The sequence below is a fragment of the Halichoerus grypus genome, chromosome 2 (genome assembly GCF_964656455.1).
Source record: "Halichoerus grypus chromosome 2, mHalGry1.hap1.1, whole genome shotgun sequence".
Classification (NCBI taxonomy): Eukaryota; Metazoa; Chordata; class Mammalia; order Carnivora; family Phocidae; genus Halichoerus; species Halichoerus grypus.
This window is the reverse complement of record NC_135713.1, coordinates 175,885,898-176,174,255: the sequence shown is the minus strand read 5'-3', so window position 1 is coordinate 176,174,255 and position 288,358 is coordinate 175,885,898. Positions and strand designations below refer to the sequence as shown.

At 37.2% G+C, this 288,358-nt stretch overlaps 4 protein-coding genes and 4 pseudogenes across 18 annotated transcripts; 4 read left to right on the top strand and 4 right to left on the bottom strand.

Moving 5' to 3' along the window:
• Nucleotides 1-10,794: 10,794 nt before the first annotated feature.
• On the bottom strand, nucleotides 10,795-11,058 carry LOC118544337 (ATP synthase F(0) complex subunit j, mitochondrial pseudogene; annotated as a pseudogene).
• Nucleotides 11,059-13,658: 2,600 nt separating this feature from the next.
• DHX40 (DEAH-box helicase 40) lies at nucleotides 13,659-60,151 on the top strand. 2 transcript variants are annotated; one of them, XM_036106124.2, is made up of 18 exons: nucleotides 13,659-13,849; nucleotides 14,693-14,860; nucleotides 15,879-16,024; nucleotides 18,106-18,225; nucleotides 18,420-18,647; nucleotides 19,085-19,151; nucleotides 20,105-20,236; nucleotides 29,233-29,332; nucleotides 31,128-31,214; nucleotides 31,351-31,533; nucleotides 35,619-35,699; nucleotides 36,706-36,863; nucleotides 51,091-51,205; nucleotides 51,857-51,965; nucleotides 53,114-53,208; nucleotides 55,908-55,977; nucleotides 56,473-56,701; nucleotides 58,860-60,151. In XM_036106124.2, the coding sequence occupies exons 1-18, from the start codon at nucleotides 13,738-13,740 to the stop codon at nucleotides 58,997-58,999; spliced, it is 2,340 nt and encodes a 779-aa protein (XP_035962017.1). In that variant the 5' UTR covers nucleotides 13,659-13,737; the 3' UTR covers nucleotides 59,000-60,151. The 2 variants fall into 2 exon arrangements, with proteins under 2 accessions (XP_035962017.1, XP_035962016.1); XM_036106123.2 differs by lacking the exon at nucleotides 13,659-13,849 and adding an exon at nucleotides 14,181-14,313.
• A 9,157-nt stretch (nucleotides 60,152-69,308) lies between these two features.
• CLTC (clathrin heavy chain) lies at nucleotides 69,309-134,753 on the top strand. Of its 4 annotated transcripts, none has more exons than XM_078064351.1 (33): nucleotides 69,309-69,761; nucleotides 90,111-90,318; nucleotides 93,142-93,410; nucleotides 94,042-94,203; nucleotides 95,118-95,231; nucleotides 95,646-95,819; nucleotides 99,110-99,307; nucleotides 100,040-100,240; nucleotides 102,287-102,439; nucleotides 103,242-103,364; nucleotides 104,019-104,156; nucleotides 104,356-104,520; nucleotides 104,669-104,849; nucleotides 106,243-106,406; nucleotides 110,946-111,071; nucleotides 111,632-111,774; nucleotides 113,678-113,912; nucleotides 114,586-114,708; nucleotides 115,710-115,855; nucleotides 116,091-116,274; nucleotides 116,446-116,638; nucleotides 117,309-117,466; nucleotides 117,648-117,812; nucleotides 117,933-118,040; nucleotides 118,120-118,287; nucleotides 118,416-118,565; nucleotides 118,660-118,791; nucleotides 119,114-119,224; nucleotides 120,116-120,286; nucleotides 120,637-120,858; nucleotides 122,107-122,127; nucleotides 125,678-125,753; nucleotides 133,261-134,753. In XM_078064351.1, exons 1-33 carry the CDS (start codon nucleotides 69,720-69,722, stop codon nucleotides 133,278-133,280), a joined length of 4,944 nt encoding a protein of 1,647 aa, XP_077920477.1. In that variant the 5' UTR covers nucleotides 69,309-69,719; the 3' UTR covers nucleotides 133,281-134,753. The 4 variants fall into 4 exon arrangements, with proteins under 4 accessions (XP_077920477.1, XP_077920482.1, XP_035962012.1 ...); XM_036106119.2 differs by lacking the exon at nucleotides 133,261-134,753 and adding an exon at nucleotides 127,856-128,890 and having other exon boundaries at nucleotides 69,312-69,761; XM_078064356.1 differs by lacking the exon at nucleotides 122,107-122,127 and having other exon boundaries at nucleotides 69,310-69,761.
• PTRH2 (peptidyl-tRNA hydrolase 2) lies at nucleotides 133,342-139,204 on the bottom strand. Of its 2 annotated transcripts, XM_036106137.2 has the most exons (3): nucleotides 139,053-139,190; nucleotides 138,747-138,951; nucleotides 133,342-133,963 (listed from the first exon to the last, which is right to left on the bottom strand). In XM_036106137.2, exon 3 carries the CDS (start codon nucleotides 133,961-133,963, stop codon nucleotides 133,424-133,426), a length of 540 nt encoding a protein of 179 aa, XP_035962030.2. In that variant the 5' UTR covers nucleotides 138,747-138,951; nucleotides 139,053-139,190; the 3' UTR covers nucleotides 133,342-133,423. The 2 variants fall into 2 exon arrangements, with proteins under 2 accessions (XP_035962030.2, XP_035962028.2); XM_036106135.2 differs by lacking the exon at nucleotides 138,747-138,951 and having other exon boundaries at nucleotides 139,053-139,204.
• A 114-nt stretch (nucleotides 139,205-139,318) lies between these two features.
• Nucleotides 139,319-276,368, top strand: VMP1 (vacuole membrane protein 1). Of its 10 annotated transcripts, none has more exons than XM_078064370.1 (14): nucleotides 139,324-139,440; nucleotides 140,653-140,715; nucleotides 160,728-160,829; nucleotides 161,026-161,076; nucleotides 163,154-163,289; nucleotides 164,591-164,681; nucleotides 165,906-166,016; nucleotides 197,316-197,483; nucleotides 205,991-206,122; nucleotides 243,751-243,831; nucleotides 247,457-247,573; nucleotides 254,201-254,262; nucleotides 272,577-272,679; nucleotides 273,931-276,368. In XM_078064370.1, exons 3-14 carry the CDS (start codon nucleotides 160,754-160,756, stop codon nucleotides 274,072-274,074), a joined length of 1,272 nt encoding a protein of 423 aa, XP_077920496.1. In that variant the 5' UTR covers nucleotides 139,324-139,440; nucleotides 140,653-140,715; nucleotides 160,728-160,753; the 3' UTR covers nucleotides 274,075-276,368. The 10 variants fall into 10 exon arrangements, with proteins under 10 accessions (XP_077920535.1, XP_077920492.1, XP_077920510.1 ...); XM_078064371.1 differs by lacking the exon at nucleotides 139,324-139,440 and adding an exon at nucleotides 139,758-139,845; XM_078064366.1 differs by lacking the exon at nucleotides 140,653-140,715 and having other exon boundaries at nucleotides 139,320-139,440.
• On the bottom strand, nucleotides 185,802-186,750 carry LOC118544335 (peptidyl-prolyl cis-trans isomerase FKBP3 pseudogene; annotated as a pseudogene).
• On the top strand, nucleotides 200,248-201,127 carry LOC144381010 (transmembrane protein 256-like; annotated as a pseudogene).
• Nucleotides 207,448-208,438, bottom strand: LOC118544341 (proteasome subunit alpha type-6 pseudogene; annotated as a pseudogene).
• Nucleotides 276,369-288,358: the final 11,990 nt, after the last annotated feature.

Below are 288,358 nucleotides of genomic sequence, written 5' to 3'. Positions count from 1 at the left end.
GTAGCGTGGTCAGGAAAGGCCTCTGTGAGGAAAACCTAAGCAGATACCTGAGCGAAGTCAGAGGGGTATTCAAGGAAAAGTCTAAGGACTAGCACCCAACTATGCACACACATAAATTGTTAGATTAGCTTTGAACTGAGAATAAATAAATATAACAAGGGAAGGAGAAAAGTTTTTGCCTTTCTTTTTTTATCTCAAAATCATCTAAGCTTGAAGCTCTCCTAAATTCCTCTTGGTGGCTTGTTGTATTTTTTAAAATTAATCAACTTAGCAGAAATTGAAGATACTTCTTCCTTCTCCAGTGCAAGGTTATTTCTAATCTTATGTTAGCCCCACACTTCGCCTAGTATTATTGCTCTTTATACATGCACCTCATATCCATATAATATGGTATGTACTTTGAAAGCAAAGTCTATATATTTTCAGCATTACATTTCCTGAAATATCTAGCACAGTGTCTGACACAGAGTAAGCAAATAATTATTTGCTGAATTAAAATTTTTATTTTTAATACTACAGGTAATTTTTGGACAAAATCATCTGACTCCTCAAATTTCCTAAATTACAAATAAGTGTTTAGTCTCTTTGAAACTATTATTTATGCATACACTGATTTTTTTTTTTTAAGAGAGAGAGTGAGCGCATGTGCGTGCATGGACAGAGGAAGGGGCGCAGGGGACAGAGGGAGAGGGAGAGAGAGAGAATCTTAAGCAGGCTCTACGCCCAGCACAGAGCCCACGGGGCTTGATCTCTCAACCGAGATCATGGCCTGAGCCAAAATCAAGAGTTGGGCCCTTAACCAACTGAACCACCCAGGTGCCCCTGCACGCACTGATTTTTAATAAAAAATAAAATATCTCGTCTTGGAAAAATCTACCTAACCTCTCTGAGCCTTAGTGTAGAGCAAGAAGGAATAACAATTCTTATTTGACAGTACTTGGTGGGAGAATTTTAAAAAAGACAGTAGAGGGCCAGACACCTGGTAGTATTTGTTGGTCATTCAATCAATAAGTTAGGAATTTTTGTGGTGCCTGGGTAGCTCAGTCATTAAGCATCTGCCTTCTGCTCGGGTCATGATCCCAGGGTTCTGGGATCCAGCCCGGCATTGGGCTCCCTGCTCGGTGGGAGGCCTGCTTCTCCCTCTCCCGCTCCCACTGCTTGTGTTGTCTCTCTGTCAAATAAATAAATAAAATCTAAAAAAAAAGAAATTAGGAATTTTCAAGGTTGATGTAAAACCTGGTTATTTGATCAAAGAATGTGCTAGTTATTTGTTAACAGCATGTGTCATTACTTATTTCCTATGAAGAAACCATGATATTATCACAAGATTCTTTCCTTAATCAGTTTTATTGAGATAATTTACATGCAACAAAATTAATCAATTATCAGTCTATAATCTCTGATGAATGCATACGGTCATATAATCAACTCCACATCAATATGTAGAATATTAACATCACTGTAAAAAGTTTCCTTACATTCCCTTTGCAGCCAGTTCCATCCTTCCACCCCCAGACCTAGAAACCACTGATTTGTTCTCTGCAAAAGATACTTTTTATTTATTAAGAGAATATTTATGGAGGCCTTCTATTTGGAAGTCCTTGAGTTAGATACTTCGTAGAATACAAAGATAAATAAGACAAGTTTGTGTCCTTAAATAGCTTAAAATCTAGCCTAGTTTTATATAATTTTGAGATTACTTGCCTACAAATAATATGGGACTGAATTTCAATATGAATTATGCCTACTAACGAGAAATAAGAAGAAAAAGTATTGCAAATGATTCCCTAACTTTTAGAACACCGAGCAAAATAATGTACCTTCATGAATGTCACTAATTATGATTTCTTTTAAAAGGCACAAATTTATGATTGCACGATGTCCCAGATAATTATTGAAAAGTAAACTATTTTTAAAATCAAGTAACATACATACAGGAAAAAAAGTGCAGAAATCCTAAGTGCACAGCTTGATCTTTCCAGGTTATTTAATGTCAACTTAGACCAGTTTTCTGACCAATACAGTAAAAAGACAACATCCTAAAGCCTTTTGGTTTAGATAGAATAATTATATCTTGGGAAGAAAGAAAGAGATAAGAAAATGATGCCCTGTGAAGGCTCACATAGAATTGTGAGGATAAGCAGTGAGAAAATGGATGACACATTAAAATTCATGAGGAGATGCCATTTAAGTTCCATGAATAACAAAGCGATTATTATGCAGGATCAGGTTTTTCTTTCATCATTACAGAAAGACACAAAATCATTATCGTGATCTGCCATGTGTTTTTCCTTTGTTATTAGATGCCGGGACAAGCCTGTTAAATGTTTTGTGTTACCCAGGGGAATGGTCACTGGTGAGAAATGGTGGTCTCGGTGCACGTGGCTTTCTATGGTTCTGATTGTAAGTATATTTATACCAAAGGAAAGGAACAAATTAAAAAGAAGGGAAGAATGGCTGGGTGGGCATTTTCTTGTGGTTACAAAGAACTGAATCTATTCTTAACCTTAACGGGTCTTGCTTCATGCTTTACTCTTGCCAATTTCCGAATAGACAAAGCTGGTATTTGCATTTGGAACTTCCTTGGTCAATACAGTGGGGACTACAGTTCATTTCAAAGGGGGTAATATATGCGAATTGAGGAAGGGTAATAACATCAAGAGAAAAAACAATCTGGAAAAATACTCCTACAAACATTCATATAGTGGGGTCAAAATTTTACCCATATTATAATTCCAATATGCAAAGAATAGATTGCTCTTTATTTTCTTCAATGAACATAATTTTCCTTGCAAGCTTCCATAGTGGGAGCAAACAAACAAACAAAACCCCCCAAACTTTAAGCTTGTCAATTCAAGGTTATAACCTTTTTCAGTTTCAATAGTCACTATTGAATAATACATTTTCTTTTGGGTAGGTGCAAAATCTTCCACATTTTTTCCTCCTTACCCTTGCTTCTCTTCAAAATAGTGTCTGGCTGTATTGAAGGATTTGTGATCCATGGTGTCAGGGAGAGAAGAGGGCTCAGATCCCCGTGGGGTCTCAGGATGCAAATTTGTCCTTGTGGCAAGAATGGCATCTCTGGACTGGCGGCCGATGAGGGCCATTTTGAGATGTGGCAGGTCTTACCTGGCCTTCAGGTAGTGTGCTGGTATCATCCCTGGGTCTGTGGTTTAGGCTTCCTCTCTAAACACTGCAGCTTCTTAGTTTCCACGAGACGCTTCCCCAAATCTGTGCTTTCTGACCAGCATGTTCCTGGGAGGCCACATGGGAGCCAGGACCACTGCTCCCAGCCAATCCATCCATGCACGTCTCTCTGTCACTGCTGAACAGTCACTGTAGTGGATGTTGCACCAAGTCAAATAGAAGCAGGGCATGATCCATTTTCTCTTCAGCTTTCTTCTTATGCTATTTCACTTATCTCCCTTCTCTAGAAAGTTGCCCTAGGGAAGAACACTTAAGTCACAGGGATCTAACCCTTCTTTCCCCTTTCAGGATCACCCTCTACCCTCTACTTCTTCTCTTTCTAAAGAGGCTTTCTGCATATCCTTTGCTTCACTAGAAGGAGGTGGGCACTATATGGCTCCATCTTAATGGCAGACAGGGTATCTTTTCTATGGCATCTATGAAAGACACCGTTAGGAGTGGATCCTGATAGGATAGGGTAAGTTGTCTTTGTCTGCAAGACAGCTGGGAACTGGGGTTTACAAAATACTGTTCTAGCTTCTTTTTGAAGGAACATTAAATGCTCCCTAATGATATATTGCCATGGTGCTCAAAAATTGTGACCATCAAGGAGAGAAAAATGAAATTTCTGATTTCATATTTTAGTCTGCTCATTATTTAGGCTTTTTATGAAAACAGAATTTCAAAATGGCTTTCAAAAAAATGCCTAGCTGAAGTTGAGATGGGTTACGTTGAGGAAGAGTATATTCCAATTCTTATTTGGAGGACTTTGATTCCATTTCTTTTTTATTTGGCCTTGTGCTTTCTTCTCTGTCTTCTCAAGCAAGAAAGATTAATCTAATATTCCCAGTGACAAAAGACACACTTTGCCTTGAACCTATGGATAGTGAGAAAACCCAAAAGATGGAAACAACAAAGCTCCCACAAGAGATGTGTACCTTTTATATGCCTCTATTTCTTTCCTTCCTTTAAAAAATACCAAATATTGGCAAAGGGAGTGTTTTGGATGCATCATATGGACAGAAATACAGTCTTGGATCTCAAGGATCTTCTATCTTCAACTTTTCTATAAGCGGCTAGAGAGTCGTAGAGATAACTAGAAAGACATGTAGTATGGTACAGTGCCTTTCCTGTAAGCTGTGTTTACAATTGATGTAGAAAGACAATTTTGTAGTCTCCTTCAATGTCCTCATGACCAGTGAAAATATGTAATTATTTATTTGCACAAAAAGGCTTAATTACCTAGATTTCTCTGTGAGACAATGTTTTGGGAGTTTTTAATTAGAGTCAATATTTCAGATATACAGAAAATTATAGAAAATAACATGGTAACCATCTATGTATGCAACAGCAAATCTTAACATGTTGCCATATTGTTTCAGATTCTTTTAAAAGAAACACAAATTACAAATGTATTTGAAACAACCCTCCTTCATTTCCTTCCTATTTACCATAGGTAACCTGTATCCAGACGTTAGTATGTATCCCATGTTTCTAAAATTTTACTATGTAGTTATGTGCCCATAAGCAATGCTATTATTTTTGTGTTTAAAATTTTATTAAATGATATCATACTGTTAAGTATACTTTTGCAACTTTACTAATATAGTAGAATTTATTTCTACTATCCTATTTTGTGTTTTCCATTTACCATGCTTTTTCTTTACTTCCTTTTCTATACTTTCCTTCCTTCTATTGAGTTATTGAGTTGTTTATCTCTCATCTCTACTGCCTTGGATGTTATATTAATATGTATTAATATTTAAAAATATTAACCTTTATTTATTATGGGATGAAAAGGAGTTTCTCTGGTAAAGAGTTGCAGTTTCAGGTTTATTTACAGAAAGCTTTATGTGACATAGAAAAAGTATCAGGAAAAAAACTTGCTATTTTCTTATAAGCTTATACAATTTTAAAATTGGTCTTTTCTTCATTATAATTATATATATCTTTTAAACATTTTTTTTTTTTTGGTTGGTTGGTTTTATCCATTTTCCTTGGATACTTTCTCTTTGTTGAGAAGTTCATGGTAGTCAAGTGTATTTTCTTTCTTTCTTTTTTTTTTTAAGATTCAATTTATTTATTTGAGAGAGAGAGAGAGAAGAAAAAAAAAGTGAGGGGGGGAGGGGTAGAAGCAGGGTCCCAGCTCAATCCCAGGACCCTGAGATCATGACCTAAGCAGAAGGCAGACATTTAACCAACTGAGGCACCCAGGTGCCCTTAGTATATTTTCTTCATAGTGGTAAAATCAACAACTTACTTTGCTTCTCTTTTACATTTATGAAAACAATATACACTTTCATTTTATTTATTCAATGTTTACCTTTAAATTTATAACATGCACATTCAACTGGGCCTAAAATATTGTCAGCCTCTTTTGAACAATACACAATATTAGAAGATTCACACTCCCATTATTTCTGTTCTTATAATATTTTGGTTTCACCTTTTCAAAAATCCTCTCATCTTAGAAGTATTTATCATTATTGCTTTTTAATACTCAACATTAATTTAGATTTACCAGTATTTTTACTAAGTTGTCTGTTCACAATTCGTACTTATAGAAAATTTTTCCTGGGTTAAATTTCCCTCATCTTGAAGAACACACTTGAGTATATTTTAGGCAATGATTTATTACTAGTAAACTATTTTAGTATATGTCTGAAAATATCTTGATTTCAGTCTCACTCTTGAATGACAGTTTGAGTATAGACTTCTTGATTATTTTCCATTAACAATGTGGTGATGCCTACTATTCTACTGTCTTTTGTCCTCAATTTTTGTTGATATCTGATAATGTATTATTGTTCCTTTGTAGGAAATCTTTTTTATCTTGTTGCATTTAAGATTTTCTTTCTATTGTGTTCCGTGTTTCGCTTTATTTAGGTGTATATGATTTTTATTTTTTACTTTATAGGGCTCAAAGATTCTCTACTCAAATATTATTTTTTTCCTACTCTGTCTATTCCATCACTCTGGAACTCCATTTAAACATATAATGGACATTTTTATTCTATTCTCCATATCTCTTATTTTCTTTTTCATATTTCCCATCTCTTCATAGGTAAGTGGTACATTTGAGGTGATTTCCTCAGCTTTGTCTTCTACCTCATTCCTTTCTCTTCATTTCTTTAAACTCCACTGAGTTTTTAATTTCAATGATTATTTTTTAGTTTTGAATGTTTACTTTTATTATTTTTTCAATCTTTATGTTTATTTTTATAATGTTCTCTTGTTTCATTATGGTTTCTATTCTTTTATCTTTTTAATATTTTAAAACTCTTATTTTATAGTCTCCTTAGGATTTTCCTATTATTTCTAGTTCTTGGGGTACAGTTTTTCCTGGGTTCCTGATCTCTCTAATGATGGTTTATTTCTTCATGTGATGTGCACTTTTTGTTGTTGTGAACTCATCTTCAGTAGGGTATGCTTACTCTATGGAAATTATATTGTCCTCTGAAAGTATCCTCACAGGAGACTGTCCCCACATAACAGTTTTTAATTTTTAATAGATTTGCATTTCCTATCTGTTTCTGGTATCTAAGGATTTCCTTTTCTTATGTTTTATCCAGCATATATATGTTTTTGTTGCATGAGGCAAGACTGGACCACTCAGATTTAATTCACCAGCTTGCTGAAAGTCCCATATAGTGAAAAAGATGAATTCTCTGTCTAATTTAAAATTGAATGAGAAACATAGCTAATTTAATGTAAAGTAAAAATTATGTATAAGTGTAAAGTCTTAGAATTACCAACTAAAATGCCAGCATTTTAGTAAACCTTAGATTACTAAATTAGATTTGTTTCCTTTGTCTAGATTATGTTTCCTTTGTGTGTGTGTATTTACTTTGTGATGAGATTTGTAAACCCAGTGGCACTGGATAAAGCTTGGCAGTATTTTATAAGAATTGGGTTTAATTTTGCTTAGTCAAATTTCATGTACTAGATGGAAAAGCACTGAAAATGAAATTTTAGATAAAAGCCTACTGTTGCAACAAATATCCACATTTAATAAGTAGGAATAAAGCTATGACACATTTCATAAGGGGTCACACACAGTTGGCAGAAAGAGCAATGGCCTGGAGATTTGGAAAGCTGTACCCTGGGCTTTGCTTTGCCTCCTTCTAGTTGTATGAACTTGGGCAACTCACTGAAGATCTTCGAGTCTCAGTTTCCTCTTTAAAACAGGGGGGCTGGAGTTTAAAATTCCATAATTCTAGATAGTGCAGAGATAGTGTCATCTGAAAATACCTTGAAATCCTATCACTCCCAAATAAAATAAAATAAAATGAAATAAAAGGTAGAGAAACCCTGACACAAATTGCTCTTTTTAAAATAGAGTGTAGTATTTGGGAAATAAAGTGAAAAAAGGGGGTGCCTGGGTGGCTCAGTCAGTTGAGTGTCTGCCTTTGGCTCAGGTCATGATCTCAGAGGCCTGGGATCAAGCCCCGCGTTGGGCTCCCAGCTCAGCAGAGAGCCTGTTTCACCCTCTCCCCCTGCCTCTCCTCCTGCCTGTGCTTTGGTTCTTTATCTCTCTGTCAAATAAATAAATAAATAAAATCTTAAAAAAAAAAAACACTGTACTTTGGATGACAGAATTAAGAAAATTAAAAGACAAGCCATAGACTAGGCCAAAATATTTGCAAGCACATAACTGATACAGGACTTGAATCTGGAATCTATAAGTAACTCTCAAAATTAAATACTGAGAAAATAAGCAACACTTCCCTCTCTCATGCAAGTGGACAAAAGACTTGAATAGACACTTCATCAAAGATACACGGACTACAAGTAAATACATAAAACAATGTTCGACATCACTGCCACAGAGATATGCAGATTAAAACCATAATGACATGGCACTACGACTTATTTGAATGGGTAAAACAAAACAAAAAACCTGATAATACCAAGTACTAGGAAAGGTGCAGGGCAACTGGAATTCTCATATGTGGTTGGTAAAAGTGCAAAATGCCCCAGTCCCTTTGGGAAAACAGTTTTGCAGTTTCTTATAAACATACATTTATCATTTAACCCAGTAATTCCACTTCTAGGTATATACCCAAGAGAAATGAAAATGTACAGTCACTCAAAAACCTGTATGCCAATGTTTGTAGTGACTTTATGCATGATCACCAAAACCTGGAAAACACATATATGTCCCTTACCTAATGAATTGATAAACAATTTGTGGAATACTACTCAGACAAAAAGGATTGAACTATTGATATACATTACAACTATATGCAACTCTAGATGAAACTCAAGGTAATTATGCTGAATGAAAGAAAAAGCCAGACTTAAAAAGAATACATACCATATGAGTCCATTCATATCACATTTTGGAAGAAACAAAACTATAGAGACAGAAAACAAATCAGTCATTTCTAGGGCCTAGAGGTGAAGAAGGGGGTTGACCACAAAGGAGCACAAGGAAATTTGTTAAAATGATGAAGTGTTTTATATCTTTATGATAGCAGTGGTTACAAACCATATGCACTTGTCAAAACTCATAAAACTCACTACTATACACTAAAAAAAAAAAAAAGGATGCGTTTTACCATTTGGAAATTATGTCTCAATAAACCTGACTACTCTCAAAAGATTTATAAACAAGGCTGATCACAGATTTTAACATTAATACTTAAAATATAACCTCCTTTTAGGGGCACCTCACTGGCTCAGTTGGAGGAGTGTGTGAATTTGATCTTGGGGTCATGTGTTGGAGCCCCACTTTGGGTAAGAGATTACTTAAAATAAATAAATAAACTTAAAATAAGTATAATCTCCTTTTCTCTCATTTTTTCAAATGAAAAAAATTGTATAACTGAGAAATTAATAAGGAAAATAAAATATTAAAATTTAAAATATCTAAGTATCTAAATTAAAAATTAAAATATCTAAAATCTATGGCCTTAAAATAAGTAATATTAGGGGTGCCTGGCTGGCTCAGTTGGAGAAGCATATGACTCTTGATCTCGGGGTTGTGAGTTCGAGTGCTCGCTTTGGCAGCACATATACTAAAATTGGGGTTGTGAGTTCGAGCCCCACGATGGGTGTAGAGAGTAGTTAAAAATAGAATCTTTAAAAAAAATCTAAATATATACAGATTTTAATATAATAATATAATGTTAGTAAGTAATGTTAAGGTTAGTAATTTTTTATCTTTTTTCACTTTTTGATCTTATGAGTTAAATGTCAATGAAAAAATTGTTTTTCAGAGAAATAATACTGTTTCATTTTTCTTTCAAATAATATTGATTCTAAAGTTTCAAATAAACCCAGCTTGCCACCTTCAGGCAAGTGAAAGATTTACAGAGACTATGACTGGAGATAGAACATTGATTTTGTAGATTTCTCAATAATCCTTAATCATATCTTGATCACTCCATTATTAGTGCCTTTGTGAGATTTCCTCTATCCAGGATCTTTCCCTGGCATTTACTGGAATATTCCCAATTTTCAAATCTCAGTTCAAATGCCACTGACTCCGAGAAGCCTTCCCTGATCACTCTAGCTAGTTTTTCCTCTTCTAAATATTTTATCTCCTTGAATACATGTAATGTCATTGAAGGTAGGGATCATGTCTTACACATATTTTTATGCCTCTCTATGACTATTAAAAAGGATACATGTGGTCGCCTGGGTGGCTCAGTCGTTAGGCATCTGTCTTCGGCTTGGGTCATGATCCCAAGGTCCTGGAATCGAGCCCCGCATCGGGCTCCCTGCTCGGCAGGAAGCTGCTTCTCTCTCTCCCACTCCCCCTTCTTGTGTTCCTGCTCTCGCTATCTTTCTGTTAAATAAATAAATAAAATCTTAAAAAAAAAAGAATACATGTAAGAGTTGTGTATTCTCATATTTGCTGAATGAATACATGAATGAATGAATAGGAAGTTAGAGTAATCATTGAGCCTTCTTTTGAAAGAGGCATTATTTTACTAATAGAATAATGGAATTCTACACTTTTATTCAAGATTATATGCATACCTGTAAAGCATCAATTTTTATTGGCAATGATTAGAAGTGTCTCAATCCTTATCAATCTCTCAATTAAATTATATCACTGATGAATGATTCAATGACTGCTCGGTGAGGGGCTCTGTGATACTAACTCAGATCTTAATATCTGCTCATCAGAAACATGAGATTAAAAAGAGAAGAAAGTATGATGATTTCTCTTTTTATTTTTTTATATGAGATTGACTTAGACCTCTGATTCCCTTTTTTTTTAAGATTTTTAAAAATTTTATTTACTTGAGAGACAGAAAGAGCAAGCATAAGTAGGGGGGTGGGGAGGGGTAGCGGGACAAGCGGACTCCCCACTGAGCAGGGAGCCTGATGTGGGGCTCGATCCCAGGACCCGGAGATCATGACCTGAGCTGAAGGCAGACGCTTAACCGACTGAGCCACCCAGGTGCACCCCCCCCTTAAAATATTTTATTTATGAGAGAGAGAGAGAGACACTGTGCACGAGCAGGGGGAGGGGCAGAGGGAGAAGCCGACTCCTGGCTGAGCAGGGGAGAAGTGTGATGATTTCTTTTACCCTCAGTTACATTGATTCATGCCGCAAAGGAAACAACGCGTCTACAAGCGTACAAGTCTTCCCATCTAACAGAACTTGCTGAGATTTACAGCCAGACTGACATGCCATCTGATGTGTACTCCAAGTAAAGCTGGTTGATGACCTGGAGCAGGTGCAGGACTCGAAGCTTTCAAAGCTTTACTTCTTTTATCAGCAATCCTGATTTTCTAAACGATGAAGCCCATCAACCCCACTCCTACCCAAATATCCTGGTAAACCTGGGTATAGTAGGGCCTCATGGGGACCCAAACATTTTTGACAAGGTTTTGGAGCATCTCAGCACAGGACCCATGGCTATGACCCACACGGCCAACAACTTGGAAAGGTCACCTTGATTTATTTATTTACTTTAAAGATCATTTATTTGAGAGAGAGAGAGTGCGTGCATGCATATGTGGGGGGAGGGGTAGAGGGAGAGGGACAAGCAGACTGCTGAGCAGGGATCCTGAAGCAGAGCTAGATCCCAGATCCCAGGACCCCAAGATCATGACCTGAGCTGAAGGCAGACGCTTAACCGCTTAACCGACTGAGCCACCCAGGCGCCCCCTCACCTTGATTTATTTTTAAAGGAGGAGGGTTCCACATTTGAGGATGGTTCATCTTCCTGAATTTCTTCCATTAGAACTTCCAACCCTTTTTCTTTTGACCACTTTGAGGGCTCTATTCCTTCTCTTGGTCTTCCTTTCTCATTACATTCTTCCTTCTCTCTTCCCTCTCCCTAGTTCCAGTCCCAACAGTCTTGAGAGAAAATAGTTCTTCATGCACAGGAGGCTCTGGTCTTGGCCCTTAGGTCAGCAGTGTCCTTGGATCTTTGTTTCTGCTCTGGTGGGGGCTGGAGAGGAAGAAAGGCCTTTGGTTTACAAGTAAGTTAGAAATAGGGAAGGAAAATACAGAGGAGCAATCAGATTTATATTTTGGGATACAAATCTGCCACAAATGCAGATTTATAATACTGCCTTAACTAAAAGTTTGTTCTGTCTCTTCCAACCCTGCATCCTTTCTCAAAATGTGAACTCACTTTTTCTCCTTCATCAGTACCTCTGTGTTTCAACTCTCCCAAACACACCTTCTAATTGTACCTCAATGATTTCATTGACCATGTCTCTTTAAAATTACCATTTATACACTGTAGCAGTGGCATCTTGTTCTGGCTATTCTTTTCTTTCCCTTTCATTTAGCTTAGTTGATTCTAACCAAACATCTCCAAATGCATCATGCATATTTTCAATTTGCTCCCTAATTCTCTTCTCACCCACTTACAGTCTGGCTTCTCTCTGCCTCTCTTTACCAAGACAACTATTGTTTTGGTCAAATTCATGAATTGGAAAAAAATGCATGTACTTTGACACCACTGCTCACTCTCTTTCTGTGACTTCCTGTTGTGATTAGCTTTCTACATAGCACCACTTGCCTGGTGTTTGTAACTTTCTGGATTTTATTGTATTAATATCTTTGATAATTTTTCTTATGCTCCATTAATTTCTTTTAAGTTGTAACATTGATTCTATAGTCTCCTTTCTTTCCTGAAGATGATTTAAATATTTTATTCCATTTTGTAAATCTCTAATATTGAGCCTCCTTCCTTTATTTTGGATGCTCAGAAACAAATTGCTTGGATTTAAGAACATTTTGAAAGACTATCTATGAAATAGCAGAGTGCAATTTATATTTCTCACATTTTTTTTTTAAAGATTTTATTTATTTATTTGACAGAGAGAGACACAGCGAGAGAGGGAACACAAGCAGGGGGAGTGTGGGAGGGAGAAGCAGGCTCCCCACTGAGCAGGGAGCCCGATGTGGGGCTCTATCCCAGGACCCTGGGATCATGACCTGAGCCAAAGGCAGACGCCTAATGACTGAGCCACCCAGGCGCCCCAGCAGTCGGTACATTTTTAATGAGCACAGAAAAATCTTGGAGTCCAATGACATCTTTTGAAGCCTGATCAGACAACAGCATACTGGCCTTTAGTTAATGGTGAAGGGACAACTTTGAGTTGTATTCTTTGGTACTAAGTGTTGGTTAATTCTAATAGTAGGGATGGTTGAAAAGCCCAAGAAACAATCTTCTAGCATTGATTTTGTTACAATTGACACTATTTACAAAGTTGGAAGATTCTACAACAATAAGATCTGCCCTCCAAAGTACCTTTTCTGAAAAAGTCACCCCACCTCTGATTGTTGCATATTTGTTTAACTTTTCTGTTATTGTGGTTTCCAAGAAATCCATATCCATCAAGTGAGTTTAATTCCTCTGAAGATCAATAATTCACTCACCATCCAGAAAATTCAACAAGTATTGAAGGCCCATTCTGAATCACTTTGCTGGGCTGAGTGTACCGTGGTTTTCTAAAAGTTCCCGCTCTAGTTGGGGGAAAGGGGAATAAAATAAATTGAAATGCAGGGCCCTATGGAGGAAATGAACAGCGTGTGGGACGGAAGCTTTGGACACTACAGAACTAGAAGTTCAGCTCTGCAACTCAGTAGTTCTGAAATGAACAGGACACTTCAGAATGAGCAAGGTGAGAATGTGTTGTGGAAGGATGCACTCTAGGAAGGTTCCAGCTCCGGGCAAAGGGTCACATCACGTTAGGTGTGTGAAGGCAGAACAGGGTTACAGTGACCACAGGAGCTTAGAAGAGGGGTGTCATCTGGCTCTTCTGAGCACAAGAGAAGTAGGAAGGGGTCCTTCCGGACCTTGGGGATGGCATCAGCGCCCTAGGCGCAGCGTACACCAGCAAAGGCAGGAAACCCTCGGGACTGGGCCCTCGGCTGCTAGCCCAGCCGGGTCGCGCCGGCGGGGAGAGCTTTCCGGCAGCCGCGCGCCACGTCAGCTAACAGCTCCCCCTCCCCTCGTTCCAAGTCGCACGCGCGGAAGTAAACACCTCGACGTCATCAGGGCGCGTCTTTGTCTTTCCCCTCCCATCTCTCCAGATCGGTGGACGTGCTCACCTCCGCTCCGGGCCAGGTCTATGTCCCGGTTTCCCGCCGTCGCGGGTAGGGCGCCAAGGCGGCAGGAGGAGGGTGAGCGGTCAATAGACCTTCAGGAAGAGCGGCCTTCGGCTGTTTCCATCGCTGATAGAGGTGCGGTCCGCGGGACGCTGCGGAGGCCAGCGGGAGTTTCGGCATGGGGGTTTTGGGGTGATAAAAGTCCGCTTTTGGCGGGCAGAGAAAAGTGGAGAGGAGACCGCAGCGTTCTCCTTGCCCTCCAAGCCGGAGGCGAACTTTGCGTCCAATGAGCACTTTGGTGTAGAGGGGGGCGGTCCCAGATCCAAGTTGGGTGAAAACCTTGCTGGGGGACAAAAAAGTGAACCCCAACACCTAGGCGCGTTCTCCTCTTAAAGAGGCTCATAAAGCCTTTGTTCTCTACCCATCCATTCCCCCCCGCCCCCCCAACTCGTCGGGCCGCCAGCCTGCCTTTGGGTATGGCATGAAGGGAGCCAGTTTCCAGGAGCCAGTTTCCATGGTTACCCACCACTTGGCCTTCTGGGATATCAGTCACTCTGAACAGGGACCTAACTTGAACCATGAATCAGAAGCAAACACAGGTGGCTTTTTTTTTTTTTTTAATTCAGCTGAGAGTTTCCCGCTGTGTTCTAGCTTTTGGTCTATTGTTTAATAAAATTGGGTTTTGCGCTTCTATATAGGTATGCTTGCATATTTATTGCTTTGTGCTAGGCTTACATTGTCAAGTACTCTGAGTCATGCATTAGCAAATGCTCATGTTGTTAGATTTTACTAAAAAGTTGTTCTGGGCTTGTAAACCCTCACATACAAATTGGACATAGATGATTTACCTGAGAAGTCATGGATTGATCCTTTCCAGCCCTAAAATTATATTGTCTTTCTCTATTCAGTTCTGGGAAATTGAGTCAAAGATATCTTTACAGTCCTTTTAATTGCACAATTGTTTTTCTGTTATTACAGAAGAGAAAGGATGCACATCACAGGAGGGAGGAACTACTCCAACTTTTCCTATTCAAAAACAAAGAAAAAAGCTTATTCAAGCTGTGAGGGACAATTCATTCCTTATTGTTACTGGAAATACAGGAAGTGGTAAAACAACTCAACTACCAAAATATCTGTATGAAGCAGGTAATTTTATTCTGGAATAATATTGGGAGTATTTAAAAATATATCCTCTTAAAAGCTAATAGGACTTCTGCATTGCACAAATGCCCACCATTTGTTCTACAGTCCCAATTCTTCTCTTGGCACATCCTCCCTACATCTTCCCTGCTTTTTTATGGTCTTATTTCATATTCAGGAATTCAGATGATTTTTCCATTTTTAATTACTGTAATAATCTCAATTATAGGTAGATACTGATTCTCTGTTATAGAATGAGGTTGATTTGCAGTATACTCTTAACCATTGGGTATTGAAATAATTTACAGGAATATAGTGATATCTGTTGCTTACGTTAGTATTTCTTGGTTCTTTTTCCAGAGTATTATCAGGTAAGTATTTATTCCCTGACTCCATAACCCAAGCCAGCTAACAAATTACCCTTAAAGTGTCTTTTCCTTCAATATGGTAAAACTTACTATCATAAGGTTGGTATAGAGCAAAATTATACTGGATGTTATTCATATAAAAAATAAACATTTCTTAGCTGATATTAACTTATTCTAATCCATCAAATCTAATGTGCCATTTATTAAGACATTTACCACTGTTTTACATACTATTAATAAAGAAAAAAATACCATTGTCTGTAAGACACATCTTTCTTTCAGAGATATTAAAATGGTAAAAAATGAATCTATGAATGGTGGTATATTTAAACTTTTGTGGCAAAAGTAAATCTTTAGGAAGTCTGAAATTTTATGGATTCCTAGGACTTAAGCATTTTTGGCTTACTCTTTAAAGTAAATCTTGACTGAAATTGGGGGGGAAACCTAATAAAATACGTATTTTAATGGAAAATATGTATTCTTATTTTTTATTACTACTTAAATTTCCATGGTGCATTTGTAAAACAGTATGTTGTTAATTTGCAGTTTTCTTTTGGAAACACTTGGAACAGTTTGTGTTGATTGGTCTGAAACAATTTAGCCCTAATTGGAAACATTGTTAACAATTTTTTTTTTTTTACCTCTGGTTTTGTTAGGGTTTTCACAACATGGTATGATTGGTGTGACTCAGCCACGAAAAGTAGCTGCTATATCCGTTGCTCAGAGGGTTGCTGAAGAAATGAAATGCACTTTGGGATCCAAAGTAGGGTACCAAGTTCGTTTCGATGATTGCAGCTCTAAGGTACAAAAGTTTTATTGCTGTTTAAGTCCTATAGACTTATAGAAGGATTGGAGAAAGTTATGAAAGATTTTAACTTCAAATTTGCGTTTATATTTTAAAGAAACAAAGCCCAAGATTAGAATTAATTTTTGTTGTCCTTTGTTAAATGATTTATCTCTGAAGTGCCTATTAGTTTTACTATTTTCTCCCTTCTCAATTAGTTTATAAGTGACAGTTACGTTTATTTTTTTAAGGATTCTCTTATTTTATGTTTTTTTAGCTGTAAGAATCCTGGACCTGTACCTTACACTTGTAATCTTTGAAACAATTTTTTATTGTACTAAAATATATATAACGCAGAATTTACCATTTCAACCATTTTTAGGTGTTACATGTCATTGGTATGAAATACATTTACAATGTTGTGTATCCATCAACACTCTATTTTCAGAATGTTTTCATCATCTCAAACAGAAACTATATCTACTAAACATTAACTCTCCTGTTCCCTCCTCCATCCAGTCTGTGGTAACTTCTATTCTACTTTCTGTCTTTACAAATTTGCCTTTTCTGAGTACCTCATATAAGTTGAATCATGCAATATTTGGTCCTTTGTGTCTGGATTGTTTCATTTAGCGTAATGTTTTCAAGATTCATCCATAGGGTGTATTTGTATTCCTGAAGTCAACTTAGCAAAGTCAGTAAGCATATCTTCTGTATTCACGGCACCAAGTTTAAAATTGTTTTCTTTTTAGTAGTTAATGGTTATAATTTACATTCCTTCAGGATTTTTTAATCCTGTACCAAATACAAAACAATCCCTAATTAAATATGGTCCCTAATAGGAATGGCCATCAATTATGACACACGGTGACTCCCCAAAATACTATCTTTGCATTCCTAGTGGTTACTGCTGGGGAGTTTTCTTTCTTTTTTCTTCCCTTGTTTTATGTGTGTACTGTTGTTAACTTCTAGCTTTTAGACCTTATTCTCACCTTGTTTTAATGCTAGGTGACAGACACAATTTTTTAAAATTTTTATTATTTGTCAGAAAAAGAGCACACAAGCAGGGGGAATAGCATGGCAGGCAGCGGGAGAAGCAGGCTCCCTGCTGAGCAAGGAGCCCGATGCGGGACTCGATCCCAGGACCCTGAGATCATGACCTGAGCTGATGGCAGACACTTAACCAACTGAGCCACCCAGGCATCCCTGACAGACAGAATTTTTAAAATAAGCAAATAGGGTGGCACCCGGATGGCTCAGTCGTTAAGCGTCTGCCTTCAGTTCAGGTCATGATCCCAGGCTCCTGGGATCGAGCCCCGCATTGGGCTCCCTGCTCAGCGGGGAGTCTGCTTCTCCCTCTCCCACTCCCCCTGCTTGTGTTCCCTCTCTCGCTGTCTCCCTCTGTCAAAAAAATAAATAAATCTTGGAAAAAAAAGAAATAAATAAAATAAGCAAATAGGGAAGAAAGAGAGTGAGAGGAAATTGTGCACCTAACTATTTCCTCTGCCTTTTCTGAGTCCTCTAAAATATTGGCTCAGGGGCGCCTGGGTGGCTCAGTTGTTAAGGATTTGCCTTCGGCTTGGGTCATGATCCCGGGGTGCTGGGATCGAGCCCAGCGTCGGGCTCCCTGCTCGGCGGGAAGCCTGCTTCTCCCTCTCCCACTCCCCCTGCTTATATTCCCTCTCTTGCTGTCTCCCTCTCTGTCAAAAAATAAATAAAAAACCTTTAAAAGAAAAAAATAGTGGCTGAGACAGGGAGATGGATCCCATTTCATTGTTGTTTCCCACAACTTGCTCACGGGAAGCCATTGCATTATCTTACCACTTTCCCCAGACTACTTTATATCTCCTTATTGGCCCCTTTTGTTGCTTTATCCCAGAACATCCACGTTAGTTCCTTATCTCTGTCCCTGTATAGATCACAAGTTTTACAATTTACCATCCTTGTTATTAGACTAATTTATATACTTTTTTATTTAGTCAGATTAGGTGGATCACTTAATGGCTGCACATTTGGGGGGGAATTTAGTATGCGAAGCAAAGGTGAATTTCTCTAACACTATATATATAAGTTGATACACTCTGCTGTTTGAACATCAGGAAACTGCAATCAAATATATGACTGATGGATGTTTACTGAAACATATTTTGGGAGATCCAAATCTTACCAAGTTCAGTGTCATCATTTTAGATGAAGCCCATGAGAGAACTCTAACTACAGTGAGTATTTTAATATGCTGGTTGTTTATTAGTTTACTTATTTGGGGTAGCTTTTACCCTGTAGAGAATTGCTTGGTCTTACTTACATTTTATTCTATTGAAATAGGAATTCTTTGGTTAGGAAAGCAAGATATTTAAAATAAGTTGGTTGGTAGGTGTACTCGTGACTTATTAGAAATTTACTTTTTTTTCAGGACATCTTATTTGGTTTATTGAAGAAGTTATTTCAGGAGAAGTCTCCTAATAGGAAGGAACATTTGAAAGTCGTGGTGATGTCAGCAACTATGGAATTAGCCAAGCTCTCTACATTCTTTGGAAATTGTCCAATATTTGATATACCTGGAAGGCTTTATCCAGTCAGAGAAAAGTTCTGCAATTTGATTGGCCCACGAGACAGAGAAAATACTGCATATATTCAAGCGGTATTACTTGGCATCCTTTTTGTGTCTTTTTTTATATTTATGATTCTAGTTGATTGAGTAGTTCAGTAATTTGTTCCCTTTTATTTTTTATTTATTTATTTTTTTAAAGATTTTATTTATTTGCGAGAGAGAGAATGAGAGACAGAGAGCATGAGAGGGAGGAGGGTCAGAGGGAGAAGCAGACTCCCCGCTGAGCAGGGAGCCCAATGCGGGACTCGATCCCGGGACTCCAGGATCATGACCTGAGCCGAAGGCAGTCGCCCAACCAACTGAGCCACCCAGGCACCCTGTTTGTTCCCTTTTATTTTAATGGCGGCCCTTATAGGTCCTAGAAGTTTCAAGAACCAAATTTAATTTTTCTGTGGAATAAGGGGAGGTGGTTGGGATTGGGGGACTATATTTCCATCAGCATATTATGCTTGTGTTTCTTGCTTTAGATTGTTAAAGTGACCATGGATATCCATTTGAATGAAATGGCCGGAGACATCTTGGTTTTTCTGACTGGTGAGCATTCAGTATCAGGTTTAAAAATTTTACTATTTATATAAGAGCCGAATGTGGCATCACAGTAGTGTTACTTTTGTTGGAAAAACTGGGCTTTAACTCATATTGCCTTAGCTTTGTATGATTATCTGAAAGTTTTAGATATTCTATCTTATTTAAGATATATAAGATAATTCTATACTGCCATAAAAACTGCCAGTCTCATGAGTAAACATATGTAAAACACACTGACCTTTTAGTAAAAAGATATTAAATGGTAAAGTATTAATATTTTATTAGTCTATCTTTTATAGAGCTGTTACCACACCAAACAGTCCTGGATCTGAATGATTAATTCCATTATTTCAAAAGACATCTTACTAATTCATTTCTTCTTTGAGTGGTGGGATGGTACTGTGTGATAGCAGTACATAAGGTGTTGAATCCGTGTCTCCTAGACAGGCCTTTTTTGGAAGTCAAAAATAGATTAAATCCTAAACTAGTGTGATTCTTCAATTAGCAGCATCCTACTAACAGAAATGAGTCATTTTATCGCTCACCTCCTACTCTGCCTTGTACTGATGTCAGAAGTGAGACATTGTAATGGTCTCTGCCTTTTTCAGGTTACTTAAGTATTTTGAAATACACCTAAATGCAGTATCTCCTGGACTAGATTCTTCTATATTAATGATTAACTTTACTGAGTCTTCCTCAAATACTGTGTTAACAAGATGATAGGCTTGAAGATTATAAACATTTTTATTCCTGTAGAGGTTTAAATTCCTTGGAAACTCGTGTTCTATTTTCAATTCTATTGTTGAGATTTGGTACAATTTATGTGTTCATCTTCTTTAGATCAAATGAGATTGAAAATAGCTATTATGCAAAAATAATCCAGAAGACTTCTCTTTTTTTCATTCTTAAATTAATTTTGCTGTTCAGTTGCTGACATTATTTTCCCTCCCTCATTTCAGGTCAGTTTGAAATTGAAAAAAGTTGTGAGTTACTTTTTCAGATGGCAGAGTCTGTTGATTATGATTATGATGTTCAAGATACAACTCTGGATGGTTTGTTAATATTGCCGTGTTATGGATCTATGACAACAGGTAATTCCTCACTAGAATAGAAAATTTGACTAATTTTTTAAAAAAAGTATTGAATAATCACATATGTACAGAGTAGTATACAGATCCTAAGCGTTTAGGTCAATTAATTTTACGAACAACTCATTTTTATAACCAACACCCAGATCATGAAATAGAACTTTAAGGGAACCAGCATTCCTTGAGAGAAGTGATTTTTTTCTCAAAGTCTTTTCATACTCACTTTTTCAGGAGCCTTGGACCACCCCCCCACCTTGATATTATTTAAGAGTGGGCTGTGTCCTCTCCCAGCAGAACAAAAATATTGTTGGTAATTTTTTGAAATTAGGACTATAATTTCTTGATAGTAGTACCATAAGTCAAACCTAATTTAGTATTGCCAAAGAATTTCTAGAGATCATATACATCCAGGTACATCTGAGACTAAACATAGTGGGTTGTTTTCTTTTGAAGTAGCACACAGTCTGCTTTTCAAGAATGATGCTGTTCTTTTGTAATTTCAAAGAGCAAATGCAAACTCTTATTCTGTTATTTGTTCATAATAAATATTGTTGAATTAGGTTTAGAATTTGTTTAGTAAAACTACTTTATTATGGAATTTGATATGTAAAAAAGGGAAGCTATTTAGAGTTTGATTGTGATTAGCATTAAATGTGTAAAAAACATTTGAATGTTTTGATATATATATATTTTTATGTTTTTATATTTTATATGTATTTTTGTTTTTGTTCAGTAGGTGGTTCTTAATCTTATGTTAACAAAAAAAGTTAGGAATATCTGTTTTGGTAAATAACCATAGACCATGTGCTATTTTAGAAATCTCTTTTGTGATGGTATTAGGCCCTTGCCCTCCATATGGAAATCTATTTTTAGGTTTTTGTATCTTTAAGGGAATTCTTAGGGTCTTTATTAGATATTTAAGGTTTTCATTGTTTTCTGGAGATTTGATCCGCTGGCTCCTTTAAATTTATTTTGTTTACTGCTGAGGTAATTCAAAACTCATTAGAGTTGCTTTGTTATTAACCATTAACAATATAAATTTTTTTTCTATATAAGTAATTTCATTCTTTCCTTTGTTACTGTCACATTGAAAATAGCATGCTGAGTCTGCTATTGCATCTTGTTTAATGGCCTGAAATACAGTTTTTATACTATTAAAGGTTGTGAATGACCTCCTATTTCTCAACTCTCATGGCTTTTTTTTCATTAGTTTGTATTTTGATTTTGTGATAATAATAAGTCTCCTTGAAATGCTGTCATCTGGGATAATACTTAATTACCTGGTTCTCCTGACCACTCTTTCTCTAAGTGTGCTGCCCTCCCACCCTTCCCAGCCTTTGTTCCTCTCTAAATGTGACTATTTTTTAAGGTTTTATCTTTAGCTTGCTGTTTTCTTAGAGTTCTCTGTTTTGGAGAGGTTGGCTATCTCTAGTTAAGTCTCACTCCTGCATTCTAGAACTCCTGGATCTTCTCACAGGGCTTTCTAGTCTGTGTATCGTGTCATCCTAGCTCATTCAGTCCAAATAAGTGACAACTCCTACAGGTTGGTTTTTTTTTTTTTTTTGTCTTGTCCAGATCATTCATTCTTCTTTTTCGTTTTTCATTGTCATCATTAGAGTTGGGATCCTCAATTTGCTTTCCTGAGTTGTTAACATAACCTGCTAACCTGTTTTCCCTGATGTAATTTACCATCCTACCTGCAGTGGTAAGCATCATCTTTCAAAAGCACAGCTCTGATTGTATCATTTTCCTGTTGGGTGTCTCAGCCATTCCCTATTACCAGCTAAATTAAAATGCTAACTTAATAACTTGGCATTCATTATCCTTCCAGTGTGATTTCAGCCTGGTTTCAGCCTTAATTCCCAGGGTATGAGATTTTCTGTGTTGGCGTGTATGTGTGAATGGTAAAGATATAGAGCTGCCTGTCAGTAGAGCCATTACTGAAGGGTTTTGTTTATTTTAGTTTCCCTTCTGGTTCCAAGGGCACGCTAAGGGCGAGCTACTGGTGATCCATTATGAGCATAATAATATTTATGGGAGCAATTTCTAACAATGCAAAGAGGCATTCAGATGGAGCTGATGAGGTACTGAGTAATGGGTGAGGTGAAGTTGTGAGTGGCAGGTTCCTGGGATCTTAGGCTTTTTTTTTTTTTTTTTTTTAAGTCTGGCTAATAGAATATGGCACTTATTTTATTATTGCTACTTCGGGTGGTGGGGAGAAACACTATTAAAATGTTATTTCCTTTATTTCCTATTATGTCTTAGGAACATAAAGCTTGTGCTTGGGAGTGAGGAGAGGGAAGAAGGGTTTCCTGCTTGTAGCCTGTTGTGAGGAGGGTTCAAAAATGACTCAGATCTAGGTTTAGTGAATAAGTGAAGATTATGAGGTGGATATGTTGTATTTGCTTTTATTTCTGGGCTAGCCATGAGGGTGGCTGATTGTTTTAAAGGGACATCTTAAGATACCTCCCTAATTGACAAAAAATTCTCAACTGTCAAATGTGAAGAGGTGCTGTGGTATCCCTTCTATTGCCAAGATTATATGATCCCACTCCCTGGGCTGAACTCTAACCCCCACCCTTTGAGGTGTTTCTCTCAAGCTCAAAGTGTAGGCAGTATTTTTTATTCCATTTCCTTCTACATCTTTTTTGTGACAGCATTTGATATTTCCCTTCACTTGAACTCCTCCTTTTCCCTTTTATTCTCTCCTCTTACTGGCTGAAATCTTGCTGTTTTGTTTCACGAGTGCAACCACCTCGATAAAAACCTTCCCTGATTTCCCACCTCACAACTGACTTTGATCTCTTCTTCGTTTATACGTCTTGTGGCACTGAACACATTCTCCCTTGCGTTATGGTTGCCTCATCTCCTTTCTGAAATTGTGAACTACTTGAGTATTATGTGTTGAAAAAGTCCTGATTAGATGTTTGTTAAAATGAGTTCCAGATTTTTCACTTTCTGCTAGACATTATGTTATATCTTGTATGAAAACGCTAGCTGTGTCTAGAACCTTATTCTTGTTTCCCTCGAACCTTTTTGCTCTTCTGACTTCCCTCTTTTGTTCAAGATTTTGTAATTCTTCAGGTTTACTGAAATATACCTGTTACTTCATAAGCAACAAATATTTGCATGGAATTTGACTATTTTAGCACTATAAGTAATTATCGAAATTCAGTGCTGCTTAGCCTTTTTAGAGGGTGGAATCTGAGATTCTTTTTAAAAGATAATGAAAGCCGTGGTTTCTTTCTCTAGAAGAATGCACATATACCCATAAATATTTTTCTTGCATAATCAGACTTCTTTATTGAACAGATGGAGACTAAGTGATGTTCCTGAGGTCACATGGTAAACCTGCATTTGGTAACTGGTTATCCATTCAGTAGGGGGTGAAAAAATAGTACATGTGTTTTCAGAATACCTGAAGAAAAGGAAAGGAGCTTTACCTTGGATTAGTGCAAGTTTCTCTCAAGCTCAAAGTGTAGGCAGTATTTTTTATTACATTTCCTTTTTTATTTCCAGTATTTTAAAAGAGGAAAACTGCACATTTAGATTATTGCATTAATCTAAAAGTAGTTTTATTTCTTTCTTTTTCCTGCAAAACAAAGACATTATCTCACTTTGGCAAGTACCTAGAATTTGGCTATGTCTGTGATAATTTCCTTAAATGTTAAGATTAAAGATGAGGGGGGAATAAGGCTAATGAGCTTCATATAAAAACTTTTACTCTAGGGGCGCCTGGGTGGCTCAGTTGGTTAAGCGACTGCTTTCAGCTCAGGTCGTGATCCTGGAGTCCCAGGATCGAGCCCCGCATCGGGCTCCCTGCTCAGCAGGGAGTCTGCTTCTCCTTCTGACCCTCCTCCCCCCATGCTCTCTCTCTCTATCTCATTCTCTCTCTCAAATAAATAAATAAATAAAATCTTTAAAAAAAAAAACTTTACTCTCTCCAAATGGGAAAATTTTTCTTTTGTCTTACAAAGCAGACATAGTTGTAAAGAGTACATAGTTGTAGAGTATGTAGTTGTAAAATATAATCAGAAAAGTAAGAAAGATAATTAAACTTAGATATCACCAACATGGTTAAGTGATAATCACTATTAATATTCTGAGGTGTATTGTTCTAAACTTTTTAAATATATTTAAATATATTTTTAACATAAATATATTTTTATTGTTTAGCTTTTTCTAACAAAAAAATTGCATTTTGTTATATATGTTCTTTAATGTTTTTTCCTTTAGCCTTTTGTAGAAATTTTTAAAGTGTAGAAAAGTACAAAAACAATCCATTTCCCACTGTGCAGAATTAACACACTCTTAGTGTCTTCACATTTTTGCTCCAGTTTTCCTTTAAGAAAAACTATTCAATTAAGGAAAAATGATAACAGTTTCATTATAAAGAATTCAAGCAGTGTCCAAAGTTACAAAGGTAAAAGTAAAGAAATCACCTCAAGTTCCTCCATATAAAAATAACCAGCTCTGTGTGTGTGTGTGTGTGTGTACATATAGAAGGATAAGGAAGTAAACAGGTGGGTTGATAGAAATACTTTTTAAAGTGAGATTATACTATTAGTTGCTTTTTAAAAAAGTATTTAATTTTATGTGAATTTACTTGAAGGAATTGTTAAACGTCAAGTAACTTTCTTTACCACATGAGAATATGATATAAAAGGTTGCTGTCAAGTGTAAAAAGATGAAAAATTTTAAGAAGTTGAAGTTAATCTCTTCTTTTTAGACCATGTGTGATTGGAGATCTTATCTGCTGATTCTCTGATTTGAAAGATAAGGACTTAAATACTTTGACTCTTCTGTATCTTTCCCTTCTGATTTTTGTTAGTTATTTTTACATTGTTTAGATGTTTATCATCAATCCTTTTACCATGGCTTTTCCATTCTTAAGTTACTTTTGGTTAATTTTCGATTGCCTGGGTTTTGTTAACTTTTTTTTTTCCAATAGAAGGGCTCTTGATTGTTACTTTTTGTTTTTACTCTTTTATGTTTGAGAATGTCTCGCTTTTGCCTTTATACTTGAACTATGTCGTGGCTGGGTTTTATGTTCTTGGGTCACACTTTCTTTTCCTTAGAACTTGGTAGATGTTGCCCACTTGTCTTCCGGCACTGAATGTTGCTGTGGAGAAGTCTGAGGCCAGCCTGATTTTTTTTTTCCCTTCCTTGTAAGTGATTTGCTTTTTCTGTCTGCCTGAAAATTTCTTTTTTTTTTTTTTAAATTTCTCTGATTTTGAAAGTTCAGTAGTTTTAATTAGGATATTTTTTGGTGTTGAGTGTTTTATATTAAAATTTCCTGGAATTTGATGTGCTTTTTTAAAAAATCAACTTTTTGGGGTATAATTTACATACAATAAACTATGCTTGTTTTAAGTGTATAGTTCACTGAATTTTGACAAATGTACATACCCGTGTAATGACCATCACAAACAAGGTGAACTTTTATGATGGGTACTTTTGATCTGAAAATTCAGTTATTTCAGGGAAACTCTTTTGTGTTATATCTTTGAATATAATTTTTATATATTTATTGGTTTCTCTACTTCAGGGATACCAATTATTCTTATGTTGGATTGCCTGTCTTCCATATTTTTTAACTTCCTTCTAGTTACTTTTTCAGTTGCATTTACTCATTATTCAAGCCTTTTCTCTGTGTCAGGAATTTGATTTTCAGCTGTGTTACTGAGAATTCTCAAGATATTTTTGACTCACCCAAAAATAACTTCTTGGGGGCAGAGGGGTACAGTTTTAGCCAAGCAGTGTTGTACTTCTTTCTTTTCCTCCGAAACTGTCATCTTTTCCCCTCTTTGATGACAGTTTCTGTTTATTACTTTAAGTTATGTTCTTTTTCTTCTCTTTCTCAGAAATAGTTCTGCTTTGGAATCTTTTTGGGGGACTTTGGGACAAGATATTCTATGAGGAAGTTTCATTGGCCTTAACATATAATGTGTCATATGCATAAATCTAGGAGCGTTACTTCATTATGAGTGTTGAGTGGTCTCTCAATATCCTTATTTCTTGGTAGACTTTGGACATCTTTTTTGCCTCTTTGCCAATCCCCTGCCCTCCCCATTAATAACATCCTAAGACCTAACTACATATTAATGAAAGTATTCCATTTCCCCTTTCCTTCCTGGAGAGTGAGAATGTGCTTTAGGATATATTTAACTTTTTTTCCAAACCTTTATAAACAAACATAAAACTGATATGTGTTGGAGTGCCTAGCTGGCTCATTCAGAAGAGCATGTGACTCTTGATCTCAGGGTCGTGAGTTTGAGCCTCACATTGGGTTTAGAGATTACTAAAAAATATATATATATATAAATAAAATTAAACTGGTGTGTGTTTGTACTTGGGGAATATGGTATTAAAGTGTGTGGGTGAAATGGAAATGAAATAAATGTGAGTCTTGTCAAAACAGTTTCAAGACTTTTTAATTGATTATAGTGAACAAAATGGTGAATGAAACTGAAATTTTGCTTGAACTGAACACTTACAAAATTAAGTATTTTTAGAAATGGGTTGATTGAAAAATAGACTTAATTATAGATAAATATGTTCAGAAAGGACATTTTTAATTTATGTAAATTTTTAGGGTAGTGCGGTAGAAAGGATGTTAAATTATTATTTATATAATGCATTTTTTATTTATCAATTCATTGAATTCTATTGAACACTTTCTGTGATCCAGACATTGTTCTAGGTAGTGGGGATATGTCTTGGATAAAAGAAAATCCTTGTTTCATGGAGCTACATTGTAGTAGAACAAGCAGATCAAAAATAATGTATAAGCATAATTTGAACTACAAAGTAGTATAAAACTCCTTTGAACCATCTGGAAGAAATGAGCTACCTGAGTCTAATACCTAAAAATAATTCTTAACCAAAGTTAACTATAAATCTAAGAGAAATAGGTCTTTTTGGAATTATTTTTGTATTTACCTCAGAGCTTCTCCACAGATATCTTTTATAAGCTGCCTTTGGCACTTTTTTACTTGTGAAATTAATTTCTGAATAATGTGGAAGAATAGCAACATTACTCAACTTGGTTTCAAATTTGTCTATCTGTAAATCTTAGCCAGTCACTTGACCTCTCTGGGATTTAGTTTTCTCATTTATAAAATGAGATGGTTGGCTTAGTTCCATGATTTTAAAACTGCTTATCTGTGCCATTCCTTTTCTCCCTTATAATGGTTTAACTTTGGTCTGTTATATATACTGGGAATACATGGATCTTTGTAAGATTTTATTTAGGAACAGGTTTTGTACTTTATTATTTCAAAACAGGTTTTGTTAAGATTTTCTCGACTACTGAAAAGAAAACAATTTTGAGATTGCTCAATTAGAAAAGATGAATTTTCTAAACAAATATGGGCATATCTTATGGAAAACAAATACAGCCAGGCATTTAATTTTTTTTTCTTCTTAAGGTATATATGTACTTACTGTTCTATTGTATAATGTACAATTGTAAATATATGTAACAGCTTAAAAAGATGTTATGAAACATACAAATAAAAATGCTAATAATTTCTTTTCATACCCCCAATAGATTGACTTGTATACTCACTCACTGGAATGATCACTCCTAAGTTTTGTTGATTATTGAAGTAGAGTGATCCACCCAAACAATCCTTTGCTTTGAAGTTCCTTGATCTCTGTATACTTACACACTCTATAAGTGATCTTTTCCTTCATCCCACTTAAGCCACCCATTCAGAAGCTTCCATCCTAGACTTTGTCATTACCATCATTTCTGATCTCAGTTTTAAACATCTTTCTGTTTTTGCCAGATACTCTACTGTTTGTAATTCAACAATTTTCGGAATGCACTGACACTTGTCTTTCATCAGCCTTCACTTCTTTCACCCATACCATAATAATTTCCTTGCAAACATTCTCTTTTTTTTTTTTTAAGATTTTATTTATTTATTTGACAGAGAGACAGCGAGAGAGGGAACACAAGCAGGGGGAGTGGGAGAGGGAGAAGCAGGCTTCCTGGCAAGGAGGGAGCCTGATGCGGGGCTCCATCCCAGGACCTTAGGATCATGACCTGAGCCGAAGGCAGACACTTAACGACTAAGCCACCCAGGCGCCCCTGCAAACATTCTTAACTCTCTTGTCTTATTTTGTGCTTAACCTGGCAGGAGAGCAAGTCTGGCCAAATCTGTCTTACTAATTTTACACCCAGGCCTGGGAAGAGCCAGGAACCCAGAAATACTCTCTTATCAACTTTCATGGCTAATTCATTATTTTCTTTTTAGACTTTCCTTCATGTACATTAACCACTTCCCTATGGTTCACAAGTTCATTTTTCTTCTTTGCAAGAGACTAGCCTAATCAAATAGAGTATCTCTTGGACCTTATTCCAAATTCCAGGAGATTGCCCTAGCTTGGGGGAGATGTTTATCTTTGGTCCCATAAACTATGGTTGGAGGAACAAGGTACTATAGTACAAGCATTGTTGCTGGGGTTCACTCTTGAGACTGTGTGGATAGGGGAAATAAGTATGATGTTACTTGCTTAGAGAGGTAGCCATCAGAAATATACCCCAAAGGGTGAAAACCACTTAGCTAGTCAATCTTTAAGGTAGAGAGAGGTCCTTAATGTGTAGTCCATGGATGGACTGCAGTGAGTCCCTGAAAACCGTGAAATTGTTTGAAGTGTGTGTGTGCACATGTGTGTATACGTGTGTGTATACATATGTGCTTTTTAATGGAGAAGAGGGCCACAGCTTTTAAATACTCTCAAAGGGAGCTATGACCTACATAAAGGACTCTGCTCTAGGGTTTATTTTAGCAATAATAATCTGTGATTTAATGGATCTAGAAATGTTAGCAGTAAAAGGTGAGGCAAAGATAAGTTTTGCTATTTTGAATTCAAGATAATTAAAGAGGTGAAGGAAGCATAACTTTTAATGAAAAGAAGTAAGTTTTTCAAAAGTGGAGTTTGGCAAATGCATGTTGTAAATTAACATTTTCTCTTTACGGGTATTTTAGATCAACAGAGGAGAATATTTTTGCCACCTCCACCTGGAATTAGAAAATGTGTCATATCCACCAATATTTCTGCAACATCTTTGACAATAGATGGAATCAGGTACAACTTTTAAAGTTTCTTTTAAAGTCAAGGAAGCCACTTAGGTTTGAGTTTGCTCCTCTGTGCCCTCCACTAATTTCCTTCTCACCTACTTGTAATCACTTACTATTTTTTATAATTATTGTTTGCCATGATTAGGAAATGGAGTAGGAGGTACACATAGTATTCCTGATCATACGTTTTAACTACTTGTATTTGGCAATTTGTAGCTTTCTCTTCCCAAACTTAAGATTATGTGTAATGCTTCGTGGGTTTCATTATTCATTATTCATTGAATAGAAAGCCAAAGCTGTTTTTCTGTACTCATTATCACCATATACCTAAGATGATATGATAATTCCCTTCTCATCTGGCACCTCCACTTGGTGGGGTTGTATGTCCCAGTGTTTAGCTGAAGGTACTGTTTCTCACTTTTCACCTTTTTGTGGAATGAGCTATGATGTGAGTCTCTTTTTTGATGTAATCAATGATGCCATCAATTTTTGGGTAAATGTGGAGAAACACTGGGAAATTTTAAGTCTAGACTGATGGTTAATGTGAAGTTCTTTTAGTGTATTGAACCACAGCCCTTTTGGATATTTATCTTTTATCCAATATATTTTATGTCCTTAATTATAAAAGTCTATCTGTTTGCCACAGGAAGGCTGTACCTGAATCTCAAAGATCCTATATCTTTCTTTTGGGTAAAATGATCACCCAGATCTAAGAGGAAGTTTAATTTCCTTTGCTTTTCTCCTTTACTTTAAAAATAATTATTTCACTAAGGACTTTGACTTCTTTGGAGTAAGTTTACCTCTGTAATTTTTTGTTTCCAGCAAAGCTAAAATCATTAAATATTGTGTTTTGGAATGTTCCCTTAGTGAATGGTAGACTTATTACTATTCCTAACTTATTTACCTGACTTGTTCTCTGTTTAGTTGACTTAAATGGTGTTGTTAAAGGCTACCTGGAATTAGATTCTAAGCCTATTAGAGTGGTCTAGAGGTGACTTTTAAGTTTGTTTTTTTTTGGGAAGAAATTCACATAATGTAAAATTAACATTTAAAAGTGAACAAGTAGTATTTAGTACATTTACAGTGTTGTACAAACACTAACACTACCTCTGTCTACTTCTAAAACATTTTTATTACCCCAAAATAAAGCCCTATACCCTTTAAGCAGTTACTCCCCAGGTCCCCTTCCATTCCAGCCTTTGTCAACCACCAGCCTATTTTCTGTTTTTATGGAGATCCTATTCTGGATATTTCATATAAATGGTCAAACAATGTGTAAACTTTTGTGTCTGGCTTCTCTCACTTATCACGCTTTCAAGGTTCATCCACATTGTAGCATGTGTCAACACATCATTCATTTTTATGGCTGAATAATATTCTATTATATGTATATGCCATAATTTGTTTATCCATTTATCCCTTAATGGTTAATGGACATTTAGGTTATTTCTACCTTTTGGCTCTTAATGAATAGTGCTTCTATAAAAATATGTCTACAGGTATTGGCTGAGTACTTGTTTCAGTTCTTTTGCGGTATATGCTTAAGAATGCGATTTCTGGGTCATGTGATAATTCTGTGTTTAACATTTAGAGGAACCTTCAAACCATTTTGCACATTGGCTTAACCATGTTACATTTCCATTAGTGATGTACAGGGGTTCTCATTTCTTGACTTTCAACTTTTACGTTTAATATAAAAGTCATCATGTAGTTGTTAGTTTGGTAGAAAAGGAGAATCCAAAGTGGTTAAAAATCAACGAGTCTTATTTTCTAGAAGCTTAACTGGTTTTCATTCTTCTTAGATATGTGGTAGATGGTGGCTTTGTGAAGCAGTTAAATCACAATCCAAGATTAGGGTTGGACATCCTGGAGGTGGTTCCAATTTCAAAGTAAGTCTCTATGCCAAGCTTTTTTGTTCAAAGAACAGTTTGTTAGGTCATTTTTAACTGGTTTGGGGGTATGATGTTAGCTACTTAGAAAACTTCCAGTGCATTTTGGGGCCTTCTGGTTTTTTTTCTTCTAAAGGAGTGAGGCGTTACAGCGAAGCGGCCGAGCTGGCAGGACTTCCTCAGGAAAATGCTTTCGGATCTATAGTAAAGAGTTTTGGAACCAGTGTATGCCTGACCATGTGATCCCTGAGATTAAGAGAACTAGTTTGACATCTGTAGTTCTGACCTTAAAGTGCCTTGCCATACACGATGTTATAAGGTACGTAGACAATTTGAAAAAAGAAAAATTTGTTAGGATGGAGCCAGGTTATTCCTCAGAATTCTTTTGAAGTATTTGACTCCTACATCCCCCTCATTTCGAGGTTTAGCTAAACCCAAATAAAAGGCTTCTTTGCAGTGCTTTCTTGTGATTTGATTCCTTGCTCCTATTTTAACCTTGGCATAATGGGGTACTTCATGCTGATGTTTATTTGGATCATTCAGTGGCCACTGCTTATCTGTAATGAAAGGTACATAATGACCCTTATTCCAATCAGAAAGTGGTTTTCTGGTAGCATCTTTTGTATGACTAACATTGTAGCAAGTACTGTGAGAGATAGAGTAATACTCTGTGGTAGTATTTTGCTTTCACTAAACTTAAGTTATATTAGAGAAACAAGATTCAGACACATGAAAGAAAGAATGGGACAACTGTTAAGTTACTCAAATGTTAAACTATATAATTAATTGGCATAGGATAGAATATTGTTGTAGGGGTTGAAATTTCATATTATACATGTTAGAGGAAGTAATGAAGGAAAATACTGTTCTTGGTCTTAATTTTAGGCTAAATTGTCTGCAAATGTGAAAGGGTCAGGAACCTTGGGAGAAGGTGACCGTGCATTCTTTAAATTCATAAGGGAAATAATTACTAGGTATATCCAAATATGTCTTGTATACTCTTGGAAAGCCAATTAAAGTATTTTTTGGATAGTTTAAAACTAGAGATTTTCTAAATGAGAATATAGATCTTAGAAAGAGGAAAGCGTATAATTATGAATGATACCAATGAGAAAAAAAAGTCATTTAAAGAAATCAAAATGGCTAAACAGAAAGCTTTCAGATGAACCCAGATTTTAAAATAATATTCATAATATGATTTTTGTGAGTAATATATAATTATAAAGCAACATATAATCAAGAATAAATATGTATTAGAAAAATAGGAATAATATTAAGAGTGGCATATAATGAAGAATATATATTAGAAAAGTAGGAATAATAATTACTTAATATCATCTGCACTGAGTTATTTTTCCATCTTAAGTTTTAAGACTTAGAATGTACTAAAAGTCTCCAAAATGCTAGAGACAAAAAAAAAAAAAGATTTCTCTCTCTCTCTCTCTCTTTTTAGGATTTTATTTTTAAGTAATCTGTATACCCATTGTGGGGCTTGAACTCAAACCCCGAAATCAAGAGTCACATGTTCCACCAACTGAACCAGCTGGGTGTCCCTTTCCTCTTTTTATTTTTTTTTCCCTCTCTCTTTTTAATATGTGTGTAGAATAAGGGGAAATAGAGCCAGTATTAACTTGCAGATTTGGGGTTATCTAAGAGAAATTATGCAGAACAGCTTGCCAGAAAATTGTGAGAAATACAAATGTTTTGACTTCTTCATTTAGGAAAAGGGCAGAATCTGGAAACAACTGCCCAGTGTGCTTCAAATTGATCTTCAGCAAATTCTAGCAGAGTTTATTAGAAAAATAGTTTTAGAGAATTTAATGGTGATTTATAGTAATCCATATGAATCAAAATGGTTCACAAAGAATATGTCATAATAAACCATTTCCTTTTTAGTTTGAAGACAGGACTGTCCACATAACGGGTGCACCATAAGAATTTATTGAATGATAACCTAATATCTCTTGTTTTCTACACAGTACATGATAAGTTTATATCTATCTATTTATTATGTATCTATTATATCTGTCTTACTCATCTTTGTGAATAAGGTGACAGTACTGCTGAATATAGTTGCCAAATAGCCAAATCCAGAGTGTATTGATTAATTGCTTAGCATAGCCCAGATGGAGGTTTTGCTGATTGTATGCTGGACTTTGCTCTTTCCTCATGAGCATTGTCAATGAAAATATTAAAGATATTGAAGTCATGGTTATAGATTGCTGGAAAATGTCTTGATATCTAATCAGTAGATGATTAAAACTGGAGGATTTAGAGTGATTTTTTTTTTTTTAAGATTTTATTTATTTGAGAGAGAGAATGAGAGAGAGAGCATGAGAGGGAGGAGGGTCAGAGGGAGAAGCAGACTCCCTGCTGAGCAGGGAGCCTGATGCGGGACTCGATCCTGGGACTCTAGGATCATGACCTGAGCCGAAGGCAGTTGCTTAACCAACTGAGCCACCCAGGCGCCCTTTAGAATGATCTTAATAGGCAAAAATCAACAAGGCAAAAGTCTGAAAGATTACATCTTATATCCTTTGTTTTGGTTATACATTAAGGAGATACACATGGAAAAGATCTGAAATTATCAGATCACCACAACTTAGTATGAGCTTGCAATTTTTATTCTGTTTAGAAAATAAAAAATTCCTACTGGCATAGACTTTAGTTATGTTAATAGACTGCAATGTCCAAATGACTGGAATTATAGCATTCCTGTTCTGTGTTGGTCACTCTACATGTGGAGTTCATTTATGAGTATCATCACATTTTATGAGGATTTTGACAAGCTAGCGTGTTTCTAAAAGATGGTAATCAGGTATGATGGGTCTTTTAGAAAGCAAATAATACAAGCAGTGCTTGCAAATTTGGTAATTGGTATAATCAAGGGAGAAAGGTAGTTTTTACAAATCTGAAAGGGCACCCATGTAGAAGAGGAAGCTGACTCGTTTGGTATTGCTCTAGGACAGGGGTCGAAAACTATGGTCCAGGCTCACTGGCTGTTTTTGTAAATAAAATTTTATTGGAACACAGCCATGCATATTCATTCATGTATGGTTGCTTTTGCTACAACAGCAGAGTTGAATAATTGTGACAGAGACCATATGGCCTACAAAACCTAAAATATTTACTATCTGGCCTTTTACAGAAAATGTTTGCCGACTCTTGCTCTAGAAGATACCAGGACTTGTTGGTACAAGTTGTAGGAAAACTGACTATAGAACAGTCTGCGAGATTTTTGTTTATTTGTTTTTAAATAGAGCTGTGAATCCTGGAATGGACTTTTATGTAAGGTATTGGACCTTTTGTCCTTTGTTGGACTTTTTCAAGGTGAGAAATTGGAGTAGATGACTTAACCATCTCAAGACTTATGGCGAAAAAAGCAATCCAGTGCAGATAGTATTAAGTAATTATTGTTATTATTAAGATAATATGTATATATATTCAGGCTTGGTTATATGCCACCCTTTGTGAATATTATTGTCTTATGTTCATTAATAGTATTGTGATTATATAAGAGAATGTTTTTATTTTCAAAGATTTTATTTATTTCTCATTTATTTATTTTAGAGCGAGTGTGCATGTGAGCAGGGGGAAGGCAGAAGGGTGGGAGAGGAAGAGGGAAAGAATCCCAGGTGGACTCTGCGCTGATTGTGGAGCCCAATGTGGGCCCCATCTCAGGACTCTGAGATCATGACCTGAGCTAAAACCAAGAGTGGGACACTCAACTGACTAAGCCACCTAGGCACCCCTAAAATGTCTTTATTTTCAGAGGATGCATGCTGAAGTATTTTGTGGGTGAATTGGCATGTATTTTTACCTTGTTTTCAGATAGTTCAGGAGAAAATAAGAATATACATAAAGCAAATACGGTAAAATTAATCGAATATACTTACCATTTTATTAAAAGCCATATTGAAGTACTGTTAATCAACTTACAATGTTTGCATTTTTTCTCCACTGGTTTATAAAATTGTAATAAAAATTGTGGGCTACAGAACAGAGTAGATTTGGCATTGGCTATGAAGAATGGGGCAGGAATAAGATAGGTAGAGAAGAATGATGAGTGTTCCAGCTAAGGGGGATCAAAAAGAAGTGTTTTTTGAATTAAATAGAAGAGTGTGATTCAGCACTGAGTTATACTCCTGAAACCAACATTGCACTGTATGTTAACTAACTAGAATTTAAATAAAAATTTAAAAAGAAAAAAGAGTGTGATTCAGAAAAAATAATTTCCTCCTTTGCTGAAGGCTGATCATGATCATAGAATGCTTAGGAAAAAAAAAAAGAGAGAGGAGGGCTTGAAAAAGAGAAGTAAAACCTTTAAAGAAATTTTCAAGTCTGTATAAAATCTTACAATGGTCAAGGAATGGAATCTTATTCATGTCTAATTTAAACACACAGGTTTCCCTATTTGGATCCACCTAATGAGAGACTCATTTTGGAAGCTCTTAAACAACTTTACCAGTGTGATGCTATTGACAGGTAAAACAACAACAACAAACCAACCACAACAGATGTTAATCTCTTTCTGTTTCATTTTATTATTTTTAAAATTTTTTATTTTTAAGTAAACTCTGTGTCACACATGGGGCTCAAACTCATGATGCCAAGATCAAGAGTCATATGCTGTACCAACTGAGCCAATCAGGCACTCCACTCTCTATTTTATAATATTTTATTTTATTTTATTTCATTTTATTTTATTTAGTTATTATTTATTTGAGAGAGAGAGGGAGAGAGAGAGTGTGCCAGGGGAGGAACAGAGGGAGAGGGACAAGCAGACTCCATGCTGAGTGCAGAGCCTGACACAGTGCTTGATCCCATGACCCTGAGATCATGACCTGAGCCAGAATCAAGAGTTGGATGCTTACCTGACTGAGCCATCCAGGCGCCCCCTCAATTTTTTTTCAAATAGGGTTCTTAATAGTTTCCTTTATCAGTAAAAAATGATTTGTTTAAATTGAATGGATTGTTTTATCTGAAATTAGAATTTGTCCTCAGTTTTTCTTTGCCACAATTCTGAATTTTAAAATTATATGATAAAACTATGTTTATATTTGGTATTATTTAACAAGTAATTTTTGAGTACCATTTCAGTACCAGGCTTTAAGCTGGGTATATGAAAATAAGAGAGCCAGAGTCCTTGTTCTCATGATTGTGTGATGGGGAAAGATTTGGTAATTATCATTCTCTTATTTCTTCAAGGACATCCTCTATGCTTCTGTAGCATTTTGTGTCTTTTATTATAGTACTTTATTCTGCCTCATTGTTTAATTTTTTTGGATGTATTGGCCCTTGAAAGCAGGGAATATATCAGCTTTATGTTTTCTTTTATCAATGATCAGTGTGTCATGTTTCTTATATTGAATTGAATTTCTGGAGTTGATTTAAGGTAATATAAACTATATCTGATTTATTTTGAATGATGAACATTTCATTTTTACTCTCCCAAGGTAGAAAGACTTAAGAACCTTTTCTTTCTATTAAGGAGTGGCCATGTGACCAGATTGGGTTTGTCTATGGTGGAATTTCCTCTCCCTCCACATCTGACATGTGCAGTAATAAAGGCTGCTTCTCTGGATTGTGAAGATTTACTACTTCCAATAGCAGCAATGTTATCTGTGGAAAATGTCTTCATTAGACCAGGTAAGAAGTTTATTGATGAGTTTTTAAAAAATTAATAGACTTTATTTTTTAGAGCAGTTTTAGGTTTAAAGAAAAATTGAGGATAAGTACAGATGCACACAGTTTCCTCATGATTAACATCTTTCTTTAGTGTCGTACATTTGTTATTGATGAGCCAGTATCGATACATTATGATTAACTAAAAGGGTCACTTTATTGTATATTTGGGTTTTGACAAATCTGTAATGACACATTTCCACCATTACAGTAATATACTAAGTAATTTCACTGCCCTAAACATCCCCTTGTGGTCCACCTATTCATCCCTACATCCCTTCTCCCAAGCCCTTGCAATTACTGGTCTTTTTACTGTCTCCATAGTTTTCCCTTTTCCAGAATGCCACATGATTGGAATCATACAGTACATAGCCTTTTCAGACTGGCTTCTGTAGCTTAGCAATGCACATTTAAGGCTCCTTGTTGTCTTTTTGTGGCATAATAGTTCATTTCTTTTTATTGCTGAACAATATTCCATTGTATGGGATTTATTTGTCTTTTCTCCTAAAGCAACCTATCTTGGTTGCTTTCAAGTTTTGGCAGTTATGAATAAAGCTGCTGTAATCCGTGCACAGGTTTTTGTGTGGACATAGGATTTCAACTCACTGTTGAGTTGTAGTATAATAATATTTGTAAGAAACTGCTAAACTATCTTCCAAAGTGTCTGCACCATTTTGCATTCTCACCAGCAATGAGTCTGAGAATTCCTGTTGCTCCACATCCTCACCAGCATTTGGTGTTGTCATTGTTTTAGATTTTGACCATTCTAATAAGTGTGTTAGTGGTATCTTGTTGTTTTAACATGCAGATCCCTGATGACAAATGATGTTAACCATCTTTTTATATGCTTATTTGCCATCTGTAGTTTGTTTTTTTTTTTTTTTTGGTGAGGTGTCCATTCAGGTCTTTTTATTTTATTATGTTATTTAAAGATTTCATTTTTAAGTAATCCCTATACCCAATGTGGGGCTCAAACTTACAACCCTGAGACTGAGTCTCATTCTCTACCAACTAAGCCAGCCAGGCGCCCCTGGATCTTTTTAAATTGGGTAGTTTTCTTATTGTTGAGTTTTAAGAGTTCTTTGTATATTTTGGGTAACAGTCCTTTATCAGGTACGTCTTTTGCAAATATTTTCTCCAAGTCTGTGGTTTGCCCTCTCATTCTTTTGATATTGTGTTTCATAGAGCAGAAGTTTTTAATTTTAATGAGGTCCAGTTTTCAATTACTTCTTTCATGGGTCATGCCTTTGGTGTTAATATTTGAAAAGTTACCACCATACCCAACATCCTCTAGGTTTTCTCCTGTTATTTTCTAGGAATTGGATGTCCATTTGTTCTAGCCCCATTTGTTCAAAAGGCTATCCTTTTTCCATTGAAATGCCTTCCCCCCTTGTTAAAGATCATTAAACTATATTTGTGTGGGTCTGTTTCTGGGCCCTGTATTCTGTTCCATTGACCTTTTTTCCTATTCTTCTGTCAATTCCACACTGTCTTGAATATTGGAGCTTTATAGTAACTCTTGAAGTTGGATAGGGTCAGTTCTCTGACTTTGCCCTTCCCTTCAACATTGTTTTGGCTATTTTAGGTCTTTTCCCTTTCTATGTAAACTTTTCAACTAGTTTGTTGATATCCATAAAATAAGTAGCTGGGACTTTATTTGGGATTATGTTGAATCTGTAGATCAGGCTAGAAAGAACTGATATCTTGGCAGTATTGAGCCTTTCTTTCCATGAACATGAACTATCTCTCCATTTATTTAGATTCTCCGGTAATTCACTGGGCATTTTTTATTACCGTATATCTAGCCCTATGAGACATGAAACTGAGGATAAACGGATTTTACATTTTGTTATTCTTTAACTTAGTTGTTTGAAATAGAGAGTTTATAATGTTCCTGGCTGAGAGTTAATTTCCTTTCACTGGTAAAGGGAGATAGTATGGTAGACCTTTACCCTGTTATAGTACATTAGTAATATATTAACTTTTCTTCCCTAGTCTCAAAAGAAATGGAAGTTCTAAGAGAATTGTTTTGAGGTTCCCATGTCTTTAAACTTCTGCTTTCTTTTCTTGGTGTGTCAGTATGGGACACAACTTAGTCTCATAGCAGCTTTACTTTCTTCTAATGGGGGTGGGGGGGGGTCACAATTTCTTTTTTAAAGAGCTTCTGGGAGAGCCTGGGTGGCTCAGTCAGTTAAGCTTCTGACTCTTGATTTTGGCTCAGGTCATGATCTGAAGGTTGTGAGATCAAGCCCCCATGATGGGCATGGAGCCTGCTTAAGGTTTTCTCTCTCCCTCGCCCTCTGCCCCTCCCCCCTTGAATGAATGAATGAATGAATGAATGAATGAAAAATAAATAAATAAAAGACCTTCTGAGTAGTGTATCTTGCCTGCAGCCAAGACTAACAATAGTGTGTGCTATCATATTGGATATCCCTTTATAGGCTGTGAGTGTGTGTCCAGATTGGTTTATTTATTGCCAAGACTATAATGGAGGATACATTTTTCTATAAAAATACTCTGGTTTAATCAGTGGGCTGCCTAGTCTTTTTTTTTTCCCTCCCCCCTAGATTGTAGTTTTAAGTGTCAGAATTTTGGTTCTAGTAAAACCCCTAATTACAATTGTTTTTTTCTAGTAAAGACTAATATGCAAGGGCTCTTGGGGGCCTTGGGCTCAGGTCATGATCCCGAGTCCCAGGGATCGATCCCCGCGTCTGGCTCCTCAGCAGGGAGCCTGCTTCTTCCTCTGGTCCTCCCCCCTCTCCTGCTCTCTCTCTCTCTCAAATAAGTAAATAAAATCTAAAAAAAAAAAAAAAGATTATATTCAGTAAATAAGGTTGGCTGGGTGGTGGGTGGGGGATGGGTGAAATGGATGAAGGGAATTAAGAGAAACAACTTCCAATTATAAAATAAATAAGTCGGGGTGCCTGGGTGGCTCAGTCGTTAAGTGTCTGCCTTCGGCTCAGGTCATGATCCCAGGGTCCTGGGATCGAGCCCTGCATCGGGCTCCCTGCTCCGCGGAAAGCCTGCTTCTCCCTCTCCCATTCCCCCTACTTGTGTTCCCTCTCTCGCTATGTCTCTCTCTGTTAAATAAATAAAATCTTTAAAAAAATAAAAAAAAAAAAAATAAATAAATAAGTCATGGAGATGAAAGTACAGTATAGAGAATACAGTCAGTAGTATTGTAATAATGTTCTATAGTAAATACGCTTACTGTGGTGAGCATTGAGTAATGTATAGAATTGTTGAATCACTGTGTTGTACACCTGAACCTAATGTAGCATTGTATGTCAGCTATCCTTTAATAATAATCTTTAAGTAAATAAATAAGTTTGGCTGGGTTTCAAAGCTAAAAATATTCTAAAAACTATTAAAGAGTATTGAAGTGAGAGTCAAGAGATCAGGGTTCTAACCTGACTCCACTGCAACCTCATTATCTGACTATTGGCCTAGTTTTTCTGGACTTCATTTTTCATTTGTAAAATCAGGGAGTTAGATTAGATTAGGGTGATCCAAGCTAATAATCTTGTAAGGCCAGAAAAAGGAACTGGTTTTCCTCATTGGAATTTTTAAATAGATGAAACCACTCTGTATTATCTCTTTTTTCTTAATTACCTTTCTATTGGAATACAATTTCAAACTTACAGAAATGTTGAAAGAATAGTAAAGGAATTCCTTTATACCTTTTACCTAGTTTCAGCAGTTTTTAACATTTTGCTGTATTTGCTTTACTATTCTTTTTCTCTGTCTCTGTCTCTCTCTGTATCTATGTATGCATTTTATGTCTTTTTTAGAATCATTTAGGAATGTTACACTCCCTTACCACAAAGTATTGGTAATGTATATTTACTAAGAATAAGGGCAATCTCTTATTTAACCATAGTACATTTATCAAAAATTAGGAAATTTAATATTGACACAATACTATTATCTAGTCCATCAAATTGTCCATTGTCCCTAGAATATACAAAAGTAGTTTTAGAATTCCTAAGATAAACCACTGTCTGCTTACAGTTTTTATTTATTTTTATTATTATTTTTTAAAGATTTTATTTATTTGAGAGAGAGAGAGAGAGAGAGCGAGTGAGAGCACCGGTGGAGGTGGGGGAGGCAGAGGGAGAGGGAGAAGCAAACTGCCCACTGAGCAGGAAGCCTGACACAGGGTTCGATCCCAGGACCTTTGAGATCATAACCTAAGCCGAAGGCAGATGCTCAACCAACTGAGCCACCCAGGTGCCCCTACCGTTTTTATTTTTGTGGTAAAATGTACATGTAGTGAAATGTATAGATCTTAGGTGTCTAATTCAATTAATTTTGCGAAGTGCACACACCCATATAACCTATGCCCCTGTCAAGATATGGAACAGTTTTACCACTCCGGAAAATTTCCTCAGTGCCCCTTCGCAGTCAGAATCTAACTATCCTACCTCTCCCCAGTCAGCTATTTCTCTATTATTATTTTTTTAGGTTTGGCTTTTCTGAAACTTCATGTAAATAGACTTACATGTACATTTTTGTGTTTGGCTTCTTTTGGTCAACATAATGTGGTGAGATTCATCCATATTGTATTCATCAGTGCTTTTGTTCTTTTTATTGAGTAGTAATTTGAGGTGTGAACATACTACAATTAGTTTTTTTTTCCATTATCCTATTGATAGACATTTGAATTTTTTCGTGTCTTTTGCTATTTATAAATACAGCTGTTAAGGGGCACCTGGGTGGCACCGTCCATTAAACATTGGACTCTTGGTTTCAGCTCAGGTTGTGATCTCAGGGTCCTGAGATTGAGCCCAGGTTGGGCTCCAGGCTCAGCGTAGAGTCTGCTTGTCCCTCTCCCTGCCCCTTTGCTCCTCCCACCCCACCTTCTTACACGTATGCACTTTCTTTCTCTCTCAAATAAGTAAATCTTAAAAAAAAAAAAACAAAACAATGGCTGTTTTGAACATTCCTGTGTAGGTCTTTTGTGGATGTATATTTTCATATCTTTTAGGTAACTACCTAGGAACAAATTGCTGCATTATTGAGTAGGCATGTGTTTAAGAAATTGCCAACCCTTGGGTGCCTGGGTGGCTCAGTTGGTTGGGCGACTGCCTTCGGCTCAGGTCGTGATCCTGGAGTCCCGGGATCGAGTCCCGCATCGGGCTCCCTGCTCAGCAGGGAGTCTGCTTCTCCCTCTGACCCTCCCCCCTCTCATGTGCTCTCTCTCTCTCTCTCAAATAAATAAAATCTTTAAAAAAAAAAAAAAAAGAAAGAAATTGCCAACCCTTTGGGGTGCCTGGGTGGCTCAGTAGGTTGAGCATCCCATTTCGGCTTGTCCTGGGATCAAGCCCCCTCCCTCCACCCCCCCATGCAGCCCTATATCAGGCTCCACACTCAATGGTGAGTCTGCTTGGGATTGGGATTCTCTCTCCCTCAGCCCCTCCCCCTGCTCACATTCTCTCTTGCTCTCTCTCAAATAAATCTTAAAAAAAAAAAAAAAAGAAATTGCCAACCCTTTTCCCAAAATGGCTATTCCATTTTAAAATTCCATCAGCAATGTTTGTACCACATGTCTTCCTCAACATTTGGTGTTGCCTGTCATGTTGTTTTATTCATTCTATTATGTATTGGTGATCCCTCCTTATGGTTTAATTTGCATTTTCCTGCTGACTAATATTTTTGTGCATTCATGTGATTATTGGCCATTTTTCTATCTTCCTTTGTGAATTGTTAAAATCTTTTACTCAGGTTTTAAATTTATTAAAAAATGATGGAATGTCTGAGTTTTTAATTTATTCTGGACACAAGTTATTTGGTAGATATGAGTTGCACGTAGTTGTTCCCACTCTGGGCTTTTCTGTTTACTTTCTGACCCGTGGCTTTTGATGAGGGGAGCTTTTGAATTTTGATAAGTTTCATACATCAGTTAACTATTTTTGTGGTTACTATCTGAATGCTAAAAGATTTTTTCCTGCCTTAGGATCATGAAAATATACTTCTCTCTCATATTTCTATTGATACTTACCTAGAAGCTTTACAGTATTGAGCTTTTAATAAAGTTTAGTACAATGATCCATCTGGAATTAAGTTTTGTATATGGTATGAGGTAGAGGTCTAGGTTACTTTTTTCCCTCTGTGAATATCCACTTATTCCAGCACATTTATGAAAAAGATTTCTTTCCCCCACTGAATTGTATTGGCACCTTTTTAGAAAAATCTGTGGACTATATATGTGTGACTCTATTTCTGGACTTTATTCTATTGATCTGTTTGTTTATCCTTATGTCAGTGCCACTTTGTGTTGATTACATAGCTTTATGATAAATTTTGAAATCAACATTGTGTTCGTTTTTCGATACCCTTGTGGTTATTCCATATTCCTTGCATTTCTATATAAATTTTAGAATCAGCATATCAGTTTTTTCAAGAAAAAGCCTGCTAGAATTTTGATAGGGATTGTATTGAACCCTTTATTCTTGTTGCTCTTGGTTAACATGTCCTTGTTGTAGGGCTGATAATATACATCTTTAATCACAGTTTACTCAATGAATACTTTACTGCCTCTTGTAAAATACAGGAAACCTTGCAACAATTTAGTTCCATTCACTCTTCCATCATATGTGCTATTGTTGTCATATAAATTACATTTACATATGTTATAAACTTGAAATACAGTATATAATATTTCCTTTAAACCTTCATATGTTTTTGAAAGAAGTTGAGAAGAAATGAAAAATTAAGTCCATTCCAGTACTGGAAGTAGAAGGTCAGGTATTGGTTTAAAATTTTTTTTTCTTTTAAAGATTTTATTTATGTATTTTAGGGAGAGATAGTGCACGTGCGTATGTGCCTGCCTGCGTGAGCAGAGGGGAGGGGCAGAGGGAAAGGAAGAGAGAGAATCTCAAGCAGACTCTACTCTCAGCGTGGAGGCCGAGGCCATTGTGGGGCTCCCACCACCCTGAGATCATGACCTGAGCCGAAACCAAGAGTTGGTCGCTCAACCGACCAAGCCTCCCAGGTTTTAAAATTTTTGTTTAGAATCTTCTGTCTGTGGATGGATTGTTGACTCAACTTTTTAGCTTTTTAGGTTGTTCAGGTCTTAGGTTATTTGTTTGTTTTTAAGATTTTATTTGTTTATTAGAGAAAGAGAGAGCACGAGCAATGGGGAGGAGCAGAGGGAGATGGAGAAGCAGATTCCCTGCTGAGCAGGAAGCCCGATGCAGGGCTCTATCCCAGGACCCCAGGGATCATGACATGAGCCAAAGGCAGACACTTAACCAACTGAGCCACCCAGGTGCTCAGGTCTTAGGTTTTAATTATGTGTTCTTTGTTTTTTTGTTTGTTTGTTTTTATCAAGTCCTTGCGTTGGTTTTTGGTATCTTGAAGGCCTTTATTTGGGACCTACACTTTAGGAAAACGTTATTTGAAAGTGAGCTATATTTGTAGGCACTCAAGGAAAAGGGAGACTTCCCTTTGTTAAGCCTAATACTTGGCCTTAGATATCTGTGGACATAGATCTAATGCTTTAGAATATTCAGATAATATAGCCAGTAGGAATATGTCTTATATTCTGTACTTTGATTTGGTGAGGTTTTTTTTTTTTTTTTAAAGATTTTATTTATTTGAGAGAGAGGGAGAGCCCAGAAGGAGAGTGAGAGGGAGAAGCAGATTCCCTGCTGAGCAGAGAGCCCGATGCAGGGCTCTATTCCAGGACTCTGAAATCATGACCTGAGCTGAAGGCAGATGCTTAACGACTGAGCCACCCAGGCGCCCCTATCAAATATATTTCTATGTTAATAGGCCCAACAACACAATTTTATAGGTAATGTTTCATGAAATTTCTTTTTAAGTCACATAAGGGTACATAATAGAAGAAATAATTATACTCTCGGGGTGCCTGGGTGGCTCAGTTGGTTAAGCCTCTGCCTTCGGCTCAGGTCATGATCCCAGGGTCCTGGGATCGAGCCCCGCGTCGGGCTCCCTGCTCAGTGGGAAGCCTGCTTCTCCCTCTCCCACTCCCCCTGCTTGTGTTCCCTCTCTCACTGTGTCTCTCTCTCTCTCAAATAAATAAATAAAATCTTAAAAAAATAATAATAATTATACTCTCTTTTTTATTTACCTACATGTTTACTTTTCCCAGTGCTCTTTTTCAGTGTCAAATTACTATCTGGTGTCACTTCCTTTCAGCCTGAATAACTTCCTTTATTATTTCCAGTAAGTCAGGTATGCCAGCAATGAATTCTTTCAGGTTTTGTTATCTGGGAATGTCTTTATTTTGCCTTCATTTTGAAAGATCATTTTACTGGATATAGGATTCTTAGGTGACAGTTTCTTTCAACACTGTGAATAAATATACCATCCCACAGTCTTCCAGCATCCATCACGTCTATTGAGAAATCATCTGTTAATTTTATTGGCATTCTCTTGTGCATAATAAGTCATTTTCCTTTTGCTGCTTTTCAGTATTTTGGCTATTATGAGTCTGTGGGTCTTTTTGCTTTTATCCTACTTGGGGTTCATTAAGCCTCCTCAATGTGTAGATTAATGTTTTTCATCAAATTTTGGAATTTTTCAGCCATTATTTCCTTAAAATTTTTCCTACCTCTTCCTCTTCTTTCCTTCTGGCAGTCCCATTATACAAGTGTTCATGTGCTTAATCGTGTCCCACATTTCTCTGAGACTGCTCATTTTTCATCGTTCTTTTTTTTCCCTCTGTTCTTTGGATTGCATAATCTCTCTTGATCTATATTTTGCTGATTCTTTCTTCTTCCAGCCCAAATCTACTATTGAGCCCCACTTAGTGAAGTCTTCCTATTTTTTATTGTACATTTCAGTTCCAGCAGTCAGCTACTGGTTGGTTGCAGGTTGTACTTAATACCTTTAAGCTAGTGATGTTTGCACCCTTTCCTGTTGAATCTGTGTTATGTGGTTTGGACACTGCTTTCACAGTTCAGAGTTTATGAGTTTGTCCTATGTTCAGCCATAGACCAGAGGCTCAGATGTTCCCTTTCCTTTTGTACCTCCTCAGAAGGTACAACCTTGGAGATCTGCATAGTCTTTCAGAACATCAGGACAACTATGGGTTTAACTGGTTTCTCTGATCTTTCTGTTAAGTTTTTAGCCTGCCTTAATTTCTTGCTGGTCTGCCTCTAATGGTAACAGATTAAGCTGTTAGTCTCCACTGATTGCTAGCTGATTGCTCTCTTGTTTTTGACAGTGCCCTTGGGGCATAAATTACTCTATAGTCTGATCCAAATAAAGTTGGGCACCTTGGCAGGGGCACAGTATTGCTGGTTTTTAATAGGGCTTGTTTCTATCCTCTTCTGGGAAGAACCTCTGTGCTGTGGAGCAGGAGCTGGGAGTTGATTGGGAATGGACGGGCTCTTCACTGGCTGCCCCACCAAGATCCTCCCTATAGAGCAGAAGCTTGAAGTAGGAGGTGGTGGGAACTGGTGCTTTGGTTACCACCACTGCCCAGTATACATCTTCCTTAGCATAAAGCTTGGTGAGATGGCATCTGTGACTGGCAAAAACAAAAACAAAAAAACAAAAACAAAAACCTGGTATAGCTCTAGGAAACTGGGAGTAGTGGGAACTACCACTCAGCTGCTGAACTCACTAGAATAGCTTTTCTGCAATCCAGAGCTGTAAGGGAAGGGAAAGCAGTAATTCACAGTCATGAGCTGTTGGGCCTTGATCATCCTTACAGAGTAGGAGCTGGAGATGAGGGTAAGGCTGCCACTTTCTGGCTGCTAAGCGCTCTGGAATAGTTCTTCCACACACAGAACTATGGGGGTAGAGTGTAGTTCCTACTCGAATGTGATCCTTCCTTCTGTTCTTACTGAAGTACATAGATTCAGTCAATCTCCAGAGACTTTGAATGATTGTCTTTGGTAATTTTGACTGGCTTAACAGATGTCTGTCTGGGACAGAGGTTTCACCTAACTCCTCACATCACCATTTCCAATATATGTACATAGTTAAATATTCAAACACTGCACAAAGAATTAAGTGAAAAGTAAGTCTTCCTCTCCTAAAGATGTCCTTAGGTCTGATTCCTAGAGGCAACAATTGCTACCAGTTTTTTCTTCATAACTTAGAGAGATACTTTGGCATATATATATATATATATATATATATATATATATATGCATATATATGCATATATATAATTAATTTTTAAACCTGGATCATGAAGAACTTTAGCTGCTGCAAAATGCAGCTTCAGGATTTGACCATGTGACTTGCTAGGATCTTGTTACACCCAAAATGTGTATTGGCTTTCCAGCTGCTTCTATAAGCATTTGTAGTCTTTATAGGTTAAGCAGTCCTTTCTGGCTTGAGTCTTGGAGATCACCTAATTTAGTTTATCATATACTTACTGGTAAAACTGGATAGTATTCTCACATCTAACATTAAATTAAGATTATAGATATCAAGATGATCACACTGTCAGCATTTTTAATGATCTGTCTTTTGCTGTAGTAAACTGTATCCAATATCTGCTAGTATAGATGTTGTTTTAAGTCAGACAGTAGAGTGAGAGCTGTTAAATATTTTTTAGGTGGTAAAAAGCATTGCCTTAAAATGGAACAAATTTAAAATAACACTGGGTTGGTTCTGCAGTCTTTAATTATATTAATTGTGACATTTTTAGAAATAAAGGGCATTTTATGTACATGTGACACTTGTGGTTTTATTCCCCTGTTTCAGCTCTGAGGACTTATTATTGAAATCCTGTTTTGTTTTCTGTTTGATTGCTATATAGAAAAGTATTGAATTATCTTCCCAAATGGAGAAGTTCAGCTGATGCAACCTTGTTTTACTGCTTCACCTTGTTACTTACAGTTCTTGCTTCAGTAGATCTACCTATTTGCAAGACATAAAACTGATAATAGAATTTCATCTGGGGACGGGGTGCCTGAGTGGCTCAGTCGTTAAGTGTCTGCCTTCGGCTCAGGTCGTGATCCCAGGCTACTGGGATCCAGCCCCGCATCAGGCTCCCCGCTTGGCAGGAAGCCTGCTTCTCCCTCTCCTACTCCCCCTGCTTGTGTTCCCTCTCTCGTTGTGTCTCTCTCTCTGTGTCAAATAAATAAATAAATAAATAAAATCTTAAAAAAAAAAAGAATTTCATCTGGGGAAAGATAATAAAGAAAGTGATGAGTCTACTGGAAAGTAATTAAAGATGGATAGTCAGACTGTTGTTTAGCAGATAAACTTGCTGAGATTGTAGGAACTGTGTGTGATATGGGTTTTGACTTTCCCATACATATCCTGAATTTACTATGGGACTTCTGCCTGTTTTAATTTTAATTAATTAGATTTGGGGAGGGGGGGAGTCAGGGAAAAGGAACAAAAAAATGTTATCTGTTCTCTTGACTTTGAGAATAATGGAGGAAGAGACAAAGAGAAGGTAGCAACGTGGGATGGACACCCAGGGAAGCAATATGCTCTCTACATTTTTAAAAATGTGAGCAGGTAGCCACTGTAAACAACAGGGATCCAACACTAACCATGCAGAGTTAATCTTCAGAAAATATGAGCTGAGCTTAAAATTGTAATCTACACTAAAAGTTGTTGCAGTTCTACTGACCTTTTAATAAGAGATGGTAAGCCACCTGTATAAATTATGCTAGGAGGTATTATAGCCAAATTGAATGGTTGGCTAGAGGCAGAGAAAATAAGAACTGAGCCAAGGTAGGAAGCTTCTCTGAGGCTTTATAGCCCAGGGGTCCAAGGCAGCTGGTGCTCTACATTTCTATAGCAGGAAACACAGTTCAGGGATCCAGGGGCCCCTGCCTGATAGATAGGCTTGTCTCCTAGTGTTGGGAGCCAGGACAGGGTGATGCTCAAGTCTAGTGCAATTTGACTTTTGGCATAATACCTTTTGGGCAGTGGTGATTCAGTACTTGAAATTAAATGTTTTGGCTTAAAAATCAGTTTCCCTGAGTGGTTCAGGAGATGGGAATTGTATTTTCACCTTGGCAGGGCTGTTTGTATGGTCTGTAATTAATCATATTCTTTTGTCTCTAGCTGCTTCCTTCAGTTGTTACCTAGGTAACAAAGGTGGAAGCTACTTAATGCCTGGGATGAAAGACTTTTTATCTTCATGAGTGTTTTCTTTAATCAGATTGCTTTCCTCCTAATACCAGAACTGCTGCTTTGCAGATTCACATCGTAGTCTATATAAGTGCTGCTCTCTAGTATCAGGCATCGTGGTGCCTATGCTAAATCTAGTTGTGATGGGTATACTGAAGGAATAGGAATTGTGGTATGATGTGGTAGAATGAATGAAGGAGCCCTAGGAAATTTTGAAAAAAAAAAAAAAGTGGGACTCTGAAAGAAATTTAGCTTGGGTAAAGTACTATGTGGGGAACTTGGGCAATCAGAGAGCATATCAGTGCTGAGTGGGATTGGGTCCATGTCAGTAACAGATAAATCTCAAAAACATAATGTTGAGCAAAAGAAATCAGACACATGAAGTACATTTATACAAAATTTAGAAACAGGCAAAACCCTTCTGTGGGGTTAGAAGTCAGGATCTGGTTACCCTTGTGGAGGGGAATAGATAGTTATTGGAAGGAGAGCAAAAAGAGGGCTTCTGGATGCTAGTAATATTCTGTTTGTTGATCTGGGTGTTGGGTATATTGGTATGTTGTGTTTGTTAACATTGAGCTATGCAGTTATGACCTGGTAGTTTTCTGCATGCATGTTTTACTTCAATATAAAGTCAAAAAAAGGAAAGAAAAGCTTGTAGTAGTTCAGTTCTGCTTACATGGTAGTCCTGTCTAATTGCCCTTAATTAGGAACTGGATAAGTAGGGACTGGTTAAATTGTGTTATGTTCCTTATACCCCTGGGGATACAATGTAGCTATTTTGAGAATGAATAATTCTACATGTACTGACATGAAGCCATTATTAAGTAAAGGAAGTTTCAAAACATATAACCCATTTATGTAAAAATAAACCATCATATACATACGCTGGTATATACATAGAAAATATCTTGAAGGTATCAGGGAAATACAAATCAAAATCACAATGAGATACCACCTCACAGCAGTCAGAATGGCTAAAATTAACAAGTCAGGAAACCACAGATATTGGTGAGGATGGGGAGAAAGGGGAACCCTTTCTGTAGGTGGGAATGCAAGCTGGTGCAGCCACTCTGGAAAACAGCATGGAGGTTCCTCAAAAAGTTGAAAATAGAGCTACCCTTGACCCATCAATTGCGCTACTCGGTATTTACCCCAAAGATACAAATGTAGTGATCCAAAGGGGCACCTGCACTCCAGTGTTTATAGCAGTAATGTACACAATAGCCAGACCATGGAAAGAGCCCAGATGTCCATTGACAGATGAATGGATAAAGAAGATGTGGGGTGTGTGTGTGTGTGTGTGTATATGATGGAATATTACACAGCCATCAAAAAAAATGAAATCTTGCCGTTTGCAATGACCTGGATGGAACTAGGGGTATTATGCTAAGCAAAATAAGTCAGCCAGAGAAAGACAATTATCATATGATCTCACTGATATGTGGAATTTAAGAAACAAGGCAGAGGATCATAGGGGAAGAGAGGAAAAAATGAAACAAAACGAAACCAGAGAGGGAGACAAACCTCGGGAAACAAACTTAGGGTTGCTGGAGGGGAAGGGGGTGGGGGGATGGGGTGGCTGGGTGATGGACATTGGGGAAGGTATGTGTTGTGGTGAGCGCTGTGAGACTGATGAATCACAGACCTGTACCCCTGAAACAAATAATACATATGTTAATAATAAATTTTTTTTAAAAATTTAAAAAACATAAAAAAAGAAAATATCTTGAAGGATGCACATTCAGTAATTAACAGTGGTTAGCCTTGAGGATTAGTTTGTGGGTAATGTGACAAAGTGGTAAATGTTGAACTTTTACATAATTTTTTTTACTGTGAACATGGGTTACTCTTATAATCAAACTTAAAAAATAAATTCTAAATACCATTTTAAAGGCAGATGTATTGGGAGAATTATTATTACTATTCTGGTTAAATATCCAATAGAAAAGGAGTTGTGGGAGTAATTAGAGCCCCCCCACCCCCCAGAAGAGTTAATATAGTTCACTTTATTCCGCTGTAGATGATGAGGCAGATTTTAATGACTTTGAGTAAACAAAGTGAATGTAGGCATTTGATGTAAAGTATAACTAAATTGCCTCTCTGATTGTCATTTTAGTTGATCCAGAGTACCAGAAGGAAGCAGAACAAAGACATAGAGAATTGGCAGCTAAAGCTGGAGGATTTAATGACTTTGCAACTTTAGCTGTCATCTTTGAACAGTGCAAATCAAGGTATGTGGAATAGTTCTATGTACTAGAAAGTTGTCAGTTTGAAATATAGCTCCAATATGTATTTACTATGTGACTTTAGACAGTAAGATTCAGTGGGGGTACTATTGACTCAAGGTATTTTTGTGAACATTAGTGAGATTTATCTATGCCAGGTGACTGTTACTAAGTAGGCATTTATTATATAGTATTAGTTCTCTTCTTTTTTCTCTCCCTAAACCTTTCCTGAAGATGACCTTATAGAATTTTGCTTCTGTAGAAGTAGCTTAGATGTGAAAATGATTGTATATATTTGTTAAAGCATCTATGTATAAGAAGAAATACATTTATAAATTATTTTTTAATTCACTCAGAGGCACCTGCGTTAGTTTTGTCAAATTCCTTAAAGTGCTTTCTCAGTAATTGGACAAGTCTCATAAAAGAACTGACTGTTGCTTATTTGTTTCTAGTTTTATAATAGAAATGAAAATGTTAGACTGTCTTTTTGTTTTTTGTTTTTTTTTAAGTAAACTCTGTGACCAACATGGTGCTTGATCTCATAACCCCGAGATCAAGAGTCACATGCTCTACTGAGTGAGACAGCCAGGTGCCCCTGTTAGACTGTCTTTCTCTTATAGAAGTTATTTTCAAGATACCAGTATTTTTGTTTTGCAGTGGAGCTCCAGCTTCGTGGTGCCAAAAACATTGGATTCATTGGAGATGCTTATTTTCTGCATTTCGTGTTGAAGCTCAACTTCGAGAACTAATCAGGAAGCTTAAACAGGTAATTATTATAATGATCTTTTCTTGAGTAGCATTTTGGCAAGATTCTCTGAGTACTGTCCCCCAGCTATGGAAATTATGAGGTGTTCTGATCTCTGATTGTAGAAATAGGCCCCATTTCTAACTGTGAGTACCAAGAACTGTTACCTCTTACCCTTTGGGGAGGTTCTTTTCCTGGTCTTGTGTGGTTGCCTCACATTTATATGCTAACCAGTGCTCAGCTAAACACTTGTGGAGGCCCTTCTGCAAATCTCTGGAGTTTTGTCTCTATCAAGTTCTCTTCTCTCCTGAACTCTTGGCCTGTGAACTCTAGTCGTCTTAGTCTTCCTGGACTCTCAGCTCTTTCTCTTTATGTTTTTTAAATTCTTTAAATTTTTTTTAAAGATTTTATTTATTTGTTTGACAGAGAGAGAGAGAGAGAGCACAAGCAGGGGGAGCAGCAGAGGGAGAGGGAGAAGCAGACTCCCCACTGAGCAGGGAGCCCAATGCAGGCCTTGATCCCAGGACCCTGAGATCATGACCTGAGCCGAAGGCAGACGCTTAACTGACTGAGCCACCCAGGTGCCCCAGCTCTGTCTCTTTAGCTCAGGGAGTTCTTCAGGTTCCACTTGGGTTTTTCCTTCCTTGAGCCTTCATCCAGAATCTCTCTCAAGGTTGACTGTAAGCTGGGGCAGTCATTGGGCTTACTTCATTTATTTCCCATACTTCATTTATTTCTCAGAGATCACTATCCTTTATTGCTTGATATACAGTATTTTGGAAATCATTATTTCATATGTTTTGTACATTTTTGGTTGTTTCTAAGGAGAAGAGTAAGTCTGAGCTCTCTTTTTTTTTAAGATTTTATTATTTATTTATTTGAGAGAGTGCGATCGAGGGGAGGAGCAAAGGGAGAGGGACAAGCAGACTCTGTGCTGTGCGTGGAGCCTGTCATGGGGCTCGATCCCACGACCCTTGAGATCATGACCTAGCTGAAATCATGAGTCAGACGCTTAAACAACTGAGCCACCGAGGCGCTCCAAATCTGATCCCTCTTACTTCATATTGGCCAGAAACAGAAGTCTCTAGAAATGTGTAGTTTTCAAAATAAAAGATTATTTCATATTATTCTGTGATATTACCACTGTATATATATTATTATTTCTATAGCAAAGTGATTTCCCAAGAGAGACCTTTGAAGGCCCTAAACATGAAGTACTACGAAGATGTCTTTGTGCAGGCTATTTCAAAAATGTAGCTCGAAGGTAAGCAATATGAGCTTGAGAAATGGATAAGAAATACTACTGTATTTGACTACAATGTTGAACTATTTAATATTAAAGATTGATGATATATCTAAGCTCTGTGATTATCAGGACATCAATTACAATGACTACCATAATTGTCACTTGTGTAGGGGGAGCTGCAGTGGCTCAGAGTGGGATATTGGCGCTCAAGTTCAGTAAGAGGGAGTTTGTAGGATAGCTGTCTAGCATGGGGGATCAGCACCTAAGTTGAGTGACAAGGGTTTTCTTGCAGAGGGGTGGCTCTATGTGGAGTGTGAAAGACAACCATGTTGAGCATGGCATATCTGAGGAAGAATAGCTTGGTGTGGAGTGTCAGCAATTGAGCAGGAGGGGGAAGGCACTCATACGGGAGGTGTTTGGTGTTGAGTTTAGAGTCTGAGTTTAGAGTCTGAGTGTAGTGAGGGAGGGCATCTTCTTAGGGAAAGGGGTAACAATGGTGATGATAGGAGACTCATTATATACAAAGGAATTGATCACATAATTAAATATATTAAAGAATGGTGAAGGGAGTATTAGAAATACTGAAAGGGAGAAAATGAGAATGAGCCCTGTGGTGTTGGATTGGAATTTCAGGGTATCATTGTGAACTTACAGTTTTCTATATAGTTAGATGGATGAATAGATAGATATGGGAATAAAGACAGATGTTACTGTGTATATTTATAATATATATTTGTATATGTGTAAATATTTATATACAAATATACCCTAGCTCTGAGATGGACTGGGAGCAATAACACCATAATAGCAATGAATATACTTAGTGCCCGGATCTTGACTTGAAACAACCATCTGCTGCGTAAAGGACTCAGAACTGTTTGGAGAAATAGGGGTGGGAAAGTACAAGATGAGCCCAGAACATCTTATTTTGCCAGCAAGCAAGAAGTGATCTATGAGGTTTGAGGCCATGTTAGAAGTACACTGGAGCTAGCCTGAATAGGCCCTGACTGATCCAATATAGGACATTCTAAGCATCGAAATAAATATTGATAGTAATGGATTATATAGCCCATTAAATAAAATGTGAAATCATGGGTCTATAGTCATATAAATTAATGAGTAAATTAAAAGTTTAATGACAAATGGAATTAGTTGAGCACCTCTCCACAAAAGTCTTATAAATTACAACGGGAAAGGGGAAAAGTAACTTTTAATGGAGAAACCTGGCAGATGCTACCCAAATGAAGCCATCAGAGTGAACACCATCAGTAATGAAACAAATCGAAATCATGTTCTTCCTGATAGGATATAATGAAAAATACAGCTTCACTTCTGTGATGTTCTTGCCAAAGATGTATAACCTAAATCTAGTCATCATGAAACAAACAAACTCAAATTGAGGGGCATACTACAAAATTACTATTCAAAAAGCTGTCAAGATCCTGAAGATCAAAGAAAGACTGGGGGAGTATGCCATTATGAAAGAGACTAAGGGGACATGAAAAGTAAAATTAATACTTGATTCTGAATTGGATTCTTTTGCTATAAAGGATATTATTAGGACATTTGGATAAAACTTTATTGGGGTCTGAGGATTAGATGTTAGTCATGTTCAGTGTTAATTCCCTGGTTTTGATGGTTGTATTATGTATTATGGTCATGTAGGAGAATGTCCTTGATTATAGGAAATATACACTCAGATATTTGTGGATGATGAGGCATAAGGTTGGCAACTAACTCAAATGGTTCAAGTAAAAAAGATCTTTGTACCGTACAGTATATAAACAATTATAATGCAGTCTGATCTGAGTTATAATGGGAATATTTATAAAGTATTATAGGAAATCATCTGTGGTGATGATTGAACTAGGGCTAATATTTTGACAAGTTTTTGGAATAACATTTAGGTAGGGAAGTATAGAAGAGGATAGAAATTTTTTTAAAAGATTTTATTTATTTATTAGAGAGAGAAAGAGAGAGAGCACGAGCGGGGTGGGGGGAAGAGGGAGGGGGGAGAGGTAGAAGCAGGCTCCATGCTGAGCAGGGAGCCCAACGTGGGGCTCAGTCTCAGGACCCTGGGATCATGACCTGAGCCAAAGGCAGACGCTTAACCAACTGAGCCACCCAGGCGCCCCAGAAGAGGATAGGAATTTGAAGTTAAGAACATGAATTAGAGAAATGATAGGTGCAATGTTCTAATTATCAGATTTTAGAATAGTGAAAATTATCCCTTTAAAAAGAGATGTAGCATACTATAAAGAACACTGTATTTAAGTCAGAAGACCTATGTTTGGGACTTGCTTTCACCATACATTAACTCTGTGATCTTTAGAAGGCTAGTTGATTTATTTGAATCTCAGTTTTGACTTCTTAATAAAAATGACTTGCTCTCAAAACTCACAGGTTGTTTTGAGGCTTTATTATAAAATCATTTTGGAAACTTTAAGGCACAAATACAATATTATTGTTGATATTACTACTTATTAACCAAAAATCTTTGTACTTAACTGAAATGACTGTTTAGGTTGTATGTAATGAGAAGTTGTATCATTATTTAAGAGGAGTTATAGTGACACTTGAAAAAGTTTAAACTTATGCTTATAACACTTCTTGTGGTAGAACATATTATAATTGTTTATTGTTAGACTTGGTGCTCTACTTATTTCATTGTTTTACTGTTCTTTATCCTTTGATTTTTGTTTTGTTTTGTTTTTTAGATCTGTTGGGAGAACGTTTTGCACAATGGATGGGCGTGGAAGCCCAGTTCACATTCATCCTTCCTCAGCAGTAAGTGCCTTATTATTATTAAAGTGTCCTATTTTTTTTTTTTTAAGATTTTATTTATTTTTGACAGAGAGTGTACAAGCAGGGGAAGCAGCAGGCAGAGGGAGAGGGAGAAGCAGGCTCTCTGCTCAGCAGGGAGCCCAACGTGGGGCTCGATCCCGTGACCCTGGGATCATGACCCGAGCCGAAGGTAGACGCTTAACTGTCTGAGCCATCCAGGTGCCCCTAAAGTGTCCTATTTTTAATAAAGGAAAGAAATTTGTAAAGGTGTAGGACTAAGTCATGCATAAGTGTCTTCTACTTTTCACTTTGAGGTTAAATTTAGCATATATCTTTATTACATAAAGCTGTAAAGGTACTGGTTGGCCCGTGCCTTCTGTTTGATTGAAGAATATAGGAATTAATTCAGAAGAGTTTGGGCTGTTAGTATGTGGCTGGTCAAATGTGGAATGAGGCAAGTTACTGAGTTATCATCCTTAAATGAAATCTTTTGTATAGCTTCATGAACAAGAAACCAAACTCGAATGGATCATTTTTCATGAGGTATTAGTTACCACCAAGGTCTACGCAAGAATTGTGTGTCCAATCCGTTACGAATGGGTGAGAGACTTGTTACCCAAGTTGCATGAATTTAATGCACATGATTTGAGCAGTGTGGCCCGACGTGAAGTGAGAGAAGATGCAAGAAGGAGATGGACAAATAAGGAAAACGTAAAGCATCTAAAGGGTGAGTCAGTCGCTTGTTCTAGTGATATAAGTCCAAGGAGCATATATGTCCAAATTCTCATATAATTACAGAAATACTGTTACAGGGCGTAGAATCTGGTTCTGTCTCCTCAGAAAGCAAAGAGTTGTCGGGAGTCTCAGACTTCGTTACTTTGACTTCCTTCTTTCCTTCCAGTTAATCATGTTTTCCTTAACTCCTCTGTCCAACATTATTAACAACAGTATCTGTTGAGCTTTTACCATGTGCTAACAACTGGCATTACCCCATTGAGTTTTCACAATAACCCCATGAGGTAAGTACATATCCCCACGTTATAGATGAGGAAATACTTAGCAATTACAATAATTTGCTGAAAATCCCATAGTTAATAATTCATGAGTCTGGATTTTGAACCCAAGGAAACTGACTTGATGGTCTATACTCTTTTTTTTTTTTTTTTTTTTTTTGAAGATTATTTATTTGAGGGAACACAAGTAGGGGGAGCGGCAGAGGTAGAGGGAGAAGTAGCCTCCTCACGGAGCAGGGAGCCCAATGCAGGACTCAATCCCAGGACCCTAGGGTCATGACCTGAGCCAAAGGCAGATGCTCAACCAACTGAGCCATGCAGGCACCCCTTGATGGCTTATACTCTTAATCATAATAGCATACTGCTTCTCAGTAGTCCTTTGCTATTTTTATTTTGTTTATAAAATTTTGTGAACTACTACTTCAGAACATCTTTTTTTTTCCTACGGGATCTTTCTGTAAAATGTTAGGTCTCTAGTTAGGAGGCATAAACAGTTATACTGAACTAGGAGATAAAGTTTAATTTTCAGCTCACATATACAAAAAGCTTTTCAGTAAAGCTTTCTGGGCTGATTTTTTAAAATAAGATTTTATTTATTTATGTATGTATGTATGAATGAATGAATGAATGAGACAGAGAGGGCACAGGGTGGGAAGGGGCAGAAGGAGAGAGAGAATCTCAAGCAGGCTCTGTGCTAAGCTAGGGCTTGATCTCTCAACCCTGAGATCATGACCTGTGTCGGAATCAAGAGTCGGGCACTTAACACACTGAGCCACCTAGGCACCCCTATGATTTTATAATAAAGGTCAACTTGGGGTGGAAAGACCAATGCCTTTTAAAAAATAGATGTGTTGAAATCAGTGGTTGTCAGGAGCTGGGGGTGAGAGGAGGGGCTGACCACAAAGGGACAGGAGGGAATTTTGGGGGTTGAGGATTCTGTCTCTTGAGTTTGGTCACAGACTGTAATGTACTTGTGAAAATTCATAGAACTGTTTACTAAAAGGTATATTTTATTGTAGATAAATTATACCTTAATTTTTTAAATGAAAAAAAATACATAAACTATACAGCCTCATACAAAAAATTAAGATATATAAAAGATAGAGAAATGTACATATAGATTATCTGCTGATGGATTTTCACCAGCATTACCATTCCCCCCATGATATATATATATATTGTTGTGAAGACCTAACAATATACAACTGGCCAGAAGAAATGAGGGTCATGTCCTCTGCATTTAGTAACATTTATTCATGCCCTCAGCTAGAATTATGTCTAATTCCAAGAACCCATGTTAATTCTCATACCAGTGCAAGAACTTAAGAGTCTAAGGCAGTGGGGCACCCTGGTGGCTCAGTCAGTTAAAGTGTCAGACTCTTGATTTCGGCTCAGTGATGATCTTAGGGTTGTAAGATCAAGCCCCGCATTGACTCCACAATGAGCCTGGAGCCTGTTTGGGATTCTGTCTTCCTCTTCTGAGGCTGATTGATGGAGCAAATTGTATTACCCTTTTTTAACATCATGAGAAATAGAGTGGTAAGGAAATTTGCCCAAGATCTGGAAGAGTCTTTAGAAATATAGTGTTTTGTTGGAATGTATAACTGTACTACATGTTTGAATTAGGGTCGGTTATTCGAACATTTAGGCCTTCATGCTTGCTTTTCTTTCTCTCTTCCTTTTCTTCCCCTTCCCTCTTTCTTTCTTCTTATTTTCTAACCATAGACTTACTTGTTTCTTTTGAAAGAACAAAATTTAATTTCCTTTTTTCCCCCCTTAACATTGAAAAATCAGGGCATCTCCTTCTTTTAACACTTCTTGTACTGAGTTTCACGACTAAAGTTTTACTGGATTAATTTGTAATGTTTTCAGATGGAATCTCAAAAGAAGTCCTAAAGAAAATGCAGAGAAGAAATGATGATAAATCCATATCAGATGCACGTGCTCGTTTCCTTGAGCGAAAGCAGCAAAGGTCCCAGGATCACAGTGACACACGGAAGGAAACAGGCTAAGCAGTGAACCCTCCAATTCAGGAAGTAGGAAAAGCGGCCAGGAAATGTGCTTCTACTTTGCCATTTATATCAGACAGCACTACCAAGAGGAAGTGGTCAGCAACTGTTACTAGCATATAAGCTAAAAGCAAATCCAAGTTCATCAATACCAATAAATGAAATTTTCAAAGAAAAGATTGAATTGCCATTGTCATAGACAATGATATATGAAACCAATGAAAGACAATACATATGATATTTTCCTCACTTCAGTTTTGCTGGCCTTAACTGGTATCAAATGCTGTCACTGAGATATTTTCAAAGAACATTGAATTGTATTTAATTAGCGTGTATTCCATTTGCATTTAAAGCATTAAAAATTATTTTCCTTAAATCTCTTTAAGGCCTTCTTGTTGCTGTTAGAATAGTATTATATCAGGTTATCAGGTATGTGACCAGTTCCTTCAGAAGGCTGAATATAAGAGGTTTTTACTCAGCAATACTTAGATGTCTAACCATTTAATTGCTACAGAGCTTTATAGATATTTAGAGAAAAGACTTAATCAATTAGTAAATAAGAAAATTGCCTATGGCAAGTTTCTTTGTTGAATTAATATTAATCCTTAAATTGATTTTTCTGGGATTATACAAATTCCTTTTTATATAAAAATATATTGTTTAAAACAGTAGCTATAGCCATTAACCAAAGGACAGATGATATATATATATGTTTTTTTTTAGCTGTCCCTACATACCTGTATCAGCACCATGTATGTAGGTGTGACAGTGTTTCAAACAGCCCCTCCACCTGGCCTACTCTCTTGCCTCCAGCTGCTTGGGTAGGACCATTTAAACATCTGTTATGCTGATCTTGAGATGGGAGTTTTTCAAAGCAGCCAACACCACATCACCAGTGTTTCAAATTGGAACCTTGAGGCTAGTTAATATCACACTCAGGCCACACTCAGCACTTGCCCACTCTGTTGTTTACTGCCTTGTATTCTAGTTATTTGTGTATTTGTCTGTCTCCCCCACTAGATTATACGCTCCTTGTGGGCAGGGACTACGTCTTTCTCATCTTTGTATCTTTCATGGCACCTAGCACAGTGCTTTGCACATAGTAGTCACTCAATGTTTGTTAAATAAAGCTATTAGTGTCATTAAAATTCAAAAGGTAGTATAATGTGTGTTTTTAGATATTTTTTATAAAAATTAAGAATCTAAATTTTTCATAGGTAACTAACTTTTGCAGTTATTTCCTTTGGCGTCTAAACAGTTTTCTGTTCAATATTAGAAACTTGAGCCTTTATTGAAAAACCCTGTGAGGAGCCAAATCTGTGGGTTTGTTCTTAAGGTAAGGTGAGTGATGATGGTTCCTCTAACATTCCCAGCATTGTTGCTTTGCTCATTGTAATCTTCAGTGCTCTTGACACTATTTCAGCACATTAGTCTTACCAGGTTCTCTTCTCAGGTATATGTATCAGTGTACTTCCTTAGATGTGGTAGGGCTGTATGTGGACTCTTAGAATAAATGCTCTTTCATTTCAGTAAATATTAGCCACACATTCTAAATCTATAGTACGTAATCACATTTCCCGGTAATGTTCTTTATAGCATTTTCCCCCAGTTCAGGATCCAGTCAAGAATCGTATACTGTATTTAATCTCTGGAAAATGTCTTCAGTCTTTCTTGGACTTTCACATTTAAGACTTTTGAATAACATTTCTGACATTTTTTAGTAATACAGGCTAAGTTATTATTCTTTTTTTTTTTTTTTTTTTTTTTTTAGAGAGGGAGAGGGAGACCGAATCTTAAGCAGCAGCGCAGAGCTTGATCTCATGACCCTGAGATCATGCCCTGAGCCAAAAATCAAGTCAGACGCTTAACTGACTGAGCCACCCAGGTGCCCCCAGGCTGTTATTTTATAGAATGTCCTCAGTTTGGATTTCTCTGATATTTAACACATGGTGGGAATTCCATGACTGGAAAACTGCATATGTATTGCCAATGTCTTTCCTAAGGCATCAAATCTGGAGGTACATGGTATTTGCCCCTTATTGGTGACATTAATTTTGATTACTTGGTTAGGGTATTTTGATTTCTTCAGTGTAGTTACTCTTATTATTAAGTAATTTGGGGAGAGATATGTTGAGATTATGTTAAATAGCCTATTCCTCATAAATTACCACCCTCTGGATTTACCATAACTTGATGACTCTTGCTGAATCAGTGTTATTTTTATGGTTGCAAAATGGTGATTTTTTTCCCCCTCATTCTTTCCTATATTTATTTGTTGGCATTATGAGAAAGAGCTTTCTTTGAAGAAGAATTTCCAGTAAACAGATGGATGCTGGGAGTAGCATAGATCAAGACAGAGAATTAGAAAGCCCAGGGGCTATTTGAGAAGGGTGGCAAACCAGTTTATTTGGTGCATAGAGTACATGTAGGATAGTAATAGGCTAAAAATGTTGGTTCAGAACAGATTATACAAGGCTTTGAAAGCCAAGCTATGGAATTTGGACTTATTTTGTACTATACAAATGTATTAAAGGAGAATGACATCATTAAAGCTTTAAGGTAATTGTGACAACAGTCCCTATAAAAATAGGTGACTTCCCCTGAGAGAGGCTGTCCATAGGTTAAGAGGAATACTAGATCTAGTTAAGGTGGAAGGAGCCTTGGAGGAACAGTAGTGGTAATGGACAAATTTATTCTTTAAAGAATGAGGATTCACCTTCAAATTACTAAATGAAACAAAACAAAAACAAATGACAAATGTTATAGAAAAATGGCCAAAGGACATGTTTTCTCACAAAAGAGGAAACACGAATGTTCAATAAGACAAGGTACTGAATCTTACTAGTAATTAGGGAAATCCAGTGTAAAACAGTGAGATGCCATTCTTTTTCATCAGATTGGCAACAATCAATATGCCTGAAAAGTGTTGGCATAGAATAAATTGCTCTTATTTTAGAGAACATTTTGGCAATATCTAGTAAAGTTGAAGATCTGCATAACCTATGACCCAGCAAGCCCACCTTTAGATTCATATCCTAAGAACTCTTTGGGATTATATAAAATACTCTGTTCCTCATAAAGTTTGACTCATGTAGATTTAGCATCATTTGATGATTGACGTTCAATACTTAAAAATATGCTAAATACAGCATTCATAAAATCGTTACACTCCATTGTTTCTAATAGCAAAAATGAGAACAGTATATACGTATCAGTAGAGAAATGGTTGAATAATTGTTCTATGTTCTTATGGTCAAATTCTATACAGCAGTGAAAGTGATTTTTGAGACTCCTGATGCCTACTCTTAAACTGCTTTGCAGAACAGGTGAACCAGTTTGCATTCCCAACAGCAATGTCGTAAAGTGCCTGTCTTACTGTAGCCTGTAGTCCCTCAAAAAAATTCTTCTAATTATAGACAAAAGTGCCTCATTATTATGTTAATTTACATATTTAGATATTCAGCTCTTTTTCCTTATGTTCAAACTGTCTACAAGAAATAACTGATTTGAATTTGATAAGGCCAGATAGTAAATATTTTAGGCTTTCAGGCGATACAGTCTCTCTTGAAACTACTCTGCTGTTGTAGTATAAAAAGCAGCCATAGACCGTACATAAACAAATGGGTACAGCTGTATTCCAATAAAACTTATGGACGGTAAAATTTAAATTTCATGTAATTTTCCTATCAGGAAACATTATTCTTTTGACTTCACTTCTTTACCACTTACACTTTAATCCAGGAAAGCTACTTTTCACATACCCATTCTAATTCAGATTATTTCATTTGTAAGAAAAGATCTTAATTTCATGAAATATCTGAGATTTTTCTGGCTTTTATTTTTCTTGATAGCAGAGTTGATAGGATTGAGCCTAATGTTAGGCATTAATAAATTTAAATTATAATCTTTATTCTCAGAATTTTCAGAGTAATCTATATTACTTGTTAGCTGTTTCTTTAACCTTAAAATATGAATAATACAAAATTCTCTTGTGAAACTATTAAAGATTTTCAACTCTTTTTTTAAAGATTTATTTATTTTAGAGAGAGTACAAGTGGCAGGAGGCGCAGAGGAAGAGAATCGTCAAGCAGATTCCCCACTGAGTGAGGAGCCTAATGCAAGGCTCGATCTCATGACCCTTGAGATCCCCACCTGAGCCAAAAAGAGAGTCAGACGCTTAACTGACTGAGCCACCTAGGTACCCATTTATTTATTTATTTATTTATTTAAGTAGGTTCCACACCCAATGTGGGGCTTGAACTCAACCTTGAGATCAAGAGTTGCATGCTTTACTGATGAGCCGGCCAGGCACCCCAACTATTAAAGATTTTCAAAGAAAAGAATCACATTACTTGTCCAGATAAAATCTACATGTTTCTTAACCTAATATTACTTGGTGCTCAGCTAATACATAGGAAATGAGATGGGTTAATCCAAAATACAGCATAGCACCCAGTTTGGTGCCTTTTGCATATGATAGATGTTTGTAAATAATTGTACTAGCTCTAGGTATGATTATTGACAACATAAGTTGGCCCAGGCTTTGAATTAAATAGGTGATACAGTCAATAAATGTTATAATAGCTTAAGAAGTAGGATAAATAGATTTTAAGCTGAGTTTTTAAGGCAGAGTAGGACTTGGACTAGATTAAGAAAGAAAACAGAGTGTGTGATTGGGAGAGGAACCAGAATTAGGCATGGAAAGAATATTAGTGTCACCTTGAGAGGGGCTTTTTTGAAGTATTTTTCAGTTTCCAGTCTGTAATGTGGGCTAACACTAGGTCAAATGAATAATTTGAGTGCCACTCATTCTTGCAGACAGAAAAATGTGAAAGTTGGCTTGGACTCGGGTTATTCTTTTACAGCATATAGCACTTAAGAGACTGCCATTGTGTGCCAGTCTGCTACTCTATTTAGTTACCTTTCAAGAAATGGAATTTTTAAGCCTTCCTCAGTAATGAGGAGTATAATCTCATCTCTACCTCTGATTTGGTGGTTTAGCTAGATAACCCAAAAATATAGAGATGGTAAAGGGCTGTTTTTATCAGGTTAGTTTTTATTTTCACCCTAAAGAGAACTTTTTATGTCTCTTGGTGCTAACAGGGCTGACTCCAAAAAGAAAAAGAAACTTAAATCAATAAATGAGGTAGGCTTATATGAATGCTACATATTTTTCTTTACTGGAATGTTATGGAATGAATAGTTGCGTAGTTATATACTGTACAACGTTATAAACTCACAGTTATTTGGAATAAAAGCAACCAGGAAAAGGAAATAACCAAGTTTTTGGTTAGTTTTACATAATCCACTCTTATCAGTCATGACATGTTAAGGTAAGTCATTTTTAAAAAAGTAATTTGTAGTGTGTCCTAAATTTGGTACATATTCAGATCAGGCTACATATGTAGGTGTACTTACAGAAATTTCACAGTGATGAACTCGAGGACTTTAAAATTCAGAATTGCTTTCCCCATATAAAAAATTGTTTAATCAGGGGCGCCTAGGTGGCTCAGTTGGTTAAGCGACTGCCTTCGGCTTAGGTCATGATTCCAGGGTCCTGGGATTGAGCCCCACATCCGGCTCCCTGCTCGGTGGGAAGGCTGCTTCTCCCTCTCCCACTCCCCCCTGCTTGTGTTCCCTCTCTCACTGTCTCTCTCTCTCTGTCAATTAAATAAATAAATAAAACCTTTAAAAAAAAATTGTTTAATCAAAAGATTTTAACATTGAGTATTTAATTTTTCATTGTATGTACTGAAAGGTATTTGTTGACCAAGTAAATTAGATTATACTTCCTTGAAACTTTATTATTGAGTTAATCAAAAACTTTGTTTACTAGATCTGTTTTTACCATTCTGTTCTGAGAGTTTACTACCATAAGAAGGCTGCATACGTGCGTTGCTACTAGTAGAACTATCCCTGGAGTGTGACAGAATTTTAAGATTGCCGAGAAAACATGTTTGTGGGTCATGCCTTGCTTTGGAGATGGTAATAATTCTAGGAGATGAATAGAGACAGTTCTACATATTTAGAAAGGAAAGAAAAAAAGAAAAACAGACCATAACAATCATTCCAACATCCTGATCCTCGTCCCTTCACTGTATAGAACTTCTCCAGCTCTTGTGACTTTTATTTTTGGATATGAAGGGGATATAGTGACATGGCATCTGACTCCCTATTGATCAGCAGTGTTATAACTCTTCTGGGTTTTTCTGTCCATAATACTCTGTGTATCACTCTATTTGAACCAACTTTTCTGAGATGACTTTTTAAGGTAATGTTATGAGCCACTTCATTCCTCTTCTGGAATCTGATTTAACCTTTAAACAACATGGGAGGGGCCTATATAATATGACTAGATTCCAGTTTGTATTCCCACAGGGCTTCACTTCGGGATTCACTTGGAACATGCTCAATCCTGACACAGAATAAAGATTCATTATAGATCTTATTTGCCATCCATGATACATTATAAAACTTGTCTGTATAAATTAGATTTAAGACAAGCCTGAGTAAGTGAATGACATTAAGTATAAATTCAGGTCCATCTCATACTAAAAAGGCCATGAAAATTTTTTTCTGGCTTTGTAAACGTTTCTTTTCAGGTGAGCTTTGCCTATAATCAGTGCCTTGTACAGGGCCAAAATAAAGTGGGCACTGTAGGTTGACTGATACCTGAGTCAGTGTATTTGATATGCTGCTTTTTACCTAATCCTGAGGGATTCATATCTGTAGCCCTAGGGGGCTGAGATGTTTCAAAGCTGCTGTTTAAATGGCAAAACCACTTACTGGGTAATGTTAAAGTATATCCCTCTTGGTTTCACTAAAATCTGAATTTTAAATAATTGGTACAGTGGGTTAGGCTTAAAGTTCTGCTTTAAAATTAATATATATTTTTAAAGATTTTATTTATTTATTTGACAGAGAGAGACACAGCAAGAGAGGGAACACAAGCAGGGGAAGTGGGAGAGGGAGAAGCAGGCTTCCCGCGGAGCAGGGAGCCCGATGCGGGGCTTGATGCGGGGCTTGATCCTGGGATCATGACCTGAGCCGAAGGCAGACGCTTAATGACTGAGCCACCCAGGTGCCCCTAAAATTAATCTCTTAATGTTTGAGAAATGCCTTTACTTTGTGGCTTTTGCAATGTAGCTAGCTCCCGATGTTTTTAAAAGGTCAAGTTAAAAGGCAGGAGCCTTAATTTGGGGGCTGCTTGAAGATAAACAACTATAGAGGAATCCAGTGAATGTTCTTCTGAGGTGTCATTCTCACTGTATGTGTTATATATATATTTTATATAAAACATCATATTGTTATATTTTACATTATATATACATATTGTTTCCTGGCATAAAAATTACAGGTATGTTAAAGGTTTTTTGGTATAGGTTTTGAGAAACTGACACTCCTCAAAATAGCATATGAGCAATGCAGTTTTTCTAATGGTGCTTGCTGTGACTCAGAGTGAGGAGCTACTATTGAATATTCTGATAAAAATAGCTTCAAATTGGAAGAATTTGACCACTTTTATTAATATGGCTACTTACTAAAATATTTTCTGGAACTAAAAGCCAGGATGATAATACATTAATAGCAGTCGAGATAGCGGCACCTGGGTGGCTCAGTTGGTTAAGCATCTGCCTTTAGCTCAGGTCATGATCCCAGTGGGGGGAGGGAGGGCCCCTGGGATCAAGCCCATGTTGGCCTCTCTTCTCAGTGGGGAGCCTCCTTCCTCCTCTTCCTCTGCTGCTCCCCATGCTTGTGCTCCCTCGCTCTCTCTCTGCCAAATAAATAAAATCTTAAAAAAATTTGCAGATGTATTAGAAGACTTTGTCATAGTTAGAAAAAAACCCAAAACCCACTATTTGTTTTCTGATTTATAAGGTTATCTATCTTCTCTAACTTAAGGTAGCACCCGAAAACAAAGCCATTTGATTACTGCTCAGGTAACTGGGAACAGTGACTCAGCCTTCGGGATTTCTAAACCAAGGATAACCTTTCCTGCCTTTACACCATTAGCAGGGAACAGCTTACTACCATGAAAAGCTCTCCTTTTTACCTCAGCCAAAATTATTGATCTTTAAAATGCACAGGTTTGAGTTTTAATGTTTATCCTCTGGATCAGCTTTCCTCTTGAAAAATTCTGGATTTATTGATTTGAAGGATATAGTGTTCAAAATGAACTGGTAAATTGTAATCTATTTTTCTTCTGTCTAAATGACTTCTGAAAGTAATGCATTTATTACATTTCTTTGTGTGATGACACAGCAGTCATTAACAGAACCTCAGTGCACTTTTGGTTAGACATTCCACACATTCAGACATCCAAGCTAAAATCAATTGCGTTGGGAATTCTAAATGTACTTAAAATTATAGGTCTGTATGAAAATGCAAGACAGTTATTAACAAATTAGAGAAAATATTGGTGGCTCAATCGTGATACAGCTCTTGTATCCCAGATTCTGAGATTAGACATGTAACCTGATTAAGCTACTGCTTTTACTATAATAAAACAATAACTCCTTTAGATTTTTAATTTAGAATTTGTCTACTTCCCAAAAGGATTGAAAGCAGCTACTATTAAACTGGAATTAGAAAGGTTATTTCAAATGTTGCAGAATACAGAACATCTTCAAGCATCTGGCCTAATAAAACAAAACACAATTTTGTCTACCATAAATATTCACTCTTATTCTTTGCATAATAGCCTTCTGTCTCCTCTCTTACCTGCCAAAGATTCTTCTCTCAACCTAAGTATGTGAGATGTATTTTGGGAAAAACATTAAAAGGAATTTAAATGATTAAGCAAACTTCTCTAAGCAAAACTGCTTAACACACAAAATTATTGTATACCTAATAGGGTTTTATGTTTAACTGAAAAGGGCACTAAAAAGAATTACTGTGTACTTGTTTTTCCTCAAGATCGTTCTGGAAAAATAGCCACATCTCTTATAAAGATGAAAGGCACATAGCTAAATTCTCAAACCTTTAATGCATTTGTGCTATTAATGAAATGTTACAGCTTATACCTTAGCAACAAAGTATTGGGAAGGTTATTAATCGATAATGAATATTGTAATTATCTTAATGCTGTTGGAAAACAAGATGCTCCAGTTTTGAAGCGCTTATATTCCCAAATACTGCTAATTAACTGGCAATGTTAAGGTGGTCCTACCGAAATACACCGCTAGTAGTTAATCCCCTTTTATAAGAATGTGTATTAGCCACACCTTAGAAGAACCTTAAAGGTTTCAAACCTCCCCCTTAAACTCAGTATCGAAATCTTTAAGATTTTTTTAGCCACATCAAATTGTAATCTATTTTTCTTCTGTCTAAATGACTTCTGAAAATAATGCATTTATTACATTTCTATGTGTGATGACACAGCAGTCATTAACAGAACCTCAGTGCACTTTTGGTTAGGTATTCCACACATTCAGACATCCAAGCTAAAATCAATTGCTTTGGGAATTCTAAATGTACTTAAAATTATAGGTCTGTATGAAAATGCATGTGTATGAACATGATGTGGCCAAAAAAATCCTCCTGCCACAATTTTGGTCCAATTCTGTAGCACATATACGATACTCAAAGTCTCTAACTCTGTACTAAGCTAGACCCGTATCACATACATATTATGTCCGCCAAAATGTCCGCAGGGTAAGAAAAGCTATCGCAAGGCCAGCTGAGACACCTCATAAATGGCCTTCACTGTCCTTTGAGCCAATTATTTAGGTAACATACAAAAAAATTGCTAGTTCTAGTTAGAATCCAAGCGTCAGCTTCTCCAAGCGTCAGAAGGGTGTGCATAAGGGCGGGGAGGATCTCAAACCCCATTTCATTCCCCCTCCCTGAGACGTAAGAAACCACCCACGGTATGAAAGTAGGCGGGGGAGGAGCGCTGCAGCCGGCTGCCAAGAAAGCTCTCTGCAAGGAGGCCGTTTCCCTGAGTCACGGAGAGGGCGGGAGGCTGGGCCCATCTGCCCACGCCACGTTCTCTTTATAAGGGACTCAGTTTAAATAGGCAGGGCCCAAAGGGAAAGGGAATAGCATCGCCATTCCTCAACTCGGCCCAACAGCCACCCCATTCCCAAGAGACTCTGCATTTCCCCAGAACTCGCTCTGCATTCTGGCAGCAATCGCCGACCCTCCCCGACCAGCATCACGTGCACCCGGAAGTACGTGGGTGGGACCTAAGCGCCCACGGAAATGACGTAGTCACTGCTAGTCGCATGATGTGGCAAAATGCAAAAAAAAGGAGTGGGGGGAGGAAAAGCAGGAGGCTGGGGAAAGTGATGAGTCCAAAAAAGTAGTCCCTTCGAGTCCTCTAATTTACCCTCGTGGCGCAGCAGTAAGCGAGGCCCTCGGCGCACTGCGCCCCGAATTCCTGCGCCCCACTGCACCGCGGCGCTCCGTGGAGGGGTACATAAGGCGGAGTGAGTGAGGTGACTTGGGCGGAGTTCTGTCGTCGGGATCCATCCGCAGGGCTCAGCCGTTTCCGGAGTCTGCGCTGCGCCCGGTTCCGCCATTGCGGCTCTCCCGGACCCTGGAGCCTCCGCCCCCGACCCGAGCTTTTTCGTCTGCCTGCCAGTTTCCTGCGTCCCCGGAGAGTATCTTGCTGAGCCCAACCTCCCCCCCTCCCCCTTCTCCTCCTCTCCCTTGGAGAGCCCGGGCAGCCACTGCCCCGCAGCCCCAGTGACAGGAGGAGACCATACACCCCGACAGCGCCATGGCCCAGATTCTGCCAATTCGTTTTCAGGAGCATCTCCAGGTGCGGCCGGGCCTGGGCCGGTGAGGGCTGTGGAGAGGGTGGTAGGAAAGGAGAAGCTGGAGTCTGGGCCCAAGTAGAAAAAGCAGGATCGGAGGGGGGTGGGTATTGGTGTTTGGGATAGATGGAGGAGGGGGGCGCTATCTTGGAAAGCTTAAGAGTTAATGATGTGGGGCTTGGATAGAAAGGACGAGAGTCGGGGTGCAAAGGGCAGCGAAGCCAGGCCTGGGTTCGAGGGCCTCTATTTTCACTTCCTGGGTGGTAAGAACTGCGCATTCTAACTCCCTCCCCTTTCGCCGTTTTATTCAGTTCATTCATTTGGGTAGATTGGGCGGGGAGGGGGGGCGATTCTCCCGCGTTTCTTCCAGACCAAGGATTTTCATCCCCTAGGCCAGTGCAGAGCTGTCACCTCCCATTGCTCTTCTCTTCCCTTTCCCCCATCGTGTCTGCACCCAGCAGTTGTGGGGCGGGTGGGCTGGGGAGGAGCAACCTTTTTTCTTCCTCCCTCTGCGGCTCTCAACTGGGAAAGGCACCTTCCCCTGGGGGTGGGGGGAACGGCGGCGACTCGCCTCTTGCCTTCCCCGAGGCAGTTGGAACAGAAGGTCACTGAAGGAACAGAAGAATAGAATGGGGGAACATATTTCTCAGGGCGGTGTCAGTCTCAGAGTGCGTGGGGTCAAGGTCCCTAGGGGTACTCGTCTTTTTTTCCTTTCCTTACTTCTCTGAGGATGGTGCGGCTTTTATCCCCTATTTCGTTTTTCAGTTATTCAGAGGTTATCTTGGGGTCTGCTGGAGTAGGGAAGAGTTATTCAGAGGTTATCTTGGGGTCTGCTGGAGTGTAGCAGGTAGTCGTGGGCTTGGTGTAAGTACCTCCCTCAGGATTGCTTGGAATTGAACCTAGCCCTGGAGATAGAGCACACCTGCTCTGAGATATGCAAAGTTATTTGGTCTGTAATTGGCTTCCTTTTAGTAGGTTCTAGAGTTCTTTCCCATGGTGCATTTTCCTGTAGGCAACATACTGTCTTATCTGGCAGTGTGCCCGTGGCGGGCCAAGGCAGATGATCTTTGGAGGGCTTGACTGAATTAAGCCTCTTCTGAGCTTCTGATTTTCATAGTTCACCAAGCTGGTTTTACTTTGGTTGCAGTAATTTATTCATCTTAATTTGCTTTCTTCCCAAATACTCCCTTAAAAAGCCCTGCCTCATCTGAATCTTCTGAAGGCCTAAATTCATAATGGTAAAAGATGCTGCGGTTTGACATGACATTGTTAGTGACCTGCTGGACACCATTGAAGGCTATTTTATTGACTTTCTCCAGTTGATAAACATAAAAGATTCTTGTTAATAAAAAGGTTGAATATGAATATTTAGGCTATCAGTAACATAACCTCATGTTTCTTTACAGGTATCTTTGCACGAGCAAGAAATTTTTTTCCTTTATGTCTTGAAATGTATTGAATAATAAATCTAAAAAATAAGTAAAACACTTTCTTTGGTCATCTGTGGTTTTCAGATAACTCACCTGAAGTAATGGAACACTTAAAAAAGGTTAAAAAAATCTTAAGTGACAGAGTGGACACACAAGTTACTGTTTTTGCTGAATTCAAGTTTTAATTGCTATGGTTATTTCTGCTAGAGTGAGGTGTAAATGAATGTAGAGGTTTAGGAAAATAATGTTTTTGAGTGTGAGGGGAAAACACAGGCTCCTCACTTAGAGTGTTTCTGAAATATAATCTTTCTGCAGACAAATGTTTGTAAATTATAAACAGAAGCAGGTACAGTTGCTAGTTACAAGGCAGAGGTATCTCCCATTAGTAAACCTTTCTTGACTAGTGGTGGTTTGGGCAGTAACTTTTCATTTCTATTAAAGAGGAGACAAGAATTGTTAAATATTCCCAAAGATTGGAATCCAGCCTTGTCACTAATTGAAGACAGATTTAATACGGGTCTGATTTCTGAGTTTCTGCAAATACTCAAGTGAAACCATTTCCTTCTGAAATAATTTGAAGATTTGAGTATAAAGCAGCTTTGCAAATGTATTTGAAGAATTTAGTCATTTTTTTGGTAGTAATATGCCACGCCTAAAGTTAAGCTTGCTAGTGTGACTGTATACTCCAGCTGATAATGATTAATTGTGCAAAGAGCCCCAATCACTAACCTCTTCCAGAATATCCCCTAACTTCTCATTTTTATCCCTTTATTAAAAGTTAATAAGGATTATTTTTAATTGGTATCTCACGTCTTTATCTGAGTCCTGCCAGTTTGCTAAGTAACAGAAAACTTTCTGAAACACTTAGGATAAAAATTGGGAACAAGAATTGAGGAACTTGAGTGTAGAGTTAGCTTTTGTGAAAGTTTTCTAAAGGTGAACTGTAAATTTGTTTTTAACTATTATGGCCAACTGAAGTACCTGTCATCAAGGCTTGGAACTACATCAAATGAATGTTAATATTTTAAGTTATGAAGTTTTTTGCTTTTTTTTTTTTTTTTAGGATGTTTAGGCTGATAGTCAACAGATGAGTGCCTATTTGAGCAAGAGATTACTAGAGTTGCAGATTCTAAAAAAATTCCTAGACTACACATAAAATGTTGCAGTTCTCAATTCTTGGCACATTAAGTTTCTTTATGCTGATTGGCACATTCTGCTGTATTCCCAGGTTCTTGGGTTCTCCCCACCCTTTTCTTTTCCCTTTGATCCATAAATGCAGGCATGGAATATGTTGTGAATTGAATGGTAGGGGTTCTTGCTATGGCTGTGTTGATTTGCAAAGAGGAAGCAGTGCTCAGTATTACTGTGATATGCTATATGTGTAACTGTACTGCCTGGAGAGGCATACTGCCTGGAATTCTGCGACAGTCTAACCTGGGAATGGCTTCCAAGCTTAAGATGTATCATGTTTTTCAGAATTTTCCTAATCGTCAATTTACTCAGCTTAAAGGGGTATGGCTCATTCTAGTGAATATGCTTTCACTCTGTTTAGGAAATAATTTAAAACCCGGAAGTGTGTGTGTGTGTGTGTGGAACCACCGTCATTTTCATTTTAGTATGTAGTGCAGTACATGATTTTAGAAACCATACCCTATGATATTCAAATATCATAAACATATCAATAATATGTTTTTCCTGTCACTGTTACTCATGTGTTTTTTCATTTTGAGAGTTAATGTCTAATAGAACTTTCTTCTGGGGCGCCTGAGTGGCTTGGTCGGTGAAGCGTCCGACTCTTGATTTTGGCTCAGGTCATGATCTCAGGGTTGTGAGATGGAGCTCCACTTTGGGCTTCACACATGGCATGGAGCCTACTTAGGATTCTTCCCTTAAAAAAACAAAAAACAAAAAAACAAAACTTTCTTCCATGATGAATATTTATACTAGCTACTTAGGGATATTGAAATGTGGCTTGTGTGACTGAGGAACTTTTAAAATTAATTTAAATGTAAATGGCCACATGAGGCCATTGTCTATAACATTGGACTGCACGATTACAGGCCATACTGATGGACTTTGTAAGAGTGAAGATTTTATCTGACCATCCATATTTACATTTTATTAACTAAAATTAAAACATTATTTGAAAGTGTTAGTTGAAAAAAAGTGTTAGTTGAATCCTCCTGTCTCTTTTGGGACATGGTGGTGATGAACAATGACTAGTGAATGAAGGGAACAGCAGACTTCTAGTGAGAGCCTGTTTTTCCCTATGACTGTGGCTTCATGTTTTCAGGTCTTCACTTAATCCCCCCAGACATCCTTATTAAATAGTTAAAGTGAGACTCCAGCTAAGGGAACACTGTCAGAATAGGATTTGATCCTGGGTCTTCAGACACAGAATATTTCAAGAAAATAGAATGGCCTTAAGAGGAGAAGTTATACAATATCCTACTGTGCTGTTTTCTGTTGGACTTCGCTCTGAGAATGTTATAATTTGACCCAGAATGTTAAAATTTCGATATGTAAGGAGTATAAAATTTTCAAATGAGATATTTTACATTCCTTTTTTGGGGTACTGATTTTTCAAAATCTGATGTGTATTTTACACTTAGAGCACATCTCAGTTCAGACCCTATTTTCATTGGAAATATTTGATCTGTGTTTAACTTTTATAATATTTACAGTTAAAAAAGCAGATTTGCATATCTAGGTTATTCCAAACATACTTAAGTTTTCCATAATTGAATCAATTATCAGTTACTATTTAGTTTTAATTATTTTAAATTTTAAAATCAGTCCCAGTAACCGTATTTCAAGTGCTCAGTATCACATGTGGTTTGTGAAATGTGGCTCCGGTATTGAAGAACACAAGGTTAAGACTCTTTTTCTCAGTAAAATAGGCTTACCGCCTCACAAAGTTACTGTAAAGGTCTGAGACCATGTATTCCGAAGTACTTGGTGTAGCACTTTAGGAACATTAATTGTTTAGCTATATAATTTTTGTCTAGTATATTTTATTCATGTATCTCACAACCAGTGACGCAGTATTTTATTTGTAGACCTAGATTTTTATGGTTTATAAATATTTGATACCTAAGATTTGAGTACTTACCAGCAACTGTGTTAGACTAGGGACAAAGTGGTGAACAATACGGACTATAGCTTGCATTGATTAGTTGGCAAAGGCTGTCCACACATAATAGCAACCATGGACATTATTCAGTTTTTGATGCTGTGCAGGACTTAATACAAATATTCATATGATACAGAACTGATCCCACTCTGGAACTGTGCCCAAAAGAAAGGAATATTTTTTTAAAGATTTTATTTATTTATTAGAGAGAGCACAAGCAGGGGGAGCAGCAGAGGGAGAGGGAAAAGCAGGTTCCCTGCTGAGCAAGGAGCCCGATGTGGGGCTCGATCCCAGGACCCCGGGATCATGATCCGAGTTGAAGGCAGACGCTTAACTGACTGAGCCACCCAGGCACCCCAAGAAAGAAATCTTTAAATTACTTTTTTATTATATCCCGATAAAATACCCACCTGGAATGCTAGTCAGACCTTTGCTAGTGTTATATATGTTCTCCTATAAGATGGTAGTGTTAAAGTGAATGTTCTCACTTAGATGGGAAATGAGTTCATAACTAATATTTCCATCCTTTATATTAGAATGAGGTTATTTCTCTAAATTTATTTACATATAAACCATGCTAAAGCTACTTCACAAATCAGCTTGTAAACCATAGCAAAGTTTATAGCTCTAAATGTTTTTTCCCCCTTGGTCAAGTGCCTGTGGCTAATGCTCTTAACCTGAAGGGATGGCAGGAGGGTTGGATCTGAATGCATTATACAAAACCCATCTGTCAGACTTGGATTTTGTGTCTCCTTTTTGTGTGTGTGTTATGAGAGACATAATTTATTTTGTCCTTACTTAAAGGGAATAACTATTCATCAAATCTTAGTTGTCCTGACATCTATAATATCAAAATTAATTGACCATTATAGCTTTTTGAGTACCTACTGTTGTGTCAAGGATACTGCTAAATATTCTATGTTCATGATCTCCTATAATTAGCAAGAAAACCTGTCAGGTAGGTAGGGTTAGCCTTATTTTGCACATGAGGAAACTGAAGTTAACTTTTAGAGTCACATAGCTAGTGAGTAGGTGGTCAGACTTTAATGCTTGGTCTTTTTGCATTGTGGCACATTGCCTCATTTGGTGAATGATCTATATAATTTGAACTGCAAAATATAGCACTTTGCATCTGTGTTGTGGTGTTCTTTGTACACATTCTACCAGTGATTTGTTTTTAGGTCAATAGTTTTTTGTTTTTTTAAAGATTTTATTTATTTATTAGAGAGAGATAGAATGGGGGTGGGGAGTGGCAGACAGGAGCCAGACACGGGGCTGGATCCCAGGACCCTGAGATCATGACCTGAGCCGAAGGCAGGTGCTTAACCGACTGAGCCACCCAGGCACTCTTCAATAGTTTTTATATTAGGGGAAAAGTAGGGGCCAGTGAACCAACCTTTGATTTTCTATGCTTTAAATGGTTGGATGATGTTTTTAAAGGGCTTTATTCAAGTTCCCACTAGAAAATTGTGCAGAATGATTGGGATCAGGTTAACTTGTAATGAGTATTATCTTTATCCCTCTCATAAAGCTGAACTTCTCAAACATGTCTGGAGTTTTTCTTAATGACAAGAGAGTGAATGTATTCCAGTCTGAAACCACTTACGAAAGCAGGAAACTTCTTTCTATTTTACTGTATTATTCATGTTTTTGTGTTTATAGTAATATAAAACTTGAATAGAACTCTAGGTAAACAATGGTGCTTGAGGTGGGGGAGAAGGAAAGTAGGAGTTGAACATGTTTGCTCAGTGTGAATAATGAATAACATAACCATAGAGGGGAAAAATGGTTACAGACTTGTAGGGTTGTGCTTCCTGTTCTGAATCATTGGGTAAATAGGGACTTTTCTTTAAGTTCTGAAGTAAAGCCGATTTTAAACCTTATTTCTGAAAGAGTAGGGATTGAGTGCATTGAAACCATTTTGCCACATTAAAAAATTCTCTGTGTGATTGTAGAAAATGTCTCAGATGTTTAATCTGAACTCTTATCTTTTTATCTTTCTTCAACTTCCTCATTTATGAAGTTAAAATAATTTTTGGCAATTGTGAAGTTAGACTGTGGTATGTGTTTGTGTTTATATTGTAAGACTTGGCTTATAGAGACACTCAAATGTTAGTTCTTAGCCCTATGCTAGAGGGGAGTCTCCCTTTATCCAGTAGAGTAGAACATACATGCCAAGCTAAAGGAGAAAACTACCATCTATCCAGTTATTGAAGCCAAGATCTTAGAGTTACACCAGATTCTTTCCTTTTATTGTCTACATCCAGTCCATTTCTGGAGTAGGAAAAGAACTCTAATAGTGATGCATACTGGGGTCGTAGGGATTGCAGTTTCTGATGACCTTGATCTGTATCTATATCTATATAGGTAATTTTGTTTGTTTTAAACAACACAAATTTATTATCTTAAAGTTTTGGAGGACAGAGGCTGAAATGAATCCCATAGGAGAAAACAGGGTTTTGGGAAGGTTGTTTTCTTCCTGGAGGCTCTAGAGCAGAACCCATTGATGACTCCCATCTACTAGACTGTGAGAATCAGAGTAGATCAAAATGGGAATTGGGTTGAGAGTTGCCTTCATCTGTTTCTGAATAGCTGAGAAAGAGGACTTAAAAACCACCATTGTGGACACAGGCCAGAAGTATCCATGTATGCTCAGTTCAGCAAACAGCTGACTTTAGATCACTCTTTATTTGAGGATGAATAATTAGGGGAAAAAAAACCCATAGGGAGAACATAGTTTACAAATTTCATGTCTTTTCCCACTCTGCAATACTGTATATTCCTCCCTTTGAACCTTGCAAATCCAAGGTAATTTGCTTTTTTACCATAAAATATTCTTTAAGAAAGTTTTCTTTTTATATATATTCTTTTAAATGGGTTTCTCTCTCTTTTTTTTTTTTTTTTTAAAGATTTTATTTATTTATTAGAGAACGAGCAGGGAGGGGCAGAGGGAGAGGGACAAGCAGATTCCCTGCTGAGTGGGAAGCCCAACTCGGGACTCAGTCCCAGGACCCTGAGATCATGACCTGAGCCGAAGGCAGACGCTTAACTGACTGAGCCACCCAGGCGCCCCAAGAGTTTCCTTATGTTAAAAGCCTTACCAAGTCTCCACATTTATCGAACCCTCTCACAATTGTTTTGAATACTACAACACTGTTCATTGAAGGCTTTCATAGGCTTGAAATCTGGATTGAGAAGAGGTAAATGTAGCATATCCAATAATTATTGTTCTCCGGCCTCACAATTATAACTGTTGGATGTGGTAAGGAAACATTTTAAACATCCCTCAAAAACCCAGTCTGTTGTTAGGGGTATATTTCTGGAGATCATAATCCAAAAACAAGTGAAAAAAATAGCTCTTCTAATATGCAAATGGAAATTTTAGGCAGGTTATAAAATTTCCATGATTGTTCCATAATGGATTTTTTTTAAAAAAACACTTCAGTGGAATGGAGATGACTTTCCAGTGCTAATGAAAACACTGATGTAAAAAAAGTGCACATGAAGAGTTAAGATGGTTTCTGAAATGTGAAGAGTAGAAAAACATTTTCAGGTAAATTATTTTATAATTTTATTTATTTTTATAAGTAGGCTCCATGCCCAGTGTGGGGATTGAACTGATGACCCTAAGATCAAGAGTCATCTGCTCTACTGAGCCTGCCAAGTGCCCCTGTAAATTATTTTATAATTTTAAATATCTTTTTTTTTTTTTTTAAGATTTTATTTATTTGACAGAGAGACACAGCGAGAGAGGGAACACAAGCAGGGGGAGTGGGAGAGGGAGAAGCAGGCTTCCTGCTGAGCAGGGAGCCCGATGTGAGGCTCAATCCCAGGACCTTGAGATCATGACCTGAGCCGAAGGCAGACGCTTAACGACTGAGCCACCCAGGCGCCCCTAAATGTCTTTATAAACTAAGTCAAATGACTACTTGAACTATGTATTAAGCATATCTAATCCCTAAGAATTTATATTAACAGGGCCAAAGTTCTTTTAAAATTGAGATAAAGTTCATGTAACTTAAAATTAACCATTTTATTTTTTTTAAAAGAATTTTATTTTTTTTAAGATTTATTTGACAGAGACAGTGAGAGAGGGAACACAAGCAGGGGGAGTGGGAGAGAGAGAAGCAGGCTTCCCACAGAGCAGGGAGCCTGATGCGGGGCTCCATCCCAGGACCCTGGGACCATGACCTGAGCCGAAGGCAGACGCTTAACAACTGAGCCACCCAGGCGCCCCAAAATTAACCATTTTGAAGTGAACAATTTAATGGTATTTAATACATTCACAATGTTGTGCAACCATCACCTGTATCTAGCTCCAATTTTCATTGCCCCAAAAGGAAACCCCAAATTCATTAAGCAGTATCTAATTTCCACCCCCCTCCTATCCCCTGCAACCTCTAACAGGCTCTCTCTCTATGGATTTACTGATCAGTGGAATCATATAATAAGTGACCTTTTTTGTCTTTTACTAAGCGTAATGTTTGAAGTTCGTCCATGTTGCAGTATGGCTGCATACTCCATTCCTTAATGGCTGAATAGATATACTACATCTTATTTGTCCTTTCATTAGTTGATGGACATTTGGGTTCTTTCCACCCATTGGCTATTATAAATGAATGGTGCTGCTATGAACATTAAAGTTTTTTTTTTTAATACTTGTTTTCAGTTCTTTTGGATATATACGTAGGAGTGGAATTGCCGGGTCCTATGGTTTAGAACTGTTCTAATTATTTGAGGGATTGCCCAACTATTTTTCATAGCAGCGGTACCATTTTGTATCCCCACCAGCAATGTATGAGAGTTCCAATTTTTCCACATTCTAGTACTAGTCAAAAGCTTTTTTGAGTGTCCAGGGAATAGTCTACTTGCTAAAATGAATACCCTATTTGGGCACATAGGGTATTTTTAGTTCTGTTCTCTCCCATTTGTAGCTCTGTCCTCCCTTAAATTGTGTGTCCTGCTTCAGATTGTGTTTCCATTTCTTCTGAGACATTGTGTATACTCCCACATATATTTGGGCTAAGCATGCATCCTTGCAACTCAAGGCACCCTTGTAATTGCTATGTGCTTGTTACACGCTGAATAGAGGAGGCCATAGCATATTTACTGTAAAATTCTCTGTATTAGTGTAGTGTCGGGCATACAGTAGCTGCTCATTAATTGTTTAAATGTGTGATTATTGGAAAAAAATACCATAGAACTAGGAAGAGATCTGAGGAAATAAAAATTTTTTTTCTACTGGAACTGGAAGAAAACTTCAGAAAACTGTTGGCATCATCTATGGCATATAAAAAAAACTTGATCTAATATGAATAGAAAGACCTATCGAGATAAAAGCCTGCAGTAATAGAATATATACAGAAACAGCAGTAATAGAATATATACAGAAACAGTTGATCCCGGACACAGCAGAATTGCCCCTGTGGAAATCAGCAATGTGGAAGATTAACTTGAATTTTTTGCAGATTTTGAATTTAGAAAGAAATAACAGAATTAAAACAAGAGGTGTGACAGAATAGGTTACAAATCTAAGAACTATAGAAACAAAAATATTTGGAATGGAAGCTTTTTTCAGACAATGGAAGAAAATGTAACTGATAATGAAGGAAGAAGCAAGATTTAAAGTATTCAGTGTTGGGGCGCCTGGGTGGCTCAGTCGGTTAAGCGTCTGCCTTCGGCTCGGGTCATGATCCTGGGGTCCTGGGATCCAGCCCCACGTCTGGCTCCCTGCTCAGTGGAGAGCCTGCTTCTCCCTCTCCCTCTGCCTGCCACTCTGCCTGCTTGTGCTCTCTCTCTATCTCTCTGTCAAATAAATAAATAAAATCTTTAAAAATAAATAAATAAATAAAGTATTCAGTGTTTGAGACCGGCCTGGGGAAGTTTTAGTACCATGAATTTAAAAACAAACAAAAAATCTACAAGCATCCAGAGCATACCCTCTCCCTGACCAAAAATCAAGGTAGTCTTATGTTTTTAACCCTGAATGTCAGACAGTGAAGCAGTATCTATAGAGTTTGGAGATGGTAAGTTTTTTCCACTTTTTAGAAGACATGAGGTACAGGGGGCGCCTGGGTGGCTCAGTTGTTAAGCGTCTGCCTTCGGCTCGGGTCATGATCCCAGGGTCCTGGGATTGAGCCCCGCATCGGCCACCCTGCTCAGCGGGAAGCCTGCTTCTCCCTCTCCCACTCCCCTTGCTTGTGTTCCCTCTCTTGCTATGTCTCTCTCTGTCAAATAAATAAAATCTTTAAAAAAACCCAAAAGACGTGAGGTACAAATTGTACACTCAGAACCCTCTGAGTCTAAAACCTATTATTTTCCCTATAGGTTGTTACCTTAGTAGTAATGACAGATTTGTAACTTAACACAAAGAAAGGCAATTTCACACAAAAATAGTAGGTTATAAAATATTGAATTGATGTTAAGTTGCCAAATAATAGATCCTCAGTAGATATTAGAAAATAAATCCTGGTCATTTAGTCATTTTAACATTTCAGACTCCCTGAATTTGTTGATATTAAATGATTTTCAGAAAGCTTGTAACTCTTCTTGCTGAGTGTTAATTCATTCACTCTGTTGAACTTGGAATTTTTGGCATTTAGGTTCACAAGGAAATATTTCAGTGACTCAAATGTAAAAAAAGTGGTACTGGTCTTGTAACTTGTAGCACCTACATGCTGATCATGCTTTAAATGATTGCTCCAACTAGAAAAATGAGCAATAACCACAGAATGTCTAATTTCCTAGCAGGTCTGTCAGTATAGGGTAGAAAAAGACATGAATATGTGCAACAGTAGCAGTAGTAATGGGATTGAGCTGAATCACTGGGCTCCCACTTAAAAATACATTTTGGGAAGTTTTGTCATAGAATGAAGTTTCTTTGTAACCTTTACAGTTTTAATAGTAAGGAAACTGACCAGATGTTGTAGTTACTTATACCAGGAAACCAAGCCTTTGGTGTCTGCCTAGGGACATTCAGATCATCCTTTGAAGTTTTTTATGTTAAGTCATCACTAAGTATTTATAATCTTGAACCCTCAAAGTAAGACTCATTTCTAGTTCTTTGAAAAGAATGTTTGGACATCCAAACTATGACCCTTCGCCTGCACCCCTACCCGTAACACACATATGTACACACCTGTAATCAGTCATGACTTTGGTAGCGTTCACTTATTTTGTGCCAGCTGAATGGCATTTATGCAGAAAAGGGCATAACTTTGGAGAGTTTGCAAGATTTGGGGCATAAAAATTTCGTTATATTCCCCTGCAGCCTGAACAAAATCAGTGTGTGACATTTCATCTAATCATTGGAATATTTTTTAAGACTGAATCAAATTTAAAGTTTTTTAATCTTCCAGTCAGTAGTTGACTATAAGGAGAAAAAATGCTCTTTGAGTTTCCTGGTAATTTGCCAAAGCTAATAGTCTTACAGTCCAACTGTGGTTCCTTCTTGAATGTAGTACTTAATTTTGGAGTGAGTGACCAGAGTCTCATTCTCCTAAGAGACAGTGATTAAAGAGACAGTGATTACCTCAAAAGCTAACGTGCTGTAGAAGCAAAGGGTCAGCAAGAGTTAAAGGCATTTTTACTTGCTTGAAATGTGTGGAGCACACAAAACGATGGCCAGTATCCTGTTGATGGAAGAACTAAAGGAATCCTGCATTCTCAGCATTTTTCTTCATTTCCTGTAGAAGACAGCAACTGCAGCTTTTATTTGACATTCTGCTGGTTTCATAGCTAGTTTCAAGGGCTTGATGAAGTGACTGCTGTCAGCATTTTTTGTCACTGTGATTGATACTAGTGAAGGTAGAGGATGTTTAGGGACTTTTAAAGGAAATTATGCTGAGTGAAATACTTGGGATAGGAAGTTAACCAAATCTTTAGGCACTTAACTTCAAAATAAATGCATTGAGTAATATCCAAGTATCAGCAGGTCTCTCTCAAATTGTTGACTTCTTAACTCTGTAGTGGTAACACCTATTAAGTCTATCAAGATACAAGATTCATTTACAGAAAAGGTAACTGAAATACGGCTATATACATAGACCACTTACAAAATAGTCTCATCTGAAACGTAGTAGCTCGTACATACTTCCTTTCTATTCTAACTCTTCAGATGAAACAAGGAGGAAGGATCTGGAAAGTGTAAAGCCAAGCACTAATTGTGAAACAGAAGTTCTTAGTAATGCTGTCATAAACACAAGTTTTAAGGTATTTTGATTTTCAGCTGATACAGCTGGTAAATGAGTTCTGTTCATTCAATAGGAAGCAATCTCCCTGAGTATGCTTGTAAAGAAGGCTGTTTGCAGTGAATGTTCCTATTTGATCAAATGTGACAATTGCTCGCTTAAAGCAAGACTAATATTCCTTTAATTATAAGATGTTTGTAGGCACAAACAATTGTGATTGATTGCGGAGACAGACTGAGCTAACAGAGTCTCCTCTTTAGTCTAAGAATTGGGCATTGAAAAATAGCATAGTTTTACTTGGTTGTATTGCTTTCTACCATTTTCTTCCTTTTTAAATAAATGTATACTCTTGGGTTACATATATCCATAGTCCATTTGGTCCCTTTAACAATATTTTCATAGGTTGATCACTAATGTATTCTAATAAGGTGCTGACTCACCATTACTGGGTTCCTGATTCCTTGTTATATGGAGGTATTCCTAAGCTGTCTTTAGTAACATGTGTTTTGTTTTAAAGATTTTATTTATTTATTTGACAGAGAGAGACACAGCGAGAGAGGGAACACAAGCAGGGGGAGTGGGAGAGGGAGAAGCAGGCTTCCCGCAGAGCAGGGAGCCCGATGCGGGGCTCGATCCCAGGACCCTGAGATCATGACCTGAGCCACCCAGGCACCTGTAACGTGTTTTGAACAAAGCAAATTGGCCCACCCTAGGTTTAACTATGTAATGTTAGTAGCATGAAATCAGAGTCAATCTCTTTTGGAATAGTATATGTCATGATGTCATAGTCCCTGAGCTAGATAACTGTAAAATGATAGAAATCCAAAAAACAGAGAGTGCTTATGTGGCCCCACAGTGTTTTAAGTGCTTGATATGTGCTAACTCACTTTAACCTTTCATGTAGCACTTAGCCATGCTTTGCTCGCCCTCGAGCAAGGATGGACATTTCCTCTTTTCTGTTTGCCACACATACAATCAAATCAAGTATAGTTTTAAAACCAGGACAGGAAAAACAAAGCTTTTAAAGCGTTAAAAACTTATGAATCTTTAACTTAGATTTCTGAATCTAATATTGAAGTTAAAAAAATTTTTTTTTACCATATCTTTTTGATTTTAATACAATCTCTTTCAACTTACAGTTTTTTAAATTAGGGATTCATCATACAGATGTGTACTCTTTCTCCAAAAGTTTCATGATATTGAGAAATTGAGGCAGTGGTAGTTTACCAAGCATAGAGAAAGGCCTCTCTTTTTTCAAGTTCTTTGAAGAGATGGCATCTTACTACATCTGCACATTCTCAGTCTTTTATAACCCTGGGCTTTCCCTATTTGAAAGTGTAGTGATTTCTTGAGGGGAAAGAGGCACCCAGATTGAGGAGTTTTTCTTGGGTTCTCACTTCTGCTAGTATTGAACTTTGTAGATTTTTTTTTTCCCCAAGCCTCCTGTAGGTATCTGGACTCTGAAACTTGAAAGTTCTACTTTTTCCTGCTTCTCCTTGTCTTGTTTGAAATTCTTGTGTAACTTTACCAACTGTCTTTCATATTTTGCTGGAGTTTAATGTTAAGGAAGTTTTCTTTTTCTTTGTTAGACTCCCAAGAAAACGTCTGAAGACAATGCTCTTTGTTAGACTGCAATGATGGAAATGTTGTATATTTTGTGCTTTCCAATACAGTAGTCAGATGTGACTGTTGAGTACTTGACCTGTGACTAGTGTGACTGAGGAACTGAATATTAAATTTTATTTACTTAAAATTGAATAGCTGCATGTGACCAGTGGCCACTATTTTGGATAGTATTAAGTGCAGCAAACCTCTTAGTTCTGATTGGGCAGACATCCAGTGTACAACTCCTTTACAGAGCATAACTCTTACACTTGAATTATATCACTCTTTGGTTTATCGTTTTTTTTGAAGATTTTTTTATTGTTATGTTAATCCCCATACATTACATCATTAGTTTTAGATGTAGTGTTCCATGATTCATTGTTTGTGCATAACACCCAGTGCTCCATGCAGAACGTGCCCTCCTCAATACCCATCACCAGGCTAACCCATCCTCCCACCCCCCTCCCCTCTAGAACCCTCAGTTTGTTTTTCAGAGTCCATCATCTCTCATAGTTCGTCTCTTTGGTTTATCTTTACCTTTTGAAAGTTGTATCGTTCTTTCTTGCCCTACAGGTAAATTGCCTAATAAAAATCTATTCCTGACAATTTAATTTTCAGTTTCTGTAACCTTATGAGTAGAATTTAATCTTTTTTAAAAACTTAAAAAAAATAAATTTGCAAGCTTTCAAATAAGACTGGGGAGAGCTATATCCCAGTCATTTAGATTTTCGGTATTTTGCAGTATTTGCTTTTTTTGTTTTAAACATTTTAAAGAAATTCAAGCTACCATGCCATTTCACTTTTTTTTTTTTTTTTTTTTAAGATTTTATTTGCCAGCACAAGCAGGGGGAAGCGGCAGAGGGAGAAGAAGAAACAGACTCCTCACTGGGCAGGGAGCCCAACATGGGGCTCAGACCCAGGGCCCTGAGATCATGACCAGAGCCGAAGTCAGGCTTTTAACTGACGAGCCACCCAGGCGCCCTTCTCTTCCCTTTTGTAATAAGTATCTTGGGAAATAGTGTGAGACTATGTAAATATCTGTCTTATATAACCATACTACAGTTACCAAAGGGAGGAAATTTCATCCATTAATTTTAGTATCCACTGATGATTCTTCCCTGAATTAATTATTGTAATCCTTGCAAAAAGAGTGACTTTAAAAATTCCATTGGTCTTTCACCATTTTTAAGTTTGCTTTCTTTAAGGAACAGCTTTTCATTTTTTGTTATTTATGTCTTTTATTTATATTAGTGTTGATTCCTGATTTCATAAACCTCTTTTAATATATAATTGTCCTAAAAAGTATAGCAAGAGAAATGTCTTTCTGTGTAAGATGATTCTTGTCTCTGTAACATTAATTAGACATATTGAAGGGCAAAGATGGAAGAGGGTTTCACTCTTTAAGAAAGTTCTTTTAATTGAAGAACTTAAAGTTTAGTTGGATAAATTGACCTGGAATTGTGTGGTATTGGCCGATTGGGAAACTCTAATTTTGGAAAGGTATAGTATAGGTTTGTGTGTGTCTTTGAACAAGGTGCCTTAAACTTTTCTGCACGTTGAGGAGAGAAATTCTGTGTTTGCTTTACATTTTACCTTCTGTTTTTTTAGTCTTGAGTTCTTTAGGGCAAAGAGAATTTTTGATGATACTGACCTTATGCCATCTGCATTAGCTTTCCCAGCTTGCTTCCTCAGCAAAGGTGTTAGAGGCATATTTGCCAAGTTTGTTAGAAAGCCTTAGCAATGTTCCATGGTGCACCTAAAAATAGGAATTAAAATAGGGTTACTTAGCATGAAAATGTTATGTGGTTTTGGAGATTCTGGTCTCTACCTAACTTCACTTAGTCAAATTAAAGAACAGAATTGAAAGTTTTTAAGTGTAATTTTCTATTTAAAAAAAGAAAAAAAAAGGCATTTCACAGTGTCTGAGTAAGTTAAGCACCCAGAGACCACTAATCTATTATCAGTAGTGAAAAGATATTCACACCCAGGGTTTCAAGCAACCTGTAGGACAGCTGAATTAAGCAGATAGTAAAATGCAAATACAAAAAAAGCTAAATTTGAGCTGGCCTAAATACTGATGTGTGTTCTAATAGTATCTATTGAGTCTTTACTATGCGTCAGACATTGTTCTAAGTGCTCTACATTAAATCCTCATAATTCTGGGATCTCAGATGTTTCAGAAGAGGAAACAGATACACAGATAACTGATTTCCCCATGATCATTTATGTGGCAAAACTGGGATTAAACTCAGACATTTTGTTCTTATGAAGAATCCACAGAACCAACTAATTTTGGATGGTACTTGTACTTTATAATCAAAGTTATATATTTTTATAGTAATTGTCTACTTGAATGAAGAACCTTCTGTGTTCTCTAGATAATGGGGAATCTGAAATACTATGTCTCACTACAAAAACTAAAAATGTAGTGTTTTTTTTCCCCCCAGGCATAATAATCCAAATTGGGGTGAGAAGGGGAGGAGAAAGAAAAAGAAACATTTTTGTATTTTTTTTAAGATTTTATTTATTTGAGAGAGAGAACACAAGTGGAGGGCAGAGGGAGAGGGAGAAGCAGACTCCCCACTGAGCAGGGAGCCTGATGCAGGGCTCGATCCCAGGACCCTGAGATCACGACCCAAGCCGAAGGCAGACACTTAATCAACTGAGCCACCGAGACGCCCCATTTTTGTGTCATTTCTAACATGCAGTTCCAGGACTTTCCACAGAGTTTTGGGTTGGCTGATTAACAGTAAATTTGTTTATTTAAACTTTTTGGAAACTAAACTAGGCTTAAGTGTCAAGTCCTACAGTAGGACTAGGGCCCAAAATGTAGTGTGGAAATCAAATGAATTGCAACATTCGAGTTGGTTTTCTTTCAAAAGGGAGCAGTTGATAATTTGTATGGTTTTGTGCATGTGCTATTAGTGTGTTTTTTTTTTTTAAAGGGAGGATGGAAATCTATACTTTCATATACATAGGCTGTCTCTAAGATGGAAAAGCATCTCTAATTGCTGGGGGGAGAGAGGTATTACTGGAAACATAGGTGGGTGACTTTTCATAGTATACCCTTTTGTACTGTTTGAATACTTTGCCATATGTATGTGATAACTATTCAAAAAAAATAAGTAACCCCTTTTCTTGGACCTAAGTTTATTGACTCCATATTCTTTTTAATTTATAATCAAAAAGTAGAAACTTTTTGAAGTTAAAGAATTTTTTACTAGGAATTTCCAAGCATGTAGCAAAACAATATCCCCAGCTTCAGTGGTAACAACATTTTGCCAATTGAGACTATAAAAAATGTAGCCAGAATTTGGATATTATTGTGTATTCTCTGAAAATAGCTGCAAGTTTGGAGACTCTTACATGTCCTCTGAGTTTATTAGTGGTTTGTTGCACAACTTCTGTGGTAGATAGTTCCTATACCATCAGACTTTTATAATTGACTAAGAATTTTTTCTGGTTAGTTTGTGCTGTTTTGAAAATAAAACCTTTTTAAAAACACTGTTGCATTTTAGAAGTCTTTATATGTGCAGATATTAGTAGACATAGTTATCTAGTATAACCCTTTCATATGATCTATTTTAAGGATGTACCTAAGCCAAAATTGCTTTTAATGATGGTGTCTTGTCCTATTACTGTGTGTTTTGGGATGTTTCCCTTTTGAATATGTTGTAGGAAAATATGGGAAGAATTGGTGAGTGTTCTGAGCACTTTCGCTGAAAAGTATCACTAGTAAGGAAAAAATCTCACTGATGTTATTTGAAGAAGTGAAATCAAATACAATTTTCTGTTAACTGATAGGAATACGTCACTTGAAGTTCTGTCACTTATCCTAACAACTGGGAGAAGCTTTTTAGGAGGGAGCAATTTCCTGTGTAGTGGTGTAAATGGGCATTACTTAAGTATGCTTTTTAAAATGTTTAAACATGTAGAATTGGTGAGAGCTTGACACTTGCCTCTTGTTTGTTTTTTAAATACAGCATGTATGTCTATTTCACATGGAGTATTTTGAATAGCACTAATACATTCTTGGTAGAGAAGATAAAAAATATATATGCATAGCTTTCTTGGTAGAATGTGTAAATGAAGAATGAGAAAAGAATGTAAGATTATGTAGATTGCAAGGAGTGCAAGAACACAACCCATTTGTAACCAAATCTGCTTTTTCTGCAAATAAAACTGCCCTGAGGCTGAAGGTCAGTGCTAACTGTTGACAGCATGCTTTTTTGACTGCATTTATTTGGAGACTTAGTCGGGAATAAGAAACAAAGGTTTCTTGATTTTCTTTTTTTTCTTCCTCTGCTGTCTTTCCTAATAATTTTCTTTTCTTATGGTTGTCTTGCACCTGCCTCTGAGGAATAATTTGGGATTCAGTTCGTTACTATTTGACTAACACTATTAATTTTTACTCTTCTTAACATTGTAGGACTTAAGCTGTGACAATTGAACCTCAAAATTTGTCTTATGTGAATGTTTGGTGTAGTGACTTAGAAACATAGAATTCTTATTTTACAGAATAGTTAAGAAGATAATGTGTTGCTTTTACACGTAGAGTTCTAGGTGATCTGGGAGCCTTTGGAATTTTTTCTCCAAACTATTAGAAAGGTAACTGGATTAAATTTACAAGAGTTTGAGAACCATCCACTCAGAAAAATAGATGTATATACCTCTGAAACTAGATGGACAACTTGGCCTCTGGAAGCCCACCCACAGTCCCCTTATAAGTGGTTGGAGACCTCTTTTCTTTATCGTCCTTCATTAGTTCTGGACCTAAAAGTTACTATAAAGTTAAAGTCAGGAAGAAATGAAAATTAATAATTTATAAAGTTTTACTGTAACCAAATTTGTTATAAATTACTTACCTCATAGCTTGTATACTTGCCTTGCTTTGCAGTGTGTACTTGAGTTTGTAAAGCCAGTTAATCTTCTATTTTATTACCATGTTTGTAATGTACCATGTTTACTATAATAATTAAACAATTGCTTGACTCCTTGCCCCTGGTATTCAGTGTTACTGTAACTACACATTATAACTGGTTGTGCTTGCAGTCTTTGAGGTATAAGAGGAAAGTGAAAGTTAAGTGCAGTCTCTTAATCTTTTTATTTTTTTTTAAAGATTTTATTTATTTATTTGACAGAGAGATCGAGGGAGAGGGAACACAAACAGGGGGAGTGGGAGAGGGAGAAGCAGGCTTCCCACTGAGCAGGGAGCCCGATGCAGGGCTCAATCCCAGCACCCCAGGATCATGACCTGAGTCGAAGGCAGATGCTTAACGACTGAGCCACCCAGGTGCCCCCAGTCTCTTAATCTTATGTTGTATATTATTCAGATCCTGTCCTGGTTATAATTAAGTCCTATTAGCAGAATTTGACAGAAGAATTTAGATAAAATACAAATAACTTGGCTCAGCCAGTCCATAAGAAAGTGGTGGTCTCTGAGGAGGAGGGAAATTGCTATCTAGGCGACTCGGGCAGAAGGAAGACTTGGTGTGTTTTTGTTTTTTTTCCTTCCTGTGCTTTTTCATTTTTGTTTGTATTTTGTTCCATGTGAACCTACTATTCTTTGGAGGAAAAAAAAAGTTAGTCTGGCCAAGGTTAATAAAACCTGCTGGTAACTTTTTAGTGGGACTTAATCTGTAATACTACATTTAGTCACTCAGAATATTAATAACCCACTAGCTTTTAGGTGTAGCTCAGTCCTTTCCCCTTTTATGTACTTGTTCTGCCGCCTAGTTTTAACCCCAGAGTTACACATCTCTAGTTAAAACTACAGGGTTATAACAAAATAATTGAATGCCATATTTGTTGGAAGAACAGAAGGTCCATCATTTGGCTATCAATTGCTTCATTTGAATGAATGTGATGGAGTTGTCACTGTTGACCTTAAAGCATTAATGGTTAAATGAGGATTTGTAATGATAACAATACATGAATGTCAAGTCTTTCTGATTCACTTTGTAACGTGACTTCCTATGTTTTTGTTTTTTCCCCCAGCTCCAGAACCTGGGTATAAACCCAGCAAACATTGGCTTCAGTACCCTAACTATGGAGTCAGACAAATTCATCTGCATTAGAGAGAAAGTAGGAGAGCAGGCCCAGGTGGTAATCATTGATATGAATGACCCAAGTAATCCAATTCGAAGACCAATTTCAGCAGACAGCGCCATCATGAATCCAGCTAGCAAAGTAATTGCATTGAAAGGTATAAAAGATTGTGGGGATTTCTTTCCTTTTTCCCCCCTATGTATAATTTATTCAAATACAGTAATTAGGATTTACCTTTTTTAGCATGTAGATTAAATTTGGTTAAATCTGCAAAGTTAAAGTTATTACTAAATTTGATTTTAACTGCTTTCACGACTTGGCATGTATCTGTGAAATGTCTTCCTTTCTCCTCAGCATAGACTATTTAGAAAAATTTTAAGTTTTAGATTGAATGAATTTAAATTTTATATCTGCTGTGTGACAAGACTGTGCTAAAAATATAACTCCATATACAGAAGACAAGAAATTAGTGATTCATATTCTGGAATAAAATATACTGTAATATTAGTACTTAAACATTGCAGGATTTTGTTATGAAGATAAACTTACCATTTATGCTGTGCCTTTTTTATACTTCAGGTGTGTGTTTCATTTAGATTATCAAGTCCTAAAAATGTCTTGAATCGGGTGACTGGCTGGCTCAGTGGGTAGAACATACAACTCTTGATCTTGGGGTCATGAGTTCAAGCCCCACCACGTTGCGTGTGGAGCCTACTTAAAAAAAAAAGTCTTAAATTTACACTGATTGTTAGAAGTGTGTATATATGTAGGTGGATATTAAAGCTTTGGGATCAAGGGTGTTAGAGTTTATTCACACTAACTTTTTGGTTCTCACAGTAGGGAACCGTACAACCTATCTAAGTTTAAAGAAACTCATACTGTCTGGAGCCTATATTAATTTTTTTCCTTTGAACTATAGAGTGAGAATGTAACTGACCCTTTAAAACAGATGTTTGTGAGAGGACTAAGGTGACAAGCTGGCTGACTCTAAAAAAGGCATTTAATTGTATTTTGCTTTGTTTTTCTTCTTGGTAGTAGTAGGAGGAGTTCAGGTTCCTAGTAATTTCTTGATAAATTTGTGGGTGAGTTGTTAAAGGTGCTGAGGTTTTTATTTTTTTATTTTTATTTTATTATTTTTTTAAATTTTATTATTTTAGTCACCATACAATACATCAGGTGCTGAGGTTTTTAAACAGATTTTTCTTCACATAATTTAAACTTTGTATTTAGTAGTGATACTGGTTGGAGATTAAATGCAGGGTTGGAGGCAAGCATAGTCAGATAACTATGTCACCATTACATATCCAAGATAGGAGTTGTTGATCTCATCTTAAGGAAAGATGGTCCAGCTTTTACCTAGGACCACATGTTTTATGGTAGCAAGCTTCTTGCTTCTGTTAAACAATACATGTATTATACTTTAAGGTATTAAGCTTCCTTCAGCCTCCTTAAAGAATTTAGATTCAACTGCTTAGCAGCTCTCACACTTCTCTATTAAAAGGCCATCGTTTTAATTTTCTCATAATTCTTTTCTATTTTTAATGTTATTGTTATCTTATCACATTTCTTAATGCTTTCTTATGTGTGCAGATGGTGAGTTATCTTAAATTAGATTGTATTAGTTATTGTCCTGTTATATAAAAAGAATAAATTGCAAAAATTTTCAGAGTATTGTAATAGCATTATAGATTTGTGCCTATATGTCTATATTATGGAGTTAAGCTGTCATCTTGCCCTCCTGCCCAAATCACCCTACATACATATACTCCAATCCCTTTTGTGTAGAAATAAATAAGTAAAAGTCTGTTAACTAGGGTCTGGGAAAGGCAGCAAAGGGAAGTAAGTCATTCCCAAATACTGCTTCCCTCTGAAGCCAATTTTAAACCCTTCGATTCTTTTTATAAACAGGACTGTAACTCTAACAATTGTTCAAGTCTGGTTGTGGTTTACATATTGTGTGGGATGGGAATAGCATTCTTTGTTTTAGGGAAGAAGTTTTTATACATGTGGTAAGAAGGGTCATGGTACAAAGCTGTATGTTTTGTGTCCCATTCTGCCAACCCCCCCCTCACAGTTTTTGTTTTCCAAGAGCCAGATTCTCGGTGGCTCAGGAATGGAGTTTTCTTTAGTCTCTAAGGACTAATGTGGATTAGCTAGCTTCAAGATTGCTTTGGGCTTTGACCTCTGTTAATTTAGGCCAAATCACTTTTCATTCTGATGGATTTCAAATTACAAGTACAAGCCTTTGCATCTGACTCCGTGAACTCTTAACACTCAAGGCAAATTTCATCCTTCTTTTACTGTTTGTTGTCTTAATTGGATGAAGCTTGAACTTTGTTCGTATCTCCAGCATATTAACAGCATCTCAAACTGTCCTTTGTCTCCTTTTTTTCCAGCACCTCTACCTTTCCCTTTGTATCTTAAACCAATGGGATGTAGCATGCACTTCTCTTATGTGCTTGGTACAAGGCAGAGTTGAAGTAGATCCTCCTCCAAAAAGGCAGTTTCCACAAGACTTGGTTGGATGGGGGATGACTGCCTTTTAAAAAGTAGACATTTTCCCCATGTGTTTGTATCAGATTTGCTTTGTTCTGTGTACCTACAACTAACTTAGTTTATGCATAAACATTCTTAATTATCAGCATGAAGGCTACAACCTTGTTTTCCATCACTGTTAAGTCTTCAGACTCATTTTCAGTTGGGATTTAGAATTCTATAGAAGTCATACTATTTAAAATGTCTTTAGTAGAGGTAATATAGTTTTGCTTCAGCTGTAGATATAGATTGTTGGCTTAGTCTCAGCTATCTCTTTAAAGGTTGCTGCCCTATCAGTGTGACTTCTGTAGTTGGTTATTAGTCTCCTGATAGAACCATTTTGTTTTGAAGTTACAGATCTTGTTACAGAGATAGTCTAGCTAGATAATAATTTATCCTGAACTTTGCTTTCCTAATGATTCATAATTCTTAATTTTGTTTTTAGCTGGGAAAACTCTTCAGATATTTAACATTGAAATGAAAAGTAAAATGAAGGCCCATACCATGACTGATGATGTCACCTTCTGGAAATGGATCTCTTTGAATACGGTTGCTCTTGTTACGGATAATGCAGTTTATCATTGGAGTATGGAAGGAGAGTCTCAGCCAGTGAAAATGTTTGATCGCCATTCTAGCCTTGCAGGGTGCCAGATTATCAATTATCGTACAGATGCAAAGCAAAAGTGGTTACTTCTGACTGGCATATCTGCACAGGTAACATTTTTCTATATGTTTAATAAAAGGTATAGAGAATGCAGTTTATTTTGAAATTATGTCTTCTCTGTTTAATCCTGGTGAATCAGACTTTTTTTTTTTTTTTTAAAGATTTTATTTATTTATTTGACAGAGACATCGAGAGAGGGAACACAAGCAGGGGGAGTGGGAGAGGGAGAAGCAGGCCTCCCACCGAGCAGGGAGCCTGATGCGGGGCTACATCCCAGGACCCTGGGATCATGACCTGAGCTGAAGGCAGACGCTTAACAATGGAGCCACCCAGGCGCCCCGAATCAGACTTATTTTGAAAGTCTTTTTTAAGAAATAAAGGTTGCTAGCTTAATGGCTTTATACTGATGTACATTTTCAGAATACTCTTACCAATTGATTTTTTTTTTCAAGATAATGTAAAGAGATGGTTGTTTTTGAGGCACATTTTAAATATTCATGTTAAGCTTTAATAAGATAATGTTGGAGCCAAATTTTAAATTAAGAGGTATCAAATCTACACAAAGAATTACAGATCCTGCTAAAGGTGATATAAAGCATTTTAATTGTTTTACTGGTTAATGAATCTGGGAGTTATAGATTCATTGGGTCCCCAAACTTTGTTCTCTTTGATCCTTTGTAGCAAAATCGTGTGGTGGGAGCTATGCAGTTATATTCTGTAGATAGGAAAGTGTCTCAGCCCATTGAAGGACATGCGGCTAGTTTCGCGCAGTTTAAGATGGAAGGAAACGCAGAAGAATCAACGTTATTTTGTTTTGCAGTACGGGGTCAAGCTGGAGGGAAGGTAAGTTTTGGCTTCAGAAATTATTATTGAGAACTTGTCTTTGTCTCTCTACTAATTTAATTAGTCCTCTAATTTCAAAATAGTCTTCTCCCTTCATTGTTAATTGGTTTTTAATATTCAGATTTGAGGTGACTTTGTTTAAATTCTGTTTCTAGTGATACTTATCTAAAATAAGTAATATTTTCTTATGATCCTTGTCTAAAATGAATAATGTTCTTTAACAACTTTTTTATATCAGCTGTTTATAGTGACACTTTATTTTGCTTGTCTTTTCCAAAGGCCTTAATTTGATGTTTTTCAATTTTGCTACAATGTACATTTGTTTGCCTTATATCTAGAGAGTCTGACTCAGTAAGTGGAACCCATAACCTATATTTTAAATGCCCTAAGTGACTAGATAGATGTGGACCACAATTTGAGTAATACCATCTTACATAGCTATAGTACAGGAGAAAAACTGGAAATTGACATTGGTACATTTGTTTCGTTCTATGTCATTTAACAGGAATAGATGCGTGATACATACTGTTCTATCACCACAGATTCCCCCCAGCTATTCCTTTATAGTCACACCCACTTGCTCCCCTCTTCCCCAATGTCTCTAACTCCTAACTACCAATAATACTCTCCATTTGTATAATATTGTCACTTCAAGAATGCTATATAAATAGAACTGTATAGCATGTGACCCTTTGAGATTGGCATTTTTTTTTCACTTGGCATAATGTCCACAAGAATTTTTTTTTTATTATTATTATTACTGAGGAGTATTCCATGGTATAGTTGTACTGTAGTTTAATATTCACCTATTTTAGAACATTTGGGTTGTTTCCAGTCTGGGGCTACAAATAAAGCTGCTATGATCAACTGCTAGATGAGAGAGATGTGTATCAATTTTATTTTCTTTTGAACAGTTACATATCATTGAAGTTGGCACACCACCTACAGGAAACCAGCCCTTTCCAAAGAAGGCAGTGGATGTTTTCTTCCCTCCAGAAGCACAAAATGACTTTCCTGTTGCAATGCAGGTATTTTAAGCAAAACAAATGGACTTTTAAAATCTCTCCTCATAACAAAATTAATACCAAAACTACTATTCACAGTCAATATAATTTAGTAGTGCTTAGAAAAATACCCTTTATTCAGTAGTAAAGTTTATTAGTGAACCTTTGTAAGGAAATATTCTAAATTTTCATGTAATGCATAAACTGGGTTATTCTAAGTTCAAAATTATATTTTCTCTGTTATACATTTTATTCATATTCTTTGTTTGCTGTAAGAGCTTGGGATAGTAAATGGCTATAAAAATGAGGAAACCATATGTATTAATTTTTCATATAAACCTCTTGTCAAAGTTCTAGAATTTAGCATCTCTCAAATGGAATTGAATTTTCTCTTTGTAGATTCGTGATTTTACGGAAATGTTGATTTTCTTTATACAGATCAGTGAAAAGCATGATGTAGTGTTCTTGATTACTAAGTATGGCTATATCCACCTCTATGATCTTGAGACTGGTACCTGTATCTACATGAATAGAATCAGTGGAGAAACAATCTTTGTTACTGCACCTCATGAAGCCACAGCTGGAATAATTGGAGTAAACAGAAAGGGACAAGTAAGGAAATCTCGAAACAAATTAAGCAGCGAAATAACACTACTGTTAACTTTTCTTTTTCTTCCCAAACAGGAAATGGTTTGGTTGTCAGAAATAATATATACATAAAAATACAGAAGCATATGATAAAAAGTCTCTCTTTGATCCTGACTCAGAGAAGAAGCTCAGAGAAGTGACATATAGTCACTTAGGATTGTGTTTATCTGTCTTCATTGTCAAAAGAAATGACTCTTGGGGTGCCTACGTGGCTCAGTCTGTTAAGTGTCCAGCTCATGTGTTGTGGAATATAGGGATCGAGTAGGGCTCTGCACTCAGCAGGGGGTCTCCTTGAAGAGTCTGTTCCTCCACCCCTTTCCCCCTCTCAAATAAATAAATAAATCTTAAGAAAAAAAGACTACGTGCAAAGAAACTATTAGGGTCACATTTGACAGGTAGTATGCTTTTTCTTTTTTTTTCCTTGCTAAGACAGTTAATCAACTATTGGAGAAAGAATTCTTTCTACATCTCTTTTCCTAACTCTTTAATTATTATTAAATATTTAATGTTGGAAAGTGATATTTTACAATAGCTATTGCGGGGTACCTGGAAAGTTATCCAATTAGATAGGGAAAATATTAGCTATTCTGAAATTGTCAGAAGTGATCCTTTTTCTGTTTTCTTAGTATTTTAGCAAGATCAGAAATATTCCACCAGGAGGTTATCTTATTTTTTAAAAAATGGTTTAAAATTTCAAGCAATACTGTTATTGGTCTTACCTTTTGCTAGTTTTTCTTCAAATTAGTGTTTTTCCCAGATAGTAAGCAAAGGAAGTAGATAGGGTTTTTTTTTCCCCCCTTTGTTCTGTTAATTTCTGGAAAATGGTATGTGTGTAAAGAGGCAAATAATATAGAGAAAGGGTCTTTCCCTATCTATCCATTCCCTGTCTCATCTCCACACCTGGTTAGGTGCTTCTGCTTTATGCCCTTAGAATATAGGTAGCCCTCCTCATTTACATCTATCACAATGAATTACAATTGCTTGTTTAACTGCTTCAGTCACTGTTCTTCATTAGGAAAGGGGCTTTTCCTTTTAATTGTATTTCTATACCAGTCAGTGTCTTGGCACTAAAACAACTTTAAAAATTCAGTAGCTTTCAGTTGTATGGGTCTCTCTTGGAAAAATCAGGAATGAATTGGCCTTTTGGTGAACTAGGTTAGTGATAATTTAATTATGAAGTTGTTAAAGACTTCCTCATTTTTGCTACTGTGCTGATATTTTTAAGGTAATAAAGTATCTGGGAAAATTCCACCATATATATTTACAGTTCATAACTCTGATTCTGAGAATTTATTGATTATTCTCCTTCCCAACAAATTTTCTGTGCCGGTTGCTTTGAGTAGGGAGATGGGTGTTTATAGTGACCTTAGGCCTCAAGGCATTTCCTTTGGTCTTTGATCAAAGTCAATTGCAGCTGGACATATGCCCTGAAGGAATGAGTTTGTGGTTTCTGTTGGTTTAAAAATCAAAAGCTATCAAGAGAGCATTATTGCCAATATCTAGCTTAAATTGTGAACTTGGTAGAACTGAGTGAGTACTTCAGAGGTAGAGGAACCTTCTCTGTCCCTTATAGATACTAAGTACTGGTTGCTAGAAATCTGCTAGAACAGTCTAAAATAGGATAAAGATGAATCTGGATTTGGTGTTTGGGGAAGACGAAGGTGTAGCAATCATTAGGAAGCTTCAGGCAGTGTAATTGGAACTGGATTTGTTCATCTTCCTTATTTTTCCTGGGAACTAAGCACTAAATTAAGGGTGAGGGTCTGGAATGCTTTAAATGACTGTAAAGAACAAGTAATTACTTTCTTCCTTTTAATGTCTTAATTTGTAGAATGACATGAGGCAGATACAGGATAGCCTAAGCTTTGGGGATGCAGGAGGGGGTCTGGCCTGTAAAAGTTAAAGCATCTGGAAGTTAAAATTTCTTCATTTTTCTCAAAAGGAAAAACAGAATAGGCAGGGTACACTGTTACCTGTCTCTTTGATTATTGAATTCTCAGATTGTATTGATTCTTGTTAGTACTGGGACAGAAATTTCCCATTTTCATTTACTTAACAAATATCAAGCATTTATTTCAGGCAAAACACTGGTGCTAATAATGCAACTAAGGAAAGATATGTCCCTGTCCTTAGTGGAATAGTGACCGAGAAACAGATGAGAAATTATATGAGAAGTGCTGTTGGGATAGTATAAGTAGTTTGTAAGCTGAGGTGTATAACCAGCTCTGGTGCTGGGGAGAGGAATGGATATGTAGATAGTGAAGTGACGGCTCCCTTTCTCATGTCCATTGATAGTAGTTTAGATGTTAGGCAAGTAGGGCATCATTCTGTGACAGTGATTTTTTTTTTAGGAGGAGAAAGGGTGAGTAACTGTTCTCCAAATAAAAAGCAGTTAGAAAGTTTTCTTTACTGGTGGCTACATTTATTAAGTGCCTACTGCATACGTTGCAGTATTTTAGGTGCATGAGGATTCAGTGATCCCTCCCCTCATTGAGTATATAATCTGGCCTCTAGGAGTGTAAATGGAATTAAAATTACTGAAAGTCCTGTTAAAAAAAAAAAAATCCTAGAATTAAAAGGAGTATACCTTAAACTTCTTCCAGGTGAGCCCTAGATTTCATTTAGATTGCAGAGCTTTTTCATAGTCCTGTAGATTGTCCAGACTATCTCCTAAGAATCAATAAACCATATGGAGAGCCGCCTTTCAGAGCTCAACTAAATGGGAGAGCCTTAATCTTTGATATTAACCATGATAAGAATGAATGGATGATAGCAAAGCAATTAGTTTGGACCGTATGAAGATAGTATGAAGTAGGTGGTATATTATAAATATGGCCATATTTTAAGAATCCCAAAATGGCTTAGCAACCTTTAGTCTTCTTTCTCCTGGGGTGTTTTGTTTTTTTTTTTTTCCTTCTGAGAGCGAGCGAGCATGTGTGTGCAGGAGTGGGGGTGGAGGGAGAGAAAGAGAGAGACTCTCAAAGCAGGCTCCACACATCAGCACGGAGTCCGATGCGGGGCTCGATCCCATGACCCTGAGATCATGACCTGAGCCGAAATCAAGAGTCACATGCTTAACCGACTGAGCCACCCAGGTGCCCCTAAATTTTTTTTAATTTTTTTACGGCAACAAGAATGTAATTGTCACAATTTCATTACCTTTATGATTCAGTAGTAAACAGCTCTAAACAAATTTGGTATCATTGATATCCAAATGAATACATTGCAGCTATTCATTAATCTTTAAATTGCAGGTTCTGTCAGTATGTGTGGAAGAAGAAAACATAATTCCTTATATCACCAATGTCCTACAAAATCCTGATTTGGCTCTGAGAATGGCTGTACGTAACAACTTAGCTGGTGCTGAAGAACTCTTTGCCCGGAAATTTAATGCTCTTTTTGCCCAGGGAAATTACTCAGAGGCAGCAAAGGTAGCTGCTAATGCACCAAAGGTAAATAGTTATGGAAATGAAGTTGGCATGATTGGATTAATGTTAATATGTTCTATTTCTAATAATGTTAGAAGTGGAACCAGCTCTTCACAGGGAAACTAACCCTTTTGAGGTTGCATTTTCCTGTAGTACAAGTGACTTGACAGCGCCCCTAGACTTGGAGGGCTTTTTAAAACTCAGTGTCAGAAGATTATGTAGATCTAGCAAGTTATGATTTACATAGATGTAATAATGTTCAGTTACTTAGTTACAACACTGTTTACCCTCATCAATGATAGCTACTGATTTTATTTCTAAACCTGAAAATTGAATAGATTCTGTTTAGTTTATGGTAAGAAGATTTGTCTGAAATTTAGCAGAATTCATTCTCATCACCTTAGTATTAAATTGGACTGAATTAACACCCTACACCCTGATCAGTTATTTTGAAGTTTGCACTTAATGTGAACCTGGAACAAAAGCTAGCCATAATTACTTTACGATTATGCTGTTCTCTTACACACTGGCATTGTAATTGGATTGGTATATTTCTGATTCTGAATAATCTCATAACCTTGAACCAGACGTGTAACATTGATTGAATCTTTGCTAGTTAGTGTATGCAAGATTTGAAATTTGTTATACTGGTAGATGAAATCATGCTTTTAAGATTGACCCAAGAGATCCTTGGAGTTATTAGTGTGATGTTGGATCACCTTTAAAAAGAGTCTTTCACATTTCCTTTTCTTAAAGGGAATCCTTCGTACTCCAGACACTATCCGTCGTTTCCAGAGTGTCCCAGCCCAGCCAGGTCAAACTTCTCCTCTACTTCAGTACTTTGGAATCCTTTTGGACCAGGGTCAGCTAAACAAATATGAATCCTTAGAACTGTGTAGGCCTGTACTTCAGCAAGGGCGGAAACAGCTTTTGGAGAAATGGTTAAAAGAAGATAAGGTATATTGACTTATGTTAACATACTTTTGCTTTGTATTTAAATACCGTGGTAGCAAGTTAGAAACATCTAGGCTGCACCAAAATGTCCATTATTTACTGCTTGTAGGAATAGAACAAGGACAGATACTGTATGAGATGCAGTAACTTACTACCTTTTGAAAATGTATTTATTTTTTATGGCCTGTTGAGATAGGGTATCTTTGTTAATTTTTTGAATGGAATCCAGGATTCTTGCTTCGTGCTTAAAACTACTAACATGGAAGCAAATTGCTATCCTTTTGCTTTAGGAAAAGTTTGGTGTGAGACACTTACTTCAGTATACATTCAGATTTGTCAACATGTGTAACACTCATTTGGACATAGGGTATATTCTTGTATCTCACATCCCACACTTGATACCACATCTTTTAAAAATTCCCAAGTATTATCAAAATTGTTGTATTTGCTACTAGTAACAAGTGTTAGGATGTGCAGGGGAAACATAAAATGTGGGATCATTGATACGATACAAGACATCAGGGCTGTCTAATAAGCAGTGATAGGGATTCCCAAGGTGATTTCACAGAATGTTAATTGGCATTACATGGAAAAATATTTAACTAGTTTCTTGAAATTTTTTTAATGTGTGTCTTTAAAATCTGTTCTTAACCTTAACCTAAACTTTACTGTAGGGTTTCCCTATGCTTTTTATACAGAGCAGCTAATAGTACTGTGTTTCTTAGAGCACATTATGGAGAATGTTGCTTATTTGTAAGGCAACTAACAAGTTTAAACAGTTCCTTGGTGGCATTATTCCTTTCATACCACCATAAAAAGCCTTTTTTGACAAAGTAGTCATATTGAATTACCCTAGCGTATGCCACTGTCAAGAACGGAGGTGGTACTGTTTAAAATACTCTGAGTAGTGAATAACTTTTAGTATTATTATACCTTTCAGCTTTAGTGTATATTGATAATATTTTTACATTACTAATTCTAAGTGCTTGTTTCTTGACCCAGCTTCTGGCAGTCTTATAGGATACTGGAGAATAGTGCTTCAGAGTTGGGATCCTTGGACAGGAGTCTCTGCTGAAGAATAGTTACTAGCCACACTAGCGAGTGTTTGAGGTCCGTCCTAATTGTTTAAGTTAAGGGAGGATGGGAACAGCCAGAGTAACTGAGTTGACCTGTATAGCTGTGTGAAAGCTTTTTGGATATCATTACCTTTTTTTGTGAATGTTCATATGGGATTTATTTATGGTAAAAGGGATACTAGTCAACTCTATACTAGTTAGCGTGTTCAGTTAAGAGGTATAGACTCTGGTAGGACTTTTAACCTCTCAGTTATAAATGCTATTTCCTGACAACCATTAAAAGTAGAAAATCAACTCTAGTATGTAAATCAAAACTCTTAGGGAAGCTGTTTTCTAGTTTGGGCAGCTGACTAACTCAGGTTGAATAGTGCAAAGGAGGGTATCTGCTTGTATACCACCTAAAAATTCTAAAGTTTTTATCTCTGACCTTAGAAAATTATGTTCTGCTTTGTGACCTTAGATCTAAAAGTCAAAATGATAATGGAGCTTAGATCCTTTAGACAAATTATACCTTAATTTTAAGAAGGGTCCTTAGGGTAAGCCTCATCTGGCTCCTTAAATAATAAATTTTCATTTGATAACATTACATTAAAAATTGAATTCTTTTTGAAGAATTGGGGCCATGTGGATCTGATGATCTGAATATTCATAATCGATAGAATTTCAGGATTCTGCTTTTTAAGTACCTCCTTTCCTAACAAAGTAGTTGGTTGTATCTATGATATAGATACAATATGATATTGGTGGGCTTTTTATCCTTAAGTAGGATGTGTGGAGAATTCTACTGAGAAAATGCTGTGAATACAAGATCAAGAGTCTTTATTAACCACAACCCTTGCATATTTATAATATATTCTGGGACAGTTGAGTAAGTGCCCGTCGTATTAGTTATTATTTATATGGAAGTAATATCATCTGCTCATTTATAAAAAAGCTCAATGATTACTAAACAATCTCTTTTTCCCTTGGACAGCTGGAATGTTCAGAAGAACTGGGTGACCTTGTGAAATCTGTGGACCCTACATTGGCACTTAGTGTGTACCTGCGGGCTAATGTCCCAAATAAAGTCATTCAGTGCTTTGCAGAAACAGGACAAGTCCAGAAGATTGTTTTATATGCTAAAAAAGTGAGTTCAGTGAAACAGGTTCTCAGTATACATTCATTAAAACATTGAGATATTCACCCATAGGAATGGTCAGTAAGTTTAATAGTGAATTTCTTTAAATTTTGATTTACTTGAAAAAGTATAAAAACCCTATTTTAGCTCTCACATATAGAATTAACACTTATTCAGAAATGACATGGGGGAACACCTGGCTGACTCATTTGGTAGACATGAGACTCTTATTTATTTAAAGATTTTACTTATTTATTTGACAGAGAGACAGCGAGAGAGGGAACACAAGCAGGGGGAGTGGGAGAGGGAGAAGCAGGCTTCCCACTGAGCAGGGAGCCCAGTGCGGGGCTCGATCCAGGACTCTGGGACCATGACCTGAGCCGAAGGCAGACACTTAACAACTGAGCCACCCAGGCACCCCTAGACATGAGACTCTTAATCTTGGGGTCAAGTTTGAGCCCCACATTGGGTAGAGAGATTTCTTTAAAAAAAAAAAAAAAATGGAGACACTCTGGCTTGGCTTCTCAGAATTTAAGACGTCAGGGGCCTATTTACCTTTCAGAAGAAACTTTGAAATAGTCATTCATTGAAAATGCGTAAGTCAGTTATAAAAATTCATAGCTTTCCATTCAAATATATTATCACCAAGGTGTCTATTTGCCAATATAAACCAAGGTCAAATTGAGCATGTTAAAACTGAATTTGTACTTGCAGTAGTTCTATATTAGCAAAATTCTATTGTAGAAAAATCCTTTAAATGATATAAAAATGAAACATTGCAGTAGAGTTGCAAATTTTTGTCCATTTGTAGGTTGGATATACTCCAGACTGGATATTTCTGCTGAGAAATGTCATGCGTATCAGTCCAGATCAGGGACAACAGTTTGCCCAAATGTTAGTTCAGGATGAAGAACCTCTTGCTGATATCACACAGGTAAAGGCATTAAAATGTATTCTGTAGAAGTTGATTTAAAAAGTGAATGGGGTGGATCTGGGTTTAAACAGCTTTGGAGAAGAATGGGTTAACCTTTCAATTTGTAGAAATTAGAGCTGTGTCTGTCTACATGGATAAACCTCAAGTATATTAAAAAAACAAAACAAAACCCAAGTTGCAGAAGAATGGACTCCTAGGAAGATACCACCTATATACAGTTTTAAAATACGTAAAACAACCATCTTGTTTAGAGATATATATACATGAAAAATACGGGAATAATAAAAAGGATGGTTGCTGCCATTGGGTGAAGGAAGAGATGCATATAGGAAGTGGGATTCAGACTCCTTCATATTTTGTATATTTTAAATAGTTCATCAGAATTTTAAAACTATTGTTTTAATTGTATTCTATTATATATAGTACCTTAAAATATTTTTTTTTACCAGAACTAAAAATAACTGTAGAAGACAAAAATTTATTCTTAAATTATGAAGTTATATTGTACAAATGATATTTAAATCTGGGATTAGGTCTGGCAGTTTTTTTATATGTGAACTGATACTTAATTTCATTTACAAATTGTCAACAGTATTGTAAAGCAAGTTGTTTTAAACATCTTAAAACAATTCTCTTTAAATCCTTTTTTTCCAGATTGTAGATGTCTTTATGGAATACAATCTAATTCAACAGTGTACAGCATTCTTGCTTGATGCCCTGAAGAATAATCGCCCATCTGAAGGTCCTTTACAGACACGGTTGCTTGAGATGAACCTTATGCATGCACCTCAAGTACGTTTTTCCTGCTTTTTAGGCATGTTTCCACTGTTCTAGTAGTTACTGAGAGCTTCTTAGATTAAGCTATTTGAAGCTACTGTGATGCCTTTACTTTTTTCTTTATTCACTATTGAATCTTAGTATGTAATCTGGATATAGAATTATTGATATAAATGGGATATAAAATAAATCTGTCCTATTTGTGGTTTTATAGGTTGCAGATGCTATTCTAGGGAATCAGATGTTCACGCATTATGACCGGGCTCATATCGCTCAGCTGTGTGAAAAGGCTGGTCTGCTGCAGCGTGCATTAGAACACTTCACTGATTTATATGACATAAAGCGTGCGGTTGTTCACACCCATCTTCTTAACCCTGAGGTATTGTAGTCTCACCTAACAGATGACGATATGATTGATTGGTATACTGAAATGTGTGTGTAGTACTGATAATAGTAATTTCATTCCACCATTAGGTTCAATATTATTTCATTTATGTATTTATTTACCTGTTTATTTTGTCTTCTAGTGGTTAGTGAATTATTTTGGGTCCTTATCAGTAGAAGACTCTCTAGAATGTCTCAGGGCCATGCTGTCTGCCAATATTCGTCAGAATCTGCAGATCTGTGTTCAGGTGGCTTCGAAGTATCATGAACAACTGTCAACTCAATCTCTGATTGAACTTTTTGAATCTTTCAAGAGTTTTGAAGGTAATTAAGAGTTTCTGAGTTTTTTTAATTAAGAGAGCCAAGAGGGGTATTATGATCTTGTACTATTGGAAATTCTGTCTTTCTACAAGCTAATTTTATGGCACAATTTGAGTTTTAATAAATGTCAGCTCTTTTATGTGGGGTTCTAGAGATGTGTAGTGAATGAGACTGTCAGCTTGGATATTTTATAGATGAATTAAAGGCAGAATTTTAAGACACAAACATATGTCGTAGCTTTGTCATAATTGTATAAAATGAAAATACGATTAGGTATAATAAGATTTCACACTTCTGTTGTCTGACTCTTAAAATGGCAAATGTTTCTAGCCAAGGACATTTTGTGACTTGTCACTGTACAGTAGCTTTTCTCTACCTTTCCACTTTAGATAATTTGGGTTTTTTTGCACTATGGATAATTTGGTTTGGGGGCGGGTTGTCATGTGCATGCAGGATATTTAGCAGCATCCCTGGCTTCTACCTCTAGATGCCAGTAGCAGCTAAAACAGTTGTGATCACCAAAAGTGTCTCCAGGCATTGCCAAACGTCTGTCTCCTGGGAAAAAAATCACCCCATGTGAGAATCACTGCTATACTGAGTATCAGTGTAATCACTATTGGATGATGCTTAGGTTTATTAGCTAAACTTCTGGTCCCCAGTCATCTTTTTTCCCTTTTTTGTCCTATTGTCCTCTAGACAGAAAGAATAAGAATAATTTTCTCAGTTTCTGTCTGTTAACTATGTACTAAATTGATTCTGTTCATTCAAGTACAGTAGCCACTAGTGATATGTAGCTATATAAATTTAAAGTAATTAAAATTTAATACAATTGAAATTTTAGTTCTGTAGCCACAGTTCAAGTGCTTAATAGCTGCGTATGGTTAGTGGCTACCGTATTGGACAGTGCAGATATAGAACATTTTTATCATCACAGAAAGTTCTGTTGAACGGCATTGCATTAAATTCTTTTCAAACCACTTTTGTATTTTTCCTATTAACTACATATAGGAAAACCTCCTCTAAGGGACTTCATTTAAAATTTCTCGTATGGAACATGGTATGATTTCATTTAAAATTTCTCATATGGAACATGGTGTGATTAGCTTTAGTATTAGGTAGCTACCTCCTAACTACTTCTTAACTACTAGAAAACATTGAATTGTCTGTTCTGTAGGGATTAAAGTGAATATTCATTTATTGAACTGATTACTGGATTAATTAGTATTCTTATTGAGCTTTTTGAGCAACCCAGTTTTTATTTGGGGCTATTCAATATAACAGTTATTTTTAAATTAGAAGTATAATTGACATGTTTCTTTAATTGCTTACATATTTTTCAGTTCTATCATTTTCAAAGGTGCACCTATGCTTAATTTCAATTATTTGTCTCTTTAAGGTCTCTTTTATTTTCTGGGATCCATTGTTAACTTTAGTCAGGACCCAGATGTGCACTTTAAGTATATTCAGGCAGCTTGCAAGACTGGGCAGATCAAAGAAGTAGAAAGAATCTGCAGAGAAAGCAACTGCTATGATCCTGAGCGAGTCAAGAATTTTCTCAAGGTAAGTGGTTTTGAGTAATGCACTTTCTGGCTGGGTTGAAGATCAGCAGTTTTACACAGGTTTCATCATAGTTTTAAAATATTTGTTTTCCCTGGGGTGCCTGTGTAGCTCGGATGGTTAAGTGTCTGCCTTCGGCTCAGGTCATGATCTCCGGGTCTTGGGATCGAGCCCCGCGTTGGGCTCCCTGCTCAGTGGGAAGTCTGCTTCTCCCTCTCCCTCTGCCTCTCTCCCCTACTCTCTCTCTCTCTCTGTCTCAAATGAATAAATTAAAAAAAATATTGTTTTTCCTAAATGGGAAATTCTTAGCATTCTCAAATTATATGCTGAGTTATTTCTTCGAAATTTAATACTCCTTATTTCCTTTGAAATAAGGAAGGGAATTGGTAAGTAATACTTAAGAATGAACATCTCTTTAAAAGAAGAAAAAAATAGCACTATGTCAAAAGAATTTCCTTCCACTTGAAATTTGGAAGAAAAATTTTGAAAAGTGGTTGGAGATTCTCAATGTCACTTTAGAATTTCAGGAATGCTCCTATTAAAGATTAGGATCAGTTTGCCCTCGGTGTCCTTTTCAGGAGCCTCTATTATATACAAAGGTTTTGTTATCTAAAGGACAGGTTTCTCTCTCTTCAAATTAGCTTTTCTCTAGAAACTAAATATTAATCGTGTATAATTCACTCAACTGAAGGTAAGATCTAACAAAAAAAAAACCCTCAGCTTTGTGACACTAGTTATAGAGAAGAACTGCCTCTGTTGCAGTGAAGAGTAATGGTTTAAAGAATTTTAGCTCATCAGAACATACCTAAGGGATGTTTACTTAACTTAAGCTTTATTCTCATATCTACCAGTTATACTATGAGGAAAAATAAAGCTTTGAAATCGGCAGTTGTTGATAAAAATCAGGTAAACTATAAAACACTTAGATTACCCCTTAAAAATATATGTATTTATATTTTGCATTTAGATTATATATATGTACATATATATGAAATGATTCTAGAGACTATATATAAAGTTCTTAAGTATTTTTTGTCTTTTGGAAGAATTTTACCTTGAAACTAAAACCAAAATGATTATTTTGTAATTCAGTAGAAAAAATAGGCTTTTCCTGCTCCTATGCTGTATCTAAAATAACATAGATTATCTAAACCTATAGTTTTATTAGCTGTTTGCTCTTTTGAAGAATTACTACTGGGCTCTAGATTAAACAGCTAAACTCTTAGAGGTTTTAATACAATGAGGTAGTTAAAGTATAGAAGTTGCCTTATATTTTAGATTAAAAGATAAACTTTCCCTCATAGTATGTATAGCTTTATATAATGTCTTGGCCATCATGAATATTCTGAGTAGCCTGGCTAGTATGATATGTTGGAACCCAAGTCTTTCTGGTGTCAAAAAGCCCTCCAAATGAGAAAGATTTGATGCTCCATGCTTGACTAGAGTACCCATGACAACAATTCAGTTCCTCCTTTGAGTATCGGTACTGTTTCCTGTTTTTAAAAATATTACCAGATTCTTAAACTGATTCCTTTTTCGTTGTTACTAAGCTCTCGACTGTTAGGCTTCAGTGGTCATTTCTTTAGAATTGGGTTTATATTTTTGAGTCATTTATATGTAAAATAGGACTAAATTAACTATTTTCACTTAATTATGATCTTGAGCTTCAAAAAAAATCCTCTGGATTTTAGCATGGTGTAACCTTAAGTTGCTTAGCCCCTGAGATCTAATGAGAAGAGGACTCCCCTTCCACACATCACACTGTGAATTAGGTGCAAGTCTGATAGAGTAGGGAAATGAATGTGGATTTTGGGCTTTTAAACCAGTCATCCCTGGTTTAAATTCTGTTTCTGTCATTAGCTATTGTTTGTTCATTCGGTATTTGTCTAGCTGTTACCTCAGGCAAATTGACTAATGTCCCTCAGCCTCAGTTTCTCCAGCCAGAAGCTTTGTTGATCAAGTCAAGTACCATGTATGCCATAGGTGTTCAGGTGATAACCATTGTTAATAAACTGTGTTGATGGGCCTTGGAAATAAGGTAGAGTCAGCCAACATGTGATCACTTTCTATCAGGCAAGTTTTCTCTTTGGTTTTAAGTTATTTCTGACTTTATGAAGGAATTTTAACTCCAGCCCAAGTTAGAGGTAAACCTTGTGTCTTGTCTTCTGCCTGAGATGAGAATCTAGTACTTAGATGCTACTATTGTATTCAACCTTTCACCCCAGTAGTAAGAATGAACATACTGGGCCCTTTACTCACTTTCTTTATTGACCTGTAGAATGTAGCTATAATGCTACATCTCATCATCACTGTCATTAAACTTCATTTTGGCGATAACTAGGCGTATGAAAATTGGTGTTATATGTAAACTCTGGCAAGAAAAATACTCTGATCTTGAACATTCAAGTGCCAATTACATGTTAGCCACCAGGAATACAAAGATTGGTAGATTATGACTTCTCCTTTAAAGTAGCCTGTGAGCAGGATGAAATGGTGTCATCAGCATCATTTGGCTCATGCATTCACCCTGTGAAACTATAGCTCTCTGTAGAAAGTATGGAACTGTTCTTCAGACCCATGATCTGCTTTCTCCTACCTTTGATCTTATTTCTTTTACCATTTTTCTCTTCTGGTTGTACTTAAAACACACTGGCCTGCTTTAATTATTCCTGGAACTCCCTGAACCCTCTTCTGCCCCAGGACATTTGCTTGTGCCCTGTTCTACTTTTTTCTTAAATCTTCATGACTAGAATTCCTTATCTTTGTTCAGATTTCTGATGAAATGTCATGAGAAAGGATGTCTCATATTACCCTGTTTAGAATAAAACCTATCCCTATTCCATCTTCACTTCCCCCATGTCCTGCTTTATTTTTCTTTAAAACACTTAACGTTACAAGACATTGCCTTTTCCCACTAGAACAGAAGTTCCTTGAGAGAATGCTTTACTTTGTTCCCTGCTATATCTATATTGCATAAGGACAGTGTCCAGTTTATAGGTACTGAGTAAATACTAGTTAAGTGAATAACTTAATATTTAAGAAAACCTCTGAACCTGTTTATATAATTTCAATTTTGTTCTTAAAATGTTTAACCATAATAGCTAGAGGGTTAACCTTTTTAGTAAGTAATTTAAAATATTAATAGCATTACTGCCATGTGTGAAATCATGTGCAAATTTAGGCAGTCAAGAAAATATACTAGTTTTTATCTAGTTTTCCAATCTTAAATTTTCTTTAGAAATACAATATAGTTGTCTTTACCAGCAGAAATCTTAAACACCCATGCATGAGAATAGAACACCTAGGTAATCTTACATTACTTCCAAGTGTATTTTCTAAGTGGTAAAGTATATAATATTTTATGTGTATATTAAAGAGGATAAAGAAGATTAGTGTGTTGATCCACTAACTTTCTGATGTTCGTTTAGTAGGAAAAACTTGGCCAACTGAAATCTTTTGGATAGGTAGATCCAACATTTTTTCTAGAAATGATTGTAGCTGTTAGTACAGAGTTTCCATGGTGCTAACATGCTTTAGACTTTCCTTAATTGGAAAAATCTGCAGCTGGACTTCCACTTCAGATTTACAGCCATTTTGATTTTTTATTTGGAATTTCTCCTGATTCCCAGAGTTAGTTTGGTGTTCTCTGAACTTTTCATAGGCTAATCTTCAAATTATACATAATTTATAAATAATTGGATAAGTGATATGCACTAAACTTCGGAACCATTTTATTTTAACATTGCAAATAATGTTCTCAGTGGCTGCCATTGGGGAAAGTCCTATCCTGCTTAGTTGTACTTCCTTAGTAGACTGACATAGAGGAATCATTTATTGAGGAATGTTTCACTGTGTATAAATGAATTCCTGATGGAAACTGTTGTTTTTTGTGCTGTACCTTATGTCTGTGGAATGTAACAGGACATGTATCAGGTAAATGCCCAGGTACAGGTCTTACCTACCTGTCTGTAACATCTGTGTCAATCTATAAGTAGGATTATAGCTTGGTATTTGTAATGGTAAAAGTGATTGGTAATTTAAAGATGTCTTTTCCTTATGTGCTTTTTCTTTTTTTTTTTTTAACCATCATGCTGCTCCTTGTAGGCTTTATTGTAATAGTGTTAGAGGCTGGCTATATAGATTGGATTTGGGAGGGGTAAAAAAATCATTAGTTTGAAACAACTATGAGCCATTTATGCCGTAATTTTCAAATGTGACTGTAGTTCTTAAGTCAACTCCAAACTCACTTGCAATATTACTATTAATGAAAGTCCTACTGTGATGATTTTATATCCTAAATGCCACTGGTGGCTCACAAATCCTAATTTGTTACTTTTTTTGGTAAAGGGTGTATGTGGAAAGGACTTGGTATTTTGCTTAGTAAAAATTTAATGGAACTGGGATAGGTGCACACTAGCTACTGGGGCATTTCTAAGTTTATGTGGGCCTCTCCCAGCAGTGTAGAACAGATTGTCATATTTTACATAGATTTGATAGCTCACAGAAGGAGAAAACTAAGGCTTCATTTTGTTCTTTTTTCAGGAAGCGAAGCTAACAGATCAATTACCACTTATCATTGTATGTGATCGATTTGACTTTGTCCATGATTTGGTGCTCTATTTATATAGAAATAATCTTCAAAAGTATATAGAGATATATGTACAGAAGGTAAGTACTACTTAAAAATACCTTATTGTAAATTTTACTTCTCACACTCTGGAAATCTTCATATCCTTTTGAAACTGTACAAAAGAGTGGTCTGCTACAGTTCCTGTCAACGCCCCCTCCTCCCCGAATCCTTATTTAGATTAGAATTTTACCTTCATGTTAAGCATTAAACAGAACTGACTGCTGTAGTTGAAAAAGTTGGGTGACCTACACACTAGTTACTTGATAACACAACCCCTGAGATACCATGTAGATCCATGTAGATATCCATGTAGAAAAGCAGTTTTGCTATAATGGAGGCCTTTTACTTAGTCTTCCATAGACATTCTGTGACTGTAGCTTCTTTGGATGGACTGACTTAATTTAGAGCAGTGCTGAGATAATTAACCAACCCAGACTTCCTCCTAACTTTTTCTGTCTACTTGTAAATTTAGACTCTTGGTTTATTACTGAATTTTAAAATTGAGCTTAAAAGAGGGAAATGAGTTTAATTTTTTAAAAAACTCCTTTTTGCTTTGCTTATTAATAACATAATGACTTTTTTTTTTTTTTAACCATAGGTGAATCCAAGTCGACTTCCTGTGGTTATTGGAGGATTGCTTGATGTTGATTGCTCTGAAGATGTCATTAAAAACTTGATTCTTGTTGTAAGAGGTCAATTCTCTACTGATGAGCTTGTTGCTGAGGTTGAAAAAAGAAACAGGTGTAGTACCATTTTAACCTACACAAATGGGATAAATTAGTAGTCTCTCTCAGCATGCTAATGGATAAAAAATACGGCCTGTCATTTGCCTAAAAGCTATTCAATAAAACATGGATCATAATTCCCTGGGGACACCTAATTTAGAAGTGATAAGCTAGCTATAATGCTGAAAAAAAAATCTGTTTTAGAAAACATTACAGTTTTGTCAGACATTATTTACATGTTTATAATTACAGCTGTGTGGGTTGACTGTATGTTTTTAATGTAAACTGTAAAAAACCTGTTTTTAGTTAGGTACGACACCACTGTTTTAGTAACTAATTCTTCTCTAATTTATGTCAAGTATAATGAGAGAAAAGAATTCCCTGTGTAACTGTGGGTTAAACTGATTTTTAATTTGAACCTTAATGTGATAATATGAATTCTGAATTTCCAGGAGAGGAGAATATAGTATAAGTGCTTCTAATATTTATTATACCATGAAGTCTTTTTTTTTTAGCTGGGACATTTTGATGAACTAGTGTGTTTAGAAAGTGTTGATGTAGTAAATGAGGTTGGTAGGTTGGTCTAACAGTGGGGAAGTTACTCAATGAAAAGATAACAAGAAAACCTATGGGGTTTAATTTTAACCTGAGTTGGCACAGGTATCCTAGAAATGATACTTGTAGAATTTGTATTTGAATATTTCAAACAGAAAAATTCTGTATTCAAGGACAGTGGAGATATAGAATATAATACTGATTTTAAAAGCTTGAGCCTAGTTTGAAATTATAGGTCCTAACAATTTAACATTTAGAAAGAGGTTTCAGTTGAGTCTTAAATCTAATACCTGAAAACAATCTTGTTTGTTTGTATATTCCAAGCAAATAGCCAGATAGTTATAGTTAGACAATTTGGTCTTTAAGTTACAAATTATATTGTGATAAACTAGATTCACACGTGAGTCAGTAGTCTAGATAGGCCTTAGCTAATGTTTATTTTTTCAGTTGCCATGGCACATCTGCTTGGGTTGCACTTGTTTATAGCATCATGATTTTTTTTTTTTTTTTGCCTTAATGCAAATTTGTGTCTTTACCCTAGTGGGAGTGTGTTATAGCCAAAATATGACCTACTATTTTTCCTTTGGGTGCTTTTATTTTTTATTATTATTATTATTTTAATGTTTGTTTAAGTAATCTTCTTACCCACTGTGGGGCATGAATTCATGACCCTAAGATCAAGAGTTGCGTGTTCCACCAACTGGCCAACCAGGAGCCCCCTCTAGGTGCTTTTAACACTTCAGCCGTGGTCAAAAGGACCATTGAAACATAAGCTATAGCTTAGTGAAACCATGATCCTTGGTGGAGTGATCGTATGACTTCTAGAATTACTAAACCCAGAGCTTCTAAAGCCACCAGATTTTGTTCACATTGTGTATTTAGGGTATTGCCCCCTTTGGCTGTAGGTAATGTCTGTTAATTGTGTTAAAATTGTAAGGAACCTTAGATAATCTGGCCTATTTTCTCATATGACATTCCCATCTTACTTCCAAAAAAAATTTATCTGAAGTCTGGATATTTTGTCCAGTATAAAAAAAGAACAGTATGAATCTATAATCTGTTTTTTTTCTGTTTCCTATCTAAATAACGTAGCACATAGGTCTGGGAGATTCTAAAGAGAGTCTTTTATACCTTTTGTGTAATCTTGGGCAAATCATTTAGCCATCTCTGAATCTTAATTTCCCAATTTGTAATAGAATTGTTGAGAATTCAAAATTATGTATGGGAAAGCATATTATATACCGTAAGGTACTTCTGTAGTTAGCATTGTCAAGAGTTGTATGGTTTTTTTTAAATAATATATCATGTGTGGCTTTGTGTTGTTTTGTGTGTATATGTGGTTTTTTGTTTTGTTTTTAAACTAGGTTGAAACTGCTTCTGCCTTGGCTAGAGGCCAGAATTCATGAGGGCTGTGAGGAGCCTGCTACTCACAACGCATTAGCCAAAATCTACATAGACAGTAATAACAACCCAGAGAGATTTCTTCGTGAAAATCCTTATTATGACAGTCGAGTTGTTGGAAAGTATTGTGAGAAGAGAGATCCGCATCTGGCCTGTGTTGCTTATGAACGTGGCCAGTGTGATCTGGAACTTATTAATGTGAGTGTTACTAGCTAAATGTGTACAGAGAGAAGGCTGCATTTTTAAAAACCTGTTGTATAATGTTAGATTAGTGAATTTTGAATTTCACAGTGGCCTTACGTAATACAGAGCATTCCTTGTAGATGTGTGCTTTTTAAAAAAAACTTTATCTGCCACTAACTGTGAATTTAAAGTGGCCAAAATAGTAAATTAAGTCTATATTCACCTATTAACATTTTAACCCCAGTAGTTTTATCACTTGTGTTCTCATACACTCTCATACATAAACACACATACACACCATACATACATATATATGTATATGTGTACATATGAGAATAAGTTGCATACCTCTTCAGTGTGTATTTCCTAAGACTAAGGATACTGTTTTCATAACCACACTGTAGATACCAACTTCAGTGATCTTGACACTGACAGAATAATTTTAAAATCTGTCTTATTCTAATTTTGTCATTGCCCCAATAATGTCCTTATTTTTTCCTTTTAATCTAGGATTACATATTGATTTTTAATAAAAAGTTGGTTATAACCTATTCAAGTTTGTATGTAAAAGTGATGGATTTTTTTAAACAATAAACAGGGTATATATCATAGGAAATAGCCCTTAAAACTAAAGTTAGTCCATAAAAAGTCTTTTTATCTTGAAACTAACCTAATCTATCTTATTTAGGTTTGCAATGAGAATTCCCTCTTCAAAAGTCTTTCCCGCTATTTGGTACGCCGAAAGGATCCAGAATTATGGGGTAGTGTGCTGCTGGAAAGCAATCCTTACAGGAGACCCCTAATTGACCAGGTAAAATTGGCAAATGTGGTTAAGGCTCATCTTTTTAACTATGAATAAAACCTTTCCCATCATCATACCCATAAGTACTCAAATGGATCATATTTAACTATGAGAGAGGGCAGTAAAAAGTGTAGAAGAAAACAAAATTATACTAATATACATATATATTGCACATACATCATAAATTGAAAACATTTTTTTAAAACCCTAAGAATTGAAGGTTGTTATAATGGTTCTTAAATCCTCCTAGTAGAAGTACAAATATGGAAAAGAATAAATTGAAGGTTATTAATTTTTCGTTCCTCTCCTAGGAAGCATTTCTAAGGAAAATTCCCATTTTAGATACAAAGCTTCCTGGAGGGGCACCTGGGTGGCTCAGTCGTTAAGCGTCTGCCTTCGGCTTGGGTCATGATCCCAGAGTCCTGGGATCGAGCCCCGCATCGGGCTCCCTGCTTGGTGGGAAGCCTGCTTCTCCCTCTCCCACTCCCCCTGCTTGTGTTCCCTCTCTTGCTGTCTCTCTCTCTCTCTCTCTCTCTCTCTCTCTCTGTCAAATAAATAAATAAATCTTTAAAAAAAAACAAAACAAAAACAAAGCTTCCTGGAAAAAATATTTATTGAAGCACCTGAGAGCCATACAATTAGCCAAAAATAGAGGAATTACTGAGTCCCTATTGCCACATCTATGTAGTTGAATTCATATTTACCTATGAAAGTGATGATGAGGAGTGGTTATTATGCATAATATTTTAATCAGAGAAAAAGAGAAATTATATAATTAGGATGGTTTTTCTAGAGAATGGAAGTACACATGATGTGGGTATATGTGGATTTATGTAGAAAAACCTTTGTGTGGTGAATTTAAAGGTATTTCTCCACCTTCATTCTTACTTCAAGTTTTCTACTGAGATGCCAGCTTATTCTTATTAGATAATGTCTTGATTTTCAGTACTTAACTCCTTGATTTTCAGTACTTAACTCCCTATATATATATTTATCTATATACTCTGTAGGTTGTACAGACAGCTTTGTCTGAGACTCAGGACCCTGAAGAAGTGTCAGTAACTGTCAAGGCTTTTATGACTGCAGACCTTCCTAATGAACTCATTGAACTGCTGGAGAAAATTGTCCTTGATAACTCTGTATTCAGTGAACACAGGTATGTTATAAGAAGGGCCTATTGGCTGTTTATATTCAGTCTTAAATTATGGCCAATCAGTTTTGAGAAGGAACAATCAGAGACAAAGATTAGAGAATGTTGTTTGAATTCTGACTCTTCTAATACCCTCCTCTTCTCACCCTGCCTTTGAGACAAAAAACTCTTCATAGCCACAGTGTTTATTCTTTATGACTAATAAGCTTTTGAAATAATGCAAATTTTTTTTTCTTAAAAGGAATCTGCAAAACCTCCTCATCCTCACTGCAATCAAGGCTGACCGTACACGTGTTATGGAGTATATTAATCGCCTGGATAATTACGATGCCCCCGATATTGCCAATATCGCCATCTGCAATGAGTTGTTTGAAGAAGCATTTGCCATTTTCCGAAAATTTGATGTCAATACTTCAGCAGTTCAGGTAGATCTTCAGATTGCCTGAGTTGATTTAATGTATGCATTGCGCTGTTAGGCCCAGCATAATTGATTGCTTTGGCAATAGAAAAGCAATAAAATCCTAACTGTTTAAATGTAATTGCTATGTGGCACGATTCATTCTGCTATAACCCAAATTCAAAAATTGGTTGCCTAGGTCTTGATTGAACATATTGGAAATTTGGATCGGGCATATGAGTTTGCTGAACGCTGCAATGAACCTGCAGTCTGGAGTCAGCTTGCAAAAGCCCAGTTGCAGAAAGGAATGGTGAAAGAAGCCATTGATTCTTATATCAAAGCAGATGATCCTTCATCCTACATGGAAGTTGTTCAGGCTGCCAACACTAGTGGTATGACTTCTTACTTTTATGTGTTTGTGACCTCAGAAAATGTACCTAAGCTATGATTAAACTAAGCATTAAGATACTGGTCTATTCTGAATTTATATAGGAGTGAGATACTGCATGGTTACTTGTTGAAAACATTTAGCACTCCATCTTAGTCCACATATAGGGGGACTGCATTTTGTGAACTTACAGAGGTCCATAGGGAAGATTAATTTTCTATTTTGAAATCTCACAGAATTCTTTTTAAGATTTTATTTATTTGAGAGAGATAGCGAGAGGGAGCACAAGCGGGGAGTGGGGGGGAGGAGAAGCAGGCTCCCTGCTCAGCGGGGAGCCCAATGCAGAACTTGATCGCAGGACGCTGGGATCATGGCTTGAGCCAAAGGCAGATGCTTAACTGACTGAGCCACCCATACGCCCCTGAAATCTCATAAAATTCTGATCGAGTTCTAATCTTACAACTTTAAGGGAAAGGGGAATTCAGCTATTCATTTGGTCAGTGATGATACAGAAATGTAATAGAAATTTTGCCATTTTAGATACATTTTTCATTTACATTTGTTATTCTCTATATTGTTTCCTTAGAAAGGAAATTAACAATTCTCATTTACTTGAGTGAAAAGGTAAATGTTAGGATGTTAGTGTTTGTATTTATTTTCTTCTTTATAACTAGGAAACTGGGAAGAACTAGTGAAGTACTTGCAGATGGCCCGTAAGAAGGCTCGTGAGTCCTATGTGGAGACAGAATTGATATTTGCCCTGGCTAAAACAAACCGCCTTGCAGAGTTAGAAGAGTTCATCAATGGGCCAAATAATGCTCATATCCAACAAGTGGGTTTCCTCTTTGGATTTTTTTCAGAGTGTAAAAATAAACTGTTAAGCAACTTTTTTAATAGTATCTAACCTATCACAATTGATGATTTCCAAGAAAAAATGTTTCTCAGTATTAAATTGTGACTTTGGAAAGAGGATTGAGTTTACGCTTACTGAAAATGGATTGTGTTTGTTTCAGGTTGGTGACCGTTGTTACGATGAGAAGATGTATGATGCTGCTAAATTATTGTACAATAATGTTTCCAATTTTGGACGCTTGGCGTCTACCCTGGTTCACCTTGGTGAATATCAGGCAGCTGTTGATGGAGCTAGGAAAGCTAACAGTACTCGAACATGGAAAGAGGTAATCTCAACACCAGTTTGAGTGAAGAATTAAGATTCTTAGAAATCTCTTTAAACTGATTAATTGAATTAACCAGCCATGTTTATATTTGAGTTTACATAATTGAAATTTTTGTTACAGGTCTGCTTCGCCTGTGTAGATGGCAAGGAGTTCCGTCTTGCTCAGATGTGTGGGCTTCATATAGTAGTACATGCAGATGAATTGGAAGAACTTATCAACTACTATCAGGTAATGAACAGGACTCTTATTAATTGAGAGCTATTTCCATAGATAGTCTTATCTTTAATTGTGTATTTCCCTTATTTAGGATCGAGGATACTTTGAAGAACTGATAACCATGTTGGAAGCAGCATTGGGACTTGAGAGAGCTCATATGGGAATGTTTACCGAATTAGCTATTCTATATTCTAAATTTAAGCCACAGAAAATGAGGGAGCACCTGGAGCTGTTCTGGTCCAGAGTGAATATTCCTAAGGTAACCCAACCTTTTAACATTGTGAGGCTCTATAGCTGTAACTAAAACTTTAAAATATCTTTCCTTTTTTTAGGCTTTTGCTAGAATTACAGACTCCTATCTAAAGCAATTCAGTCTTTCTTACGTAGGTGCTTAGAGCTGCAGAACAAGCTCATCTTTGGGCAGAATTGGTGTTTTTGTATGACAAGTATGAAGAATATGACAATGCCATAATTACTATGATGAATCATCCAACTGATGCATGGAAAGAAGGGCAGTTCAAAGATATCATCACCAAGGTGTGTGGTCTGCTTCAGAAGATAGAAGCTTCGAAAGGAGAGAGCTCATTAGGAAATAACTCTTAACTTACATATGGATTTTTCCCAATTTTAGGTTGCCAATGTAGAACTATACTACAGAGCAATACAGTTCTACTTAGAATTCAAGCCTCTGTTGTTAAATGATTTGCTGATGGTGCTGTCTCCACGGTTGGATCATACTCGTGCAGTCAATTATTTCAGCAAGGTAATTTTTAAAAAACTTCAGAACCTCAGGGCAGTGGCTTAGTTGGTTAAACGGCTGCCTTCGGCTTGGATCGTGATCCCAGGGTCCTGGGATTGAGCTTCACATCGGGCTCCCTGCTCAGCGGGGAGCCTGCTTCTCCCTCTCCCTCTGCTGCTCCCCCTGCTTGTGCTCTCTCTCTTTCTGTCAAATAAATAAATCTTAAACAACAACAACAACAAAAAACCCTTCAGAATCTCATAGCAAGGAACTAAGACATATTTCAGTAACTTTTGTTGAACTTTAAGGATATGCTATGTTTGTAATAAAGCTCTTTGTTTTAAAGGTTAAACAGCTACCACTGGTGAAACCATATTTGCGTTCAGTTCAAAACCACAATAACAAATCTGTGAATGAATCACTGAACAACCTCTTCATTACAGAAGAAGATTATCAGGTAAAACCTTTTAGTTCTTGCATCTCAAAACTCAGGTTAGGATTGAGTCATTGAGTTGATATGTTTTGGGGTAAAAAAGCCCATTATCCCTTAGGTTGTAAGCAGTAGGTACTTAGATGCCTGGGATCTAAATTTAGTTATGTTTTCAGGATTGATAAATCTGAGTTTTAATTGCCAAGTTTGCAGAATTTTGCTTAGATCATGTCTTAGTTAATGCTTTAGAAAAATATTATGGTTACTTTGTCCCTAAGCATCTAGATTTTAGGTGAGGTTCAAAAAGTCTTTTAATCTGTTAACTAGTCCGTAAAACCTACTTGGTATTAAGTGTATTTATTCACTGCTTTTCTTGCTCAATAGCATATTAGTATCTGTCTTGTAATAAACTTTGCCTTGTGAAGAATTTTGCAAACACAGAATTAGAGTTAAGGTTAAGCTAGTTGCCTTTTTTCTTTATCTGTCAACATGATGGGTTCAGATCTCATGCTGATCTGTATTACTAAATAACGTGTTTACTTGTATCAGGAGTTTCTCTAAAGCATAAAATCTTATCCTCCAAATTAAAATCCTCCCATTTTCATAACTATGCAAGTTCTTGATACTGAAAACCATGGAGAAAATTGCACCTTTAGAAATTTTATAGTACCTTTGAGGACTTTATTGTTACATAATCAAATTGAAGAACCTCAATACTTGTTCAACTTGCAACTTTCTGGCTTGATGCTTGAATCTACGCTGTTGTATTATAAGGCTCATTGATCAAGTTGTATTTTATACATACACATCATACAGCATATTGGTCAAGTCATACACAGTAATGACTTCTTGATAAAAAATGATGGAACAAATTTTAAACTAAAACTGATTTGGCATTGGATTTTTTTTTTTTTTAAGGCTCTGCGAACATCAATAGATGCTTATGACAACTTTGACAATATCTCACTTGCTCAGCGTTTGGAAAAACATGAACTCATTGAGTTCAGAAGAATTGCTGCTTATCTCTTCAAAGGCAACAATCGCTGGAAACAGAGTGTAGAGCTGTGCAAGAAAGATAGCCTGTACAAGGTGGATAAAGTTGGTGGGGGCAGGCCTATTAAATCAAGTACTAGATCTGTCTGATCCTAAAAATGTATATCTGAAGTGATTATGGTCTATACAAGTATTAGTATATGAGAATTGCCTGTAAGCTCCCATTTGAGGGGGATGGTAATTAAGTCAATTTCTTGATTCTAGGGGCATCTTCTGTTTATTTCAAAACCTCTGTTTAAAAAAAAGTTACCCTGTCGTCTTTTCTTTCAGCAAATTTCAGTTTAAATGATGTGACTGTGATGTTTTTCTCCCCCATTGTATTACTCGTTTTGCCAGTTTAGTATATTTGAGTTTAACGTTTGACCTTCATCCTTTCCTTTGAATAGGATGCAATGCAGTATGCCTCTGAATCTAAAGATACTGAGTTGGCTGAAGAACTCCTACAGTGGTTTTTGCAGGAAGAAAAAAGAGAGTGCTTTGGAGCTTGTCTTTTTACCTGTTATGATCTTTTAAGGCCAGATGTTGTCCTGGAAACTGCATGGAGGCACAATATCATGGATTTTGCCATGCCCTATTTCATCCAGGTCATGAAGGAATACTTGACAAAGGTAATGGTGCCTCTGGGTGTATTCAGAACTACTTATCTTGAGAATATATAAAATTCCACATGCAGATTTATTTTTCCAAATTTTTTTCTCTAGTAGAAGTTTAAGTCATTTGGTTGTCATAAGATATTTTTGTTCTCCAGAAATTTGTAATGTCTGACAGAGGACATTGAACGGAAAGGGAATTCAAACATAACTTGTCAGAATGTTTACCCTCCCATGTATTTCTGAGGGTAAATAGTGTTATGTCTATGTTGTATGTTTGGGTTTTTTTTAAACCTCTACTAAAAAGATTTTTTTTTCCCCCAAAATAACATCTTCCTCAAATCCGTTCTTGTAACTCAGATATCCATAACTTAGTAGTATAGATTCCCTTTTATTTGGTTGATTCTTGACTTTAATATCTGCCTGTTTCTTCTGGGGAAGCAAAATCTATATTCTTTATAATATCCCATTAATCTTCTCAGTATTTTGGTAGCTTAACCCCTAATTTAAAAATATCATAGCAGGTTAATAATTAACAACGTATTACCTCCAAATGCATTAAACAAGCTGTGGGTATAATCATCTTACAAAATTCACTTATCTTAGTGTCCCTTTTTGGTGTCATAATATTTTTTTTACTCACTTGATCCTCAACAGTTACTAGCTCTTTTACTGTAGAACATTTTAAAATGGTCCTAAAGGATCCATTTGTTAAAGCAAAACATGCTTATTAAAATCAGTTTCACATCTGATCTCTTCAGCATGCCTGAGTAAAGGGGGGAGAAAAGGTACTACTAATGGCCCCCAGTATGAGTATTTCCTTAGGCTGCTATCTAAGTAGATACCATTGTGTTCAGTTATAATTTTTTAAGAATTAATATTTTCGGTATAAAAACGGCTTGAAGTCCAGTGTAAGAAAATGGTTGCCTTATATTAGCCATAGATGAGAATAGCTTCTTTTCATATGCATAATGCCAACTTAAGAGACCTGGCTCTAAGCTGCTGTTAACCGAAATGCTGTAAGTTTTACTAGCGATAAGCTGCTTTCTATCACACTGACTCTAGCATAAATTCTTCTGCAATAAGCTCTGAAGTTTAAAAAAAAATTCTAAATTTTGCTTCCAGTATGCCCTTTATTTTCACTTCTCATGCCTTTTTTTGTGGTTAGATGTTTCTCCCCTAAACCTTTGTTGCTGATTCTACCTTTTTATGCTCAATATGGAATTTGATTTTTTTCTAAGCTGCACCTTCTGAATTCCTTTGCAGGTTGATGCAATAAAGGAAAAGGTGAAAGTTGATTCTTTTCCATCTTTAAGTCTGGAGGACTAAGTCTAAGGAATTTGCATGATTTTTTTCCCTTCCTTTTCTACACTGCTGCTGCTGCTTTTTCCCCCCCAATAAATTTTCACTAAAGCCTCTGCAAGTCCCTTGAAACATAACTATAATAGAGCTGTAGGACATTAGTAGATGTTTGCTACTAATCTGCTAATAGGCTTTAGGAAGGGCAGGAGGCTAATCAGTAGTTGGTTCACAGTCTCTCTTAAATATATTATTAAAAACCGAGCATGGTGAGTTTCCATATTAATTCCAAAGTTTCAGGAAATTTCTCTTCCCTGTCAGGGTATCTGGACCATAATAGGATTTTCTTAATACTCTAAATAAATTTAAGCAGCCTCTGGTTTTATTTTGTGAGCTTGCCTGACAGTCATTGAATTTATGTATGTATATATATGCCCTAAAAGGCTTTTTGGGGTTTTTTTTTTTGGTATTGAAGGACTGTGATCCAGTTTCTGATCTCTTGATTCTTACTAATTTTTTGCTGAAAGTAGGTACAAGAGATACTAGCTGCTTCCGAAGAGACTTTCCTCATGTTTCTCCAGGTGTCCAGTTCTTATGGTGCTAGTCCATTTTCAAGAAGAATCAAAACTTTTTTAATCATGAGAGTAGCTTGCTATAATTGTTGCTAAGCAACATGGATTATTTCTGTATATAACAAAGCAATATTAACTTCTTCCTGTAATTAGGCACCTTTTGGTTGCTGCTTCCTTTATTGGCTTGTCTCCATCCCAGTATAAATGAAACAAACTAATGTCTGGTATCAGATTGTTGTAATAAAAGGGTGGGAAGGTAAAGGGAAGTTGAAACAAATTTGAAAGAATTTGGGTGGGGGACAATGCCTTGGAATTACGTTGAACCAAACTGGAATCACCATTGGAACTTAGGGCAAACCTGAGTAAAATGCATTGTGTGTGAGGCCCTTCAGCAGCTAGTAAGCAAGGCAGTTAGAAAGCGTGTGTGTGAAAAACAGGTAATTGAACTGCAGTGTTATGCATTGTTTTAAATCAAGCATGTACAACAGTCATTGCAATTACATCATACTACTTTTGAAACTCTTAAAGCATTGCTGTGGGCTGTGTGTGTTTCTTGAGAGCCTGTATAGCAACAGTCATCTTCAGATCTCACTTCTTGCTTCAGTACTTTTGCCTTTTTTTCATGCACACATACACCAGAATAACTGACTGCATGTTAACTTTTCCTCTGCAGCATATTGCAGTCTTTGTGGAAAAGCCTTTTACATTATAGTGAATTTTTAATAGTACAGATGGAACTGAACTCAGTGACATGCTTACCTCTAATTTTTCTTTTTAAATCCAAGGATCAGAAACTTTTGTTACAGCTCTTAACAAAAGCTTGTGTTCATAAAAGCCTTCTCTGCTTTTTTTTGAGCAATCTAAATTGGGTCATGGAAACAAAAATTGGATGTTGCTGTGCCAGAGGCTGTCCTCTTATATAGAAAAATAAAAATTTTTTGCTTAATTTGATGCTATTCCTTCAGAGTTACTATTTTTTGTTTTTTTCCCCTATGCCCAACCTGCCTGTGTCCACATGCCTGGGCATTGTGATATTGCTAGTTCTTCTAAATCTTCAATGTACTACTTTAATAGGACGTCTTTCTTGAACATCTGACTCAGATTCACCTCTGACCTTAATGTTTAAACATGTGTTCACTTCAGATTCTTTTCCTTGAAAGTCTGGAAATGTATTATGCAGTGGTGACTTTTTTTTGGTTGGTGTTTCATTTTTCTTCTAATAACTTGGAAGTTATGTACACTCATCCATGTATTTTTTTGTATAACCTCTTTAGCTCACTCTTGGATACTGTTTAGTTAGCAAAACCCTATCTGACCCTGATGGCACAGACTGTGCTTTAAAGTATACAGCTGAAATAATTTTTAAGTTTGAATGCCAAATATTGGGTATTTCTTATGGTACTTCTACTCCATGGTTGTTTTTAATTTGATATTGGGGTAATTTTTAACACATGAACACTTAGGCTATAAAATAGGAAAATAGCATACAAAAACATAACCAACCCTTTTCCTAGTGTAGAAAAACCACATTTTATCTGAAGACATCTCAACTTTTTTCCCAAACTTACTATTCTCAAATTATTCCCTGATAAACTAGAATGGGTTTGATTTACATTTATAATATTTAATATGGGACAAAATATGTATAAAATACTGTCCTGACCTTAATAACCTATGTGAAGACCCACACACACTATTTTAAATAGTTTCAAATAGAAACTACGGGCTACTTTAACCTCTTTAGGACCCAGTCTTTATAGCTTTTCACTGAAGTCTGCATGTCTTTTTTTGTGGTTTTCACTATTTGCCTTTTTGAGGAATATGCCCTGAACATTCATTAAAAGTTTTTCCTGCACTGTGCCCCTCATCTCACCCAGTGCACTTAGGACTTTGAAAACCACGAGTAATAACATCAAAATTTGAAGTTTTGGTTTTACCTCAAGTGTAATGATAGACTTTTAAATATAGTTTAAAATGCAGGTGGAAGTTGTATAGTAGACATCCCATAAGCCCACTGTCCTAATATTTCTCCCCAGTTCTTCACAGAATTAGAGAACCAAGTCATGTTAGTTCTAGAATAAATTTTGCAGAATATCTTATTCAGCTATCATTATACAGAAATTTGAGGATCAGTGTAATGGTTTGCCAGGGTCACTCAACTAGCTTGTGGAAGGACCTATGTATTCCAGCTCCTTTCTTTCATTTTTTCTTTATTTTTTTAAACATTTGGACTCCTACAGTATTAGTTCTGTCTGATACTATCCACTTTTATTTAGGGTAGTTAGCATGTAATAGCCATTTACTTCTTTGCTTAAATAAAAGCAAAAAAAAAATTCTTCCTCAAAGACATTGGGGCAAAAATTAGGCATTCCTACTACTATTCTACTTCTTAGAAAATAGAGCATTAAAACATGCAGCCTGTCTTTATCTGAAAAGATGGAATATGGAGCCACTTTGCGTCTTAAATTTCAGTCCGCACCTGTAACAATTATCAGCAGAAACTGTGCACAGTTGGCAAAAGATAGCTTATTCCAAATGAGTATTTGTCCAGTCATTAACTAATTTACTTCTTTGGATATCTTTTCCTTTGGGGAGGGAAGTCTTGCCTGGTCATGAGTTCATTATTATTACCTATGATATGGTTTAAACTTCATTTGAAAAAGTGGTTCCTTCTCGTTATTTCCCTCCCTCAGGCTGGCTGCATCCTAGCATGCCCAGTTTTAGCCTGGCGTGAGCTTTTATGGCATTTATAAATCCCTCCTTCCTGAGGGTTTATAATGACAGTGCTAAAAATCACCTTGACTGAACTGTGAACATTGCCAATGAATTTGAGGGGGCCTGAGAATGTTCTTTAGTCTGTTTTATTTTGACAAAATTTAACATACTAAGGCTTTTCCACTTTCTGCCATAAACCTAGGTTTGTAATACTTTTGAGATGCTAAGTAACATTACCTGTTTTTCTCCAGGTGGATAAGTTAGATGCTTCGGAATCACTGAGAAAAGAGGAAGAACAAGCTACAGAGACGCAACCTATTGTTTATGGTAATCTTGCTCTCTTTTTAACCCTACAGAAAAGTAGTAGACAGACGTTTTCATTCTTTAGGGATCCTACCTCAAAACAGAAATATAGTAAGTTTCTAAAGTGCGAAAGGCTCACTGAGTTCAGGAATAATTCTACCATCTTTTTCTGAAAACAGTCTTAAAGTAGACCTTGACATTATTCATTAAGGTCATCTTAAATGCAAAGACATAATAAAAAACGGTCACTTAAGATCATAACTTAAATTTTCCTATTGCCTGCTCACTGATTGATTCGTAAATTACTAAGAAAGAAATATTAATGAATTTAGTTTTCAGAAGTGCAGAAGGTAAGAGAACATGCCAAGGCTGTCTTTAGTGTGCTTTTCATAGAGTACTCTTAAGTTCTAACCAGGGCAGAGAACTGGGTTATTTCCATTTGAGAACTTTCCAGAGAGATAGGATATTGAGACTCTCAGTGAATATTGAAGGCAATTTAATTTCTTCTCTGAACTACTTCCCTTTTCCCTTTCACTTTTGGTGAACAGACTCATTTGAACAATGAATTAGAAGGATATAAATTACAGCACTATAGCCAGGTATTCTTTGGAGGAAAGCTTAAAATTGTGACCAGCTTGCTAAAGGAAATGATAATATACAAATATGTTATGACAATTATCTCCTTTTTATTATAGATAAAAAGGACTTGGGGAATTTAGAGGACTGTGTAGTTTTGATGAAGTTGGAGAAGATAAATTTAAAAGTAGATTAAAGATGATTAGATTAAAGCAGGTTAAAAGATTCGAGCAAGATGTTTGACATATTTGAGATAGGAAACACAGTAGGAACAATAATACTTTGGGGGCACCTACTGAATTTGGCTTGTGTTCAGAGTGTTTAAATGGAGAGTCTTTCTAGGCAGTTGAAAATTTCAGTATTAAGGGTTAAAAGTTATTTTTACAAACTGCTGGTTTCCAAAAAGAATTTGCTCACAAACAACAATTTTGGTTGTTCACAAAAAAGACAGACATGAGGTCACTTGTCTGAGAGAAACCTTGCACTAGGTTTATATTCATTCAGGGGATTAAGAATACTTCTTTTGTGGGGGAGGGGGTAGAGGTATTATGTCGTTTTCTCCCTTTAAATAAGCCAGGTTTTCTATAGGTGGTTTTCTTTGTGTGGTCAACCACTATTTAAAATACATAAGAGTGTTGGGGCGCCTGGCTGGCTCAGTCAGTAGAGCCTGTGACTCTTGATCTCAGGGTTGTGAGTTCGAGCCCCACTGTTGGGGGTTAGTTTACTTAAAAATTTTTTTTTAAATGAAGTACGTAAGAGTGTTAACATAGTATTTGAAACAGGTTGTATACTCTAATGTATTCATATCTAATGCATATTTAAATGTCTTGTTATTTTTCTCTTAACTAGTACTAGATTCTTTGCTAGATATGCATTAGATTACCATTTCATTTCATTACTATTTAGGTATGTTTAAATCAGTGTTGTTTTGTTTTTTTTTTTTAAGATTATTTATTTTAGAGAAAGGGAGAGATCTCGCATGCATGAGAGCAGGGGCCGGGGAGAGGGAGAGGGAAAGAGGGAATCTTAAGCAGACTCCCCACTGAGTGCAGAGCCCGCCTTGGGGCTTGATTGCATGACCCTGTGATCTTCACCTGAGAGTCAAGAGTCAGATGCTAACCTACTGATCCACCCAGGCACCCCTTTAAATCAGAAATTTAAATCTAACTTTAAAAGTTCCTCTGTGGGAAAAACACGTCCATTAAAAAATTAAGCTTTTCTGTGCTTATTATATTGTCACCAGATATTAATGTGAGAATACAGCTGTCTTGCTCGGTCACGTCAGACATGCCCGTGAATATTGCTTGAAATGAAATGAAATATCATAGTTATAGTTCTGTCCTCTGCCCTGAATTGTTGACTTTTTAGGCAGAACCCTTCTTAGGGTGATTGTCATGCCAAAATTGTGATAGAAGAGCCACCACCAAACTCATTCTAAGTTGTGATTGTTGTTCGAGTGGGTGAGATTAGAGTGTCGTGGTCCTACAGTGCTAACGGTTTCTCCCACCTCCTGCCCCCCACCCTCTTCCCTTCATGTTTTTCTTCTCTAGGTCAGCCCCAGTTGATGCTGACAGCAGGACCCAGTGTTGCAGTCCCTCCCCAGGCACCTTTTGGCTATGGTTATACTGCACCACCCTATGGGCAGCCACAGCCTGGCTTTGGGTACAGCATGTGAGACAGAAAGCTGATCCTGTAGTCGCCTATTTTCGTACTGAAACATCGTCTCTACCCGCTTCTCAGTTTATAACGGGAAAACAGGCACATGTTCTTAATAACCTTTATTTCATGAAGGACTACTTTTTGTTTCTAACTATAAACTCGGATCACCTGTGTTAAAAGCTTATTTCACATTCCGCATCATTTTAGAATTTATTTTCAAAGGGGAATAGTTTCAATGTTTTATTCACTTGGGCTTTTTTTTTCTTCCCCCTCATTCTTTGAAGAACTGCTTAATACTTAATCTGTTGTGAAGAACCTGATTTGCACTCTGTAGTGTTTAAAGAAAAAAAAACTCTAATATTGAATCTCTTAAATTTAGTGTATGTAAACAGCTTTCGATATGTATTGTCTAAATGCATTTAAATCTTTTACTTAAAAGCTACAGCAAAAATATTGGTATGTGACCATGTAAGACTGTCAATGCCAACAAAGACAACACTAATCAGCATACCCTACATTGGATTGCACTGCTCTCCAAATTATTTGAAAAATGCATTACAGACAACTTGCCTGACTTTTAAATGAGCATAAAAGGCCCTCTAACCTATGCAGGTTTCCTCATTACGCATATAGAAAATGCTAGTGTGTTTTTGCTCACTTCATATGTAACAGGTGCCCTTATGTTGTGCTGTATCCTGTGCTTTTTCTGTGGGACCATTCCATTCAGGAACAAAGCGCACCATGATTCCAATCTGTGTGTATTTACTAACCCTTCCCTGAGGTTTGTGTATGTTGGATATTGTGGTGTTTTAGATCACTGAGTGTACAGAAGAGAGAATTCAAACAAAATATTGCTGTTCTTCAGTTTTGTTTGTGGAATTTGAAATTACTCAAATTTAAAATAAATTACTGGACTGTGGAAATAACATGTAGAATGGCAGTTTTAATTAAATAATCTCTCAAATTTAAACCAAAAGAACCATGGTTGTGATAGTTTCATATTGGATACTGAGGCGCAGTACAGTGAGGCAGGAGCACAGAAGTGGAATGAGGATTGGGACATGTGAAAACATAGCATTGCATCATGTGCATTACTGTAGTTAATAAGGTACATGCATTAGTCTGAAGAAACAGCACTGTAGTGGGCTACATTTTGGCTATCTCCATCATTTTAACCAAGTGGTACCTTAGGTTTTTCTCTAAGCATTTCACTTAAATGTACAGATCATGGATGTTCTATTAACTGGAAATAAAAGTATATAAGCATGTAGTTAACATACTGTCCCTTATCATGAATAGTAAGGGCCCCCACATATGGGTACTTTAAGTCGATTTTTTTTTTTTAACCAGTGTTTGAATTCAGCCCTTTTTGTTTATGGCTGAGAATATTACTTTTAAGTTCATTTCATTGTTAATCCTCAATAGAGTTAGCCCCCTACCTAGCCTATATTGCCCTGTAATTCTCTACATAGGGCAAATGACCATAAGCTGCATGGAAGGCTTTTTTCTTTTTTTTAAACTTAGAACCCCTGCCCTTCCCCACTTTTAATCATCCCATCCCTTATTTTCCTATCAAAAATTATAGTATTAGCTGGAAAATTCCTTTTTTGGTTTTTCATTCTGCAAACATCTGGCTGTACTTGTTTCTGCTGGATCTCTCTCCCCCCTCACCCCCTTTATTCATCATTATCAAAATCATGAGGGAGAATAGCAATGATCCCTGGGAGTTCATTCATTTCAGAGTCAAGATTTGTTCTTCTGGACCTTTCCTGTACTTTGAATCAGCTGTGGGTTTGTTTTTGTTTTTGTTTTTCCAATGGAATAATTCATCTCTTTTCCTTAAGTTAAATATTTATTAAAGGTTTTCTTACAACTTTAAGAAATAAAAAAAAGCCATTTTAATGTGATACTATGTCCAATGATAGTTTCCACATAAACCATCCATAATGGGCTATCGTAGAAAGAAACTGTGGTGTATGACATAGGTTCAAATCCTGAGCAAGCTGAACCTCTGAACATGTTCCCTCTTGTGTATGTTAACACGATGAGTACTTTCCAGAATTATTTTCAGGAGTATTTTTAAATCTCAAAATGCCTACCTACCTCAAGACTTGGCAGTAAAGTATTATACAACAAGTGGTAGGCCAAATTGATCATTTATTTTAAGATGTCTTCCCAAACATTACTCTGAATAGGATGATGGTCTGGGAGAAGGAACTAAAAACAGGGCATTAAGAGTTCTTACAATTCTCTAAATTTAACTGAAACAGCAGGGAGGAAGGGGGAGAGAGATTTAATGGGAAACCTCTCAGGAGGTAAACATGTTTTCAATGATCTTTGTACCATTGTACCAAAAAATCCGATACTTGTTGATATTCAACATAGACATTGTACAACTTAGTACAATAGGAACACACTGACATGATCTCCAAGTAGGGCTGCTTGAACTTTCTGTAAATTGATTTAGTCATGTAGACATTCTCACACTAGTGGTTCTCAAACTTTAAGATCCTTTTGTACTCCTAAATTATTGAAGGTCCCAAAGAGCTTTAAGTGGAATTGTAGGTGTTGATATTTACTGTATTAGTATTTAAAATTCATTTAGGGACGCCTGGGTGGCTCAGTCATTAAGCGTCTGCCTTCAGCTCAGGTCATGATCCCAGGGTCCTGGGATCGAGCCCCACATCGGGCTCCCTGCTCCACGGGAAGCCTGCTTCTCCCTCTCCCACTCCCCCTGCTTGTGTTCCCTCTCTTGCTGTGTCTCTCTCTGTCAAATAAATAAATAAAATCTTAAATAAATTCATTAAATATAACTTAAACTCATTGCATGTTAAACAATTATGAATCAACCATATTTCTCAAAACGAGTGGTATTGCACTGTTTTTTGCAAGTCTCTAAAGTTCATCTTCACAGAGGACTGCTGTATTCTCATGTTTGCTTCTATATTATATCAGTATATTCCATTTTTAAGTATGTGAAGAAAGTCTAGCCTCATGCAGATAATGTAATTAGGAAAGGAAAGGAGTACCTTTTGAGATACTTGTGGTTAGTTGAAATGTGGAATCTGAAACCGTAACACTGCATTTTTTGTGATGTTATATTAAAATCCATTAGTCTCTCTAAATGGATCTTTTACCCATGCATGAAAAGAATGAACTCCCAGGGATCATTGCTATGGTTATATCATGCATTGGTTATATGGAAAATACTGATTCACTAAGTTGTACAGGTCTTCTAAATATTGACAAATATCTTTAAAAAAATATTTGTGAGGAACACTGATATCATCAGAAAAGTCTTGGGAAAAAGTTTTGGGAAACTTGGGCGAAGAGGCAGAAGTTTTCTAGAATACTGTCAGTTGTTTTCCTTAAAATGATTGGGTCATTTAATTTATGAGGAAATATCTGCCAAACACCCAGGTCTGGATGGATAACTAGTTTGCCAGTTCTTTCAAGTAAAAATCTTCTATGACAAAGGCTGCTAGTTCAGCTCAGCTCACAATTCAGCCACACGTTTTTTTCAAGACAACATTCATATTTCAGTGTGTACCAGAAGTGTTTAATATTGCAGAGAATATTAAGACAAATAGAAATAGTCAAGGGTCAAATTTTATTTTTACTGCTTTATCAAGGACATTAAGTGAACTTTTTTTTTTTTTTTTTTTTTTACCGTGAGTATAGGGCAGTGAAGTACTACTTATATAGGTAGGGTGCTCCTGTCTTGATTTGTGAACGGTGCCAACAGTTTTACCCACCTTTGCAAATGTCAACACAGCAAAAAAAAAATGTCTTAGTATTATGAAAATAGTTTTGACCCCATGGAAGTATCTTAAGGACCCTATGGGCTCTGCAGAATATACCCTGAGAACTATAAGATTAAGCACCCTGTAAAATAAATACTAAGTACAGGTGAACTAGGAAATAAGCATAATGTATTTCCAGATTTACTAGAATTTGTGTACAATTCATCCTAGTAGATGTACCATGATTTCTTAACAGTTACTTGAGTCAGCCACAGCAGGCCATCCTGTTGGGAATGCACGGTCTTTGAACTTGGAGCCATCCATCTCTGAGGCAAGCCTCAGAAATTACTGAGCCAGAATCATGCATTTACGATTGAGTTCTCCTCATCTCAGTTACATGCTGTTGCATCACTTTTGAATCTAGTATAAACATTCTATTTAGAAACAGTTGCTACTGTGGCATCATTCACAGATGGAATTTCTCCTGTGCTGTCATGCCAGCATAAACTCTATAAAATTGACTAAATATTAGAAACTAGGACTGGCTGCAGTAATCTTTAGTGTTCTGCCCAGACTCCACTGACCTTAGAACTTTAAGTTGTGTTATCGTGCTGCTTATGTTGAAGTTAAATGCTAACTAATGCTAACTGTTGAAGTTAACCATGAAGAGTTGGAGCTACTTAACGTGCATCTGTTACCAAAATTCTGTCTGGCATCATCACTTCTTAGGGATATACTCAATTTAGAAATACTGTCAGGATCCCCCTAAAAGGCTTTCCTTCACGAAGCTATAGCTTTTGGGAACTGGGACCTCCTTCATATTCTGGGCAGCTGGTGTAACAGTAATTACTGGAATTATGTCATGATGCATATAAAGATCAAAAGGGAAATAAAGGTGCCCTTAATAATTGGTTCCTTAAATTCTAGGTAAAGAAACAGTAGGATGTTGGAATGACACACTACATTAACTCCACAATTACTGTAAATTCTTATGTGGGCCCAGTAATACCTTCAAAGTCCATACAAGTCACTTTACAGGTTTTTCAAGGCCTTTGCTATTAGGAAAGTTGGGGGAAGTAAAAGGAATTTTTATAGGCCATGATGTAGAAGCACTGCTGAGAACCTTTGGCCAGTGTGGGTCAGGGAACATGAAGTACTGCACAGGTGGATTATATCAACTGCTATAAAACCTCAATTTTGAGACAAAAAAAATCCAGGTTAGATTGTAAACCCATTGTGTGGGGTTACACCATGATCTGTTAATGTTGGCTATCACTCATCCGAAAAGTGATGGCAGGAAAACTATAGTTTGCATCCAATGAGAATACCCTTGAACCCTGGCCCTTCAAGGGGGTACAGCAACACTGTTTTGGGGAAGAAGAGCTATTTAACACATAGGGACCTAACTATGCACAGGAAATCCTCCCCGCCTCCCCCTGCCCTTGTATAACCCAATCTTGTGACCAGTTTCTCTCATAAACATTTTTTGTTTCAGCAGCTATCACTTGAACCATCAGGATCATTTAACCAACTTTTTTTTTTTTTTTTTTAAGCCCAAGATAACTGTAACTGAGCCAAGTACGTGATAGAAGAACGTGGAAACGGATTTTCATCTCAAAAATACTTAAGCTGGATGGGGGGGGAAATTCAGCTTTTATTGTTAGAATTTAACAGTTTCAAAGCACATCTTGGTGGGACCATCATACAGAATTCCACCTAGTAAAGTTTCAGGTGGCCAGTGACCTTGTCAATTAGATCTGCTGATCCTGGCCCAATTCCCAGCACAGTTCTAGAACCTGGTGCAATTTGAGTACGTCCAGCATCTTGGATTAAACTTACAGTCAGTCCTAGCATTTTCGCATGGGTCAATAATTCAACCAGAGTTTCTTCATCAGGGGCTTTGACCACCACTTTGGGCTGGCCACAGTATTCCCATTGTTTGAGCAATTCAGGGTTTCTCCTTTGAATTTGCTTGTAGGCAGAAACAGCAGCATGAGAGCACTGGGCAGCCACTTTCCCTTTTCCCATCTTTAAGTCATTTCGAACCACAAGAATCATTTTGTACTCCCCACTCTCTCCTAAGATGCTTGCTTCACTTCCGGTCTCTGTGTCTGTCTCACTCAGTGAGCTTTTGGGGATCATCCCAAAGCGTACACGGAGGCCCCAGCCCAGGCACATGCCACATGCAACTCCAGCAGCCAAGCTAAGTGCACCAGGATGAGCCAAATATTCCATCACCAAGGATTTGGAGAGCATCTTAAAGGAAAGGAAAAAAGTTATCACTACATAGCAGTGAAAAGATACAGGCTTATCAGACAAGACACCTTGACAATATATATAAGCAACAACATTTTAAAACTGTATGAGGTCATCCAGAAAAAAAAGCAAAATATATTTTGGATCTTAATGTACTGTTTTTTTTTCCCGTGTTTTCTAAAAGATTGAAGAATACAGGTAAAGCAGTTTAGGTCATTTTGAATCTCAACATAAGGATTATCTATCTTGTTCTTGGATACAATAAAGCTCTGTTGCTCAGTGTTCCCTAAGTCTTGTAGAGGAAGGAAATACTCCATTTCACCAAGCTGTCTAAAGGACCCAAGGAAACCAAGAATAATTCATCCCTTCTTTGGAATATAGTGCTCATTTAACTGTGTCTTCATAATCCAGTGGTTCTCAATGGGGATGGTACCAACTGCTCAGAAGTTTCTGGCTGACACAACAACGGACCTGGAGTGAGGTGCACTGCTGACATTTACTAGACCTCAGCATGGAATGCCAAAAGTCTTATGAAGTGAAGATTTGTCCCACTGGAAATTATAGGTGAAAAATGATTAATATCTGAGACTAGAACCCAACTTCATTATACATATGGACACAAAGTATTTTTTGCATAGTTGTAATATACACTGAATTTACCAGAAGTATAACTATCATATAAAACAAAGGAAGATCATCCTTTATCCTTTTTATTTTAGAAATTCCTGTTCCCTCAGCAAGGCTGTTGATGGTATTTGGGTCACCAATAAAACACCTATATCAGTCTACATTTGAGGCTGTTGGACTCATAATGCTTCCGTGTATAGGCACAAACAACTATCAGTTTCTTCTTCTAGTGGAAGAGTAAGCATTTATATACTGAAATACATGGGGCCACCATATTTGTAGTGCTGACAAGTAATAACCTTGATTATGCATTGCATAATCTACATGGCATAGATGGCAGTCAAATTTCCTTTTCTCATTTATGTTAAAATTAGGACATTAATGTTTTTGAAACTGCCTGGCTGGCTCAGTCGGTGGAGCATGTGCCTCTTGATCTCAGGGTTGTGGGTTCAAGCTCCACACTGGGTGTAGCGATTACTTAAAAACTTAAAATTTTAAAAAATAAATGAGGATAGCATAGGAGATGTTAAATTTTTTGAGATAAAATCCACATACTACAAAATCCACCTTTTTAAAGTGTATAATTTAGTACAATTTTTAAAAATATATCCACAAGGTTGTGCAACCATCACCACTATCTAATCCCAGAACATATTCAGTGCCTCAGAAAGAAACCTCTATACCCATTAGCAGCCGCTTCCTATTTTCTCCACTCCTGGGCCCCTGGCAATCACTAATCTACACTTTGCCTATTCTGGACATTCATATAAATCAAACCATACAACATGTAGCCTTTTGTTTCAAGCTTCTATCACTTAGCATGTTTTCAAGGTTCATCCATGTAGAGGCATGTATCAGTACACTTCATTCCCATGTTCTTAATGCTGCTCTATTTTGCCTTTCCCAATAGTCTAGATGAGGTGATAGTCACTTAGACAAGAGAAGTGTCAATGAAAAAGGAAACAAGTGGCCAAGGCACGTCTGTATGATTTGGTGACTCACTGGAGGTCTGGTGATAAAAGAAAGGGAGAAGTTTAGAATGACCTGGATTTGAACAAATGGAGAACAGAGGTACTATTTACTGATGAAGAGGATTTTTGTGAAATAGCAGGTTTGAAAGTAAAAGATACTGAAATCAGTTTAGGATATATTACACTTGGTTTGACCAAAAGACATCCTGGTTAGAGATGTCCAGCAACAATAAAAAAGGATATACCATCTTAAAGGTCAGATGATAAGCCTAGGCCAGAAATACAGATTTAAGAAAACAACATATATCTGAAGTTACTGAAGTGATGAAAGTGGTGAGGCCACTGGGACAAGTATACAGAGTGAAGGAAGGGCTAAAACAGAATCCTAAAGAAATGAACATTGAGGGATCAAAAGAGAGTGACATGGAGTGGCCAGAGGTAAGAGGGTCACACACGTTAAGTTGTCAGTACCCAGTTTCATTCCTTTCACTGGTGTGACATCTGGTGACAGGGCTGTACTGACATAGTACTTTATGGCTCTAGATGCCTTTGCAGTCAGAAAAAAATGTATTAAATTCTTATTAGAACCTACATTATCTCATAATGCATCTTTCATTTACTACATGAGGTTTACATGTCAGCAGGACTTCTCTCTGATAATCTAACAACTAGACTCCAAAATGAACAAAAATTCAATTACATAAAAATTATATATATATAACCTCCATGTCAACAATCAGAAGGATTTTCTCCACCAACTTCTAGGTTGTAAGGTAACCAAATATCCTATATACCAGATTCAGGTATTATCTGGAGAAGGGAACTGCATATAGAGGACCTATTACGTGTTGCATAAATTACTAAACCCTTTACTTCCATTATGGCTGTTGTGAAAATAAGAAAAAAGACATAAGCCTCATATTAAAGACAAGAAAAATAAGGATCAGGGGCGCCTGGGTGGCTCAGTCGTTAAGCATCTGCCTTCGGCTCAGGTCATGATCCCAGGGTCCTGGGATCGAGCCCCGCATCGGGCTCCCTGCTCGGCGGGAAGCCTGCTTCTCCCTCTCCCACTCCCCCTGCTTGTGTTCCCTCTCTTGCTGTGTCTCTGTCAAATAAATAAATAAATAAATCTAAAAAAAAAAGAAAAGGATCCAACAGAGAGGCTGCTTATCTGCAGTAACATAACTAGCAAAAGTGGTATAAAAGATACTCATCTAGAGATCATGACAGAAAACTTCTCATCTTCTTAACTTTATCTAAAAACATATATACCAGTAAGAGTCAGCAAAAACTGAAAGCAGAAAAAGTTCCAGAAATTACCAAGCTTACTGCTTCTGTACCATCTCATGAGGTCTCTAACATGTTAATCCTAACATCTTTATTCTTTAGGATGTTCTAATCTCCCATCAGCCTGATCACATTATCATCTAACTCCAAAAGGTGTTTCAGCCTGTCCCCCTACTTCCACTACAAACATATCAATAAACCCAGTGCTCCCCTCCTGAACCACACTCCACCCATTAATCCCACTCCACCGGCCTTTCCAACCTAAAAAAAAACATTTCCAAAATCCTCTTTGACCCTTAAACCACTGCCTGACTTTCCCTCTTCCCTTTACCTCTAAACTTCTTTAATTACCTGCTTCCCTTCCCCACTCAATTGAAATTGCTAAGGCATTAGATACTTGCTAATTGCCAAATAGAGTTGCCTTTTAGGCCTCATCTTGAGCTTTCCCCACAACTCACTGATAATTTTTCTTTAAACTTTCCTCCCTAAAATTCTTTAATCTGTCACCCTATCTTTCTGATAGGTTTTTTCCAATCTCCTCTAGCTCTATGTCCTGTTCACCCCCGATGTACATAATTACCCCTGCTTAACATTTGGACGCCCTTTCAGTCTATACCTACATTGTCCAATATAGTAGCCATCAGTCAAACATAGTTATTTAAACTTAATTAAAACTAAATAAAAATTCAGTTCTTCAGTTGCACTGAGCCACATTTCAAGTGCTCAACAGCTCAACAACTTAAAAGTGGCTAGTGGCCACTCTATTAAGATCTAGAACATTTCCATGAAATTTCTTTTGGACAGTGATGGTCTATATACTCTCCTTCCATTCAATCGATACTTATGGAGGGCCTATTGTGTACCAGGCACTGTTCTGGATCCTAAAGATAGAGCACTGAACAAAACAAAGTCCCACTCTTAATAGAGCCGACATCTAGGAGAGAGAGACAATCTCATTTATTCTCAAACTGTCATATGCTGAGGACTCCTAAAGTCTCTCCTGGGCTCCAATCTTGAATTTCCAGCTTCTGCTAGAGTACTATGAAGTATTCTACTCTGTGTCCTAAACTGAACTCAGTATCTTCCTTTCCCTCTCAAACTTCTGTATTCTTGATTTCTGAGTAACCCTGGACTTTTTCTCCTCTGTCCTACCACATACAGTTCCCAAACCTTGTTGAATTTATCTGTGTTAAACCTATCTCCTTACCTTTACTACCAGTGCCCTAATGATCTCTTAGCCTCAAACCTCCAAAATTAACTTCTCCAACTGATCTTTCCACATTTTCTTCATGCATGTCCTAGTTCACTCTAGTCCTCTGGCATTAAAATTATACTTCTAAAGCACAAATTTGATCCTGTAATTTCCCAGCTCAAAAACCACCAGATAAACGCCTAAAGAATAAAACAAATCCCTTAGCACGAATTCAAAGCACTACACAATTTGTTTACAACCTACTTTATCCTTCTAATATACTCTCCTGCTACATACTGTACTCTCCAGCCACACCAAATTACTAGGTCCCTTCAAGAAGCAATCTCTCCCCAAAAATTATTTTCTATTTTTCTCCACTTAAATACACAAACACAAGTTTGAATCAGTCACGAAGGCGTGATTCAAATGACACCTTTCTCTAAAGTCTTTATCATCCCCCAATCAATCTTAATTATTTACTCTACAGAACTGCTGTAGCAATTACACATAACTACTGCACATCATACTCTCAGCGTCTAGTGCCGGGGGGGGGGTGATATCACGTTAAAGGATTAAATATTTCTCTGAACATTTTGTCTGTGTTACACAGAGACACATTTTTCGGCCATATTCGTGGAAACTTTTCTTTCCTCGCAGGACTCAACAACTTCATACGCTGTGGGTATTCAGTAAGTAAGTACTCAACAGAATGTGAGGCCTGCGCGGTATCTTCTCACATTCGGAGAGCGCGCATCGATGCTGCCTGAATGGAGGCGTTGATGGGAACCAGAAATTCTGGGTCCTTCTCCTTCCCAGGATCTTGGTCCCTTTTTCCAAAGGACGACTGGCAGAACAGGAACGGTGGCTCCAGCGTCCACTTGGGCGGAGCAGTCTATGGGGAAGATGAAAGGCTGGGGGAGGAGGTATGGAATGAGGTGGGACGAAACATTCCAAGTGGAGAGAGAATGGAGAACGACACCCCTCTCCTTAGCCCTGTGAAGGGCTGACTTACCTAGAGAACCTCCCCACCGCCTCACTCGCGCCTTTGCGGTTTTTCTTTCGGGTAGTGAACACGCTTCTATCCCGCGAGTTATCTCTTCCAGGACTCCTGGATAAGTTCCGGATCAAGATCCGCGAAGAGAACAGTCATTCTTCCTCTCGCCCCGCCCACAGGTCCCGAACCTAAACCCGAGCTGAAATCCGGCGACGATCCACGGAGGTTCCAGAAATGAGGGAGGAACTTTTGTTTTTTGGAGGCGGTCCCCGGAGGGGTGGGGGGTGGGGAACGGACCGGAAGTGACGCGCGCGAGTTCCGGTTGGCCGGACCCCAGCGGCGGGTGTGAGAGTCGGTCGCGAGCCGCTTGCAGGATTCTGATCCGGAGAAGCCGGGGTCAGAGCGGGTAGGTAACCCCCGCGTGGAATTGGGGACGGAAGCCTAAGACTATCCTCAGAGCTTGGCTTCTTCCGGAGCTCTCCCACTTAGACCATGCAGATCTGGGGCACCGTGATTTCGACTTCAAGCAGTGTTTCAGGGCGCTGCTGACTCTGAGTGCCTCAGTCTGGCGGTAGCCAGGTTATATGGGACACCTCCTCATGGTTGGCTACCAGTACAGTGAACCCATACAGTGGGTTTGTTACCATTCGCTCTCATTGTCGCGGACTTGGAAGCTGTTCTAAGCTCTGTACAGTACCCATCTTTTCCTGCCTGGGTGTTTAGGACCTCAGAGTAAATGGAGATCCTCCCTGCTGATGACCAAGCTGTTTCTCAGGACCTGTCAGTTTGACCTCCCAACCACTGACACATGGTAACACATGTTACTAAACGTATTCGCTGCTAAACAAAATTCAGGCATGTAAGTGCCATCTAAAGCGTTGGTGGCCGAGGGAATGGGGCCTTCGCTCCGTTGATTTTTGCAAAGACCCTTCGCGGATCTCCTACTACTTTATGAAGAGTAGGGTTCTCTACCTCTTCCAAATCCCTGACCGCCCCCCCCCTTGTTGTTATATTAGAGTGGAGGTATTTGCAATAAAACGTGGAGGTCAGCTTAACCTCTAAACTTCCAAGAAGCCATAGGTGGCCCTGTGTCACACTAAGATTACTTAATGACCTCCAGTAGGTTTAAACTATTATCTTTTGTTTTTCTGCAAATCCATGCAAAAATCTCATATAGGTTCTGGCACTGTTTATCTATCATGGCAAGACGGCTCCTTTTCCTAACTTTAATGTCTTTCAATTCTCCTTTGGGGCTCATGGCAGAAATTTTGTAGACAGACTACACTGATTTTTTGGAGAAATGTGTACAAGTGTTTCTGGTGTTGCAATGATACAGAATTTAATGTTCTGATAGCTATTGCCTGTTAATTGTGTTATGAGCTGTGATTTTAGTTGTGTATTTTTAGCATAAATGATAGTAAGAAATTATTTATTAGGCAACATTTTATGAATTCTAGAATGTGTTTTTATTGACCTTTGGAAGAAGGATGGTGGTACCTAGATAAATGTGGCTGATTTGTATGGGTGTGAAATGACTCTATAGTAGAAATCTTTTATATTTTACTTCTTTGCCTATATTATTTTAAAACACTAAAGCTTTTTTTTTTTTCCCTTTGAGGTATATATCCTACTTGATTAATACAGTTTAATTTCTGTGACTCACATTCCAGAATAAATATTGGTAGGTTACCTAACTTTCTGAGCTGGTCTGGATTGTGTTGATAAAATACTGCTTACTTATTTCATAGGATTGTCACAGTGATTAAGTGAGATAGTAAATGGGAAATCACTGTAGAAATGAAAATCCGGTGATGTCAGTTTACTCTGAAAGCTGGAAATATATCAGTGCAGAATTCTGTTGCTTGTGTCATTTCACAATTTGATGTTTTATATTAAGTGTGCTATTTATCTGAAAATATCACACACTTTTCTGAGATGATCTTTGCCCTACTTTTGAACCCGATAAAAGCTATCTAGGAATAGTTTGATACTGTAACCCATTGAATTAGTCACTGTGGTTAATAAGTCGGTGACTCGAAGAACCATGAGAGACGATGGACTCTGAAAAACAAACTGAGGGTTCTAGAGGGGAGGGGGGTGGGAGGATGGGTTAGCCTGGTGATGGGTATTGAGGAGGGCACGTTCTGCATGGAGCACTGGGTGTTATGCACAAACAATGAATCATGGAACACTATATCTAAAACTAATGATGTAATGTATGGGGATTAACATAACAATAAAAAAATTAAAAAAAAAATAAGTCGGTGACTGGAAAATGAGTATAGTTTTGCTTTTGGGAGTTTAAATCTGATCTTTCTTGGTCATCATGTATTGTCACTTAAGAATTTCCAAGTGCAGAGGAAGGTGAAGTTTTTGGTGCTTATATATGGTTAACTAAAGGTTAAAAGTAGCCTTACTTTAATAAGTAAAAAAACTATCATTTTACCGAAACCCACTGAAAGCAATATTTAGAATTAAAAGCAACCTCTGTGAACATATCGTTATAGTCTTCCCCAGAAACAATCAGTAATTGGCTTGCCTGAGGTCATGTGGTTTAGGTAGTGCCAGAACCTGAACTGGAAATGAGGTCCCAAGTGTTCTTTCTGTTCTGCTAAGGTTGTCTCCAGGCATCTTTTTATGGTTTGGTAATATTTCCTGGTTTGCATGAAAATGATGTCTTTTATGTATTAAAGGGATTTATAGGTATACATTTCCCCCCTTTTTAGCTGATTTATTCTTGTAAATTCTAGGAAAACAAAAACACTGTACTTGGCAAGATTTGCAGTGAAATGGAATAAGGAAAGGTAAAAGAAAATTCTGTTCTTCAGAACAGCTGTTCTGAATTCATGCTTCATTACTATCAGATATCAAGGTGTCTTCTTTCTGACAAGTGGAAAAGAGAGTATCTTTGTTACACATGTCTCTACTGAATGAATGTTGTTGGTAATAGGTAGGAGGAAACTATTAATTTCTTTGTTCATGCTAAAAAAAATTTCCCCAAACTGTTTATAATTTTAATATTCTGTTATATTATCTATTAATCTATAGAGTCATTTCTCTATTTTATTCTGGGTAAATAGCCACTGTAGGAATAGTTAACTCTTTGTCTTGTTGAGAACCTTTTTGCTTCTACTGATTTCACAAAACCTGTTTAGTCTTTCCCCGTTTTTGGAGATCAGAGGGCTAGATACTTATTATCACTGCTCTTTTGCCTAGTGCTCTTTGTTGGTGTCTCTCTCTCTCTCTTTGGTATAGAAATAAACGCCAGATTAGAGAATCTTTACTAACCTCAGAAACAAATTGGATGAGTTAAGTGATAATTTGTTTGTTGTTGTATTAGTTAATAATCTACCTTCACAGACTTGCAAACATTTTGAGGGGTAAACTTTTAAAGAGTTTATTGCTTCAAGAAACTCTGTTTGGGAAGCAACTTTGTATAGGGTTTGCCAAACTGATATTATGTATTATGTAAACCCTCTGTAAAGCTCATTTAAAGATATTATGCTCCTTGAAGGTTTTGGAAATTTGAACAGGAGATACTTGTCTGTGTCAGATAAGATTAAGGCATTTAAAGCTTAAGGCATTTTTAAATTAAGCAAGGGCAACCCACTGAGTAATCCTATCCCAGCTTAATGGTAATTGCTGAAGAGTTTGTCGGTATTCAAAGATACATAGTCTTTTCGGTAGTTCATTGTGATGTTTTCTCTTGTTCTTGAAGTTCTTTAATAATAAGCTTGGTCTTTATAGATTTTTTTGGAAGGACTAGGTAGATAGTGTTAAGAGCCAGGGCTAAAAAGCTAGATTGCCTTGTTTCCAATTCCAGCTCTTACTACTGTGCAACCCTTTGGCTGGTTACTTCACCTCTTGCCATCTCAATTTCCTCGTAGACAATGAAGTCAGTACCTTTACTGTTAGGGTTAAATGGATAGATTTAAGTAAAGCATTTAGAATGGCATATTAACCATGACTGTTATCATTGTTACCATCCAGTAGCCTGCTGAGCAGTTGCTAAGAGAAAACTCTTTCCCAATCCTCTTTGAAAGCATGTCTTTTCACTGCTGCTTACTTGATCATTGTTTGCTCAGTATTTTTGTTTTGTTTTGTTTCAAGTTTTTATTTAAATTCTAGTTAACATACAGGGTAATATTGGTTTCAGGAGTAGAATTTAGTGATTCATCACTTACATTTGGTGTTCATCACAAGTGCCCTCCTTAATGCCCATCACTCATTTAGCCCATCCCCCGCCCACCTCCCTCCATCAACCCTCAGTTTGTTCTCTATAGTTGAGTCTCTTATATTTTGTTTCCCTCTCTTTTTTCGCCTTCCCTTTGTTCATCTGTTTTGTTTCTTAAATTCCACATATGAGTGAAATCATATGGTATTTGTCTTTCTCTGACTGACTTATTTCACTTAGCATAATACACTCTAGCTCCACCCATGTCGTTGCAAATGACAAGATTTCATTCTTTTTGATGGCTGAGTAATATTCCGTGTGTGTGTGTGTGTGTGTGTGTGTGTGTGTGTGTGTACACACCACATCTTTATCCATCAGTTGATGGACATTTGGGCTGTTTCCATAATTTGGCTATTGTTGCTGCTATAAACATCAGGGTGCATGTTGTTTGCTCAGTATTAATGAAGGTTCAGTAAATAAATATGTATACATTTCATTGTGTGTATATTTTACAACATATGTGAGATTCTTTTAAAAAATGATGTATTTCTGTAGGCTCTTCTCTCAACCTTTTTGTATTATTGTTAATAGTTTATTTGTGTAAGTCATAACAATTTGAGATTGAAATTTGAGAATTTGATGTTTAATGATATCTTCTAGCACTTTCTTTGCATGGGAAGATTATTCTGCAATGACATCTTTTGCCATATCTGTTCATTCATCCAGTCAGTGAGCAAAAATCTTGTATCTTGGTCTTTTACCAGGTTTTGGGGAAAACAGTGGGAAGCAGAGACAAACATATTTTAGTTGGGAGCCTGATAGAGAAACAGGTATTTCAGTCGGGAGCCTAACAGAGAAAAAAGTAAATACAGAAATAAAAGAATAAACACAGTGTAATAAATATTACGAAGTAAACAAGGGTCTGAGAGAGAGTTAATGTGGATATGTGCCTGTTCCACAGTATATCTGGAATATAGCAACATGAAATGAGGTAGGAAACATACTCATGGTCCAGGTTATATAGAGCTTTGCAGGCCATGGAAATGAATTTGGATTTGATTTTGAGTGTAGTAGGAAGTCCTTCTACAGTTTCAAGTAGGGGAGTCATAGGATTTATAAGAAGTCCACTCTTGTTTATATGTGAAGGATGAATTGAAGGGGACAAGAATAAAAATGGAAAGAGAAGTTAGGAGTCCATGGCAGTAGTCTACGTGAGAGATGAAGATGGCCTGGACCAGAGTGGTGACAAAAAAGTGGAGAGCTGTAGGTGGATACTAAATATATTTGGAATAGGACTGGGTCCTGGATTAGATGTGAGGAGTAAGGAAATGAGAGGAGTCAGGGATGATTGTGCTTCTGGATTTAGTAACTGGGTGGATGGTTGTGCCAAGCACTGGGAGAGGGAAGATTTGGGGAGGACCAGATTTGTTACAAGAAGGGGGATGGGAATGAGGAAGAAAGAACATGTTACATTTGAGATGCTTAGCAGTCATCCAAATGTGCTCTTAGGTGTACAGATCTAGAGATCAGGACCAGAAATACAAGTTCAGGCTAGGGTTTTAAACTACAGAACCAGAAAAATCACTTGGAGAGACAGAGAAAAGGAGAGGGCCCAGGTCAGGTAAAAGAGAACTGGCAAAAGGGGGCCAAGGAGTGTTTGAAGAAAGAATTATCAGAGGGATGCCTGGGTGGCTCAGTCCGTTAAGTGTCTTGCCTTCAGCTCAGGTCATGATCCCAGGACCCTGGGATCGAGACCTGTGTTGGGCTCCCTGCTTCTCCCTCTACCTGCTGTTCCCCCTGCTTGTGCTTTGTCTCTCTCTCTCTCTCTGACAAATAAATAAAAAATCTTTAAAAAAAAAAAGAATGATCAGATACACAAAACTAATAAAAGTGGTTATATCTAGCAGGGAATGTACTAGATGAGGGACAGAGAGGAACGAGATTTTTCTTTTTTTTTCATGTATATACACATATATATATTTGTATATGTGTATAATATATATATATAAAGCATGTGAAAGTTTTTACTTATTCAGAATTCTTTTAAGAAAGGGTCAGCTCTGGGACGCCTGGGTGGCTCAGTCAGTTAAGCGTCTGCCTTTGGCTGAGGTCATGATCCCAGGGTCCTGGGATCAAGTTCCGCATCAGGCTCAGTCCCTTGCTCAGCAGAGAGCCTGCTTCTCCCTCTGCCTGCAGCTCCCCCGCTTGACAAATAAATAAAATCTTTTTAAAAAAATAAAAATAGAAAATAAAAGAAAGGGCCAGCTCTGTTAAATCTTTTTTTTTTTTTTTTTTTTTTTAAGATTTTACTTATTTATTTGACAGAGAGACACAGCGAAAGAGGGAACACAAGCAGGGGGGGTGGGAGAGGGAGAAGCAGGCTTCCCACCGAGCGGGAGCCCGATGCGGGGCTCGAACCCAGGACCCTGGGGTCATGACCTGAGCCGAAGGCAGATGCTTAACGACTGAGCCACCCAGGCGCCCCAGTCAAATCTTGCTCTATGGTCTAAATGAGACCAAAGTCCAGTGAAGTTAAAATCGATGATCTGACTAACCACTTCCTTATTGAGTCTGGTTCCTTCCAGAAACTTTCAAGTCTCCACATTGCAAAAAGCATTTAATCAAAGAGAATATACAAGGTTCTTCTGCCCCTTAATAGTTTTTAAGATCTGTTTATAGGAGATTTTAGTACAGCTTCAATGGGACAGAAGAATTTTCTTTAATTTTTTATTAAATAATCATAAAGATGTCTCTAGGATCTCTGTATCTGCAAAAGTCTTATTTTTAGAAATTTAAATATTTGACGGCCGCCTGAGCGGCTCAGTCGGGTAAGCGTCTGCCTTTGGCTCTGATCCTGATTTCCAGTTCCTGGGATTGAGCCCCCCCCTCCCCAGGCTTCCCTGCTCAGCAGGGGGTCTGCTTCTCACTCTTTCTTTCTCTCTGTCCCTCCTCCTCCCTATCACTCGTTTTTTCTCTCTCTCTCTCTCAAAAAATAAATAAAATCTTTCTTTAAAAAAGAAATTTAAATATTTGAATTTATCAGTACCTTAATAACTATTGGTAAGTGATGCATCTCAAAGTATGCCTAGCAGATAGTATGTACGCAGTAAATACTTGTTAAATGAGTAAATGAAAATCCATTTTCACTGCTATATAAAATTTCATTGTATAATTGTATGCCAGTTTATTTATTTGTTCTTCTGACAATGGACATTTGAGTTGTTAGAGCTTTTGCTATTAAGACTGGTGTTGCTAAAAATATTATTGTACATATCAACTCTTCACATGTGCAAGAGGTTCTTTTGGCTATATGTTTAGGCATAGAATTGCTAGCAAGAGTATACCAGTATTCAGCTTTTTACAAGTTGTCTTCCTAACTTTGCTATTGTCTTAATTTCTGCTGAAAGAATCCATGTAAAGAATGGTGTGGTGGATTATAAAATTGAGTGTTGAATTGCAAAATGGTCACAAATTCTCATCATTGTATGCATACCCCTTTGTAATGTGATTTTATTGTTACTCCACTCCTTGACTCTGTACTTGGCTATGTGACTCGCTTTGACCAATAGGACATTAGCAAGTGTGACATAAGCAGAGACTTGAAAAACTTGCATATTGGGGCCTGTCTTCTCTTGTGGCTCTTCAGAACCCTGAGCCCATCATGTGAAAAAAGGCCAGACTAACCTGGTGGTTAGGGGACCTTACATGAGGCATCCCATCTGAGACTTGCCTGGCTCAAGAGCCAACCTAGCCCAGACCAGAATTGCCTGGCCTAACTCACAGAATCATGAGAAATATTAAATGATTTTTTTTAAGTCACTAAATTTTGGAGCTAAATTGTTATATAGTAAAGCATACTGGATAAAAATGGTATCTCATTGTGATCTTGATCTATATTTTTTGATTGTCACTGAGATCAAGTAGGTATCTTCATTATTGGCCATATATATTTCCTCTGCTATGTAATACCTCTTTATGTCTTTTGCCTATTTTACTTTTGTAAGATTGTCTTTTTCTTAGTATTTTAAATTCTTTATATAAGCTGCCTACTTAGTCCTTTTCAGTTATGTGTTTCTCTGGTTTATCTTTTCACTTAAGATATCTTGTAATGAATTTAAGTTTTAATTTTGGTGTTTTATTTATTAGTCTTTTCCTTTATGGATAGCTCTTTTCTGTGTGTCTTAAGAAATCATTCCCTATCCCAAGGCAAAAAGTGTTTATATTTTCTTCTAAAAGTTCTGCTTTTTGACTTTTAAATCTTTAATCCATTTGGAATGGAATTTTGTGCATGGTTCAAAGTAGTAATCCAAATTTTCTTTTCTTATATGGATACCAATTTGAATAATCTCTCCTTTCCCCGCTGCTCTATCTTGCCATAAGGAGTTCCAAAAACACAAGAATCTTTTGAAATGCCCTCTATTCTGTTTCTTGGTTGGTTTCTCTATTTCCATATCTATACAAAACACCTTCATTCTTTATTACTATAATATATGTGTGGAGAGAGAGAGAGATATATACTTTGGACACAAGAACTCTGTCAGATACATGTATCTTGCGAGTATTTTCTCTCCTGTAGTTTACCTTTTTGGTTTTCTTAACAATGTTTCAAAGTGCAAAAGTTTTTAAACTTGGTAAAGTCCAGTTTATCAATTTTCTCTTTTATGGTTCATGCTTTTTAAATCCTAAGAAACAGTTTGTCTCTCCAAGATTGCAAAGATTTTCTCCTTTTTTTTCTAGAAGCTTTATAGTATTAGTTCTTACATTTAGATCTATGATCCATTTCAAATCAGTTGTTGAATTTGAGAAAGAAGGGTTGATGTTCACTTTTTCATATGAATATTCAGTTATTCTAGTACTATTTGTTGAAAAGACTTTCCTTTCACCATTGAATTGCTTTCTACCTTTGTTGAAAATTAATTGACCCACTATATGTGGGTCTAATTATGTATTCTATATTCTGTTCCACTGATCTATATCTGTCCTTTTGCCAGAACCATACTATCATTACTCTAGCTTTATAATAAATCTTGAAATGAGCTGTGCAAGTCTTACAACTTTGTTCTTTATCCAGATTGTTTAGCTATTCTAAGTTCTTTGCATTTCCATATGAATTTGAATCCACTTGTCACTTTTGATTTTTTAAAAAGCTTGCTTAAGAGGCGCCTGGGTGGTTCAGTTGGTTAAGCATCTGACTTCTGCTCAGGTCATGATCTCAGGGTCCTGGGATCCAGTGAGCATCATCCAGTGAGCATGCTCTGCACTCAACGGGGAGTCTGCCTCTCCCTCTCCTTTTCCCTCTGCCCCTCCCCCTGCTCATGCAGCGCTCTCTCACTGTCTCTTTCAAATAAAATCTTCAAAAAAAGAGTTTGCATGAGTTTTGATTGAGATTGCATTAAACCTATATATCAGTTTGAGGGAAATTGTTATAATAACGATATTAAGTCTTTCAAATAATGAACATGGTATATTTCCCCATGTATTTAGGCCCTCTCAATTTCTTTCCTTATTTTTTTTTTTTTTTAAAGATTTTATTTATTTATTTGAGAGGGAATGAGACAGAGAGAGCATGAGAGGGTCAGAGGGAGAAGCAGACTCCCTGCCGAGCAGGGAGCCCGATGCGGGACTCGATCCCGGGTCTCCAGGATCATGACCTGACCTGAAGGCAGACGCTTAACAACTGAGCCACTCAGGCACCCTTGACATAATTTTTTTTTAAAGATTTTATTTATTTGAGAGAGAGAGCAAGCGTGTGCAAGAGCACGTGAACAGGGGGGAGGGGCAGATTCAGAGGGAGAAGCAGGCTCCCCACTGAGCAGGGAGGACATGGGGCTCAATCCCAGGACCCCCGGGATTATGACCTGAGCCAAAGGCAGCCACTGAACTGACTGAGACACCCAGGTGCCTCTTGTTTGCCATAATTTCTGAGTTATCAGAAAGTGTGGTCTATGATGCCCATTCTTTGGAATATGTTAAGACTGGTTTCTTGGCTTAATCATGATAAATGGCTTATGAAAAAATTTGTGTTCTCTAAATGTCAGATGCTGAATCTATTCCTACATTTTATTTCTTTTTTTTTTTAAGGAAATTTTCTTTTTTTTTCAAAGATATTATTTATTTATTTTTGAGAGAGCGAGAGAAAGAGAGACAGTGCTTGCACACGAATTTGGGGGAGGGGCAGAGGGAGAAGCAGACTCCCCTCTGAGCAGGGAGCCGGATCCGGGACTCTATCCCAGGACCCTGGCATCATGACCTGAGCCAAAGGCAGATGCTTAACCAGCTGAGCCACCCAGTGCCCCCTACATTTTATTTCTTAATTGTATTGTTAAAATCTTTTATCTTTGCTTAATATTATTTTTGTTTGCTTGAAATATCAGTAACAGTTGTTTTGAAATCTCCCAGTACAGTGTTGGATTTATCCATTGCTCTGTGTATTTTTAACAATTCTTACATTATAAATTTTGATGCTGTATTGTATTAGTGCTTTCAAATTTAGAATTGTTATTTCTTCCTGCTGAGTGAAACCTTTTATCATTATGTTCTCTGTCCCTAATAATGACTTTTGTCTTTTGTCTTATTTTCAGCCTTTCAAGCATGGATTTTTTAAAAATAACAATTTGCAACATTTTCAAAGTGATAAGTTTAATCTGTTTATTTTGATTATTGACATATTTGGACTGTTTGGACTTTTTTCTATCAAGTACTGTTTTGAAGCTCTCCAACTTTAGGACATGTTAGCTCTCATCTTTCTCTTCCAGATTTATATGTCATTATCCACATTTCACTTCTTTTTAAAATTATCGTCACAGACACTTTTATTATTTTATACAATACTTGGTTAAATAGCCTTATTTATTGCTTACTATTAATGTCTCTATTTTATTGGGCACACAATTCTAGACTAGCTGTTTTATCTCAAAACTCTGATATTATCCCATTGTTTTTTGGCTTTCATTGTTGCTGTTGAGTATTCTGCTTTCATTCTAACTGTTCTTCCATTTTTATTTTTTATTTATTTATTTATTTTTTCTTTTTAAAGATTTTATTTATTTATCTGACAGAGAGAGGCACAGCGAGAGAGGGAACACAAGCAGGGGAAGTGGGAGAGGGAGAAGCAGGCTTCCTGCTGAGCAGGGAGCCTGATGTGGGGCTCAATCCCAGGACCCTGGGATCATGACCTGAGCCGAAGGCAGACGCTTAACGACTGAGCCACCCAGGCGCCCTATTTTTTATTTATTTTTAAAGATTTTATTTATTCATTTGAGAGAGAGAGAGAGACAGAGAGCACAAGCCAGGGGAGTGGCAGAGGGAGAAGCAGACTCCCTGCTGAGAAGGAAGCCTGATTTCGGGGCTCAATCCCAGGACCCAGAGATCATGACCTGAGCTGAAGGCAGACACTTAGCCATCTGAGCCACTCAGGCACCCCACTGTTCTTCCATTTTTAGCGATGTGTCCTTTCTTTCCGACTTCTTTCAAGATCAAGACCTCTTGGGGCGCCTGGGTGGCTCAGTCGTTAAGCGTCTGCTTTCGGCTCAGGTCATGATCCCGGGGTCCTGGGATTGAGCCCCGCATTGGGCTCCCTGCTCAGCGGGAGGCCTGCTTCTCCCTCTCCCCCTCCCCCTGCTTGTGTTCCCTCTGTCGCTGTGCCTCTCTCTGTCAAATAAATAAATAAAATCTTTAAAAAAAAAAAAAAAGATCAAGACCTCTTTACTTTAGTGTTCTGCAATTGGATTGCAGTATTTCTGGATAGGATTTATTTATATTTGTTCTACTTGGGATATATTTTACTTCCTAGATTGATGGACTCATTTTTGGAAATTTTAGGTCTTTATCTTTTTGAATTTACATTTCTCCCATTCCTTATATTCTTCTGGGATTGCAGTTAAAGAAATAATAGACCTTCTCATTCTGTCCTCTGTGTCTCTTATTTGCTTATATTTTCCATCTTATCTCTGCTGCGTTCTTAATAAATTCCCTGGATAGCTCATCCAGTTCACTTCATCTGTGTTTGATCCATGCATTTAATCCATCCATTGCCTTTTAATTTCAACAGTTATTACTTTTAGAAGTTCCATTTGTTTTTCTTTCCTTCAAATCTATTCACGTGTGATAGTTTTTATTGTGTGTTCATCTTTGTAATTGCATCCTTTGTTCTGTAAACATTTTATACATAGTTCTTCTATAATATACTTAATTTGTACTTGAATCTCTGATATCTGTGGTTCTTGTCCTGAAGAAGTAGGGGATTAGTGGGGCCAATTGGAGGGGTCTATTGATAATGGCTTGTTTGCTGGAACTTTTGTGAGTTTATTGATTGATCTTATTCTGTTGGAGTCCAGCAGACCTAATTTACAAAGAGGGTTTACTTCTACTTCTGCTGAGAGCTAGAAAGGCAACTCTGACTTGGGACTACATTAGTGGCCCTTGTGGTTATAGCAGAGGAAATATTCTCTATCTTTTTTGGATCTCCTGCTGGACCTGGGAATTAAACTGATAGGACAGTTTAATTAAGAAAAGACATACTAATAGGAGAAAAGCATACAAACTTTACTATTTTTTTTCACATGTAAATGGGAACCTTCAAGAGAATGAAGACGCCAAGAAGTGACCAGATCAGGACGCTTTTATACCTTTTAGACCAAGAAACAATAAATTTGTGAAGAATTGACAAGACAAAGAAGTTTGATCTAGAGGTAGTAAATGGTGAAGAAATAACTAGGAAGATATGGGTTAATTTAACAAAGTTTGTTTGTACAGATTTATCAGCCCCAAGTTCCCATCTCTGGTGATAAGAATGTCTTCCTTCTTCCTGGTACAGGGAGGCTACCTTTTACATAAGAGTTTTATTTCTTGCTTTCAGGAAGAAAAAGGAAAGTCAGAGTGTCCGTTTTAAAAAACAGAGTGCCATTTCTGAAAAGTGCCTTTATTTCAAAGTAATCAATATTTTGAGATGACATTCTGTTTTTCTTCATGGGTTTTTGCCCAAAGGAAAAGTCGCTAATACAGCTTTTCACCTTCAATTCAGTCTTCCTACAGGGATGTTGCTCTCAGAATCTTCTCAGGGTAGCTTGAGCCCTCTCAATTGCTGGTTGCTCCTATCAGTTTCCTTCCTACTGCTCAGGTTTTCTTCTTTTCCCACCATGCCTCACAACCACCTAGCTCTTAGACCATTCAGTCTCTCTGGATCTGTTGTGTAGTTTACTTATTTTTTTGGCGGGATAGAGGGGACCATGGAAACTGCCTCTTCCCTTTGTGAAACCAGTGATTTCTCAAAGAATATGTCCAATCCAGGGTCCAGTTTTTATGGAGAGGAAGGAACCCTCAAACTTCCTAGTACATGTACCTGACATCACATAGTAAATGTTACTGAAAAGTTTAATTTACATTTTTCCATGTGCAGTATTTTAGTTTATTATTTTATAAAACCCTATCTTGAAGCCATTTGGATGCTAAGAATTCATTGCTACACATAATGACACCATACTTTATCTACTCAGTAGGTTCTAATTTTCTTAAGATAGAAGTGGAGATCCCTAAATGATTATTTTCAGGAAGCTATTTAATATTTAAGAGAAAATGAAACCCAAAATACCCTTTAAAGTTGGCAAAGAATGACAGTTCAATTAGAAAGTGCTGTAGGTCATTCTGGTCTCTTTAATGTTAAATGACCAAAAAATACCAACAGTTACTTCCATTTACCCATCTTAATTGGTGTAGTGGGAACATTACTACCATTTCAATGGATGGATAACATATAGCAAGTTCTAGTATTTTTCCAAACTGTGGATAATAAAAAAAATTTGTTTCATAGATCATAAAGCTTAGAATTATCTGTATCAAGTCCTTCATTTTGATTTAAATAATCTGAAATGTGTACCTTTGTCATTTGCAAATATTCTGTGATTTAACTTATTCTCTTATTAATGACTTGTATGGGCTAGTTTATATTCCCCAGGTATTTAGGGGCAGTAAAGTAGGGAGTCTGTTAAGCAATCTGAATTTGAAATTTTGTCAGAAATACATAAACAGTAAAAACCCACAAAGAAATGACTGAAAGAAGTAAAGGTGAAGTCATCAGTTTTAATGACAGTCCCATTATTTGTCTGTTCGTGATAATCAACAAAGAGGAGTGTTCTCTTAATTCTACTGATGGGAACTGTTTAGAAATACTAGAACATGCTAAACTTTTGGAACTACTTTGTAATCATTTTATTTTTTCTGTGACTCCGGAATTCCTTGGTGAGAATTGAAAGGACTCTCACTAGACTGTTTTGTGTAGTAGAAGAAACATTGAATTTGGATGTGGAAACGTGAGGTGGAACTCTCACTTTGCCATTTATATGCTGCTGAATTGCAATTTAGGGCCCATCCAGCCCTTAAATTTCTCATTTGTAGAAGGTAAGGATTAAAATAACTGTTCCCTACAAAGGGTTGTTAGTATCGGTTTAGCAAGTCTGTATGTAAACTATTAATCACTACACAGAGTAGTTATTGTGGCATAAATCCAAACCCTAACCTTGGGCTAGGTAGAATTCTTAGACTATTAGAATAGAAAGAAAATTATGGCAGTAATTTACTTTATGTGCCTGATAATTGGATGCAGAAAGAGAGATTCAGAAATGTGGAGTAACATTCCCAAGGTCTCAGAGTTAGCTGAATCTCCCAACTTTGGAATGTTACTCCTTTTAGTGTTTTAATTCTTGATATTACTCCCCCATCTTTTTGGTGAAAATGTTTTGCTAAGATTGCATTGGTTATGAAAAACAGATTGAACGTTTAGTAGATTGAGAGAAAAGGAGAAATGGGATTTTTCAAACTGTAATTTTACAATTTACATATTTTCTCTGTTAAAATAAAGTCATGTTTTTGCCCAAAGGAACATAGAATCATATTTTTATATATTGGAAATGAGAGATAAACATTCCCCCCAAATCTGTGAAACCCTTAAAAAGGGGGGTCCCTAAAATGTCCTCCAGGTTGTATCTTTTTAAAATAGGGATTTTTACTTAAAATTTTATCTAATTAAAAATTAGATCTGGAGCAATGGCCTTTTCAACAATTAGAAGACTGTGTAATGTATTTTACACTTCACTAAATTAAGTTGAGGGACATTTTAGGCCAGAAATATATACCCTCATAACCTACTAAACCATTATTGGGAGTTACATTGCGATTTTTTTTTTTTAAGATTTTATTTATTTATTTGACAGAGAGAGACACAGCGAGAGAGGGAACACAAGCAGGGGGAGTGGGAGAGGGAGAAGCAGGCTTCCCACTGAGCATGGAGCCCGATGCGGGGCTCGATCCCAGGACCCTGGGATCATGACCTGAGCTGAAGGCAGACGCTTAACGACTGAGCCACCCAGGCGCCCCTACATTGTGATTTTGAATGCATTTAAATTGTATCCTAACTTGAGGTTTTAATTTGTCTAATTCCCCAAGACTTTAGAAGGTTCAAAAAGAGGGGCACCTGATGGCTCAGTCGGTTAAGTGGCTGGCTCTTGATTTCGGCTCAGGTCACAATCTCAGGGTCTTGGGATTGAGCCCCACATGGAGCCCCATGTTGGGCTCTGTGTTCAGTGGAGAGGCTGCTTGAGGATTCTCTACCTCTCTCTCTGCACCTCCCTTCCCCCCCCCTAAAATAAATAAATAAATCTTTTTAAAAAGTTCAAAAAGATTCAAGGACTTTTTTTTCATATATTCTTATTCAAATAATGAATTTTCAGAGAACATACTTTTACACTGCCCAACCATGTGATAATCTCTGGCTCTTACAGTCAGATGATCTAATAGTCACTGATACTGTGCATGGTGTTTGAATTTGGCTTTTTACCCCTGCACAAGTGGAAAACTATATGAAAGCCTCACTGGTCAAAATATATTTATTACGGTTTGCTTAGATTATTAAGTTTCCAATAATAAATTGCAATTTCTTAATCTTAACAGTTTTAGAAAAATCTACGCTGTTTTGAAGTAGTCTGTGAATGAATGTACTAAATAGTCTAAGTATACACATTTCTGAAAGCAAGAAATATTCAAGTTGGCTGTCTTTGCATGACTTGTATGAAGAACAGTGTGCATTATTGAGAAAGCTGAGTTAATATTTTTATGAGAAAGTAGAATCATTTGAATAAATGATTTTTTTTTAAAGGAAGTGTGTTCATTTTACTTTGGAATACAGTGGCCAAGAAAATTAGAGCCAATGACTTCATCACTCCTCTTTTCCTTTTCATCTTGTTAAATTCTCCACTAACTGATATTACTCTGGGAGTTGTTTTTCATGTCATCCATAAATGTTTTCTGTGTTGTTTTAGGGAACTCAAAGTAATTTAGTTTCACATTGTTTTTGCATTACAAGTGTAGCTAATGTTTAAAATGAATGAAATATTATAGTCTTAGCAGTAGATGTACAACCTACAAAAAACCTTTGTGAGCTGATTTTGGCAGTATTTTCTCAGCACTTCTGCCAGAAACAAAAGACCCCACACGTCTTAATATCAGCCTTTCATTTTAAATGCTTCACCTGTGTTTAAAACTTGCTAGTTGCAACCTTTTAAAGCATTCCTTGTATCTAGATATATTTTCACGATGAAAATTATTATTTGATGTTTGAGTTATGCTTCTTTCCTATTTCTGACTTCTAATCCTATCCACAGACCTATATAGTTTATTTTAACAGTTTCATTCTTAAAAATAAATCTTAACTTAGTTGCATGCTATTAAAATTGATATTACAACTCTCACTGCAAAGTAAGCTCCATTGGATGTCAAGAATATGTGCTAGATTCCTGTTAGAGGAGATTTCAGTCCTTTAAATAAGCTAGGAATACTTTGGATTTATCCCCACGCCTAGGAATCTGACTGACATTGTTTCGTAACAAATTTCCAAAAAAAATTTTTTAAAGACTTTATTTACTTTCAGAGAGGAGAGAGTGCGTGAATTTAAAGTAGCTGTGCAGTTGGGTGGTTTATCTCCAGTTACGTTCACCTGGTCAGACAGACCATAAGGATGCAGGTTGTTCCAGGGACATTCCAGTTTTGCAAAGTGTATATGTGATTGAGGAAGATGGGGACAAAGGAAATGAGGGTGTTTTCAAGGGAGTTTTAAAAGACAAGGAATAGGGGCGCCTGGGTGGCTCAGTCGTTAAGCGTCTGCCTTCGGCTCAGGTCATGATCTCAGGGTCCTGGGATTGAGCCCCGCATCGGGCTCCCTGCTCGGCGGGAAGCCTGCTTCTCCCTCTCCCACTCCCCTTGCTTGTGTTCCCTCTCTCGCTGTGTCTCTCTCTGTCAAATAAATAAATAAAATCTTAAAAAAAAAAAAGACAAGGAATAGTATAAAATATTTTCAAAAATGGTTAAAATGCAAAAAAGTTTTGATGCTTTTATAAGCTTAACTATTTAGAACACAAGTGATTCTTTGCATGTTTGGCTTTATTTTTATAGTTCTTTTGGGAATGGCAAAAGTTTTTCAAAACTGTGAACTTATTTTGTTTGTAAGAAGTAGACTGATTAAAAGAAAATAACTTAGTTCCCTTGGTTATTTCTTACAAAACAAAATTCCAGACTATTTTGTTTTCCAGAGAATTTTTTGAGTAGGAAATGTCAGTAAGCTGTTTTCTTTTTTAACATATTGTGTAAGAACACATTGTTTGCTCAGATGAAAATTCCTGTTGCAATATCTTTAAAAACATCTTCAAACAATTGCATAATACCATTGTTATAAGTAAGGACTCAAATGGGCTCAAGTTGTTTTGGATAAAAATTATTATCTTTTTTTTTTTTTTTAAGATTTTATTTATTTGACAGAAGCAGAGAGAGGGGCAGGCAGAGGGAGAGGGAGAAGCAGGTTCCCTGCTGAGCAAGGAACGTGATGTGGGACTTGATCCCAGGACCCTGGGATCATGACCTGAGCCAAAGGCAGACAACCGACTGAGCCACTCAAGCACCCAAAAGTTTTTATCTCTTAAAGATGATACTACAGAAAAGAGTAAGCCTGGGGAAATGAGGTCAATTATCACAGTGTTTTGCAGAGGGACAAGTTTTAGAATTTTTTCTTCATAACACACATGCCCCTTTGTGACTTGTTCATCTTTTTGCCACAAATTAATTACATTTTATTTATTGTGATATAGGTGAATAGGCTGTTCATCTCTGAAAAAAAATTGCCTATAGAATTTGGCTTAATATGAATGTACCAGTTTTAAGTTTTTACAGAACTTAAATATGGCTTCTAGTTAAATGATTAGAAGATAGAAAATCCTACACTCCTTTATTATATGGTCCACTTCAATATCCTCAGTTAATTTTATTAAGAAAGCCCAGAAAGCATGATTTGTGGAGTACATTTACATCTTATGAACCTATTTTGATGCTCTGGTTTTAGAGATTTTCACAAAAAACTTCATTTATCTTTTTTTGTAATTGCTTGGACTGTATCTTTTGAAAACATCTTCACATAAGTATGACTTAAGTTTGCAGAATCAAATTTCCAGCTTTTATGAACTCTTCTGAATGTACTGTACTCTGAGCTCCCATACTTGCTCCTGTACTTTCTTCCTCATCATTACAGCTAGTATATATATTGAGTTCATATGAAAGGTGAGATAATATGTTAGTATTTTATTTTATTTTTTAAGATTTATTTATTTATTTATTTATTTGACAGAGAGAGAGACAGCAAGAGAGGGAACACAAGCAGGAGGAGTGGGAGAGGGAGAAGCAGGCTTCCCGCTCAGCAGGGAGCCCGATGCGGGGCTTGATCCCAGGACCCTGAGATCATGACCCGAGCCGAAGGCAGACGCTTAACCGACTGAGCCACACAGGCATCCCTATTAGTATTTTATATACATTACCTTGTTTGATCTTCATAGCAACCCTTTGATATGTGTCATGTTATCTCTATTTTACAGGTTAAAGAAACTGATGTTTAGAGAGATTTAGAAATTTGTCCAAGCTCATAGAAGTTTGAGTTTGAATCCAGTTCTGTTAGACTCCAAAACCTGTTTTCTTCCCACTAAGTTAGATACTGTATATCTATTTCATTTTAAGTGAAGTCCTGTGCTCATCTGGCTTCCCTGTCAGAAGAAAGAACCCTTTGGAGGACAAGGAGCTTGTGTTATTCATATTTATGTCTTCAGAGCCTGATACAGACTCCAGAATTTTTTAAATAAGCACTGAATGAAAGACACTAACATCATTGAAATGGTGGCAGTGAGGCATGTACCAATGAAGTAGTTTCTCTAGTGTAGGCAGTTTACCGCTTCATATACCTCCTGCCCTTTTGATGTGGTTATACACATGCATGTCCAAACACACACATGTACACGCACTCTTTCATCCTTACCAATCCTGTGACAGTGATAATTTGTTCTCATTTTGTAGATCAGAAAATCAAGATCTGGGGGTGCCTGGCTGGCTCAGTTGGTAGAGCATGTGACTCTTAGATCTTGGGGTTGTGAGTATGAGCCCCATGTTGGGTGTAGAGATTACTTAAAAATAAAATCTAAAAAGACAGTAACAAGCAAACAAAAGAAAAGATCTAGGAAAAAAAAAGAGATTTGCTCAAGATCACACCACTAGTTAGTGACAAATCTGGGATGCAAATCAAGATTTTCAAACTTTAAATCTTAATAATCATCTACTCCAGGCTATCCATCTGTGCTAATGGAAACCTATACTTTATTTCTTGATATGTTTATTTGCTTATTGAGAAATGATGGCAAGAAAACAAAGGTGTCCACAAATGAATTGTGTCTAAAGAAGACACCTTCTGTTGAAGTGATGAATGTATGCTCTTTGCTCAGTCTTTTTATATGTAGTCTTTCACTTATTTTCCTTTACAAAGCATATATTTTGTAAGTGGTAATTACAGTTAAAATTTTAGTTAAGGAATAAAATAGTTCCAACTAACGAACTATAGGAACACTAAATCCATGACCATATCATATTGTGATCAGCTGAATATAGGTCTAGCAGGATTCCTGGCACATTCAGAGTGTATTAAGAGTGCATTGCAGACTTGATCAAAGTACTATGCTTTTTCTTTTCTTTCTTTTTTTTTTTTAAGATTTATTTATTTGAGGGGCACCTAGGTGGCTCAGACGTTAAGCGTCTGCCTTCGGCTTAGGTCATGATCCCAGGATCCTGGGATCGAGCCCCGCATCGGGCTCCCTGCTCCTTGGGAAGCCTGCTTCTCCCTCTCCCACCCCCCCTGCTTGTGTTCCCTCTTTCGCTGTGTCTCTCTTTGTCAAATAAATAAATAAAATCTTAAAAAAAAAAGATTTATTTGAGAGGGAGAGAATGAGTGAGCACGGGGGGGGGGGGAGGGCAGAGGGAGAGAGAGAATCAGCTCAGTCCTAGCACCCTGAGATCATGACCTGAGCCAAAATCAGGAGGCAGCCAGGCACCCTGAAGTACTGTGCTTCTTGAGTAGAAAGATTTGCTTTACTAACACCTGAAAGAATTATAACAGTTATAGGCAATCTGGTGTTTTTGTGTAGAATAATTAATGTCAGCACAATTTATATGTTGTAATACAGGGATTTAAAAGTAAAAATTTATACCTATACATGTAATATGAAGCATGATATAAAGAGTACATTTAACATATCTTAGACATTTATAATTTTTATTTTTTTAGGCCCATATTTTTTTTTTCAGTAGAATTTTTTCCTAAATAAAATTGGTTTTTGATCTGTATCAACATTTTTGATATGTTTGGTAGTATAATCCATTTTTTTCTAATAATGCTAAAAGAATGGTGAAAGACTGGTAAAATTTGAGTAGTGTGTATAATATTAAATTATGACTCAGAAAGACTTCAGGGGCGCCTGGGTGGCTCAGTCAGTTAAGCATCCGACTTTTGATTTTGTCTCAGGTCATGATCTCAAGGGTTGTGAGATCGAGTTCCATATTGGGCTCCATGCTGGGCGTGGAGCCTGCTTAAGATTCTCTCTCTCAGGGCACCTGGGTGGCTTAGTCGGTTAAGCATCTGCCTTCAGCTCAGGTCATGGTCCCGGGGTCCTGGGATTAAGTCCCACATTGGGCTCCTTGCTCAGCGGGGAGCCTGCTTCTCCTTCTGCCTGCCACTCCCCCTGCTTGTGTTCTCTCTCTCTCTCTCTGACAAATAAAAAAATCTTTAAAAAAAAATAGATTCTCTCTCTCCCTCTGCCTTTCCCCCCCGCCCCAAAAAAACTTAAGATATTATAGCTTATCAATATTTGAAGGTGCTAGTATTTTATATCCTTCTGCAGTGGACAAATTGCCTCCAAATTTTAATCTGGAAGATCACTAGAATGACTGAAAAAGGTTTACAACTACATGGCTTTTATATTTTTACTACTTCTATTAGAGTTTCTATACAAATTATTCATATCTTGATTATAAAAGAGAAGATGAAAGTGTAAACACATTATTCAGATAGCATGCAGAATATTACTACCATGTTGTTTCTCAGTTCTATTCAGCCAAAAATGCAAAGCAGAATATGTAACATGTCTTTGGATTTTATTTTGCTTTATTAGCTCCTCAAGAGTTATTGATCTATGAAATGGCAGAGAATGGAAAAAATTGTGACCAGAGACGTGTAGCAATGAACAAGGAACAATATAATGGAAACTTCACAGGTAAATTATGGTGGCTTGGAGGGAGAAGATGTGCAGGTTTAAATGATATCCTTTTCATTGCGGTAAAATAGAAATATATCTAATATTTACTGTCTTTTGTTAATATAATAAGAAAATAAGATTCTTGTGTATCTTATATAAGATTACAGAAGTCCCCCCTGCCCCTTGTCTGCATTTTCTTTTTCCACGGTTTCAGTTACCTGTGGCCAGCTGCAGTCCAGGAACAGAATGATCTATTTTTCAGAAGGTCAGTAATAGCCTAATGCCAGGTCACAATGCCCACATCATTCACTTCACTTCATCTCATTACATAGGCATTTTATCATATCATGTAATCTCAAGAAGGACAGTGCAGTAAGACACTTTGAGAGTTACATTCCCATAACTTACAGTATATTTTTATAATTGTTTTATTATTAATTACCACTGTCAATCTTGCTGTCTAATTTATAAATTAAACTTTATCACAGCTATATAGATACAGGAAAAAACATATTATATATAGGATTCAGTACTGTCTGCGGCTTCAGGCATCCACTGGTGGTCTTGGAACATGTCCCCTACAGATAAGGGGGGACTACTGTAATTATCTTTTGTTTACTCCTCATAGTAAATGAAATTATGGGCCAGCGCCTGTTGGTGAATTTTGGTAGTGATAGCAGAAGCAGCCGAGTCACAGTCACATCAGCAGTGTTCTAGGTACAAGATTATTATTTGTTAATCTTACGGTGTGGTAAGTATTTATTTGGTATTGTTTGGTGCTCAGTTTTATCATGCTATTTTGTAACTTTAGAAGTAAATTATAAAGTTACTTACTACACTAGTCCTAAATACACAAATACCAAAAAAAATGTGATCATTGTGGGTTTATTTAAAATTTTTCATTTGCGACAAATTTATATTTTCACCGAATTTGGAATTTGTGGTAAATTTCAGTATATTTAACTCTTATTCATACATTTACCACACACAAAAAAAAAAGCCCTGAAAATTACAGCTTTTATTTACATAGATGGTTCAAGTAGGAACTTTCCTTAATGTGTTTAAAGGACAATGAAAGATTTTCCACTTCTGTTAATTGTAATGGTTTTCTTTTTGACTTCTAAATTGTTTGGCATCTCAAACATATTGCAAATAATACTCTAGCATGGTGATATCATAGACATTCTCTTATATTGGAAGAAGTGCAAGCTATCTGAAATAGTAGTTTCTCTTTGTCTTGATCGCTACATTGCCTTGCAGAACACATTTTGCAGCACTTATCTGACTTTTGGTTACTCTGATTATTGATAAATTTTATATCATTTCACCAAGAGTTTCAGGATTCAGAGATAGGCATGCATATGTCATGTAGTCTCTTCATATTAGGAGCTTTTGCATGTTATTTTTTTCTTTCCTTTCTTTCAAAAAGCATGTACATTTATGTATTCTTCCCCTGCTGCCCACCCCCTTGGAATTTAAAATTAATGTTAGTATGACACATTTACTCTCCTGTACTGTGGTTTTTGGGTTATTTTTTTTTTTTTTGGCTTAATATTTCCTAGTGATTGTGCTGTAATTGTACATGAAGAACTTCTTCATTATGGCTGCTTAGTATCCCATTGTATGAGTATACCATACTTTAATCACTCCTCTGTCTTCTGCTGTTAACATTTAAGTTGTTTATAATCTTTTGCTTAGACAAGTAACATTGTGTTGAATAAACTTGTACAAGAGACATTTCACCTCATACCTAATCATTCTTAGAAATGGGATTATTGGGTTATAGGGTATATGCATTTGTAATTTTGATAATGACCTTAATTGTACACTTACACACTTATTAAGTGTCACTCTTCTGAAAGCTTTACATACATTAACTCATTTAATCTTTGCAGTGACCCTAAAAAAGTAAGTACTATTTTCATCTTCATTTTGGAGAAGGGAAAACTGAGACAGAGAAAGGTTAACTAACTTGCCCAAGGTCACATGACTTATAGCCAGGATTTGGAACCAAACAGTTTGCCTTCCTATTTTGAACTGTAAACCACTTTGTTCTGTGATATGATACTAATTGCCCTTCATAGAAGGTGGGCTAACTTAGTATCCCGGTAGCATACAAGAAAGGAAACTTGTGTCCTGACAGTAAAGTAATTGCAAAAATAGTTCTCAGAGTAGAGCAGAATCACCTAGCCTGTCTAAGACTTATCATGTGAACACATTTCTTGTTTTTTGAGGTTAATATGCAAGTATCCTTCAAATATGGGATGGAAAAGTAGATAAATTTTGAAAGTGATTGGAAAAAGTGGACATTCTGTTTAAATTTCTGCGCTAATGTTTTTCAGACCCCTCTTCAATGAATGAAAAGAAGAGGAGGGATCGGGAAGAAAGGCAGAATATTGTCCTGTGGAGACAGCCACTCATTACCTTGCAGTATTTTTCTCTGGAAATCCTAGTAATCTTGAAGGAATGGACCTCAAAGTAAAGAGTCTTCCATTACCTTATTTACTAATTTTAGAAATCTTTAACATTCTCCTACTCTACCAACTGCTCTTTCAAAATGAATTAATTAAACATGTTTATTTTCCTTTCTGTAGTTTGGAGAAAAATAGATTAGGGGAACATATTGCTATTTGCTAACTGGATTATTACAGTTGACCCCTGTCTCACATTGAATCTTTTTTATGCAAAGGAGAACATAGGAGATTAGATTTTTTTTTTTTTTTTCTGGCTTTACCTCTAGGGGAAATTGGGCCTGTGTACATTAGATACTGATTCTTCAGTAGGACAGGGTTCAGAATACGTGGCACTTTTACTGATAATTTGAGCCAATGAAAAAGGACTCTGCCATGGAAATGTGTTCTATCTTTAAGTTTAGTACTTATAAGCCCTATTTCAGATACCATAAAGAGCAAGTTGAACTTTTGCATGCCTTATCATTTTGGGCTTGCCTTTCTAAGTTATTATCTTTAATAATAGCATACGTTTTTATTGTACTTACAGTTTATAAAACATTTTGTAACATTTTTCAGTTCATTTGATCCTTAAAGCAACTCTTTGAAACTAGTAAAACAAATATATGATTATAGTTGACCCTTAAACAACATGGGGATTGGGGGTGCCAACCCCCACACAGTTGAAAAATCTATGTATAACTTTTGACTCCTCAAAAATGTAACTACTAATGGCCTACTTTTGACCAGAAGCTTTGTGTATATATTATGTACTATATTCTTATAATATAGTAAGCTAGGGAGAAGAAAATATTAAGAAAATCATAAGGAAGAGAAAATACATTTATAGTACTATACTGTAAAAAAATCCACATTTAGTCCTGCGCAGTTCTGACCCATGTTGTGGTCAACTGTATTATGATTTTAAAAAGAAGAAACAGAATCAGATTGGTTAAGTGTCTCACTCTAAGTCAATACTTAGGGACTCTGACCCAGGTCCTCTAACTTGAAGGCCAGTGCTTTTTTCATTATATTATAATGCCTCTCCCAGGGAGAAGTTGGGATGTAAACAAAATCGGTCTTTTGGGTAAGAGAAAGGCTACAGTAGGGTTTATGATAAGAAATTGGATGTTCTATACCCATGTATCTTCTCTTGACCTCCTTCTATACGCCAAGAGACCATCGTGTTTAAGAACAGAAGAGTTCAGCCCAAAAGAACTGATTCTATAGCTATGCTAAATAACCTAAATGCTTCAACAAGAACTTGTTTTGGGAGTGATAAATCCTGTGAGATATTTCATTTATTTTTGTTTTTAAATTGTTTTTAAGATTATGGCATCGTCAAAGCATTGTGGTGTCTTTTTTACTGCTGCTTGCTGTACTTATAGCTACGTATTACGTTGAAGGAGCACATCAACAGGTAAGAGGTTCAGCAGCTTTTCTGTTCTTGTACCTCGTACCTCCCAAACAGTTTCAAAATGGAACTATTGTGGGTTTGATAAAATTTCTACCCTCCACATTTTTAGACTTGGTTTTGTTTTTTAACTTTATCTCATAACTGATATCTTACTGTCTTTCTTTTAAGACCAAATATTAAAAATATTCTTGTGGCAATTCATGGCTGCTGAGCATTTATATTTGGCATATATCATTTTTATTTTCAGGGATTCAAATGTAACTTTCCTGATGGTGTTTAGTCAGAATAGCATGAATCCTTTAATCAGCACCAAAGTCTTCATATTTTCTATAACACTCTCCTGTGATCCATCCAAACAGATAATATTCATCCTAGATTGAAGGTTAGGTTTTATATGTATAAAAAGGGAGAAGTTCATTTGCCAGTAGTCTATAAGTACAACATAACTGAAAGGAAAATAGGACATTTTGTTAATAACTTTTTTTAAAATAGTAAAACATTAATGTATTCTAATAGGAAATGGTTCTAAAAGTGGTATTGTTTTATTTTTTAAAGCAGTTAACCTCTAGTCGCAGAGTTTTTATAGTTTTAAATGCATTTCTTTTAAATATTTTGAAGAAATCTGTGTGTGTCATTAAGAGTTTGTAAGGAACTGGTTTGATGAATTTACTTGCCAGTGTGAGAGCCTAGAATCTAGTGTCTGGAATGCCTCCAACAAGTCCATACCTCAGTGGACTTCATTCAGCTTGCTCTTGTTTAAAAAGCGTTTTGGTCTTAAACATACAAAAATAATTTTATTCCATTTTTTACTTGAATAAACAAAAATATATTCCATTCACAAATATATAAATAACTGCCCCACTCTCACCACTATTTATTACAATGCTTTCTTAGAGTCTTTGTAACTTTCAGATATCTTTAAAACTTTTATTCTCATAGGTATCTTATTAGTAATTTGCGTTTTTCCTATAAATGTCATTTGCAATAGTAGGACTTTAAAGGTCTAAACACAACAGCTTTATTACAATTAGATTAATTTTTTGCCTCTCTGCCATCACATATAAAAAGAATTAGGTCTCTTGAAAGGGTTTTTACTCTTAATGCTTTCTTCCTACTAGAAACTTATTTTAGTTGGTTTGTTTTATTTTGATTGTAGGTGATAAATAACATTTTTGTTAAACCAATCTGTTGGGTTTTTTTTTTCACTGTATCCTTTTTGTTTTTCAGTATGTGCAACGTATAGAGAAACAATTTCTTTTGTATGCCTACTGGATAGGCTTAGGAATTTTGTCTTCTGTTGGGCTTGGAACAGGGCTGCACACCTTCCTCCTTTATCTGGTAAGAATAACAATAAGCAAGATTGAAAGAGATGTTTTAATTGGTACTTTTATTTCAGAAGTTAAAATTCTAAGATTTTTATTTACTTACCTTTGCATTTTAGAAGCATTCTCATCCTCAAATCAGTGTTTTAAGTTTGATTTAGAATTCTGTTTTGTTTTTCCTTTTGGGTTGAGGATTTAAAAAGAGAAGAGGGAAAAACCTTTGGGCAGATGAGATTGTTTACTTAAATTAATTCAGCCAGGAAATGTTTTTTATCCTTCCAGATTTTGGAATAATGGTTCTTTTGCTTATGCAATTGTTGTTTTAATAGTTGAAGTTCTTTAAATGTACAAAATTCCATGTAAGGCTTAGAGTTAATTTGAACAGTTTACGTTCTCTGTTAATCAGCAAATGAGAATTGGTGTCTTCCCTCGTGTCCTCGAACACCACATATACACACCGGGATAGTCATTTTGGTGTTCTTACTGATTGTGATTAATGAAGTATTATGCATGTAGAATTAAAAGCTTTCTTAAGTCCTTTTAAATCAAAATATAAAATTTACCACTCCTAAAAATACTATTTTACTTACGAAATTAGAGAGATAAAAGGTAGGTTTTCCAAATGTACTGAAATTATAGCAGAGCTAGGGCCAGGGGATGATGAGCAAGACATCTAGGGCACAGAATTTAAATGGCACTTTCAGGGTCATGTAAATATGGGCTTGATGAGTGAGTGTTTCATTAAATTTTGTGCCCTGGATGCCTCTCTTATTTCACTCTATTCCTGTTCCTGAGGAATTGAAAACAATTCCGTATTTGAAATAGCTTGATCTCGACTGGGGAAAGACAAGTGAAAAGTTGTCACAGTGGTACTGATTGCCAAATAAAGTTCAACACGGCAAACACTTCTGATCTTGATGCTTCAATGAAGTCATTTCTGAAGCAGGGAAGATAAGTATTAATGGATGATTGTTCAGAAGGCTGCTGAATTAATGGCCTGAAGAATAATTTGAGAATTGATCTGTAATTCATAACTTCTCCAAGTTTATAGACTTTAAAATCTCAAATTTTAGAATTCTGTTTGTGATTGGTTGCTGATTTTATCCCAAATAGGGACATAAATCTCAGAGAACTAATCCATATTAGTTTTTCTTTAATAATTACAGTTTTAGGAGTATAATGCTATATTAGAGGTTGAGGGAGAAGGGAAAAGAAAGAATTACAGGTTATAGGTTACCTTCTGTTCTTTTCTAGACCTTTCCTCTGAGATTCCTTGGGAAAACCAGATTAAGGAATTCATTTGTAGCATTTGATTAATTTAGAAGTATCTAAAAAGCAACTCAGGTAGCAGATTCTGCCAAATCTTAAAAGGGATTCTAAAGAAACTTAGAAATTGCAGAATAAGTTAAAGAAATTTGAAACAAGGGTTTCATGTTTCCTGTTTCTTTTCATATCCATGAGAAACCTTTATAAAATGACATTTATAAAATGTCTTGATGTGAAACATTATTATTTTAGTTCCATTGATCCATGTATCCAGTAAAGAATTTAGAAACATACAAATAATCATTTATTATAAAATTCATTTGAGTGAAAAGTTAAGTCTTTGCTTCCATAAATTAAGTAGTTCTGCTGGGGGATCAGAGTGCAGATTTAATGGAGTGTGGTTAGGCTTTTCATAAGTGTAGAAGGAATTCTTCAAGAGCTATTTGAAGGAACGTATTATACTCTCATTAAAGTCAGTACTGTATATGTTATACTAGTTTAGCAAGTGTAAAGATTTAACCAAGGAACATCTGAAATTGTGTTGCGTTATACATAAGAGCCATATAAAAGTTTTCTGATGGGGCACCTGGGTATGGCTCCACACTGGGCATGGAGCCTGCTAAAGTTTCTTTGTCCCTCTCCCTCTGCCCCTTCCTCCTTATGCACTCTCTCATAAATAAATAAATAAATCTGAACAAATAAGTAAAAATTTTGTGGCATTATCACTGCTAATAATAACCTGGGGTCCAGAGTGGATCAGGCCACAAAGTAAATTTGATTTTTGTTTGTGAGTATTTAGAATTATTTCATTAAAAAAAATTTTTTTTAGAGATTTTATTTATTTATTTTATTTCATTTATTTATTTGAGAGGGAGAAACAGCACAAGCCAGGAGGAGAGGGAGAAACATGCTCCCCGCTGAGCAGGGATCCCAACATGGGGCTCTATCCCAGGACCCTGGGATCATGACCTGAGCCAAAGGCAGACTCTTAACCGACTTGGCCACCCAGGTGCCCCTAGAATTATTTTAAATGTGCTAAAATTAAGTACAAGTAAAACAACCAGATCTGCATTTTGAATACATGATACTGGCTGTAGTGTGGTAGATAGATTGAAAGTGGGAGAGAAAGAAGATGGGCAGTTACAATAATCCTTCTGAGAGACAGAGGCTTCCTTAGAGGTAGCAGGAAGTATGGAGAGGAGGGGAGATTACGAAAAAGGACTTGCAGAAAGAAGGCAAGCAGAATGATGCCAAAAGATGGCATAAATTTTTTAATATTTCAGAAGAGTGGTTGGAGTGGTATTAGCATTGGGATGAAACAGGACAAATCTTAGAGAAATGTGATTAGTACAATTATAAAGATGTTGTGACTTAGTTACGTGGGAAGGAGCCAAAGATAACTAACTGTTGGTTTTTGACTTGAGTGAGTAGATGTTGATACCATTAACTGAATAGAAAACAGTGTTGTGTTCACTTGTGTATTCAGTATGTATTATAAGTATCTAAAAAGAGAAATTTAAGAGGTTGCTATAGGGGCGCCTGGGTGGCTCAGTCGTTTAGCGTCTGCCTTCAGCTCGGGTCATGATCCCAGGGTCCTGGGATGGAGCCCCACATCAGGCTCCCTGCTCTGCAGGAAGCCTGCTTCTCCCTCTCCCACTCCCCCTGCTTGTGTTCCCTCTCTCGCTGTGTCTCTCTCTGTCAAATAAATAAAATCTTTAAAAAAAATAAATAAAATGAAATAAAATAAAAGGTTGCTATAATTATATTGCAAGGTAGGTGAGATCTTCACCTGATACAAATGGGTTGCTGGTGTCAGTGATTGGACAGAAAAAAAGGGAAATTTGCAAAGGACTAAGAACTCCCCTTCCTTCCTTCGTTCCTTCGTTCCTTCCTTCCTTCCTTCCTTCCTTCCTTTCTCCCTCCCTCCCTCCCTCCCTCCCTTCCTTCCTTCCCTCCCTCCCTTCCTTCCTTCCCTCTCTTCCCTTCCCTTCCCTTCCCTTCCTTCCTTCCTTCCTCCCTCCCTTCCTTCCTTCCCTCTCTTCCCTTCCCTTCCCTTCCCTTCCTTATTTCCCTTCCTTCTGAGTAGCTGGCTGGCTTGCTTTGCTTGCGTTCTTGCTTTATTTTTGGACCAGTTTTAGGGTTGCAGAGAGGATAAAGTTTCCATGTACCATTTTATACACATACACACACACACACAGCTTCCCCTGTTTTGTTTTGTTTTTTAAATGAGGTATAATTGACATGAAATATATTAGTTTTAGATGTACAACATGATGATAGTTTCACTGTTAGTAACATCTTACTTTGGTATGGTACATTTGTTACAATTGAGGAGGCAGTATTGATACATTATTAACTAAAGCCAATTGTTTACATTAGCATTCATTTTTTGTTTTACAGTTCTGTGGGTTTGACAAATACATAATGTGATGTATCCTCCATTATAGTATCATATGGAATAGTTTCACTACCCTAAAAATTGCCTGTGTTCCACCTATTTATTCCTACCTTCCACTTCTCCTCCGCCCACAAACCCTTAGTAAGCACTGATCCTTTTATTGTCTCTGTAAGTTTTGGCTTTTCCAAAATGTCATATAGTTGGATTTACACATTATATGTCTTTTTCTGCCTGGCGTCTTTCACTTAACAGTATGCATTTAAAATTACTCCCTGCTCAGCAGGGACTTGCTTCTTCCTCTGCCCCTCCCTACCGCACTCTCTCTCTCTCTCAAATAAATAAAAATCTTTAAAAAAAAAAAAAAAAAAGAAAGAAAGAAATTCCTCCATGTCTTTTTATGACTTCCTCATTTCTTCTTTTTCTTTTTTTTTAAAGATTCTATTTATTTATTTGACATAGAGAGAGAGAGAGAGAGCACAAGCAGGGGGAGCAGCAGGCGGAGGGAGAGGGAGAAGCAGACTCCCTGCCAAGCAGGGAGCCTGACACGGGGCTCGACCCCAGGACCCTGGGATCATGACCTGAGCTGAAGGCAGACGCTTAACAACTGAGCCACCCAGGTGCCCCACCTCATTTCTTTTTAATGCTGAATAATACTCCATTTTCTGGATGTACCCCAGAGTTTGTTTATTCATTCACTTATTGAAGGACATCACAGTTATTTCCATATTATGGCAATCATGAATAAAGCTGCTATGAACATTCATATGCAAAGTTTTTGTGTGTATATGAGTTTTCAACTCATTTGGGTAATTACCTAGGGGCATGATTCATGGATTGTGTATATTAATTACTGGTATATAGGAAAGCAGTTGACTTGTGTATTAACTTTGTGTCCTGCAACCTTGCTGTAACAATGTTTCAGGACTTATTTATTCTTTAGGATTTTCTACATTGATAATCATCTCATTTGCAAATAAAGACAGTTTTATTTCTTAATCTGTATACCCTTTCATTTTCTTTTCTTACTGCATTAGCTAGGTCTTGCAGTATGATACTGAATAGGAGTGATGGGGGAACATCATGCCTTGTTACCAATCTTAGTGGGAAAGCCTCTAGTTTCTCATCATTAAATATCATGTTAGCTGTAGGTTTTTTGCAAATGTACTTGATTGAGTTGATAAAGCTCACCTCTATTCCTAGTTTGCTCAGAGTTTTATCATGCATCAGTGTTGTCGAAAGAACACTTTTTTAGGGGCACCTGGGTGGCTCAGTGGGTTAAGTATCTGCCTTTGGCTCAGGTCATGATCCCAGAGTCTGGGGATTGAGCCCTGCATCAGGCTCCACTCCTCTGTGGAGAGCCTGCTTCTCCCTCTCCCTCTGCCACTCCCCTGCTTGTGTGCGCTCGTGCTTGTGCTCTCTCTCTCTCCCCATCAAATAAATAAATAAACACTTTTTTAGACAATAATGATCAGAAATGGGTGAAAGACCAATCTAGCAAACAAATTCAATATGTAAAGGTTTTGTTAAAAAGAAATAGAAAGACTCAGTGTATGACATTTCCATTTGACCAGATTATCTTTAGCTTTTAGACTTTTTCATTTAGACATAGGCTTTCCTTCCAGGATTCCTTAAGTGTAACAGGGCATATGAAGAAAAATGAGCATCTACAAAAAATAATTTTCAGGGAAGTTGAGCAAAAGGAAAATACAAGATGTCACCGGTCTTTATTTTTCAATTGCCTGGTTGAGATGGACGTCAGTCAGATTGCAAGAAGTTAACACCACTGTTACTACTACTATTAATACAATAGCAAACTTTATCATCGTCCTTGTCTAGTAATACTAACTGAAGTCGATTCTATTCTTTTTTAATTCTTATTTGGTATTTATTTTTATGGTATACATACCTTTGGGGAGATTTTGCATTCCATCGTATTTAACTCCAGCCATAGATTTGCTTTGACCAATGAAATGTGAGCATAAGTGATAACAATTGCTTCCTGGCAGAAGCTGCAGGGTTTGTCATACTCTTTCACCTACCCATTGTATGAAGATGGAGCCTGAGACTCTATAATGAGCAGATTCCCTTTACCATCCTGTGATGGGTATGTATAGTAAGGGAGAAATAAACTTTGTTAATTTACTTAATTTGGGTTGTTTGTTATTATAGCTTATCCTGAATGATAGACTAACAATTACTGAATGTTTACTATATGCCAGGCTGTGTGCTCAACACTTTACGTGAATTATCTTATGTAGTACTCCCAAGAGGAGGGTAGTCAATAACCAATAGGGTATCAGATGTGGAGGAAAAAAATTACTCAATAAGTATAGACTATCCACTTGTAAACTTTGTAGTTATAGAACAGATAAAATAGCGAGGAAACCAGAAGCAAAAGCAGAATCAAATAAAGGTTTAAAAATTTGCTCTGTGGTATTTAAGAAGCTATTCTAAATAATTTGTTTATGTTTTTAAAACTTAACATTTTCTTGGTGATAGATGATCAACAGAGTTTATCCTTATAGATCACCACTCCTCATTCCTTGTATCTGTGAAGTGTGATTGTGTTTGGAAAGTCCTAATTACACCTCCTTTCATTTATGAGCCTTTATTCTCACATAGGGATGTGATACTAACATTCTCATGTCATATATTTTTGTGCTAATGAAACTGACACATTTTCTATATACATATATAACTCCTCAATCAAGAAAACAAGTGACCATGTGAGGAGAGTAGTCTGGTCAGAAATTTAACTATCCTTTTGATAATAATTTGTAGTAAAATAGGTGAAAAAGAAACCAAATTTAGCAAAAGGAAAAGATTTAATTCCTTTTTTTTTTTTAAGATTTTTAATTTATTTATTTATTTGACAGAGAGAGAGCAGGGAGGGAGAGCAGGAACACAAGCAGGGGGAGAGGAAGAGGGAGAAGCAGGCTTCCTGCTGAGCAGGGAGCCCGATGTGGGGCTCAATCCCAGGACCCTGGGATCATGACCTGAGCCGAAGGCAGACGCTTAACGACTGAGCCACACAGGCGCCCCATAATTCATTCTTCATCATAGTACTCTTTACTAGAAATCGTGGCTTAAAAATGAAATAGGGAAAAAACAACAAAAAAAATGAAATAGGGAAATTTTTCCTATTTAAAATAAGCAGAATTTCCCAATTAGGTTCTTCTCAGTATGAAAGTTACCTCTTTTAAAAGTTTCATTTAGGTAATTATAACTCATTGTACAACTAAATGGTGATCTCGGAGTGTTATTATATTTCCTACAATATTAGATACCTGTATATCTGCCTTTAAAATGGAAAGATTATCTTGGCGTCTGGTTGGCTCAGTCAGTAGAGCATATGACTCTTGATCTCAGGGTTGTCAGTTCGAGCCCCACATTGGGTGTGGAACCTACTTAAAAAAATAATAAATAAAATTGAAAAATTGTCTTGGTTTTTAAGTTTGTTAATCAATAATTTCATTTCTGTTTTAGGTATAATTGAAGTTATAAATTAATTCAGATACCCTGAAGTTTCTTATTACTTCTTTAAACATCAGAAGTAAAAGGAGTTGTTTGATCCACATTAAATTTAATGAAAATCAATAGAGAAAAATGGCTAATTTGGGCTACCATTAAATTTTGTAAATTGATTTGAAAACAGTGGAAATCTAGTAGTTTTCAGAGAACAGATATGTAGCCACAAAGGAAAAGTTAGACACTGTTTACGCAGGATTACTGATTACTAACCAGAGAGTAAAGGAAGGGAAGGGAATGGATTTCTTTTCTCAAGGGTCAAGGGACCTTTAGGTTAGTTGGTTTATTCCATTAATTGTAATAGTCAACAAATGGACTTCAGGAGGTCTGTTAGTGCCCTGAAATTATACATGTTGTTATATGTATTTGCAAATGTGCATCTTTCTGGCAAAAGGGACCTATAAAATTAGTCACCAAAGACTAAGCCATAACAGGTAAGAACCACTCTTCTAGAACTTTTTTCAAGTTCTTCTAGAACTTTTTTAAGTATGTCTATATTTGGCTGCCACTAGGTGGCATTGCTAATACAATCAACGTACGGTACTGTATTTGCAAATTCTATTCTAGATAAATATGAAACCCTCAAAAAGTTCTACTTAGATTAAAGACGTATTCTATTATTTATCTGTATTTACACCTACATAATACTAGTTAATGGAAAATAAGTTTTCCTAATAGTTTTCCATATTCATTAATTAGTTTAACAGTTCTTAGCTTTTCTTTCTGTTGTAACATAAATATTTACAGGTAGGACATACTTCCTTGGCATGGCCAGTTTCAGATATAATGCTGTAATTCCATTCTTTTCTTTATTATTCAGGAATATGCAAGTGATTAAAGGTGATTTTGTTATGGGACTAAAATCTTTCATTCCTATCATGGAAGGTGATAAGGCATATTAAGTGTCAAATAGCTGGGTTTGAATGCTTGATCAAATATTACTAGCTGTGATATTTGGCAAGTTTCTTAACTTTTAAACCTTAGTTTATTCAACTGAAAATGGGAATGATAATAATAGTACCTACTGCATAAGCCTGTTTTGAGAATTAAATGAAATACACATGAACACTTTTCAGTTCAGTGGCTAGTATAAGGTCCTCAAGAAATGATAGCTACTATTATCATTATTCTTACTCTGATTTTATTTAAAGAGCAATCATTTCATTTTACATATTTTAGCTATTATTCTTAAACAATTATTTTTTTTTTAAAAGATTTTATTTATTTATTTGACAGAGAGAGAGATAGCAAGAGAGGGAACACAAGCAGGGGGTGTGGGAGAGGGAGAAGCAGGCTTCCACCGAGCAGGGAGCCCGATGCGGGGCTCGATCCCAGGACCCTGGGATCATGACCTGAGCCGAAGGCAGACACTTAACGACTGAGCCACCCAGGCGCCTCTATTCTTAAACAATTATAAGCAACATTTCCCACAATTGATTTATAATGCAACAGTGTGTCAGCATAGTTGAAAACCACTGATCATTATTCCATTTCCAGTGATGATAGGTTAGGCAATTTGGATCAATTCTCTCATGAAAAAATCTTTAAAAGGTTAATAAAATTTAAAAACATCTGTTTAAAGGTATCATAGAAATTAAAAAACAAAAAGCAAAGAATTACAAGGCCAACCTTAGTGTTAAAGAGGAAGCCTTGAGAGGTGATACTGGACAATGATATGCCTTGATAAACCTGCAGGCTTTGCATTGGAACCCTAAGAGGCCATACTTTAAAGGTAAGGATGGATTCGATATAAATTAGCCCTTATAGGGACTAAAGCTCAGGCTTAACTCTTAAGTCTGAAGGAAAGGAAAATCATCCTAGGCTTCACCTTAACTATATTTTTTTCATATATAAATCCAGCACTCAATCAAAAGTAATCAGATATCTGAGGAGACCAGATAGTTGATCAATCCAAAGAAATAATAGGAACAGATCCACAGGGGATTCATTTAATGAAGTTATTATACATGTATTTTAATCTAAAAGCAGTGTGTTCAAGGTAATAAAAAACAAGTTTGAATATTTTGGCAGAGAATTGGAGACCATAAAAGAAAGCCAAATGGAAATTCTAGAATTGAAAAAAAACATAATAACTGACATTAAGAACTCTATTATTGGACTTTCAGTAGACATAGCTAAAACAGGACTAATAAACTGCCAAAAAGGCCAGAGAAAAATGTCCAGAATAAAAAGAAATGGAGAAAAAAAAGCATGGTATTGTCAAAGAAACTCCAGTAAGACTGATTTCTTGCTGTCATTAATTTTGTTGAGAAGTCAACAGCTGACAGTGGAATGGTATCTTTTTTTTATTTTGAAAGATGCATTTTTTAAAAAAGATTTTTAATTTATTCATTAGAGAGAGAGCAAGCAAGTGAGTGAGAGCATGAGCCGGGTGGGGGGGGGGCGGGTAGGGCCAGAAGGATAGGGAGGAGTAGACTCCCTGCTGAGCAGGGACGCCCGATGCGGGGCTCAATCCCAGGACACCAAAATCATGACCTGAGCCAAACGCAGCCACTTAACCGACTGAACCCCCCCAGCCACCCCAAAAATTTATTTTTTATTTGAGAAAGAAAGAGCACAAGAGCAGGAAAGGCAGAGGGAGAGAGAATCCCAAGCAGACTCCGCACTGAGCCCAACTCTGGGCTCAATCTCATGACCCGGATATCACAACCTGAGCCAAAACCAAGAGTCGGAGGCCCAGCCAGCTGCGCCACCCAGGCATCCCTGGAATGGTATCTTTAAAGGGCTAAAAGAAAATAGTTAACAACAGAGGATTCTATACTCAAAGTAACCTGTGAACTGTAAAGTAAAGATACTAGCAAACATTCTCTAAAGGAAATACTAAAAGGTGTTCTTTGAATCAAAGGAAAGTGATTCTGATTGAAGCCCAGTGATTCTGTATTGAAACCCTGTGTTGAAAAGGGTAAATATATGGATAAATTTAAATTAAGATGGATGGTAATGATAATGTCTTGAGAGATTAAAATATATAAAGAGAATTAAAATACATCATCTACAAATCAGATTGTAGTAATTGAAATTACTGAAGATTATTCTAAGGTATTTGCATTGCCCTGTTAAAGGCAAGATATTAATTTACATAACATGTAATAAACAAGGACTTATACTGTTTAGAGTAAGCACTACATGGGGCGCCTGGGTGGCTCAGTCGTTAAGCATCTGCCTTCGGCTCGGGTCATGATCCCAGAGTCCTGGGATCGAGCCCCACATCAGGCTCCCTGCTCAGTGGGAAGCCTGCTTCTCCCTCTCCCACTCCCCCTGCTTATGTTCCCTCTCTTGCTGTCTCTCTCTCTGTCAAATAAATAAATAAAATCTTTAAAAAAAGAAAAAGAGTAAGCACTACAAAAATATGTAACTATCAAACTAATAGGGGCAGGTAAAAATTGTAGTTTTTAAAATTTATTTTTATTTGTTTATTTTATTTATTTTTTTGAGAGAAAGAATATGAATGGGCGGTGGGGAGGGGCAGTGGGAGAGGGAGAGAATCTTAAGCAGGCTCTCCACCCAGCATGGAGCCCAACACAGGGCTCGATCTCACAACCCTGAGATCATGACACTTGCCGAAATCGGAAGTCCGAGGCTTAACTGACTGAGCCACCCAGGCACCCCCAAAATTGAGTAATTTTTAAAAAACCAAGCCAAGGGCACCTGGGTGGCTCAGTCAGCTAAGCATCTAACTCTTGATCTCAGTTCAGGTCTTAATCTCAGGGTCGTCAGTTCAAGCCCTGCATTGGACTCCATGCTGTGCATGGAGCCTACTTAAAAAGAAAAAAACAAACAAACAAAAAACCAAGCCAAAAGAAGGCAAGGAAGGACAAAATGAACATAAAACAGGCAGGATGAATAGTAACCATTGCTGGTAGATTTAAATCCAAATATATCAATAATTATATAAATATAAGTGGAATAGATATTTCTTCCTGTTGTACAAATAAATGTAAAAAAATATTTAACGGAGGCACCTGAGTGACTCATTTGGTTAAGTGTCTGCCTTCGGTTCAGGTCACAATCCCAGGGTCCTGGGATCAAGCCCCACGTCTGGCTCCCTGCTCAGTGGGGAGTCTACTTCTCCCTCTCCCTCTGACTCTCTCTGCAGCTTGTGCTCTCTCTCACCCATTCTGTCTGTTTCTCTCTCAAATAAATAAATAAATAAAATATTTTAAAAAAATATTTAACTTTGCTGTATACAAACTACATACATAAAATATGAATACATAGAAATTAATAGTAAAAGGATGGAAAAAGATGAGCCCATTCAATGTCAACCAAGAAGAACCTTACGTAGCTATATTGAAATCAAAGTAAGAGTATGAGACAAGAAGTGTTAATAGAATGCATTCATTCTTTTTTTAAATTTTGTTTTAAGTAGGCTTCACACCCAGTATGAAGCCCAATGTGGGGCTCGAACTCACAACCCTGAGATCAAGACCTGAGCTGATATCAAGAATCAGATGCTTGGGGCACCTGAGTGACTCAGTTAAGTGTCTGAGACTTGATCTCAGGGTTGTGGATGGAGCCCTGCATCAGGCTCTGTGCTGGGTGTGGAACCTGCTTGAGATTCTCTCTCTCTCCCTTTCCTTCTGACCCCCACGCTCGGTCAGTCACTCTCTTAAAAAAAAAAAAAAAAAGTCGGATGCTTAACAGACTGAGCCACTCAGGCACCCCTAGAATGCATCCACTTTTTTTTTTTTTTAAAGATTTTATTTATTTGTTAGAGAGCACATGAGCTGGGGTAGGGGGAGGGCAGAGGGAGAGGGAGAAGCAGATTCCCTGCTGAGCAGGGAGCCTGATGGAAGGCTCGATCCTAGGACCCTGGGATCGTGACCTGAGCTGAAGGCAGACACCTGACCATCTGAGCCACCCAGGTGCCCCAGAATGCATCCATTCTTAATAATAAAAGATTCAATTCACCAGGAAGATGTAACAGTTATAAATCTGTATTTGTTTAATAATATATACTCAACATATAAAAAAATTTGGGGTACCTCTCTGGCTCAGTCTGTAGAGCATGCGACTCTTGATCTCAGGGTCATGAGTTTAAGTCCCCCATTGGGCATAGAGCTTACTTTAAAAAATAAAAATAAATAAAAAGCAAAATTTGGCAGAACTACAGAGAGGCGATAACTTCCACAAATCTGGAAAATTAATAGGGGAGTGTAGTATAATTGTTGGATGCGAGGTCAACATATATATAACAATTGTATTTCTATATACTACAGTAAACATTTAGAGTGAAATTTTTCAGAAGGTATCATTTATAATAGCATTTTTTTAAAAAGCAAAAATCTAAGAATAAATTAATAAAAGATGTGGTTGGCCTCTATATAAATTGTAAAATATTATTGGAAGTAGAAAGATACAGATAAAAGAAGGAGTGTATCATACTTATGAATTAAAAGATACAATATTGCAAGGCTGTGAGTTTTCCCAGTTTTAATCTACAAAATCAGTTCAATATCAGTCAAAACTTCGTAGAAATTGACAAACCAATTGAAAAAAAGTTTTCATTGCAGTAGCTTTATAATCAGTCTTTTTTTTTTTTTAAAGATTTTGTTTATTTATTTAACCGAGAGAGAGGGAAAGAGCATAAGCAGGGGGAGCGGCAGGCAGAGGGAGAGGGAGAAGCACGCCTCCCCGCTGAGCAGGGAGCCCAATGCGGGGCTCAGTCCCAGGACCCTGGGATCATTACCTGAGCCGAAGGCAGAGACTTAACGACTGAGCCACCCAGGCGCCCCCTTTACAATTAGTCTTAACAGCCAATAGGATATGTCCCTTTATTGTGTGTTTCTGTTTCTTGATCTGGATAGAGGATATGCTATAATAATTAATTAGGATATATGCATAATACACTTTTCTATATATGCTATACTTAAATATTCTGTTTTAGTACATACACTCTTTTGTTTTAGAATTTTATAGTCTTGGGGGTACCTGGGTGGCTCAGTTGATTAAGCATCCGATTCTTGTTTTTTTTTTGTTTTTTTTTTGTTTTTTTTTTAAGCATCCGATTCTTGTTTTCATCTCAGGTCCTGATCTCACAGGTTGTGAGATCAAGCCCTGGGTCATGCGATTGAGTCCCACGTTGGGCTCCGGCTCAGTGGGAGTCTGCGTGGATATTCTCTCCCATCTGCTGCTTACCCCCGCTCATGTGCTCGCTCTCTCTCTCAAATAAATAAATCTTTTTTTTAAAAAAAAGAATTTTATAGTCCGTTTGCCTACGTACAAATGAGTAATGTCTGCTGTAGTTATTGTATTTTATTTTATTTTAAGTTTTATTTATTTAAGTAATCTCTGTACTCCACCTGGGACTCAAACTCATGCTCCTCCAATTGAGCCAGACTGGCACCCCTGCTATAGTTCTTTTAAATTGGCATCTAACTACTTCCTAAAATCAGAAATATTCATTTAGATAACATTCATTTTTCTGAGACTTTTTCGAACTAAGACTGCAAACAAATGGGTTGTCTTATATATTCTCAAAAAATTGAATTCTTCCATAAAATCATCACTAGTAGTTCATTTCAGTTCACCTCAGAAAGCTTGAGCATTTACTTAGTGCAAAACATTCTGAAATACTATGTGAATTACAAAAGGAATTGGGTATATAGAGGAGAAGATATCTATTACATTAAATAATTATGCTGCAGGATATTGTGGTAAGTACTCTCATAGTGATATTCATAAATTGTTTTGGGACCCCTAAAATAAGGAGGAATTCTCTTGGAGAAAGAACAGGAAAAGTTCATGAAATGGGTTTTTGAGGGAAAAGCAGTGAATGCAGAGACATGAAAGTAGGATATCTTGGAAATGGAAAGAAGACCCATGCGAGAAAATAGGTTGGTGCCAAATTGTGGAAAGCTTTGAACATCAGACTACAGAGTTTATGTGTCGTAAAGAGTTTTTCAAACAAGTTTTAACATGTGTTTTAGGAACATAACTCTGGCAGCAATGTGGAGGGTAGATTTGGTGGGGAAGCGACTGAAAATGAGTCCAGTTAGAAGACACCTGTCCAGGTGAGAAGTAGTAATTACCTGATTTAAAGCAGTGACAGTAGAAAGGGTTTCAAATTTGAGGGATTGGATAGTGTATGGAAGTGCAAGTAGCTGAAATAAGAAAAACTAAATATGCTATAAAATGCAGATACTAAAGTATGAGCTTCACTTCTAAAATATAAGCTCTTGGGGCACCTGGGTGGCTCAGTCGATTAAGTACCTGACTCTTAATTTCGGCTCAGGTCATGATCTCATGGTTGTGAGATCAAGCCCCATGCTGGGCGTGGAGCCTGCTTAAGATTCTCTCTCTTTCTCTCCCTCTGCCCCTTCCCCCCTAAAAAAAAACCTCAAGTATATAAAATAAAATATAAGCTCTTTAAGGACAGGAATTTTTTCTACCCTGCTTACTGCTGTATTCTTGGTATCTAGAATAGTATCTGGTGCATACTAGGTGTTCAATAAATATATGTTGAATACATTAGTATAAAATAAAATCTTTGAGAAATCCTGGGGGGCGGGGTTGTGCAGAATAAGGCAGAATAATTGGACTTCCTTTATTGGCAAAACCGACTGTCCCTAACATCTGACTGTTAAGACTATTGATGAGGGGCATCTGGGTGGCTCAGTCGTTAAGCGTCTGCCTTCGGCTCAGGTCATGATCCCAGGGTCCTGGGATCGAGCCCCACATCGGGCTCCCTGCTCAGCGGGAGGCCTGCTTCTCCCTCTCCCACTCCCCCTGCTTGTGTTCCCTCTCTTGCTGTGGCTCTCTCTGTCAAATAAATAAATAAAATCTTTAGGGAAAAAAAAAAAAGACTGTTGGTGAAAAATGACCTAATCTGTATATGGCTTTTTCTTATTTTGCAGAATAGTTTTATATTGAACATCACTACAGCCTCTTTATTTCCCCAGCAAATAAAACTACATTTACTCTCTGCTTTATAAACAACACTGTAATATGTTTTTTGCATTAAATTTACTTAAATTTAGATAAACACCAGGCACAATGAATGACTTAAAATGTGATTTTTGGTTTTTTTATTTAGTGTATATGAGCCTGCTTATTATCTCTGGTATGTCTGTATAGTACGGTATGTTATTTTTTGATATAAGAAAAGTATCCTTACTGAATAACAAATTAGAAATTAAATAGCATTTGTAGGGGCACCTGGGTGGCTCAGTCAGTTAAGTGTCTTTCTTTGGCTCAGGTCATGATCCCAGGGTCCTGGGATCAAGCCCCACGTCAGGCTCCCTGCTCAGTGGGGAGCCTGCTTCTCCCTCTCCCTCTGCCTGCCGATTACCCTGCTTGTGCAGTCTCTCTCTCAAATAAATAAATAAAATCTTTAAAAAAAAAAAAGAAAGAAATTAAGGGAGCACCAATTTTATTTCTAATTCAGGTATTTTTTTGTTCCTTTTTTTTTTTTTTTTTTTAAAGATTTTATTTATTTATTTGACAGAGAGAGAGACAGCGAGAGAGGGAACACAAGCGGGGGGAGTGGGAGAGGGAGAAGCAGGCTTCCTGCTGAGCAGAGAGCCCGACGTGGGGCTCGATCCCAGGACTCTGGGATCATGACCTGAGCCGAAGGCAGACGCTTAACTGACTGAGCCACCCAGGCACCCCTTTTTTGTTCCTTTTTGTGATGTCTATTTCATGAGCAAATTTTCCCTGGTAAGTAGTGCAGCCTACTGATTTCATTCATTTACTTTACTCGTGTTTTTTTATAAGTAGATCAGATGTAAAAAGACTTCTGTAGCTGGCAGATTTTTCTCAGATTGCGCCTTCTAAGCACTCTTCTCTTGGATATTCATTCCCAGAAATCCATTAACAAATCTATTTTAGTCTTAACAAGCATGTAACAGGTTTCCTTTCAGAAGATTTAGAACATGAGTGATCCAGGAATGCTTATTTACTAGTGGAAATTATGCCGAGTAAAAACAAGTTAATGAAGGTAACGTTGCTGCTGTTAACCTCTTTGATGCATCTCTGTTTGGATGAATCAAAATTTCCACCTTAGTAATGGTCTGACCCAGGGCTAGACAGCCCAGTGGTCAGCATTTTCTCTGCAAAGAGCCACATAGTAAATATCTTAGGCCATACAGTCTCTCTTGCAACTCCTCAGATCTATTACTGCAATGAGAAAGCATCCATGGGGGTGCCTGGGTGGCTCAGTAGTTAAGCATCTACCTTCGGCTCAGGTCATGATCCCAGGGTCCTGGGATCGAGCCCTGCATCGGGCTCCCTGCTCCGTGGGAAGCCTGTTTCTCCCTCTCCCATTCCCCCTGCTTGTATTCCCTCTCTCGCTGTGTCTCTCTCTGTCAAATAAATAAATAAAATCTTAAAAAAAAAAAAAAGCATCCATGGACAGTGTGTAAAGGAATGAGACTGTTATCTAATCAGCCTTTATTCACAAAAACAGGTGGCCCGACTGCATTTGATCTGCAGGCTGTAATTTGCTAACCCTTGCTCTAACTCACAGGGTGACAGTAGTACATTAGAAGAAGCATATTGAGTATGAGAGCCTTAGTGACCCAGCCACCTTCTAAGGATTTTTACAAGACACATGCATTTGACTCATCCCTTTGCCAAAAAAAAGAATTATCACTTCTCTCTTCCAAGTCATAACATTAGATTTAACATGATGTTTTATAAGAGAGTATAGTTGTGCGAATGCTTGAATGGTCTAGAAAACCATTAAGGGAAAATAAACCAACTTTGTGTGAAGAGGGAAGTGGAAGAATTTCTTTCAAATGAGCTGCCTGATGACGACAAGATTTAATTCTAATTTCATGTTGTAATCATTGATGTGTGCAGTTATTAAATACTGGTTTTTACAACGTTGCAGTCATTTTGAAAAGTAAGTAATTTATGGATTAAGTTTAGATTGTTATAAACAGTTGGGAGAACTGATGGGTTATTTCAGTAGCCACCTTAGAATTACTTCCCATTACTAGAAAAATATGATTCATAATCCTGTAAACAACCAGGTTAACATAAACAGGAACTTTGGTACTTGATAATGAGAAATATCTCTTAGGCATACTCCTTATATGCACGTACATTATTATTCACGAAGTTACAAGACAAGCAGATGATTAAAGAGCCATTTGTAAACTGTAAGTGCCATTTATGATTTATAAAATCTATTCTATTTAACAATAACAAAAAGAATGAGTCCTTTCACAAGAATTAACGTCTCAAATAATGTGATATGTGAACACTTTTGACACTAGGTGGAGCAGTTTCCTGGACAAAGCCTTAACAAGCCCTATGTTCCTTTCAAATAAACCCAGCTCCTAGAAAAAGAAGTCTAATGAGAACAATAACTCAACAATAATGGTAAAAGGCACCCAACTACTGAGCTATAAATAGAAGGCTGAATATATTTTACATATAACTTTCCCCTTTGGTGTGTGTGTGTGTGTGTATTTTTTTTTAAAAGATTTTACTTATTTATTTGAGAGAGAGCACGAGCAAGGGGAGGTGCAGAGGGACAAGCAGACTCCTTGCTGAGCGGGGGAACCCAACACGGGCTCCATCCCAGGACCCTGAGATCATGACCTGAGCTGAAGTCAGACACTTAACCGATTGAGTCACCCAGGCACCCCCTTTGTTGTATATATTTTAACCATCGAATTCCCTCACCTTTGGGGATCAGAATGGGAGAGAGATTCACATATTGAAAACATTAGAATTGCCTTGTCTAGATGCAGTTGGGATGTAGAAAAGCTTTGGAACAATTCATTCCATTGTGGAATAGATCAGGTTTTTTGTTTTTTTTTTAAATGTTTTATTTATTTATTCATTCATGAGAGTCACAGAGAGAGAGAGAGGCAGAGGCAGAGGGAGAAGCAGGCTCCCCGCCTAGCAGGGAGCCCGATGCGGGACTCGATCCCAGGACCCTAGGATCATGACCTGAGCCGAAGGCAGACACTTAAGCATCTGAGCCAGCCAGGCGCCCTAGATCAGGTTTTATTAGAAGCTATAACATCAAGGCGTTATCATCTGAATAGTATTGATGAGTCATTTGTTTAATATGACCATTGTAACAGAAAAATATTTTTCTCTTTGTTATAAAATAAATATAAAGAAAGTTAATTATGAGATACTGGCCTTTGTGTAAGATTTCAAAGGCCTGTTTCTGCTTTAAAGTTTAGGATTATTTCATCACTAAAGTATGTGATAAAAATTATACATTTAAAAAATCTGACCTCTTGATTGTTATTGAATACTTATAGAACCCTTCTGTATATAGTGCCCTGTTTCCTTTAATGAACAAGTGCTTTATAGTATGTATATAGTACTTTATAGTGTGCTATTAAAAAGCTGTTTTTTCCCTTTAATGTAGACATTTCTTATACTTTGTGACTATTGGCTATTTAATGCCTAAAGTAAATGTTATTTGGAAAATTGTATGGATATGGATTGAAATGAAATAGTGAAGTAGGTTCAGTAAAAGAAATATTATAATAATTGTTTAATGCCATGAGGTAGAATAATTCTTCTAAAAAATTGTTAGCCAATCTCTAGTTTTTTCCTGCTTGACTTCTGATTATTGCTTCATAGCTCACCTATCTCTCTGTAAGAGGGGAAAAAAAAACAAACCAGGGAAGACATTGGCAAAAGTAGGATTCTGGTATAACTTGATACTGCTCTGTATAGGTATAATGACTCTGTCTATAAGTATGCAGTGATTCAGGGCTCTTGCGGGAAGACCAAACAGGCCCTTCTTAGAAAAGGTCTGTTTGTGCTTTTTTTGATGAAGGCATGATCAGCTCTTTTCCCTGCCTTTCCCCAAGAAATGACTCATCTATTAACTCTTGTGAGTATCACCACATCAAAAGAAGAAACCAAGGTCTCCAGGACGTAGGGCCAGGTTTCCCAAAACAAAAGGGGTATGCATAGACTGGATAACTTCCTGCCCTTAAGTCACTGTTTATTAATGTGTGCTTAAATGAAAGGTAAGGAGATTCAGTTTAGCTGAAATCTATCCTGTTGGATATCTATTTTAAACAACTTATAGTAACTTTTTTAAAGTTCTCTATAAATACGTGGTCCGCTTCTCGTGAATACTTAAATTAACTTTATGATCAAAAATTGTTTAGGTTTAGAGAAGAAAAGTAAAACATGTCTAGGGGTGTGGGGCTGGTTCAGTGGGTGGAGTATGCAACTCTTGATCTTGTGAGTTTGAGCTCCATGTTGGTTGTAGAGATTACATAAAAATAAAATCTTTTAAAAAGAAAACATATATTATGAATTAATTCAGTATAAAAATGACTTCAACAGGGTGTCCTTATAACTTGGGAGCTTGAAGTATAGAATTTACATTTTTTTGTTTTGGTTAGCAGTTTTATACTTACCATATAATACTTTTTTACTATAGAATGTTATATAGGAGCACCTGGGTGGCTCAGTCGGTTGAGCTTCTGACTCTTGGTTTCAGCTCAGGTCATGATCTCGTGGGTGGTGGGATCAGAGCCCCATGCTCAGCCAGGAGTCTGCTTGAAGATCCTCTCCCTCTACCCCTCCCCCCACTCATGCACGTGCAGGCACTCTGTCTAAAATAAATAAATTTTTTTTTTTTTCAAGACAATATGTTTTTATTGAGCCTTTTAGTTTACAACATGAGGTAAAAGGAAAGTCATTTCTCCTTAAACAGTATTTTACACAGCTGTAGTAAAATATTTCAAACTTTAGGGAATTATAATGGATTACATATATTAAAAGTTGGGGATTGGGTAAACAATATCGGAGTTCTTGAATTTTCCAGTTGACTCTTCCCTTACAATAGTAACTAGCTCTAATTAGTTATGTAAGTTTCTTCAAGGCCATGTTTTATTGTTGCTGATGTCTTTATATCCGAAGCATTGCTATCTCAGTCAATATCCACTAATTCCACTTCAAAAATGAGTTTTGCATTTGGTGGAATTTTGGCATCGAGCTGTCCTATGTTTCCATAAGGCCGTTCTGGTTCAACCTCTAGTTGAGCCTTTTCTCCTTTACTCGTAGTTAAGAGTGCTTCATCCCATCCTCTGATAACTTTGCCTATTCCAACCTTAAAACTTAAAGGCTTGGCATTTTTCTTCTTCTTTGAACTCGTTTGAATATTAGTATCAAAAACAGTCCCATCCTGTAGTGTTCCTGTATACCAGCAGTGAACAACATCTCCCTTTTTGGGAAAGTTGGTTTTATCGCCTTTTTTAAGAACAGATTTTATATATTTTGGTGGACCCTCATCCAGAGTCTCTTCAGACTTGGTTTCTTTGGGTTTATCTTCATTAAGCTTCACATTTTTCACCTGCTCAGACACTTTACTTATACTTTCAGTACCCTTGAAACGCTTACTTTCAAAAAGATGGTTGTAGGCTGTAACCAAATGGTCCTTGTTAGCTGTCTTGGTCACATTTTTACTGTTTCCTAATAACTTATGTTCTGCAAGAAACGAATCTGAACCGTGGTCCTGTAGAAACTTGATAATGTCCTTCTTGGGCAGCTGCTTACTGCGCAGCTGCTCCACGGTCCAGGCCTGCTGTGGTACGGCTGCCGCCATCTTCCCCCGCTCATAAATAAATCTTTTTTAAAAAAGAATCTCCTATATTCTTGCTGTTACCTAAGCTGTGCAGGCATCATTATTATTATTATTACTATTACTACTACTGCTGCTACTACTACTATTACTACTAGTAGTAGGCTTTTCATCAAATGAGGAATGTGAGATAGAAGTCTGATTATATCTAGTAAGTTACTAGCAGATTCAGAAAACAAACCCACATTAATGCCCAAATTACTGCTTTTTGACATATGATACTATATTTTATAGAGAGGGACCAGAGGCTTAATTTATAAACTTGGGACCTTCCTCACAAAAATAATATAAATACTAGTTAAACTTTTCAATGCCCGTTTGGAATTAATAATTTTATGCTCTAGCCTTCTAGAATGATTTGCTATACACCATAACCTTAAGTTGTTTTCTGACTATGATGAGAAAAGCAATGATTAAAAGAATTTGAGAAGTAGAATTCCTGTTTGCAAAAGCATTTTTAAAGTCCCCTAAAAGTCGAACTTAAAGAAAACAAAGGTTTTGCAAGTTGTACAACCATTTGTCATCTCCTTTCATTTATTTATCACCCAGATATTCCTAATGAATCACATTTCAGACTAACCACTGACTCCTTTTGTTCCTTAGTGAAGGAGTATGGCAAACAAATGTTTTCCCAGTGAATCAGCACAGGATTCTTGATTTTATTACCTTTGCCCTAAAGTTTCCAGACAAAACTAATTGGAAATTTTGCCTTTGGGATCTCACTTGACTTCTGTGTATGGATGATGGATTAGGCTATGAATTGACATTACAGATGTTGTACAAACAACTCTAGTCTTTAGGAATGTTTTATCAGTTCTAAGGGAACCGCCTAAGGTGGAAGAATGTCTGTCTGTCCCCTTATCTTCCTTACAAAAACTCATACATACACATACTGCACTTTTAATATGATATCATATTCTTCATCTTGGTTGATAAAGAGGTGTGGCTGAATAGGCTAACAATTAATTAATATTACCATTTTAGGTTTTTCCTTTAAAAAAAAAAATGTCTCTGCAAGAAACAAGGGCCTCCAAGTAAATCCAACAGTAAAGTTCAAAAGCAGAAAACACTTTTTAAATGAAGCAGCAGTGCACATACAAGTTTGTCATTTTACTAATGTAATTTTTTTCAGAGGTTAACATGAATATCCCACACCCTCCCTACAAAAGACCCTAATTTGTGTTTGTAGTACGAAGACTTCGTTCTCGGGGCTTTAATAGTACTACATTACTATCCAGGCAGTACTTACAACTTCTCTTCACTACCATATTAGGGTATTTTTGTGTCGTATAATTTCAGGAATGATATTTTATCTCTTTAGGACAATTTTTTAAATTCTAAATTTGTCTTAGAACTTTTGGTATATTACTATTCCTGAAGAGTACAAATTGATCTCATAGAATTATCTCTGTTAAATTTTTTTCAATCAGTCACTAAAACTTCCTTTTATACACTACTCATGAAAGAGCTTAAGTTGTAGAAATATAACTTAAAATTTATCTTAAAAGAATAGTTTAAAAGTTAAAACACTTTTTCCACAAATACCTATATCTGCTCTTATAAGAAATTTTACCCCCGAATTAACTATGATTTTGCTCTCACCCAGATGTACTATTCCCTAGCCAAGCAAGCATCATTTATCCTAGACAAGGCAAATTATTCCATGATCAAAACTTTGGAAAATATAATGTAATACATCTCATGAGACTAGATATATGTGGCAAAACCAGATGTCTGATATGTCACGAATAGCTGAACTATCTTATTGAGGTGACTTCACTTAGAATGACTATACTGAATTATTTAAAAAAAACAAAACCTAAAACCTGCCTCTTTGATGAGAATGTAACTTTTCAGTGCAATCTTAACATTTAACCTCATCATTAACAGGAACTTCTATTGACATTAATTAGGAACTCTCGGGGGTTATGAGTACAGTTAGTGAATGTTACTTGTGACTTGATCTCTAGGGAATTTATAGAGCTTCCTCTGCTGGGGAATAACAGTCTGGGCTAGATATAGCTGTTTAGCTTCCTTTGATTACCACCTCATAGGTTAAAGGATACTGACCTTAACTGGAGAAATTAACCTTCAAGAACCTTCACTTGCCACTTTTCCTCGGATAGCGCTCCTTGTATTGATCTTTACCTTTCTGCATGGCACATCCTTTTAAATGCACCGAGATTCATTTTGTATCACATCATATGGTCTATCTTGATGAGTGTTTCATGTGTCCCTGAAAAGAATATAGATTTGGCTATTGTTGGGTAGAGTGTTCCATATTGTTCGAGTGTTCTGTAGCCATGCTAGTTGTCAATTTAATTGTTCTATCAACTAATAAGAGAAGGATATTGAAATTTCCAGCTGTAATTGGGGATGTTTATTTGTCCTTTCAGTTCGGTCAGTTTTTGCTCTATGTATTTTACACTCTGTTATTAGGTGCCTACACACTTAGGGTTGTTCAGTCTTCCTGGGAATTAGTGATTTTATCATTATGAAATGGCCTTATTCATCCTGTAGTAATATTCCCTGTACTGAGGCCTACTTTATCTGATATTAATATGGCCACTCCATATTTTTTATGATTATTTTAAATGAGTTATCTTTTTTCATCCTTTTACTTTTACTTTTGGGTCTTGATGTTTAAAATGGGCTTCTTATAAATGGCATGTACTGAGGTCTTGTTTTTAATCCAGTCTGACACTCTCTGCCTTTTCATTTGTATGTTTGGTACATTTATAATTAATGTAGTTATTAATATGGTTGGGTTTAAGGGCGCCTGGGTGGCTCAGTTGGTTAAGCGACTGCCTTCGGCTCAGGTCATGATCCTGGAGTCCCGGGATCGAGTCCCGCATCAGGCTCCCTGCTCACTGGGGAGTCTGCTTCTCCCTCTGACCCTACCCCCTCTTGTGTTCTCTCTCTCACTCTCTCTCTCAAATAAATAAAATATTTAAAAAAATATATGGTTGGGTTTAAGTGTATCCTCAAACTATTTGTCCCACCTATTTTTTATTCTTCTTTTCCTACCTTTTTTTTGGATTGAGCTTTTTTTTTTTTTTTAGCGTATGTAATATAACTGCTTTTCAAGAGTATATTCTATTTTCTCCTTCCCATACTATATGGTGTTGTCATATATTTTACTTCTACATGTGCCATAGTTTTTACTTTAGACAGCTAGATATTTTTAAAGAGATTTTTAATGAGGGAGAAAAGTCTTTTATATTTCCAGTAGTCTTTACTCCTTTGTGTACATTAAAATTTTCGTCCGGTAGAACAAATTTTTTTGGCTTTTTTTTGGTCTGAAAATGTTTTTGTGTTATCTTCATTTTTAAAATATATTTTCCCTGGATTCTAGATTTTTTTTTCCTTTCAGCACTTCATAGAAATAATTCCATTGTCTCTTGGTTTGCATTATTCTGATGAGAAGTCTTGTCTATATTTCCCTGTAGATAATTTATCTTTATCCCTCAGATTGCTTTTAAGATTTTCTCATCATTATTGAGTTATAGCAATTTGATTATATTATGATTATGATGCTTTTCAGTGATCTGATTAAGTTTTATTTTCTTTGTATTTGTCTTGACTGAGGTTTGTTGAGTTTCTTAGATCTGTGAGTTGATGGATTGGTATTTTTCTGCACACACTCCTCCCCACCAACACAAACCTTCTCCTCTCTTTTCTGGGATTCCAATTACACGTATATTAGACTGGTTGGTATTATTCCACAGGTTACTGAGGTTTATTTCTTTCATAGCCTTTACTCTCTATATCCTTTAGTTTGGACACTTTCTATTGCCCTATCTTCAAGGTCTCTAATATTTTCTTCTGTAGTGTCTAATCTATTAATAATCTAGCCAGTGAATTTTTCTATACAGATACTTTATTTTCAACCCTAGAAGTTCCTTTTTTTTTTTTTTTTTTTTTAAAGATTTTATTTATTTGACAGAGCACAAGTAGGGGGAGCAGCAGAGGGAAAGGGAGAAGCAAGCTGTCTGCTGAGCAGGGAGCCCTACATGGGGCTCAAGCCTAGGACTCTGGGATCATGACCTGAGCCAAAGGCAAATACCTAACCGACTGAGCCACCCAGGCACCCCTAGAAGTTCCATTTTTTTATACTTTCATTTCTTTCCTCATGTGTTTATGTTTTCCTTTAAATCAGGTATCAACAAACTTTTTCTGTAAAAGGCCATATAGTAATTATTTTAGACTTCATGGACTATAGAGTCTTTCAGAGCTATTCAGTTTTGCCATTGTAGCACAGTATTAGCCAGACATGATATGTAAATGAATGCACATGGCTGTATTCTTTGAAACTCTATAAAACTAGTGTGGGTCAAATTTGGCCCATATTTGAAGTTTGTCAGTTGCTGCTTTAGATCCTTGAACATACTTGTATTTACTGTCTTTAGGTTCTTGTTTGCTAATTCCATTATCTCTGACATTTCTGTTTCTATTGACTAATGTTTCTTCCGGTTATGGGTCATATTTTCATGCTTCACAGATCAGTTGTTTCTTATTAGATGCTGGACATGTATTATATTGTTGATTGTATGGATTTTGTTGTCTTCCTTTGCAGAGCATCAATTTTTTTGTTTTGGTGGGCAGTTAAGTTACCTATGGATCAGCTTGATCTGTTTAAGGGTTTTTAAAAAACATTTTATGGCCTATCTGGAGTAACTGTTACTCTAGGCTCTTTCCAAGGTCTTCTTCCCTGAATGCTATCTCTCCACTTTAGCTGGTTGAAGTCCAAGTGTTTCCTAGTCCTGTGTGAACTCTAGGAATTGTTTAGCTTACAACTCCCTGTTAGTTGTTTTCCTGCTGCTTATACTTTGCCTAGCCTAATGGAATCTCACTGTAGCCTGCAATGCAGCTTTATATGTCAGAGCCTCAAGGGGACCTTGTGCATATTTCTAGAGTTCTTTTTCTGCATAGCTCCCTCTTCATTAGTATTCTGTCCCACAGATTTCAGCTACTCAGCCTCCCTAAACTCAGATTTACTTCTGAACTCAGCAAGACCGCTATGCTTTGTTTGTTTGTTTGTTTATTATTTTTAGTAATCTCTACACCCAATGTGGGGCTCAAACTCATTACCCCGAGAGCAAGAGTTCATGCTCTTCAGACTGAGCCAGCCAGGTGCCCCGAGACCACCATGCTTTGCTTGGGCTCTTTCTCTTTGGATTTTGCTATAAACATGAAATGTGTCTACAGATGAAAAGCCAGAGTCATCATAGGGTTTCCTCATTTGTATCCCTTCTCTTAGCCATCAGAAATCATGTACTGCCTGTGGTACAATGCCTGAAAAGAATTGTTCCATATGTTTTGTCCAGTTTTCTAGATTACTGTAGATGTAAAAGTCTGTACCATTTACTTCATGATCTGAGACAGAAAACCACCCAACCAAAGGCCAGGACCTCTAACCCATACATATCAATACCTGCATACTCCCAGGACAGCTGTAACTTCCTGCTCAGTACATTGTGGGTTTTTTTTTTTTAAATATGTTTCATGGTGGTTCTGTCCAGATAGCCTTTTCTACTTATACAATAGCTGTTTGTCTTTATCCCTTTTTTTTTTCATTTAGTATGGTTAAAATATGATTCTTAAATATTTGATACATTGCAGTGGAACTTGTAGGTTTTGAAAATAAACTTAAAAGGTAGTTTGAATACGTGTAACCTTTAAAATTATTTTAATCAAAACCATTTTTTAGTTTTGATGTTTGTATTTTTTCTGTAAACTAATCTTTATTTCAGTCAACTCAGTTACATTTAGGAACCATCAGCCTATAATGTTGAAAAGAACTTGTGAGGTTTCTTATAGTTAGCATAGTTTAAACTAAAATGTCAAGGTACAGGCTAAACGGGCTCTTGAGAATGAACAAAGGACAAGAAGCTGAGTTATTTGTGTCCATTTTGCTGGGAACCACCACATCTGCTCTAAGGCTGAGTAATCATGACTTATTAGTGTGGTTATGGAAAGTATATATCAGTTTAGTTGTGTGAATGAACTGTCCTTTCTTTAGGGAAAAAATTCTCATCAGATTGCTGAAATTTTCCCTTTTTAGAATTACTTAAAATTGAAACTATGAATAAGTGTTTTATCTTGTTGGATAGTGTCTTTGATCTGTTGAGGTACATATTTTATCTATATTTCAAGAATAGAAATGTAGTTTTTTCTTTCCTGTGTATCCCAGAAATCTTAGTTTAGCATCCAGGACCATTTAATTTTTGTTCACTGAGAGTTCATTTCTAGAGTTGAGGTGTAAAACTGTTCCTACATCTTACAGGGGACAATTGTGTGGGGATATCGTGGACAAACCCTTGCATTTCTTCTGTTTTACTTACTGGTATCACATTTTTCTTTTGTGTTTTCAAACATTACAGGTGGAAACTAAATTGTTTTTTTTTAATTGCATCTTATACTTAGCTATGTGTGCAGTAAGAAATTTTTCACCTAATTCAATTATTCTGAATTCCACAAACTTTAAACTTGTTTTTTTTTTTAAGAATCACAAAGTAAGGGGCGCCTGGGTGGCTCAGTTGGTTAAGTGACTGCCTTCGGCTCAGGTCATGATCCCAGGGTCCTGGGATCGAGCCCCGCGTCGGGCTCCCTGCTCAGTGGAGAGCCTGCTTCTCCCTCTCCCTCTGCATGCCGCTCTGCCTACTTGTGCTCTCTCTCTCTGTGTCAAATAAATAAATAAAATCTTTAAAAAAAAAAAAAGAATCACAAAGTAAGGGCGCCTATGTGGCTCAGCTGGTTAAGCGACTGCCTTCGACTCAGGTCATGATCCCAGAGTCTTGGGATCGAGTCCCACATCGGGCTCCTGGCTCGGCGGGGAGCCTGCTTCTCCCTCTGACCCTCTCCCCTCTCATACTGTTTCTCTCTCTCTCTCTCTCTCTCTCTCTAATAAATAAATAAATAAAATCTTAAAAAAAAAATCACAAAGCAATAATTTTCCCCCAACTGTGAAATCTCTTATGCATATAGTATTCAAAGAAGAAGTTGTGAATTTCATGGTTAATCATAATTTTTAAGGAAAATGTGACTGATCAAAAGCATTTATGTAATTATTTTTAAAATGTAAATATTGCTATTTATGGATTTCTGTGAATTAAAACTCAAGGAAAAGAGGAATAGACTAAAACTTCACATAGAATTTTTTGGTACAGAAAAAAACAAATTTTTTTTAAAGATTTTATTTATTTATTTGAGAGAGAGAGAGATCACGAGCGGGGGGGGAGGGTAGAAGGAGAAGCAGACTCCCCACTGAGCAGGGAGCCCAATGCGGGACTCAGTCCCACACCCTAGGATTATGACCTGAGCCAAAGGCAGACACTTAAGTGACTGAGCCACCCAGGTGCCCAAAAAACGAATAATTAATTGATTCAGTGCTAAGTGTAGAACTTCATTTTTTAGATTTTATTTGAACACATGCCAGTTGCATATAGGGAGAAATGTAGCTTAGATTTACGAATATATTTTTCCTATTAACATGCAACAAAAAGTTTTGTTTTAAATCACCTTTTAAAAATAAAAGTATTTTAAGATTTTATTTATTTGAGAGAGAGAGACAGTGATAGCAACAGAGAGAGAGAGAGCACAAGCGGTGGGAGGGGCAGAGGAAGAGGGACAAGCAGACTCCCCACTGAGCAGGGAGCCCAACTTGGGGCTCAATCCCAGGACCCTGGGATCATGACCTGAGCGGAAGTCAGATGCTTAACCGACTGAGCCACCCAGGCGCCCCCATCACCTTTTATCTAGATAGCAATAGGTCTTTAATATTTTATTTTCATTGTTGCATCTTGTGCACATTTGTCTTTGAACCACAATTCTTTTTTATTTTTTAGATTTTATTTATTTATTTATTAGAGAGAGAGGGAAAGAGCACACACACGCAAACATATGAGCAGGGCGGGGAGGGGGCAGAGGGAGAGGGAGAGAGAATCTTAAGCAGACTGCGCTGAGTGTGGAGCCTGACACTGGGCTGGATCTCACGACCCTGAGATCATGACCTGAGCCAAAGTCAGACGCTTAACCAACTGAGCCACCCAGGTGCCCCTGAACCACAGATTCTTTTACCTTATGATTTAAAAAGGCTCTCTTATATACAGAGACCACTTACTCTATATGTATATGTATAGAGAGAGCGAGAGAATAAAATTATGTGTACCTTTTACATATATAACATAATTTCATATTATATTACTTACATAACTTAAATTTTTTTATTTATTATCCTATAAAATTTCATTCTACAAATATAGTATTTTTCTTCATAATAATTAATGGCTAGTACATTTTGAGGGCTTATTCTAAGCTGAGTACTTTATATGAGTTGACTGATTTAAACCTTATAGTATCCCCAGAATGTAGGTTCTGAAGGTATTTGATGATTTCCATTTTATAGATTAGGAAAGCAAGACTCAGAAAGTAAATGACAGAGGCCAGAACCTGAACCAGAACATCTGGCTCTAGAAGTTATGCTATGGCCACTATGTCCTTAGTATGCTTTACCCTTGTGTGTTAGAGCAACATGTTAAGGATCCAGGGTTTAGCTCTGACACCTCATGAGAACTTTGGAAATTATTGTTAGATTTTATTGACATATTTGATTATATTTGGAGTTTTTAAATTTTGGAGCTGGATAAAACTAAGAGTCTAATTCTTTTGCCTTGCAGAAGAGTAAACTGAGGCCCAGAAAGGTTAAGTGACTTTGTCTAATTTCTGACCCTTAATTTACTGTTCTCCCAATGGTTCCCAAACCTAGCCTATTAGAACCTAACATATTTGAAATTCTAAAGGAGCTTGTTTAAAACATACAGGTTCCCATCCCCACCTATTGAATAAATCTATGCATAGGGGACCCATACATATATATTTTTAAAGATTTTATTTATTTATTTGAGAGAGAGAGAGAGCAAGAGTTGGGAGAGGGGCAGAGGGAGAAGCAGACTCCCTGCTCAGCGGGGAGCCCGATGTGGGACTCAATCCCAGCACCCCAGGATCATGATCTGAGCCGAAGGCAGACACTTAACCAACTGAGCCATCCAGTCGCCTCAGGAATTTATATTTTTAGTAAACTCCCTACTTGGTTCTTATGCAGACCCTTCACCTTGGCATTCATGTGCACTTGGGAACCATTGTGTTTAAGCCTTTATCACACATCTAATATTAATCCATTTTAACCAGTGTGATTATTAATTTTTGTAATATTTTAAAATAAAGGTACACAGCAACACAAAAGCTTCCATAGAAAAAATTGCTTTAAAAGAAAAACTCGGGGCACCTGGGTGGCTCAGTCAGTTAAGCATCTGCCTTTGGCTCAGGTCATGATCCCAGGGTCCTAGGATTGAGTCCCGCATCGGGCTCCCTGCTCAGCGGGAAGCCTGCTTCTCCCTCTACCACTCCCTACTGCTCATGATCTCTCTCTCTCTCACACACACACTCTCTGTCTTTTAAATAAATAAAATCTTTAAAAAAAGAAAAAAAACTCACTGATACTGGTTCCACACTTTTGTTTTAAGGATCTGTTATCTTTGGGGAAGGTAAGTTAGGTAGTTACTTCACCAACTGTTTTTAAGTAAGGACAAAAAGTGGTATTCTCAAATTATGCCTAAAAGAATAGGGCACAGGAAGTTTCTATCACAGGCTATAACATTCTTACAATTGGGAATATAGATAAATAAAATCAGAATAAAGCCAGAAATCATATGGTTTCTAGAGGCTGGTGTTGGGGGAGGAGATTGATTACAAAAGGACATGAGGGAACTTTTTGTAGCAATGGAAATATTCTATATCTTGATTGGTTGTGGTTATACAGTTGAATATATTTGTCAAAATTCATTGAACTACAGACATAAAAATAGTGACTCTTACTATATATAAATTATACCTCAATAAATCTGAATTTTTTTTAAAAAAAGCAAGCCAGGAAGCAGTTCTGAGAAGTATTATTTTTTCAAATTACCAACTGTAACTTGAAATATTTAGTTAGATTCGTGTTCTTTATTTTTTTTAATATATTTTTTAAAGATTTTATTTATTTATTTGACAGAGACACAGAGAAGGAACACAAGCGGGGGAGTGGGAGAGGGAGAAGCAGACTCCCCACTGAGCAGGGAGCCCAATGCGGGGCTTGATCCCAGGACCCCGGGATCATGACCCTAGTTGAAGGCAGACGCCCAACAACTGAGCCACCCAGGCGCCCCAGATTCTTGTTCTTTGAAAGCTAAGATTTTTCAGGGTGCTTGGGTGTCTCAGTTGGTTAAACATCTGACTCTTGATTTCAGCTTAGTTCATGATCTCACAGAGTGAGATTGAGCCTCGTGTTGGGCCCCATGCTGGGTGTGGAGCCTGCTTAAGATTCTCTCCCTCTCCCTTTGCCGCCCCCCCCATAAAAATAAAGAAATAAAAGCTAAGAATTTTCTATGTACATATAGTAATTAAGATACTGTTAAAATGACATGTATATTGATAATTCCTTTTGCTTTAATATTTCTCATCAGAGGTTTCTCATATTTGTTTTATAGGGTCCACATATAGCTTCAGTTACATTAGCTGCTTATGAATGCAATTCAGTTAATTTCCCCGAACCACCCTATCCTGATCAGATTATTTGTCCAGATGAAGAGGGCACTGAAGGAACCATTTCTTTGTGGAGCATCATCTCAAAAGTTAGGATTGAGGCCTGCATGTGGGTAAGATGTCCATTTTCATCTTTGTCTAAAATTAACCTCACTATCTTGATACTATGTTGTACCTCATTGAAATTGAGTCCAAATATATATCTACCTAGCAAGTCAATAGATAATTAATTCATGAAGTCACCAGTTATCCACTTACAAGTAAGAGAAACCCTTTAGAGTTTCCCCTATTCATGAATGACATTCAGAAGGAAGGCATGAAGCCAAGGGTATCACAAAGCAGTGGATGCCAAGTAGACCACAGGAGGGAAAAGGAGTACGGATAATGCAACTGTACTACTTTGCAAAATTTTACCAATGTTAATAAACACATACAGATAGATAAACACATAGCAAGTGGTTATATATCAGACCCAGGTTGGTAAATGTTATGTCTCTCTCCTATATTCAAGATACTCTGTTTATTCTTAGAGGGCTTATTTCATTTTCTGAGTTGTTAATAATACTGAAGTAAGGTCAGATATTTTTTAATAAACCAAACTTTACTGTAGTGGGGGTATCAGATGATATGGTTGTCTGTGGTGATCTTACTTTCAATTGTACCAATTATTCTTTTATGGTTTGCTTAAGTATATTTTGGGAAGCTTTTGGACTGTATGTTCAGTGGCAGATTATTTTAATCTATACAAAGCATTCTTTTTTTTTTCGTTGTGCCAAATTCATTCAAGTGTGTATCATTAAGGAATAGTTCCTTTGCTAAAGACTTTCTATTATCATTTGAATATTTTTTATCATTTGGACTCATTAAGTTCTATGTTCCCTGTAACTTCTTTCCCCTAACAGTGTCTTATGAAATAAAACATATGGGACAGATCACTTAAAAATCTCAACTAAAATGAGCATGAATACCATATCCACAGAAGAGGCAGAGTTTTCAAATACATTTGTTTAAATGTTAGCAAGGATGTTGGGTGTGTTTTTTTTTTCAAACTATCTTTATTTTTAGTATAAGTTATTTGTTACAGTAGATATACTATAACCTAGTGTGTTGTATTTTAAAAGAATTACAAGGGAAATGCCATATATTGAATTTGTTGAATATGAAAGACAGGAACAATTGTCATATTTCCTGTTACTCTTATAAATACTGGAAACAGATTCATTGTACTAGTTGCATATGTTTTATAAATTTGACCACATTAGTCTTTTGATGACAAATATTTTTTTTTTTTAGATTTTATTTATTTATTTGAGAGAGAGAATGAGATAGAGAGAGGATGAGAGGGGGGAGGGTCAGAGGGAGAAGCAGACTCCCTGCTGAGCAGGGAGCCTGATGCGGGACTCGATCCCGGGACTCCAGGATCATGACGTGAGCCGAAGGCAGTCGCTTAACCAACTGAGCCACCCAGGCGCCCTGATGACAAATATTATTAAAATAACAAAATACTGGAAACATGCCAGAAAGAGACCATGTATATAGATTGTGGTTTTCAGTTTTGCTTTTGTTCTTTGATAAATGGTTTACGTGGCTGGATTAACACTAATGCCAACAAAGAAAAGCTTCCATTGCAGCTGGCAGTGATAATTGCCTCCTCCAACTCCTATAGTTCATATTGTCTGAAGTGCTCATTTGGCTTGGCTCCATGCATGCCTTAAATTAGTTAACTTGGCTGGTGTAGTGGCTTACTTTCCCAAATAAATTTTAAGCTCCTAAAAAATATAGACTATACCTTAAATTTATTACCCTTACAGCAATCACCATTAGGCTTTGCACATAGTATAAGACTGTTGATAAGTACTGATTAATTGGCTGAGTGCTCCTCATATTTCCTTTTTTGAAATTATTTGTCATGTATAAAGTATAGCACATATCAAGTTATGTTTAAATTGGTTCCTTTTGTTCTCAACATTTATATGGATAGTCCTTCCAACAAAAGGTGCTGGGAAAACAATATTCACATGCAAAAGAATGAATTTGGACCCTTACCTTATGCTGCATGTAAAAATTTAACTCAAAATGCATTAAAGACCCAAACTAAAACTATAAAACTCTTAGAGGAAAATATAGAGACAAATCTGCATGATGTTGGATTTGGCAGTGGTTTCTTAAATATGACCCCCAAAGCATAAGCAACAAGAAAAAAAATAGATAAATTGAACTTCACTAAAATTAAAATCTCTTATACATTAAAGAACACTAAGAGTGAAAAGACAACCCACAGAATGGGAGGAAATGTTCATAAATCATATATTTGATAAAGGTTTAATATCCAGAATGTTTGAAGAACTTCTGCAACTCAACAACAAAAGACAAACAACCCAATTAAAAAATGGGCAAAGAACTTGAATAGACTTTTCTCCAAAGAAGATATACAAATGGCCAGTAAGTACACAGATTCTCAACATCATTTAGTCATTGGGGAAGTGCAAATCCAAAACACATGGAAATATCTCTTTACACACACTAGGATGGCTGTTATTTTTTTTTTTAAAGAAAACAACAAGTGTTAGGATGTGGAGAAATTGGAATTCTTATAGACTGTTGGTGAGAATGTAAAGTGATTCAGCTGCTGGAGAAAAGAATTTTGTGGATTTTCAAAAACTTAAACATAAAATTACCATATGATCCTCCTCTAATTCCACTCCTATGTAAATACCCACAAAGAACTGAAAACTAGGACTCAGGTATAAGTATAGGTACTTGTACTTCAATGTTCAGCAGAATTATTCACATTTTCGGAAAGGTGGAAACAGCCCAGTGTCCCTCAGCAGATAAATGGATAAACAAAATATAAAATATAGGTGACCATCCACTGCCATGGCCAGGTCAGGGGCTGCTTTCCACTGCTTGGGCGTCTTGTCCAGAGCCAGGGCCTTAGGCTTGGTCTCCTGTGGGGGTGCACGGTGCCGTTTCCGAATGCCTACAGGAAGGAGCTCTTTGACAAGACCAACAAACACCATTTCTTACACAGCCTGGCTCTGTTAGGGGTGCCCCATTGCAGAAAGTCCCTCTGGGCCAGTTACTGCTAGCCTCTGGAACCACCATATTCTGCACCAGCTTTTTTTTTTTAAAGATTTTATTTATTTCCTTGACAGAGAGAGACACAGCGAGAGAGGGAACACAAGCAGGGGGAGTGGGAGAGGGAGAAGCAGGCTTCCCGCCGAGCAGGGAGCCCGATGTGAGGCTCGATCCCAGGACCTTGAGATCATGACCTGAGCCGAAGGCAGTCGCTTAACGACTGAGCCACCCAGGCGCCCTCTGCACCAGCTTTTACTACCAGACTCTGAGTGGAGACCCCAGCATCCAGACTTTAGCCCCTGTAGGAGGGAGCCTGCGAATCTTGGGCTGGCTAGCCTTGGCTCTTTGAGCTTCCTTGCATTTGATTTCTGGGTACTTCTTTAAGAGTTGGAGCAGGGAGGGGATTAAAAGAGAAAGGCCCCTCCCCCCAAAAATGTAGTATGTACATATAATGCAATATTATTCATCCATAAAAAGGAATGAAGTTCTGATTCGTGCCACAATATGGATGACCTTTGAAAACATTATGTTAAATGAAATAAGTGATTACATAGAAAGACAGATATTGTATGATTCCACTTACGTGAATTGTCTAGAAGAGTCAAATTCATAGAGACAAGAAGTAGATTCGAAGTTACCAGAGCTGTGGGGAATGAGAAGTTAATGCTTAATAGATGCAGAGTCCATTTGGGTGATGAAAAATATTGGAAATAGTGATGATGGCTGCACAATATTGTGAATGCAATTAATGCCACTTAGTTTTATATTTTAAAATGGTTAAATGGGATATAGTCATAAAAAGTTCATGCTACTGAGGTTGAGAAACTTAATTTAGAATGTGTTGGCCTTGATTCTTATAGTTTACCTTTCACAGATGTGGTCCCATTTGTGTTCATATCCGTATGTTTTTTTCAAGAGAATGTCTTGCTTGATTAAAAACTTATTTGAAATTTTTATCTAATTTGTACTTAGCAAAGTAAAATGTCTTTACAGACTTCACTATCATTATAAATGTACTGAATCAGTAAAATCATTAAAATACAAAGTACTTTCAATTATAACATAAAGACCAGGGTTACCCTCAGTTTCAACTTGTTCACATGGGTCTTAGGAGCATGCTAAAATGAATTGTTTGATATTGTTGATCATTAGTTACTTTTTTTCATTTGCACCTTTTGATCTTCCACAATTTGGCTGTATCACCAGTGCAAGGCTTCAAAAATTTTTTCCCTCATGAATTCCAGTAACAGTTATGTATCCAAGCACTGGAGTTTCAGAGTGAGCAAAACTGAACAGTCTCTACCCTCGTGGAGCTTTACATTCTAGTGAGGGAAATAATTATCATGAAAAAAATGTATAAGTAAATATCATGGAAAAATTATATATATAAATATGAAGGAGAAATCTGTATAACACAAAAATTTTCCCTGATTTGTAATTCAGGGAAGATTTCCATGAAGAAGCGATGTTTCAGTTCCAATCTAAGAATGATAAGGAGTAAAGCGGGACAGCAGGGCAGGGAAGAGAAGAGCATGTGTGTTGACTTTTAGATAAAGAGCATCACCTTTTAAAGTCATTTATTTGTTAAGTTTATGGTTAGAGGGTGTTTATTGTGGTAATATATGCATAATGTAAGTTTTACCATCTTAACAGTTTTTTTTTTAAGATTTATTTATTTTAGAGAGAGAGAGTGGGGGGATAATATCTATTCTACTTTCTGCCTCTTTGAATATGTCTAATCTATATAAATGGAATCATATAACACTTGTTTTTCTGTGTCTGGCTTATTTCACTTAGCGTAATGCGTTCAAGTTTTGTCCATGTTGTAGCACATGTCAGAACTTCATTCCTTCCTGAAGCCATTTTAAAACTGACCCAAGAGAAACCGGAAGCAAATCTTCTCTTTTATTTGCAAAACAGTCTTGATAATTCTACTAGAATTGTATAATTGATTTTTTTTAAACATTGCTGTAAGAACCCTGAATTTCTCAGTGGTTTCAAGCTTACCCTCCTAACTTCTGCTCTTAACCTCTGATTTATGTTTGTAATTGGAATATGTAATAGAAAAATGATTTTGTTTTTAAAAAGTATTAATACACAGATAATACAAAACTGTAATTTCTGAGAGTCAGCTTATGTAAAATTTTCTGCTCTCCAGATTTTTACCATTAAACTTATGATTCCCAACATGGAAAAGCAAAATGCTGCTGATTTGCTTGTGAATCCACTTGACAAAACTTTTTAAAAATTCAGGATTTTTCTCCTCCCCCAAATCTTTGAATAAAATTGACACTCCAGGGGTGCCTGGGTGGCTCAGTGGGGTAAGCATCTGCCTTAGGCTCAGTCTTGATCCCAGGGTCCTAGGATGGAGCTCCACATTGGGCTCCCTGCTCAGTGGGGAGTCTGCTTCTCCCTCTCCCTCTGCTCCCCTGCTCCTGCTCTATCAATCGCTGTCTCTCTATCACAAATAAATAAATAAAATCTTTAAAAAAAAACTGACACTCCAGGAAGATATTTCCCTCTTGGTTTTGCATATTTTGTGCATGTTAAACTCTTCTCCAATTCAAGAAGCATGGACTTCAGGGTAATCAATTGATATGGAGCACATGGTTTTTAGAAGAGCTTTCTGAATTACTGCTTGACTAAAAACCACTTGTCTCTTTGTTTTGCAATAAGGAAGCCGGTTATTTCTTCCCCTTAATTAAACCTAGGCTGACAGTTTTTAGTGTTCCATAGTTCTGTTTTGGTTTTTTGTCTTGATTTTGCAAGAATTATAAAATTGTTTTGTAAGAATCTTGAGATTATGGGACTTCAGTGTCTAATTTGAGATAAATGACTAAATAAGCTTTTATGTCTAGAATATAATGTGTTTGGGGGGACCTGTCTGGATGACTATATTTCTTTTATTTATTTATAAGCATAAAAAACAGAGTATTGACTCGTGATCACCATTCTTTTTTCTTGATAATGTGGGAAAACATGAGCAGAATTAAACTATAACAATAAATATGGTCAACCAAGTATAAGATAGTATGTAGCTCTTGATTTCATTTCAATCCACTATTACTTCCTTTTTAGCTTTAAGGAAACTTGTCATGAGTTTGAATCATATGATTGCTTTCAGAACTATTGAACATTTGAGTTAACAGGTTTTAAGAGAAGTTCATGTTTTGAATAAAATGTTGCAAGTAATTTTTATTCCCATTTTTTGTAATGGGAAAAAATTTAAGTATAGAGAATTATATAATTAATTTAATATATTATCACCCAACCTCAGCTAATACTAATTCCTCGCTAATATGATTTATCTATATCCTTTGTCACTTGGCTGTCAATTATCTTGAAGCATATCCTACATAACATATCACATTTCATCTGTAAATATATCAATCTTAGGACTTAAAAAACATTATCACACCTAAGAGAAATTAGGAGGGTGCCTGGGTGGCTCAGTCGTTAAGCGTCTGCCTTCGGCTCAGGTCATGATCCCGGGGTCCTGGGATCGAGTCCCACATCGGGCTCCCTGCTCCGTGGGAAGCCTGCTTCTCCCTCTCCCACTCCCCCTGCTTGTGTTCCTGCTCTCACTATGTCTCTCTCTGTCAAATAAATAAATAAAATCTTTAAAAAAAAAAAGAAATTAGGAATAGTCTCTTCAAATCAGTTACCCCATTAATGTTCAGATTTTTCTGATTGTGTTTATTTCCTTGTTTTTTGTTTCAAATTTATTTGTGGTTAAACTGGGTTGTTTGTCAAATATAGTTTCCCATAGTCTGGATTTTACTAATTGTATCCCAGTTGGCATAGTTCAGATATGTTTCTCTGTTCCCTGTGCTTCTTGTGAGTTGATAGTTAGATTGAGAGGCTTGAAAAAAAACTTTTTTTGACAAGAATACACTTCATAGTCTTGTGTATTTCTATCACAAGGAATAATAATGTCTGATTGTCTTTCTTTTTGTGATATCAGCACCATTGTGATACAAGTTCATTATTTTATTAGGGGTTATAAACTGGGGGTATTCCAGTCACATCATTTTTTTCTTTAGTTATTGATTAGAATATTTTTATAAAGAGAAACCTCCTTGGGGTGCCTGGGTGGCTCAGTCGTTAAGCGTCTGCCTTCGGCTCAGGTCATGATCCCAGGGTCCTGGGATCGAGTCCCACATCAGGCTCCCTGCTCGGCGGGAGGCCTGCTTCTCCCTCTCCCACTCCCCCTGCTTGTGTTCCCTCTCTCGCTGTGTCTCTCTGTCAAATAAATAAATAAAATCTTTTAAAAAAAAAAAAAGAGAAACCTCCTTTTCACCAATTTGGTTACCCTGAGATATCTTTCATATAGATAAGACAGGATAAGTAATGGATTCTTTCCCTTTTTTTACCTGTTTTTTAAATAATAAATTGGTTCTCTGATATCCACCAAAGTTGACTAATGTTAACTTTTTTTGTTTAGCAAAATATGATTTGTGTTTTATTCATATATCCTTCGATGTATAGTCTCTCTTCTCTCTCATCTCTCTATGTTCTTTAAGTATAGCCTGATTCTTTTGGCACTTAAATATATTCCTTTTCAGAACTCTTGTTTCACATGTGAATAATGCAGTTTCATTTGGAGACTGTTGATTCCACACATCGGAATATAACACTGTGAACACAAAATGTTTGAATTTGATAATGTTCCTTGGGGATTCTTTTCAAGGCATTTGCTGACAGAGTCATAGTACAGAGTGAATAGAAAGACCTAAAATTGCTTCTGAGAATTACCAAAGCTTTTTCATTCACTATGACTCAAGGCGAAGGATGGTTCAAAGTTGAGAATTTTCCTAGAGACGGTGTACCTTTTACATTATTATCTTGTATTTAAGCCTTTTAAGTCCAAACCAAGTTCCTGGTTCTCTTACCTTTGTTTTCATCCTTTTGTCCTAAGCTGATTGAAAAAAAAATTCTCTTCAAAAACAAGAATCCACAAAGTGACTGAAACATGAGTCACTCAATGTCCTGAGGAAATAAACATTTTTCCTGTGGTGAAAATCTATCCATCCTAATGTTGAGTTTTCAAGGGGCTTCCTGACCGCGATTTGTTAAAAGTTTTAACTCTGCACAAAATAATGTTGTATTGAGATTAAAGCAACACCCTAAATACCAGAAGATTCCTAGAAAAAAATTTTTTTTAATATTTTATCTAACAGTTCTACTGGTGAATACTTATTACCGAATCATTTGAAAATTTGAAAACGGCGGCGGGGGGAGGGGAAGCTGGCAAAATAACAGTATAGGTAGAGACTCTAGAGAACTTAACATTAATTTCGTATCTGTAATGCACCAAGTATTGTATAAGAGTTCAATGTATATTATGTTGTCTGGCATTGCATAGATCAATATTAGGACCAGGATTCACACTTACGTTCTCTTGATTATGCAATATATGTTTTCCTCCCTAACACATGCATCTTAACATGCTTTTGGTGATGTAGAAAAATATAGATTTGATCTGTTTAGTGTCACTGTGTTGGGAACAGAATCTCATGTGACTATTTGGTTTTGCACATAGGGTATCGGTACAGCAATTGGAGAGCTGCCTCCATATTTCATGGCCAGGGCAGCTCGCCTCTCAGGTGCTGAACCAGATGATGATGAGTATCAGGAATTCGAAGAAATGCTGGAACACGCAGAGACTGCACAAGTAAGAACAGTAGGGAAAAAAAACAAAACAGAATACTTTAATTATCCTTAAAGAAGTTGTGGCTAAGGTGAAATTGTTAATAGTTACTTTGAAGAAGAAAACTGCCGGTGTAAAAATAAAAATACATGGTTTGGGATAGAATATTCAGAAAAGCTGAAATATAAAAGTGAGTATAATCTTGATTTTAGAATAGAGAGATATAGACAGTCCACAAGACAACTCAGACTAAGCTGAAACACCTGGCCAGAAACCAGGGTAAGTTGTTGTTGCCAATGAAGTTAAGGAGCCGAAACATTTCTTTGTCCATTATGTGTTTTTAAGTATTATCAAGCAGACCACTAACTAAATAAGGGGGACAAGTAGGTGGGTCAGGCTATGAGTCCAAAATAGTCAAACTTCTGAATAAGTTTTTGAGAATAACATCAAAACAGTTTACCATGTTTAGAGGAAATTATTTGGGAACTCCTGATTGATAAAGGACAATTACAAGGGTGCCTGGTCAGCTCAGTTGGTAGAGCATAGAGCTCTTAATCTCAGGGTCATGAGTTCGAGCCCCACATTGAGGGTAGAGATTACTTTAAAAAAAAAAAAGGTTTTTGAGGCACCTGGCTGGCTCAGTCAGTAGAGCATGTGATTCTTGATCATCAGTTTGAGCCCCACATTGGGCGTAGAGATTACTTTAGGAAAAAAAAAAAAAAAAAAATATATATATATATATACACACACACACACATATACACAATACTTTTTTTTTTTAAAGAAAGAAAGGACAATCATTAATAAACTTACCTTTAACAGTGGGGGGGAGGGGTAAAGGCTGAGGCCTTTATACCTGAGTATAAACTATATATCAACCTATATCTTAATGTTATAAAATAGATGTTTTATTCTTTGCAGGAAAATTCCTAAGAATATTAACTGATTGATTCTCCATCTTGGGAATGACAGTAGAAATCAACATAGACAAAAATAAAATATAAAAGAGATTTTTGAAAGATTATATATAAAATACATCTCCCAGGGCTCTTGGGTGGCTCAGTCATTAAGCGTCTGCCTTCAGCTCATGTTATGATCCCAGGGTCCTGGGATTGAGCCCTGCATCGGGCTCCCTGCTCTGCGGGAAGCCTGCTTCTCCCTCTCTCACTCCCCCTGCTTGTGTTCCCTCTCTCACTGTGTCTCTGTCAAATAAATAAATAAAAATCTTTAAAAAAAAAATACATCTCCCTTCCCAGATTTGCTCATTAACCTATGAAATGAAATTGTTTGAAAAATTGTCTTATTGTTTTGTGTTTGTAAGTGCATGTGCCCACAGAAGCACACACACATTTTTTTTTTTTCCAAAAGCACTGTTTTTATTTTATACAGAGTCCTAACCACTTCAGCGGCAGGGCAGGAGTGGGAGAGGTTCCTTTTTCAATCCAGGGGCCTCCATAATGTTGGTCTGTTGCTACCAAACACACAGCAAGTGGCGTCATGGATTTGGTAAACTAACTACAATGTTTAGTCTCTCTCTGCTAGAGCAACAAGGTGAGCATCAATCTCTGCTTCTGAAAGAATCCTGAATTTAGGATTTTCAACTGTAACTACTCCAACTTCTATTTCTGAAGGTTTGAAATCAATTGAGAGAACAGTAGGTAGGCGTGTAATTGCAGTTTCCACTGTCTGTTCAAATGTCCAATCAAATTTCTTCTTCACTTTTTTTTTTTTCAAGGAAGCTGGTTGACTCCGTTTGTTTAACTCCTGCTGCAGTGGCTTTAAACCCACGGTAGTAACCTGCAGGATCACACTTGTACACCTGAGGGCCTTGTTCTTCATCTATACCAATTAAAATCATACAACAACCAAGAGGCCTCATTTCAGCATTCTGTGTGTAGACCTGAGAAATATCAGCAATTCTTTTGCACAGCATGTCCACAGGAATCTCATAGCCATACTTGTATTTCCAATTAGCTGCCTCATAGCGTGCCCTCTGTACCTGGGATCTGCTGTCAGCTGTCATTCCTGTCATCACACAGTCAATGTTTTCAGTTATCTTGAATAAGTGAGTCACTGTGCTGGAATCCAATAATTTGTCAGGTACTTTCTTCTGTGTGACAATTACTGCACAGTCTTTCCCTCTGACAGCTACCGATGTAAAGCCACCCTGGTTAATAGCCTTAAAAGCATATTCTACTTGGTAGAGCTGGCCCTCGGGTGAAAAAATGGTAATGTGGCGGTCAGAACCAGCGCTGGAACCCCAGGACATGTTGGTGCACCCACTACTTCAAGCACTGTCTCTGAGCCCCGTAGCTCCCGCACCAGGTGTACAAATCCCCCCAGAAGTTGCAACGACTCCACACACACATTTTTATGAAGAATGAGTTCATAGTTTTCTTCTCAGTGGAATCTGAGACTCAAAAAACCATTACCCTCAATGGAAGAAAATATATATGTGTGTATATATATATATGTGTGTGTATATATATATATATATTTAAAATTTTTATTTATTAGAGAGTGAGAGAGCACAAGCACGGGGAGTGGTAGAGGGAGAGGGAGAAGCAGGCTCCCCACTGAGCAGGGAGCCCGACGCAGGGCTCTATCCCAGGACCCTTAGATCATGACCTGAGCCCAAGGCAGACGTTTAACTGGCTGAGCCACCCAGGCGCCCCAGAAAACATACATTTTAAGGACAGATGGGCTTTTTAAAAAGGCATTATTAGGTGGAAATCCACTAAGGATAGTTAATGGTTTTTAATTGAAAACAAAACTTTCAAATATGAATATAGAATAGCCAAATAACCAAATATAAAACAAATGAATCAAAGAGCTTTGAGCATCTGCTCTGTGTGGAAAGAGACAAGTTGGCCTTGGTATTTGCTTTGCCTTATTTATCAACCAGATACTGTGTCTCTTCTTCTCACATCATAATGCTTATATTAATGCTAATAATTTTTACTAATATAAACAACTTTTTAGTTATTTTTAATGCTTTTTAAAACCCGGTATCTAATTTGTTTTTTTTTAAAGCCTTCACAAAGTTTTTTTTAAAGATTTTATTTATTTATTTGACGGAGAGAGACACAGCGAGAGAGGGAACACAAGCAGGGGGAGTGGGAGAGGGAGAAGCAGGCTTCCTGCGGAGCAGGGAGCCCGATGCGGGGCTGGATCCCAGTACCCTGGGATCATGAACTGAGCCTAAGGCAGATGCCTAATGACTGAGCCACCCAGGCACCCCCCAGTATCTAATTTGACCCTGTGTTAACTGAAGTAGTATGGAAAGGTACTATTCTTCTAATTTTATAGAAAACTTCAGATCTAGAAATTGTTGCCTCCCTAATTTTACACACTTAGAAGTAGAGCTAGAACCAGATCTCAGAATGCCAGCATTATTGGTATATTCCAACTACTGAAACCATGTCCATCTGTAGACTAAATGGCTGAATATCTTCAGTAGCAACAACCGATACATCTGGAATTGTAATGTATGTCATTTAACATCTCAAAAACTCCTTTTGTCATCCATATAAAATCAGTAAGCTAAAATAGAATAAGTCTAGGATGCTTGTAGTTTTAAATTTTTATGCTGTGTTTGGATGCCAAACAGGTATAAGTATTGTTCTCTGTTAAGTCAACTAATACACTGTCGTTGTTTTCCTTTTTTTTTTTTTTAACTTTTTGTTTCGGAAGTCATAGTTTTTCATTTGCATAGTTTTTTTCAATCCCTTCTCTCCCTTGTTGTTGTTTTTTTTTAAGATTTTTTTATTTATTTGACAGAGAGAAAGACAGCCAGAGAGGGAACACAAGCAGGGGGAGTGGGCAGAGGGAGAAGCAGGCTTCCCGCCGAGCAAGGAGCCCGATGCAGGGCTCGATCCCAGAACCCTGGGATCATGACCTGAGCCGAAGGCAGACAATTAACTACTGAGCCACCCAGCCACCCCTCCCTTCTCTCCCTTCTACCAGCTCTGTAAAACACCTTTCTATATCACTTTCCACTTGGTAACACCTATAAACTATTATCAACTCTATTTTCTTTCTTGGGAGTCCTCTCTTAGGAGCTCCCACCCTCCCCACTGCACTGCAATCTGGACTGTATTCTCTTGGATTCCCCCTGCACAATTGCTTCTTTTTCCATTTGGATCTCTTCTTTCGTTTTTGTTTGTTTTTATTTTTTTCAGTAATCTCTACCCCCAACATGGGACTCAAACTCAACGACCCTAAGATCAAGAGTTGCATACTCTATTGACTGAGCCAGCCAGGTGCCCCTTGTTTTCTTCTTTCTCGATTTACTCCTTCATTTTGGTTGAATACATTCTACCATAGCTTCCTGAGAAAGAATGAGTAGATTTGGAAATTCTGAAAATGCTGTGTCCTTCATTCACACTTAATTAACTGAACGTAGTATTCTAAGTTGAAAATCATTTTTTAACTTAGAATTTGGAAGTCATTGCTCAGTCGTCTTCAGACCTCTGGTGTTGATATTGATGGAACTAATGCTATCCTGACTCCTCTTCATAGGTAGTCTTTTTTGGTTGTTTTATTTTCTTTTCTAGATACTGTTAGATTCATTATCTGAGGTATGGGTCTTTAAAATTTTATTCCTCTTAATTTTTTTTTATCATTTTGCTCCTAATATTTATCACATTCTACTTTGTATGCAATTTCCTCAACTTTATCTTCTAACTCTAATATTAAAATGTTTTTCCACTGTCATATTTATTTTCAAAAAGTGATTTGCATTATATTTCCAAGAAATGGTTTCTTATCTTTTTTTTTTAAAGATTTTATTTATTTATCAGAGAGAGAGAGAGAGCACAAGCAGGGGAAACGACAGGCAGAGGGAGAAGCAGGCTCCCCTGCTGGGGAAGGAGCCCTATGTGGGACTCGATCCCAGGACCCTGGGATCATGACCTGAGCTGAAGGCAGACGCTTAACCAACTGAACCACCCAGGTGTCCAGTTTCTTATCTTTTTTTTTTTTAAGATTTATTTATTTGAGAGAGAGAGAGAGAGCATGCACATGAGTGTGAGCACGGAGGGAAGGGGCAGAAGGAGAAGGAGAGAGAGAATCTCAAGCAGCCTCGCTGCTGAGCATGGAGCCTGACACAGGGCTCAATCTCACAACCCTGGGATCATGACCTGAGCCCAAATCAAGAGTCAGACACTCAACCAACTGAGCCACCCAGGTTTCTTATGTTTTTGAAGATATTTCATTTCTTCAGGTTTTCTGTTACTCCAGGCATGATTTTTTCCTTTGTTCTGCTTCCTGTTGGAAGCTTTCCTCCAAGCCTGGTGATCCTTATTTTTCTGCTTCTATGTAAGAATAAGGCACATAAAAGCTGAATGGAAGCTCTGTGTGCAGAGGCAAGTTGTAGAAGTGGCAGGCCGTCTTATTTATTGGAACCTCCAAGTATTAGTTTTGGTGGCTCATTCATTTGGAATAATTCATTTTCTCTAAGTGATGGATCCTCCAAATTTCTTGCTTGGGGAATATAAACTTTGTTGCTGACATTGTAAAGCTAGGCTATAGAAGTGGAGATCGCCATTTACCATATAGACTTATCATTTAACTCACTTGTGCTCAGACTATGGGATACCTGCGTAAACATGTCCTGAGCCCAGAACCTTTGGTTCACTTTGTCTAGAGACTATACTTGATATCTTTTATGGGGCTAAGGGAAGTTGTCTGTGCTAAGTAGGGGTGGGACCTAGGAGTCTACTTCTTATGCAGTCTCCTCGGGGAACCTGGGTGGCTCAGTAAGTTAAGTGTCTGACTCTTGATTTTGGCTCAGGTCATGATCTCAGGGTCGTAAGATCAAGCCCCGTGTCAGGCTCCACACTCAGTGAGGAGTCTGCTTCTCTCTGTCTCTCTCCCTCTTCCTCTGCCTCTCCCCCTACTTGTGCTCTCTTTCTAAAATAAATAAATCTTAAAAAATAAAATACAGTCTCCTTGGTTTTGGCCCTACCCCAGCCTCTTCTGCAGTTCAGCTGAAGACCCTTTTTGGAGTTCTGTAATGCAGATCGCTTTGCTTTTCCCTTGTCTTTATTAATGCTCATTTCATCAAAGACAAAGTTCATGTTTATATTTTTTATTTTGGGGGTTATTGTTAAGATAGGAGGTGTTCCAGCTATCTATTTTGAGTAACAAACTACCTCAAAATTCACTGGTTTAAAACAAAAACATTTATAGTGCTCACATATATGAAATTTACTCAAAGCGGCTTGACTGTAAATTGGAGAATTTACTTTCAAGATGGTTTACTTACATGACTGACAAATTGATTCTGGCTGTTGGCTTGGAGTTCATTTGAACTGTTAGTTTGGGACCTCAAGTTACTCTTGATGGAGATTCTTGGGCTTCCTCATATTATGGCACCTGAGTTCCAAAAACGTGTTTGGAACGAACTTAGGTGGAAGTTGCAAAGTTTCTTATCCCAGTCACTTTGCCACATTTTGTTGGCCAAGTAAGTCACTAAAGCTAGCCCAAATTCAGAGAGGAAAATTAGGAGTAAGCAAGAATTTGCAGCCATCTCTAATCTACCACAGGGACGAAGGTCTTATTTGGTTATCTTAAAGTGGAAACCTTCCTGTGATATCATTTTTAATAGAATAGAACATTGACAAACCAGAATTTCTTTATAGGAGGGGAACGGGATGGTAAATGATCTTGAATTTATATAATGTAAGAGGTTGTTGAAAAGGATTTAGACATATTTCCTTGAAAGGGGGAAATGATGAACTTATCAAATATCCAAAAGTTTTCTCTCCTGTGGCAAGAGAATATAGTCATGCTGAGAAACTGAAGAGGTAAACTTTGTCTTAGAATTAGTGGGTAGAGGTTTTCTGAGGCCCACAAGGCTCAATATTAAAACAAAACAAAAAAACCCACTGCCTATCAGTTTTAACTGTGTACAAATGGAATTGCTATTTCAAAAAGAATGAATGCCTTATCTTTCTCTGTGATATCTTTCATGGATCCATGCACAGCACTTCCTGCATTGTGTAAAATACTAACTGGATGACTCATTTCATTCTTTGCAAGTTTTTGATTCTAGGATTATAAATAATACATTCTGTAAACTTGTTACCATCTAAAAGCTCAACCTCTAAAAAATCACATCTTCTAGAATTTGATGAAGTAAATTATGCTTCATCTTGTACATTGATTTGAGTCTTGAAGACTTTTGAGTCTTGAAGATACTTAATCTTTCTCTACCATTAAGAAAATAATGAAAATAATCTTTTTTGTTCATCTGTTATGGCCCTGATTATTTTAGTTACTTTTTGACTGGATCTTCTCTAATTCAGCTTTGTTTTGAGTCGTGGAAACCAGCCTGCACACAATATTCTGATGGTTATGAGGTTTGGCTGCTTTCATCGTATAAAGCCAATAATTACAATCACTGTTTTAGGATAAACTATATATTTCTTATTCCCTAATTTTATATCTGCTTATATTGAAAAATCAAGTAAGCAAAATGTGGACATTCTGTTTCATGTTCTTTAATCAGAAATTATATATTCTTTTTGAACATTTCATTTAAAATTTTTACCCAGAATTGCAGATATATGTACTATCAACCAATTGTGCAGTCACACTAGAGAATAATTAGGTGAAATAATATGATAAAAGACTAATTCATCCCTGACAACTATTGATTTTCTTTCTGAGATCTATAGAACTATATATAAGGCCCTTAAATGAAGTACCATAGTACAACTCTGAAGTAGGGATATTTTTCCAGATTTGGACAGGAAGCACATTCAAGAACACACAGCCAGTGAATCTCAGAGCCAGCACACAACCCAATTTTCTTTTTTTTAAAAGATTTTATTTATTTGTCAGAGCGAGAGAGAGCACAAGCAGGGGGAGCGGCAGGCAGAGGGAGAAGCAGGCTCCCCGCTGAGCAAGGAGCCCAATGCAGGACTTGATCCCAGGACGTTGGGATCATGACCTGAACTGAAGGCAGACGCTTAACCAACTGAGACACCCAGGCGCCCCCCAACACAATTTTCTGCCATCAAGATTAGTACTCTGCTTACTGTACTACAACATAGCAACATTTTCCTCTAGTTCAATGCAGTAAAAAGTGAAGAACCAATTTAAAAATTTTTTCTTTCCCCTATACTTGATTTGATTTTTCTTTCTTTATGGCCTTTCATTGTTTTGTTTTTTTACAAGTTTTCATCAATTTTGTGGCTTATTATAGATTTTAGCGTATGTGGATATATTTATCCCTGTATACTTTTTCCCAGATTTAGACAAGGGGTTTTGTGAGGGTTATAACTTCGTTTATTTATTTTGCGGTTATGGGGGTGGGGGTACAATAGTTGGGGAGGGGACTGTTGCCAGTTTTCCACATTATAAATTATCTGAGAGAGTCCTCATGTTTTAATTCATTATTCAAAGAAGAGTTTCTAACTGTGGCTTAGCAAAAAGAAGTTTTTGTTTTTGTTTGTTCTTGCTAACTCTGTGGACTATTACTATGTCCAAGTAAAATCTATTATACCTCAGCTGTTTTGATACGCTTTTGTGACAAATTCTTGTTTTTGTTTTTAAGGCTTTCACTATGCAAATAAATTTATAACAATTTATAAGGATTTTTTGTCATTTTATTTGTAAATAGTGATCTAAAAATATTTATCTTTTCAGTAACAAACTTGTTTTAGGCTCTTTGCTTCTGTTATTTTTTTCAAATTTGCATATTTTACAATTACATAAATGCTTAAAGTAATAGGACTGGAACATTCCAGAAGTAGTAAAAGTAAAAAGTAAAAGCCCACATACCTACTTCCCAGAGTGGGATAATAATCACCACATTTTAGACTGTGTTCTTTGCATATATAACTTTTAAAAATAAAAACTAGAATCATACCATAAATACTAGTCTGAAGTTCCTTTTTCACATGTATGTCATGGACATTTGATACTGATTTTTAAAATTGTGTTACTACGGAGTGACACAGGTCATTGTGGAAAATGTATGTGTGTATTTAAAAATGATTCCTATATCCTTCAGTCTGTTTTTCTATAAGCATCTATAAGAGTGAATTGTATTTATTGCTTTGTGACTTGTTTTGAATATAAAAACATCCTATGAACAAAAAATTTTCAATGTCATCAAATATTTTCCGTATCTTTGCTTTTTATAACAACTTTGTTACAAAGTATGTTCATTGTATAACATGTTGAAAATACAGATAAACAAAAAAAGAAAGAAAAAAACTTCATCTAACTGGTTCATTTACCTGTTTTTTATATTTAGTATATTTCTCACTTTCTTATTGATTGACATTTTTAAGGAGATTTCTTTTGTTATATGCTTTTCTGCTATTTTTTCCATATTGTTTATTGTGTGTGTTTTTATTATGTTTTACTTCCTGGATAAACAAGTTTACTTTTTAAAAAATTCTAATATCTTAGACTTTCCCTTTTGGAGTGATGCCTAAAATTATCTTACTGAACCCTTATGATTATGTAGTGAATATTAGCCATATTTCCTTTTAGTATATTTATGGTTTGATCCTTCCATCTTTAAATATTTATTAAAATATTTTTATCTATCATATAATGTAGAAATCTAACTTTCCCACCTTTAGGTAACTAGCTATTTATGTGATATTCCAACATTTTCCCAGTGATATCAATATGTTAGTTTTGTCTTACACTTTATTGTTATAAATTGCATATTTTATTTTTGTAAATAGTTATTGTTATGTAAAAAGATACTATATTTTTATTTATTTGGTAAGCTATAACTTTATTGACATCTTTTAGTTATATCTTTGTGATTTAAAAGTTTTTATAGTATTCAGTTTCACAAGGATCCAAAAGTTTATCTGACTTTGGTGCTGGAATTTCCTCACAGATACATGTATTTTGTAAAACCCACAATTTGATAAGAGCACTAAAATATAGAAAAGTTGGATCAACTGTAGCTAAAACAGGAAATTAAGTAAAATGAGTGGGTATTTAAATTTTAAGATTGCCTGAGACTGAGGTAGAAAATGTGTTTTTTATTCATTTAGGTAAAGCCCTTTGATAGAATAAATTTATCAGCAGGAAGAGTGAAAAAAAATACTTGGCTCTCATTGCTTTATCATGTGCTCTCCAACTAGGTTAAAGGGTATATATGCTTTTATTAGGAAATTGTTACTAGGTAGCAATTTTACAGCCAAGTATTTGCGTAAATTCTAGTTTTGACTAATCGTTGGATTTTGTACCATAGATATTTTGAGGAGAATAAGAGATTACTAATACATTTATTTTAATTTGGATTCTTTATGGTACCTCATTTATTTTCGTGAGTACAGTACTGAGATTAGGCAGTATTTTTCCACTAAACTGACTTCCTTTTGTTCTTGGCTTTCTATCATGTTTTCACTAGATGTCTGTGGGAGGTAGACATGAATAAATGTAGCTTCCTATGACCTTGAACTATTCTAGCATAATTTATAAAATATAAGTCTAGATAGCTGTTTATATGCTTGATGGACTATTTCATGCAAGGGTTTTTTTTATGATTTTATTTAAAGAGAGAGCGCGTCCACGTGCAAGCAGAGGGAGGGGCAGAAGGAGAGGGAGAGAATCTCAAGCAGACTCTGTGCTGAGTGGGGAGCCCAACGCGGGGCTCAGTCTCATGACCCTGAGATCATGACCTGAGCCAAAATCAAGAGTCAGACGCTTAACTGACTGAGCCACCCAGGCACCCCTCATGCAAGGTTTAATTGTTCTCTTTATGATATTCTTTTTCTTCTTTGTTCCTGATTTCTGTTAATGATGTCACCATCCTCATAGTCACAGTCAAAACAGAGTCATCTGACTCCCTCTTTGCTTCCCATATCCATTCTTCAAGGCCTGTTGACTCTACCTCCTCAATATCTTCATATCTGCCCTCTCTGGTTCAGATCTTTACCACCTCTTCTCTGAACATTTCCAGTGACTTCCTGATAGGTCTCCTCTTTACTAGCTTTTTCCCGCCAATCCATTTCCTGAACAAAGCAACAAAATAACTTTCTGAAAAAATACCTCTGGTCATGAAACTTTGCTGCTCAAAAATCTTTCTAATCCCCAGAAATTGTTTCTTGCTATAACTTTCTTGTGTCATCTTCTACCTTCGTTTAAAACTATTTATGGACTTTCTGGGGTACCTGGCTAGTTCAGTCGGTAGAGCATGTGACTCTTGATCTCGGGCTGGTGAGCTCAAGCCCCGTGTTGGGAATAGAGTTTCCTTTTAAAAAATAGAATAAAATAAAAATTAAAAGTATTTTTTAAAAATAAAACTATTTATGGACTTTTCTTATCTCTCCCAAGAGTCTGTAAACTCCTTGAGAGGAGACCACAAAAATTATTTGCAACAACAACTGCCTGGTCTTGCACATACTACTCATGTGGTAGATACTTTGAATAAACTAAAACATATCGAGAGAGAAAATGTACGTTACGTGAAACATGTTCACTTAATAGTCTCGCTCCACTACCAAGTAAAATGTAAACTGCAGTGAACACAGATCATTTACATAAGAAAGACTGAATTGTTCTGCATCTTTAATAGTCATCTGAGAACAAGACTTGAATATAGGAAACATCAGTAGTTAAATGACTTAAATATTTTAAATTCACATTAAGTAAAAGAAGATTCATAAAATTCTGTATTTTAGAAACAACCTGAAATTTCTTGTAGCAACTTGTTTATTCTGTAGGCTGCACAGCCAAAGAAAGGAGGAAAATTAGAAACATTAGGAATAAAAAAGTTTGAAAAATAAAGTAACCTATTCACTTGATGTATCATAAAAGATTAGAGCAATGGGAAATGGGAGCATGGGGGTGGTTGTGGTATTTTTGTGTTTAAAGCTTACACAATAGAGCAGGAATGTTGTACATATTTACTTGGAAGAATATGGTTTGAATAAGTTTGCTTTCCTAAACACCATCTGGCCAAGTGACCTGGCTACTTAGATTCTTTTGCACAAAATATTAGGTTGCTGACTGTGTGAAATTTACTGTTTCTTATTATTCCTATAGGAAATTGAGAATTAAGGTAGAAGTAAGAAATTTAATTTTCTTAAAACTTTATCTGTTAAGAGAATGCAGTTTTTTTCCTCCATTATTATATTGATTAGCTTGTTTTTCTGTTGAGTGTAAATCATGAGTCTGTACACCATCTTAGATTAAATATTTCCTCAAACGCAGTTTTATAATTTCTGGATTTAATCTTATTTTAAGGGAGCATGTTTTTAGCTTCTGTTTAGGACTGCATTATGTAAATTGATTAATATTTGCCACTTAATCTGATTTATTGAAGATAAACCCCCAAATTAAGTTTAAATGCTAATATCTTTTATCTTACTAGTTGGTATTAAATATTATTTAAGGCCCAAAAAACTTTTTTTTTAGGTTAATAAGATCCTTTCCTATTCAGAAATTTCAACTTATTTACATTATTTTTTTAGTGAGAACACATAACACAAGAAAGTTCATCAGTTGTAATGGTAGTTCTCATTCTTATGGCTGGTACATTTCTCTTTATGCAGTAGACTAGATTACCCAGTGAACATCCCCCAAAGTGCAAGATGATAATTAAAGGTTCTTTTGACACTCTTTTGGTAATGATAGAATATGTGTTTGAACATTTGAGTTTAGAGACTTTGGGAAAGCATTTAATAATGATTATTTATACACTCGCTAAAGTGCTGTAACATTCCTTTGATGCTGTTCTCTGTCAAGCACATTTTCCTATGAAGTGTTTGCAGTTGCCCATGCCATACCAATGCCTGCTGGTTTTCCCCCCGTGAACTGTCTGTTCCTCTACATGCAGAGATTTATGAAAGAGTTCATGGTGTGGATGACTTGAAACCCAACAGGACTATTTTCGTATACTTTAGTGCCAGTTGAACACTGGGTGTCAGTTGTTGCTGGGACCTGTTTTTGACTCTGTCGAACCTTTACTGGCTGTGGTTTGTCTGGCCATCACATGACTTCTCTGAAAATTCCCCCTCCCCTTCATTTCCAGTAAACTGTTCGAGTAGGAGTGAGTCAGAGTGAAACCAGCTTCCCTGTAACCACAGGGCTTGTTAAAGAATTTGTCAACGTGGACTCTAGAGGGTTTGCATTAAGCTTTGCAGTAACAGCTATGGTTTGTGTTGCGTCAGGACTTCCACAGAAAAGCTTCCTGCTCTCAAGATCTTTTCCTTGTTTGCAAGGGGTTAAACTGATCAACTTTACCATAATGAACAGTAGAGACACATGTTAAACACATTTCTTTATCATTTAAAGGCGTGTCAGAGCTACCAGGGTTGACTGTAGTTTCTCTTTTCATAATCAACCACACCCAACAACTTTAGTTTTAGACAGGCCTGCTAGATCTTCTTTCAGGCTGGCTCATGACTTTACCACAAAGTACCATCAAGATTAAGCAATTTTAAGTGGTCTCTTTTGAAGGATTCTGTTGCAGGATATTGCGACTGCTAGCACATTTAACTTTGGTACACAAAGGTCACTTGCACTGGGCTCAATGAGAAAAGGTAGCACTTGAAATAGTTCTATACTTGTAGTTTCTAAGCACACACACTTAGCATGTTTTATATGGAATTCTTAATGCCTCATTTTATTTGCTTTCTCAGGAAACTTTTACTTTATTTTGAACTCTTTTCTCACCATCCCACTCCCAGACTTTTAATCCTTATTTGTTTTCTGAGTCTTCTCTATTTCTTTAACCCATTTTTATAGTAGTATTAACTAACTGAACAGGAATTGCAGCTTGATGCAAGCTGCTGAATGAATGGCCACTGGGAAACTTATCTACTCATTGTGCATTCCTGAATCCATTTGTTTTTACACGTGCATTTCTGTATTTAACCATGTCATCTCAGCCAGACTTTTCTTTTAAAAATAAATTTAACAAATACATTTAAATCCAACCTCCTAAAAATCATTTTTATTCTCCTTACTTTTTTGGTAACAAAATAAATTTCAAGAAAAGAAGTGGTAGAAAATATTGAGCTAGTTATTCCTCACAGGAAAGAATACAGAATAGTGGAAGTTTGAAATTGTTGTATTCTAGCAATGCTTACTAACTCTCAATGGTCAAATTAAAATAGAAAAAAATTTCTTTTGATGCGAGAGCACTTGTCATTGAATCTAGATTTTAAAATGAAAATAAGAGGTTAATGTAGCCTAGTCCTTAGCAAAGCATAGTAAGTAATAAATGTTTAAGATTTTTCTTGTTAGTTTGTTTGGATATTGGAGTAGAATATAGTTTTATGTCTGCTTTGTTCTTTTCATTAGCACACCTGTTTACAGATACGGGGAAAAAATTAGCAGCGGGTAGGCATTAGGTTACCTTTGTTAAACTAATTTAAAGATTTTTTTTTTCAGGTTATGTTTCAAACACCTTTTGTAAAATGCCTTTGGAAAGGCCCCTTCCATTGAAATGTGGACCAACAGACTATGTATAATGTGGTTTTGCTCATGAGTTTGCAAATCAGCAATGTAGGAATACAAACTCACCCTCTGTTATACCTGCTGAGTGCGCCCAGGGGTCTTGGCCCAAGATCAGAGTTTAATGCAAGACATGGACAGTAGAATAATTATTATGCTCATTTCCTATTACAAAAGGTGTGTTGTTGTTTTTTTTAAGATTTTATTTATTTGAGAGAGAGCACAAGAGTCGAGCACAGGGTAGGGGCAGAGGGAGAGGAAGAAGCCAACTCCCCCCGAGGAGGGACCCTGTGGCAGCCCTCCTAGGACCCTGGGATCTTGACCTGAGCTGGAAGCAGACACTTAACTGACTGAGCCAGCCAGATGCCCCACAAAAGATGTTTTTGTTTCTAATTAGCCAAGGTGTTTGGTTTGTCATAATAGATCTGTAGTTCTCTCTTACTGAGTATTTAAGGAAATTTCTCCTGGTAGAGTGTTCTTCCCATTTTCCTGTCTTGGAAATGTAAAAACCTGACTGCAGTGCTTTTAAACTCAAGCACTAGGATAGCAGGAAGAGGGCATGGTAATTAATTGAGTGCTCCCTCAAAAGTATGCATGTACTCTGGACTTCTCTGTCTCCTTCCCTCATACAGGTCTGCATCAACTAATCAAAACCTATAAAAATTGGTGTTTACTGCTTCTTGAGGTAAAAACTTCAGTAAGTTCATAGCCTGTTATTAAAGCAGTGCTGCCATTTGTTGGTTTTAAATTTGCCTCTCCCACATTATAAAGGGTGCCACCCTCATTCTAGCATTGTAAGGTTGTTTTAACACTTCCCCTTTCCTATTTTCATAACTCTGGATTTCAGTTGGTTCCCTTTTCAGCCTTTCTAGAGAAAGTAATAATTTACTTTTTATATCTAACAGCCCCTAAAAGTCTTTGATCCCTTTTTTTTTCCCCATGGCTCTTTATCTAATTCTTTTATATCTTTCCTAACATGAAGTTATCAGATCTGCACATGATTTTCTAAGGGCATTACTATACTCATGTTTTTTTCAGATTTCTACAACTATTGTCCTTTGCCAGTGCATTTTGCTGATGTTTTTAATAAATTGTTTACTTCAATAAACCGTTTACTTGGGAGACTACTCCCAGTTCCCTTTTCTTTGTTCATAATGTAAAACTCTTATAACCCATCATTTTATATTTAAATAATTTTTCCCTAAATGTGGTATCTTACTATGGTCTATGTTGTTGCATTTCTTCTTGCTCAAGTTCGCATGATCTTTCAGTTTATTGTCATGAATTTGGCATTTCTTACTTTAAAATTTTAATTTCAGCTGTAAATTTGGAGCTTAAACTCTTTGCTCCTTTTGCCAGGACCATTTATAAATTTGTTAAGCAAAATTGGTTCTATCTTAGGGAAGAATCCCACTATTTACATGTCTTATATAATAGAGAAGATCCCATTTATCTTTATTCTTTGTTTTCAGTCTCTTAAGTTTCCTGTCCCTGATAGTTTTGTAAATTCCATACTGACTTTGTTTTCATAGCTTTGGATGTTTAAGTGAAGTTCATCTCAACTACTTTTACTTTTTCCCATCCAGAACCTAGTATTGTTGTCTTACATACATAGCAGATTGTCATGCTTTTTGTTTTCTCAATTCCAATTTGAATTTGGAAATAAACATTATTCATTAGTTACTTGTAACCAAAATAGAATCAATTATAAAGTGCTAAAAATGAAGGGTGACTTTCCACCCCAGCATCAAACTAAGACTTGGTAAATACCCTTTCTGGTGAGACATGAGGAGATCACATGAGGAGATACTGACTTCAGACTGGAAAAAGAGAGAAGAAAAGAAATGTGCATGACTTGTATAATGTGTCATTTCTAGTAAATCTTGCATACTCAGACATTTTCCCTGATGTCTAGAGCACTGTTGTTCTTGAACTGCTGAGTCTGTTTTTATTTCAAATAGAGGCTAGGCAGGCACTGATAAGAATGGATACCTGCTTGGGACGCCTGGGTGGCTCAGTCGGTTGGGCAGCTGCCTTCAGCCCGGGTCATGATCCCAGAGTCCTAGGATCGAGTCCCACATTGGGCTCCTTGCTCAGCGGGGAGCCTGCTTCTCCCTCTCTCTCCCTCTGCTTGTGCTCTGTCAAATAAATAAAATCTTTAAAAAAAAAAAAAAGAATGGATGCCTGCCTGCCTTCCTAAGAAATACCATATGGTTTCTTTTTTTTTTTTTTTAGTTTACTTATTTATTTTTTAGTAATCTCTACGTCCAGTGTGGGGCTTGAACCCATGACTCTGAGATCAAGAGTAGCATGCTCTTCTGACAAAGCTTGTCAGGCACCACCTTTTTTTTTTTTTTTTTTTTTTTTTGAGAGAGAGAGTGGATGCCTCTGAGCCAGGGGAAGGGGCAGAGGGAGAGAATCTCAAGTAGATTCCCCGCTGAATGCAGAACCCTAAATGGGGCTCAATCTCACGACCCTGAGATCATGACCTGAGCTAAAATCCAGAGTCATTTGCCCAACCGACTAAGCCACCCAGGTGCCCCTCAAGTTTTTATTTAAATTCCAGTTAGTTAACACACAGTGTAATATTAGTTTCAGGTATACAATGTAATGATTCAGCACTTACATACAACACCTGGTGCTCATCACCACAGGTGCACTCCTTAATCCCCTTCATCTATTTAACTCATCTCCCTACACCTCTCCTGTCTGGTAACCATTAGTTTGTTCTCTGTAGTTAAGAATCTGTTTCTTGATTTGCCTTTTTTTTTTCCCCTTTGCTCATTTGTTTCTTCAATTCCACATATGAGTGAAATCATACTTGTCTTTCTCTGACCTATTTCACTTAGCATAATACTCTAGCTCCATCCATGCCATTGCAAATAGCAAGATTTCTTTTTCTTTCTTTCTTTTTCTTTCTTTCTTTTTCTTTCTTTCTTTCTTTCTTTCTTTCTTTCTTTCTTTCTTTCTTTCTTTTTCTTTCTTTCTTTCTTTCTTCTTTCTTTCTTTTCTTTCTTTCTCTTTCTTTCTTTCCTTCTTTTCTTTCTTTCTTTCCTCTTTATTTCTTTCTTTCTTTCCTCTTTCTTTCATTTATTTGGGACGCCTGGGTGGCTCAGTCGGTTGAGCGCCTGCCTTTAGCTCAGGTCATGATCCCAGGGTGTTGGGGTCGAGTTCCACATTGGGCTCCCTGCTCAGGGGGGCCCTGCTTCTCTCTCTCCCTCAGCCTGCCGCTTCCCATGCTTGTGCATGCGCTCTCTCTCCCCCTGACAAATAAATAAAAATTTCTTTAAAAAATTTATTTATTTGTCAGTGGGGGAGAGAGTGAGAGAGCGAGGAAGCACAAGCAGGGGAAGCGGCAGGCAGAGGGAGAAGTGGACTCCCCGCTGAGCAAGGAGCCCAATGCGAGACTCAATGCCAGGACACTGGGATTGTGATCTAAGCCAAAGGCAGACGCTTAACCAACTGAGCCACCCAGGCATCCCGATTTCATTCTTTTTTATGGCTAAGTAATATTCCATATGGTTTCTTTTCAACACAAGCCTAAGCAGGGAGAAAGAAATAGAGGAAAAGGAAGCAGCAGATACTGGTCAATTTAAATGTGGGTAACTTGGACTTCAATTTTAATTTGACTGAACTATGTAAAGGAAGAAAAAAGTGCTGTATGCTTATCTGAACTTCTAAAAATACTTCTCTGCTTTTTATCTAACAATGTTAACAAATGCTGATGATCAGCCCTGAGAAAACCTCCTGAAACCTTACTTCTTCCATCTTGTCTTTCCTCCTAGACTACTCACAAGATATTTTATGTCTAAAAGATTATTTGTGAGTTTTAAGATTAGTAATCATAGGGAGATAACCATTACAAATGTAAATAACTTAAGAATTACCTCTTATTTTCTGGAGACAAGAATATGTTGATTAAGAACTAGCATTCAAGAGTAGTAATCTTTTTTTTTTTTTTTAAGATTTTATTTTTAAGTAATCTCTACACCTAACATGGGGCTTGAACTCACAACCACGAGCTCAAGAGTTGTGTGGTCTACCCACTGAGCCAGTCAGGTGCCCCTAGGAATAATAATCTTATCCATTGCTACTCTCTTATGAAGGAGGATTTGATAAACTAATTGTTGGCATTACAAAACAGATTTGATAAATTTTCAGTTCTTACTGCATTTCCTTCCTTCCCTTCTTCCTGCTTTACAGCCCTCTTCCTTCCTTGATATTAACATGTTGCTTTTCTCTTTTTGTAATTAAAAACAAAACAAAACAAAAACCTTATCCCCTTGGTTGTAAGATTGCACTAGAACTGAGCTCATCATAATGTCAACAAAGAATTCTGACAAGATACTTTATTTCATTGGCTCTCAGGTTTTTTTAATCTTTTGACAGTTACTGTGTAATTTAACTTTGGTCTGTAATTTTTCCCATAATCACTTTTATCTCTTATTTATCATGGTGATAGATACTATTTCACCATTTTATAGAAAAGCTGAAGAAACTGTGGCTCAGGAAACTTTAAAGACAGTATGATCAGTGCTGTATCATTTTGATGTCACATGAGCTCTGTAGAATTAGTGTTTGTATTGTTTCTCTAAGTACTTTTTCATCTTTTCTGTTTTTCTTGTTCTCCTTTGCATTGTAGGTTTCCTGAGTCATTCATCATCTCTTTTTACTTTTTTCTACCAATTACTATCTCCCTCTCATATACACACATGAAATTTTCACAATATGCAATCTAATAAAAGTACCATAAGTAATAGAAATATATGAATATGAACAGGAACAAAAACTGAATTTTCTTTTCAGATTTCTAGAGGACCTAGTTTTTTAGTACTTATTTAGTTAGTAAGTGGCCAAAATAAGTATTTCTTATTGTTTCAAAGAATACACAGATCTTCTTTGCTTGTGTTCAGTTTTCGTTGATTTTGATGGATGTGAGATATATTTTATATATAATTTCTTCTTTTTTAAAGGGGAAAAGATGGTTTTTATTTTATGTTCTTCTAATTTATTTTTAATGTGCCAGAGAAAAGGAAATCTTAGTCCCAGTTTTAGATAATAACAAAAGCAAGCAATAGTAATTCTAGCTAGATAATCCAATACTGTTTTTATAATCATTTGTCTTTAATTCTCTAAAAAATTAGTGTACTGGATGGGATATGAAGAAGACAGGACAACTGTTTGCTCATTACACATTGGAGTACACAGATTTCTTATATTTATCATTTACAGTATTGGTTTTTGCCACATCTGTGAAACAGTTGTACCATTAGTCCCTTCTTTTATTTTTTCATTTTAACTATTGAATTATTTTTTTAAAAATTGAAATATAGTTGACACATAAAATTGTATTCATTTCAGGTATACAGCATAATGATTTGATATACATACATGTTGCAAAATGATTACCACAATAAGTTTAGTTAATATCCATCACCATACAAGTTACAACTTTTTCCTGTGATGAGAACTTTCAAGATCTACTCTCTTAGCAACTTAGCAATTTCCAACTATACAATACAGTATTGTTAACTATGTCATCATGCAGTATACATTCCCAGAATTTATTTATCTTATAACTGAAAGCTGGCATCATTTCACCGCCATCACCCACTGCTTCTCCCCCCTGCCTCTAGCAACTACCAATCTTTTCTCCATATCTGTTACTTTGGGGCTTTAAAAATATTCCACATATAAATAAGATTATACAGTATTTGTCTTTCTCTGTCTTATTTCATTTAACACAGCATCCTCAAGGTCCATCTATGTTGTTGCACGTGGGAGGATATCCTTCTTTTTTAATGGCTGACTAATATTTCAGGGTGTGTTTGTGTATGTGTGTGTGTGTATGTGTGTGTATTTCCCACATTTTCTTTATTCAACCATCAGTGGACACTTAGGTTGTTTCCATGTCTTGGATATTATAAATAATACTACAGTAAACCTGGGGGATGCAGATATTTTTTCAAGATATTGGTTGTCTCCTTTGGATTAATACCCAGAAGTGGAATTGCTGGATCATATGATTGTTCTATTTTTAATTTTTGAGGACTTCCATACTGACTATACCAATTTACATTCCCCTAAACAGTGCACATGGGTTCCCTCTTCACCACATCCTCGCCAATACTTATTATCTTTTGTCTTCTTGATGATAGGCTTTCTGGGCACCTGGTTGGCTTAGTTGGTAGAGCATGGGACCCTTGATCTCAGGGACATGAGTTTAAGCCCCACATTGGGCATACAGCCTACTTTAAAAAAAAAAAAAAGATACAGGCTTTCTAACATTTATGAAGTGATACCTCATTGGGGTTTTGATTTGCATTTTTCTGATAATTAGCGATGTTGAATACCTTTTCATCGTACCTGTTGGCCATCAATAGGTGGTCTTGAAAATATATCTATTCAGATACTCTGCCCATTTTTTTAATCAGATTCTTTTCTGCTGAGTTGTAGGAGTCCTTATATATTTTGGATATTAACCCCTTATCACGTATAGAATTCATAAATATTTTCTCCCATTGGGTAGGTTACCTTTTTGTTTTTGTTGATGGTTTCCTTTGCTATACAGAAGCTGTTTAGTTTGGGGGCGCCTGGGTGGCTCAGTCATTAAGCATCTGCCTTCGGCTCCGGTCATGATCCCAGGGTCCTGGGATCGAGCCCTGCATCGGGCTCCCTGCTCCGCGGGAAGCCTGCTTCTCCCTCTCCCACCCCCCCGCTTGTGTTCCCTCTCTCACTATGTCTCTCACTGTAAAATAAATAAATAAAATATTTAAAAAAAAAAAAGAAGCTGTTTAGTTTGATAGAATCCCACTTGTTTATTTGCTTTCGTTGCCTTTGCCTTTGCCGTGGTGTCCTATCCAAAAAAAATCATTGCCAGGACCAGTGTCAAGGAGCCTATCTCCCTGTGTTTTCTCTAGGTGTTTTATGGTTTTGGATCCTTTATTCAAATCCTTTAATCCATTTTCAGTTGATTTTTCTATATGGTGTAAGATAGGGGTCCAGTTTCATTCTTTTGCATGTGGCCATCCAATTTTCCCAACACTATTTACTGAAAAGACTGTCCTTTCCCTATTGTGTATTTTTGGCTCCATTGTCTTAAATTAATTGGCCATGTAAGTGTGAGTTTCTTTCTGGGCTCTCTATTCTCTTCTAGTGATCTATGTGTTTGTTTTTAAGTTAATTCCATACTATTTTGATTACTATAGCTTTGTAATGTTCTTTGGAATCAGGAAGCGTGATGCCTTCAGTGTTGTTCACCTTTGTCAAGATTGCTTTAGCTATTCTGGGTCTTATGTGGTTTCATACAAATTTTGGGGTGTTTTTATTTTATTTCTGTGAAAACTGCCATTGGAATTTTGAAAGGGATTGCATTGAGTCTGTAGATTACTTTGGGTAGTATGGACATTTTAACAATATTCCTCCAATCTGTGAGCACAGACTATCTTCCCATTTGTGTGTTCAATTTCTTTCATTGGTGTGTAATAGTGCAAATATAAATGGGATTGTTTTCTTAATTTCTCTTTCTGATACTTCATTATTAATGTATACAAGTGCAACTGATTTTGGGGTCACCTGGCTGGCTCAGTTGGAAGAGCAAGCAACTCTTGATCTTGGGGTTGTGAGTTTGAGCTCCACCTTAAGTGTAGAGATTACTAAAAATAAATAAACTTAAAAAAAAAAAGAGGGGTGCCTGGGTGATTCAGCCATTAAGCGTCTGCCTTCGGCTCAGGTTATGATCCCAGGGTCCTGGGATTGAGCCCCACATCGGGCTTCCTGCTCGGCGGGAAACCTGCTTCTCCCTCTGCCCCTCCCCCTGCTTGTGTTCCCTCTCTTGCTGTCTCTGTCTGTCAAAAAATAAATAAAAATCTTTAAAATAAAAAAAGGAATGCAACTGATTTTTGAATATTGATTTTGTATCCTGCAACTTAATTTGTTTACTTATTAATTCGTTTATTCTAATACTTTTTTTGGTGGAGTCTTTAGGATTTTCTACATATAATATGTCATCTACAAACAAACATAGTTTTATTGTTTTCCTTCTGAATGAATGCCTTTCGTTCCTTTTTCTCGCCTAATTGCTCTGACTAGACTCCCAGTACTATGTTGAATAAAAGTGGTGAAAGTGGGCATCCTTGTCTTGTACCAGATCTTAGAGGAAAAGCTTTCAGTTTTTTACCATTGAGTCTGAAATTAGCTGTGGGCTTGCTGTATGTGACCTTTATTCTGTTGAAGTACATCCCTTCTATACCCACTTTGTTGAGAGTTTGTATCATGAATGGATGTTGGATTTTGTCAAATGCTTTTCTTGCATCTATTGAGATGATCGTATGATTTTATCCTTCATTTTGTTCATGTGGTGTATTTCAGCCATTGAAATTGTATATTGAATCACCCTTGCATCCCTGGAATAAGTCCCAATTGGTGAGTGATCCTTATAGTGTATTGTTGAATTCACTTTGCTAAAATTTTTTGAGAACTTTTGCATCTGTGTTCATCAGAGATATTGGCCTGTAATTTTCTTTGCTTGTAGTTTTCTTGTCTGATTTTGGTATTGGGATAATGCTGGCCTTGTAAAATGAGTTTGGAAGTGTTCTCTCCTCTTCTGTTTTTTTGGAAGAGTTTGAGAAAGATTGGCATTAGTTCATCTTTAAATGTTTAGTAAAATCCACCAGTGAAGCCATCTGGTCCTGGACTTTTGCTTGTTGGGAGGTTTTTGAGTACTGATTCAATCTACTTACCAGTAATTGGTCTGTTCAGATTTTTTATTTCTTCATGATTCAGTCTTGGTAGGTTGTCGATTTTTAAGAATTTATCCATTTCTTCTAGGTTGTCCAGTTTTTCAGTGTATTATTTAAGTCTTTTTTTCTTGGTGAATCTAGCTACAGGTTTGTCTGTTACGTTTATTTTTTCCAAAAAATCAGCTTGGTTTCATTGATCTTTTCTATTGTCTTTTTAGTCTCTATTTTATTTATTTCCGTTATGATCTTTGTTATTTCCTTCCTTCTACAAACTTTGAGCTTAGTTTGTTCTTTGTGTTCTAGTTCCTTGAGGTATAAAGTTAGGTTGTTTATTTAAGATCTTTGTTTCTTAATGTAGTCATTTATCATTGTGAATTTCCCTCTTAGAACAGTCTTTGTTGCATCCCTTAAGTTGTGCTATGTTGTGTTTCCAGTTTCATATATCTCAATAGTTTTTTATTTTACTTGTGAGTTCTTCTTTGACCTATTGGTTGTTTAATAGCATGTTGTTAAATCTCCACCTATTTGTGAATTTTCCAGTTTTCTTCTTTTAATTGATTTCTAGATTCATAACATTGTGGTCAGAAAAGATGCTTCATACAATTTCAGTATTTTTAGTTATTAATACTTGTCTTCTCTCTCAAAAAAAAAAAAAAAAAGGCACCTGGGTGGCTCAGTGAGTTAAGCATCTGACTCTTGATTTTGGCTCAAGTCATGATCTCAAGGTCATGAGATCGAGTCCCGTGCTGGGCTTCATGCTGGGCATGGAGCCTGCTTAAGATTCTCTCTCCCCTGGGCGCCTGGGTGGCTCAGTCGGCTGGGCATCCAACTCTTGATTTTGGCTCGGGTGGTGATCTTGGGGCCTTGGGATTGGGCCCCATGTGGGTCTCTGCACTCAGTGCGGAATCTGCTTGTCCCTCTCCCTCCCCCTCTGCCCCTCCCCCTGCTTGCATGAGCACATGTGCTCAAGCGCTCTCACACTCTTTCTCTCAAATAAACAAAATCTTTAAAAAAAAAAAAAGATTCTCTCTCTCTCCCTTTCCCTCTGCCCCTCCACATCCACAACTCTCTCTCTCTCTCAAAAAAAAAAAAAAAAAAACCAAAAGCTTATTTTCTAATATATGATCTATCCTGGATAGTGTTCCATGTGTGCTTGAGAAGAATGTATATTCTGCTGCTTTTGGATAGAGTGTTTTATAAATGTCTATTAAGTCTAACTGGTTTTACAAAGTATCATTTAGTTCTAATGTTTCCTTATTGATATTCTTTCTAGGTGATCTATCCATTGATGAAAGTAGGGTTTTGAAGTCTCTTACTATTATTGTATTGCTGTCTGTTTCTCCCTTTAGATCTGTTAATATTGCTTTATATATTTAAATGCTTGTATGTTGGTGCACAAATATTTGCAAATGTTCTATTTTCCTGTTGGACTGACACCTTTATCATTATATAATGGCCTTCTTTGTCTCTTATTACAGCCTTTGTCTTAAAGTCTGTTTTGTCTGATACAAGTATAGCTACCCATGCTTTGTTTTGGTTCTCATTTGTGTGGAATATCCTTAGTTCTATCTTTTCATTTTCAATCTGTGTGTGTCTTTAAAGCTGAAGTGAGTCTCCTGTAGGCAGCATATAGATGGATCTTGTTTTTTTAATCCATCCAACCACTCTGCCTTTTAATTGGAATTTAATGTAAATGGAATTTAATCCATTTACATTTAAAGTAGTCCTTGATAAGTATGGATCTTTTCCATTTTTAAAATTGTTTTCTGGCTGTTTTGTAATTCCTTTGCTCCTTTCTTCTTTTGCTCTCTTTTATGACTTCATGATCTTCTGTAATGGTATGCTTATATTCTTTTCTCATTTTTTTTGTGTGTATCTACTATAGGTTTTTGCTTTGTGGTTATCATGAGGCATACATAAAACATTTTATATTTATAACAGTCTTTCTCAAGTTGATAACACCTTAGGTTCAAACACATATTAAAGCTCTACATTTGGGGCGCCTGTCTGGCTCAATTGGTAGAGCATGTGACTCTTGATCTTGGGGTCATGAGTTTGAGCCCCATGGTGGGTATAGAGATTACTTATTTTAAAAAAACACAAACTAACTTTTAAAAATGGTTAATCTAAATGACCATTAATTTTAAAAAATAAGCTCTACATTTTTACACTACTGTCATTTTGTTTTTGATATCACGATTTTTGTCTTTGTGTACTCATTAGCATATTATTATTATAATTATTTTTGCTCTTTTAAACTTTATACTAGCTTATAAGTGATTAACCAACTTTCACAACATTAGATTATTCTGAATTTAACCATGTACCTACCTTTACCTTCAAGATTTATATTTTTACTTGTTTTCCTGTTATTGATTAGAACCCTTTTGTTTTAGCTTTCAAAAATTCCTTTATCATTTCATGAAAGGCTGGTCTAGTGGTGCTAAACTCCTTCAGACTCTGCTTGTCTGAACAACTTTCCTCTTCGCTTCAGTCTGGACAGTTTTGCCAGGTAAAATATTCTTGATTGGCAGGGTTTGTTGTTGTTGTTGTTGTTTTTCTTTCAGTACTTTGAATGTATTGTGCCATTCTCTTCTGGCCTACAAAATTTCTGTTGAAAAATTTGCTTATGGTGTTATAGGGGTTCCATTGTATGTAACAAGTTGTTTTTCTCTTGCTGCCTTTACAGTTCTCTCCTTGCCTTTAACTATTGGCAATTTAAATATAAAGTGTCTTGGTGTGGGTCTCTTTGGATTCATCTTATTTGGAAATCTGGATGTCTGTTTCCTTTCCCAGGGAAGTTTTCAGCTTTTATTTCTTAAAATAACTTTTCTTCCCCTTACTCTCTCTCTTCTCTTTCTGGGACTAGACTGTGAATATTTGTCCATTTAACATTTCTCCATAATTCCCTTAAGCTATCTTCACTCATTTTCATTCTTTTTTTTTTTTTTTTCTGCTCTGATTGGAGAATTGTACTAATCTGTCTTCAAGCTTGTTGATCTCTTTTTTCTGCATCATCTAGTCTACTGTTGAACCCCTCTATTGAATTTTTTAATGCAGTTATTGTATTCTTCAGCTCTGTGCCTTCTGTATGGTACTTATATTTTCTATCTTTGTTGAAATTCTTGCTTTGTTCCTGCTTTGTTCTCCTGATCTAAGTGAGCATATTTATGATCATTATTTTGAACTCTTAGGCCATTATTTACCTTCATTTCATTAAGGTCTTTTTCAGAGGTTTTATCTTGTTCTTTTGTTGGAACGTATTCCTCTTTTGCTTCATTTTCTGTGACCATCTGTGTTGGTTTCTATGCAATAGATAAAATATCCACCTCTCTCAGTCTTGAACAAGTGGCCTCCTGTAGGAAATGAACTGTATCTTTCAACCCTGCCTTGGCTCTTAGTTGTCTGTCAGTCCTTTGTGACTGTGTCCAAAGAGCCTTATTTGTTCTTAGTGTCTCCTAATAATTGAGGGTGGCCAATACCTGTCAGTGACCATAAGAGGAATAGCTTAGACAGCACCTAGATGCATGCTGATTGGAAAATGGACCCTCAGGCAGCAACTTTTAATGTATGCAAACATACTTCTTTCTGGGGGACACAGAGATGGGCGTTACTCTCTGCTCCCTCTGCACTGAGCCCTGGGAACGTAGTCAACTAAGAACTGTTTCTGTTTGCTACCATCCTATTAAACCCATGAACACAAGCCTCACTGGCTACCAGACCCAGGCAGTCAAGGGACGTGTACCCTGCAAGGCAGCCACAAAAGCTGGGGTGCCAGAGGTTTGCACAAGCTCTTTTCCCAGAGACACAGGTGATGGGGGTCAGGACAGATACGGTGTTCTCTGGCCTCTGCAGTCTCTGGAAAGGATTGCCGTGGGCCCCCATGTGTGCTAAATTAGAAGCTTGCTGGGGCGCCTGCCTGGCTCAGTTGGTAGAGCATGTGACTCTTGATCTCAGAGTTGTGAGTTTGAGCCCCACGTTGAGTAGAGAGATTACTTTAAAATAAAAAGAAAAAAACAAAAGAAACCTGCCCCTCAGGCCACAGCTTTTTAGGTAAACAAATAGACCTCTTTCATGGAAAGACTGAGCATTTCTGTCCGCTGCATGTGCACTGTTCCTTTGGTGGATATGCAGTTAAGGACTGTTTCTCTCTTGCAGTCTCCTTCTCTGTGAACGTAAGCCCCACTGGCCACTGGAGCCAGGCAATCAAGGGGGATCCCTGGCACAGGAACTGCAAGATCCAGGGCACCAGACATGTCCATAAGCTCCTTTTTGGGAGATCCCAGGAACCTAAAAATGGGTAAAGGGACAGTGTGAAGATGGTACATGCCAGCCTCTGCAGCTCTGGAGAGTTTGCAGTCGGCTTCTAGATACTTTTTTTTTTTTAATGATTTTATTTTTATTTATTTGAGAGAGAGAGCACGAGCAGGGGGCGGACAGAGGGAGAAGCAGACTCCCTGCTGATCATGGAGCCCATCACAGGGCTGGATCCCAGGACCCCAAGATCACAACCTGAGCCAAAGTTAGACACTTAACCAACTAAGCCACCCAGGTGCCCCTAGATGCATTTTAGATTAGAAGCCCATCCCTCAGGCCAGAGCTTTTAAGATAAGCAAATAGTCTTGTTTTGTGGAAAGACTGGGTGTTTTAGTCTGCTGCCTGTATACTGGGTTCCGAGGCTAAGAACTGTCTTTTAGTTTGGCCTTGTGGGTCTTGTGGACATAAGCCCTGTTGGCTTTCAAACCTAGATGTTTTGGGGTGCCTCTCACATGGAAGTCTTAAAAGATAGGGTGCCAAGTATGGGTTTGTGGGGGGCCAAACCCTTCATTCCTCAGGAAGATGCTGAGAATTATGCTTTCCCTCCCAGTTGTAGATTGTCTCACTGGAGGTAGGTTTTATGGTGAGCTGTTTCCAAGCCTCTCCTATCCTTTTGATGTGGTTTTTTTTTTTTTTTTTTCTGGCTTGCCTGATGTGTAGGAATAGCTCAGCTAATTTCTGGATTTCTTTCAGAGAGAGCTGTTCTTTATGTAACTATACATTCTGTGTGTATGTGGGAAGAGGTGAGTTCAGGATCCTCCTATGTCACCATCTTGAATCAGAACTCTGTAATCTCTTAAAACTTCTAAATCTCGGGGCACCTGGGTGGCTCAGTTGGTTAAGCATCTGCCTTTGGCTCGGGTCATGATCTCAGGGTCCTGGAATCAAGCCCAGCATCAGGCTCCCTGCTCAGCGGAAAGTCTGCTTCTCCCTCTCCCTGTGACCCTCCTCCTCACTTGTGTGCTCTCTCTCTGTCTCAAATAAATAAAATAAAATAATAAATAAATAAAATATTTAATAAATAAATAAAATGTTTAAACAAAAACAATTTCTAAATCTCCCAAGTTTTTTCAAAATAAGTTTGCTTTGCTTTGCTTTTATGAAATGTGTTTATGTGATGTATTCTGTTTGCACCATTATAGAATTTTACCTTAATATCCAATTTAAATAGAAATTCTAGGGGCTTCGGGTGGCTCAGTCAGTTAAGCACCCGACTCTTGGTTTCAGCTTAGGTCATGACCTCAACGGTCGTGGGATTGAGCCCCATGTTGGGCTCCATGCTCAGTGTGGAGTCTGCTTTAGATTCTTTCTCCCTCCCCCCCGTCTGCTCCTGCCCTCTCACATGCTCTCTCTCTCAAATAAATAAATAACATCTTTAAAAAAAAAGGACATTCCAGTGATCATCTCTGATGTAACAATGTAAAAAGCCATAAATTTGATATTAAAACACTTCATTTTCAGTAGTTATTGCACAACTCTGCTCTGATCACTTTTTTTGGTAAGTGTATGTGCATTTTGTAATCCGGCATTTTATAGGTACTAAATTTAAAATTTATTAACTACTTACTACTGTTGCAATCACTTTATTTCATCAAGTTAATATCCCTACTTTTGCTTGTAATTCTAGAGTTTATTTCCTTACAATCTTCACCTCATAAGCATGTTTGAGTCCATTATAATTCAAAAACAGAATAGAGGGGCGCTTGGGTGGCTCAAATAGTTAAGCGTCTGCCTTCGGCTCAGGTCATGATCCCGGGGTCCTGGGATCGAGTCCCACATCGGGCTCCCTGCTAGGCGGGGAGCCTGCTTCTCCCTCTGCCTCTGCCTCTCTCTCTCTCTCTCTCTCACTCTCATGAATAAATAAATAAAACATTTAAAACAACAACAACAAAAACAAAAACAGAATAGATGATATATGACTCTTGAAAATATACCTCATTTAAAGGAGACTTACTTAAAAGAAATAAAAATAAAGGAGACTTACTTAAATATGTAATGTTAAAGCATAGCAGCTACATTATTGATATTGTTGAGGAAGTTAACAGTAAGATAAAATATTTTGCTCACTTGAATTCAGTGAATTAATCTACATTTTTATGTGAAAATAACCCATAAAGAACCCTGATCAAGGGTAGAAAATTACAATTAGGACATGTTTTAGTCTGAAAGATTTAAGAAATATGAGTTATATTTCATTGCAGTTTCTATGATGAGAATTAATTGTACCCTTTAATTGTGGTATTTATTATGTTTAATATGACTTCAGTGTAGAAAATTAATTTAGTTACATGGTTATTAAGATCTTAATAACAAGTTACTATTTCAGAATGATTGTCCACAATGCTGAAATAGCTTATATTAAGTCATCATTACTCTTTAGCTCCATATCTAGTTAATAGAGTTTTACTTCCTTGACACAACATATTTGACTAGGGCCAAGGAACTAAAAAGTCATTTTTAGATGGTGAAAGAACTTCAAAAATACATTATATTTTAAATTCCCTTTATATATGAGGAATTATTATTGAAGCCATTGCTCTGTGGTTTTAATATTATCTGTGGAGCCACTTCAATACCATCCCAAGCTAAGCAGAAGTTTTAACATATTATGGATTAAGAAGGCAGATAATTTACAAAATTATAATCTATAAAATCGTTCACAATTTATCATCACATTGATAATAATAGGTCTTCTCAAACTAACATAAGCTATTAACCAAATACATAATTATCTCCAGTAATACTGCATTCATTTAACAGGTTTAGGTATTTTTTGTTGCTTTTAAAGAGATCTTGAAATTTCCTGTGGTTACTTATGAAAATTGAAATAAGTGTACTCTTGCCATTTGAAGATAAATATTATTTCATGTATTTAAATCCATCTGGTATCTTTAGATTCAAAGATTAGTATTTTACAAGCTACTTATAATTATCCATACAGTTTCTCTTCTCCCTTTTTTTTTTTTTTTTAAGATTTTATTTATTTATTTGACAGAGAGAGACAGAGCGAGAGAGGGAACACGGGCAGGGGGAGTGGAAGAGGGAGCAGCAGGCCTCCCGCCAAGCAGGGAGCCCAACGCGGGGCTTGATCCTAGGACCCTGGGATCACGACCCGAGCCAAAGGCAGACACTTAATGACTGAGCCACCCAGGCGCCCTTCTCTTCTCCCTTAATCATAAATATTTTTCTTAGGAAAAAGAAAGGTGAAGTAAAAGTAGTGCAGGAATATTCATACTTGAAGGCTTTATCTGTTTTTTCTTTATTAATCCTTAAAGTCTCAGTGATAAGAAGGATTTGTTGTAACATTGCCTCATTTGTCTTGTAGTTATTGGGGAAATGCTCCTAGTGTCTCTCATTCTTAATTTCAGAAGCATGGTTAGTTAAATATATAATCACAATTGGTGGGAATGGGAATGATAATTTTACTTACTTGTATTTTGTTTATTTTTTAAACTTACTGGTATTTTGCTTATTTTTTAAAAAGTCGAATGAGATACATGGTTACAAATTGTAAATGCATGCTACTTATTTAGGTAGAACTAGAGAATAAAATTTTCAGGCATTTAAATTGTGAAATAGGTAAACGTTGTGAAATGTGAATCCAGAGAAATGAAACTATTAAAAGGAATTTGTTTTTAGTTGTACAGATTTTTTTTTTATGGAAGAATGACAATTGAGGAAGTAATCAAATTGAACTTGCTACATTGTTCCCACAAATACACCAAAACCCTTAAAATGAGATACTAATTTCCTTTGATATTTAACTTGAATATTGAATGCCTAACATATTAATTTGTTAAACTTTGTCTTTAAAAAGGTGTTGTTCATTATTGGTGCACTTTTTTTGGCTAATTTTTTTATTTGCTGGCCTAAAAAGAAGAGCAAATCATGTTTGAAATGATTCTTTTAAACTTTAGTAAAAGAGGCCTTTTTTGGCTGGTGTTGAGAGGGGGTTGTGTGGTGGGGGGGGGGCGCGTGTAAGTTGGGTTTATTGTCAAATAGTATACCTACCACACAATTCTATTTTAAAAGCAAGCAGAAATATAAATAAACATATACATAGACAATGTTACTTTTTAAAATCAACAATTATCTGATAAAAAAGAACTTTCAAATATGTAAATAATTTAAAAGTACTGAAATTATTTTTAAAAAAGAACTTTTAAAACTAAAGAGCAACAAAGTACAATTACATTTAACATGTAGAACATTTTAGACAATAAAAGAATGATGTTTTCAATAAAATTATGTCAATAAAGCCTTTAGAGCCATATCAGTAAGTTTTAAATAAGTGAAATAAGTTTAAAATAAAAACAACAAAATATAGTTGTGTTTATGAAATCCAAACATGAGTTACTATCATAAAATATTTTAGATTTGATGCAGATACTAGTACAATGCTTCCCTGAGGTTTTTTTCATTACACGGCAAGGAAAAACATGAAGAAAATATTCCCTCAAGCTGCATATTCTGCTATTGGTTTCTTGTAATGAAAACAAGCGTGCAGACTTCATATTAGTTGAATTTAAATAAACGTTTATGGATTGTTTGGTATATAAATGTAATTTTAATTCGGAGAATATTGTGAAAGTCCTGGAAAATAAATTACAGGAACTGAAAGTAGCATGGTCACTGTATGTGTTAAACACATAATAAGATTTATGAAATCCATTTTCAATAGACAACTTTCAGACTTTTTAAAAAGTAAAACTTCCCATTAGAAAGCCACTTAATTTTTTTTCCTTGTAAGACATGGAAGCTAAAAATTAATTAAAAAAAAAGTTAAAGAGAGGTTTCTACTTCATTTATTTAGGTAAAGTAACTCTTTCCCCTCAAATGAAAATTCTTACAGTACCCTTAAGGATAATTGATAATGGGCACCCAGGCATCTGAAAGGACAAGGGGTCTATTTTCCTTTGTTCTTATTTAATTTCTGTTGAGTAAAGAGATTCTGCCCCAGAGGGTTAAAATGATTTTCAGGATGTTTTTACTTTCAGGATGTTTTTAAAAACGTGGTGATTCCATGAACTTCTGTAGGCTTAAATATTTTCATTGTTTTGTATATTAGGTGGTCTGCATAATGTTTAATCTTTCTCTCTCTCTCTTTTTTTTAAGGTTTTATTTATTTATTTTTTTAAGTGCTCTCTACACACAACACGGGGCTAAAATTTACAACCCCAGGATCAAGAGTCACATGCCCTACTGACTGAGCCAGCCAGGCACCCCTAATCTTTTTTTCTTTATATAAGCCAATTGGTATAGTCATACCTCTTTTCTAATTTAAATCTGTTTGTATGGAGGTGCCTGGCTGGCTCAGTTGGTAGAATATGTGACTCTTGATCTCAGGGTCATGAGTGCCAGTCCCACATTGGGCATAGAACTTACTTTAAAAGAAAAAGTAAAAAAAAAAAAAAGTGTGTGTGTATGTATCATTATAATAGAAAAAAAACATCAGTTTTAAATGATGGCAGTATCATAGTTCTTGGTTTAAATAAATATAAAATTCTAAAGCCTTTAGGGATGCCTGCCTGGGTGGCTCAGTCGATGAAGCATCTGCCTTCAGCTCAGGTCATGATCCCAGGGTCCTGCATTGGTCTCATTGCTCAGCAGGGAGCCTGCTTCTCCCTCTGCCTGCCACTCCCCCTGCTTGTGCTCTCTCTCTGTCCCTCTGACAAATAAAATCTTTTTTTAAAAAAGAAAAAGATTCTAGGGGCGCCTGGGTGGCTCAGTTGTTAAGCGTCTGCCTTCGGCTCAGGTCGTGATCCCGTGGTCCTGGGATCGAGCCCCGCATCGGGCTCCCTGCTCCGCGGGAAGCCTGCTTCTCCCTCTTCCACTCCCCCTGCTTGTGTTCCCTCTCTCACTGTGTCTCTCTGTGTCAAATAAATAAATAAAATCTTTTTAAAAAATAAATAATTAATTAATTAATTTAAAAAAAGATTCTAAAGCCTTTAAATTAAGATAAAAGAAAACAGGACACAAAACTTTATTTTTTTTTTAAAGATTTTTTATTTTTATTCGTTCATGAGAGACAGAGAGAGAGGCAAAGGAAGACGCAAGCTCCCAAGGAGCAGGGAGCCTGATGCGGGACTCATCCCAGGACCCTGGGATCATGACCTGAGCTGAAGGCAGAGGCTTAACCATCTGAGCCACCCAGGCGCCCAGGACACAAAACTTGAAATAAAACACTTTGTTGATCTTTTCTGTATTATTTTATGCAAGAAAAAATATTTTTTTTGCAGTAATTTTACATATTGGGGACTACATAAATGGTAAGATAGAAAAGTGTTCCCACGTATGTCCCACTTGGGAAATACATTTATAAAAAGTGTGTTGTCGGGCGCCTGGGTGGCTCAGTTGGTTAAGCAACTGCCTTCGGCTCAGGTCATGATCCTGGAGTCCCGGGATCGAGTCCCGCATCGGGCTCCCTGCTCGGCAGGGAGTCTGCTTCTCCCTCTGACCCTCCTCCCTCTCATGCTCTCTGTCTCTCATTCTCTCTCTCTCAAATAAATAAATAAAATCTTTAAAAAAAAAAAAAAAAGTGTGTTGTCTTTAAAATAAAATTTTTATAGACTTTCTTTGTTTTACTTTTTCTTAGCAATTGAGTACCATCTTACCACTCATTAAGATGGATTTGCTATGAAGATAGCAAGGGCTGTAAAGGAAGGCATTTTTCCGAATTTATATTTTTAAATCTTGGGCTGTAATAGTTAAAATTTCATACCTCGTTTATACTCTAATAGTACTGTTTGATATTTTTAAAACTCAAAATATATCTATTCATTATGGCTTACCAGTTTTTATTTAGTGCTTCTAATGAATTACAGTTTAATGACTTGGGGATTGATTGTGTAAATTATTAAAAATAAATGGAAGTATAATTTGTTTTAAAATAAGTTATATAGGAAAACTGGTTTCATTATATATTAAACAGTTTTTAAATCAATAAGATGAGAAGAAACAACAGAAGTTGGCGAGGGTGCAGAGAAAGGGGAACCCTCTTTTTTTTTTTTTTTTTAAGATTTTATTTATTTGAGAAAGAGAGAGAGAGTACAGGCAGGGGAGCAGCAGAGGGAGAGGGAGAAGCAGGCTCCCTGCTGAGCAGGGAGCCCGATGCGGGGCTTGATCCCAGGACTCCAGGATCATGACCTGAGCCGAAGGCAGACCCTTAACCGACTGAGCCACCCAGGTGCCCGAAAGGGGAACCCTCTTTCACCATTAGATTTTATTTATTTATTTGACAGAAAGACACAGCGAGAGAGGGAACACAAGCAGGGGGAGTGGGAGAGGGAGAAGCAGGCTTCCCGCGGAGCAGGGAGCCCGATGCGGGGCTCGATCCCAGGGCCCTGGGATCATGACCTGAGCCGAAGGCAGACGCTTAACGACTGAGCCACCCAGGCGCCCCTGGTGCAGCCACTTTAGAAAACAGTATGGAGAGGGGCGCCTGGGTGGCTCAGTCGTTAAGCGTCTGCCTTCGGCTCAGGGCATGATCCCAGGGTCCTGGGATCGAGCCCCGCATCGGGCTCCCTGCTCCGCGGGAAGCCTGCTTCTCCCTCTCCCACTCCCCCTGCTTGTGTTCCCTCTCACTGTCTCTCTCTCTCTCTCTCTGTGTCAAATAAATAAATAAAATCTTAAAAAAAAAAAAAAAATAGAAAACAGTATGGAGAGGCCTCAGAAAGTTAAAAATAGATCTACCCTGCACTCCTACAATTGCACTACTAGGTATTTTTTTTTTTTTTAAGATTTTATTTATTTGACAGAGAGAGCACAAGTAGGCAGAGTGGCAGGCAGGCAGAGGCAGAGCAGGGAGCCTGATGCCGGACTCGATCCCAGGACCCTGGGATCATGACCTGAGCCAAAGGCAGACGTTTAACCGACTGGGCCACCCAGGCGCCCTGCACTACTAGCTGTTTACCCAAAGGATACAAAAATACAGATTTGAAGGGGTACATGTACCACAATGTTTATAGCAGCATTATCAACAATAGCCATGCTATGGAGGGATCCCAAATAGCCATCAACTGATAAATGGATAAAGAAGATGTAGTATGTGTGTATATATAATGGGAATATTACTCAGCCATCAAAAAAATGAAATCTTGTCATTTGCAATGTATTGTGCCAATACAATATACAGTGTATATTGTGCCAAGCGAAATAAGTCAGTCAGAGAAAGACAAATACTATATGATCTCATTCATATGTGAAATTGAAGAAAGGAAACAGATGAACATATGGAAGGGGGAAAAGAAAAAAAAAGAGAGGGAAAGAAATCATAAGAGACTTTTAACGATAGAGAAAAACTGAGGATTGATGGAGAGAGGTGGGTGGGGATGGGTTAGATGGGTGATGGATATTAAGGAGGGCACTTGTGATGAGCCCTGGGTGTTGTATGTAAGTGATGAATCACTGAATTCTACTCCAGAAACCAATATTGCACTGTATGTTCACTAACTAAAAAATAAATAAATAAGAAAACACTTCTATCTTCATGGAAGAAAAAAATCAGTAAATCAATAAAATCAGTGTTTCACATTTAATGCAATAGATGCTGGCTTAAGAAGAAAGTTAATCTTGAATTAGAAATCTGAATAAAAATAGAAAGTTCTCTGTGTTACAGTAGATCAATTTGTTTAAAAATATTAAATCTTGGGGGCTGGCTCGCTCAGTTGGTAGAGCATGTGACTCTTGATCTCAGAATTGTGAGTTCAAGCCCCACAGTGTAGAGCTTACTTTACATAAGTATATATATACTTATATTTATATTTATATATAAAATCTGATTATAGTTGACTTACTGAAAAAGGAAGACATCCCAAAAAGAAAAATTCTCTCTTTGGAAATAAATTGTAAAGTTACAAAACTGCATTGTAGAATTTAGTTAATGATTGACTTTGAGAGCCGATATATTTGAACTTGAAAGTGTTTATCTTAACTATTAATATTTTTTAAGATATACCTTATTGGTTTAATTCCTTTGACTTTCTCACCATCCTCAGCAAGTAAGTTGGAGGGTTTTGTTTTGTTCTGTTTGGTTTTTAGTAAGCTCAGTGCCCAACTTGGGGCTTAAACTCACCACCCTGAGATCAAGAGTCCCATGCTCTACCAACTGAGCCAGCCAGGCATCCCCAGATTGGCACTTAAAAAAAAAAAAAAAAAAAAATATATATATATATATATATATATATATAAAATATAAAAAATATATATAATATAAAATATATATAAATATATATATATAATTGTAGCATCAACATGAAGGAAAAAGAAAGTCATGGAAATACGCTAGCCAGCCAAATGCATGTTTCAGCATGGGAGATAGCATAGTGAAATAAAAAGAGCACTGATTCAGAGTCTAAAGGATCTGCTCTATTACACTGCAGGATTATTGAAAGGCTCGAGTAAAATGTTTCTGAAAATATTTCATAAAACTAGCACAAGCTGTGAAATGTAAGATGTCATTTTGCTTTGGGGGGTAATAAATGCTTATTCAGTTATTGCCACATAACTATTTTTTTCATCTGACTGGTGATCAGCAGAGGTCTTCATTGGCTGTCTTGAAAAATCCTATGATTTTCTACCCTGATGTTAATCAGGGAGTGAATCTGGCAAGTAGTAGAAGGAAAGAGAAAGAAACAAATGTGATAGGTCAGTATTTCCAAAAGAATGAGTTGGTTTGGGGTGCCTGTGTGCCTCAGTCAGTTAAGTGTCTGACTCTTGATCTCAGCTCAGATCTTGATCTCAAGGTTGTGAGTTCAAGCCCTACACTGGGCTCCATGCTGGCTGGGTGTGGAGCCTACTTAAAAAAAAAAAAAAAAAAAAAAAGAATGTGTTGGTTCATAGTTAGTTTATAACCTTTTGTTCATCCCTAGATAATCCAGAGATAATCTGAAAAATAAAGTAACAATGTTTTGGCTTATGCTTGAATTGTGGTAAAACGTTATCTTTAAGAGTATAATTGTTCTATCAAGTTTTTTATTTGCATATTTTCTAGTTCAACCTTCTGTGATTTTTTAAAAATCATTCATCAAAAGCAATGATTAAGTGAATCAGGTTGTGAGATATTTAATATTATAAATCCTATAAAGAGCCATCTTTCATTCTTCATTTCATTAATGTTTTCATTAATGTTTTGATTATCCTCCTTTTATACAGGACTTTGCTTCCCGGGCTAAACTGGCAGTTCAGAACCTAGTACAGAAGGTTGGATTTTTTGGAATTTTGGCCTGTGCTTCAGTAAGTGAATTGTATTAAAAGTGAGAAATTCCAATAAATGGTAGATTTATATTTTGATCCAATTTGTTTTTAAAGATAGCACACTAGGAAAAAATAAAGATGACACACTTGAGTGAACAAAAATGCTATCACTTTTAATAAGTATGTAGTTTTATTAATCATTCATCTTACTCATCAAATGAGCTGTTTCTGTTGGATAGGTTCATACCTTGTTTATTGACTTTAAACATTTCATCTTGCCATTGATGACTTCAGACCTAAATGGCTTGTTTCAGTAAGAATAGAAGAGATAAAAAAAGAAAGAGAGAAAGTTCTTCCTTTCCATGAAGAATTTATCCAATGAAGTGCATTTAACCAAATAACAGTGACTTCATTCTTTCCAGAGTTATAGATAAGTAGTCTTTTTCCAGAGTTTCAAGCGTTAGTTATAAGGAAGAATTCATATGAAACCTGTCTTAAGGGATATTTACAACCATCAAGGTAATTGAAGCCTCTTAGGCAAAGTTAAGTGCATCTTTGGCTACAGGGAACTAAGAAGCCACGTATGTCAAAAATGTAGCTAATACCTCAAACTAGTCTGTGAAATGGACATTCCTTGATGAGTCGGTGTTTATCCTGGTCCTTTTCTAATATAATAGAAACAGTTATATTTGAAATGGAACAGTTTGAACAGAGTTTTCTTTAGTAGCCTATACACAATTTTTGGCAGTTCGGTGGTGGATTTGGCCAGTATAACTAGGTGCACCTAGTTGATATGATAAAAACTGCAACTGGACGTATAATTCACAAAATTATTGTCTACTGACACACAGCTCCTTTATCCATTATGTACTAGAATGTGAATTCATCTTTGAGTACTCCTCCCTCAGCAAAGCACCTGATCAAAAAAGAGGACATTTGGTGCCAAAATTTCTAATGTGATGTGAACATTCTAGATATACTGTAAAATACACATGTGCCTTTGACCCTGGCAATATTAGAAATTTTCATAATCTAATTTTTCTTTTTAATGTAGAAGCTCTTTTTCATAATATTGACCTCAATTATTTGAGCAGTTTATATTATAGTGTGATATAGTAGAAAGAGAATTGGCTTTGGCATTCCCAAACCAGTTTTGCGTCTTACTAACTATGTAACCTAGTCAAGTTACTCTCTTTGAACCCTAGTTTTCTAATTTTTAAAAAGGGGCAATAAGACACTGCTCTTAAAGGCTGATGTGAGGATTTAATATATGTGAACTAACACAGTGCTTAGAACATAAATGTTCCTCCATTTTTTATTGTTATTTGTCAGCTATGATTCAGTCACTGAGTGTTTGGAATAAAGAGGTGAAAGATATTCCCTTTCCTCAAGGATCCTGAAGTCTAGTGAGGGAGACCATTGAAATACAAGGATAAGTTGAAAGTGCCATGGAAGTCAGCAGAATGGGATTAAGCTGAGAGGCCTAATGGATAATAATGTCCTTACTTCAGAGGCTAAGCGAACAAGCATGGGAGCCACATTGCCTGAGTTGAAATCCTGCTCTGCTGCTGAAATCCTTCTATCCTGAATAAATTGTCGATCCTGTCTGTCTCACTTTTCTGTAAAGTGAGTGTAATGATATCCTATAGCATTGTTTTGGGATTAAGTAAGTTGACGATGTAGAAACTTTAGAAAAGTACCTAACAAGGCAAAACATTCAAGAAAAATTAGCTTTCGGGGTTGGTTGGGCGTCTGCCTTCGGCTCAGGTCATGATCCCAGAGTCCTGGGATCAAGCCCTACGTCCGGCTCCTGGCTCGGCAAGGAGCCTGCTTCTCCCTCTCCCTCTGCCTCTCCCCCTGCTCATGCTCTCTGTATCTCTGTGTCTCAAATGAATAAATAAAATCTTTAAAAAAAAAAAAAGAAAGAAAGAAAAGAAAAATTAGCTTTCATTATTCCTGGGGAAAACACAGAGTACCTTCAATTTATTAAAGCAAAAAATAGTATTCTTTGGCGCTCATCTATCCCTGTGTCCTCACTGCTGAAATCCACTTTCTATACTATTCAGTCTTCTTTATATTTGACTAGGAATATTGATAGATCAATTTGGCCTTCTAGGAACTTTTTTCTAGAAAATTTTTGATACTTAAAGTGTTGAAAGCATATATACTTCATTTAAGTTTATTAATTATTTTGTTACTAACATTCAAACTAAGATAAATAAAACTCCTAGTTGAGGGAACATTTCAAAGCTACTTAGTAGTTCATTTAATCCCAGTCTTCCTTTCTGTGTATTTAGTCAGCAGTTGAAAAAAAAGAATAAATAACATGCACATGAAACAATAAATTCACTGATTATGCTCTTCTGAGGGTATACAGCATACACTGAGTTGTCCAGCATGTTCAGCAAATTCTAATTTTTAATCTCTGCTTTAGATATCTTGTATACTTTAAAGTAATTTCTATTTCAACATGAGATAGAGCCTGATAATAAAGGAAAACAATTAAAATTGTAATCTATGGAATTACGAGGGTCACATGAGAAAATATAAAAAATGATTGATGTAAAGCTGTACAAATGGTATTGTTATTAACATGATTATAAGACAGATGAAATTGCATAAAACATTTGAATTTGGATGAGAAAAACAAAACTGAGTTATTGAATCCAAGTGTTATGAACAAAAGAATATTTGAATTCTAATTTAGTCATGGAATTATTTTTAAAAGAACATATGTGACAAATATCTTTTAAACAAGTAGGCTTTTCTTTGAAAGTTCAAAAATGAAATTATATAAATTAATTGGCTTCTGAATGGTTCTGCCAACTGCCACAAGGACAGAGTGCTTCTATGGGAGAAAAATGGGTGAAGTGCTCAAAAACAGCTTGTGGTTTCTTTGCATTTTTACATGAAATTGTCTTTCAGCATTCTTGAAATGTGGGAATGTTTGGAAAAGGTATTTGTTGTGAATCACTTCTTTGTCTGGGACTGAGTATTCAAAACATCTGAATCTATGTACTCATATTTCCACACTTGATTTTCTTTTTAAAATATATTTACACAGCCCCACAGCCTTGGGCTGTCATACAAATGATGAGATTTGTATGTGCAAAATACAAATTATGAATTTTTTTCTGTTGAAGAATAAAAGCACATCTACATATAAATGTATTTGTAATTTTTATAAGAATGCTTACTGTATAGATGTGAGTACTTTCTAGATAATATTCTTATTTCAAGCTGAAGATTTTAGAACCCTAGTAACTACTGAAATAATCTTATGGCTTTTTCTTCATTTATACCTCAACTTAGACACAGCTACCAAATGGCAAAGTATCTGCTGAATGGTATTAAATTCCTGCAGGTCCATTGGTTTTATCCAATTCTAATGTGATTTTTTTTAAAGTATTTTTATGGGGTGTTAGCTATAAGTAGTACAAGCAAAAGGACAGCTGGGTTTGCTTTGAACAGCAACCTGAAGTGAATATGAGACCCAACTTACAGAAACAATACTTGCCTAACCTTCTGAACAGTCTGTTATTGATCAGGGAACCTGTACCTGTCTTTGCAATGAAAGCAAGGCTTAACGCATGATTCCACATACCTGTAGGTGATAAAATTAAACTGTTCCTTGGATTATATATTTTAACTTTTTTTTTAATAGATTCCAAATCCTCTATTTGATCTGGCTGGAATAACATGTGGACACTTTCTTGTACCTTTTTGGACTTTCTTTGGTGCAACTCTGATTGGAAAAGCAATAATTAAAATGCATATCCAGGTAAGGATACCCTCTGATTCACTGCCTAGTGATGATGAGCCCATTAAAAGGCATTAAAACTTAATTCCTTGCTCATTCCAATATGAATTGTTAATATTTTGGTTCTGCTTCTGTTAATTGGTATCTTACTTGGGTATTTAACCATGGAAAGTCATTTGGAGGTTAGTGAATTTGGTGCTGGTTTTCCCTGTCCCTATTGGAAAATTGTGCCCCTTTAAGACTTTTCTCCTTGTTTTCTTTCTTTCCTTCATTTTCCTCCCTCCTTTCCTGTCTTTCTTTATTTCACTTTTTGCCTTGTGAAACTGTTCATCCAAGGCTATTATCAAGCAAAAATAGGAAAATGCACATCATTTTCACATACATAGTCCAAAAATGTCATATTTTTACTGACCATGAGCTGAGAGAAGATGGGCTTTCACTAATTCTACTTTTCTTCCATACCCCCCAATAATACTTCCTCTCAAGGCACCAATGTCCTTTACAGAAAACCAGCCAGATGTTAGTGTGGGAGAGAATGGGGAAGAAAGGGGTCTCTGAAGAGGCAAAGAGCTGTGGGTTGTGGTTAGAGAAGTGAGAATCTGCTATTGTTCAAAGCCAGTCTTAACAAAAGCCCTAGGATAGAGGTATGTATGTGTGTCTATACACACACACACACACACACACACACACACACACGTATATGAACAGAGGAGAGAAAATTAAAGGAAATGAATATGTGCTTCTAGAACTGTGATATGAATTGTTTCCTTTTAAAAGGGCAAATCTCACTAGGAGAAAACACAATTAACCTGAAAAGAATTTCTTTTTTTTTTTTTTTTAAAGATTTTTTATTTATTTATTTGACAGAGCGAGAGAGCACAAGCAGGGGGAACAGTAGAGGGAGAGGGAGAAGCAGGCTCCCCGCCAAGCAGGGAGCCCGATGTGGGGCTCGATCCCAGGACCCTGAGATCATGACCTGAGCCGAAGGCAGACGCTTAACCATCTGAGCCACCCAGGCGCCTCCTGAAAAGAATTTCTTAACCAGTGAGGTTTGCAGCACAGAGGCATTCACCAAAGGAAAGGCAAGAGCAGTGCCCTGGTATGATTACTTCAAAATTAAAAGCACCTTTGTCCCAAGTTTCTTAACACCTCTCTACCCTCAATTCTTAGAATGAAACAAGAAAACTTTAGCTGCTTTTACCTGCCCAGTTTCTAATGTTAGATTTTGGCATTTGGGATGAGTTTATTGAGCCTGTCTTCTACTCCCCTGCCGTGATAATCACTCACTATTCCAAGGACATTCCTCCTTCAAGGAATAATATTAAGTATATTGTTCAATGAAATGAGTTTTTTAATATTGGAATGCTAGTTATTTTGGTAAATATTACAATACCATATTAGAATTTTTCAAATAGGGCCGCCTGAGTGGCTCAATCGTTGGGCGTCTGCCTTCGGCTCAGGTCATGATCCCAGGGTCCTGGGATCGAGCCCCGCATCACACTCTCTGCTCAGTGGGGAATCTGCTTTTCCTCTCCCACTCCCCCTGCCTGTGTTCCCTCTGTTGCTGTCTCTCTCTCTGTCAAATAAATAAATAAAATCTTAAAAAAAAATTTTTTTAAAATAAATCTTCTTAAAAAAAAGAATTTTTCAAATAATAAAATACTATGGCGAGTAGTAAACTATTTTGCAGTGTATCAAGATAATTTTTTCTGGGGCGCCTGGGTGGCTCAGTCGTTAAGCGTCTGCCTTCGGCTCAGGTCATGATCCCAGGGTCCTGGGATCAAGCCCCGCACCAGACTCCCTGCTCAGCGGGAAGCCTGCTTCTCCCTCTCCCACTCCCCCTGCTTGTGTCCCTCTCTCGCTGTGTCTCTCTCTGTCAAATAAATAAATAAAATCTTTAAAAAAAAAAATAGGGGCGCCTGGGTGACTCAGTCATTGGGCGTCTGCCTTCGGCTCGGGTCATGATCCCAGGGTCCTGGGATCGAGCCCTGCATCGGGCTCCCTGCTCCATGAGAGGTCTGCTTCTCCCTCTGCCTCTGCCTGCTTGTGTTCCCTCTCTCACTGTGTCTCTGTCAAATAAATAAATAAAATCTTTAAAAAATAATAGTAATTTTTTCTTTGATCTTTTCAATTCTTTCTGGGGAAGAAGGAAGCTATCATTTTGCTTTTTAAAAATTAATAATTATCCCTTGAAAGTATTAATACCTAAGAAACAATAATTATTTTAATTCCCTTTATAATAGCCACTTTTCTGGGAATCTATAAGCTTTATGCACCCAGCTTTGTGTAGTAACTTTCTTTATAAATTATAGTAAAATTTATTATGCTAAGAGTATTCTATAGTGATGGGCATTCAACTTACCAGATTTTTCTTTACAGAATATTAAAAATGGTATATTTTTTAAACATTCTCAGTTTTTTTCAAGTTATGATAATGCTTAATTTTTTTATATGGTACTTCAAAGCACTTAGTGTTTGTGAGCTGATTTTATTATAATCCTTGGATAGAGAAATGACTACTCCCATTTTATAATTGTCAAACTTAGAAGGTTAATAGGTAAAGTAAATAACAGCTGGAATTTGAACCCATGTCTTTTGGCTCAAGTTCAGTGTTCTTTCCATTCTTTTACATTGCCTTCTAAACTATAAATTATTTATGTGATTAAGGAAACTGAATTGTTTAAAGCCTGCTATTTATCAGGACCTGTGCCAGGCAGTGTGCACTGGTCATCTCAGAACAATCCAGTGAGATAATTATTATCCATATTTCATAAATAGGAGAACTGAGTGTTAGAGAAGATAAAATACATGGCTAAAGCCCTGGAATTCAAACGAAACTCTATAAATTCAAAGCTATACTCTTTATGTGTGTGGAAGGAAAAGAAGAAAGCCAAAATCTTTCTGTTTTTGAAAGCAGAAAATCTGAGTTCCTTCACTAAACTGAGACCATAGGATATGTTTGCTGTGTTCCATTGTACCAGGGGGACATACTTTCTAAAGGCATGTCACTTGATGTACATCCAGATGTAGCTCAGGGTGACAAACATTTCTCATTCTTTGGGTAAGCAATAGTAGTGTGTAATATAAATGTTTTAACTATTTCTGAAGTAATCAGAGGGAAACCACACACAGATTTTTCTGTAATCTAATAGTAAACCTATCTTCTGGCTCTTTTCTCTTTTTCTTCAGCCTAAAGTAAACAGCCAAAAATATTATTTTTGATATCTTGCTATTTGTTAAACTTCCCCTAAAAATTTTGAAGTAGCCCACTAATAATATTAGATTGGGATTTCCAAAGTCAATATATTTATACTCAGTACTGCACATACCTTGTAACTTACTTACCATGTATATTGTTTATTGCCTCTTTACCTTTCCACCACAGACACATACACAGAAATATAAGCTCCATGAAGGTAGAGAATTTTGTCTTTGACTCACTGAGGTATTTTAGTGCCTAGAATATCATATGACATGTAGTAGACGTTCAGTAAAATTTTTTTTAAGATACTATTTTTAAGTGATCTGTACACCCAGCGTGGGGCTCGAACTCACAACCCTGAGATCAAGAGGCGCACGCTCTGCCAACTGAGCCAGCCAGGTGCCCCACTCAGTAAATTGGGTTTTTTTTAAAGATTTTATTTATTTGAAAGAAAGAGAGAGCAAGCGTGAGCAGGGGAAGGGGGAGAGGGAGAGAGAATCTCAAGCAGACTTTGTACTGAGTGCGGGGCCCCACACAGGGCTCGATCCCACAACCCTGAGATCATGACCTGAGCCAAAACCAAGAGTCAGACACTCAACTGACTGAGCCACCCAAGCACCCCGCCCTACTCAGTAAATTTTTTTTTTTTAATTTTTTTTTTTTTTTTTTAAAGATTTTATTTATTTATTTGAGACAGAGAGAATGAGAGAGAGAGAGCACATGAGAGGGGGGGAGGGTCAGAGGGAGAAGCAGGCTCCCTGCCGAGCAGGGAGCCCGATGCGGGACTCGATCCAGGGGCTCCAGGATCATGACCTGAGCCGAAGGCAGTTGCTTAACCAACTGAGCCACCCAGGCGCCCGCAGTAAATTTTTAATAAATGAATTTAAGATTTTTCGTTCCATTAAAGGACCTTCTTTTATAGATAGTGTCTTCTTTGTTCATTCTGGCACTGTTAGTTCCCTACACCCATATTTTTTTTTCCTACTCAACCCTTTCCTCTGCACACACGGTTGAGTGGGCTGTTTGGTGGCCAGCGCCTTTTGTTTATTTGGTAGAATCCCCACTCAGACCTCTAGACTGAATGAGATGAGACATATGTTCTTGAGTATCTGGCACATTTATGTCTTCCCCAGCACAGTGAATTTTCAAGTTGTTACATATAAAAAGAAAGTCTTGTTTTGTTTTCAAGCAATGAAATTATGCAATTATCTGGGCATTGGCTTATTTTCAATGTTAGGAAATGATGGTAAGGAAAACTCATGGTGGTGAAATCACTGAGAGGCAAAACTATTAGCTCTAATTCTTAGTGAAAGATTTATAGCTCCAGTAACTGGCTTTTATGGAAGATTTATAGCTCCAGTAACTGGCTTTTATGGAAACTAGAAGGACCCCTATATATTAATGCTTTTCTCCCTAAATGATCTATAATAATTGTCTGTTTGGTTTCATAATCTTCATACACCATTTGTATAACACTGTTTATGAAATCATCATCCATCTTGTACCTGTTTTTGACATGTGCTTGCTTTTTTCATGAGATAGGTAGTATCTTTTTAAAATTAATAGATACATAAACAGGGACACCTGGGTGGCTTAGTTGGTTGAGCGTTCGACTCTTGGCTCAGGTCATGATCTCAGGGACATGGGATCGAGCCCCATGTCGGGCTCCACACTCAGCACAGAGCTTGCTTGTCCCTCTCCTGCTCCTCCCGCAGCTCTCTCTCTAAAATAAATTTAAAAAAACTTAAAAAAAAATAGATACACAAACACCAAAAAGGACTGCGCACTTTTTTTTTTCAGTCCTACTTCCTTACACATACCCAGCTGTGCAGCTGCCAGTGTCTCTGTCACACTAGGACATTTCTTAAGAAAATGTCACTGCCTTATTAGTCTTCTATCTGAAATAATATGCTTTAATCTAACTTAGCTACTTTCCTGAGATTCATAATGGGTGGATAAAAAGAAGTCTGTTGTTATTCATTTTATTTCTCTTCGCTCCCTTTTTGTTGCATAGGCTGAAGTTATTATTTGACAAACAATAACAAAAATGCAAGCGGTCATCAGGAATTTGGAGAGAGAATCTAGAATTACTCATATTTAATAAAAGAATTATCAGTCCTTTAGACTTAAACTCTAGTATCACCTTCTTGAATCTTCTATTAATCCTACTTATATGACCTTTCCTTTCTCTGAACTTGTATAATACATTTTTACTACTACTGTCATGTATAGTTTATGTACATATATAAAACTTATCATCTCTCTACTATGTATAGAAAATTTTTTTAATTTCTTCAGGGCACGGGGCAGCTGGGTGGCTCAGTCAGTTAAGCGTCTGCCTTCGGCTCAGGTCATGATCTCAGGGTCCTGGGATTGAGCCCCGCATCAGGCTGCCTACTCAGCGGGGAGTCTGTTTCTCCCTCTGCCCCTCCTCCCCACTCCTGCTCTCTCTCTCTCTCAAATAAATGAATAAAATCTTTTTTTTTTTTAGGATTTTATTTATTTGACAGAGAGAGAGACAGCAAGAAAGGGAACACAAGCATGGGGAGTGGGAGAGGGAGAAGCAGGCTTCCTGCTGAGTAGGGAGCCCAGTGCGGGGCTCGATCCCAGGATGAGCCTAAGGCAGACGCTTAACAAATGAGTCACCCAGCTGCCCCTAAATAAATAAAATCTTTAAAAAAAATTTTTTTCAGCACATTTAAGAAGTGTCCTTCCCATTTCATGTTCCCTGAAAATCCATAAAAATGCCTCATGATATATATTATTTTGAACATTTATTTAATTGAGTTGGGGATATTTGCTACCTTTTAGCACTAAAGGCATCTTTACTTGTAAGGTATCAACATCTTTAATTAATGGAGAGTACCTCAGTAACACCAAATTGAAAATGACCCAAGTCTGATAAAGATTCTCAATAACCTGTTGATGTTTTTGCTTGTACAGTAAGTCTAAAGTCCAAGATCACTCAGGGTCTAAGAATGAAACTTTAGTGCTAATTTCTATAAACTTTCTATAAAGGATGTACAGGCTTTTCAGGATCCTCTGGATTAGATTTATCCCAGTCCTCAGGCTGATCAGCTTTAATTTCAGTAGTGGGGGCTATGTATGGGAACCCATGACTTCAGTTTGTATACTCCATTCTAAGATACATAGTACATGTGGAATGTCCACCCAGCCTTGGGTTTCATGACTCACATTTTCCCCTCAGACATGGTCGTGTATCCTGTAAGACTAGAGCTGTGCTTAAGGAAAAACATCCTTAAAATACAAAGTAGGTAGCATTTGTTAGGCAAGTGGTGTTTTTGTTTTTGTTTTTTTAAAGAATTTTAAAAATTGTAATCGGGGCAGGACCTCACCTCTTTAGAGTCTTATCAGAATTATGAATTTATATTGAGGTTTTTTTCTGATAACAGAAATACTTATTTTAATTGTTATTTTCTTTACAGAAAATCTTCGTTATAATAACATTCAGCAAACACATAGTGGAGCAGATGGTGGCTTTCATTGGGTGAGTAATTCTTTGTGGATTAATATTAATGTCATCACTGTTCAAATAGAAGAAAATGTATAAAAAATTTTATTGAGACAGAATTTTTCTAATACCTTTTTATTTTTTGAGAAGGAAAAATCTTTTGCCTTATTATTAGTTAAATTGAAGACTTTCTTGCCCTACAGCAGGGAAAGATGAAGTTCAGATAATCCTTATTTAATTTTAGATTTTTAATTAAATTTTAATTTTAAAGTCATATAATTCTTTTTTTTTTTAAGATTTTATTTATTTATTTGACAGAGAGAGACACAGTGAGAGAGGGAACACAAACAGGGGGAGTGGGTGAGGGAGAAGCAGACTTTCTGCGGAGCAGGGAGCCTGATGCGGGGCTCGATCCCAGGACCCTGGGATCATGACCTGAGCCAAAGGCAGACGTTTAACAACTGAGCCACCCAGGCGCCCCAAAGTCATATAATTCTTGATTTAAAAAAAAAGCTTTGGAGTTTGAGACTGTTGCTCCTCCAAAGAAATAAGAAATTCTCTTTATATAAAAGACATGTGTGTATTATTACAGTTTAATGGTGCTTTAGTACAATGCTATGATTTTTAGCCAAAATTGGATGCCAGATGCACAGTTGCATTTAATTTAAATACAAATCGTATATAAAATATTAATATTTAATTAAATGAGGCATGATAAGATGGTATAATATTACAAAATATGTGAGTTATGAACCTATTACTTCACTAGAGAAAAATCAGGCCATTTTAAAAGGCTAGACTTTCCAAAGCTTTTAGTTTTGTGTTTATAGAAGTGAGTAAGATCAGTTTTAACTTATGCTTCAAATGGTAAGGTCACAAATTTGTGGAGTTGACTTTGATAAAACAGTAAAGAAAGACTCTTTGTCGGGTTAATCAAATTAATTAACTAGAATGGGAATAGTGTCAGATAATGAAACTTTTTAATGTATTTTTTTTTTTTTTATTTGGGGTTTACAGGTGAGAGGCTTTCTTTTCATTTAATAGTTTAACTGCCCAAGGGCGCCTGGCTGCCTCAGTCCGTAGAGCATGGGACTCTTGATCTCGGGGTTGTGAATTCGAGCCCCACATTGGGTGTAGGGATTACTTAAAAAATAAAATCTTAGGGGGTTGCCTGGGTGGCTCAGTCGTTAAGCCTTCGGCTCGGGTCATGATCCCGAGGTCCTGGGATCAAGCTCCGCATCGGACTCCCTGCTCAGCAGGAAGCCTGCTTCTCCCTCTCCCACTTCCTCTGCTTGTGTTCCCTCTCTCGCTGTCTCTCTCTCTCTGTCAAGTAAATAAATAAAATCTTTTAAAAAATAAAATAAAATCTTTTAAAAAATTGTTTAACTGCCCAGTGGTACAAGGTACCCTTTATGTAGTTTTAGCATAAATCTTTATCTTAAAAGCCATTTATAAAACAAAACACTTATGAGAACTTTTGCTATTTTAAAAAATTGCCATTTGGAGGTGAGTTCATGAGTGTTAGTCTTATTATTTTTTTAAGATTTTATTTATTTGGGGCGCCTGGGTGGCTCAGATGGTTCAAGCGTCTGCCTTCGGCTCAGGTCATGTTCCCGGGGTCCTGGGATCGAGTCCCTCATCGGGCTTCCTGCTCAGCAGGGAGCCTGCTTCTGCCTCTGCCTCTCTCTCTCTGTCTTTCGAATAAATAAATAAAATCTTTAAAGAAAAAAAAAGATTTTATTTATTTGAGAGAGAGAGCGTGAGCAAAAGGGCACAAGCAGGGGGAGCGAGCAGCCGAGGAAGAGGGAGAAGCAGACTTTCCACCAAGCAGGGAGCCTAATGTGGGGCTCAATTTCAGATCCCTGAGATCAAGAGTCGCATGCTCTACAGACTGAGCCACCCAGATGCCTCTAGTTTTATTATTCTTTAAACCATACATTATATGTTTATTCTCTTCTATAAATGATATGTTTTATAATAAAATAGTATTTGATATTTTCTATTATGGTTTTAATGTAATAATTGAGGAAAAACGTATTTTTTTTTTTTTAAGATTTTATTTATTTGACAAAGAGAGAGAGAGACACCTAGAGAAGGAGCATAAGCAGGGGGAGTGGGAGAGGAAGAAGCAGGCTCCCCGCTGAGCAAGGAGCCTGATGCGGGGCTCGATCCCAGAACCCTGGAATCATGACCTGAGCCAAAGGCAGATGCTTAACGACTGAGCCACCCAGGCGCCCCAAGGAAAAACATATTCTTGAGAATATATTCAGTCGGGCCAGTTATTGGTTTTATTACTTCCTAAGCTTCTGATTATAAATGTGGATTATAGCTTGTCCATTAAAATTTAATTATTCCAGTTTTTTGTTCTCTGGATCCTTACAAATGAATTGGTTTACAAGTCACCATACATCACATGCAGAAAGAAAGAAGTATTCTTGTTCCTTATTTTTGAAATACAAAGAAGACATTTCATCTGTTTTTAGAGTTATTATTCCATCTCTAGAATTCCGAAGGACCTAGAGCTGACCACTACACAAACCCACAAGTTACAGGGATGATTGTGGATGTAGCATTGTACAGTCTTCCCTTCTTCTGTTCCTATGCTGAACATTTATAAAAGGAAGTTTATCAGGGCGCCTGGTGGCTCAGGCGGTTGGGCATCCCACTCTTGGTTTCAGCTCAGGTCATGATCTCGTGGGTCATGGGGTGGAGCCTCCCGGCCGACTCCACGCTCATCGGGGAGTCTGCTTGAAGATTCTCTCCCTCTGCCCCTTCCCCCACTTGGATGCGTGCTCACGTACGCACGCTCTCTCTCTCTCTGTAAAATAAATTAATTAACTTAAAAAAAAAAAAGGATGGGAATAAGTTTTTCAGCAATTTATACATACCACTACTACCTTCTATATCCCCAGCCTTTGGAGCTTCTAAAAAGTTAAATTAGGTAACTAGCCATCTTATCTACCCACATCAAGTTATGTTCCCTTCCAATCTGTTCTCCATATTGCAGTTAGTAACCTTTTAAAAATATTAATTTGAGCATGTCACCACCACTGTCCTTACCTCCAGCTCCTCATCTTCTTGAAACCCTTTACTTGTTTTTTCCTTCATTCTTAAGATAAAGCTAAAACTCCTGAACATGGTCTAGAGAGCTTTGTATGATGTATCCCCTGTAATTTTCTTGAGTCTCCCATCAGTGGTCTTTACTTACTTGTGGTTTTTCCTTTGCCTAGTTCAGGGTTTCTTTTTTTCTTTTTTTTTTTTAAGATTTTATTTATTTGAGAGAGAGAGAGCACGAGCAGGGGGAGGGGTAGAGAGAGAGGGAGAAGCAGACTCCCTGCTGAGCAGGGAGCCCTATGCCAGGCTTAATCCCAGGACCCTGAGATCATGACCTGAGCCAAAGGCAGATGCTTAACCAGCTGAGCCACTTAAGCGCCACTAGTTCAGGGTTTCTTAACCTTTGCACTTTTGACATTTTAGGCCAGCTAATTCTTTGTTGTGGGGGACTATCCTGTGCACTGTAAGATATTTAACTGCATCCTGTCCTCTTACTCACTAGATGCTAGTAATATCTCCCAGCCATGACAACCAGAAATGTCTGCAGACGTTACCAAATGTCCTAATGCACATATACCTCCACTACCACCACCAACCCCACTGAGAACCATTGGCCTAAATAATGTCATTCATTCATTCATTGATTTATTCTAAGTAGGTTCCATGTCCAGCATGGAGCCCAGTGCAGGGCTTGAACTCACGACCCTTGATCTTAGGATCGTGTTTTCAAGCCCTGAGTTGAGGTCAGAAGTCGGACACTTAACCAACTGAACCACCCCGGCAACCCTAGATAACATCCTTTAGATTTCAACTATTACATTAACAAAATGCCTTCCCTGACTAAATCAGATACCTTGTTTTCTAGGGACATCTGTTCACAACAGCATGTACTACATGCACTGACAGTTGTGTTTTTACATTTATATTTGAGGGTATATGATTATTACCTTTCTACCACTAACCTGTAAGCTTCTTTCTGGCAAAGGCCGTGCCTAGTTTTGTTCACTTGTTTCTGTAGCACCTGGCATCTTGATTGACGTATAGCAGGTGCTTGATAAATATCTAGTGGATGTAATGAACACATGGTGTCCAAATAAAGATCTGGCTAATAAAAATTAGCATATTATTTCATAGCCCAGAATCTTCTGTTTCCCCAGCCTTTGGAGTTTCTCAAAAGTTGTATTACTTATCTACAGTAAATAGAAATAAAAGAGTTTTTATAATCTTAGGCCAACAAATTAAAGTTAGAATTTCTTACAGTTTTCAAAAACAGTAGTTTCTTCCTTCTGTTATCTCATCTAGCACAGCCTTTCAAAAAAATCCAGTGATTCTTTCTTCTTCTTTTTGTTTAGAGATTTTATTTTTGGGGTGCCTGGGTGGCTCAGTCGTTAGGCGTCTGCCTTTGGCTCAGGTCATGATCCCAGGGTCCTGGGATCGAGCCCCATATTGGGCTCCCTGCTCTGCGGGAAGCCTGCTTCTCCCTCTCCCACTTCCCCTGCTTGTGTTCCCTCTCTCACTGTCTCTCTGTCAAATAAATAAATAAAATCTTAAAAAAAAAAAAAAGATTTTATTTTTAAGTAATCTCTATACCCAACATGGGACTTGAACTCACAACCCCAAGATCAGGAGTTGCATGCTCCCCCAACTAAACCAGCCAGGTGGCCCAGTGATTCTTCCTTCTTTTTTTTTTTTTTTTTTAAGATTTTATTTATTTATTTGAGAGAGAGAGCATGAGCGAGGGTAGGGGCAGAGGGAGAAGCAGACTCCCCACTGAGCAGGGAGCCTGATGTGGGGCTCATTCCGAGGACCCTGGGATCATGACCTGAGCCTAAGGCAGACGCTCAACCAACTGAGCCTACCCAGGGGCCCCTGATTCTTCCTTCTTAAAGATGGTTTTGCATAAAGTTATTCTAAGATAATCAAGACCTGCTAGAATCCAATTTTTATTGGATTAAATGGGTGATACCATATTTTTAAAATTGTTTTCAGGAGATAGATACTGGGATGTCCTGATATCCTCATCTTTTACCCAGTGCTGTCTACATGGATTACCTCATCAATTTCTTTTCTAGACAGTGTATTAAACAGTATAAATAATCAGACTTAGCAGATGATAGTGATTCTTTATTACCAGACGCCAGTGTGTATATTTTTCATATTTGTCAGGAATAACATTATCTTTAATCGGATTCTCCAGTTGAGCTTGATATGATTTGTTTTCCTACATTTTGAAGTAGGAAATGCTTTTAAATACAACTATTCAAATGATAATTAATAGTTTCACTAAGCCTAGACTGAAAATTAAGTTAAAGAGAATGAATTTTTAGTAGACGTAAATTTATTATTACATATCATAATAAATAGTTTTGCAATTTATTTCAGAAAAGAGAATAATTAAATTGACTCCCTAGACCCATTGTTGAGTTGAACTGAAAATAATGCCTATAGCTTGCTATAATAACGTTATCCTTTGATTGTTAATTATCTCTTTACACTATTAAACTGTAAATGATTTAGCAGTTGATCAAACTAAACTAGTAAAGTTTGGAATACAGCCTTTTGAAGGATATTTAAAACTATGTACCCACAATTAAGGGAGTGGTGAATTGCCATTAGAGAGAAAAAAATCAAAAGACAAGACCAAAAAGTCAGCAACAATTGAAATTTAAAACGATGAGATACTAAGAAAAGGAAGAATGAAAAATGAACCCCAATAGTAAAGGAGAGCTAGGGAGTGGACTATGAAAAGAGTGTACAGCCTTTGAACAAAACAAATTAAGATTTGAATATGAACTCTGCCACAGACCAGTTATTTAACTTCTCTCTCTCTGACAAACAAATAAATAAAATCTTTATTTAAAAAAGGGGTATCATATGTAATCATTTCAGACTTTTCATTTATTATATTGCTAATATTGTGTGTTGCTGAATATTATTCATGTTGGCTGCTATATATTATTCCATTGGGTAATTATCCACTTCTCATTGTTGAACATTTGGAATGTTTCCATGTTTTTACTGTTTTGATCATTGCGTCATGGGCATTTTTTTTTTAAGATTTTATTTATTTGAGAGCGAGCACTCATGTGTGAGAGAGAGCACAAGCAGGGGAGAGGGGCAGAGGGATAGGGAGAAGCAGACTCCCCACTGAGCAGGGAGCCTGATGCAGAACTCGATCCCAGGACCCTGGGATCATGACCTGAGCCGAAGGCAGACACTTAACTGACTGAGCCACCCAGGCGCCCCATTCGTGGGCATTTCTTAGTGCAGGATAGGTAAGCACATAGTAAAGAGCCTAAGAATATGTCGAAGGGGACAACACAGACGGAAAAGAGAATAAAGGAGAGATTGGACATAAGAAGATAACGCTCAATTTTGATAACTTAATTTTGATAAGACAAGATAATTTTGTCTAGGACCAAATTTGGGCAAATTCTCACCACGGGTATGCCTGTGGCCTGCCAGGCCAAACTGCTCACCACCATCACCCCACCCCTGGCAGTGAGTTAGTGTTGACCATTACATCTCTGGTGGTGCGATTTAATACTAATTTTACCGAGGTATGACTGCTATGCTGATGACTGAAGGAAATACTCCTTTCCAAAGGGCTTCTTGTCTTAATGTAAGTAGGGAGTGGCCCAGCATAATATGACACCCTAAGTATACCCTTGGCCTTTGGTATTTTTAGTACAGTATGTCATTCTATGACAGTCCTAAGGTCCCAGAGAGAATATAAACCCTACCTTCAAAATTTACTGTAATTTTATGAGTAAATAGTTCCCTTCCCTCAACTAGAAATAGTAATTAGTAGATTTATTTCTTCGACAGTTCTGGAAAGTTCACTATTGCCATTAGGTTTAGGGAAAGGTATCTCTGTTATCTTTTCCTAAATCAAAGTGTTTGGCTAGTTATATATGGAAATCTGAACAGATGTAATGAATCAGTTTTACATTCTGAGAGATGTTAGAATACAGATAATAGCCTTAGAAAAAGCCTTTTGGTTTATGGTATGTTTGGCAGGGGGACAGAGAAAAGGTTCTGAAAAAAAGATTAGGCATGTAATAGAGTTTTTCACTATTTGGTATCTTAGGTTGAATAAGTCAGGGGACAGAACCAAAGAAAGAGAGAACTTCAGAGCTTCAAAGGCATTACATTTGTTTCAGTCTTTTTTTTTTTTTTAAGATTTAAAATTAATTTTTATTTAATTTTAGACTTTCTCCAATGAGAGAGACCTGGACATATTTCTTAAAGACCATGACCAAGTCTAACATTAAAATCATGATTAAAATGACATGTTCCAGTATTCTCACCAAATAGAGGATGAGAATTCCCAGAAAATAACATTAAGCATATGACTCGTAACGAACCATATGCAGAACATTGGCTCATTGTCAGGTTGCCAGGGTCTTATTGGAAGACAAAGTCCCTAGTTTTACCACACAGGAAAGTTTCCATAACTCAATCATTGAACTCGGGAGAGGGGGTTGGCTGGAGCAGGGACTTTTTACCAGATACAGAATGTTCCGTGCCCTTTGCTGTCTCCTATTTCTGAGTTAACTTGATGTTTGACCTCAGAGTCGGACTTGCCTCTGGCAAGAGAGATCATTTTAACCAGTGAGTAATTAAGTTCTTGAATCTTAACAATGTTTCTTGTTCCTTACTCTATAACAAGTGGGCAGAATGAGCTATGTTGGCCTGGACTTTTTCTTCTACAGAAAGAAAATCTATTCTTTCATTTTAAAATATAAAATGGTTAATGTAGTTGATTCTCTTTGACTTTGATCACTATAAAATAATCAGAAGAAGTTATGGAAGTGTGAATACAAATATTTGTATTAACTGAAAAAAGGATACATTAAGTTTTAATAGCCCAGCTGCTGAGACTCAGTTGTATACACTGACTTTAACATAACCTTCTGCAGTTTAGGTGGAAAACTCCTTCCTTTTCATGTCCTTTTCCTGTAATTTGTTATCTTCTCTTTCGACACTTAACTCTTCTATATTTTTGTTATAGATATTGGGAGGCAACATAGCTAAAGGATAAAGCAGGTACTCTGAAGTTTGACTGTATGAGAAATTGTCATTGTATTAGGAAGTTACTACTGACCATAATTAGAACATTTCTGTAGAATGATGAAAACTAAAACTGAATTATATTGTATTACATAGAATTGTTGGTTAAAGGAAAAGGCAGGTCAGGGTCATGCCTGACATATTTTAAGTGTTCGTAAATATTTGTTGATTAAATGAATTCATTCATTATTAAGACAGACCTCTGTGTATTTTTAGGCTGAGGGAAAGACTCTAGTAAAGAACTAGAGATGGAAAATAGAAATGAAAAAAAGGAAGGATGTGGGTTGGAAATTAGCATTTGGTAAGAACCTGCTGTGCCAGATGCTTTACAAACATTTTTATTGAATATGCATAACAAAACCTATAAGGTGCTATCTGTGTAGATGGGGAAACTGAAACACACAGAAGTTAAATTCATATAAATGCAAGAGATGGAGATAGGATCCAAGAGATAAGATCAAAAGCCTAAGTGGATTGATTATTTTCTTAACCACTTCTTCCTTCAAAACTGGAGTAAAGATTCCAAGATCTTTTGAAGTAGAAAAGAGGAATTGAGGGAGTGCTATTGAAAGCAGTGAGGTAGGGGCACCTGGGTGGCTCAGTCGTTAAGCGTCTGCCTTCGGCTCAGGTCATGATCCCAGGGTCCTGGGATCGAGCCCCGCATCGGGCTCCCTGCTCAGTGGGAAGCCTGCTTCTCCCTCTCCCACTCCCCCTGCTTGTGTTGCCTCTCTCACTGTGTCTCTGTCAAATAAATAAAATCTTAAAAAAAAAAAAAAAAGAAAAGAAAAGAAAGCAGTGAGGTAATCTACTTGAAGTTGTAGATTTGGACAACAGCACTAGTGTCAAATGGCTACTGTGTGAATTTGATAAGGAGTCAGCAGAAATTCTGTCCACTCCTTGTTCACACATGTATTCACCTTGTGCAGCTGTAACTAGCTACTGCAGGTGTTACTTTGAGGGAGAAACGTACTGGCCTTTGTACTGCAGATTTAAATGCATTTTTTTCCCTCTCATCACCCTTCTAGATTAAGTTCATTAAGGACAAAGATCTTGACTTTTTTCTTAGTTATCTACTGCGTTTAGTGATTTTCTGCCTAATATTGGAATAGTTACATTGTTCTGAGATTGAATTCCAATCAGTACTATCATTTTTTTATCCACTCACCATCATGCCACTTTGAACGACTAAAGCTCAGTAAGTTTTTATGCCATTTCACCTTCAATTTAAAATTCTACAAACTCTTCTTTATTCTTGACCTTGGGTCTGTGGTTCCCTGTTGCTGATTTCATCCTTAGAACTCAGTGGGTCTTCAAGCCAGCCATAGATTTGTCACTGTACAAAGCTGCCACCAGTTTGCCATTTTCTAGAACTGAAATCAGTTGATTTTTTACAGGGTTTTGTTTTGGCAGCCAATCACTTCTACTTGGTGCTTATAGACCACTCCTTTAGCTCTGGCTTCATTCATTAACATAAACGCCTGTTTGGCTCCTGCTGCTCAAGTCTACATTCTGATTTGAGGTTTTGTTTTCAGAAACGTCCCTTTAATGATCACATAATTCAGAGAGTAGCTATTAATTACTATAAGGAGATTTTACCTCCATTCTGCTTCTGATAGAAAACAGTTCTAAATGTTCAAAAGCAAGGACAATTGCAAATTCTTTTTTTGAAAGACGCCTGTGATGGAAATATGCTGTGAGCCAATAGCAGCAATACACCTGATGTTTCTCAGGATAAAGCAGTGGTCTTCCTTCTACCCGGCCGCTAAGAAACTGATGGTGTCATGTGTTTATAATACCATTGAGCACACAGTGGACGAACTTGAGTACAAAAGAGGTTTTAATCATTTGAAAGGGACACAGATGTGAACGAAATTCAATATGTTTTAATTCCAAATCCTGAGGTTGAATCACAACGGATTTTAGACAGTGCCAGAAATTATCAGCCCAAACTTTTATATCTGAAAAAGCCCTAGATTTTTTAGTGTAGTGCTTAACTTTGATTTATTTTATGTTGGGGTGCTCTTCCAAGATCCTAAGATATAAAGGAATTTGGTTTGGGTGGGCTAACACATTTCAGAGCCAAAAGCAAGTAGAATACATCAGTTAACAGTTTTTTCTTGTAATATTATCTTCAAAGATTCAGATTCTCCATTCAATTACGTGGGAAAATTAATAACCCTTTCATTCCAGTCATACAGAATTACGGGATCCCATTTTTACTAGGTTAAATATAACCTAGTAAATGCAGTTAGCACCAGTTCATTTACTTGTCATATTCCTGGATTAATCAATTTGTTTCTCTCTTTTTTTCTTTCTCTAATCTCTGAGGACTGGAAAGCTATAAATATTAATGGGAGTCAGCATGATGGCCTTTGGCTTCTTCAGAAAGATTGCGTGATAAACTACATTCCCCCCTTCCTCCCTTCTCCAGAGCAGTCTACCTTATGAGGAAAGACAGTTTCATTTGGAGGGCAATCTATCATTGTTGAATCAGGCCTGGAGTCTGAGATCCATTCTGAGTCACTATGAATAGAGCTCTAGTATTGGTTGGGCCCCAGGGAAACTGGTGGTTAAATACTGTGAGAATCTTTATCAGACAGGAAATGACAACTCATTAAAATACTAACCGTTAAGCCTGTTTAGATCACTGCGTGGGTTGGGGGGCACGACTTAATGCTGTAGTGTTTTACTAAAATGTGCACATTTCTGGAAACAGAAAATTATTTATAAGACTGTTATCAAGAAAGGGAATTCGTGGGGAGCCTGGCTGGCTTAGTCAGTAGAGCATGCGACTCTTGATCTTGGAGTCATAAGTTCAAGCCCCGTGTTGGGCGTAGAGTTTATTAAAAAAAAAAAAAAAGTTAAAAACAACAAAAAATTAAGAAAGGGGATTGCTAGTCCCGTCTTCTTACTGAACTTCCACCATGTTGTCATCACCTCCTATGTATAGAAGACCATGTCAGCATGCAAAGGGGGAGTGGGGTGGGAGGGTCTTTAATTTTATCCCTGAATATATATATCCTACTAGTACTACTTCACTGTAAAATTCAGTCTCTTCAGCAGAAGAATCTGTTGGCTTGAGTCTGTAAGAGACCATTTTCCATTTAATAATAGGGCTCTCTACTCCTATCCTCCTGGGCCAAATCTCAGTTGATAGAAGAATTCTCTGGAGTCAGAGGATAAATCTGATTTATTGATTTACGCACAGTGATCCTACATCAAGAAAATTCTGAATACTCTGATATTCATTTGAAATATAATTATGTTCTAACTGAGGGCACAGGGTTTCATTTCAGTCTCTTGAGGTTTAGATTCTAAAAGTCCCTCTTTATAAATGACTATTAGAAATCTGAGCAAAAAAGAGACATCCAGTCTGCATCTTTTTATTTATTTATTTGTTTGTTTGTTTGTTTGATGGAGAGGGAACACAAGCAGGGGGAGTGGGAAAGGGAAAAGCAGGCTTCCTGCTGAGCAGGGAGCCTGATGTGGGGCTCGATCCCAGGACCCTGGGATTATGACCTGAGCCTAAGGCAGACGCCCAGCGACTGAGCCACCCAGGCGCCCCCCATTCTGCATCTTTGTAGAAATAGCTTTTTTTCTGATATCTTACCTAACAGTCCTGCATTGAATTGGTCTGCTAACTATACCTTTTGGGAATAAGGTATAATATTTATACCCCTTGAAGTTTAGCCTCATGGTCTCCACCAGTGGTCTCCACCATCAGAATGGGACTAAAATAATAGAACTTTATTTTTGTTTTTTAGATCTTCTGTTTATATTTATTTTCATCTTTGTTATTTTCTTTTTTGTGTATTTTAGGCATATAACATTATGGTAGCGCATACATACACAATTTATATGACTGTACACGTATGGAGGATGTAGTTTACTACCATCAGTCTGATTGGCACTCCCTCAGGCCACATGTCTGAAAATCACATCTCATGGAGTACAAAAATAGGCTAGGGGAACAGCGGGAATTCCACAATGCAAAAGGGGTTCACAGTGGGTCTTTTGCAATGTATTGTGTTTTTTCCATGCCCCATTAATCAGATTTATAATTCCTAGTTTTAACTAAACTAACCCTCACAAAACACACAGATGGCTTTAAAAGTTTGCTATAATGAAACAATAGAAGGAAGATAGAGGTAATAGTGCAGTCACAAGAGACAGTAAAAAAGTTGCACCATTGACATTTTACCTGTTCCCAGTACATGCCTATAGAAGTCAGCCAACAAATTTAGAAATTATTACTTTTAATCAAGGACAAGTGTGTTATGTGCCTTGAAATATTCACTAATAGCACAAAAGCCATCATACTTAGTAAGACATTTAAAATGAAGAATTTTTAAAATTTTTTAAATTTTAGCTTTATTTTATCCTTTTTAATTTGTATTTGTACATTTTACTGTTTGCATAAGTAATATATACATATATCAAAAATGTTTATAGACTATTGGTCTAAGCTCCTCTGGCCTTAAAAGCCACTTTTTATGCTATCAAAAAGTACTGGGCATGGGACGCCTGGGTGGCTCAGTCTATTAAGCGTCTGCCTTCGGCTCAGGTCATGATCCCAGGGTCCTGGGCTCTCTGCTCAGCAGGGAGCCTGCTTCTCCCTCTGCCACCCACCCACCGACCCATCTACCCCCTCACTCATGCTTATGTTCTCTGTCTCTCTCTCTGTCTCTGTCTCTCTCTCTCTGAAATAAATACATAAAATCTTTTAAAAAACAAAAAAGTATTGGGGGGCACCCGGGTGGCACAGTGGTTAAGCATCTGCCTTCGGCTCTGGTCATGATCCTAGGGTCCTGGGATTGAGCCTCGCGTGGGGCTCCCTGCTCAGCAGGAAGCCTGCTTCTCCCTCTCCCACTCTCCCTGCTTGTGTTCCCTCTCTCTCTGTCAAGTAAATAAATAAAATCTTTAAAAAAAAAAAAAAGTACTGGGCATCATTAGTTTACTTCAGAAAATCTCTATCATACTTCTGAATTATAACAACACTAGAATTGATTAAACCCTATATTTTCCTTTCTTTAATACTACCCTTGACCTGAATTTTATTCTAAAAACATTTTTGTCCCATTTATAAGCTTTCAGAGGTTTGACTGATTCACCCCCTGAGAATGTTATTTAAATATTATAATTAATCATCAGAGGGATGTTAAATAAATCAGCCTGAAAGTACAGCACAACCAGTGAAACAAAGGTTAAAAAAAAAACAAAAAACCTTGTGTCTATAGTTTTTTCTAAGAAAGATAAAGGCTTATTACCCTGTAGCCTTACTAGGAACTGATGTCAGACAGTATGTTTTCAGGAAAGCCAGTGTAACTTACATGATCACATTAATGCTAAGATCCTCAAAAAAGTGGTTAAGAAAGGAGCAGAGCCTATATTAAATAAAACATTTACTTTATTCATGCCCACTTAGTTCTTCAACTGTTTAACCTTTATATAAGGCAGCCCTGTGTAAGTAGGGCTAAACAACAAGACATATCAATTTTTTTTAAGTTCATGTTATTTCTGTTATTGAACACTGTGCCCAAGTTTTATGGTGGCACATAGTAACAACAACAAAAAATACACCTGGCTGGAAAAATCCAAACAGAATCATGAACAGGAAAATTTCAGGTCTTCTAGTAACAAGCCTTAGTTTGATGACTATCTCTGTGATGGAGAGGAGATTGAAAGTAAATCAAAAGGTGTGTTTTTTATATTTGTTGAACCAATTTGTTTGAGAGTCACACAATTTGAAAAGAGTCCCTTGAAAACAGTTAATAATGAAAAAAAAAAAAAAAAACAGTTAATAATGACCGATAAATTTTTGGAACGGGTGTGAGCCCAGGAATAACCAACAAAATGAAAGTTTAAGCATTGTGAAAAATAATCACACCACCCACTCTTTATGCAACCTCTGCCAATTGTGATGCTTCCTCTGGAAGATTTTCTGGCTTTTGTGGGTACAAAGAATAATGGAGACCTTTATTAATAATGAGTCAATATGGGGAGAGTTTAAAATATAGATCTCTTATCAGATAAATGGGTTTCAGAAGTAAAGTCACATACGTATTAAAAACTATAGAAAAATAATAGGTTTTGTTTGCATATTGGTCAGGGCTCTTGACAGAATTTTACAAAGAAGTTTGTCTTGTTTCTGTTTTAACACCTACTAAAATATGTAAGCCTGACAAAATACTGTTCCCATGAAACCACTTTGAAGCTCTGGGTGGGTTTGGACTTACGTGGGTTTTTTATTTATTTATTTATTTTTATTTTCCCTCATTTGTTTGCATTTTCTGAGGGTTTTTTTTTTCCTTTCTTAAAATCAATAACAAAAATTTAAAAATTGCCATTAGAATAATTTGTTGGAAATTTGTTTTTTAATGAGTTCCGTTATCTGAAACATATTTGTGTATGCCAAGAAAATAAATATCAAGATAATTACTATCCACAGCTTTTTCTACCCACCATGTTGAAAGTCTACAGCAAGGAAAAGCAGATGAGATCAATTTTGGTTTTTGTTTTTTTCTGTTTTTTGGTTTTTTTTAAGGCTTTCTTTAGAGAAGGTGGCTGTTGACAAGGTTAATTTAAACATATTGAAGGCCAACAGTTGACTGAAAAGTAGTTTTCTGTGTGTTTGTTTTCCTCCAACTTTATTTTCGTCTGTATCACAAAACTGTAATACTTTTAACTTAATCAGCACCTAATGGCAGAAGGAGGACCCATTCAGCTAGAGAATGAGATGAGTCCTTGGCCAGGTGCACAGGGTACTCTGAATTTAATGGCTTTCAGAGAATGGCACTGGAGCTATTTCCTAAGCCAACTGTAAAAAACCACTGGAGTGGAATGCAAGTTATTCTTCCCACCCCCCCTTTTATGTACCTTAAATTAATCTTAAATGTCAGAATGGACTCTTCTGTCGGCTGCTTGAAAATAACTTGAGGGATGAGGTCATAGGCTGGTTATTATTGTTTGCCTTAAATGCACGTGAAGAGTGACAGATGTAATTGAACTTTTATGTAGTCCATTACTAAAATAGCTTTAATGTTAATTAAGGAAACTCTAATGTGTAAGTGTGCTTTGTAAAAGCTGAGGCAACTTTGGCCTAAACCATTGTTTGTAGAGAGAGAGCAATGAAAATAAAACTAAAATTTTGACAAATATATAAAGATTGAGGATCTGACAAATAATTAGTTATATAATACTTAATACCTATATCATTTTTTCAGATTTATTCAGATCATGTGGCATTTATTCATGATAGTTTTGGTTAATATATTGCAATAAAAACTTTTAACTTCTCTCTTTTCAACTGTTTTCCTAGTCTCTTATGAGAAACTGCATAGAGACATCTCCCACCCACCAAAAACATGTAAAAAGCATGTAACACTCTAGTGCCTTGAAAATTTAATCTCAGTATTAGCCCAAGATAATTGAAAATTGCACATCACTAAATGTAAATGTGTAATGACATATTCTCTGTCAGCTAGAGTGCAGCTCATAATGGACTCGACGATGGGAGTCGTTTAACTTTTCAGATTATTTTGAAGGGAGTCTAGAATGATTGTTGCCAGTCCCTTCCTCATTCCCCTCAACCACAGCAACAAAGAAGTAGAACCTTTCTAACATGTGGGTCTTAGTTCTTCATTTTCTCTTTCAATTATGGCCCAAGAATGGAGCCCAAGAATGATTTGAGGGAAACTGTAAGCCATATTTCTCCTCAACTCCAGTCTGAAGTTAGAAGTCTGTAGAAAGAACAAGGCACATATATTGGAATCCAACTCTTGGAGGACACCAAAAAGAGAATTTTCAAGTCATTTCTTGTACAACCAGCTGTTCAAATTAGCATACAGTCATTTCAGCCTTTATAAATACAAGGGTTTTCTTAACCTTATAAAAACACAATGGCTTGACTATGGCTGTCCTTGGGAGTTTAAAACAATGACATAGGATATTGTTATTAAGAGTGAATATGAATCAATATCTGAAGCAAAGTTCTTAAAAATCTGCCGTCTTCAAAACCCATTTTTTTACACATGTATTTTACTGGAATTGTTTTTGTATTCACATGGTGTTTTCCAAGTGTAAATGGATGAGCTATTTGCATTCCCTTATGCATTATGTAAGGAAAAGGAAATTTACCCAAGGAAAATTTCTCTTTTGGGGATGCCTGGCTGGCTCAGTCAGAGAACTGTGTGACTCATGAGTTTGAGCCCCATGTTGGGTATAGAGATAACTTAAATAAATAAAACTTTAGGGGCACCTGGGTGGCTCAGTCAGTTAAGCATCTGCCTTTGGCTCAGGTCATGGTCCTGGAGTCCTGGGATCGAGTCCAGCATCGGGCTCCCTGCTCAGCGGAGAGCCTGCTTCCCTCTCTCCCACTCCCCCTGCTTGTGTTCCCTCTTTCGCTGTGTCTCTCTCTGTGAAATAAATAAAATCTTTAAAAAAGAAATAAATAAACAAAACTTTAAAAAAAAATAAAGAGAAAGTTTGTCCTGTTCCTGCCCCATTGTAGTCAGAATCATTATTGATAAACAGGAACATAGCTCAGACACAGCTCTTCTGGTGTACCCCAGAATGGGTAGTTAATGTAAAGCCACTTAAAAGTCAGTGAGAGAGAGAGACTGAGGCTGTAGGTTAAGAGACTTTGCCCTCCTCCATCTTTCATGTCTGTCATGTGGGTCTCTTGGTCTGATCAGTGCAGCCATTGCCCCTACTACCTATGTCTATTCAGCCTCTTTTCCATATCCTGGGTATTTATTAAAGGAGCTTTTTGTACAGCTTCACCGCACACTGATCACTCCTTTCTTTCTCCAGTTCCTTTGGAATATATCTTCTGTACCAAAAAAAAAAAAATTTAGTACTGATTTGTAAATTCTTTTGTTCACAAATCCATTTGTATGTATCTGCATGTGTGTTTTGAATCTCCATCAAGATTTTAAGTTCCTTGTGGGCATGAACTATTTCTTGCAGTTGTCTTATTTTGTTTTCCCTTAGTGCCGATTACAATGTCAGACACAAAATAAGGACTCCATTAAGTATTTGGTGGTTGATAGTTAAGAGGATCAAAGAAAAGGGTCAGCCAAGAGTTACCTATGTGTTAGCTTCTGGTAAATATAGTAGCAAAAAAGTTCTCTTCCTCTGCTCCTCTGCTTTTTATTACAGAAAGCAGTAACTGATTGTTCTAGAAAAGGGGAGGTGAAGTTAATACTTATAAGGGAGACCATTAGGTGCTGTTTCAAATACATATTGACATACCTTTTGCCGACCGCAGGAGATTGGGCTCATCTACCTTTTAGCCCTGTTATGGCAGATGAGAAAATAAAAGGTACAGAAAATAGAGATGTTCGATTTTCTGAGTTGCCTCAAGTTACCATTTTAAAAAAAACGCCTGCAAGCATTTCTAAAACGGGATCCTGGTCGCTGGTTGCCAGACCGGTTTAACAGCACTGCCTGCACTACTCTGGGTGAGAGGGAGCTCCGAGTACATAAACTTATCAGAGATCACTACCCCAGTCATTTCAGAGCAAGTTGTTTAGTAATGTACTGTAGTTTCTGTGCAAACCATCTACCATAAACCACGAAGTGATTCAAGGTTCATAGTTCCTTCTTTGTTCCTTTGTTAATCACTGACTTCTGACTAGTGGGAGGTGCCTCCCAAATTTGCTAATGCATTCTTTTTGGATAAGGATGACGCACAGATTGTCCTAATAAGGACTTAGATTGAGAAAGGACCGCCCCCTCTGAGAAGATGGGACAAGTCAGAGAGAGGGCGGGCAGTTTCTTTTTCAACTGGGGATGACACAAGCATAAGTCATTTCCTTATTAATCGGTTCAAACCAGTTCTTACAGGAACTGGTGGTGATAAATGTGGGACTTCTCAGAAGTCATTCATTTTATTCTTTGTGCCACACCAGTGTGCAGCATCAGCTTAGCTGGCCTCACTCTGAGGATGAACTCTTCTGCTAGAAGGGGCTCAGCGCTTACTTTCTCCCAGACATGTTGGTGGAAGAGATTTTTCTCCTCTAAGGGGTTGTTAAAGGATGAATTTTACCCACTGAGAAAAGTTCAGAGGATTTGCCAACTCTGCTGATTGTTGTATTTTTGTTCTCTTTCTGTCCAATTCCTGCTTTTTGAATCTAGGTGGTAAGTGGATTTTTCTTTAACATTTTTCCTGCTTTTCTCCCCAAATGTATCTTTTTCCTTGGGTTATTGTGCCCTGCTTCCAGCGCTGTCCCCGGCGTAGGTCCATCTCTGCAGAAGCCATTCCAGGAATACCTGGAGGCCCAGCGGCAGAAGCTTCACCACAAAAGTGAAATGGGCACACCACAGGTGAGACTTGACTCCGTTTTCTTCTCTTCCCCACCCCCATGGTTTCAGGCTGAAATTACATTCACAGCACTCACTGGCATTTTTAGGCAAATAGAGCGAGGTTTGTCAGTCTCCCTTAACTGAAGTTGAGGCTCTACTTACTCTCTACTGGGAATTGTCTTTGTCTAAATCAGAAATGTAATTTCTATTTTGTATCTATCTTCTCCCAAAAACCAAAGGTAGGGTTAATGGAAAATAATGGATCTGTTATGTAGAAGGAGTTGTTTACTGATCTTAAATGATTTATTAGCAAATATACTTCCCAACTGGATTAAAAATTTTAAATTTGTAGCATTTTGTAGCATAAGAAAGTATTAGACTAACTGAGGCCATTTGAGTATCTCCCTTCATTTTTGCCCTATTTTTCTTTTCAGAGATGGGAAAATAATCTTTTTTTTTTTTTTAATCAACTAGGGCTCTTCACATAGCTGAACTTAAAAACTTTAACTTATTAAACTAAGCCTGCCTTTTCTGTAAACAGTTCTGTGGCAAAGGGAAATGACTAGAAGAGGATGAGTAAGCAGGAACCTGAAATGGGAAACTTGAAGGACGCATACTTGTTGGATTTTTTTTTTTTTTTAATATAGGTTCCACGCCTAGCGTGGAGCCCATTGCGGGGCTTGAACTCACGACCCTGAGATCAAGACCTGAGCTGAAATCAAGAGTAAGACACTTAACCTAACCAACTAGCCACACAGGCGCCCCAGTTGTTGGTTTGGTTTTTTGTTGTTGTTGTTTTGATGGCCTTAGACTCTGTGTGGCCCTTTGCTGCCCTCAGTTGACCAAACATGACTTCAGGAAGAGATAACCTATTTTAAAAGCTGCTCCCAATGCTGGAACAAGAATATGTAACTATCTTGATACTACTCTGTACAAGTATCTACATGGCAACTTCAGATAGTAGAATTTAATCAATTTTATTCTTACGTAGTAAAAGATAAGAGGCGACCTCACACTTGGCCCATTCTAAACTATGTGCATCAACATTGACTTTACATCTAACAAAGTGAAATCTTAACAGTTGGCTGTTAAAAGGCTTGAATGTAGACTTCAGGGTACCTGGAGATGTAAGACTTCTCATTTTAATTGTTTCTCAACTAGGTTATAAGCTCCAAGTTCTCATCATTTTCCTTAAATATTGTAGATGATTCCCTTTTTACTACTGAACTAATGAAACGTTTCTCCTGGATTGTTCTGCATTTATTCTTGCAGGGAGAAAACTGGTTGTCCTGGATGTTTGAGAAGTTGGTCGTTGTAATGGTGTGTTACTTCATCCTGTCCATCATTAACTCCATGGCACAAAGTTATGCCAAACGAATGCAGCAGCGGTTGAACTCAGAGGAAAAAACTAAATAAGCAGGAAAAGGTTTTAATGGCAGAAGTTAGAATGGATGGGTTCTACCTTAAATTGGGAGGACTCCAAACCAGGAAGGAAAATTCCCTTTTCCAACCTGTATCAATTTTAATTTTTTTTTCCCCTGAAAGCAGTTTAGTCCATATTTTGCACTGACATACTTTTCCTTTGTGTGTTAAGGTAAGGTATCCACCCTCAATTCAATCCAACTTGTGTTTTATTAGGGTGGAATGTGATGTTCAGCAGCAAACTTAACAGAAACTGGCCTTTTCTTTGTTACTTTCAAAAGGCCCACGTGGTACAGTTAAAGAATTCCGGACACCAAAAAATAGTTCCTAAGTATGTTAAATATGTCAAGCCATTTAGGCTTGTCAGAAATGACTCCTTTGTTTTTCTAAGTCATTAAAATGTATATAAATTATACTAGATTGGATAACAGTCTTGCATGTGTATCATGGTAAAATTTAATATGCCATTCTGCCCAGCCCTTCCTCCCCTACCTTAAAAAAAAGGCCATTTTATGATGCATTGCACACCCTCTGGGGAAACTGATCTTTAAATTTTGAGACAGTATACGAAAATTCTGGTTGGTATCTCACGAATGAGCTGACACCATTTTTTATTCTGTATATTTAGAATGAAGTCATGAACAAACTTTATAAAGACATCTTTGATCATTCCAAAATTGTGTCCGTTTTCTTGAGCGTTTTGATTTTTGCTTCATTTTAGCCACTACCAACTCATGGTCAGCCTTGCCAAATCCACCTACAACCATCATTTCTTAAGCCTTCATTTATTTACATGTAAGAGCCACCACCAAGGCACTTTTTTGTTAGGTTGGAATCGGGCAGCTTGCTACACGTTGCTGAATTGGCAGCTTACGGATTTGCACGGTGAGGGGTTTGTGAAAACAGGAGAAATGAAAGTATGTAAATTAAAGGGCACTGAAGAGAGAAATAACTAATTTTGTTTGTTTTTTAAAAAACTACACTTTCTTATATCTGTGTTAATTTTAGCTCAGCATGTACTCTGGTTTTGACAAATTTACTTTTTAATGTAATCTAATTTTCTTGCCTTCTTCAGTAAGTGTTATGTCCTTTTGTGATTTTCTTTTGGGATATTTCTGGTTGAACTTGGTCATTTTGTTTTGCTTGGGAGGAAAATAAACAGTTTCACTTTTTTTCTTTAGGAAGATTGTTTCTGACGTTATGTTAAGAGTAGAATTGGGTTTAAATCTCAATAGGCCAGAAGTGCCTGATTGTTTTATAAAATCCTGCCTGAATGTCTGCTTACTTTTGCCTACCGTCGCGACATCTCCATGGCTGTACCACCTTGTCGGGTAGCTTATCAGACTGATGTTGACTGTTGAATCTCATGGCAACAGCAGTCGATGGGCTGTCTGACATTTTGGTATCTTTCATCTGACCATCCATATCAAATATTCCCATTTAAACATTACCTAGCCTCATGGTTTATGATCAGAAACTCTGGTCCTTACGTCTAGTGGCACTTTGAATCTTTTATGCCATGATATTGCAGGAGTATCGAGAAGATTTTATGGAAAATTGGGATGGTCTCCATGACCACAGCTAAATAAAAGACAAACAGCCTGCCTTGTGGGTTTTGAAAAGGTTATTATTCTTAACAATCTTTTTTTCTGCCCAGGGACCTTCTGGCAATGTGATTGATCATTTATTTGAAAAGCTGTACCCAGATGCTCTATTGTAAAGAGATTCACGTTAACCAGCATAATTTTTTCGATTCATTAGGGTTAGCATGAATTGCTAAGTCAGCTTCCAGTTGGGTTTCATCTCTTTCCCCTACATTTTATTTTGTGTTTGAAGAAAGAGGAAATCAAATATGAATTGTACTATTTGTACTGAATCTTTAGGGTTTATTGGTAAATTTATTTCAGGGTAAGGTATTAGAAAAAGAAAAATATTTCTTAGACTGACGGTCTAAGTAATTAATACATTTGACTTAGGATGATGGTTTGTTCACTTTCAAATGAATTTGCTTGGAAAACAAAGGAAGAGCAGCTGTCTTCCTTCCCTCCGCTAAGCGTTCAGGTGTGGCACGCTCAGATGGTCCTGCCGGCCTCCCGCTGGGGCAGAGCGGCACCCTCTGTTGCAGTGGTTGCTTGGTTCCTTTCTTGTATCCACCGAAGTAGACACAAACAACAAACACATGATCCCAAAGACAAACCTAGTTGATTCCAGGTGATGGAAGACCAGAACATGTGTAAGTGGATGGCTTGATATTACTGCAAATAAAAAAAGGGGCCTGGGAATTCTAATTCCGTCTACTTTGTTTAAGTGTCATTTTGTGCCTTGAATTTCTGTGGTACTTGGTTATGTCTCAGCTCCGTGACGGGCGAGCAGTGCGATCCGAGGTCACGGAGGAGAACAGCGGTGCTTGCGCTTGCGCTTGCGCACTAGGGAGCAGCTCCCTTCAAACGGCTTGTGTAGCGCGGGGAACGTGCGGTGGTAGCTCTGCTCTGTATGATCTGGAGTGCGGGGCTCGAAAGAAAGGGAGAATTTTACTTTCATCTGGATGATGGCCACCCTCCTCCTTCTCTAAAAATCAGAAAAAGCTAAGGCCAACGTGCAGTTTCTGAAGTACGCTAGTTTAGTAGATACAGTAGCAAGTGCTCCCGCATAAACAAGCTCCGCCTGTGTCCAGTGCACTCTGCTGGCTGGCTATAGCTTTAGTAGGACCGCAGAGGCTCGTCTTCCTTTCACAACTCAACTGTGGTTCCTTTGAGTACAATCAATGCATTAAGCTAATTAGAATAACTGGTTGCCGTCTCCTACCCTGGGGTGAACGGTGTTTTGAATGACCCATGTGTAAAGAGCTCATAGGAGTTCCCAACCTTTTAGTGTCAAAAAGCCTTCCATATTTTTGAAACCCACTTCCCTTCGTGTCTAACAGTCTGTGTTAATGGTGGTTTATAATTATACCTTTCATGTAGGTGACCTTGAGAAAGTCTTAAACGCTGAGCCTAGATTTCATCTATAAAAACAAATAGGGGCGCCTGGGTGGCTCAGTCGGTAAAGCATCTGCCTTCAGCTCAGGTCATGATCCCAGGGTCCTGGGATCAAGTCCCACATCTGGCTCCTCTCAGTGGGGAGCCTGCTTCTCCCCTGCTCCCCCTGCTTGTGCTCTCTGTCCCTCTCTCAGATTTAAAAAAAAAAAAAAAAAAAACCAATAGAAATAGCCCAGATTGTTCTAAGGATTAAATCGGATAAAATGTAAAGTACTGCCATAAATGTTAGTGTATTCTCGTTTTTAATTCATCAAAGACAGCATTTGATACACATGCAAGAATTTTACATCAAATTTACTCCAAAAACATGCGTTTTTTATTTTATTAAGTAGGCTCAACTCCCAGCCTGGGGCTTGAACTCAGGACCCAGATATCAAGAGTTGCAAGCCCTACAGACTGAGCCAGCGAGGCGCCCCAACGTACATTTTTTTTTTTTTAAAGATTTTATTTATTTGACAGAGACACAGTGAGAGAGGGAACACAAGCAGGGGTAGTGGGAGAGGGAGAAGCAGGCTTCCTGCTGAGCAGGGAGCCCGATACGGGGCTCGATCCCAGGACCCTGGGATCATGACCTGAGCCGAAGGCAGACGCTTAACGACTGAGCCACCCAGGCGCCCCCGTACACGTTTTTTTGTTTTTAAAGATTTTATTTATTTGACACAGAGCACAGGAAGGGGGATCGGTAGGCAGAGAGAGAGAAGGAAGCAGGAGCCCAACGCGGGGCTCAATCCCAGGATCATGCCCTGAGCCAAAGGCAGACACTTAAGCAAATGAGTCACCCAGGCACCCCAGTGTACACATTTTTGGTTTTGTTTTTTTTAAGATTTTATTTATTTATTTGACAGACAGCGAGAGGGAACACAAGCAGGGGGAGTGGGAGAGGGAGAAGCAGGCTTGCCGCTGAGCAGGGAGCCCGATGTGATGCGGGGGCTCCATCCCAGAACCCTGGGACCATGACCTGAGCCAAAGGCAGACACTTAACGACTGAGCCACCCAGGCGCCCCAGCATACACGTTTTTAAATACTCTTAGCCTGTATGCCCTTGTTAGGGTGTAGATATGCTCTGTTTAAAGAAGTTAAAACAAACCCAAGATACAGAAGATTAATAAAGAGAAAAGCAGATATTAAGGAACCAGTTGACTTGATAAAACCAAAACCTGAATTCTAAAAATAAACCCCCAGCTAGGCAATTTAAGGTACAAAGCACAGATACACAAAATTTACTATAAAATAATTGAAAATGCTTTTCTAACATTATCAACTTGAAATGTTGACGTTTCCTAATTTTTTTTTTTAAAGATTTTATTTATTTGACAGAGAGAGACAGGGAGAGAGGGAACACGAGCAGTGGGAGAGGGAGAAGCAGGCCTCCCGCTGAGCAGGGAGCCCGATATGGGGCTCAATCCCAGGACCCCGGGATCATGACCTGAGCCGAAGGCAGACACTTTAACAACTGAGCCACCCAGGCGCCCCTCCTAATTTATTTTTATTATAAAGACAATACTAAAAAAAATCTACATGGTAGAGGAAAAAAGGAATATCCGCTTTTAATACCTGGTTAGAAATGCTCCATCTAGAATATCCAGTGAGGTTTGCTGGGTGTAAATAGTTAAAGCAGTTTAAAAAAAAAAGTTGGCATGGAAGACCTTTCCTCAATAGACCTAAAAGTCTCATTTTTGTTAGAAAATCAAAGTTGGATTATTTTATTCATAAAAAATTAGTGATTTAATGTGCTCACAAAAAGTTAAAACAACCTAAGCAGGAATTTTTTTTTTAAGTAGGCTCCACGCCCAGTATGGGGCTCGAACTCACTACCCCGAGATCAAGAGTCTCAATGCTCCACTGACTGAGCCAGCCAGGCGCCCCTAAGCAGGCGTTTAATAGCCATTTTGAAAGCCAAGTAACATTCCATTTGTAACTGACATTGATCAAAGCTTCTCTGGTATTCATAAAACATGGTAAATGAAATGCTAAGCAAAACTGTTGCATGTGAAATGTTTGTTCCTTTATTCTCGAAGACAAGAAAAGAAAGCACATAATGTACTTGAAAATTCTAAAAGCCATTGAGTCATTTGTGTCTGGTAGTCAGGGTGTTAGGTTCCTGCCCTTCTCAACAAGGCCAGGAGTTCACCTGAGGTAATGCGTTTGCCTTGAGGGTGAGGCCTTGAATTGCAGCAAATAACCTACATGTATTTGCATATTTAACCAGTACCCATAAAAGAGATTATAATAAAAACCTGTTCTGGACAGCTGCTTACTCGTTGCCTTTAGAATTGTGTGGTGCTGGGATGGGCAGGTGCCAACTGTTTGCTCATTCTCTTTGACCTACTAGCCTTGCACAGTTTGCTGTGTGGGTGTTGATACTACTAAATTAAAAGAAAAATTTTATTTTAGATGGCCCCCGCTCTCCACCCAAACACCCTGGATTCATTTGAGATCTGGGATTCTAATTCTGTAGTTGGGAGACGGGTCCAAACTGTGGCCCAGCGTGAGTCAGTTGTAAGTGGCTGGCTGACTCGATGGGAACAGAAACGAAATGCAGCTTAGACGGTTTGTCAGCCAAATCCACAAATGTGTGGCTTTTTGAAACATTGGACATCTGTTCCTTTTAATTTAAAATAAACTTTTTTAAAAAGCACAAAGTTGCTTGGCTCCTTGTTTCTTTTGTGTCAGCGGCAGTTGCTGCTCTAACTTAGGAAGCCTTGGATCAGAACATTGGGAATCTTTAGGGCACAGCTCAGAGAGGGAGGAACAGAGTTGCTTTGGGAAGGGAGGAGATGACTTTACAGGATAGAGTCTGGAAATCCCCGTCAGGGGTAATCAGCCCAGGTGTTCAACCCGTTTGTTAACTATTTCCAAATGACTCAAAGGACAGAGGGAGGGCTTGGATGCACTCCAGCAGGATTTCTACAATGTAGTCTTTATTTGCATTGGAAACCACATTCCTGAATTCTTGAGGGGAAGGCTCTGACTTATTCTGGGCATCTCTGACTAAGAGGGCCCCCAGGCCATCTATCTAAGCTAACAGGCACTGCCTTCTTTTAAGAGTTTCCAAGGGGGTGAGTATGTGCAACTTGATTTGATGGCCTTCCACCTAAAGCCTTGTGGAGAGGCCTTGTTCTGGGAAGGAGGCGTCTGTGGGCCACATCTCTCCCCCCACCTCATCCTAAATGTGCCATTTCCCTTTGTTGCTGTGTATCCCCTTTAGGGGATTAGACCATGAGCAGCTTTTTCCTTCAGGCGCTTTTGACTGACCCAACCTGACAGCATTGCTTAATTGTGTCCCAGCCTGTTTCCAATGGGGAAAAAAAAATTTCCGTGGAGTAAGGCAGTTTGAGATTTGAAGAGAGATGCTTCTGCCTTTCCTTGAAGGTGGGAAATGACTGTTCAGATGACTTTTGTCTCTCTCTTTGGCCACAAAGAGCTCAGGTTCACTCCTCTTAGCAGTGGAAGCCTGGTGCACCAGTCACCCCAAGAACTGTGTTGTTCTCAACCTCTTTTCATTAGTTTAAAAAAAAAAAAATGAAAGCTAAAAATGAGAGGATGCCTTTCTCTGCCTTTTATTTTTTTAATGCACCTCCCAGCCTCTTGAGAGGTCCTTTCTCTTGAGTGACTGGCCTAAACCTCTTAGAGCAGCCAGACTTCTCTGCCTAACCTCACAGTGGCCACGCTCTTGAGGCTCTTCAGATACCTCTGCTCCATTCTGACCATTGTATCAGCCCCTTTCCACTCCCATGTCCCTTCTATGTATATTCTCTGTCCACAACCATGTTACACCAGCAGTCAAGATTAGCTCCCAGGAACCTCCTCTGCTGTGCCCTTTACCAGGAAGTACAGTGGATTACTGTAACCGTGATAATGATTGTTTGCTCACTTTGTACCAGGCACTGTTTTCAGTGCTGTTTTGTATGTTGAATATTGAAATCCTTGTAACAACCCCATGAGAAAATTAAGGTAGAGAATTTAGTAGTTGGGTGTAGGAAGCAAGGATGCAGGAAAGGGATTCAAACCTAGGCATTCTGGCTTTTAAACATTCAGTTCTCCAGAAACGTCCAGTACAAAAGTCCAGGCATGTTTGTTGTCTACATACTTATTTGATCTTGTGATCACAAGTAGGTGATGGAGAAAGAGACAACGAAAATCAAGCCCACAGCCTTAAAAGTTTTGCCATTTAAATAGATGAGCAGTCTTTGTGCTTCCCTATATAACAAGGTTGGAAAAGCCAGCTCCATTCTTAGCCATCCTGTGTGGGCAGGTTCCCAGAGTGGTGTTTGCTATAATTATGATTACAAAGCAATTTCTATTTGTACAGACCTTTTTTTCTCTTTCAAAGCACTTTCACGTGTTAAATTTTATTTGATCTTCACAACAGCCTCTATGAAATAGAGCCAAAAGTGGCATTAGCCACATTGGGGGGCGGAGGGGAGGAGGCATTTTTAAATTTGCTTTTTAAATTTCTATAGGTTTAAGGTACTGTGGGGAAGAGACAATGCTAGGTCACTAGAGGGGGTCATCTTCTCCCTCTAGGAACATAGAGTCTTCTTAGGGGTATTATGCATCTATGCAGATAACTACAATGCAAGGTGAAGCCTATGGCTAAGAAAAGAACTGAGGAGAGGATGAGAATGGCTGACTAGGAAGGATCAGGAAAGGTTTCATGAGGATGTGGCATTTGACTTGCCAGCTAGGGTGAGGAGAGGGAAGTCCAGCCAGAGAAAGCCCTGTGAGACAGCAGGAAGCACAAAGAGGAGAGCTCTGTGGGGTGGAGAGAAGAAGAGACAAGACCCAAGGAGCCACCTAAAGTCAGTCCACCCACCTCTTATTCTTTGCCTTAGCCCCATTTTGTATCCTTTAAAGCACCTGCATAACTCACAAGTAGTTTCTCTGTTTTCTTGTTATTGCTGTCGCCTCCACGAGAACATAAGCCTTGTCAGGGCAGGCCCTTGTGCTCTCCGTTGTTTGCCCCGGGCCTGGCACTCGGTAAGCTCCCTGTCTGCTGGGTGACCTTTGCAGTCCAGGTGAAGGAGCGGTGGACATGCAAAGGCGGACAGGAGAGGCCGCCAGAGTCAAGGTACCAGGGCGCTGGGCAAGGCTGCAGAGAGGGAGTGGAGCGGAGGTCAGGAAGGAACCTGAGAACCTGAGAATCAGAGTGCTGATCCATCACCAGGCCCGGAGTAGAGGACGAGGAGCAAATTCGAGAGCGAGAGAAATGGTGGTCTGTTCTGAACATACAGAAGGAAGGTACTGCCCAGGAGGATGGAGGGTCCCACCACGGGTCTGTATCTCAGGGTTTCTAACTCCTGGACTTGTGAATGTGCTATCCGTTAGACCACTCTGTGACTTCAGTCAGAGAACAAACTGGACTTTTTCAGAGAATTCTCTAGAGGAATATGTCCTTTGTACTTTCCCATAAGTGATCGTCTAAGCCTTGTTATGTAGCACTGTTCTTAAAAAGATGGCACTGTAACCAGACCTTGTGGCCACAGGAAGCTGCTTTAAAATTCCTCACCCCAGTTGTATCCTGCTTGCTTAATGAATGGCTCCTCCCTATGAGAACTGGGAGGATGGTAATTCCTGGACAGATTGTCTTTATAAGGAGAAAAGTTTGGCAATGTGATTTCCTGTATATTTCTATTGGAGTCCAAGATTCCAGCAGTGGCAGCCACCTAGAACCCAGATGTCCTAAGTATTCCCAAGTAAGTATGAGGGCATCCTCCCATCTGCCTTTGCCAAGCCAAAAGGCAGAATCATGGCTTTATTACACCTTCTAGAGCATGTGGTCAAGGCGGCTTTCCATTTGGCTGCTTTGGTGCTGGGGTTGTTTACATGTTTCAATAAATGAGGTATGCTTATTGAAGTTGGCTGGCTAGGAGTCCAGAACCAATGACATATGACCACAATTACACCACTCACCAGGAGCAGCAGAGTTCAGAAGGAGAGATTAACTTGTGTATGAGCCTCTGCTGGAGAAGAGAGGTACAAAACTCTAGTATTCTGCTCTCAGGTGGGTATGCAATTTTTGAAGCCTGGGAGAATTGGGGTGTCCCTGTTCCTGGCTTTCTGATGGAATCAGATGTAATGAGATGCCTATCTAGTAAAAGCACGTATGTGGGAGTGCTTTGCACAATTTCAGAAGAGAAAAGGAAGCTGAAAATAGTGCTTTTAGAAAAACAGAGATCAAAGAAATTTTCAGATGCTCTACATTTCCTTCTTCAAACATAAAGAATCCATTGGAGCATAAAAGACATTCCTGATCTCTGCAAGGAGGAAATAAAAAGTTCTTTCACACAGGGGCGTCTGTCTGGCTGGCTCAGTCGGTAGAGCATCTTACTCTTGATCTTGCAGTTGTGATTTCGAGCCCCATGTTGGGTGTAGAGATTACTTTTAAAGATAAAAAATGTCTCAGGGCCCCTGGGTGGCTCAGTTGGTTAAGCATCTGCCTTTGGCTCAGGTCATGATCTCAGGTCCTGGGATCAAGCCCCGCATCGGGCTCCCTGCTCAGTGGGGAGCCTGCTTCTCCCTCTCCCTCTGCCTCCCCCCTTGCTTGTGCTCATGCACTCTCTCTCTCTCTGATAAATGAAATCTTAAAAATGAAATAAAGACAAAAATATGTCTCAAACTACATAAGGGATGCCTAGCTGACTCAGTAGGTGGAGCATGCGGCTCTTGATCTTGGGGTTGTGGGTTCAAGCCCACTTGGGTGGAGAGATTACTTAAAAATAAAAAAATCCTAAAAGGTTCTTTCAGGGGGTGCCTGGGTGCCTCAGTTGTTAAGCGTCTGCCTTCGGCTCAGGTCATGATTCCGGGGTCCTGGGATCGAGCCCAGCATCGAGCTCCCTGCTCAGCGGGAGGCCTGCTTCTCCCTCTCTCACTCCCCCTGCTTGTGTTCCCTCTCTCACTGTGTCTCTCTCTGTCAAATAAATAAATAAAAAATCTTAAAAAAAAAAATTCTTTCAGATACAAAAGCTTTCCTACTTTTTAGTATACTTTTTAGGCTGCTCCCAGACTGTGTTTGTGTGTGTGAGAAATATTTACTAGTGTTCCCTGAAATAGTGTGTTCACTAGAAGGACATGTTGATTAGTCTTTAATTTCCCCCTTCCTCCTGGTCCTTGAATGTATGTGGAGCATCCTGTAATTTCTACACCTATTTATGTGATAGTTTACAGAACAATGATGCTCCTTACTACTTCCACCCCTTGTTACTGCCTTCTGATTCATTTGACTTATTCCTTCATTCTTCAAACTGTCTGTAGGTGTTAACACCCTTTTAAAAATAATTTGAGCTATTTTATCTTTACATTGGGTTTTTCAAGCTTTGTTTAAAATAAAAATATGCCAGGACGCCTGGGTGGCTCAGTCGTTAAGCGTCTGCCTTCGGCTCAGGTCATGATCCCAGGGTCCTGGGATCGAGTCCCACATCAAGCTCCCTGCTCGGCAGGAATCCTGCTTCTCCCTCTCCCACTCCCCCTGCTTGTGTTCCCTCTCTTGCTGTCTCTCTGTCAAATAAATAAATAAAATCTTTTTTTTTTTTTTTAAAGCGAGAGCAGGAACACAAGCAGGGGGAGTAGGAGAGGGAGAAGCAGGCCTCCCGCTGAGCAGGGAGCCCGATGCGGGGCTCGATCCCAGGACCCTGGGATCATGACCTGAGCCGAAGGCAGACGCTTAACGACTGAGCCACCCAGGCGCCCCAAATAAAATCTTTTAAAAAATAAAATAAAAATATGCCGGGTGCCTGGCTGGCTCAGTTGGAAGAGCATCCGACTCTTGATCTTTGGGTCATGAGTTTGAGCCCCACATTGGGCAAAGAGTTTGCCTTAGAAAGATGCAAGCAAAAGAAATGCATAGCATAAAAAGGAAATCTGAGAAAGATACTCCCCCAAAGAAATTACTATGAAATTTAGTGTGTATCCTTTCAGGACTGTTCAAAAAATGCTCTGAGCTTCCCATTCTCCTTGGTCTTGGGGGCTGGCAGTGGGGGCAAAGTAGGGGCAGCCAGAATCACTGGGTCATGTCTCTTATCTTCAGGTCAGTGATAGACTGTTCAGTCCCTGTCCTTACTGAACAAAATTAAACAAATCCGTGTTTTTCGTAACATTTGACAGCCATTTCCGTTTGTCTTGGCTACTGCCGCATATGTAAAGGGGAACAGTGGGAGTGCTGAACTTTAGAAGGCTTGGAATTCTGGGACTAGGGCTTTAGATTTTAGGCAAGGACTTACAAACAAAGGCATTTCTTCATTCTCAATATATTGAGTTTATATTGTTTTATTTATTTATTTTTTAATATTTTATTTATTTATTTGACAGAGAGAGAGACAGCGAGAGCAGGAACACAAGCAGGGGGAGTGGGAGAGGGAGAAGCAGGCTTCCCGCAGAGCAGGGAGCCCAATGCGGGGCTCGATCCCAGGACCCTGGGATCATGACCCGAGCCGAAGGCAGACGCCCAACGACTGAGCCACCCAGGCGCCCCGTTTATATTGTTTTAAATGGCTCTTAGTTGTATAAGATGGCACAGAGACAAAAAACAAAAGAAATTTTGAAGATTTTATTTGAGAGCAAGAAAGAGAAGAGAGCGAGCGAGCATGGTGGAGGGGCACAAGCAGAGGGACAAGCAGGCTCCGCACTGAGCAGGGAGCCCAATGTGGGGCTCAATCCCAGGATCCTGGGATCATGACTTGAACTAAAGGCAAATGCTTAACCGACTGAGCCACCCAGGCACCCCAAGACCAAATATTTTTAATTATATTTGTATTTCCAGGTCCTCAGTTTTATCTGCTATGAGATCTGTTGATAATAAGTGAGCTTTAATGGACTTTACTTTGTGCCTCTAGTTTTGCAGCTTTTCGTCTCTTCCATAGTTTTTTAGACATTTGTATTAATCTATAATCTCTACCATGAGCCAGGCATATGTTTGCAGCAAATAACATATCAAATGGTAAACCCCTTAAGGACAGAGGCCAGGTTTAACTCATTTTTAAAATCTGCCTCTCCTAGCGCTGTCTTTCCTTGCAGGTGGTTAATGGATGTTTGTTGAGTTAAGCTCACATCCTGCCTTTTTCATACCGTTCACATGAGCTGAACTTGTCTTTTTTTTTTTTTTTCCAAAAAGGAAACTCCCATCTTTTGCCTTATGTCATGTTTCTTACTATCATGTTCCCATGACCTCTCACCTAATAAGGACAAGCTTTGTTCAGCTCCCTTTTCTATAGTTCCCAGGCCTTTGCTCCTGAAATGTCTAGAATGTCCCTGTCCAATAGAAATATAATTCGGGCGCCTGGGTGGCTCAGTCATTGAGCGTCTGCCTTCGGCTTAGGTCATGATCCCAGGGTCCTGGAATTGAGCCCCGAATCGGGCTCCCTGCTCAGCGGGAAGCCTGCTTCTCCCTCCCCTACTCCGCCTGCTTGTGTTCCCTCTCTAGCTGCCTGTCTCTGTCAAATAAATAAAATCTTAAAAATATATATATATAATTCAAGCCATATATCTAATTTTAAAACTTTAGTAGCTACATTTTAAAATGTAAAAAGAGGGGCACCTGGGTGGCTCAGTCCTTAGGCGACTGGTCCCGGGCTCCCTGCTCAGCGGGGAGCCTGCTTCTCCCTCTCCCTCTGCCTGATGCTCCCCTGCTTGTGCTCGCTCCCTGTCAAATGGATAAATAAAAAAAATTTTTTTTTAAAGATTTTACTTATTTTTTCAACAGAGAGACACAGCGAGAGAGGGAACACAAGCAGGGGGAGTGGAAGAGAGAGAAGCAGGCTTCCCGGGGAGCAGGGAGCCCGATGTGGGGGATTGATCTCAGGACCCTGGGATCATGACCTAAGCCAAAGGCAGACGCTTAACGACTGAGCCACCCAGGCGCCCCTGGATAAATAAAATCTTTAAAAAAAAAATGTAAAAAGAAACAAAAAATACCAACTCAAAGAATCTAACTAAATATGTCCACAATATCATTTCAACAATTAAAAATATTTATATTGTACATTCTTTTATTCATACTGTCTTCAAGATCCAATGTGTATTTTATACTTACAGCGCGAGCCGCGTGTGGCTAATGGCTACCTTACTGGACAGCACAGGTACAGAATCTTTGAATTTTTGTGTACTCTCCGTGTAAATAATTAGACAAGCCATGAAAGTATTCATCTTATCGGCTCCATCATTAGCAAAGGAGATAAATTCAGGTAAGAGAATTATTTGCTAAATGACACGTTATTTAGCTTCCTGTTTCTTTTCAAGCTATTCTTGTAAGCTATTCTTAGATTTTTCATCTTTAGGTAAAATCCATAATTCAGAACCATCAAGTCTTTTTCTTAATATGCTTGTAAGCTATTCTCTGCTTGTAAGCGGCTCTTCGGGGCTGGACGGGGGGGGCATCATTAACCTTCCTTTTCATTTCTTCCTGTGTCACTGGCTGCCTGGGATCTCAATGATTGGGATTTTCTCTTTTCTCCCTCTTCTCCCTTAAATGCCATAACTTCTACAACACTGAACCCACACTGTGTTGCCCAGAAACTGGAAATACTTACACTGTTTATCTTAAATTCTTTTTTTTAGAAGATTTTATTTATTTGACAGATAGAGACACAGTGAGAGAGGGAACACAAGCAGGGGGAGTGGGAGAGGGAGAAGCAGGCTTCCCGCTGAGCAGGGAGCTCGATGTGGGGCTCGATCCCAGGACCCCGGGATCATGACCCGAGCTGAAGGCAGACGCTTAATGACTGAGCCACCCCGGCGCCCCTGTTCATCTTAAATTCTTGTGCAAGCATTCTGGCTAGTGGAAGTGGGATTCCATTTATTAATAAGGCTGACATTGCATCATCCGAGACATTTCAGAGTACAGGAGTAGGAAGTTATTTAGTTAAATACGTAAAGCCAGATTTTTTAGCTCACATCCCTAAAACCCATAGGAAACAGTGTGATTGATAAAGATGAGCAGACATCTCTTAAATAACTGATTATCTGCCAAAAATGACAAGTTAGTGAGTAAAGCCGTATTTGGTAGGTAGGTTGAAGAACAAGAGAGGGTTGACTGCCAAACCTTGGGCTCATGGGGAGAGAATACTGTGATAGGAACATATGGAGCATGTTTTAAAATAAAATTTTGGACAGGAATTCAAGTGTGATAAACATGGCGGTCAGAAGAATCATTGGTATGTACCCCGCAGAATAGTCTCCAGAGCCAGGGAGGAGGCCCTTCAGACCAATGTAAAGCCCAGACTAGAGCTCCGAGCTCATTGTTCCCT

What these genes read in the sequence shown, in the direction of transcription:
- PTRH2 (XM_036106135.2), bottom strand. Translation starts at nt 133,963, where the DNA reads ATGCTCTCCAAATCCTTGGTGATGGAATATTTGGCTCATCCTGGTGCA.
- CLTC (XM_036106119.2), top strand. Translation starts at nt 69,720, where the DNA reads ATGGCCCAGATTCTGCCAATTCGTTTTCAGGAGCATCTCCAG. An exon ending in TCAGGCTGCCAACACTAGTG is followed by an intron (nt 116,639 to 117,308) that starts GTATGACTTCTT and finishes CTTTATAACTAG; the next exon opens with GAAACTGGGAAGAACTAGTG. An exon ending in TTGATGCAATAAAGGAAAAG is followed by an intron (nt 122,128 to 125,677) that starts GTGAAAGTTGAT and finishes GTTTTTCTCCAG; the next exon opens with GTGGATAAGTTAGATGCTTC.
- VMP1 (XM_078064366.1), top strand. Translation starts at nt 160,754, where the DNA reads ATGGCAGAGAATGGAAAAAATTGTGACCAGAGACGTGTAGCAATGAAC. An exon ending in GGATTGAGGCCTGCATGTGG is followed by an intron (nt 197,484 to 205,990) that starts GTAAGATGTCCA and finishes TTTTGCACATAG; the next exon opens with GGTATCGGTACAGCAATTGG. An exon ending in TAATTAAAATGCATATCCAG is followed by an intron (nt 247,574 to 254,200) that starts GTAAGGATACCC and finishes TTTTCTTTACAG; the next exon opens with AAAATCTTCGTTATAATAAC.
- DHX40 (XM_036106123.2), top strand. Translation starts at nt 14,196, where the DNA reads ATGAAGGGAGCCAGTTTCCAGGAGCCAGTTTCCATGGTTACCCACCAC. An exon ending in TTGACAATAGATGGAATCAG is followed by an intron (nt 29,333 to 31,127) that starts GTACAACTTTTA and finishes CATTCTTCTTAG; the next exon opens with ATATGTGGTAGATGGTGGCT. An exon ending in TAATCAGGAAGCTTAAACAG is followed by an intron (nt 51,966 to 53,113) that starts GTAATTATTATA and finishes TTATTTCTATAG; the next exon opens with CAAAGTGATTTCCCAAGAGA.